General features: G+C 46.8%; 6 protein-coding genes and 3 non-coding genes across 15 annotated transcripts in view; 6 read left to right on the top strand and 3 right to left on the bottom strand.

Annotated features, from left to right (window-relative positions):
* SENP3 (SUMO specific peptidase 3) overlaps window positions 1-6450 on the top strand; it is a 35363-nt gene extending 28913 nt beyond the window's left edge. The window contains exons 4-11 of the mRNA XM_056553653.1: window positions 1031-1142; window positions 1310-1457; window positions 1529-1576; window positions 2739-2816; window positions 2928-3065; window positions 5104-5187; window positions 5729-5779; window positions 5871-6450. Of these exons, the coding sequence (XP_056409628.1) occupies window positions 1031-1142; window positions 1310-1457; window positions 1529-1576; window positions 2739-2816; window positions 2928-3065; window positions 5104-5187; window positions 5729-5779; window positions 5871-5981 (770 nt within the window). The 3' untranslated portion in view covers window positions 5982-6450. The remainder of the gene's footprint in view (window positions 1-1030; window positions 1143-1309; window positions 1458-1528; window positions 1577-2738; window positions 2817-2927; window positions 3066-5103; window positions 5188-5728; window positions 5780-5870) is intronic.
* Window positions 6451-19490: 13040 nt separating this feature from the next.
* Window positions 19491-39726, top strand: EIF4A1 (eukaryotic translation initiation factor 4A1). The gene is made up of 11 exons (XM_056553652.1): window positions 19491-19598; window positions 29310-29358; window positions 31257-31389; window positions 36112-36251; window positions 36329-36497; window positions 36734-36843; window positions 37251-37394; window positions 37627-37764; window positions 37987-38076; window positions 38302-38381; window positions 39362-39726. Exons 1-11 carry the CDS (start codon window positions 19576-19578, stop codon window positions 39504-39506), a joined length of 1221 nt encoding a protein of 406 aa, XP_056409627.1. The 5' UTR covers window positions 19491-19575; the 3' UTR covers window positions 39507-39726.
* On the top strand, window positions 35706-35843 carry LOC130330980 (small nucleolar RNA SNORD10). The gene has a single exon (XR_008873974.1). It is a non-coding gene; the product is annotated as a small nucleolar RNA SNORD10 (small nucleolar RNA).
* LOC130330978 (small nucleolar RNA SNORD10) lies at window positions 37047-37184 on the top strand. The gene has a single exon (XR_008873973.1). It is a non-coding gene; the product is annotated as a small nucleolar RNA SNORD10 (small nucleolar RNA).
* A 25309-nt stretch (window positions 39727-65035) lies between the features above and the next one.
* On the bottom strand, window positions 65036-65222 carry LOC130330977 (U2 spliceosomal RNA). Its single transcript, XR_008873972.1, has one exon. It is a non-coding gene; the product is annotated as a U2 spliceosomal RNA (small nuclear RNA).
* Window positions 65223-71810: 6588 nt separating this feature from the next.
* Window positions 71811-133609, top strand: CD68 (CD68 molecule). The gene is made up of 7 exons (XM_056553648.1): window positions 71811-72244; window positions 92427-92598; window positions 127919-128616; window positions 129168-129278; window positions 129444-129501; window positions 132995-133159; window positions 133404-133609. Exons 2-7 carry the CDS (start codon window positions 92553-92555, stop codon window positions 133541-133543), a joined length of 1218 nt encoding a protein of 405 aa, XP_056409623.1. The 5' UTR covers window positions 71811-72244; window positions 92427-92552; the 3' UTR covers window positions 133544-133609.
* A 17688-nt stretch (window positions 133610-151297) lies between these two features.
* Window positions 151298-159361, bottom strand: LOC130330970 (uncharacterized). 5 transcript variants are annotated; one of them, XM_056553641.1, is made up of 2 exons: window positions 159244-159361; window positions 151298-157338 (listed from the first exon to the last, which is right to left on the bottom strand). In XM_056553641.1, the coding sequence occupies exon 2, from the start codon at window positions 157311-157313 to the stop codon at window positions 155955-155957; it is 1359 nt and encodes a 452-aa protein (XP_056409616.1). In that variant the 5' UTR covers window positions 157314-157338; window positions 159244-159361; the 3' UTR covers window positions 151298-155954. The 5 variants fall into 5 exon arrangements, with proteins under 5 accessions (XP_056409616.1, XP_056409617.1, XP_056409619.1 ...); XM_056553642.1 differs by lacking the exon at window positions 159244-159361 and adding an exon at window positions 158942-159213; XM_056553644.1 differs by lacking the exon at window positions 159244-159361 and adding an exon at window positions 158947-159213.
* MPDU1 (mannose-P-dolichol utilization defect 1) lies at window positions 159268-183218 on the top strand. The gene is made up of 7 exons (XM_056553647.1): window positions 159268-159505; window positions 178564-178629; window positions 180147-180279; window positions 180358-180443; window positions 180554-180672; window positions 182690-182800; window positions 182975-183218. Exons 1-7 carry the CDS (start codon window positions 159418-159420, stop codon window positions 183107-183109), a joined length of 738 nt encoding a protein of 245 aa, XP_056409622.1. The 5' UTR covers window positions 159268-159417; the 3' UTR covers window positions 183110-183218.
* An 8934-nt stretch (window positions 183219-192152) lies between these two features.
* Window positions 192153-198221, bottom strand: LOC130330974 (C-type natriuretic peptide-like). Of its 3 annotated transcripts, none has more exons than XM_056553649.1 (4): window positions 198133-198221; window positions 195531-195791; window positions 192955-193248; window positions 192153-192549 (listed from the first exon to the last, which is right to left on the bottom strand). In XM_056553649.1, exons 2-3 carry the CDS (start codon window positions 195615-195617, stop codon window positions 192961-192963), a joined length of 375 nt encoding a protein of 124 aa, XP_056409624.1. In that variant the 5' UTR covers window positions 195618-195791; window positions 198133-198221; the 3' UTR covers window positions 192153-192549; window positions 192955-192960. The 3 variants fall into 3 exon arrangements, with proteins under 3 accessions (XP_056409624.1, XP_056409625.1, XP_056409626.1); XM_056553650.1 differs by lacking the exon at window positions 198133-198221 and adding an exon at window positions 196309-196340; XM_056553651.1 differs by lacking the exon at window positions 198133-198221 and having other exon boundaries at window positions 195531-196057.
* Between the last annotated feature and the right edge of the window lie 44279 nt (window positions 198222-242500).

Raw genomic sequence — 242500 nt, 5'->3', positions numbered from 1 at the left:
CCAGGCCCCTAGATCATTCTTGTCCATCCGTTCAACCAAGTTCACCAAGGCTTCCATTATTTATCCTCTCCTGGATTAACCACCATTCACCAGGAAAGATTGTTTCATGGTTTTTTGCTCCAATCTTTTTGTGGTCCCCAAAGGAGATGTGATTGGCCGGCACATCATGGACCTAAAGTGCCTCAGATCCTTCCTTACGGAGTGTGTCAGAATGTCCAGTCTCTGCAGTCAGAGAGCTCTTTTCCCATCCCCTCTGCATGTTATGGGTTCCATGGTCTCTTCCATTGATTTCTTCCATACCCAGTTATGGTTGTTAACTTGGCCTTCCAATTCTTGGAACGTCCCCTACATCACCTGCTATGGTTAAATCTCTCTGTGTAGAACTTTTTCAAGGATCCTCCTTCTACCAAATCTGACTTTCTTCATAATCTCCAACAATCAGTATTGGTGGTGTCCATGATCCCTAGGTGACCAGTGGAAAGTGAGCGAAGCTTCCTCCTTACTAAGTCAGAACACTTTCGCATCCTCAGCCCTCTGCGATTCTGGCGTTTTCAGGCCACTTTCTTCCACACTTGGCTCCTATTGCTTGTGTAAAGAGGATCTCTTAAGTGTTGCCTTCTAGTGGCAGAAATCTTGCAGTTGTCTTTGTCCCCTATTGAACTCACAAAAAAGTGCTTCCTTTAGGGAAAGTTTCCGCCTTTCCACTGGGAGCCCCCTTCCATCATAGAATAGGGGTCCTTGCTTCCTCCCTGGCGCAGGTATGTGCGTGGGGGAATGGGGCTATCTATGGCAGTCCAATAGTTAATGTCAAGTAGTTGATTTAATTCTGGGGACAGTGTTTGAAGGTCCCAGCTGTCACTCACAACCTCCACCAGTCTTATTCCCTATCCTGTGGTTTAGTTAGGTCGGAGGTGACCCCTCTCATGTGGAATGAATGTTGACAGATTCTGAATTAGTGAATGGCGATATAGCAGTGCCACTCATGTTTAGTGCCGCAGTGAGTGACTCTTCTGTCCCCGGTCTCTCCCAGGTATCCTGGACCAGTTCCTCCAGACATATGGCAGCCTGATTCCTCTGGGGACAGATGAGGTGTTGGACAAACTCGAAGAATTGTTCCAGCAGTCGTTCTCCAGCCCCGCCAGGTACATGTAGTGTAGGTGATCCAGGACATGTGAGGGAGCTTTCCATTATCTCATGTGTGTGGAGGAGATGATGGGAGTTGTCCTGAGCCAGGACATCTTCTTGTTTGGTCTTCTGGCCATTGGGGTTAGTTTGTGCGTTCTGTACTTTACAGTAACTTGTTCTACAGGAGGACGGTCGTGCAACACGTCATCCAGTCATATCAGCGTTTACCTGGAAACAACCTGGTGCGCAGCTTCCGTGTTACATACAAGAGGCACGTGCTGAGCATGGATGATCTGGGCACACTGTATGGCCAGAACTGGCTCAATGACCAGGTAAGTACCGGAATAGTAGAGGGATGCTGGTGTAGTGCGTATGTAGCTGTGGTAACACAATGTCTTTTCAGGTAATGAACATGTATGGAGACTTGGTAATGGATGCGGTGCCTGACAAGGTTAGTTGTCGAACTATTCTACTGACTATAAAGGGGGTGGGGTCTCCTACAATGGTGTCTTCTATCACTTCCCTCTGCTATATTGTGCCTTCATCTCCTGCTGTGTACTTAGACTTGTTACACCTCCCCCCACCACACTTGGTGCAATGCTCTTGTGTTCCCCATTATTCTCATCACCAATAACACGTGGTCAAATTAGAATGTTTTGGCCACTAACAACCATGGCAAGATGGAGGTGCAAATCCAATGTTGTGGTGGACCCAACTAAATGATGTTGGTCTTTATTATTTTCTCCATGGTCAATTTAGAACCGTTTGGTTACTCACCACCTTCTTAGAACCAACACATGGTGGAGGTGAAGATCAAGCACCCATCTAAATGTTCGTTTAAGGAATATCTATTCTTCTCCCTAGGACCAGGCTACCAATACCATGTACTTGGTTCCTTGGGCTGATAAGGTTCTATGACTCCTTCAGTAGGGTTGGTATGAGGGGATTTGAAGATCCTCAAGATCAGTCACCTGGATGGGTCCACCTTAATGTTGGATCTGTACCTTGTGATGGTCCTAAGAAGGAGGTGAGTGACCATAACGTTCCAACTTGACCTTGTATCTTATTGGGCTGTTTTCTCACTTTTTATGATCTTTGAACTAATCATTCATTATAAAAGTTTTAGTGAGGTGGATACTATTCCAGATGTATAGATTGAAATGGTTTCCTTGTATTTTTATTTATCTTGAATGAATGATCATAGATACTACTGTGGACCTTCAAAGGAAAACCATTTGGCCAGTTGTAGCTTGGAGGGTTAATCATTTACCCCCTCCTCCGATTGGGTGTACGTTGGGGTTGATAGTGTCACCCCCACATGTTACAGTAACCCTTTAGTTGTCCCATCACTAGGTCCCCTAACTCTGCTGACCCCACCAAGCTGACTGTGATGTGCCCCCTGGTGGTAGGACAGTAGATTGATGCCCATGGCTTCTTGCTCCGCTTTGGTCTTTGTAAGTGAGATCGATATGGAAGAGAACACATGGCAGCAGCGAACACAGGACTAAGATCAGGTCCTAGGAAATCTTTATGGGTTGTAGTGACAAAGTTGTCCGGACCTGGTGGAGTCCTATGAACATTGTTAGTATGATCCATGTTTTTCATTCTTCCAGGTTCACTTCTTCAACAGTTTTTTTTACGACAAACTAAGGACAAAAGGATATGAAGGAGTTAAGAGGTGGACGAAAAACGTGAGTAGCAGAGCTGTGTGTGTCGCCGGCTCGTCCAGGTTTGATGTTCTGAGGTTTATTCTTTCTCTGTGATCTTCACGGTTATGACTGGCGTGCCGTCTCTGTCTCCAGGTGGATATATTCAGTAAGCAGCTGCTGTTGATTCCCATACACCTGGAGGTCCACTGGTCTCTGGTCTGTGTGGACGTCAGTAAGCGGACCATTACTTATTTTGATTCCCAGCGTACCCTGAACAGGCGCTGCCCCAAGGTGAGTCCCTCGACACAGGACGGGTAAAAACGCTTGGCCGAGCCCTTTAATGTTACATGTTGCCGCTCTGTTCATTGAGGTGTGTGGAGTAACCCCTTAAGGACGCAGGGTTTTTCCGTTTTTGCATTTTCATTATTTCATCATCGCCTTCTAAAAATCATAACGCTTTCAATTTTGCACCTAAAATTCCATATGATGGCTTATTTATTGCGCCACCAATTCTACTTTGCAGTGACATCAGTCCTTTTACCCAAAAATCCACGGCGAAACAGAAAAAAAATTCATTGTGCGACAAAATTGAAGTCATTTTGTAACTTTTGGGGGCTTCCTTTTCTACGCCGTACATTTTTCGGTAAAAATGACACATTATTATTATTCTGTAGGTCCATACGATTAAAATGATCCCCGACTTATATCGGTTTGATCTTGTACTTGGGGGAAAAAAATCATAACTACATGCAGGAAAATTTATACGTTAAAAATTCTCATCTTCTAACCCCTATAACTTTCTTATTTTTCCGCGTAGGGGCCGGTATGAGGGCTCATTTTTTGCGCCGTGTTCTGACGTTTTTATCGGTACCATTTTTGTATTGATCGGACTTTTTGATCTCTTTTTATTCATTTTTTTCATGATATAAAAAGTGACCAACATTTTTATTTTTTATGGGAAAAAGGGGGGGGGGGTTAAATGACCTTTGTTAACTTTTATTTTTTCCACTTTTTTTTTTTTTGCAGTGTTAAAGCTCCCATAGGGACCTATAACACTGCACACACTGATCTCTTATACTGATCATTGTTATCCCATAGGGACCTAGAACACTGCACACACTGATCTCTTATACTGATCATTATTATCCCATAGGGACCTATAACACTGCACACACTGATCTCTTATACTGATCATTATTATCCCATAGGGACCTATAACACTGCACACACTGATCTCTTATACTGATCATTGTTATCCCATAGGGACCTAGAACACTGCACACACTGATCTCTTATACTGATCATTATTATCCCATAGGGACCTATAACACTGCACACACTGATCTCTTATACTGATCATTATTATCCCATAGGAGACTATAACACTGCACACACTGATCTCTTATACTGGTCATTATTATCCCATAGGGACCTATAACACAGCACACACTGATCTCTTATACTGGTCATTATTATCCCATAGGGACCTATAACACTGCACACACTGATCTCTTATACTGATCATTATTATCCCATAGGAGACTATAACACTGCACACACTGATCTCTTATACTGATCATTATTATCCCATAGGGACCTATAACACTTCACACACTGATCTCTTATACTGATCATTATTATCCCATAGAGACCTATAACACTACACACACTGATCTCTTATACTGATCATTATTATCCCATAGGGACCTATAACACTGCACACACTGATCTTTTACACTGATCCCTGCAAAGCCATAGCTTTGCACGGATCAGTGAGAGAGGGGCTCATTGCTCAAGCCTGTAGCTCAGGCTTGGAGCAATCAATCGTCGATCGGACGCCGCGGAGACAGGTAAGGAGACCTCCGCTTGCGTCCTAGCTGATCGGGACATCACGATTGTATCGCAATGTCCCGATCAGCCCGACTGAGCTGCTGGGAAGCGTTTACTTTTGCTTTCAGACGCGGCGGTCAACTTTGATCGCCGTGTCTGAAGGGTTAACAGCGCGTGGCACAACGATCGATGCCGCATGCTGTTAGCCCAGGGTCCCGGCTATGATTAGCAGCCGGGACCGACCCGGTGTGACCCGGTTTTAAACACCGGGACCGGGCGTAGGGCGTACAGGTATGCCCTACGTCCTTAAGAGGTTAACAAGGCATGTTGGGAATTTGACTCCCTGTACACCTTGCCTGCAGATAAAATCAGTGTTTCCCAACCAGGGGGCTCCTAGCTCCTAACATGCTGGGAGTTGTAGTTTTCCAACAGCTGGAGACACCATTTTGCAGCCATTGTTATATCTCCCCTGAGTAACAGGAAGCATCTACTCTTACAGCACATACACAAGTATCTTCAGGCCGAAGCCGTAAAGAAGGAGCGACCAGATTATGTCAGCGACTGGAAGGGCTACTTCAAGATGGTACGAAATTCGGATTTAGTCCTATTTTAGTTATGACTTGCTTAAAGCGGTACTCCACTCCTAGACATCTTTCTCCCTATCCAAATGATAGGGGATAAGATGTCTGATCACGGGGGTCCCACTGTTGGGGACCCCCACGATCTCCTTGCTGCACCCGGCGTTTGTTTAGAGCGTCTGGTGCAGCGCCAGAGGCTCCTGATGTCGGTCACGCCCCACTTGTGATGTCACGGCCATGCCCCTCAATGCAAGTCTATGGGAAGTCTAGACTTGCATTGAGGGGGCATGGCTGTGATGTCACAAGCTCCTGCCCCACATGTCGCACAGAGCGAAGTTGGCTCTGTGCACCGGATGTTTGGGGTGCCGCAGCTGAGATTGCGGGGGTCCCGCCTTTGGATAGGGGATAAGGCGGGGAGTACCCCTAGACTAGTTTTTAAGTTTAAAATTGACAAACTATAAATTAACAAAACAAACTTACAGACTCTCTCATGGCTGATGACGTCATCGCCGGTGTCTCTTCTCATTCACCTTTCTGCCTTTTCAGAATGTTGCGCGTCAGAATAACGACAGTGACTGTGGGGCGTTTGTGCTGCAGGTGAGCTCACACTACACCCCTTCCCCCACTGTTCTGTGTCTCAGATGCTGCAGCGCTTCTTATAACTCATGGCCTGTTCTCTCTCCTACAGTACTGCAAGTTCCTGGCCCTGGAGCTCCCGTTCACCTTTGGGCAGCAGGATATGCCAAAACTGCGGCGCCAGATGTACAAGGAGCTTTGTCACTGCCGGCTGACCATGTGAACAGAGACGTAGGAGCGTCCGGACTGAGCCAGGATCGTACAGAGCGACGACATGTTACTGCCCACTCCATGTCTGTACGGTGGAGAAGCGTCCTCCATCGCACCCTCAATCCCCCAGGCTCCTTTTTGGAGTTTTCACTTGTAAATTGAGTTGTGACATTGAGTTTTTTTTCTTTTTAAACAAAGGTAAAAAACTAAACAAAAAACATTTTTGAGGTTGACCTACCACCCTGAACCCACCCACCGCCCCTCCTCCCTGCAGAGCGTCCAGGTCTGCATACAACCCTTCTAAAGAAAAAAACAGGCCCTTTTTTGTCTTTTTCCTATTTTTATTTTTTTTTTTTATTTAAAAATTTAAACTGTTTCTGGGGAAAAATTTGTAGGTTTTTTCATTTTGTTTTTCTTTTTTTTTTTTGTCAGAAAACAGAAAAATAAAAAACGAATTAAAAAGTTCTATAGAAAAACAAAAACCTGCCTATATTGAGTGAAGGTGCAATCTTCTTAGGGGGAATTTTTTTTCCAGCTTTTTCATGTGCCAGATCGTATGGCCTCGGTCTCAAAAATGTGAGCCTCCCAGCTGTTGCAAAACTACAACTCCCAGCATGCCAAGACAGGCAAATGCTGGTGGATTCTTTTTGGTCACGGTTGGGTGCTCTTTAGGCTCCGTCCATTGATGGCGCCCAGAGAATTGACTGTGAATGTTCGATCTTGGTGATAGAGATTAATTCTGTGATTAGAGCCCCCGTACGCACCTGCCCCAAACACGGACCACTGTACTCATCCGCCCCTCACATAGACCCCCGTACGCACCTGCCCCAAACACGGACCACTGTACTCACCTGCCCCTCACATAGACCCCTGTATGCACCTGCCCCAAACACTGACCACTGTACTCATCCGCCCCTCACATAGACCCCTGTATGCACCTGCCCCAAACACGGACCACTGTACTCACCTGCCCCTCACATTAGACCCCTGTATGCACCTGCCCCAAACACTGACCACTGTACTCATCCGCCCCTCACATAGACCCCTGTATGCACCTGCCCCAAACACGGACCACTGTACTCACCTGCCCCTCACATAGACCCCTGTATGCACCTGCCCCAAACACGGACCACTGTACTCACCTGCCCCAAACACGGACCACTGTACTCACCTGCCCCAAACACGGACCACTGTACTCACCTGCCCCAAACACGGACCACTGTACTCACCTGCCCCAAACACGGACCACTGTACTCACCTGCCCCAAACACGGACCACTGTACTCACCTGCCCCAAACACGGACCACTGTACTCACCTGCCCCAAACACGGACCACTGTACTCACCTGCCCCAAACACGGACCACTGTACTCACCTGCCCCAAACACGGACCACTGTACTCACCTGCCCCAAACACGGACCACTGTACTCACCTGCCCCAAACACGGACCACTGTACTCACCCGCCCCTCACATTAGACCCCTGTATGCACCTGCCCCAAACACGGACCACTGTACTCACCCGCCCCTCACATTAGACCCCTGTATGCACCTGCCCCAAACACGGACCACTGTACTCAACCGCCCCTCACATTAGACCCCTGTATGCACCTGCCCCAAACACGGACCACTGTACTCAACCGCCCCTCACATTAGACCCCTGTACGCACCTGCCCCAAACACGGACCACTGTACTCACCTGCCCCTCACATAGACCCCTGTATGCACCTGCCCCAAACACGGACCACTGTACTCACCTGCCCCTCACATAGACCCCTGTACGCACCTGCCCCAAACACGGACCACTGTACTCACCTGCCCCAAACACGGACCACTGTACTCACCTGCCCCAAACACGGACCACTGTACTCACCTGCCCCAAACACGGACCACTGTACTCACCTGCCCCAAACACGGACCACTGTACTCACCTGCCCCAAACACGGACCACTGTACTCACCTGCCCCAAACACGGACCACTGTACTCACCTGCCCCAAACACGGACCACTGTACTCACCTGCCCCAAACACGGACCACTGTACTCACCTGCCCCAAACACGGACCACTGTACTCACCTGCCCCAAACACGGACCACTGTACTCACCTGCCCCAAACACGGACCACTGTACTCACCTGCCCCAAACACGGACCACTGTACTCACCTGCCCCAAACACGGACCACTGTACTCACCTGCCCCAAACACGGACCACTGTACTCACCTGCCCCAAACACGGACCACTGTACTCACCTGCCCCAAACACGGACCACTGTACTCACCTGCCCCAAACACGGACCACTGTACTCACCTGCCCCAAACACGGACCACTGTACTCACCTGCCCCAAACACGGACCACTGTACTCACCTGCCCCAAACACGGACCACTGTACTCACCCGCCCCTCACATAGACCCCTGTATGCACCTGCCCCAAACACGGACCACTGTACTCACCTGCCCCTCACATAGACCCCTGTATGCACCTGCCCCAAACACGGACCACTGTACTCACCTGCCCCAAACACGGACCACTGTACTCACCTGCCCCAAACACGGACCACTGTACTCACCCGCCCCTAACACGGACCACTGTACTCACCCGCCCCTCACATAGACCCCTGTATGCACCTGCCCCAAACACGGACCACTGTACTCACCCGTCCCTCACATAGACCCCTGTATGCACCTGCCCCAAACACGGACCACTGTACTCACCTGCCCCAAACACGGACCACTGTACTCACCTGCCCCAAACACGGACCACTGTACTCACCCGCCCCTAACACGGACCACTGTACTCACCCGCCCCTCACATAGACCCCTGTATGCACCTGCCCCAAACACGGACCACTGTACTCACCCGTCCCTCACATAGACCCCTGTACTCACCTGCCCCTCACATAGACCCCTGTATGCACCTGCCCCGAACACGGACCACTGTACTCACCTGCCCCAAACATGGACCACTGTACTCACCTGCCCCGAACACGGACCACTGTACTCACCTGCCCCTCACATAGACCCCTGTATGCACCTGCCCCAAACACGGACCACTGTACTCACCTGCCCCAAACACGGACCACTGTACTCACCTGCCCCTCACATAGACCCCTGTATGCACCTGCCCCAAACACGGACCACTGTACTCACCTGCCCCAAACACGGACCACTGTACTCACCTGCCCCAAACACGGACCACTGTACTCACCTGCCCCAAACACGGACCACTGTACTCACCTGCCCCAAACACGGACCACTGTACTCACCTGCCCCAAACACGGACCACTGTACTCACCTGCCCCAAACACGGACCACTGTACTCACCTGCCCCAAACACGGACCACTGTACTCACCTGCCCCAAACACGGACCACTGTACTCACCTGCCCCAAACACGGACCACTGTACTCACCTGCCCCAAACACGGACCACTGTACTCACCTGCCCCAAACACGGACCACTGTACTCACCTGCCCCAAACACGGACCACTGTACTCACCTGCCCCAAACACGGACCACTGTACTCACCCGCCCCAAACACGGACCACTGTACTCACCCGCCCCAAACACGGACCACTGTACTCACCCGCCCCAAACACGGACCACTGTACTCACCCGCCCCAAACACGGACCACTGTACTCACCCGCCCCAAACACGGACCACTGTACTCACCCGCCCCAAACACGGACCACTGTACTCACCCGCCCCAAACACGGACCACTGTACTCACCCGCCCCTCACATTAGACCCCTGTATGCACCTGCCCCAAACACTGACCACTGTACTCATCCGCCCCTCACATAGACCCCTGTATGCACCTGCCCCAAACACGGACCACTGTACTCACCCGCCCCTCACATAGACCCCTGTATGCACCTGCCCCAAACACGGACCACTGTACTCACCCGCCCCTCACATAGACCCCTGTACTCACCTGCCCCAAACACGGACCACTGTACTCACCTGCCCCAAACACGGACCACTGTACTCACCTGCCCCAAACACGGACCACTGTACTCACCCGCCCCAAACACGGACCACTGTACTCACCTGCCCCAAACACGGACCACTGTACTCACCCGCCCCTCACATAGACCCCTGTATGCACCTGCCCCAAACACGGACCACTGTACTCACCCGCCCCTCACATAGACCCCTGTATGCACCTGCCCCAAACACGGACCACTACTCACCCGCCCCTCACATTAGACCCCTGTATGCACCAGCCGTATACACACATCTGCCCCACATGTAGACCATTGTACACATCTGCCCCCGCCTCGCACTAGGATGCCCTGTACATTAGAGGGTTGGCAGGTTCCCTATGGTGCGTGTTTGGGCCGTGTTCACACAATCTATAGTGTTGCAGTTATTATGTATTTATGAAATTTGTCTAGGAACATTAAGTGGCAAAAAAAGTCAAGAAATGTTGGCGGAGTTTAGCGTTCCGGACTACGCAGAACAAGGAAACTTAGATGCATTTTCTATTCATGAAGAATGCGCACAAAGCCCCCCTGTGCTAAATGTGGGGGTACTAAGGGCGAACGGCCAGCAAAAAGGCCCCGATTTACAGGGACAATGAGACGTCCTCCCAGGGAATTTTTTTATAAGTCGTGAAAAAGAAGAAAAAAAAGAAACTTGGCCTTAATGCCCTTAGTTTGGGGAACAAATTGTCCTTTAACTCAATTTTACAAAACTAAAAGTCTTGTATTACAATGTGAAAAAATGTCTGGTTTTACAAAGAAAAGTGGGATTGTATACATATTGTTTTGGTATTGACCTTCAACTATTGCAAAACTACAACTCCCAGCATGCCTGGAGAGCAGAAAACTTCAGGGTTCACCTGTTATCTAGGCAGGTATCAGCCCCTGTATAAAGACCCTCACTGAATCTAGGCAGGTATCAGCCCCTGTATAAAGACCCTCACTGAATCTAGGCAGGTATCAGCCCCTGTATAAAGACCCTCACTGAATCTAGGCAGGTATCAGCCCCTGTATAAAGACCCTCACTGAATCTAGGCAGGTATCAGCCCCTGTATAGAGACCCTCACTGAATCTAGGCAGGTATCAGCCCCTGTATAAAGACCCCCACTGAATCTAGGCAGGTATCAGCCCCTCTATAAAGACCCTCACTGAATCTAGGCAGGTATCAGCCCCTGTATAGAGACCCCCACTAAATCTAGGCAGGTATCAGCCCCTGTATAAAGACCCTCACTGAATCTAGGCAGGTATCAGCCCCTGTATAAAGACCCTCACTGAATCTAGGCAGGTATCAGCCCCTGTATAAAGACCCTCACTGAATCTAGGCAGGTATCAGCCCCTGTATAAAGACCCTCACTGAATCTAGGCAGGTATCAGCCCCTGTATAAAGACCCTCACTGAATCTAGGCAGGTATCAGCCCCTGTATAGAGACCCTCACTGAATCTAGGCAGGTATCAGCCCCTGTATAAAGACCCCCACTGAATCTAGGCAGGTATCAGCCCCTGTATAAAGACCCTCACTGAATCTAGGCAGGTATCAGCCCCTGTATAAAGACCCTCACTGAATCTAGGCAGGTATCAGCCCCTGTATAGAGACCCTCACTGAATCTAGGCAGGTATCAGCCCCTGTATAAAGACCCCCACTGAATCTAGGCAGGTATCAGCCCCTGTATAAAGACCCTCACTGAATCTAGGCAGGTATCAGCCCCTGTATAGAGACCCCCACTGAATCTAGGCAGGTATCAGCCCCTGTATAAAGACCCCCACTGAATCTAGGCAGGTATCAGCCCCTGTATAAAGACCCTCACTGAATCTAGGCAGGTATCAGCCCCTGTATAGAGACCCTCACTGAATCTAGGCAGGTATCAGCCCCTGTATAAAGACCCCCACTGAATCTAGGCAGGTATCAGCCCCTGTATAGAGACCCTCACTGAATCTAGGCAGGTATCAGCCCCTGTATAGAGACCCCCACTGAATCTAGGCAGGTATCAGCCCCTGTATAGAGACCCTCACTGAATCTAGGCAGGTATCAGCCCCTGTATAGAGACCCTCACGGAATCTAGGCAGGTATCAGCCCCTCTATAAAGACCCCCACTGAATCTAGGCAGGTATCAGCCCCTGTATAAAGACCCTCACGGAATCTAGGCAGGTATCAGCCCCTCTATAAAGACCCTCACTGAATCTAGGCAGGTATCAGCCCCTGTATAGAGACCCTCACTGAATCTAGGCAGGTATCAGCCCCTGTATAGAGACCCCCACTGAATCTAGGCAGGTATTAGCCCCTCTATAAAGACCCTCACTGAATCTAGGCAGGTATCAGCCCCTCTATAAAGACCCTCACTGAATCTAGGCAGGTATCAGCCCCTGTATAAAGACCCTCACTGAATCTAGGCAGGTATCAGCCCCTGTATAAAGACCCTCACTGAATCTAGGCAGGTACCAGCCCCTGTATAAAGACCCCCACTGAATCTAGGCAGGTATCAGCCCCTGTATAAAGACCCTCACTGAATCTAGGCAGGTATCAGCCCCTGTATAGAGACCCCCACTGAATCTAGGCAGGTATCAGCCCCTGTATAAAGACCCTCACTGAATCTAGGCAGGTATCAGCCCCTGTATAAAGACCCTCACTGAATCTAGGCAGGTATCAGCCCCTGTCTAAAGACCCTCACTGAATCTAGGCAGGTATCAGCCCCTGTATAAAGACCCTCACTGAATCTAGGCAGGTATCAGCCCCTGTATAAAGACCCTCACTGAATCTAGGCAGGTATCAGCCCCTGTATAAAGACCCTCACTGAATCTAGGCAGGTATCAGCCCCTGTATAGAGACCCTCACTGAATCTAGGCAGGTATCAGCCCCTGTATAAAGACCCTCACTGAATCTAGGCAGGTATTAGCCCCTGTATAGAGACCCCCACTGAATCTAGGCAGGTATCAGCCCCTGTATAGAGACCCCCCACTGAATCTAGGCAGGTATCAGCCCCTGTATAAAGACCCCCACTGAATCTAGGCAGGTATCAGCCCCTGTATAAAGACCCCCACTGAATCTAGGCAGGTATCAGCCCCTGTATAGAGACCCCCACTGAATCTAGGCAGGTATCAGCCCCTCTATAAAGACCCTCACTGAATCTAGGCAGGTATCAGCCCCTGTATAAAGACCCCCACTGAATCTAGGCAGGTATCAGCCCCTGTATAGAGACCCCCACTGAATCTAGGCAGGTATCAGCCCCTGTATAAAGACCCTCACTGAATCTAGGCAGGTATCAGCCCCTGTATAGAGACCCCCACTGAATCTAGGCAGGTATCAGCCCCTCTATAAAGACCCTCACTGAATCTAGGCAGGTATCAGCCCCTGTATAAAGACCCCCACTGAATCTAGGCAGGTATCAGCCCCTGTATAGAGACCCTCACTGAATCTAGGCAGGTATCAGCCCCTCTATAAAGACCCTCACTGAATCTAGGCAGGTATCAGCCCCTGTATAGAGACCCTCACGGAATCTAGGCAGGTATCAGCCCCTGTATAAAGACCCCCACTGAATCTAGGCAGGTATCAGCCCCTGTATAGAGACCCTCACTGAATCTAGGCAGGTATCAGCCCCTGTATAAAGACCCCCACTGAATCTAGGCAGGTATCAGCCCCTGTATAGAGACCCTCACGGAATCTAGGCAGGTATCAGCCCCTCTATAAAGACCCTCACTGAATCTAGGCAGGTATCAGCCCCTGTATAGAGACCCTCACTGAATCTAGGCAGGTATCAGCCCCTGTATAAAGACCCTCACTGAATCTAGGCAGGTATCAGCCCCTGTATAAAGACCCTCACTGAATCTAGGCAGGTATCAGCCCCTGTATAGAGACCCCCACTGAATCTAGGCAGATATCAGCCCCTGTATAGAGACCCCCACTGAATCTAGGCAGGTATCAGCCCCTCTATAAAGACCCTCACTGAATCTAGGCAGGTATCAGCCCCTGTATAAAGACCCTCACTGAATCTAGGCAGGTATCAGCCCCTGTATAGAGACCCCCACTGAATCTAGGCAGGTATCAGCCCCTGTATAAAGACCCCCACTGAATCTAGGCAGGTATCAGCCCCTGTATAGAGACCCCCACTGAATCTAGGCAGGTATCAGCCCCTGTATAAAGACCCCCACTGAATCTAGGCAGATATCAGCCCCTGTATAGAGACCCCCACTGAATCTAGGCAGGTATCAGCCCCTGTATAGAGACCCCCACTGAATCTAGGCAGGTATTAGCCCCTCTATAAAGACCCTCACTGAATCTAGGCAGGTATCAGCCCCTCTATAAAGACCCTCACTGAATCTAGGCAGGTATCAGCCCCTGTATAAAGACCCTCACTGAATCTAGGCAGGTATCAGCCCCTGTATAAAGACCCTCACTGAATCTAGGCAGGTATCAGCCCCTGTATAGAGACCCCCCACTGAATCTAGGCAGGTATCAGCCCCTGTATAAAGACCCTCACTGAATCTAGGCAGGTATCAGCCCCTGTATAAAGACCCTGACTGAATCTAGGCAGGTATCAGCCCCTGTATAAAGACCCCCACTGAATCTAGGCAGGTATCAGCCCCTGTATAAAGACCCTCACTGAATCTAGGCAGGTATCAGCCCCTGTATAAAGACCCTCACTGAATCTAGGCAGGTATCAGCCCCTGTATAAAGACCCTCACTGAATCTAGGCAGGTATCAGCCCCTGTATAGAGACCCCCACTGAATCTAGGCAGGTATCAGCCCCTGTATAGAGACCCCCACTGAATCTAGGCAGGTATCAGCCCCTGTATAGAGACCCCCACTGAATCTAGGCAGGTATCAGCCCCTGTATAAAGACCCCCCACTGAATCTAGGCAGGTAGCAGCCCCTGTATAAAGACCCCCACTGAATCTAGGCAGGTATCAGCCCCTGTATAAAGACCCCCACTGAATCTAGGCAGGTATCAGCCCCTGTATAAAGACCCCCACTGAATCTAGGCAGGTATCAGCCCCTGTATAGAGACCCCCACTGAATCTAGGCAGATATCAGCCCCTGTATAGAGACCCTCACTGAATCTAGGCAGGTATCAGCCCCTGTATAGAGACCCTCACTGAATCTAGGCAGGTATCAGCCCCTGTATAAAGACCCTCACTGAATCTAGGCAGGTATCAGCCCCTGTATAAAGACCCCCACTGAATCTAGGCAGGTATCAGCCCCTGTATAAAGACCCCCACTGAATCTAGGCAGGTATCAGCCCCTGTATAAAGACCCTCACTGAATCTAGGCAGGTATCAGCACCTGTATAAAGACCCTCACTGAATCTAGGCAGGTATCAGCCCCTGTATAAAGACCCTCACTGAATCTAGGCAGGTATCAGCCCCTGTATAAAGACCCCCACTGAATCTAGGCAGGTATCAGCCCCTGTCTAAAGACCCTCACTGAATCTAGGCAGGTATCAGCCCCTGTATAAAGACCCTCACTGAATCTAGGCAGGTATCAGCCCCTGTATAAAGACCCCCACTGAATCTAGGCAGGTATCAGCCCCTGTATAGAGACCCTCACTGAATCTAGGCAGGTATTAGCCCCTGTATAGAGACCCCCACTGAATCTAGGCAGGTATCAGCCCCTGTATAGAGACCCCCACTGAATCTAGGCAGGTATCAGCCCCTGTATAAAGACCCTCACTGAATCTAGGCAGGTATCAGCCCCTGTATAAAGACCCTCACTGAATCTAGGCAGGTATCAGCCCCTGTATAGAGACCCCCACTGAATCTAGGCAGGTATCAGCCCCTCTATAAAGACCCTCACTGAATCTAGGCAGGTATCAGCCCCTGTATAAAGACCCTCACTGAATCTAGGCAGGTATCAGCCCCTGTATAAAGACCCTCACTGAATCTAGGCAGGTATCAGCCCCTGTATAGAGACCCCCACTGAATCTAGGCAGGTATCAGCCCCTGTATAGAGACCCTCACTGAATCTAGGCAGGTATCAGCCCCTGTATAAAGACCCTCACTGAATCTAGGCAGGTATCAGCCCCTGTATAAAGACCCTCACTGAATCTAGGCAGGTATCAGCCCCTGTATAGAGACCCTCACTGAATCTAGGCAGGTATCAGCCCCTGTATAAAGACCCCCATTGAATCTAGGCAGGTATCAGCCCCTGTATAAAGACCCTCACTGAATCTAGGCAGGTATCAGCCCCTGTATAGAGACCCTCACTGAATCTAGGCAGGTATCAGCCCCTGTATAAAGACCCCCACTGAATCTAGGCAGGTATCAGCCCCTGTATAGAGACCCCCACTGAATCTAGGCAGGTATCAGCCCCTGTATAAAGACCCTCACTGAATCTAGGCAGGTATCAGCCCCTGTATAAAGACCCTCACTGAATCTAGGCAGGTATCAGCCCCTGTATAAAGACCCTCACTGAATCTAGGCAGGTATCAGCCCCTGTATAAAGACCCTCACTGAATCTAGGCAGGTATCAGCCCCTGTATAGAGACCCCCACTGAATCTAGGCAGGTATCAGCCCCTCTATAAAGACCCTCACTGAATCTAGGCAGGTATCAGCCCCTGTATAAAGACCCTCACTGAATCTAGGCAGGTATCAGCCCCTGTATAAAGACCCTCACTGAATCTAGGCAGGTATCAGCCCCTGTATAGAGACCCCCACTGAATCTAGGCAGGTATCAGCCCCTGTATAGAGACCCTCACTGAATCTAGGCAGGTATCAGCCCCTGTATAAAGACCCTCACTGAATCTAGGCAGGTATCAGCCCCTGTATAAAGACCCTCACTGAATCTAGGCAGGTATCAGCCCCTGTATAGAGACCCTCACTGAATCTAGGCAGGTATCAGCCCCTGTATAAAGACCCTCACTGAATCTAGGCAGGTATCAGCCCCTGTATAGAGACCCCCACTGAATCTAGGCAGGTATCAGCCCCTGTATAGAGACCCTCACTGAATCTAGGCAGGTATCAGCCCCTCTATAAAGACCCTCACTGAATCTAGGCAGGTATCAGCCCCTGTATAGAGACCCTCACTGAATCTAGGCAGGTATCAGCCCCTGTATAGAGACCCTCACTGAATCTAGGCAGGTATCAGCCCCTGTATAGAGACCCTCACTGAATCTAGGCAGGTATCAGCCCCTGTATAGAGACCTTCACTGAATCTAGGCAGGTATCAGCCCCTGTATAAAGACCCCCACTGAATCTAGGCAGGTATCAGCCCCTCTATAAAGACCCTCACTGAATCTAGGCAGGTATCAGCCCCTGTATAAAGACCCTCACTGAATCTAGGCAGGTATCAGCCCCTGTATAAAGACCCTCACTGAATCTAGGCAGGTATCAGCCCCTGTATAGAGACCCTCACTGAATCTAGGCAGGTATCAGCCCCTGTATAAAGACCCTCACTGAATCTAGGCAGGTATTAGCCCCTGTATAGAGACCCCCACTGAATCTAGGCAGGTATCAGCCCCTGTATAGAGACCCCCACTGAATCTAGGCAGGTATCAGCCCCTGTATAAAGACCCTCACTGAATCTAGGCAGGTATCAGCCCCTGTATAAAGACCCCCACTGAATCTAGGCAGGTATCAGCCCCTGTATAGAGACCCCCACTGAATCTAGGCAGGTATCAGCCCCTGTATAGAGACCCTCACTGAATCTAGGCAGGTATCAGCCCCTGTATAAAGACCCTCACTGAATCTAGGCAGGTATCAGCCCCTGTATAAAGACCCTCACTGAATCTAGGCAGGTATCAGCCCCTGTATAAAGACCCCCACTGAATCTAGGCAGATATCAGCCCCTGTATAGAGACCCTCACTGAATCTAGGCAGGTATCAGCACCTGTATAAAGACCCCCACTGAATCTAGGCAGGTATCAGCCCCTGTATAGAGACCCTCACTGAATCTAGGCAGGTATCAGCCCCTGTATAAAGACCCTCACTGAATCTAGGCAGGTATCAGCCCCTGTATAGAGACCCCCACTGAATCTAGGCAGGTATCAGCCCCTGTATAGAGACCCCCACTGAATCTAGGCAGGTATCAGCCCCTGTATAAAGACCCTCACTGAATCTAGGCAGGTATCAGCCCCTGTATAGAGACCTTCACTGAATCTAGGCAGGTATCAGCCCCTGTATAGAGACCCCCACTGAATCTAGGCAGGTATCAGCCCCTGTATAAAGACCCCCACTGAATCTAGGCAGGTATCAGCCCCTGTATAGAGACCTTCACTGAATCTAGGCAGGTATCAGCCCCTGTATAAAGACCCTCACTGAATCTAGGCAGGTATCAGCCCCTCTATAAAGACCCTCACTGAATCTAGGCAGGTATCAGCCCCTCTATAAAGACCCTCACTGAATCTAGGCAGGTATCAGCCCCTGTATAGAGACCCTCACTGAATCTAGGCAGGTATCAGCCCCTGTATAAAGACCCTCACTGAATCTAGGCAGGTATCAGCCCCTGTATAAAGACCCCCACTGAATCTAGGCAGGTATCAGCCCCTGTATAGAGACCCCCACTGTATTGAGGTGGGTATCTATCCCCTCACCCCCTGTATCTAAGCGGGTATCTATCCCCCTCACCCCCGGTATTTATCCCTCATCCCCTGTATCTAAGCAGGTATTAACCCCCCTCATCCCCTGTATCTAAGCAGGTATTAACCCCCCTCATCCCCTGTATCTAGGCAGGTATTAACCCCCCTCATCCCTGTATCTAAGCGGGTATTAACCCCCCTCATCCCTGTATCTAAGCAGGTATTATCCCCCCTCATCCCTGTATCTAAGCAGGTATTATCCCCCCTCATCCCCTGTATCTAAGCAGGTATTATCCACCCTCATCCCCTGTATCTAAGCAGGTATTTATCCCCCCTCGTCCCCTGTATCTATTAACCCCCCTCATCCCTGTATCTAAGCAGGTCGTTACCCCTCTCACATTCTATATCCATGCAGGTATCTATCTCCTCACCACCGGGAGGTATTTTAGGTGTGTATCACCTATTGTATCTAGCCCTCACCCCCTGTCTCTGATCTGGTTGTGTATCGGCTCCTGTATCTAAGCAGGTATCTATCGCCTGGATACGATGTATGGGGGGGGGTGGTCATCCTAATACACCGACCACCAGGCCCCGGGACGACAAGTTATGAGAAGAACCAGACAATACATCACTTCCGGGAGGGACACGTGGGCGGGAGCGTGCGGCACTGCGGCAGCCAATCAGGCGGCGGCCTCCATGAAGTGAGAGCTGCGTGCGCCAATCAGCAGCCGCGATGCATTGAGCGACATCAGTAGGAGCCATTGGGCGGCCGAGACGTTTGGCGGGTCTGCGGCGAAGGGATTGGGTCACGTGCTGTGTGTAGCCAATGACCGGCGGCTGGAAGGAATGGAGGCGGCGCTATGACGGGAGGAGATGGAGAAAGTATGCGTCGCAGATAGGGGGCGGGGCTTTGCCGCCCAGCGACTAATAGCTCTTCGAGCCGGTTCGCCTTAGGGTGACAGACGTTCTATTCAACCAATCGGCGTCCAGTCGGCGCGTCCCGCCCCTTGGGAGAGACAGCGTCACTCTTCCCGTCAGCCAATGAATGCGCGACAGGGCGGGGCCTTGGGGACACTATATATAAGGCGCTCGCCGGCTTCTCGAAAGCTTCCGCTCTGAAGAATGTCTGCGAGCTACGACAACCGGTGAGTACGTGAGCGGGCTCCGGCCTCTGCTCCTGGGCCAGGCCGCGGTGTGAGGAGGTCTCCCCCGGGGATATAATTGTTCTCCCGGACACATTGTCACCTGTCCCCGGTGTCCTCAGCTCCTCACCCGCCCGCCCGGATATAATCTCCCGGTGTACGGATTATTTCCCGCCCGGCTCCTCTGACACCCCCGGTGTCTGTACTGCGGACCCCGCCCGTCCACACGTGGCCGCCCCGGCAGGAGAGGGGTGGGGGAGGGGAGAAGACAAGATGGCGGCCGCGCCGGAGACCAGCAGCTTCCCTCTAAGATGGCGGCCACTTCCGGTGCTGCACGTGGTCCCCGGGAGGGTGAAGGGGACGGGCGGAGTGACATTATACGTCATATATTATAAATGTAATACAACATGTGATATCATCTCATATACCAGAGCATAATATAATGACCCGTACAATACATCATGTGTAATACGTCATATAATAGTATAAATATTATACATCATGTGATATCATCTCATATACCAGAGTATAATATAATGACCGGTGTAATACGTCATATAATAGTATAAATATTATACATCATGTGATATCATCTCATATACCAGAGCATAATATAATGACCCATACAATACATCATGTGTAATACGTCATATAATAGTATAAATATAATACATCATGTGATATCATCTCATATACCAGAGCATTATATAATCATGTGTAATACGTCATATAATAGTAATATTATACGTCATATATTATAAATGTAATACATCATGTGATATCATCTCATATACCAGAGCATAATATAATGACCCGTACAATACATCATGTGTAATACGTCATATAATAGTATAAATATAATACATCATGTGATATCATCTCATATACCAGAGTATAATATAATGACCCGTACAATACATCATGTGTAATACGTCATATAATAGTATAAATATAATACATCATGTGATATCATCTCATATACCAGAGTATAATATAATGACCGGTGTAATACGTCATATAATAGTATAAATATTATACATCATGTGATATCATCTCATATACCAGAGCATAATATAATGACCGGTACATTACATCATGTGTAATACGTCATATAATAGTATAAATATAATACATCATGTGATATCATCTCATATACCAGAGCATTATATAATCATGTGTAATACGTCATATAATAGTAATATTATACGTCATATATTATAAATGTAATACAACATGTGATATCATCTCATATACCAGAGCATAATATAATGACCCGTACAATACATCATGTGTAATACGTCATATAATAGTATAAATATAATACATCATGTGATATCATCTCATATACCAGAGTATAATATAATGACCGGTGTAATACGTCATATAATAGTATAAATATTATACATCATGTGATATCATCTCATATACCAGAGCATAATATAATGACCCGTACAATACATCATGTGTAATATGTCATATAATAGTATAAATATAATACATCATGTGATATCATCTCATATACCAGAGTATAATATAATGACCTGTACAATACGTCATGTGTAATATGTCATATAATAGTATAAATATAATACATCATGTGTAATACGTCATATAATATAAATTATTACACAACATGTGATCATCTCATATACCAGAGTATAATATAATGACCCGTACAATACATCATGTGTAATATGTCATATAATAGTATAAATATTATACATCATGTGATATCATCTCATATACCAGAGTATAATATAATGACCGGTACAATACATCATGTGTAATACGTCATATAATAGTATAAATATAATACATCATGTGATATCATCTCATATACCAGAGTATAATATAATGACCTGTACAATACATCATGTGTAATATGTCATATAATAGTATAAATATAATACAACATGTGATATCATCTCATATACCAGAGTATAATATAATGACCGGTACAATACATCATGTGTAATATGTCATATAATATAAATTATTACACAACATGTGATCATCTCATATACCAGAGCATAATATAATGACCGGTACAATACATCATGTGTAATATGTCATATAATAGTATAAATATTATACATCATGTGATATCATCTCATATACCAGAGCATAATATAATGACCTGTACAATACATCATGTGTAATATGTCATATAATAGTATAAATATAATACATCATGTGATATCATCTCGTATACCAGAGCATAATATAATTGATAGAGGTGTATAATGACTGGTACAATATGTCATAGTGACTGTATACAGGGGTCACTATATATATATATATACTGGTTTATACCCCCATAGTGCTTGTATACAGGGGTCACTATATATACTGGTTGTTATACCCCCCATAGTGACTGTATACAGGGGTCACTATATATACTGGTTGTTATACCCCCCATAGTGACTGTATACAGGGGTCACTATATACTGTTATTATACCCCCCATAGTGACTGTATACAGGGGTCACTATATATACTGGTTGTTATACCCCGCCCATAGTGACTGTATACCAGGGGTCCCTATATATACTGGATATTATACCCCCCATAGTGACTGTATACAGGGGTCCCTATATATACTGGATATTATACCCCCCATAGTGACTGTATACAGGGGTCACTATATATACTGGATATTATACCCCCCATAGTGACTGTATACAGGGGTCACTATATATACTGGATATTATACCCCCATAGTGACTGTATACAGGGGTCACTATATATACTGGATATTATACCCCCATAGTGACTATACAGGGGTCACTATATATACTGAATATTATACCCCCCATAGTGACTGTATACAGGGGTCACTATATACTGGATATTATACCCCCATAGTGACTGTATACAGGGGTCCCTATATATACTGGATATTATACCCCCCATAGTGACTGTATACAGGGGTCACTATATATACTGGATATTATACCCCCCATAGTGACTGTATACAGGGGTCACTATATATACTGGATATTATACCCCCATAGTGACTGTATACAGGGGTCACTATATATACTGGATATTATACCCCCCATAGTGACTATACAGGGGTCACTATATATACTGAATATTATACCCCCCATAGTGACTGTATACAGGGGTCACTATATACTGGATATTATACCCCCCATAGTGACTGTATACAGGGGGTCACTATATATACTGGATATTATACCCCCCAATAGAGACTGTATACAGGGGTCACTGTATATACTGGATATTATACCCCCCATAGTGTCTGTATACAGGGGTCACTATATATACTAGATATTGCCCCTCAATAGTGACTATACAGGGGTCACTATATATACTGGATATTATACTCCCCATAGTGACTGTATACAGGGGTCACTATATATACTGGATATTATACCCCCCATAGTGACTGTATACAGGGGTCACTATATATACTGGATATTATACGCCCCATAGTGACTGTATACAGGGGTCACTATATATACTGGATATTATACCCCCCATAGTGACTGTATACAGGGGTCACTATATATACTGGATATTATACCCCCCATAGTGTCTGTATACAGGGGTCACTATATATACTAGATATTGCCCCTCAATAGTGACTATACAGGGGTCACTATATATACTGGATATTACCCCCCATAGTGACTGTATACAGGGGTCACTATATATACTGGATATTACCCCCCATAGTGACTGTATACAGGGGCACTGTATACTGGATATTACCCCCCATAGTGACTGTATACAGAGGGCACTGTATACTGGATATTACCCCCCATATTGACTGTATACAGGGGTCACTATATTTACTGGATATTACCCCCCCCCCCCATAGTGACTTTATACAGAGGTAACTATATACTGGATATTACCCCCCCCCCCCATAGTGCTTGTATACAGGGGTCACTATATATACTGGATATTGCCCCCCTAATAGTGACTGTATACAGGGGTCACTATATACAATGGGTTTCCATGTTGGCAGGGCTGGTGTTATACAATGCTCAAAAAACTAAAGTGACCCCTGCGATAACACATCGTGGATCCGAATGAATCGTATGAAATCCTTTCGTCTGCGCTGATGAGGTGGAGGATGGTCTCCTGAGGGATGTCCTCCCAGACCTGGACTAAAGCATCCGCCAACGCCTGGACAGTCTGTGGTGGATAGAGCGAGACGTCCCAGATGGGCTCACTCGAATAGGAACTGCTGACACTCCAGCCACATGAGGTCTAGCATTGTCTTGTATTAGGAGGAACCCAACCGCACCAGCATATGGTCTCACAAGGGGTCTGAGGGTCTCATCTCGGTGCCTAATGGCAGTCAGGATACCTCTGGCAAGCACATGGAGGGCTGTGCGGCCCCCCAAAGAAATGCTACCCCACACCATTACTGACCCACCGCCAAGCCGGTCATGCTGGGGGATGTTGCAGGCAGCAGAACGTTCTCCACGGCGTCTCCAGACTGTCACGTCCGTCACATGTGCTCAGAGTGAACCTTCTTTCATCTGTGAAGAGCACAGGGCGCCAGTGGTGAATTTGCCAATCTTGGTGTTCTCTGGCAAATGCCAAACGTCTTGCACGGTGTTGGGCTGTAAGCACAACCCCCACCTTTGTATGTTGGGCCCTCATACCCCCCTCATGGAGTCTGTTTCTGACCGTTTGAGTGGACACATGCACATTTGTGTCCTGCTGGAGGTCATTTTGCAGGGCTCTGGCAGTGCTCCTCCTGCTCCTCCTTGCACAAAGGCGGAGGTAGCGGTCCTGCTGCTGGGTTGTTGCCCTCCTACGGCCTCCTCCACGTCTCCTGATGTACTGGCCTGTCTCCTGGTAGCGCCTCCATGCTCTGGACACTACGCTGACAGACACAGCAAACCTTCTTGGCACAGCTCGCATTGATGTGCCATCCTGGATGAGCTGCACTACCTGAGCCACTTGTGTGGGTTGTAGACTCCGTCTCATGCTACCACTAGAGTGAAAGCACCGCCAGCATTCAAAAGTGACCAAAACATCAGCCAGGAAGCATAGGAACCGAGAAGTGGTCTGTGATCACCACCTGTAGAGCCACTCCTTTATTGGGGGTGTCTTGCTAATTGCTTTATTTCCACGTGTTGTCTGTTCCATGTTCCATTGATTGTCAGTGTTCTTCCTGAGTGGACAGTGGGATCTCACACAAGTGTCAGTGACTTGTGTTATATTGTGTTGTGTTATTATTTAGTGTATATGGAGACTTGTGTAATCATAGATATCGCAGTATGTGATGACCCCAGTAGACACTATAGGGGGTCAGCTGTAATACACAGGACATGTTGTGGGGATCTCTCTATATACTGAGGGGAAGTGATCAATTGAACTTGGGTTTTCACTTTAGATAAAAAGTTGCGTGGAAATTAATCAAATGGCACACAGCAGATGAGTACGCGCTGAACTGATGGAATGTCGCGGAGCAGTGGGGGCTGGGCGGTGGTTGTATTGGTGCAGAGTTATATAGGGCAGGGGGTTGCGTTGCCTTTGTGGTGGTATAAATCTGGTCTGACTTTTCTGTAGTAAATTAGTGACCAGAGGAGCGAAGTTACAGCGATTGAATATGTCACTCTACTCAGCGCTTGCCGACTTTATCCTGTATAAATTAGTTCAGCTTTCCGGTGGCTGGAGACTTTCCTAGGAATGTATCCACCTTTTCCAGCCACCGGAGCATCGGAAAGCTGAACTAATTTATACAGGATAAAGTCATCAACCGCCGAGCGTTCTGTGAGGAATCCAATCGCTGTAACTTCGCTCCCCTGCAGTGTCCTACAGGAGATTACCTTGTGGTGATAAAATGTAACTTTCTAAATGTCGCGCAGGACCAGCCTGGGACTTCTCCTGCGACAAATCTAGACCAAAAATCCATCTAAACAGCTTGATGCGCCTGTGTATAATCAGGAATACAGGTAGATGTGACCAGATTCTCAAGGGGGTGGAGCCTGCAGTGATGCACGCCTCCTGACCAATGACTGCTGAAAATGTCTATGGGGGTAGTTTAGTCATGTGACCTGTGTAGCTGTGTGGTCCTGTGACCTGTGTATAGACAGTAGCCGCACAGTCATGTGATCTTTGCTGAGGCAGGAGCCTGTGACCTGTGTATAGAAAAGAGACATTTTACTGTCATGTGACCTGGGTATAGGCAGGAGCCGCACAGTATAGTCATGTGACCTGGGTATAGGCAGGAGCCGCACAGTATAGTCATGTGACCTGGGTATAGGCAGGAGCCGCACAGTATAGTCATGTGACCTGGGTATAGGCAGGAGCCGCACAGTACAGTCATGTGACCTGGGTATAGGCAGGAGCCGCACAGTACAGTCATGTGACCTGGGTATAGGCAGGAGCCGCACAGTACAGTCATGTGACCTGGGTATAGGCAGGAGCCGCACAGTACAGTCATGTGACCTGGGTATAGGCAGGAGCCGCACAGTACAGTCATGTGACCTGGGTATAGGCAGGAGCCGCACAGTACAGTCATGTGACCTGGGTATAGGCAGGAGCCGCACAGTACAGTCATGTGACCTGGGTATAGGCAGGAGCCGCACAGTACAGTCATGTGACCTGGGTATAGGCAGGAGCCGCACAGTACAGTCATGTGACCTGGGTATAGGCAGGAGCCGCACAGTACAGTCATGTGACCTGGGTATAGGCAGGAGCCGCACAGTACAGTCATGTGACCTGGGTATAGGCAGGAGCCGCACAGTACAGTCATGTGACCTGGGTATAGGCAGGAGCCGCACAGTACAGTCATGTGACCTGGGTATAGGCAGGAGCCGCACAGTACAGTCATGTGACCTGGGTATAGGCAGGAGCCGCACAGTACAGTCATGTGACCTGGGTATAGGCAGGAGCCGCACAGTACAGTCATGTGACCTGGGTATAGGCAGGAGCCGCACAGTACAGTCATGTGACCTGGGTATAGGCAGGAGCCGCACAGTACAGTCATGTGACCTGGGTATAGGCAGGAGCCGCACAGTACAGTCATGTGACCTGGGTATAGGCAGGAGCCGCACAGTACAGTCATGTGACCTGGGTATAGGCAGGAGCCGCACAGTACAGTCATGTGACCTGGGTATAGGCAGGAGCCGCACAGTACAGTCATGTGACCTGGGTATAGGCAGGAGCCGCACAGTACAGTCATGTGACCTGGGTATAGGCAGGAGCCGCACAGTACAGTCATGTGACCTGGGTATAGGCAGGAGCCGCACAGTACAGTCATGTGACCTGGGTATAGGCAGGAGCCGCACAGTACGGTCATGTGACCTGGGTATAGGCAGGAGCCGCACAGTACGGTCATGTGACCTGGGTATAGGCAGGAGCCGCACAGTACGGTCATGTGACCTGGGGCAGGAGCTGATCTGTAACAAGTCACTATACTTATTACAGCAAAGAATGATCGTCACCCAGTGATAGAATAAAAGTAAACTATATTACTGTACATCACTACTGACAGGAAGCCGATATATATTACTGATCAGAGGCCTTTCTAATCAGACACAATGTGATTGGCTGCTGGAGGTGACGGCTTAGCTGAACTTGTGTTGCTCATACAGGAACCCTTCATCCCACCATACACTGCTCCTCCTCCAACCACTATCACCATCCCACCATACACTGCTCCTCCTCCAACCACTATCACATCCCACCATACACTGCTCCTCCTCCAACCACTATCACCATCCCACCATACACTGCTCCTCCTCCAACCACTATCACCATCCCACCATACACTGCTCCTCCTCCAACCACTATCACCATCCCACCATACACTGCTCCTCCTCCAACCACTATCACCATCCCACCATACACTGCTCCTCCTCCAACCACTATCACCATCCCACCATACACTGCTCCTCCTCCAACCACTATCACATCCCACCATACACTGCTCCTCCTCCAACCACTATCACATCCCACCATACACTGCTCCTCCTCCAACCACTATCACCATCCCACCATACACTGCTCCTCCTCCAACCACTATCACCATCCCACCATACACTGCTCCTCCTCCAACCACTATCACATCCCACCATACACTGCTCCTCCTCCAACCACTATCACATCCCACCATACACTGCTCCTCCTCCAACCACTATCACATCCCACCATACACTGCTCCTCCTCCAACCACTATCACCATCCCACCATACACTGCTCCTCCTCCAACCACTATCACCATCCCACCATACACTGCTCCTCCTCCAACCACTATCACATCCCACCATACACTGCTCCTACTCCAACCACTATCACCGTCCCACCATACACTGCTCCTCCTCCAACCACTATCACCGTCCCACCATACACTGCTCCTCCTCCAACCACTATCACCGTCCCACCATACACTGCTCCTCCTCCAACCACTATCACCGTCCCACCATACACTGCTCCTCCTCCAACCACTATCACCGTCCCACCATACACTGCTCCTCCTCCAACCACTATCACCGTCCCACCATACACTGCTCCTCCTCCAACCACTATCACCGTCCCACCATACACTGCTCCTCCTCCAACCACTATCACCGTCCCACCATACACTGCTCCTCCTCCAACCACTATCACCGTCCCACCATACACTGCTCCTCCTCCAACCACTATCACCGTCCCACCATACACTGCTCCTCCTCCAACCACTATCACGTCCCACCATACACTGCTCCTCCTCCAACCACTATCACATCCCACCATACACTGCTCCTCCTCCAACCACTATCACATCCCACCATACACTGCTCCTCCTCCAACCACTATCACCATCCCACCATACACTGCTCCTCCTCCAACCACTATCACATCCCACCATACACTGCTCCTCCTCCAACCACTATCACCATCCCACCATACACTGCTCCTCCTCCAACCACTATCACATCCCACCATACACTGCTCCTCCTCCAACCACTATCACATCCCACCATACACTGCTCCTCCTCCAACCACTATCACCATCCCACCATACACTGCTCCTCCTCCAACCACTATCACCATCCCACCATACACTGCTCCTCCTCCAACCACTATCACATCCCACCATACACTGCTCCTCCTCCAACCACTATCACATCCCACCATACACTGCTCCTGCACTATAGGGCCTGTATGTGACGGGGGTGGGCACAATACAGTCGCTATGACGTTGCGCACTACAGGGTCGTTATATGACGTTGCGCACTGCAGGGTCGTTATATGACGTTGCGCACTACAGGGTCGCTATATGACGTTGCGCACTGCAGGGTCGCTATATGACGTTGCGCACTGCAGGGTCGTTATATGACGTTGCGCACTACAGGGTCGCTATATGACGTTGCGCACTGCAGGGTCGCTATATGACGTTGCGCACTGCAGGGTCGCTATATGACGTTGCGCACTACAGGGTCGCTATATGACGTTGCGCACTGCAGGGTCGCTATATGACGTTGCGCACTGCAGGGTCGCTATATGACGTTGCGCACTGCAGGGTCGCTATATGACGTTGCGCACTACAGGGTCGCTATATGACGTTGCGCACTACAGGGTCGCTATATGACGTTGCGCACTACAGGGTCGCTATATGACGTTGCGCACTGCAGGGTCGCTATATGACGTTGCGCACTGCAGGGTCGCTATATGACGTTGCGCACTGCTGGGTCGTTATATGACGTTGCGCAGACTACTGACCTTTCTTTCTTATTTACAGATCCAGAGACAATGGGCCCGAAGGCATGGAGCCTGATGGCATCATTGAGGTGAGTGCCCTGGATGTGGAGTAACCCCTGCTGTGCCAGTCCCCAGTATAATTACTACTTCCCTCAGGTGTCATCCCTGCTGTGCTGGCCCCCAGTATAACCCCTTCTTCCCTGGTGATTAGTTGTAGCCCACAGTATGAACGCTTCTCCCCTTGGATTGTGGTATAACCCCTTCTCTTCTCTCCCCCCCCCCCCCCTTCGGGATGTGGTTTAACCCCTTCTCCCTGGGATTGTGGTATAACCCTTCTCCTCCCCCCCCTTTCGGGATGTGGTATAACCCCCTTCTCCCCTTGGATTGTGGTATAGCCCCCTTCTCTTCTCCTCCCCCCCCCCCCCCTTTGGGGATGTGGTATAACCCCCTTCTCCCCCCCCCCCCCCCCTTTCGGGATGTGGTTTAACCCCTTCTCCCTGGGATTGTGGTATAGCCCTTCTCCCCCCCCCCCCTTCGGGATGTGGTTTAACCCCTTCTCCCTGGGATTGTGGTATAGCCCCCTTCTCCCCCCCCCTTCGGGATGTGGTTTAACCCCTTCTCCCTGGGATTGTGGTATAGCCCCCTTCTTCTCCCCCCCCCCCCCCCCTTTTCGGGATGTGGTATAACCCCTTCTCTCCTTGGATTGTGGTATAACCCCCTTCTCCCCCCCCCCCCCCCCCTTTCGGGATGTGGTTTAACCCCTTCTCCCTGGGATTGTGGTATAGCCCCCTTCTTCTCCCCCCCCCCCCCCTTTCGGGATGTGGTATAACCCCTTCTCTCCTTGGATTGTGGTATAGCCCCCTTCTTCTCCTCCCCCCCCCCCCTTTCGGGATGTGGTTTAACCCCTTCTCCCTGGGATTGTGGTATAACCCCCTTCTCCCCCCCCCCCCCTTTCGGGATGTGGTTTAACCCCTTCTCCCTGGGATTGTGGTATAGCCCCCTTCTTCTCCCCCCCCCCCCCTTTTCGGGATGTGGTATAACCCCTTCTCTCCTTGGATTGTGGTATAACCCCCTTCTTCTCCTCCCCCCCCCCCCCCCCTTTCGGGATGTGGTATAACCCCTTCTCCCTGGGATTGTGGTATAGCCCCCTTCTTCTCCCCCCCCCCCTTTCGGGATGTGGTATAACCCATTCTCTCCTTGGATTGTGGTATAGCCCCCTTCTTCTCCCCCCCCCCCCCCTTTCGGGATGTGGTTTAACCCCTTCTCCCTGGGATTGTGGTATAACCCCCTTCTTCCCCCCCCCCCCTTCGCCCTGGGATTGTGGTATAACCCCCTTCTCCCCCCCCCCCCCCTTTCGGGATGTGGTTTAACCCCTTCTCCCTGGGATTGTGGTATAACCCCCTTCTCCCCTTGGATTGTGGTATAGCCCCCTTCTCTTCTCCTCCCCTCCCCCCCTTTGGGGATGTGGTATAACCCCCTTCTCCCCCCCCCCCCCCCCCTTTCGGGATGTGGTATAACCCCCTTCTCCCTGGGATTGTGGTATAACCCCCTTCTCCCCCCCCTTCTCCCTGGGATTGTGGTATAACCCCCTTCTCCCCCCCCCTTCTCCCTGGGATTGTGGTATAACCCCCTTCTCCCTGGGATTGTGGTATAACCCCCTTCTCCCCCCCCTTCTCCCTGGGATTGTGGTATAACCCCCTTCTCCCCCCCCTTCTCCCTGGGATTGTGGTATAACCCCCTTCTCCCCCCCCCCCTTCTCCCTGGGATTGTGGTATAACCCCCTTCTCCCTGGGATTGTGGTATAACCCCCTTCTCCCCCCCCCCCCCCCTTCTCCCTGGGATTGTGGTATAACCCCCTTCTCCCCCCCCTTCTCCCTGGGATTGTGGTATAACCCCCTTCTCCCTGGGATTGTGGTATAACCCCCTTCTCCCCCCCCTTCTCCCTGGGATTGTGGTATAACCCCCAGTATAACCTTCTTCCCCGTAGAGTAACTGGAATGAGGTGGTGGACAGCTTTGACGATATGAATCTCTCTGAATCTCTCCTCCGAGGAATCTACGCCTATGGTTTTGAGAAACCGTCTGCCATTCAGCAGCGCGCTATTCTACCTTGTATCAAGGGTGAGTTATGGGGTCTGTTTTAGCCCGGGTCTATATACACCTGAGGGGGTCCTTAACCCTTAAGGACTGAGCGTTTTTCTGTTTTTTTTTTTCACTTAAATTTTTCCTCCTTTTTAAAAATCACAACCGTTTCAATTTTACACCTAAAAATCCATCTGACTTATTTTTTGCGCCACCAATTCTACTTTGGAATGAAATCAGTCATTTTACCCAAAAATCTACAGCGAGACCAAAAAAAATCGTGCAACAAAATTGGAGAGAACGCCATTTTGTAACTTTAGGGGGCTTCTGTTTCTACACATTACATATTTCGGTAACAATGACCCCTTATCATTATTCTGTAGGTCCATACGGTTATAATGATCCCCTACTTATATAGGTGATTTTGTCGCACTTCTGGAAAAAATCCTAACTACATGCAGGAAAATTTATGTTTAAAATTGTCGTCTTCTGACCCCTATAACTTTTTATTTTTCCGCGCACAGGGCGGTATGAGGGCTCCTTTTTTTGCACGGTGATCTAAAGGTTTTTAGCGGTACCATTTTTGTATTGATCGGATTTTTTTATCACTTTTTTATTATTTTTTCCATGATGTAGAAAGTGACCATAAATACATTACTTAGGAATTTTTTTGCGTGTTCTACATTGACCGAGCAGTTTAATTAGATGTAATGTTAGAGTTCGGACATTTATGTATGCGGCAATAACCACATTTGTTCACTTTTTTTAATGGGAATTTGGGGGTGATTCAAACTGATTAGTGAAGGGGTTAAATGATCTTTAATAAAGATGAGTGAAGTTAGTGATTTCGATTCGTCACGAACTTCTCGGCTCGGCAGTTGATGACTTTATCCTGTATAAATTAATCTTTCTGGTGCTCCGGTGGCTGGAGACTCTCCTAGGACTGTATCCACCTTTTCTGGACACCTGAAAGACGAACTAATTTATACAGGATAAAAGTCAACACTGCCGAGAAGTTTGTGACGAATCGAATCACTAACTTCACTCATCTCTAATCTTTATTCTTGTTCACTTTTTTTTTTTGCAGTGTCTTAGCTCCCATGGGGGACTATAACATGCAGTACATTGATCTCATACTGTTCAATGCGATGTCATAGCGTAGCATTGATCAGTATTTCTGCCGCTTGACTGCTCCTGCCTGGATCTTGGGTACAGGGCAGTCATTCGGTGATCGGACAGCTATATACGCTGGGGGTCCACACTGCATAGATGGGTCTATGTATACACCAGGTGTCCAGTGTATAGATGGGTCTGCATATACACCAGGGGTCCACACTGTATAGGTGGGGTCTGTATATACACCAGGGGTCCACACTGTATAGATGGGTCTGTATATACACCAGGTGTCCAGTGTATAGATGGGTCTGTATATACACCAGGTGTCCAGTGTATAGATGGGTCTGTATATACACCAGGGGTCCACACTGTATAGGTGGGGTCTGTATATATGCCCGGGGGTCCACACTGTATAGGTGGGGTCTGTGTATACACCAGGGGTCCACACTGTATAGGTGGGGTCTGTATATACACAAGGGGTCCACACTGTATAGGTGGGGTCTGTATATACACAAGGGGTCCACACTGTATAGGTGGGGTCTGTATATACACCAGGGGTCCACACTGTATAGGTGGGGGTCTGTATATACACCAGGGGTCCACACTGTATAGGTGGGGGTCTGTATATACACCAGGGGTCCACACTGTATAGGTGGGGTCTGTATATACACCAGGGGTCCACACTGTATAGGTGGGGGTCTGTATATACACCAGGGGTCCACACTGTATAGGTGGGGGTCTGTATACACCAGGGGTCCACACTGTATAGGTGGGGTCTGTATATACACCAGGGGTCCACACTGTATAGGTGGGGTCTGTATATACACCAGGGGTCCACACTGTATAGGTGGGGTCTGTATATACACAAGGGGTCCACACTGTATAGGTGGGGTCTGTGTATACACCAGGTGTCCAGTGTATAGATAGGGTCTGTATATACACCAGGGGTCCACACTGTATAGGTGGGGTCTGTATATATTCCGGCGGTCCACACTGTATAGGTGGGGGTCTGTATAAACGCTGGGGGTCCACACTGTATAGGTGGGGGTCTGTATATATGCCCGGGGGTCCACACTGTATAAGTGGGGTCTGTGTATACACCAGGGGTCCACACTGTATAGGTGGGGTCTGTATATATGCCGGGGGTCCACACTGTATAGGTGGGGGTCTGTATATACACCAGGGGTCCACACTGTATAGGTGGGGGTCTGTATATATGCCGGGGGTCCACACTGTATAGGTGGGGGTCTGTATATATGCCGGGGGTCCACACTGTATAGGTGGGGGTCTGTATATACACCAGGGGTCCACACTGTATAGGTGGGGGTCTGTATATACACCAGGGGTCCACACTGTATAGGTGGGGTCTGTATATATGCCGGGGGTCCACACTGTATAGGTGGGGGTCTGTATATACACCAGGGGTCCACACTGTATAGGTGGGGGTCTGTATATATGCCGGGGGTCCACACTGTATAGGTGGGGGGTCTGTATATATGCCGGGGGTCCACACTGTATAAGTGGGGTCTGTGTATACACCAGGGGTCCACACTGTATAGGTGGGGTCTGTATATATGCCGGGGGTCCACACTGTATAGGTGGGGGTCTGTATATATGCCGGGGGTCTGTATATATGCCGGGGGTCCACACTGTATAGGTGGGGGTCTGTATATATGCCGGGGGTCCACACTGTATAGGTGGGGTCTGTATATATGCCGGGGGTCCACACTGTATAGGTGGGGTCTGTATATATGCCGGGGGTCCACACTGTATAGGTGGGGTCTGTAGACACCAGACATGCTCCCACATATGTATAGGTGGGGTCTGTATATATGCCGGGGTCCACACTGTATAGGTGGGGTCTGTATATATGCCGGGGGTCCACACTGTATAGGTGGGGTCTGTATATAGGCCGGGGGTCCACACTGTATAGGTGGGTCCACACTGTATAGGTGGGTCCACATATGTATAGGTGGGGGTCTGTATAAACGCTGGGGTCCACACTGTATAGGTGGGGTCTGTATATATGCCGGGGGTCCACACTGTATAGGTGGGGTCTGTATATAGGCCGGGGGTCCACACTGTATAGGTGGGGTCTGTATATAGGCCGGGGGTCCACACTGTAAAGGTGGGTCCACATATGTATAGGTGGGGGTCTGTATAAACGCTGGGGTCCACACTGTATAGGTGGGGTCTGTATATATGCCGGGGGTCCACACTGTATAGGTGGGGTCTGTATATAGGCCGGGGGTCCACACTGTATAGGTGGGGTCTGTATATATGCCGGGGGTCCACATATGTATAGGTGGGGGTCTGTATATATGCCGGGGGTCCACATATGTATAGGTGGGGGTCTGTATATATGCCGGGGGTCCACACTGTATAGGTGGGGTCTGTATATAGGCCGGGGGTCCACACTGTATAGGTGGGGTCTGTATATAGGCCGGGGGTCCACATATGTATAGGTGGGGGTCTGTATATATGCCGGGGGTCCACATATGTATAGGTGGGGGTCTGTATATATATGCCGGGGGTCCACACTGTATAGGTGGGGGTCTGTATATAGGCCAGGGGTCCACACTGTATAGGTGGGGTCTGTATATAGGCCGGGGGTCCACATATGTATAGGTGGGGTCTGTATATATGCCGGGGGTCCACACTGTATAGGTGGGTCCACATATGTATAGGTGGGGGTCTGTATAAACGCCGGGGGTCCACACTGTATAGGTGGGGTCTGTATATAGGCCGGGGGTCCACACTGTATAGGTGGGGTCTGTATATAGGCCGGGGGTCCACACTGTATAGGTGGGGTCTGTATATATGCCGGGGGTCCACACTGTATAGGTGGGGGTCTGTATAAACGCCGGGGGTCCACACTGTATAGGTGGGGTCTGTATATAGGCCGGGGGTCCACACTGTATAGGTGGGGTCTGTATATAGGCCGGGGGTCCACACTGTATAGGTGGGGTCTGTATATAAGCCGGGGGTCCACACTGTATAGGTGGGGGTCTGTATAAACGCCGGGGGTCCACACTGTATAGGTGGGGTCTGTATATAGGCCGGGGGTCCACACTGTATAGGTGGGGTCTGTATATAGGCCGGGGGTCCACATATGTATAGGTGGGGGTCTGTATATATGCCGGGGGTCCACACTGTATAGGTGGGGTCTGTATATAGGCCGGGGGTCCACATATGTATAGGTGGGGTCTGTAGACACCAGACATGCTCCCATGTCTTCAGTTTTATGATGATATCCCATGCGTGTCATCTGAGCCCCCGTTCTGTCTGCTGCGACTCTCCGATCTGCGTCTTGCAGGTCAGAACAGTCTGGAGCAGAGGATTCTGGGACATATGATCACACCATCCTATCTGAGAACTGACAGCACTACACGGCCCCGTCTGCCGGGGATCCTTACAAGTGGTGGCACCAGACGTGTGGTCCTGTCTGCCATGATACCACACAGGGCTGTAACCCCCTCCCCCACTGTATATTCCTTGGGTGACCCTTATATGGAGTGGGGAATGTACACTGATTATATACTGAGGACCCTTGTCTATATATATAGTCGGGGTGAATCCATACTATATAGAGGCATTAGTCAGGGGACCTCCACATATGGTGACGTCCATCTTGTCTTTTTGCAGGTTACGATGTGATCGCTCAGGCTCAGTCTGGGACTGGGAAAACAGCCACCTTCGCCATCTCCATCCTCCAGCAGGTCGAGCTGGACATGAAGGCCACACAGGCCCTGGTGCTGGCACCAACCCGAGAGTTGGCTCAGCAGGTAAGTGTCCGTACAGTCGGAGGACCTCTGGGGTGGTCGGCCCTTTGACTGTCATTAACATCTGTCTTTCCCCCCAGATCCAGAAGGTGGTGATGGCTCTGGGAGACTACATGGGCGCCTCCTGCCACGCCTGTATCGGAGGCACCAATGTGCGGGCCGAGGTCCAGAAGCTGCAGTCTGAGGCGCCACACATCATTGTGGGCACGCCTGGCAGGGTCTTTGACATGCTGAACAGGCGATACCTCTGTAAGTATCCGATCCCTCCGCCCCTTCACCACCACCCCACCCCCCCTGTCACTGGGCAAGGACCCGTCACGTGACGTGGCATCTTATATCTGACAGGGGCAGAGTGAACCAACCCCATATTCATCCCAGCGCAGCTGTCATGTGCCTGTCAGCTGGTTCATGCTATGGGGACACCACTGGATTTTCTGAGACTTGTAGTTCCTCAGTGGCCTTATTCTTGGCCTTTATTTTTGCAGCCCCCAAATACATTAAGATGTTCGTGCTGGACGAGGCCGATGAGATGTTGAGCAGAGGATTTAAGGATCAAATCTACGACATCTTCCAGAAGTTGAGCAGCAATGCTCAGGTAGGACAGGGGGCGGTGAAGTGACGACACCTCTGTAGGCCGGGCACGACCTCGTTTTGTGGGCATACATGGACAGCCTGTTTCCCAACCAGGGTGCCTCCAGCTATTGCAAAACTACAACTCCCAGCATGCTTGGAATTGTTTTGCAACAGCAGGGGCACCCTGGTTTGGAAACGGTACCCTGTGCACAGTAGGACGGCCGAGTTTTATGATGATATCCCATGCGTGTCATCTGAGCCCCCGTTCTGTCTGCTGCAGCTCTCTGACATGCGTCCTGCAGGTCAGAACAGTCTGAAGCAGAGGATTCTGGGACATATGATCACACCATCCTATCTGAGAACTGTCGTCCGGGCACTTACTGGCCGTCTGTATTGTCTACCCGGTGTAACCCCTATTCTCTCCTACAGGTGGTGCTGCTCTCGGCCACCATGCCCTCAGATGTGCTGGAAGTGACCAAGAAGTTCATGAGGGACCCCATCCGTATTCTGGTTAAGAAGGAGGAGCTGACCCTTGAGGGTATCCGGCAGTTCTACGTCAACGTAGAGCGAGAGGTGAGCGGTCTGTGGCGCCTCTATATAGTATGTGGTGTATATACCGCCATCCCCGGTCACTGGGCAAAGACCCGTCATGTGACGTGTGATCTTATATCTGACCGGGGAAGAGTGAACAACCCCCATATTCATCCCAGCGCAGCTATCCTGTGCCGTCAGCTGATTCATGCTATGGGGACAAATGCTGGGAGTTGTAGTTCCTGTGACCAATCTGTAATCTCTTCTCTCCCAGGAATGGAAGCTGGACACATTATGTGACTTGTACGAGACTCTGACTATCACACAGGCCGTCATCTTCATAAACACCCGCCGGAAGGTGGACTGGCTGACGGAAAAGATGCACGCCCGTGACTTCACTGTGTCTGCGCTGGTAAGTGCTGCCATGATGTCTCCTACCGCAGCCGCTTCCCCTGTCACTGGGCAAGGGCCCGTCATGTGACGGGTGTTCTTATATCTGTCAGGGGTATAGAAAGGTCACCCCATATTCATCCCAGCGCAGTGATCTAGTGACTGTTGACTGGTTCATGGTATGGGGACACTTGTCAGCGCATACGGCTGCGTCTAAGACTAATCCGCTCTGCCTCCTCCTCAGCACGGTGACATGGACCAAAAAGAGCGCGACGTGATCATGAGAGAGTTCAGGTCTGGCTCCAGTCGCGTCCTCATCACTACCGATCTCCTGGTGAGTGCACGGCCCAATACAACTGCCATATACTGTCATGTTAAATGTCCTACTATAGTGTCTAGTATATATCATAGTGTTTTGTATATAATGTCTGTCATAATGTCCTATTAGTGTCTCGTATATACTATAGTGTATATTGTATATCTGATGTTATATAATGTCGTCACGTACTACGCATTTTGTAGCCGCAGTTCCCTGGTGTAACGTTCTCCTCTCTTACAGGCCCGAGGCATTGACGTGCAGCAGGTTTCCCTGGTCATAAACTATGACTTGCCAACCAACAGAGAGAACTACATCCACAGGTAAGTCCTCTCCCCCCCCCCCCTAAACCGGTCAGTGCCAGGTGTATTCCCTCTCTGCGCAGCCTCCATGCTGAACGCAGAATGTAGACTCCTGGCAGATAAAAACGACCATGCTCCACCGCGATTACTGCTCCTCCCGTAGCTTCTCGCAACTTAAACATGGCCGACACAACACACAGCAGCGGTCTCTGTACTCCTCATGCTTAAATCTTACACTTTTTCTGTACGCTTCTCCCTTTTCTCTCTACCCTTTGTGTGCTCCTCCCTTCCTCTGGCTCTGTGTGCTCCTCCCTTCCTCTGCCGCCTCCCTTCCTCTGCCGCCTCCCTTCCTCTGCCGCCTCCCTTCCTCTGCCGCCTCCCTTCCTCTGCCGCCTCCCTTCCTCTGCCGCCTCCCTTCCTCTGCCGCCTCCCTTCCTCTGCCGCCTCCCTTCCTCTGCCGCCTCCCTTCCTCTGCCGCCTCCCTTCCTCTGCCGCCTCCCTTCCTCTGCCGCCTCCCTTCCTCTGCCGCCTCCCTTCCTCTGCCGCCTCCCTTCCTCTGCCGCCTCCCTTCCTCTGCCGCCTCCCTTCCTCTGCCGCCTCCCTTCCTCTGCCGCCTCCCTTCCTCTGCCGCCTCCCTTCCTCTGCCGCCTCCCTTCCTCTGCCGCCTCCCTTCCTCTGCCGCCTCCCTTCCTCTGCCGCCTCCCTTCCTCTGCCGCCTCCCTTCCTCTGCCGCCTCCCTTCCTCTGCCGCCTCCCTTCCTCTGCCGCCTCCCTTCCTCTGCCGCCTCCCTTCCTCTGCCGCCTCCCTTCCTCTGCCGCCTCCCTTCCTCTGCCGCCTCCCTTCCTCTGCCGCCTCCCTTCCTCTGCCGCCTCCCTTCCTCTGCCGCCTCCCTTCCTCTGCCGCCTCCCTTCCTCTGCCGCCTCCCTTCCTCTGCCGCCTCCCTTCCTCTGCCGCCTCACTCTCGTGATCTCTGTACTCACTGCCCACCTCTCTCCCCGTAGGATTGGGCGCGGTGGCCGTTTCGGTAGGAAAGGAGTCGCGATCAACATGGTGACTGAAGAGGACAAGCGCACATTAAAAGACATTGAGACTTTTTACAACACAACCATTGAGGAGATGCCAATGAATGTGGCAGATCTGATCTAGACCCCCCCCCCCCCCCCCCAATATACGGGGAGAAAAAGGAAAAACCCGAAAAAAAAAGAATAATGGAAAATAAAAAAAATACCCCCTGCGCCATTCGTCAGCCCCAGGCCGGGGGAGCACAACACATAAGCGCCCCCTATCCCCTGTTATGCCATCAAATGATTTATATTCATTTTTTTGTTTTCAATAAATGTTATTTTGAGGTTATTGTGGCCGTAAAGACGACTTGTACTTGTGTTTTCTTCAGAATAAAAGTTGACACTAAATCTACTCCCCCTTAACTTTCCCACCAAATCAGTGGACCAAACAAACCCCCGCTCCCTCTCCCCTATATATAAATAAATTTTGGAGCTCAATTTGGCAATTTCAAAAATTTTATTTTTTACAAAAAAAAAATTTTTCCCCCAAAAACTTAAAAAAAACATTGTTGGAACCTTTTTATTTGCTGTATAGTATTTATTAATAAAGCCTTTTTTTGCAATATATATTTTGTCTCTTGCTTTTACCCCCAATCCTCCCCCTCCCCTCCCCCTACTTACCCTTTTTAGTGCTGTTTTTGGTGGGAAATGGGTGAAGTGATGCAAATACTGGGGGGCGCTGCGGAGCCCTTGTGAGGCTGTCGTTCAACCTAACCTTTTGACTAGACAACCAAGGAAGGACCTGTGTGGGCACTTGGTGGTCTTGTTACTGTGGACCTCCAGCTGCTGCAAAACTACAACTCACAGCATGCCCAGACAGCCGTTGGCTGTCTGGGCATGCTGGGTGTTGTAGTTTTGCGCCCACTGGAGCGCTTGCTAATGCGATCCTTTTTGCGTCCTGCATTAGGGACCATGCCAGCATAGACTCGTGATCTGATGGCTCGGTGCCAGTGGTGGCGGCCATTGTGCAGATGGTGAAGCCTTATGCAGGGGTTTCCTAATCTAAATCTGATGGTAAGAGGCGTAACATGAGGCTCCGGGGGCCCCAGTGCAAACATTGTTTCAGGGGCCTACACCTGCTGTGTGCTTTTAGGTCCTGTTACAACTGCTACCACTGCGACCTGTCACGTTATACCACGGTATCCACATTGCCTCATATGTGGTACAGGTCAGAAGTATTAAGAGTCTGCAAATGAGTTCACTGACAAAATGGCTACTGCGACCTAATATAGAGAGCATGGAGGAAAATGGCCATGCTGGGACCTGTAGTGTTTGCAGCAGCTTGGGAACCAGGTTTACGTTCAGACGACTTCACCCAGTGACTCCAATCATATGATGGATTCCAACCCTAGATGACCTCCATAGTTTCTGGAATGTCATGAGGTGTTGAGGTATTAATGGCCGCCTGGAAACGGAGTCAGGATCTTGGATGTGGTGGCCTGGTTATTGGTGACTACTCCTTCTCTTGTTACTAGATGGAGTGCACCAACCTATTCCTTTCTGGTTGCTACACAACTTCCTGTCAAGGGAGGAGGTGGGGCTGCTGAGACAACATGGATAATGAGAGAGCTACACAACTTCTTGTCAAAGCGATTTCAAATTTTTTTTTAGTTTCCTCCACTTCAGCACCTCTGGAGGTATTGGCTATTGTCCGAACGGGGGCAGAGGCAGAGCACAAAAGGTTAAAAGCTCCAGTGTGTCCTGTCATTGGGGCAATCTGGTATCTAGTTCCATTATTTGTTAGGGGATCTATTGGGGTCTTGGCCTCTTTTACCTGGAAAGCATCGGTTTTGTCCACGTGATCTTGGAGAAGATTACAACAGGGAGTTATTGGCTATGCCTCCTGCAGAATGCGGTCAGGACCGTCGCCTGTGTGCGCGGCCACCATAGTAATGTCACCTGGTTCACCTAACGCCATAAATTCAGATTGCTACTTGCACATATTATACTCGCAGAGCGTCTGTCTATTCTATGGACCCTGGTTACCATAATGTAAAAGAATCCCTTGGCAGCTCCAGATGTACGGAGGCACCTGACCATAATCTGACACGCCCCCTCCCATAGACATGAATGGAGGGGGTGTGGCAGTGCTGTCACAATTGCTACAGGAACCTGGCATCTTAGGTCGCAGGGGCCCTTTAGATAAGGGGGTAAGATGTCTAGCAGCGGAGCACCCCTTTATAGCTCAGACATTTTATGCAAGATATTGGACAAATGATGAGTTGGACCCCCTCTTCCGCCATCTTCTCAGGAGCGGTCTGAGCGTTCACAAATGTTAGCGCCAGTCTCTATCCTCGTCGGACTCCAAGGCCCTAAATACATGGCTGGAGACACGCACAGGATACAGACAATAGCATTAATAGCCTAGATTAGAGAAATGGAGAAGACAGCCCCCTGATGAAGCACAATAGCGAAACGTACGTTGGGGTAAGTGCATGCCGGTATTGATTGCATTGGACTCTCATTCTCTTATTGTGATGTGGTCTACAAAAAGAGGGGTTAATGTTCCTTGTATACATGTTTTTATAATTATAACCTATTGGTGTATGGTACCCTGTAGAGCCTTACATTGGGATCCCATGGGACCCAACCCAAAATGCGTGGGCAGTCAGGCACTATGCCTACAAAAAAGGGAAAGATGCCTGGCATCAACTTTTTATTATTCCCCGGCCTGTATGCCTGTAACTCACGGTGCCGCAGGGGGAAGGGAAGTCTGTGTATGTATTGTGCGCGCGAATACAGCCTCCCCCAGCGGTGCCGTGAGTGAGGTGCATGCTGGGAAAGGGATGCTGCTCCGGAACCACAGCTTCAGGTACCCCAGTCCCCCCCCTGTCACTCTTGTCTTCACCCTGTTCCCCCCCCTAGAGCCGGCCCTTTGAGTAATCTCCTGGCTGAAGATGTGTAGGACGTACCGCCTGGTCTCCATATGGACTGGTGGTTGAGATGCCGAAGGTTTATAATCTCGGTCCAATCTCCAGACGGGAAAACCAGGAAACACAAATACCTTGGGGGTTATTTATCATTGTGTTCTTGTGCTTTTTTTTTTTTTTTTTGTTCTCCATTTTTTGCATTGCAGGTTTGTTTTTGGTTTTTATTTTTTTTGCTTAGTTCTAAAATCTGTCTTTATGAACTTTTGGTATTGCGAGACCATTTTTCGAAGTGACAGATTCAGTGGTTATGAATTTATGAATTGCGTGTTTTTAATTTTTACGCAAAATTTTGCTGCAACGGTAGCAAAAAATCATCTAGACCAGGTATAAAAAAAATTACTCCTGTCTGTTTGCCAAAAAAAATCAGGCAGAGCAAAAGAGGAAGGGAGAGAGAATAAGAATTTTAAAGACAAAAATAAAAAATTTTAACTTTTGTCCATATGAAACAATCAGATATATTTTTTTAAGGTACAAAAAAAGGAAATGGTAAAGACGTAAGAAACAATAAAATTGTTAGCAATGGCCGACATCTCACAATGTCATGTGACCAAGTTTACAAAAATATCCGACAAAGTGATGATAAAATAAAAAAAATGATGAAAGGTTAAATAATAAAAAATTACCTGTTGAACTTAAACCTCCGGGTCTTGATCACTAAAGGTTTTCTTTTTCCTGGCCTGCGGCGCGGTAAACCACTACTCATATGTGAGGGAGACTCTGCAGACCTTCTGTTAATTTGTCTTAACCCCTTAAGGACTCAGGACGTTTGAGTACGTCCTGTCAAATCCCGGCCCCCCCGCCGCTAGCCGGAGGGGAGTCGGTGCCCGATGCCTGCTGAAATCGTTCAGCAGGCATCGGGGCATATCGCCCAGGGGGGTCATTATGCCCCCCCCATGTTGGCGATGGCCGCAGATCGCTGGACAATTCAGTCCAGCGATCTGCGGCAGATTCCGGGCAGCCAGAGCCCGACGGCCCCGAACAGCCAGAGCCTGCAGGGATTAGGTGGCACTGGTGCCACCTCACGATCACCCTGATTCGTCGGCCGGATTACCGGCCGACCAACCAGGGCGCCTGCTGCGGGTGTCACTCCCGCAACCCGCTCCGCCCCTCTTCCGGAGGACGTGAGCGGGTGCGGGACGTGCACCCCAGGTGCTGGGGACCCTGATCCCCCGGCGTCAATGTTGGGATCGGGGCCCCAGGAGCGACGGCCGCGGCGGCGACGATGAGGGACTGACCTCATGTGGCTGGATCGTTGGAGGTGAGTGACAGCCTCCTGCTGTTGCTTAGCAACAGCTCCCAGCATGCAAAAAGGGCATGCTGGGAGCTGTAGTTATGCAACAGCAGGAGGCAGACCACCACAACTCCCAGCATGCCCTTATGGGCATGCTGGGGCTTGTAGTTTTGCAACAGCTGGAGGCACATTTTTTCTATGGAAAAGTGTACCTTCAGCTGTTGTGTAACTACAACTCCCAGCTTGCACCAACAGCTAAAGTGCATGCTGGGAGTTGTAGTACATCTGCTGGTTGCATAACTACAACTCCCAGCATGCCCGTTGGCTGTCGGTGACTGCTGGGAGTTGTAGTTTTGCAACAGCTGAAGGCACACTGAGTTATGTAGCAAACCAGTGTGTCTCCAGCTGTTGCATAACTACAGTCCCCAGCATCCCCAGCCAAAGTAGTATGCCTCCAGCTGTTGCATAACTACAAGACCCAGCGTGCCCTTCCGCTGTCCGTACATGCTGGGGGTTGTAGCTTTTGCAACAGCTGAAGGCACACTGGTTGCAAAACACTGAGTTTGTTACCAAACTGTGTTTCACAACCAGCGTGCCTCCAGCTGTTGCAAAACTACAATTCCCAGCATGCACTGATAGACCGTACATGCTGGGAGTTGTAGTTTTGCAACAGCTGGATGTTCCCCCCCAATGTGAACGTACAGGGTACACTCACATGGGCGGAGGATTACAGTAAGTATCCGGCTGCAAGTTTGAGCTGCGGCAAATTTTCTGCCGCAGCTCAAACTGCCAGCGAGAAACTACTGTGAACCCCCCGCCCATGCGACTGTACCATAAAAACACTACATTAACACACAATAAAAAGTAAAAAACACTACGTATACACATACCCCTACACAGCCCCCCTCCCCAATAAAAATGAAAAACGTCTGGTACGCCACTGTTTCCAAAACGGAGCCTCCAGCTGTTGCAAAACAACTACTCCCAGTATTGCCAGATAGCCACTGACTGTCCAGGCATGCTGGGACTTTTACAACAGCTGGAGGCCCCCTGTTTGGGAATCACTGGCGTAGAATACCCCTATATCCACCCCTATGCAAGTCCCTAATTTAGGCCTCAAATGCGCATGGCGCTCTCACTTTGGAGCCCTGTCGTATTTCAAGGCAACAGTTTAGGGCCACATATGGGGTATCGCCGTACTCGGGAGAAATTGTGTTACAAATTTTGGGGGGTATTTTCTGCTTTTACCCTTTTTAAAAATGTAACATTTTTGGGAAAAGAGGCATTTTAGGTTAAAAAAAAATATTTTTTTTACATATGTAAAAGTCGTGAAACACCTGTGGGGTATTAAGGTTCACTTAACCCCTTGTTACATTCCCCGAGGGCTCTAGTTTCCAAAATGGTATGCCATGTGGGTTTTTTTTGCTGTCCTGGCACCATAGGGGCTTCCTAAATGCGACATGCCCCCAGAGCAAAATTTGCTTTCAAAAAGCCTAATGTGACTCCTTCTCTTCTGAGACCTGTAGTGCGCCAGCAGAGCGCTTTTCACCCCCATATGGGGTGTTTTCTGAATCGGGAGAAATTGGGCTTCAAATTTTGGGGGGTATTTTCTGCTTTAACCCTTTGTAAAAATGTAAATTTTTTGTGAAACCAAGCATTTTAAGTAAATGTTTTTTTTTTTTTTACATATGCAAAAGTTGTGAAAACCCTTTGGGGTATTAAGGTTCACTTTACCCCTTTTTACGTTCCCCAAGGGGTCTAGTTTCCAAAATGGTATGCCATGTGGGGTTTTTTCTGAATTGGGAGAAATTGGGCTTCAAATTTTGGGGGGTATTTTCTGCTATTACCCTTTTTAAAAATGTAAAACTTTTGGGAAACCAAGCATTTTAGGGAATTTTTTTTTTTTTTTTTTTTACGTATGCAAAAGTCGTGAATCACCTGTGGGGTATTAAGGTTTACTTTACCCCTTGTTATGTTCCCCGAGGGGTCTAGTTTCCAAAATGGTATGCCATGTGTTTTTTTTTTTTTGCTGTTCTGGCACCATAGGGGCTTCCTAAAGGTGACATGCCCCCCAAAAACCATTTGTCGCTCCTTCCCTTCTGAGCCCTCTACTGCGCCCGCCGAACACTTTACATAGACATATGAGGTATGTGCTTACTCGAGAGAAATTGGGTTTCAAATACAAGTAAAAATTTTCTCCTTTTTACCCCTTGCAAAAATTCAAAAATTGGGTCTACAAGAACATGTGAGTGTAAAAAATGAAGATTGTGAATTTTCTCCTTCACTTTGCTGCTATTCCTGTGAAACACCTAAAGGGTTAATACACTTACTGAATGTCATTTTGAATACTTTGGGGGTGCAGTTTTTATAATGGGGTCTTTTATGGGGTATTTCTAATATGAAGACCCTTCAAATCCACTTCAAACCTGAACTGGTCCCTGAAAAAAAGAGAGTTTCAAAATTTTGTGAAAAATTGGAAAATTGCTACTGAACTTTGAAGCCCTATGGTGTCTCCAAAAGTAAAAACTCATAAATTTTATGATGCAACCATAAAGTAGACATATTGTATATGTGAATAAAAAAACATTATTTGGAATATCCATTTTCCTTACAAGCAGAGAGCTTCAAAGTTAGAAAAATGCAAAATTTTCAAATTTTTCATCAAATTTTGGGATTTTTCACCAAGAAAGGATGCAAGTTACCACAAAAATTTACCACTATGTTAAAGTAGAATATGTCACAAAAAAACAATCTCGGAATCAGAATGATAACTAAAATCATCAGAGTTATTAATGTTTAAAGTGACAGTGGTCAGATGGGCAAAAAATGGCTGAGTCCTTAAGGTGAAAAAGGGCTCAGTCCTAAAGGGGTACTACCGTGCTGACAACTTATCCCCTATCTAAAGGATAGGGGATAAGTTGCCTGATCGCGCGGGGTCCCGCCGCTGGGGACCCCCGCAACCTCGCACGCAGCACCCCACTCTCATCAGGCCCCAGAGCGAACATCCACTCCGGGTCTGATGAAGGGGCCGGTGATTGTGATGTCATAGCTCCGCCCCCTGTGTGATGTCACGCTCCGGCCCCTCAATGTAAGTCTATGGCAGGGGGCGAGACAGCTGTCTCGCCCCCTGCCATAGACTTACATTGAGGGGGCAGAGCCGTGACATCACGATACTCCGGTTCCATGATCGGCAGTCATCAGACCGCCCAAAACAAAAATGATCTCCCCAAGACCATTATTGATAAATAAAAAAAAACCTTTATTCTTGTTCTATCCTTGCCGAGCTCCTTTTTTTTTATTTTATTTTTTTTTTATTTTTTTTTTGAGCAACTGAGCCCCTGTAGGGTTTGAACTGGGTTGATCTTCCTCTCCTGCACCCCCCACTTCTGCTATGAAATGGGGGGGACTTACAATACTTGTCCTCCAGATCCTCTATGATCTTATCTAATAGACCCAAAGTCCCTTCACCGCTCATACAGGAGCCCACGGTAATTGTACTTAGAGGCGTTGTCAGCCGCCCAAGGCTTCAACAATACAAGACGCCTGTCGGCAGAAGATAAGACCGAAGCCTTTTCTGATAATTTCAACTGTAACGGAGCTGTATCGCAACGGAACTCATCAGTGAGATTAAGGAGGACAAGATGTCATCGCAAGTGACAGTAAAAGTTACTGCATCGGTTGAAGTCGTCTTCATTGGAACCTTGGATAAAGTAATAACCACGGCAGTGGAGGCAAAAGAAATGGTAGAACTTTGGGTGCACCCGTCCGTAGGGTCTTCTAGATTTTACCTGACCGGTATTAATGTGGTATTTGGATAACTTGGTTATCACCACAGTGACATTAGGAGGGGGACCTCACTCCATTCCTCAGCAATAGGTAACAAGTTCTTTTCAAGTTTTTTGTCCACATTGAAAGTCCTGGGGCCTCCTAGTGGTGGATTTTTAAGCTTCCCCTTGATCAAAGGTCCTCTTGACAGGTTGGATTTAAAGATTGCAAGGGTGACCGCCTTAAAGGGGTACTCCGCTGCCCCAGCGTTCTGAACTTTTTGTTCCAAACGTTAGGTGCTGGCAGCGGGGGTCTTGACGTCATGCAACGCCCCCTCAATGCAAGTCCATGGGAGGAGGTGTGGCGGATGCCACCCCCCCTCCCATAGACTTGCATTGAGAGGCGTGGCCATGAAGTCACAACCCCCCACCGCCAGCATTCTAAATGAACACCGGGCCCTGCTGTGGCCCCTTGTAATCTCTGTGAAGCACTCATCAAGAACCTCGTTTGCCCATCGAGAACCTCCTGTACCCATCGAGAACCTCCTGTACCCATCAAAAACCTCCTGTACCCATCAAGAACCTCCTGCACCCACTAGGACGCTGGGTGTGGGGGTCGTGACATCACGACACGCCACCTCAATGCAAGTCTATGGGAGGGAGCGTGGCACCCTTGCCCCCTCCCACAGACGCCACTATGGCCGACCTTGGGCCTACCATTCTCAGACCCATGTTTGAATGTCAGTTAGCTGGAAGCTGAGCCCTATTTCCAAATTTAGTACCTACGCACTGTATGAACAGAACAGGAAAGAGGTTTGGAAACAAGGCTTGGCTTCCAGCTGACTGTCAATCAATCGAGGGGGAAGCGTGGAGACATTCCAACTAGGGATGTAAGAAAAAATCGATTCCCGCGATTATCGCGATTTTTCATTTGCCGATACTGAATCGATTAAAAATATTTTTGAATCGATTCTTTTAGTGATGTGGAATTTGTATCTCCTGATCCCCGGAACAGCATGTCTCAGGCATCAGGAGATACAAGTTCCACATTTTGTCAGCCGGATCTGACGCGGCGTCGCTCTGGGTGTACGGAGTGGGCTCCGACTCGTGCCCGCTCCATACTCTGCGGCCCCCGGCTGATTTCAGTAGCCGGGGGCCGCTGATGCATCACCGCCGCTAATATCCAGCATGTGGTGCTCTGCAGTCTGTATGGAGCGGGCTCCCGACTCGTGCCCGCTCCATACTCTGCAGCCCCCGGCTGTTCTCAGTAGCCGGGGGCCGCCGCTAATAGCCAGCATGCGGCGATCGCCGCGGCTGGCTATTAACCCTTTAGATCGCCGCTGTCAAAGCTGACAGCAGCGTCTAAAGGGACATGTGAATGCTCCCTGGTGGGCTAGATCGTCCCCCCGCAGCGCAATTGCGGGCGGGCGATCCACTGTGGAGGTAGCCGGAGGACTTACCTCTGCTTCCCTGCTCTCCGTGGCTCTGTCATTGATAGATCCTGGCTGGACCAGGCTCTATCAATGGATCGCAGATAAATGGAGTTCAATAGAATCTATTCATCTGTCTGAGGAATCTAATGATTCCTAAATGACTAATAAAGTGTATAAAAAAAATAAAATTAAAATAAAGTTTTAATAAAAGTGTAAAAGACATAGTTTTTTAGACAGAATCGGGATATATCGCGATGTATCGTCACCTAGACGGTATCGCGATATATCGGGATATATCGAATCGCCACACTGGTATCGCAATTCGAATCGAATCGCCAAATTCTTGGCGATTCACAACCCTAATTCCAACCCTCAGCACTTCAGGGTCTTGGGAACGCCTCTTTGACACTTGGCACCAGAGAATAAAAGAATATTAAACATTGTAGAAAGTCTAAGAATCTAAGTAATCTAAGTATAGGCAGATGATTCCCAGAGGGGCCATTACTGATAGAGGTGCCCATACACCTTCCATAGCTTCCTCTCCCCATACACATCACCAGACCAAGTGAATGGGATGTAAGCCGCTGCCAGACAGCTCTGATGGAAATCAATGAAAAAATGAATGGTTGGCAGGTTAAAATCCCATGATATCTTCTGTCGGGGAGTCGGGAGACCTCCATACACATTAGACATTGGCCAGTGACACCAAAAACTGTGGGATCAACTAACTGTTCACAAATACTTATGGGGCTTCTGTTCCCCACAATATCTCAGTGATGTCACAGTTAGTCTGAGTCTCTTCACATCAAAACTTTTCTCTCTCACTTCTTAAATATCTGGCCCAACTTTGTGTCCTTCTGGCAGATCTGCACCAACTCCAGTCTTACCTGTCACCCCAGAGCACCTCCAGCCTCCTCTCTACCACCTCCAGCCTCCTCTCTACCACCTCCAGCCTCCTCTCTGCCACCTCCAGCCTCCTCTCTGCCACCTCCAGCCTCCTCTCTGCCACCTCCAGCCTCCTCTCTACCACCTCCAGCCTCCTCTCTACCACCTTCAGCCTCCTCTCTACCACCTTCAGCCTAATCTCTACCACCTCCAGCCTAATCTCTACCACCTCCAGCTTCATCTCTACCACCTCCAGCCTCATCTCTACCACCTCCAGCCTCATCTCTACCACCTCCATCCTCTCTACCACCTCCAGCCTCATCTCTACCACCTCCAGCCTCATCTCTACCACCTCCAGCCTCATCACTACCACCGCCAGCCTCCTCTCTACCACCTCCAGCCTCCTCTCTACCACCTTCAGCCTAATCTCTACCACCTTCAGCCTAATCTCTACCACCTCCAGCCTCATCACTACCACCACCAGCCTCCTCTCTACCACCTCCAGTCTAATCTCTACCACCTCCAGCCTCATCTCTACCACCTCCAGCCTCATCTCTACCACCTCCAGCCTCATCTCTACCACCTCCAGCCTCCTCTCTACCACCTCCAGCCTCATCTCTTCCACCTCCAGCCTAATCTCTTCCACCTCCAGCCTCCTCTCTTCCACCTCCAGCCTCCTCTCTACCACCTCCAGCCTAATCTCTACCACCTCCAGCCTCCTCTCTACCACCTCCAGCCTCCTCTCTACCACCTCCAGCCTAATCTCTACCACCTCCAGCCTAATCTCTACCACCTCCAGCCTAATCTCTACCACCTCCAGCCTCATCTCTACCACCTCCAGCCTCATCTCTACCACCTCCAGCCTCCTCTCTACCACCTCCATCCTCCTCTCTACCACTTCCTGCCTCCTCTCTACCACCTCCAGCCTCCTCTCTACCACCTCCAGCCTCATCTCTACCACCTCCATCCTCCTCTCTACCACCTCCATCCTCCTCTCTACCACCTCCAGCCTCATCTCTACCACCTCCAGCCTCATCTCTACCACCTCCAGCCTCATTTCTACCAACTCCAGCCTCCTCTCTTCCACCTCCAGCATAATCTCTACCACCTCCAGCCTCATCTCTACCCCCTTCAGCCTCATCTCTACCCCCTTCAGCCTCATCTCTACCACCTACAGCCTCATATCTACCACCTCCAGCCTCCTCTCTACCATCTACAGCTTCCTTTTTTCCACCTCCAGCCTCATCTCTACCACCTCCAGCATCCTCTGCACCACCTACAGCCTTATTTTTCCCACCTCCAGCCTCATCTCTAACATCTCCTGTCTGATCTCTACCACCTCCAGCCTCATCTCTACCACCTCCAGCCTGATCTCTACCACCTTCTTCCTCATCTCTACCACCTCCAGCCTCCTCTTTACCACCCACCTCCGGCCTCATCTCTACCACCCACCTCCGGCCTCATCTCTACCACCTCCGGCCTCATCTCTACCACCTCCTGCCTCATCTCTACCAACACTAACCTCATCTCTACCACCTTCCACCATATCTCCTTAACTCTACTGCCTCCATTATCATCTATAGCCTTGTTTTCGCTACCTTCAGCCTCATCCATACTACGTTTAGCCTTAAATCTACTTCCTTCAGAGTTACCTCTATCACCTCCGGCCTTCTCCCAGCACAGAGACAGAATAATCTGGCATGTAAGCCACCCAACAAGAACTTCCTGTACCCATTGAGAACCTCCTGTACCCATTGAGAACCTCCTGTACCCATTGAGAACCTCCTATACCCATCGAAAACCTCCTGCACTCATCCAGAACCTCCTGTACCCATTGAGAACCTCCTGTACCAATCGAGAACCTCCTGTCCCCATCGAGAACCTCCTGTCCCCATCACGAACCTCTTACATTCATTGAGAACCTCCTGTACCTATCATGAACCTTCTGTCTCTTTCATGAACCTCCCGTACCCATCTAGAACCTCCCGTACCCATCTAGAACCTCCCGTACCCATCTAGAACCTCCTGCACCCATCGAGAACCTCCTACTCCCATCGAGCACCTCCTGTACCCATCATGAACCTTCTGTACCCATCATGAACCTCCTACACCCATTGAGAACCTCCTGTACCCATCGAGCACCTCCTGTACCCATCATGAACCTCCTTTACTCATCAAGAACCTCCTGTACCCATTGAGCACCTCCTGTACCCATCGAGAACCTCCTGTACCCATCATGAACCTCCTTTACTCATCAAGAACCTCCTGTACCCATCGAGCACCTCCTGTACCCATCGAGAACCTCCTGTACCCATCGAGAACCTCCTGTACCCATCAAGAACCTTCTACACTCATCGAGCACCTCCTGTACCCATCGAGAACCTCCTGTACCCAAAGAGAACCTCCTGCCTCACCTTTACCCTCTCTCTCATTGGTTCCCAGTTGCTTCGACCTCATCTTTGTCACCATCCTGTCTATGCTCTGAAGATCTGGGTACATGACACCTGTCAGCTGGTGCCCGGCCAACACAGAATAGAGAGCTGGGATGTCATCCGAGTCACATGACTCATCCTGAAATCATAGCTCAGACACACCCAGAATCCAGGGAACATCAGGTAGAAGGTTTATATTAGACCTCGGCTTTATTTAGTGCGTAGTCACTGACCTGACTCAGCGTCTCTCACAGTGCCAATGTTCATTAACCCAGAAAGAAAAGGAGGTGGAATTGTGGGTAATGGAATTGGGTCTGCACCATTGTTTTACATATAATGTTTGCTGTATTGCAGCCATTTTCAGGTCTCTCCAGAGATGTCCCATTGGGTTCGGGCTCGGGCTGGGCCCCACAAAGGCATTCACAGAGTCGTCCCTGTGTTGTCTCGGCCGTGTGCTGAGGGTCATTATCTTGTTAGAAGGTGTTAAAGGGGTACTAAGCCCCTAGACATCTTATCCCCTATCCAAAGGATAGGGGATAAGATGTCTGATTGCGGGATATCACCGCTGGAGACCCCTGCGACCTCCCTGCTGCACCCGGCGTTTGCAATGTCGGGTGCAGCGCCGGAGGCTTGTGACATCACGGCCATGCCCCTCTTGTGACGTCATGGTCACGCCCCCTCAATGCAAGTCTATGGGAGGGGGTATGATGGCCATCATGCCCCCACCCATAGACTTGCATTGAGGGGGCGTGGCCGTGGCATCACGAGCAGGGTGCGGCTTTGATGTCACGTGCCTCCTCCCCGCATTGCCAGTCATCTGGCACGGAGTGAAGTTCGCTCCCTGCAGCAGCCGAGATCGCGGGGGTCCCCAGCGGCGGGACCCCCACGATCAGACATCATATCCCCTATCCTTTGGATAGGGAATAAGATGTCTGGGGGCAGAGTACCCCTTTAAGGAAATATTGTTAGAAATCGACGCTTTTCATTGCTTTTCGTTGATTTCTTTTATTTTTTTCGTTTTTTGCAAACGCTTCAGAACAATAAAAAAATCTGAAGCAAATACCTGATTTGCCTGAAAAGATAAAATAAACTTACTCTAAGACAAAGAGATGCATAAAAAAATCTTATTTTGCTTGTAAACATCATGTGATCCGTCCCTGAGTCCTCGGTGTAAGAACCGCAGCTCCGCGTCATCCGCACGTCCTTCTCTATCCCTGTAACGTATAATGAAGCCCGGCATGGGACGTGTCACCACCTAGAGGCCCTAAGAGGTAATGCAGGGACAACAGCTCATCGCACATTGTGTAACCTGCATGAGGAATTTCAGAGCGAGGAGGGGGGAGCAGGAATATACAGTCATGGCCTTAAATGTTGGCACCCCTGACAAAGTATTTCTCACAGGAAAGGATTGCAGTAACCCAGGTTTTGCTATACACGTTTATTCCCTTTGTGTGTATTGGAACTAAACCAAAAAAGGAGAAAAAAAAGCAAATTGGACATAATGTCACCAAACTCCAAAAATGGGCTGGACACAATTATTGGCCCCTTAACTTAATATTTGGTTGCTCACCCTTTGGAAATAATAAGTGAAATCAGTGTCTTCCTATAAGTATCAATAAGCTTCTTACACCTCTCAGCCGGAATGTTGGACCACTCTTCCTATAAGCATCAATAAGCTTCTTACACCTCTCAGCCGGAATGTTGGACCACTCTTCCTATAAGCATCAATAAGCTTCTTACACCTCTCAGCCGGAATGTTGGACCACTCTTCCTATAACCATCAATAAGCTTCTTACACCTCTCAGCCGGAATGTTGGACCACTCTTCCTATAACTATCAATAAGCTTCTTACACCTCTCAGCCTGAATGTTGGACCACTCTTCCTATAACCATCAATAAGCTTCTTACACCTCTCAGCCGGAATGTTGGACCACTTTTCCTATAACCATCAATAAGCTTCTTACACCTCTCAGCCTGAATGTTGGACCACTCTTCCTATAACCATCAATAAGCTTCTTACACCTCTCAGCCGGGATGTTGGACCACTCTTTCTTTACAATCTGCTCCAGGTCTCTTATTGGACGGCGCCTTTTCCCAACAGTAATTATAAGATCCCTCCACAGGTGATCAATGGGATTTAGATCTGGACTCATTGCTGACACTTCAGAACTCTCCAGCGCTTTGTTGTCATCCATTTCTGGGTCTTTTTGACGTATGTTTGGGGTCATTGTCCTGCTGGAAGACCCAAGATCTCGGACACAAACCCAGCTTTCTGACACTGGGCTGTACAGTGCGACCCAAAATCCATTGGTAATCCTCAGATTTCATGATGTCTTGTACACATTCAAGGCCCCCAGTGCCAGAGGCAGCAAAACAACCCAAAACATCACTGACCTCCCCCATATCTCACTGTAGGTACTGTGTTCTTTTCTTTGTAGGCCTCATTCTGTTTTCGGTAAACAGTAGAATGATTTGCTTTACCAAAAAGCTCTATCTTGGTCTCATCTGTCCACAAGACGTTTTCCCAGAAGGATTTTGGTTACTCAAGTTCATTTTGGCAAAATGTAGTCTTGCTTTTTTGTGTCTCTCTGTCAGCAGTGGGGTCCTCCTGGGTCTCCTCCATAGTGGGGTCCTCCTGGGTTTCCTCCATAGCGTTTCATTTCATTTAAATGTCGACAGATAGTTCGCGCTGACACTGATGTTCCCGGAGCCTGCAGGACAGCTTGAATATCTTTGGAACTTGTTTGGGGCTGATTATCCACCATCCGGACTATCCTGCGGTGACACCTTTCATCTGTTTTTCTCTTCCGTCCACGCCCAGGGAGATTATCTACAGGGCCATGGGGTGTAAACTTCTTGATAATGTTGTGCACTGCGGACAAAGACAAATCTAGATCTCTGGAGATGGACGTGTAACCTGGAGATTGTTGATATTTTTCCACAATTTTGGTTCCCAAGTCCTCAGACAGTTCTCTTCTCCTCTTTCTGTTCTCTCTCCTCCTCTTTCTGTTCTCTTCTCCTCTTTCTGTTCTCTCTCCTCCTCTTTCTGTTCTCTTCTCCTCTTTCTGTTCTCTTCTCCTCTTTCTGTTCTCTTCTCCTCTTTCTGTTCTCTTCTCCTCTTTCTGTTCTCTCTCCTCCTCTTTCTGTTCTCTCCTCCTCTTTCTGTTCTCTTCTCCTCTTTCTGTTCTCTTCTCCTCTTTCTGTTCTCTTCTCCTCTTTCTGTTCTCTTCTCCTCTTTCTGTTCTCTCTTCTCCTCTTTCTGTTCTCTCTTCTCCTCTTTCTGTTCTCTCCTCCTCTTTCTGTTCTCTTCTCCTCTTTCTGTTCTCTCTCCTCCTCTTTCTGTTCTCTTCTCCTCTTTCTGTTCTCTTCTCCTCTTTCTGTTCTCTCTTCTCCTCTTTCTGTTCTCTCTTCTCCTCTTTCTGTTCTCTCCTCCTCTTTCTGTTCTCTTCTCCTCTTTCTGTTCTCTCCTCCTCTTTCTGTTCTCTCCTCCTCTTTCTGTTCTCTCTTCTCCTCTTTCTGTTCTCTTCTCCTCTTTCTGTTCTCTCCTCCTCTTTCTGTTCTCTCCTCCTCTTTCTGTTCTCTCTTCTCCTCTTTCTGTTCTCTCCTCCTCTTTCTGTTCTCTTCTCCTCTTTCTGTTCTCTTCTCCTCTTTCTGTTCTCTTCTCCTCTTTCTGTTCTCTTCTCCTCTTTCTGTTCTCTCTCCTCCTCTTTCTGTTCTCTTCTCCTCTTTCTGTTCTCTTCTCCTCAGACAGTTCTCTTCTCCTCTTTCTGTTCTCTTCTTCTCCTCTTTCTGTTCTCTCTCCTCCTCTTTCTGTTCTCTCTCCTCCTCTTTCTGTTCTCTTCTCCTCTTTCTGTTCTCTCTTCTCCTCTTTCTGTTCTCTTCTCCTCTTTCTGTTCTCTCCTCCTCTTTCTGTTCTCTCTCCTCCTCTTTCTGTTCTCTCTTCTCCTCTTTCTGTTCTCTTCTCCTCTTTCTGTTCTCTTCTCCTCTTTCTGTTCTCTTCTCCTCTTTCTGTTCTCTGCTCCTCTTTCTGTTCTCTTCTCCTCTTTCTGTTCTCTTCTCCTCTTTCTGTTCTCTCTCCTCCTCTTTCTGTTCTCTTCTCCTCTTTCTGTTCTCTTCTCCTCTTTCTGTTCTCTCCTCCTCTTTCTGTTCTCTTCTCCTCTTTCTGTTCTCTTCTCCTCTTTCTGTTCTCTTCTCCTCTTTCTGTTCTCTTCTCCTCTTTCTGTTGTCCATGCTTAGTGTGACACACACAGACACACTGTTACGCCGAGCGCTCCGGGTCCCCGCTCCTCCCCGGAGCGCTCGCTTCACTCCCTCCGCTGCAGCGCTCCGGTCACGTCCTCTGACCCGGGGCGCTGCGATCCTGCTGCCAGCCGGGATGCGATTCGCGATGCGGGTAGCGCCCGCTCGCGATGCGCACCCCGGCTCCCCTACCTGACTCGCTCCCCGTCTGTTCTGTCCCGGCGCGCGCGGCCCCGCTCCCTAGGGCGCGCGCGCGCCGGGTCTCTGCGATTTAAAGGGCCACTGCGCCGCTGATTGGCGCAGTGGTTCCAATTAGGGTTTTCACCTGTGCACTTCCCTATATTACCTCACTTCCCTTGCACTCCCTTGCCGGATCTTGTTGCCTTAGTGCCAGTGAAAGCGTTCCTTGTGTGTTCCTTGCCTGTGTTTCCAGACCTTCTGCCGTTGCCCCTGACTACGATCCTTGCTGCCTGCCCCGACCTTCTGCTACGTCCGACCTTGCTTCTGCCTACTCCCTTGTACCGCGCCTATCTTCAGCAGCCAGAGAGGTGAGCCGTTGCTAGTGGATACGACCTGGTCACTACCGCCGCAGCAAGACCATCCCGCTTTGCGGCGGGCTCTGGTGAAAACCAGTAGTGGCTTAGAACCGGTCCACTAGCACGGTCCACGCCAATCCCTCTCTGGCACAGAGGGTCCACTACCTGCCAGCCGGCATCGTGACAGTAGATCCGGCCATGGATCCCGCTGAAGTTCCTCTGCCAGTTGTCGCTGACCTCACCACGGTGGTCGCCCAGCAGTCACAACAGATAGCGCAACAAGGCCAACAGCTGTCTCAACTGACCGTTATGCTACAGCAGCTACTACCACAGCTTCAGCAATCATCTCCTCCGCCAGCTCCTGCACCTCCTCCGCAGCGAGTGGCCGCTCCTGGGATACGCTTATCCTTGCCGGATAAATTTGATGGGGACTCTAAGTTTTGCCGTGGCTTTCTTTCCCAATGTTCCCTGCATCTGGAGATGATGTCGGACCTGTTTCCCACTGAAAGGTCTAAGGTGGCTTTCGTAGTCAGTCTTCTGTCCGGAAAAGCCCTGTCATGGGCCACACCGCTCTGGGACCGCAATGACCGCGTCACTGCCTCTGTACACTCCTTCTTCTCGGAAATCCGAAGTGTCTTTGAGGAACCTGCCCGAGCCTCTTCTGCTGAGACTGCCCTGTTGAACCTGGTCCAGGGTAATTCTTCCGTTGGCGAGTATGCCGTACAATTCCGTACACTTGCTTCAGAATTGTCCTGGAATAATGAGGCCCTCTGCGCGACCTTCAAAAAAGGCCTATCCAGCAACATTAAAGATGTTCTGGCCGCACGAGAAATTCCTGCTAATCTACATGAACTTATTCACCTAGCCACTCGCATTGACATGCGTTTTTCTGAAAGGCGTCAGGAACTCCGCCAAGATATGGACTCTGTTCGCACGAGGCGTTTCGTCTCCTCGGCTCCTCTCTCCTCTGGTCCCCTGCAATCTGTTCCTGTGCCTCCCGCCGTGGAGGCTATGCAGGTCGACCGGTCTCGCCTGACACCTCAAGAGAGGACACGACGCCGTATGGAGAACCTCTGCCTGTACTGTGCTAGTACCGAACACTTCCTGAGGGATTGTCCTATCCGTCCTCCCCGCCTGGAAAGACGTACGCTGACTCCGCACAAAGGTGAGACAGTCCTTGATGTCTACTCTGCTTCTCCACGTCTTACTGTGCCTGTGCGGATGTCTGCCTCTGCCTTCTCCTTCTCTACAGTGGCCTTCTTGGACTCTGGATCTGCAGGAAATTTTATTTTGGCCTCTCTCGTCAACAGGTTCAACATCCCAGTGACCAGTCTCGCCAGACCCCTCTACATCAATTGTGTAAATAATGAAAGATTGGACTGTACCATACGTTTCCGCACGGAGCCCCTTCTTATGAGCATCGGATCTCATCATGAGAGGATTGAACTTTTGGTCCTCCCCAATTGCACCTCGGAGATTCTCCTTGGACTTCCCTGGCTTCAACTTCATTCCCCAACCCTGGATTGGTCCACTGGGGAGATCAAGAGTTGGGGGTCCTCTTGTTCCAAGAACTGTCTAAAACCGGTTCCCAGTAACCCTTGCCGTAACTCTGTGGTTCCTCCAGTAACCGGTCTCCCTAAGGCCTATATGGACTTCGCGGATGTTTTCTGCAAAAAACAAGCTGAGACTCTACCCCCTCACAGGCCTTATGATTGCCCTATCGACCTCCTCCCGGGTACCACTCCACCCCGGGGCAGAATTTATCCTCTCTCTGCCCCAGAGACTCTTGCCATGTCCGAATACGTCCAGGAGAATCTAAAAAAGGGCTTTATCCGTAAATCCTCCTCTCCTGCCGGAGCCGGATTTTTCTTTGTGTCCAAAAAAGATGGCTCCCTACGTCCTTGCATTGACTACCGCGGTCTTAATAAAATCACGGTTAAGAACCGCTACCCCCTACCTCTCATCTCTGAACTCTTTGATCGCCTCCAAGGTGCCCACATCTTCACTAAATTGGACTTAAGAGGCGCCTATAACCTCATCCGCATCAGAGAGGGGGACGAGTGGAAAACGGCATTTAACACCAGAGATGGACACTTTGAGTATCTGGTCATGCCCTTTGGACTGTGCAATGCCCCTGCCGTCTTCCAAGACTTTGTCAATGAAATTTTTCGTGATCTGTTATACTCCTGTGTTGTGGTATATCTGGACGATATCCTAATTTTTTCTGCCAATCTAGAAGAACACCGCCAGCATGTCCGTATGGTTCTTCAGAGACTTCGTGACAACCAACTCTATGCCAAAATTGAGAAATGTCTGTTTGAATGCCAATCTCTTCCTTTTCTAGGATATTTGGTCTCTGGCCAGGGACTACAGATGGATCCAGACAAACTCTCTGCCGTCTTAAATTGGCCACGCCCCTCCGGACTCCGTGCTATCCAACGCTTTTTGGGGTTCGCCAATTATTACAGGCAATTTATTCCACATTTTTCTACCATTGTGGCTCCTATCGTGGCTTTAACCAAGAAAAATGCTGATCCCAAGTCCTGGCCTCCTCAAGCAGAAGACTCCTTTAAACGACTCAAGTCTGCCTTTTCTTCGGCTCCCGTGCTCTCCAGGCCTGACCCTTCCAAACCCTTCCTATTGGAGGTTGATGCCTCCTCAGTAGGAGCTGGAGCTGTTCTTCTACAAAAAAATCCTTCCGGGCATGCTGTCACTTGTGGTTTTTTCTCTAGGACCTTCTCTCCAGCGGAGAGGAACTACTCCATCGGGGATCGAGAGCTTCTAGCCATTAAATTAGCACTTGAGGAATGGAGGCATCTGCTGGAGGGATCAAGATTTCCTGTTATTATCTACACCGACCACAAGAACCTCTCCTACCTCCAGTCGGCCCAACGGCTGAATCCTCGCCAGGCCCGGTGGTCTCTGTTCTTTGCCCGATTTAATTTTGAGATTCACTTTCGTCCTGCCGATAAGAACATTAGGGCCGATGCTCTCTCTCGTTCCTCGGATGCCTCAGAAGTTGATCTCCCTCCGCAACACATCATTCCACCTGACTGCCTGATCTCCACTTCTCCTGCCTCCATCAGGCAGACTCCTCCAGGAAAGACCTTTGTTTCTCCACGCCAACGCCTCGGAATCCTCAAATGGGGTCACTCCTCCCATCTCGCAGGTCATGCGGGCATCAAGAAATCTGTGCAACTCATCTCCCGCTTCTATTGGTGGCCGACTCTGGAGACGGATGTTGGGGACTTTGTGCGAGCCTGCACTATCTGTGCCCGGGATAAGACTCCTCGCCAGAAGCCCGCTGGTTTTCTTCATCCTCTGCCTGTCCCCGAACAGCCTTGGTCTCTGATTGGTATGGATTTTATTTCTGATTTACCCCCTTCCCGTGGCAACACCGTTATTTGGGTGGTCGTTGATCGATTCTCCAAAATGGCACATTTCATCCCTCTTCCTGGTCTTCCTTCTGCGCCTCAGTTGGCTAAACAATTTTTTGTACACATTTTTCGTCTTCACGGGTTGCCTACGCAGATTGTCTCGGATAGAGGGGTCCAATTCGTGTCTAAATTCTGGAGGGCTCTCTGTAAACAACTCAAGATTAAATTAAATTTTTCCTCTGCATATCATCCCCAATCCAATGGACAAGTAGAAAGAATTAACCAGATCCTGGGTGATTATTTGCGACATTTTGTTTCCTCCCGCCAGGATGACTGGGCAGATCTCCTTCCATGGGCCGAATTTTCGTATAACTTCAGGGTCTCTGAATCTTCCTCCAAATCCCCATTTTTCGTGGTGTACGGCCGTCACCCTCTTCCCCCCCTCCCTACCCCCTTGCCCTCTGGTCTGCCCGCTGTGGATGAAATTTCTCGTGACCTTTCCATTATATGGAGAGAGACCCAAAATTCTCTCTTACAGGCTTCTTCACGCATGAAGAGGTTCGCGGATAAGAAAAGAAGAGCTCCCCCCGTTTTTTCCCCTGGAGACAAGGTATGGCTCTCCGCTAAATATGTCCGCTTCCGTGTCCCTAGCTACAAGTTGGGACCACGCTATCTTGGTCCTTTCAAAATTTTGTGTCAAATTAATCCTGTCTCTTATAAACTTCTTCTTCCTCCTTCTCTTCGTATCCCTAATGCCTTTCACGTCTCTCTTCTCAAACCACTCATCCTCAACCGTTTTTCTCCCAAATCTGTTCCTCCCACTCCTGTTTCCGGCTCCTCGGACGTCTTCTCGGTCAAGGAAATTTTGGCTGCCAAAAAGGTCAGAGGGAAAAATTTTTTTTTAGTAGACTGGGAGGGTTGTGGTCCTGAAGAGAGATCCTGGGAACCTGAGGACAACATCCTTGACAAAAGTCTGCTCCTCAGGTTCTCAGGCTCCAAGAAGAGGGGGAGACCCAAGGGGGGGGGTACTGTTACGCCGAGCGCTCCGGGTCCCCGCTCCTCCCCGGAGCGCTCGCTTCACTCCCTCCGCTGCAGCGCTCCGGTCACGTCCTCTGACCCGGGGCGCTGCGATCCTGCTGCCAGCCGGGATGCGATTCGCGATGCGGGTAGCGCCCGCTCGCGATGCGCACCCCGGCTCCCCTACCTGACTCGCTCCCCGTCTGTTCTGTCCCGGCGCGCGCGGCCCCGCTCCCTAGGGCGCGCGCGCGCCGGGTCTCTGCGATTTAAAGGGCCACTGCGCCGCTGATTGGCGCAGTGGTTCCAATTAGGGTTTTCACCTGTGCACTTCCCTATATTACCTCACTTCCCTTGCACTCCCTTGCCGGATCTTGTTGCCTTAGTGCCAGTGAAAGCGTTCCTTGTGTGTTCCTTGCCTGTGTTTCCAGACCTTCTGCCGTTGCCCCTGACTACGATCCTTGCTGCCTGCCCCGACCTTCTGCTACGTCCGACCTTGCTTCTGCCTACTCCCTTGTACCGCGCCTATCTTCAGCAGCCAGAGAGGTGAGCCGTTGCTAGTGGATACGACCTGGTCACTACCGCCGCAGCAAGACCATCCCGCTTTGCGGCGGGCTCTGGTGAAAACCAGTAGTGGCTTAGAACCGGTCCACTAGCACGGTCCACGCCAATCCCTCTCTGGCACAGAGGGTCCACTACCTGCCAGCCGGCATCGTGACACACACAATGCAAAGACTAAGTGAACTTCTCTCCTTTTTATCTGCTGTCAGGTGTGATGTTTATATTGCCCACACCTGTTACTTGCCCCAGGTGAGTATAAAGGAACATCACAGGCTGGAAACAATCTTATTTATCCACAATTATGAAAGGGGCCAATAATTGTGTCCGGACCATTTCTTTTACATTATGTTCAATTTGCTTTTTTCCCTCCCGTTTTTGGTTTAGTTCCAATACACACAAAGGGAATAAACATGTGTTACTGCAATATATATATATACAGAGGAGAGGAGATCTATATATATATATATATATATATATATATATATATATATACAGAGGAGAGGAGATCTATATATATATACAGAGGAGAGGAGATCTATATATATATATATACAGAGGAGAGGAGAGGAGATCTATATATATACACAGAGGAGAGGAGATCTATATATATATATATACACAAAGGGAATAAACCTGTGTTACTGCAATCCTTTCCTGTGAGGAATACTTCATTTTCTAGAAAAATTTCAGGGGTGACAACATTTACGGCCGTGACTATACACGATCCACCATTTTTTTACCTTCATGGAACGTTTCTTATTCTAACTCAGTTTTCAATATAATTCTTATCGGGGGAACAAAAACGTAATCCTTCCAGTACTTATTAGCTGCTGAATACTACAGAGGAAATTCTTTTCTTTTTGGAACACAGAGCTCTCTGCTGACATCACGAGCACAGTGCTCTCTGCTGACATCTCTGTCCATTTTAGGAACTGTCCAGAGCAGCATATGTTATCTATGGGGCATTTCTTCAACTCTGGACAGTTCTTAAAATGGACAGAGATGTCAGCAGAGAGCACTGTGCTCTTGATGTCAGAAGAGAGCTCTGTGTTCCAAAAAGAAAAGAATTTCCTCTGTAGTATTCAGCAGCTAATAAGCACTGGAAGGATTAAGATTTTTTAATAGAAGTCATTTACAAATCTGCAAGCAAAGGAGAAGGTGGAGCCAGCACTAAGTAAAGCCATTCCTTTATTGAAATCCAGGTTAAAAGTCCATAGACAAGCAGAGGAAAAAATGAGCACTAGGACAAAAGTGCATATGTGTAAGGTCGGAGCACCTCTGGACGCCAACGCGTTTCATTTAAAAAAAAATTTTTATTTAAGAGCCGAGGAACGTGCTCTCGAATCACCCAAAGTGCAAGAAAAAGTGCAAATGTGTTACACTAAAAAAAAACGTGCACATACCGTATATACTCAAGTATAAGCCGAGTTTTTCAGCACGATTTTTCGTGCTGAAAACACCCCCCTCGGCTTATACTTGAGTGAACTCTCCACCCGCAGTGGTCTTCAACCTGCGGACCTCCAGAGGTTTCAAAACTACAACTCCCAGCAAGCCCGGGCAGCCATCGGCTGTCCGGGCTTGCTGGGAGTTGTAGTTTTGAAACCTCTGGAGGTCCGCAGGTTGAAGACCACTGCGGCCTTCGACATCATCCAGCCCCCTCTCACCCCCTTTAGTTCTGTACAGCACTCACCTCCGCTCGGCGCTGGTCCGGTGCTGCAGGACTGTCCGGTGGGATAGTGGTTCCGGGCTGCTATCTTCACCGGGGAGGCCTCTTCTAAGCGCTTCGGGCCCGGCCCCAGAATAGTCACGTTGCCTTGACGACGACGCAGAGGTACGTTCATTGCCAACGTACTTCTGCGTCATCGTCAAGGCAACGCCTCTATTCTGGGCCCGAAGCGCGGAGAAGAGGCGCCCCCAGTGAAGATGGCAGCCCGGAACCACTATCTCACCGGACCACCTCCTCTCCGTACAGCCCTGCAGGACCAGCGCCGAGCGGAGGTGAGTACTGTACAGAACTAAAGGGGGTGAGAGGGGGCTGGATGATGTCGAAGGCCGCAGTGGTCTTCAACCTGCGGACCTCCAGAGGTTTCAAAACTACAACTTCCAGCAAGCCCGGACAGCCGATGGCTGCCCGGGCTTGCTGGGAGTTGTAGTTTTGAAACCTCTGGAGGTCCGCAGGTTGAAGACCACTAAGGGCGGATGATGACAAGAGGTGATGAAGGGGGGGTGTGGGATGATGACAAGAGGATGATGAAGGGGGGGTGTGGGATGATGAAGGGGGGTGGGGATGATGACAAGGGGATGATGAAGGGGGGGTGTGGGATGATTACAAGGGGATGATGAAGGGGGTGGGGATGATGAAGGGGGGGGGGTGGGATGATGACAAGGGGATGATGACAGGTGATGATGATGAGGGTCTGGATGATGACAGGCGATGATGATGATGATGAGGATGTTAATGACGGGTCTGGATGATGACAGGGGGGGATGATGTATTTCCCACCCTAGGCTTATACTCGAGTCAATAACTTTTCCTGGGATTTTGGGTTGAAATTAGGAGTCTCGGCTGATACTCGGGTCGGCTTATACTCGAGTATATACGGTAGGATGCTGTCATTCGCAAGCCCTTCTCCGATAGGAGAGAGGCCCCCCCAACAAACCTTACCCTTCGCCTCCGGACCAAAAGGTACTCGCGAGGTTCCAGGTTCGATGTCCATTTTCGCCAAGGCTACTAAGGGACCACAAATGCTCCCGGCATCCCCCTTGGCGTTAGCCAAGGTATCTGCCCGCAGAGCCGATAATGGTAGGTACCCTGCCAAAGCAGGAGGACCCGGGGTGTTTGCAGGGAGGTGCGGAACCTAATGGCCACACACACCTCCCCTAGACCGCCAGGAGGGACACCCAGAAGGGCACCGCATCCTGACAAATCTGCAGAAATTGACACAGTGAGACAAAAAATAAATAATAAGTGAATGTGCAGATATACTGCCCGGACATCCGTCCGGATCTATAAAAAACTTCTCTGATCCTAACCAGAAGGCCGGGAATCAAGAGGTGAGTGCCACAAGGTGAAGAGATTATGGTGCCCGTGCTTCCACTCAGTGAGCCAGTACACCCAGTGAGTTTCGGCACCTCGGGGTCACCACTCCCCGAGGCACTAAAGTACCTCGGTTCTGGACTCTCTCAGCCTCATGGCGAGACCCGGAGGGAGCAGGTCACATCGGGGCAGCCGTCGAGCTGATTCCTCAGAACCAGCCCCGGAAAGCCCTGGTACACCTTTCCCCTCCATGCAGCACCCATCCCCACCAGCCCCATACCGGATTACTGCCCACCGGCATGAACAACTGATAAGAACAGATACTACACTTGATCTTAGCCAAAAGGCCGAGAAGCGGCTATAGTTACAGCAGCATCCCTATTATCTTTCCCTATAGTTACAGCAGCATCCCTATGATCTTTCCCTATAGTTACAGCAGCATCCCTATTATCTTTCCCTATAGTTACAGCAGCATCCCTATGATCTTTCCCTATAGTTACAGCAGCATCCCTATTATCTTTCCCTATAGTTACAGCAGCATCCCTATGATCTTTCCCTATAGTTACAGCAGCATCCCTATTATCTTTCCCTATAGTTACAGCAGCATCCCTATTATCTTTCCCTATAGTTACAGCAGCATCCCTATTATCTTTCCCTATAGTTACATCAGCATCCCTATGATCTTTCCCTATAGTTACAGCAGCATCCCTATTATCTTTCCTTATAGTTACAGCAGCATCCCTATTATCTTTCCCTATAGTTACAGCAGCATCCCTATTATCTTTCCCTATAGTTACATCAGCATCCCTATGATCTTTCCCTATAGTTACAGCAGCATCCCTATGATCTTTCCCTATAGTTACAGCAGCATCCCTATTATCTTTCCCTATAGTTACAGAAGCATCCCTATTATCTTTCCCTATAGTTACAGCAGCATCCCTATTATCTTTCCCTATAGTTACAGCAGCATCCCTATTATCTTTCCCTGTAGTTACAGCAGCATCCCTATTATCTTTCCTTATAGTTACAGCAACATCCCTATTATCTTTCCTTATAGTTACAGCAGCATCCCTATTATCTTTCCTTATAGTTACAGCAGCATCCCTATTATCTTTCCTTATAGTTACAGCAGCATCCCTATTATCTTTCCTTATAGTTACAGCAGCATCCCTATTATCTTTCCCTGTAGTTACAGCAGCATCCCTATTATCTTTCCTTATAGTTACAGCAGCATCCCTATTATCTTTCCGTATAGTTACAGCAGCATCCCTATTATCTTTCCTTATAGTTACAGAAGCATCCCTATGATCTTTCCCTATAGTTACAGCAGCATCCCTATTATCTTTCCTTATAGTTACAGCAGCATCCCTATTATCTTTCCCTATAGTTACAGCAGCATCCCTATGATCTTTCCCTATAGTTACAGCAGCATCCCTATTATCTTTCCCTATAGTTACAGCAGCATCCCTATTATCTTTCCTTATAGTTACAGCAGCATCCCTATTATCTTTCCCTATAGTTACAGCAGCATCCCTATTATCTTTCCCTATAGTTACAGCAGCATCCCTATTATCTTTCCCTATAGTTACAGCAGCATCCCTATTATCTTTCCCTATAGTTACAGCAGCATCCCTATGATCTTTCCCTATAGTTACAGCAGCATCCCTATTATCTTTCCCTATAGTTACAGCAGCATCCCTATTATCTTTCCTTATAGTTACAGCAGCATCCCTATTATCTTTCCCTATAGTTACAGCAGCATCCCTATTATCTTTCCCTATAGTTACAGCAGCATCCCTATTATCTTTCCTTATAGTTACATCAGCATCCCTATTATCTTTCCCTATAGTTACAGCAGCATTCCTTATTATCTTTCCTTATAGTTACAGCAGCATCCCTATGATCTTTCCTTATAGTTACAGCAGCATCCCTATTATCTTTCCCTATAGTTACAGCAGCATCCCTGTTATCTTTCCTTATAGTTACAGCAGCATCCCTATTATCTTTCCCTATAGTTACAGCAGCATCCCTATGATCTTTCCTTATAGTTACAGCAGCATCCCTATTATCTTTCCTTATAGTTACAGCAGCATCCCTGTTATCTTTCCTTATAGTTACAGCAGCATCCCTGTTATCTTTCCTTATAGTTACAGCAGCATCCCTATTATCTTTCCCTATAGTTACAGCAGCATCCCTATGATCTTTCCTTATAGTTACAGCAGCATCCCTATTATCTTTCCTTATAGTTACAGCAGCATCCCTGTTATCTTTCCTTATAGTTACAGCAGCATCCCTATTATCTTTCCCTATAGTTACAGCAGCATTCCTTATTATCTTTCCTTATAGTTACAGCAGCATCCCTATTATATTTCCTTATAGTTACAGCAGCATCCCTATTATCTTTCCCTATAGTTACAGCAGCATCCCTATTATCTTTCCTTATACAGTAACCCCCCGACCTACGATGGCCCCGACATATGATAAAATCGACATACGATGCTTTTATATGTCGGGGCCATCGCATTAACTGCTATCCGACAGCGCAAAATGCTTAAGCTGCTGTCGGATAGCAGTGTAATGTGCCCCAGCAGGTTCACTTACCTATTCCCGCTGCTCCGGGTCCACTTCGCGATCCTCTGGCGTCTTGCGCATCTTCTCCAGGGTCCGGGCCTTGCTTTCCGGCGTCGTTCTTACGTCACTACGCACCCCGCGCCGGCGCAGCAGCGTAATAACGTCACCAGAAAGCGAGGCCCGGACCCTGCAGAAGATGCGCAAGACGCCGGAGGATCGCGAAGAAGACACCGGAGCCCCTGGAACAGCAGCGGGAGCGGTGAGGACCTGGTCCGGAGCGGCGGGGACAGGTGAGTACAGTTTCCTATACTTTACATTGCACGGATCCCTCAACATACGATGGATTCGACAAACGATGGGTCGTTTGGAACTAATTACCATCGTATGTTGAGGGACCACTGTAGTTACAGCAGCATCCCTAGCAGCATCCCTATTATCCCTATCCCTATTAACAGCGGAGCTGTTCCGTTTTACACGGATCATTTCGCCCTCCGGAACGCCTTCTATGGTATGACCGGAACGGCAAGAATCAGCCCTGAGAATGGTGTTACCTGCTATGGATTTGCGGAATGGACGCACCTGAATGTTCTTGGCCTCAGCAACTAGTAATACATCTAAAAATGCAGTACATGTTTCACACCAACTAATGCGTGAAACGCAAATTACAAGGATTATTGTTAAGATATCGTATGAATGTGTTAACCAAAGATTCCCCTCTCTTCCACATAATTACAATATCATCCACGAATCTGCCAAACCCTGCGACATTGTCTCTGTACGGATTAAACATTCTCCCACCAAAAAACGTATAAATCAGCGAATGCAGGTGAAGATTTAGCACCCATTGATGCTTCGGTTTTCTGTAAATAAAAAACCCCATTGAAAAAATAATAATAATTGTGTTATAAGATATAAGCAATTACATCCAAAATAAATAAATCATAATTAGAGAATGTGTCCAATATACAGTGGTCCCTCAACATACGATGGGAATCCGCTCCAAATGGACCATCGTTTCTTGAAACCATCGTATGTTGAGGGATCCGTGCAATGTAAAGTATAGGACAGTGGTCTACAACCTGCCGACCTCCAGATGTTGCAAAACTACAACACCCAGCATGCCCGGACAGCCAGCGGCTGTCCGGGCATGCTGGGTGTTGTAGTTTTGCAACATCTGGAGGTCTGCAGGTTGAAGACCACTGGTAATTGGAGGTTATACTCACGTGTCCCCGTCGCTCCGGACCGTCACCGCTGCCCTGGATGTCGCCGCCCATCGCTGTCGCCGCGTCCCCGGGGTGTCCCCCCGACGCTCCGGCAAGGCCTCTGCTTCCCCGGCATCCTAGCTCTCCGTCACCGCCATCACGTCGTTGCGCACGCCGCTCCTATTGGATGACGGGACGGCGTGTGCAGCGACGTGATGACGACGATGGAGAGCGCCGGCGATGCAGAGGATCCCGAAGAGGACGCTCCGGAGCCCCAAGGACAGGTAAGTGATCGTCAGCGGACCACACGGGGCTCCGTAAACGGCTATCTGGGGGCAGCTGAAGCAGTCTGTGCTGGAGGATAGAGGTTTATGCGATGACCCCGACATACAAAAGCATCGGATGTTGATGCTGCCTCTGAGAGTGATCGTATGTCGGGGCCATCGTAGGTCGGGGGGTCACTGTATATATATGGTATGTCGGGGCCATCGTAGGTCAGGGGGGTCAATGTATATATATGGTATGTCGGGGCCATCGTAGGTCGGGGGGTCACTGTATATATATATGATATGTCGGGGCCATCGTAGGTCGGGGGTCACTGTATATATATGGTATGTCGGGGCCATCGTAGGTCGGGGGGTCACTGTATATATATGGTATGTCGGGCCATCGTAGGTCGAGGGGTCACTGTATATATATCGTATGTCAGGGCCATCGTAGGTCGGGGGGTCACTGTATATATATGGTATGTCGGGGCCATCGTAGGTCGGGGGGTCACTGTATATATATCGTATGTCAGGGCCATCGTAGGTCGGGGGGTCACTGTATATATATGGTATGTCGGGGCCATCGTAGGTCGGGGGGTCACTGTATATATATGGTATGTCGGGGCCATCGTAGGTCGGGGGGGTCACTGTATATATATGGTATGTCGGGGCCATCGTAGGTCGGGGGGGTCACTGTATATATATATGGTATGTCGGGACCATCGTAGGTCGGGGGGTCACTGTATATATATGGTATGTCGGGGCCATCGTAGGTCGGGGGGTCACTGTATATATATGGTATGTCGGGGCCATCGTAGGTCGGGGGGTCACTGTATATATATGGTATGTCGGGGCCATCGTAGGTGGGGGGGTCACTGTATATATATGGTATGTCGGGGCCATCGTAGGTCTGGGGGTCACTGTATATATATGGTATGTCGGGGCCATCGTAGGTTGGGGGGGTCACTGTATATATATGGTATGTCGGGGCCATCGTAGGTGGGGGGGTCACTGTATATATATGGTATGTCGGGGCCATCGTAGGTGGGGGGGTCACTGTATATATATGGTATGTCGGGGCCATCGTAGGTCGGGGGGTCACTGTATATATATGGTATGTCGGGGCCATCGTAGGTGGGGGGGTCACTGTATATATATGGTATGTCGGGGCCATCGTAGGTCTGGGGGTCACTGTATATATATGGTATGTCGGGGCCATCGTAGGTTGGGGGGGTCACTGTATATATATGGTATGTCGGGGCCATCGTAGGTCGGGAGGTCACTGTATATATATGGTATGTCGGGGCCATCGTAGGTTGGGGGGGTCACTGTATATATATGGTATGTCGGGGCCATCGTAGGTGGGGGGGTCACTGTATATATATGGTATGTGGGGGCCATCGTACGTCGGGGGTCACTGTATATATATGGTATGTCGGGGCCATCGTAGGTCAGGGGGTCACTGTATATATATGGTATGTCGGGGCCATCGTAGGTCGGGGGGTCACTGTATATATATATATGGTATGTCGGGGCCATCGTAGGTCGGGGGGGGTCACTGTATATATATAAGGTATGTCGGGGCCATCGTAGGTCGGGGGTCACTGTATATATATATGGTATGTCGGGGCCATCGTAGGTCGGGGGGTCACTGTATATATATGGTATGTCGGGGCCATCGTAGGTTGGGGGGGGTCACTGTATATATATGGTATGTCGGGGCCATCGTAGGTGGGGGGGTCACTGTATATATATGGTATGTGGGGGCCATCGTACGTCGGGGGTCACTGTATATATATGGTATGTCGGGGCCATCGTAGGTCAGGGGGTCACTGTATATATATATGGTATGTCGGGGCCATCGTAGGTCGGGGGGGGGTCACTGTATATATATAAGGTATGTCGGGGCCATCGTAGGTCAGGGGGTCACTGTATATATATATGGTATGTCGGGGCCATCGTAGGTCGGGGGTCACTGTATATATATGGTATGTGGGGGCCATCGTACGTCGGGGGTCACTGTATATATATGGTATGTCGGGGCCATCGTAGGTCAGGGGGTCACTGTATATATATGGTATGTCGGGGCCATCGTAGGTCGGGGGGTCACTGTATATATATATGGTATGTCGGGGCCATCGTAGGTCGGGGGGGGTCACTGTATATATATAAGGTATGTCGGGGCCATCGTAGGTCAGGGGGTCACTGTATATATATATGGTATGTCGGGGCCATCGTAGGTCGGGGGTCACTGTATATATATATGGTATGTCGGGGCCATCGTAGGTCAGGGGGTCACTGTATATATATATGGTATGTTGGGGCCATCGTAGGTCGGGGGTCACTGTATAGAGGACAAAGGCCTGGACCCCCAAAAAACACGGAGGAGCCCCAATAATACCAAGGACCCCCAATATTACACAGAACACCCCCAAAATAACTCCAGAATAATCATGTGAGAGTATAGAGGACAAAAGGCCTGCACCCCAAAAAACATGGAGGAGCCCCAATAATACAGAGAACACCCCAAAAATAAGAACTCATGAATAATCATGTGAGAGAATAGAGGACAAAGGCCTGGACCCCCAAAAACAGGAGAGGCCCCAATAATACTGGTGACCCCCAATATTACAGAGAACACCCCAAAAATAACTCCGGAATAATCATGTGAGTGTATAGAGGACAAAGGCCTGGACCCCAAAAACAGGAGTGGCCCCAATAATACCGGGAACCCCCCAATATTATACAGAACACCCCAAAAATAACTCTGGAATAATCATGTGAGAGTATAGAGGACAAAGTATCCGTGAGCGCTGTTAATGCTAAATGGTGAGGAATACAAGAATAGAGAGATTCGATGTCGCATGTTAGCCATGAGGACTGTTCACACCACTGAAAAGAATCAAGGATTTTTAAAAGGTTTTTAGTGTCCTTTATATAACTTGCGCATTTGTTCACCAGTCGCCACTTTGTTTTTGTTGCAAGCACCTCTTTATCATGCTTGTTTTTATTGCACTCAGGACAATAAAGTTGGTTGTTTAGATTAGTTGGTCCTTGTTTCCCCTCCCCTTGTGGGAGGGGAACATTAGGCCTCCTCAGTATAAAAGAGTGTGTTGGAGAGAGACAAAATGTATGCCATGACTAAGGGCCAAATGGCCTGAAACGCGTCGGCGTCCAGAGGTGCTCCAAGCTTGCACATATGCACTTTTGTCCTAGTGCTAATTTTTTCCTCTGCTTGTCTATGGACTTTTAACATGGATTTCAATAAAGGAATGGCTTTACATAGTGCTGGCTCCACCTTCTCCTCTGAACTGTGAGGCTGGCCGCGCAAGTGTGGAACAGGTGAGCTGAATCCCCCTTTATCTTCCCTTTAACATTGATGATTATATACTAAAAATGTTATTTGACACCAACTATGGGGAAAGATAATAGGGATGCTGCTGTAACTAGAGGGAAAGATAACAGGGATGCTGCTGTAACTATAGGGAAAGATCATAGGGATGCTGCTGTAACTATAAGGAAAGATAACAGGGATGCTGCTGTAACTATAGGGAAAGATAATAGGGATGCTGCTGTAACTATAGGGAAAGATAACAGGGATGCTGCTGTAACTATAGGGAAAGATAACAGGGATGCTGCTGTAACTATAAGGAAAGATAACAGGGATGCTGCTGTAACTATAAGGAAAGATAATAGGGATGCTGCTGTAACTATAAGGAAAGATAATAGGGATGCTGCTGTAACTACAGGGAAAGATAATAGGGATGCTGCTGTAACTATAGGGAAAGATAATAGGGATGCTGCTGTAACTACAGGGAAAGATAATAGGGATGCTGCTGTAACTATAGGGAAAGATAATAGGGATGCTGCTGTAACTATAAGGAAAGATCATAGGGATGCTGCTGTAACTATAGGGAAAGATAATAGGGATGCTGCTGTAACTATAAGGAAAGATAATAGGGATGCTGCTGTAACTATAGGGAAAGATAATAGGGATGCTGCTGTAACTATAGGGAAAGATCATAGGGATGCTGCTGTAACTATAAGGAAAGATAATAGGGATGCTGCTGTAACTATAGGGAAAGATCATAGGGATGCTGCTGTAACTATAGGGAAAGATAACAGGGATGCTGCTGTAACTATAAGGAAAGATAACAGGGATGCTGCTGTAACTATAAGGAAAGATCATAGGGATGCTGCTGTAACTATAGGGAAAGATCATAGGGATGCTGCTGTAACTATAGGGAAAGATAATAGGGATGCTGCTGTAACTATAAGGAAAGATAATAGGGATGCTGCTGTAACTATAGGGAAAGATCATAGGGATGCTGTAACTATAAGGAAAGATAATAGGGATGCTGCTGTAACTATAAGGAAAGATAATAGGGATGCTGCTGTAACTATAAGGAAAGATAATAGGGATGCTGCTGTAACTATAGGGAAAGATCATAGGGATGCTGCTGTAACTATAGGGAAAGATAATAGGGATGCTGCTGTAACTATAAGGAAAGATCATAGGGATGCTGCTGTAACTATAGGGAAAGATAATAGGGATGCTGCTGTAACTATAAGGAAAGATAATAGGGATGCTGCTGTAACTATAAGGAAAGATAATAGGGATGCTGCTGTAACTATAGGGAAAGATCATAGGGATGCTGCTGTAACTATAGGGAAAGATAATAGGGATGCTGCTGTAACTATAAGGAAAGATAATAGGGATGCTGCTGTAACTATAGGGAAAGATCATAGGGATGCTGCTGTAACTATAAGGAAAGATAATAGGGATGCTGCTGTAACTATAAGGAAAGATAATAGGGATGCTGCTGTAACTATAAGGAAAGATAATAGGGATGCTGCTGTAACTATAGGGAAAGATAACAGGGATGCTGCTGTAACTATAAGGAAAGATAATAGGGATGCTGCTGTAACTATAGGGAAAGATCATAGGGATGCTGCTGTAACTATAGGGAAAGAAAATAGGGATGCTGCTGTAACTATAGGGAAAGATAATAGGGATGCTGCTGTAACTATAGGGGAAGATAATAGGGATGCTGCTGTAACTATAAGGAAAGATAATAGGGATGCTGCTGTAACTATAGGGAAAGATAATAGGGATGCTGCTGTAACTATAAGGAAAGATAACAGGGATGCTGCTGTAACTATAAGGAAAGATAATAGAGATGCTGCTGTAACTATAGGGAAAGATAACAGGGATGCTGCTGTAACTATAAGGAAAGATAACAGGGATGCTGCTGTAACTATAAGGAAAGATAATAGGGATGCTGCTGTAACTATAAGGAAAGATAATAGGGATGCTGCTGTAACTATAAGGAAAGATAATAGGGATGCTGCTGTAACTATAGGAAAAGATAATAGGGATGCTGCTGTAACTATAGGGAAAGATAATAGGGATGCTGCTGTAACTATAAGGAAAGATAATAGAGATGCTGCTGTAACTATAGGGAAATATAACAGGGATGCTGCTGTAACTATAAGGAAAGATAACAGGGATGCTGCTGTAACTATAAGGAAAGATAATAGGGATGCTGCTGTAACTATAAGGAAAGATAATAGGGATGCTGCTGTAACTATAAGGAAAGATAATAGGGATGCTGCTGTAACTATAGGAAAAGATAATAGGGATGCTGCTGTAACTATAGGGAAAGATAATAGGGATGCTGCTGTAACTATAGGGAAAGATAATAGGGATGCTGCTGTAACTATAAGGAAAGATAATAGGGATGCTGCTGTAGCTATAAGGAAAGATAATAGGGATGCTGCTGTAACTATAAGGAAAGATAATAGGGATGCTGCTGTAACTATAGGGAAAGATAATAGGGATGCTGCTGTAATTATAAGGAAAGATAATAGGGATGCTGCTGTAACTATAGGGAAAGATAATAGGGATGCTGCTGTAACTATAAGGAAAGATAATAGGGATGCTGCTGTAACTATAGGGAAAGATCATAGGGATGCTGCTGTAACTATAGGGAAAGAAAATAGGGATGCTGCTGTAACTATAGGGAAAGATAATAGGGATGCTGCTGTAACTATAGGGGAAGATAATAGGGATGCTGCTGTAACTATAAGGAAAGATAATAGGGATGCTGCTGTAACTATAGGGAAAGATAATAGGGATGCTGCTGTAACTATAAGGAAAGATAACAGGGATGCTGCTGTAACTATAAGGAAAGATAATAGAGATGCTGCTGTAACTATAGGAAAGATAACAGGGATGCTGCTGTAACTATAAGGAAAGATAACAGGGATGCTGCTGTAACTATAAGGAAAGATAATAGGGATGCTGCTGTAACTATAAGGAAAGATAATAGGGATGCTGCTGTAACTATAAGGAAAGATAATAGGGATGCTGCTGTAACTATAGGGAAAGATAATAGGGATGCTGCTGTAACTATAGGAAAAGATAATAGGGATGCTGCTGTAACTATAGGGAAAGATAATAGGGATGCTGCTGTAACTATAAGGAAAGATAACAGGGATGCTGCTGTAACTATAGGGAAAGATAATAGGGATGCTGCTGTAACTATAGGGAAAGATAATAGGGATGCTGCTGTAACTATAGGGAAAGATAATAGGGATGCTGCTGTAACTATAAGGAAAGATAATAGAGATGCTGCTGTAACTATAGGGAAATATAACAGGGATGCTGCTGTAACTATAAGGAAAGATAACAGGGATGCTGCTGTAACTATAAGGAAAGATAATAGGGATGCTGCTGTAACTATAAGGAAAGATAATAGGGATGCTGCTGTAACTATAAGGAAAGATAATAGGGATGCTGCTGTAACTATAGGAAAAGATAATAGGGATGCTGCTGTAACTATAGGGAAAGATAATAGGGATGCTGCTGTAACTATAGGGAAAGATAATAGGGATGCTGCTGTAACTATAAGGAAAGATAATAGGGATGCTGCTGTAGCTATAAGGAAAGATAATAGGGATGCTGCTGTAACTATAAGGAAAGATAATAGGGATGCTGCTGTAACTATAGGGAAAGATAATAGGGATGCTGCTGTAATTATAAGGAAAGATAATAGGGATGCTGCTGTAACTATAGGGAAAGATAATAGGGATGCTGCTGTAACTATAAGGAAAGATAATAGGGATGCTGCTGTAATTATAAGGAAAGAAAATAGGGATGCTGCTGCAACTATAGGGAAAGATAATAGGGATGCTGCTGTAACTATAGGGAAAGATAATAGGGATGCTGCTGTAACTATAGGGAAAGATCATAGGGATGCTGCTGTAACTATAAGGAAAGATAATAGGGATGCTGCTGTAACTATAGGGGAAGATAATAGGGATGCTGCTGTAACTATAAGGAAAGATAATAGGGATGCTGCTGTAACTATAGGGAAAGATAATAGGGATGCTGCTGTAACTATAGGGAGAGATAATAGGGATGCTGCTGTAACTATAGGGAAAGATCATAGGGATGCTGCTGTAACTATAAGGAAAGATAATAGGGATGCTGCTGTAACTATAGGGAAAGATAATAGGGATGCTGCTGTAACTATAGGGGAAGATAATAGGGATGCTGCTGTAACTATAGGGAAAGATAATAGGGATGCTGCTGTAACTATAAGGAAAGATAATAGGGATGCTGCTGTAACTACAGGGAAAGATAATAGGGATGCTGCTGTAACTATAGGGAAAGATAATAGGGATGCTGCTGTAACTATAGGGAAAGATAATAGGGATGCTGCTGTAACTATAAGGAAAGATAATAGGGATGCTGCTGTAACTATAGGGAAAGATAATAGGGATGCTGCTGTAACTATAAGGAAAGATAATAGGGATGCTGCTGTAACTATAAGGAAAGATAATATGGATGCTGCTGTAACTATAAGGAAAGATAATAGGGATGCTGCTGTAACTATAAGGAAAGATAATAGGGATGCTGCTGTAACTATAGGGAAAGATAATAGGGATGCTGCTGTAACTACAGGGAAAGATAATAGGGATGCTGCTGTAACTATAGGGAAAGATAATAGGGATGCTGCTGTAACTATAAGGAAAGATAATAGGGATGCTGCTGTAACTATAGGGAAAGATAATAGGGATGCTGCTGTAACTATAGGGAGAGATAATAGGGATGCTGCTGTAACTATAGGGAAAGATCATAGGGATGCTGCTGTAACTATAAGGAAAGATAATAGGGATGCTGCTGTAACTATAGGGAAAGATAATAGGGATGCTGCTGTAACTATAGGGGAAGATAATAGGGATGCTGCTGTAACTATAGGGAAAGATAATAGGGATGCTGCTGTAACTATAAGGAAAGATAATAGGGATGCTGCTGTAACTACAGGGAAAGATAATAGGGATGCTGCTGTAACTATAGGGAAAGATAATAGGGATGCTGCTGCAACTATAGGGAAAGATAATAGGGATGCTGCTGTAACTATAAGGAAAGATAATAGGGATGCTGCTGTAACTATAGGGAAAGATAATAGGGATGCTGCTGTAACTATAAGGAAAGATAATAGGGATGCTGCTGTAACTATAAGGAAAGATAATAGGGATGCTGCTGTAACTATAGGGAAAGATAATAGGGATGCTGCTGTAACTACAGGGAAAGATAATAGGGATGCTGCTGTAACTATAGGGAAAGATAATAGGGATGCTGCTGTAACTATAAGGAAAGATAATAGGGATGCTGCTGTAACTATAGGGAAAGATAATAGGGATGCTGCTGTAACTATAAGGAAAGATAATAGGGATGCTGCTGTAACTATAAGGAAAGATAATAGGGATGCTGCTGTAACTATAAGGAAAGATAATATGGATGCTGCTGTAACTATAAGGAAAGATAATAGGGATGCTGCTGTAACTATAAGGAAAGATAATAGGGATGCTGCTGTAACTATAGGGAAAGATAATAGGGATGCTGCTGTAACTACAGGGAAAGATAATAGGGATGCTGCTGTAACTATAAGGAAAGATAATAGGGATGCTGCTGTAACTATAGGGAAAGATAATAGGGATGCTGCTGTAACTATAAGGAAAGATAATAGGGATGCTGCTATAACTATAGGGAAAGATAATAGGGATGCTGCTGTAACTATAAGGAAAGATAATAGGGATGCTGCTGTAACTATAGGGAAAGATAATAGGGATGCTGCTGTAACTATAAGGAAAGATAATAGGGATGCTGCTGTAACTATAGGGAAAGATAATAGGGATGCTGCTGTAACTATAGGGAAAGATAATAGGGATGCTGCTGTAACTATAAGGAAAGATAATAGGGGTGCTGCTGTAACTATAGGGAAAGATAATAGGGATGCTGCTGTAACTATAAGGAAAGATAATAGGGATGCTGCTGTAACTATAAGGAAAGATAATATGGATGCTGCTGTAACTATAAGGAAAGATAATAGGGATGCTGCTGTAACTATAGGGAAAGATAATAGGGATGCTGCTGTAACTATAAGGAAAGATAATAGGGATGCTGCTGTAACTATAGGGAAAGATAATAGGGATGCTGCTGTAACTATAGGGAAAGATAATAGGGATGCTGCTGTAACTATAGGGAAAGATAATAGGGATGCTGCTGTAACTATAGGGAAAGATAATAGGGATGCTGCTGTAACTATAAGGAAAGATAATAGGGATGCTGCTATAACTATAGGGAAAGATAATAGGGATGCTGCTGTAACTATAAGGAAAGATAATAGGGATGCTGCTGTAACTATAGGGAAAGATAATAGGGATGCTGCTGTAACTATAAGGAAAGATAATAGGGATGCTGCTGTAACTATAGGGAAAAATAATAGGGATGCTGCTGTAACTATAAGGAAAGATAATAGGGATGCTGCTATAACTATAGGGAAAGATAATAGGGATGCTGCTGTAACTATAAGGAAAGATAATAGGGATGCTGCTGTAACTATAAGGAAAGATAATATGGATGCTGCTGTAACTATAAGGAAAGATAATAGGGATGCTGCTGTAACTATAAGGAAAGATAATAGGGATGCTGCTGTAACTATAGGGAAAGATAATAGGGATGCTGCTGTAACTACAGGGAAAGATAATAGGGATGCTGCTGTAACTATAGGGAAAGATAATAGGGATGCTGCTGTAACTATAGGGAAAGATAATAGGGATGCTGCTGTAACTATAAGGAAAGATAATAGGGATGCTGCTATAACTATAGGGAAAGATAATAGGGATGCTGCTGTAACTATAAGGAAAGATAATAGGGATGCTGCTGTAACTATAGGGAAAGATAATAGGGATGCTGCTGTAACTATAAGGAAAGATAATAGGGATGCTGCTGTAACTATAAGGAAAGATAATAGGGATGCTGCTGTAACTATAGGGAGAGATAATAGGGATGCTGCTGTAACTATAGGGAAAGATAATAGGGATGCTGCTGTAACTATAAGGAAAAATAATAGGGATGCTGCTGTAACTATAGGGAAAGATAATAGGGATGCTGCTGTAACTATAGGGAAAGATAATAGGGATGCTGCTGTAACTATAGGGGAAGATAATAGGGATGCTGCTGTAACTATAGGGGAAGATAATAGGGATGCTGCTGTAACTATAGGGAAAGATAATAGGGATGCTGCTGTAACTATAAGGAAAGATAATAGGGATGCTGCTGTAACTACAGGGAAAGTCTTGAATCTGCCCGTGTGTTGCTGACCTGGACTGTCTGACATTTCTTTATCAAGTGTAGGGACCATCACCTTGTTAGGGGCTGCCTTTTAGGGCAGGTCATCCATGTAGGCAGGGACAATGCTCCCTATCCCTGACATGACACGATCACAGGCCAATGCATATTTTTTTCTGGTGCTGCTAGTGCTGTAATGGTCGCCATGTCTGCATTCGTAGACCAGATGCCTGGGATTACACAACTGGTCCAAGGTTTGGTTGAATAAGTCGGTCACGAGGCGGCACAAAGGCCTTTGTTACGTTCAGAGAAGGTTGAACTTTTATACTTTCATTTCAGACCCCACTAATGTCCAGAGGGTTAGATTTCTTATGCTTCATAATTAGAGGATCCTAAATTTAGAGTGTTTTCTCTTCCTACTCATTTGACCTTTACTCAGTGGACGGTCTTTTTGACGCTCTTGGTCTTCTTCATGATGAACCTGATAGGGCCATGTATTCAGAGCTAGTTTAATAATGGAGGAACACTGTGCTGTCTTTAGGAAGTGGTCTGTGGCTCCAAGGTGGAACGTTCCGGCATTGAGGTGTCAGGTCTGACTAGGCCCGTCCGATACCCATACAGGCTTACTGTAAGTTATTCTTCCCCTGACTGAATTGTCCACCAGCTATTGGTGTATAGAAGCCTCCACACCCAGACTATGATTGAGCAGTTGACCTGGTAATTGTTGTTAAGTGTCCTAGGGGTGGGATCTCCAATTATCATGGACCCGAGACACAGGAGAAGGATGAAGGAGAACATTTAGGTGAGTATATCCAGAAGGGGCATATTCGGTCTTCTGCATCCACAATGGGGTCTGGATGTTTTGGGAGGGACTCCGACACTGTTGATTTAAAAAAAAAAAAATATATATTTATTTATAAAATTTTTAAATCAACTGAACAACATACAAATAAACAGGCCCCCCGAACTGGGGGATCAGTAGAAACATCCAGCAACAACCATGGCACCCAAACCTTATCAAACTTTTTTGGGCATTTCTGACTGACATATAGAGGGGCATTTACTAATCTTTTACTATGTAGTCTGGTTTTTACCCAGTTTTTTTCTACTTCATTTTTGACTATGTGCGACAAATTTACTAAATTGTTGCCCGGCATTAATAAATTTGGCGCACATAGGCAAAAGTGGGAAATTTACTTCATGTAGTAGAAAAAATAGTCTGTTCCTTTTTCCTGCTGTCTGAATAGGTTTGGCTGCTGGTTTCCTTCTGGATCTTTTGTTTTTGAGTTTTTTTTTAGCTTTTTCACCACATCTAAATAATTCAATAACTACAGTGGTCCCTCAAGTTACAATATTAATTGGTTCCAGGAAAACCATTGTAAGTTGAAACCATTGTATGTTGAGACCATAACTCTATGGAAACGTGGTAATTGGTTCTAAAGGCACCAAAATGTCATCCAAAATAGGAAAAAGTGACAAAGAAAAATAAGTAGATAACTGATATAGATAAAGCAAATCCCTACATATAAAAGTAATAAAGATCTGCTGGGAGCTGTAAATTACTGTCTATGTCAGTGTTTCCCAAGCAGGGAGCCTCCAGCTGTTGCAAAACTATAACTCCCAGCATGCCTGGACAGCCAAAGGCTGTCCGGGCATGCTGGGAGTTGTAGTTTTGCAAAAGATGGGGCCACCCTGCTTGGGAAACACTGGTCTATGTAGAGGACAGGAGCTTCTTCAGGGGTCCTGTACAGTACAGGCAATGTCCCAAAAAAGTAATGGAGTCGCCCTCACCTGGTGTCCAAAAGAGCAGCTAACCCTGATACAGGTAAAGTGTACAGAACATGTAATACCAGACACCAGTCAGTGCATACACTTCAGTAATACAGGGGTTTTACCAGTGAATGCCCATTTTGATTGGTTGGTTCTTCCAGCCATTGACACGTTTTACAGATCTGGACTGTCTGTAGCATTGTATGTTGAGTCTGGTTTCAACTTACGATGGTCCAGAAAAGACCATTGTATGTTGAAACTATTGTATGTTGAGGCCATTGTAAGTTGAGGGATCACTGTAAATTGTAGTCATGGCTCAGAAGTGGTAAACGGCGTTTAGTGTGTGTGTGTGTGTTTATTACATTTTTTTAACACAGTTTTTTTCTCCCTAAATGTACTTACACTTTTTTTTTTTTGGTTACTTCTTCTACAGATCTGTGTATCCTGTGGACTCCTTCGGATTCGGTGGACTACTTCGATGACCAGCGTTTTTCTTTGCTTGATGTTAATAAAATGGTTAACGAGGGCTTGTGTGGGAGTGTTTTTTGTAATACATTTTTTTTTAAACCTGTTGTGTTTTATTTTTATTTTACTTTACTAGACAGGCTTAGTAGTGGAAGCTGTCTTATAGACTGAGTCCATTACTAAGCCGGGCTTAGCGTTAGCCACAAAAACAGCTAGCGCTAACCCCCAATTATTACCCCGGTACCCAACACCACAGGGGTGCCGGGAAGAGCCGGTACCGACAGGCCCGGAGCGTCAAAAATGGCGCTCCTGGGCCTAGGCGGTAACAGGCTGGCGTTATTTAGGTTGGGGAGGGCCAGTAATAATGGTCCTCACCCACCCTGGTAACGTCAGGCTGTTACTGTTTGGTTGGTATTTGGTTGAGAATAAAAATAGGGGGACCCTATGCGTTTTTTAAATATATTTAATTATTTATTTTAAAAAAAAAAACGCATAGGGTCCCCCCTATTTTCATTCTCAGCCAAATACCAACCAAACAGTAACAGCCTGACGTTCCCAGGGTGGGCGAGGACCATTGTTACTGGCCCTCCCCAGCCTAAATAACGCCAGCCTGTTACCGCTTAGGCCCAGGAGCGCCATTTTTGACGCTCCAGGCCTGTTGGTACCGGCTCTTCCCGGCACCCCTGTGGCGTTGGGTACCGGGGTAATAATAGGGGGTTAGCGCTAGCTGTTTTTGTGGCTAGCGCTAAGCCCAGGTTAGTAATGGACTCTGTCTATAAGACAGCTTCCACTACTAAGCCTGTCTAGTAAAGTAAGAAAAAAACACAACAGGTTTTAAAAAATTTTTATTACAAAAAACACTCCCCCACAAGCCCTCGTTAACCATTTTATTAAAATCAAACAAAGAAAAACGCTGGTCATCGAAGTAGTCCACCGAATCCGAAGGAGTCCACAGGATACACGGATCTGAAATGAGAAGAAAACAAAAAGAATGGGTTAGTACATTTATTATCACCTGCTCACACATCTCCCGCCCCGCACGACTACAACTGCCAGCATGCCCTTACAGTAAGGACATGCTGGGAGTTGTAGTTGTGTGGTGCAGGAGATGTGTGGGCAAGTGACAAGCTTGTCCCCTGCCCCCAGCTGCAGGACTACAACTCCCAGAATGCCCTTACAGTAAGGTGGGGCGGAGGCCGGGCACAGTGTTTCCCAACCTGGGACTTGTAGTTTTGCAACATCTGGAGGCACCCTGGTTGGGAAACACTGTTTTAGGCCAGTGTTTCCCAACCAGGGTGCCTCCAGATGTTGCAAAACTACAAGCCCCAGCATGCCTGGACAGTCAAAGGCTGTCTAGGCATGCTGGGAGTTGTAGTTTTGCAACAACTGGAGGCACCCTGGTTGGGAAGCTTGCGCAACTTACCGGCTTCCGTAGGATCCAGCGCTGCACGACACTGCCGTGCGACAGTGCCGCGCGACGATCTCCGACAGCGATCGTCGCTGGAGCCTCGGAACGGTAAGTGAACTTCTTCGCCGGTCCCCTTCAGCTGTTTAGTTTTGCAACAGCTGGAGGACTACAGTTTACAGACCACACACCAGTGGTCTGCAAACTGTGGCCCTCCAGCTGTTGCAAAACTACAACACCCAGCATGCCCTGACAGCCAAAGCCTATGGCTCTCAGGGCAGGAGCCCGGGCTGACATTACAGTGCAGCCGCCCGGGCTCCTCATACGGCCTCCCCGCTGCCCCCCCCTTGTCTCCCGCCCGGGCTCCTCATACGGCCTCCCCGCTACCCCCCCCCCCCTTGTCTCCCGCCCGCGCCGCTCAGCTCCCGCTGCTACAAGACTACAACTCCCAGCGTGTCCTCACTGTAAGGCCATGCTGGGACTTGTAGTCTTGCAACATCAGACAGATGGGAGTTGTGTGGCGCTGGCAGGTGAGGGGGGGGGATGTAAATCACTGTAGTGTCCCGGTAGCGCAGTGAGGGTAGCGGGGAGAAAGTATGTCGGAGCCCGGGCGGCAGTAGCTTTTCCTGCTCCATGTTGGAGCTGGAGTAAATTTAGTCAATTTTTATGGCCGTTGCGACTGTTTATTGCGCAACTGCGACTGTCTCAGTTAATAAATTCCTGACCACTGCAAGTCAAAACTGAAAACTTGCGTAAATTAAGCGGGAACATTTTTTTTGACTTTCTAGCTCTTGCTAGGGAAAGTCGCACAATTTATAGGGTAGGCGCAATTGCGACAATTTTGCGCCAAAAATAGTCAGAAAAAAATGACTAAACCCCTTAGTAAATGCCCCTCATAAAGCGTGCTACAAAGGAACGTATTTATTAACTAAAGCTATCCACCCGGACAGCGGGGGAGAGGACACGTCCTTCCAAGCCATCACAAGAACAAGCGAATCAATGTGCGTCTATAAGGGACTGTCTCCAATCCATGAATTACTCCCAGCAAACACTTCAGGCGTCAAAACAAAAGGGAATTCCAAGTGATCCGACAAAAATGTCATCACCTCTCTCCAGAAGGGCACCACACAAGAGCAAGTCCATACCGCGTGTAGAAAAGAGCCCCTCTCCCTCCCACATCTAAGGCAGACCTCCGACTCCGAGAACCCCATCCGATGTAGTCTAACAGGAGTATACAGTATATACTCGAATATAAGCCCAAAAAAACAGGAAAAGTTATTGACTCGACTATAAGCCTAGGGTGGGAAATACATCCTCACCCCATGTCATCATCCAGACCCCGTCATCATCCAGACCCCCGTCATCATCACCCCCCCTTCATCATCACCCCTGTCATCATCACCCGTCATCATCACCCCTGTCATCATCACCCCTGTCATCATCACCATGTCATCATCCAGAATCCCGTCATCATCACCCCCACTTCATCAACCCCCCCCTTCATCATCACCATGTCATCATCCAGAACCCCGTCATCATCACCCCCACTTCATCAACCCCCCCTTCATCATCACCATGTCATCATCACCCGTCATCATCACCCCTGTCATCATCACCCCTGTCATCATCACCCGTCATCATCACCCCTGTCATCATCACCATGTCATCATCCAGAACCCCGTCATCATCACCCCCACTTCATCAACCCCCCCCTTCATCATCACCATGTCATCATCACCCCCCCTTCATCATCACCCCCACTTCATCAACCCCCCCCTTCATCATCACCATGTCATCATCACCCCCACTTCATCAACCCCCCCCTTCATCATCACCATGTCATCATCACCCCCCCTTCATCATCACCATGTCATCATCACCCCCCCTTCATCATCACCACCTGTCATCATCACCCCCCCTTCATCATCACCACCTGTCATCATCACCCCCCCTTCATCATCACCACCTGTCATCATCACCCCCCCTTCATCATCACCCCCCCTTCATCATCACCACCTGTCATCATCACCCCCCCTTCATCATCACCCCCCCTTCATCATCACCACCTGTCATCATCACCCCCCCTTCATCATCACCACCTGTCATCATCCCACCCCCCCCTTCATCATCACTGCCTGTCAATCCAATGGTCTTCAACCTGCGGACCGTCCTCCAGATGTTGCAAAACTACAACTCCCAGCATGCCCGGACAGCCATCGGCTGTCCGGGCATGCTGGGAGTTGTAGTTTTGAAACATCTGGAGGTCCGCAGGTTGAAGACCACTGCGGCCTTCGTCATCATCCAGACCCCCCCTTTAGTTTTCTACTCACCTCCCCTCGGTGGGAAGGAAGGGTGAGCTGGTCCGAGCCATCTATGCTGCAGGGACCGTCCGGTGGGGAGGGTTAGTCGTTCCGGGCCGTCCATCTTCACCGGGGGGGGGGGCCTCTTCTCCGCTCCGGGCCTGTCCCCGGACTAGTGACGTTGCCTTGACGACGACGCACAGGGACGTTCATGCGCGGGGAACGTTGTCGTCGTCAAGGCAACATCACTAGTCCGGGGCCGGCCCCGGAGCGGAGAAGAGGCCCCCCCCCCCCCCCGGTAAAAAAGGACAGCCCGGAACGACTATCAACTTTGGATGGTCCCTGCATAGATGGCCACCGAGAGGAGGTGAGTAGAAAACTAAAGGGGGGTCTGGATGATGATGAAGGCCCGGGCAGTGGTCTTCAACTTGCAGACCTCAGGCTGTCCGGGCATGCTGGGTGTTGTAGTTTTGCCACATCTGGAGGTCCGCAGGTTGTAGACCACTGTCCTATACTTTACATTGCACGGATCCCTCAACATACGATGGTTCCAACAAACGATGGTCCATTTGGAGCGGATTCCCATCGTATGTTGAGTCAGTGTCTCGTAGGGTCCCAGGAGCCCCTGACAAGGCCGTAAAGTCAGACACCGATATTTGGTATTGAGGACAGAAGTGAAAAGGTCTGAATACTTTCCGAATACATTGCACATGGGTCCAGGCCCTCGTGCTCTTCTATCATTGAGCTGTTACAGCCATAATATTGCCAGGTACACAAAGGGGAACTCCGACACCAGCTAAAAGATGCTGCAGAAACCAAAAGCATTGCGGACCTGATGTGTTTTGTGGGTCTTAGTCCTGCACTTCCTGTTTGAGCAGTTGCTCAGAACTACAATTCCCAGAATGCATTGTAGACAGAGAATCCCTCCCACAGAACTCCTACAAGTTCCCTGTTGCAGAACATCTCATCTCAAAACAGACATTTCACACAGTAAGCACCTTGTTACGCCGAGCGCTCCGGGTCCCTGCTCCTCCCCGGAGCGATCGCAGCGTTCATCTCCGTGCAGCGCCCCGGTCAGACCCGCTGACCGGGAGCGCTGCACTAGTGTCACCGGCGGGGATGCGATCCGCGTAGCGAGGTGCACCCGCCCGCGGCTTGCATCCCAATCTCCTCACCTGCCCCGTCCTCCGTCTGCTCAGTCCCGGCGCACGCGGCCCCGCTCCTTAGGGCGCGCGCGCCGGCTCTCTGAGATTTAAAGAGCCAGTGTGCAATTGATTGGCACCTGGCCCAATCAGTACCTGCACCTGTGTCCTCCTTATATAAACCCACTTCCCCTTCCTGTCCTTGCCGGATCTTGTTGCCTAGTGCCAGTGAAAGCGTTTTGTGTGTTCCCAAGCCTGTGTCTCCAGACCCTCTGCTGTTGCCCCTGACTACGATCCTTGCTGCCTGCCCTGACCTTCTGCTACGTCTGACCTTGCTCTTGCCTTGTCCCTTGTACCGCGCCTGTCTCAGCTGTCAGTCGGGGTTGAGTCGCTATCGGGTGGAACGACCTGGGGGTTACCTGCCGCTGCAAGTCCATCCCGCTTTGCGGCGGGTTCTGGTGAAAACCAGTAACCCCTTAGACTCCGTTCCCCTGGTACGGCCCACGTCATCACCCCACTGGCACAGAGGATCCACTACCAGTATCCTCACTGCATACCTATCCGGATCCTGACACACCTGCTATTCATTCCCTGTCTGCTCCTCTGCCTATGGCATTGTTTAGCACAACGCAGATGCTGTAACCAATAATAAATAATAATGTATACGAAATATAGATGGTGATGTAGGTGAAGGGTCTGGTTAGAAGTGATGCCATTATTCAGGGGGCTCCAGCTCAGAGACAAGATCAGCCAAGCCCCCTAAGACAGCAGAGGATGATGGGTCATCTCAGGAGAGAGGGAGGAACCAGGCAGCAGCTGGGACAACACCACACGGACAATAAGAGAACTATACAACTTCTTGTCAGAAGAAAGGGAGGAGCCGGGGAGCTGCTGAGACAACACCACACGGACAATGAGAGGTCTACACAACTTTCTGTCAGGAGAGAGGGAGGAGACAGGGAGCTGCTGAGACAACACCACACTGACATTTCTAGGACTACACAACTTCTGGTCAGGAGAGAAGGCGGAGACAGGGAGCTGCTGAGACAACACCACACTGACATTTCTAGGACTACACAACTTTCTGTCAGGAGAGAGGGAGGAGACAGGGAGCTGCTAAGACAACACCACACTGACATTTCTAGGACTACACAACTTTCTGTCAGGAGAGAGGGAGGAGACAGGGAGCTGCTGAGACAACAACACACTGACAATGAGAGGTCTACACAACTTCTGGTCATGAGAGAGGGAGGAGACAGGGAGCTGCTGAGACAACACCACACTGACAATGAGAGGTCTACACAACTTCTGGTCAGGAGAGAGGGAGGAGACAGGGAGCTGCTGAGACAACACCACACTGACATTTCTAGGACTACACAACTTTCTGTCAGGAGAGAGGGCGGAGACAGGGGGCTGCTGAGACAACACCACACTGACATTTCTAGGACTACACAACTTTCTGTCAGGAGAGAGGGAGGGGACAGGGAGCTGCTGACATTTTCCACACTGTTCTCTGTCCAGGATCTGGGGGCTATGTTTCCAGAAGATATTTCTCTGGACAGTATTTTAGCTCCAGTTGTTCTGGGGGTCCTGACATCCTCTGGTTCCAGGGTCTTCTCTGTATCCTCCCCCTGGATGAGTCCTTTGTGGGGTCTGGGGTCTCAGCAGCTGATGTGACACAAAATAGTGTAATACTGAGAACTGTACTTCCCTATAGCGGGGGAGACAGAGGTCACATGATGGGGTGATTCAGGCCTCTACATCATGAGGTCACATGACATCCATCTCATTATCATATGACAATACTTGGCAGACGGTTGGGGGTTCCCCCTGTTATAGAGTCAAGTTGTCTGCAATAAACTGATGTCATATGCCAATTGGTGTTATAGGGAACTATGGTGGGCACCATCATGGGGGAGATGTATATATTATGGGGGAGATGTATATATCATGGGGGAGATGTATATATCATGGGGGAGATGTATATATTATGGAGGAGATGTATATATTATGGAGGAGATGTATATATTATGGGGGAGATGTATATTTTATGGAGGAGATATATATATTATGGAGGAGATGTATATATTATGGGGGAGATGTATATATTATAGAGGAGATGTATATATTATGGGGGAGATGTATATATTATGGGGGAGATGTATATATTATAGGGGAGATGTATATATTATGGGGGAGATGTATATATTATGGGGGAGATGTATATATTATGGGGGAGATGTATATATTATGGAGGAGATGTATATATTATGGAGGAGATGTATATATTATGGGGGAGATGTATATATTATGGGGGAGATGTATATATTATGGGGGAGATGTATATATTATGGGGGAGATGTATATATTATGGGGGATCTGTATATATTATGGAGGATCTGTATATATTATGGAGGAGCTGTATATATTATGGAGGAGATGTATATATTATGGGGGAGATGTATATATTATGTGGGAGATGTATATATTATGGGGGAGATGTATATATTATGGGGGAGATGTATATATTATGGGGGATCTGTATATATTATGGGGGAGATGTATATATTATGGAGGAGATGTATATATTATGGGGGAGATGTATATATTATGGAGGAGATGTATATATTATGGGGGAGATGTATATATTATGGAGGAGATGTATATATTATAGAGGAGATGTATATATTATGGGGGAGATGTATATATTATGGAGGAGATGTATATATTATGGGGGAGATGTATATATTATGGAGGAGATGTATATATTATGGGGGAGATGTATATATTATGGGGGAGATGTATATATTATGGAGGAGATGTATATATTATGGAGGAGATGTATATATTATGGAGGAGATGTATATATTATGGGGGAGATGTATATATTATGGAGGAGATGTATATATTATGGGGGAGATGTATATATTATGGAGGAGATGTATATATTATGGAGGAGATGTATATATTATGGAGGAGATGTATATATTATGGGGGAGATGTATATATTATGGGGGAGATGTATATATTATGGAGGAGATGTATATATTATGGAGATGTATATATTATGGGGGAGATGTATATATTATGGGGGACATGTATATATTATGGAGGAGATGTATATATTATGGAGGAGATGTATATATTATGGGGGAGATGTATATATTATGTAGGAGATGTATATATTATGGGGGATCTGTATATATTATGGGGGAGATGTATATATTATGGGGTATCTGTATATATTATGGAGGAGATGTATATATTATGGGGGAGATGTATATATTATGTAGGAGATGTATATATTATGGGGTATCTGTATATATTATGGAGGAGATGTATATATTATGGAGGAGATGTATATATCATGGAGGAGATGTATATATTATGGAGGAGATGTATATATTATGGGGGAGATGTATATATTATGGGGGATCTGTATATATTATGGAGGATCTGTATATATTATAGAGGAGATGTATATATTATGGGGGATCTGTATATATTATGGGGGATCTGTATATATTATGGGGGATCTGTATATATTATGGAGGATTTGTATATATTATGGGGGAGATGTATATTTTATGGGGGAGATGTATATATTATGGGGGAGATGTATATATTATGGGGGATCTGTAGATGTTATGGAGGATCTGTATATATTATGGAGGAGATGTATATATTATGGAGGATCTGTATATATTATGGAGGAGATGTATATATTATGGGGGATCTGTATATATTATGGAGGATCTGTATATATTATGGGGGATCGGTATATATTATGGGGGATCTGTATATATTATGGAGGATCTGTATATATTATGGGGGAGATGTATATATTATGGGGAGATGTGTATATTATGGAGGAGATGTATATATTATAGGGGAGATGTATATATCATGGAGGAGATGTATATATTATGGAGGAGATGTATATATTATGGAGGAGATGTATATATTATGGGGGAGATGTATATATTATGGAGGATCTGTATATATTATGGGGGATCTGTATATATTATGGGGGATCGGTATATATTATGGGAGATCTGTATATATTATGGAGGAGATGTATATATTATGGAGGAGATGTATATATTATGGAGGAGATGTATATATTATGGGGGAGATGTATATATTATGGAGGAGATGTATATATTATGGGGGAGATGTATATATTATGGAGGAGATGTATATATTATGGAGGAGATGTATATATTATGGAGGAGATGTATATATTATGGAGGAGATGTATATATTATGGGGGAGATGTATATATTATGGAGGAGATGTATATATTATGGAGGAGATGTATATATTATGGAGGAGATGTATATATTTTGGGGGAGATGTATATATTATGTAGGAGATGTATATATTATGGAGGAGATGTATATATTATGGGGGAGATGTATATATTATGGAGGAGATGTATATATTATGGATGATCTGTATATATTATGGAGGATCTGTATATATTATGGGGGATCTGTATATATTATGGGAGATCTGTATATATTATGGAGGATCTGTATATATTATGGGGGATCTGTATATATTATGGGGGAGATGTATATATTATGGAGGAGATGTATATATTATGGAGGAGATGTATATATTATAGAGGAGATGTATATATTATGGGGGAGATGTATATATTATGGAGGAGATGTATATATTATGGGGGAGATGTATATATTATGGAGGAGATGTATATATTATGGGGGATCTGTATATATTATGGAGGATCTGTATATATTATGGGGATCTGTATATATTATGGGGGATCTGTATATATTATGGGGGATCGGTATATATTATGGGGGATCGGTATATATTATGGGGGATCTGTATATATTATGGGGGATCTGTATATATTATGGGGGATCTGTATATATTATGGGGGATCGGTATATATTATGGGGGATCTGTATATATTATGGGGGATCGGTATATATTATGGAGGATCTGTATATATTATGAGGATCTGTATATAATATGGAGGATCTGTATATATTATGGAGGAGCTGTATATAATATGGGGGATCTGTATATATTATGGGGGATCGGTATATATTATGGGGGATCGGTATATATTATGGGGGATCTGTATATATTATGGGGGATCTGTATATATTATGGAGGATCTGTATATATTATGAGGATCTGTATATAATATGGAGGATCTGTATATATTATGAGGATCTGTATATAATATGGGGGATCTGTATATATTATGGGGGATCGGTATATATTATGGGGGATCGGTATATATTATGGGGGATCTGTATATATTATGGGGGATCTGTATATATTATGGGGGATCTGTATATATTATGGGGGATCTGTATATATTATGGGGGATCGGTATATATTATGGGGGATCTGTATATATTATGGGGGATCGGTATATATTATGGAGGATCTGTATATATTATGAGGATCTGTATATAATATGGAGGATCTGTATATATTATGGAGGATCTGTATATATTATGAGGATCTGTATATAATATGGAGGATCTGTATATAATATGGAGGATCTGTATATATTATGGGGGATCTGTATATATTATGAGGGAGATCTAGTAGGACTCCAGTCCTTTATTGTTATTGGGTGTGATGGACTCTCTCAGTATTATACACAGTTCTCACCTCTGTCTATACTTTTTGGGTCCCTCAGTATTGAGTGATCGGTGGGTGATGGTATATTCCGTATACTACGATGGTTACAGTAACTGCAGGTCCATCAATCACAGGCTCTTCCTCCTCTCGTTTCCTTTTTTACACACAGTAAAAAGGGAAGTAATATTGGTGAGATCACATGTAAGAGACTGCAGACGAGAGACCTGGACAGAGAGCGCACAGAAGGTGCAGGGGCGAGAGACTGTCACAGTAAAGAAGACCAAGAGCTTCAGAGATGGGAAATCTGTGGAAAATCATCATCGTCTGCGTCTACATACAAGGTACCTACCTCACACAGGGGCACCTGATATACAGGGGGCTCCTCGTATACAACTATTTACAGGGTTCAATTACTTATTCAAGGCAAGTCTTCTCCAACAGAGTGAATCTATGGGAAACTAGGTAGATTCAAATACTTATACAGAGTGCATGTTACTGTAGAGAGTCCATATACTTATACAGAGTGCATGTTACTGTAGAGAGTCCATATACCTATACAGAGTACATGTTACTGTAGAGAGTCCATATACCTATACAGAGTACATGTTACTGTAGAGAGTCCATATACTTATACAGAGTACATGTTACTGTAGAGAGTCCATATACCTATACAGAGTACATGTTACTGTAGAGAGTCTATATACCTATACAGAGTACATGTTACTGTAGAGAGTCTATATACCTATACAGAGTACATGTTACTGTAGAGAGTCTATATACCTATACAGAGTACATGTTACTGTAGAGAGTCCATATACTTATACAGAGTACATGTTACTGTAGAGAGTCCATATACCTATACAGAGTACATGTTACTGTAGAGAGTCCATATACTTATACAGAGTACATGTTACTGTAGAGAGTCCATCTTATTATACACAGTGCATGTTACTGTAGAGAGTCCATCTTATTATACACAGTGCATGTTACTGTAGAGAGTCCATCTTATTATACAGAGTGCATGTTACTGTAGAGAGTCCATATACTTATACAGAGTACATGTTACTGTAGAGAGTCCATATACTTATACAGAGTACATGTTACTGTAGAGAGTCCATATACTTATACAGAGTACATGTTACTGTAGAGAGTCCATATACCTATACAGAGTACATGTTACTGTAGAGAGTCCATATACTTATACAGAGTACATGTTACTGTAGAGAGTCCATATACTTATACAGAGTACATGTTACTGTAGAGAGTCCATATACCTATACAGAGTACATGTTACTGTAGAGAGTCCATATACTTATACAGAGTACATGTTACTGTAGAGAGTCCATATACTTATACAGAGTACATGTTACTGTAGAGAGTCCATATACCTATACAGAGTACATGTTACTGTAGAGAGTCCATATACTTATACAGAGTACATGTTACTGTAGAGAGTCCATATACTTATACAGAGTACATGTTACTGTAGAGAGTCCATATACTTATACAGAGTACATGTTACTGTAGAGAGTCCATATACCTATACAGAGTACATGTTACTGTAGAGAGTCCATATACCTATACAGAGTACATGTTACTGTAGAGAGTCCATATACTTATACAGAGTGCATGTTACTGTAGAGAGTCCATATACTTATACAGAGTACATGTTACTGTAGAGAGTCCATATACCTATACAGAGTACATGTTACTGTAGAGAGTCCATATACTTATACAGAGTACATGTTACTGTAGAGAGTCTATATACCTATACAGAGTACATGTTACTGTAGAGAGTCTATATACCTATACAGAGTACATGTTACTGTAGAGAGTCCATATACTTATACAGAGTACATGTTACTGTAGAGAGTCCATATACTTATACAGAGTACATGTTACTGTAGAGAGTCCATATACTTATACAGGATATATCTTATTATACAGAGTACATGTTACTGTAGAGAGTCCATATACCTATACAGAGTACATGTTACTGTAGAGAGTCCATATACTTATACAGAGTACATGTTACTGTAGAGAGTCCATATACTTATACAGAGTACATGTTACTGTAGAGAGTCCATATACCTATACAGAGTACATGTTACTGTAGAGTCCATATACTTATACAGAGTACATGTTACTGTAGAGAGTCCATATACCTATACAGAGTACATGTTACTGTAGAGAGTCCATATACCTATACAGAGTACATGTTACTGTAGAGAGTCCATATACTTATACAGAGTACATGTTACTGTAGAGAGTCCATATACCTATACAGAGTACATGTTACTGTAGAGAGTCCATATACCTATACAGAGTACATGTTACTGTAGAGAGTCCATATACTTATACAGAGTACATGTTACTGTAGAGAGTCCATATACCTATACAGAGTACATGTTACTGTAGAGAGTCCATATACTTATACAGAGTACATGTTACTGTAGAGAGTCCATATACCTATACAGAGTACATGTTACTGTAGAGAGTCCATCTTATTATACACAGTGCATGTTACTGTAGAGAGTCCATCTTATTATACAGAGTGCATGTTACTGTAGAGAGTCCATATACTTATACAGAGTACACGTTACTGTAGAGAGTCCATATACTTATACAGAGTACATGTTACTGTAGAGAGTCCATATACTTATACAGAGTACACGTTACTGTAGAGAGTCCATATACTTATACAGAGTGCATGTTACTGTAGAGAGTCCATATACTTATACAGAGTACACGTTACTGTAGAGAGTCCATATACTTATACAGAGTACATGTTACTGTAGAGAGTCCATATACTTATACAGAGTACATGATACTGTAGAGAGTCCATATACTTATACAGAGTACATGTTACTGTAGAGAGTCCATATACTTATACAGAGTACACGTTACTGTAGAGAGTCCATATACTTATACAGAGTACACGTTACTGTAGAGAGTCCATATACTTATACAGAGTACATGTTACTGTAGAGAGTCCATATACTTATACAGAGTACACGTTACTGTAGAGAGTCCATATACTTATACAGAGTAAATGTTACTGTAGAGAGTCCATCTTATTATACAGAGTACACGTTACTGTAGAGAGTCCATATACTTATACAGAGTACATGTTACTGTAGAGAGTCCATCTTATTATACAGAGTACATGTTACTGTAGAGAGTCCATATACTTATACAGAGTACATGTTACTGTAGAGAGTCCATCTTATTATACAGAGTACATGTTACTGTAGAGAGTCCATATACTTATACAGAGTACATGTTACTGTAGAGAGTCCATCTTATTATACAGAGTACATGTTACTGTAGAGAGTCCATCTTATTATACAGAGTACACGTTACTGTAGAGAGTCCATCTTATTATACACAGTGCATGTTACTGTAGAGAGTCCATATACTTATACCGGATATATCTTATTATACAGAGTACATGTTACTGTAGAGAGTCCATCTTATTATACAGAGTACATGTTACTGTAGAGAGTCCATCTTATTATACACAGTGCATGTTACTGTAGAGAGTCCATATACTTATACCGGATATATCTTATTATACAGAGTACATGTTACTGTAGACAGTCCATCTTATTATACAGAGTACATGTTACTGTAGAGAGTCCATATACTTATACAGAGTACATGTTACTGTAGAGTCCATCTTATTATACAGAGTACACGTTACTGTAGAGTCCATATACTTATACAGAGTACATGTTACTGTAGAGAGTCCATCTTATTATACAGAGTACATGTTACTGTAGAGAGTCCATCTTATTATACAGAGTACATGTTACTGTAGAGAGTCCATCTTATTATACAGAGTACACGTTACTGTAGAGAGTCCATATACTTATACAGAGTACATGTTACTGTAGAGAGTCCATATACTTATACAGAGTACATGTTACTGTAGAGAGTCCATCTTATTATACAGAGTACATGTTACTGTAGAGAGTCCATCTTATTATACAGAGTACATGTTACTGTAGAGAGTCCATCTACTTATACCGGATATATCTTATTATACAGAGTACATGTTACTGTAGAGAGTCCATATACTTATACCGGATATATCTTATTATACAGAGTACACGTTACTGTAGAGAGTCCATATACTTATACCGGATATATCTTATTATACAGAGTACACGTTACTGTAGAGAGTACATATACTTATACAGAGTACATGTTACTGTAGAGAGTCCATCTTATTATACAGAGTACACGTTACTGTAGAGAGTCCATATACTTATACAGAGTACACGTTACTGTAGAGAGTCCATCTTATTATACAGAGTACATGATACTGTAGAGAGTCCATCTTATTATACAGAGTACACGTTACTGTAGAGAGTCCATATACTTATACAGAGTACATGTTACTGTAGAGAGTCCATATACCTATACAGAGTACATGTTACTGTAGAGAGTCCATATACTTATACCGGATATATCTTATTATACAGAGTACATGTTACTGTAGAGAGTCCATATACCTATACAGAGTACATGTTACTGTAGAGAGTCCATATACTTATACAGAGTACATGTTACTGTAGAGAGTCCATATACTTATACCGGATATATCTTATTATACAGAGTACATGTTACTGTAGATAGTCCATATACTTATACAGGATATATCTTATTATACAGAGTACATGATACTGTAGAGAGTCCATATACCTATACAGAGTACATGTTACTGTAGAGAGTCCATATACTTATACAGGATATATCTTATTATACAGAGTACATGATACTGTAGAGAGTCCATTTACTTATACCGGATACATCTTATTATACAGAGTACATGTTACTGTAGAGAGTCCATATACTTATACCGGATATATCTTATTATACAGAGTACATGTTACTGTAGAGGGTCCATCTACTTATACAGGATATATCTTATTATACAGAGTACATGTTACTGTAGAGAGTCCATATACCTATACAGAGTACATGTTACTGTAGAGAGTCCATATACTTATACAGAGTACATGTTACTGTAGAGAGTCCATATACTTATACAGAGTACATGTTACTGTAGAGAGTCCATCTTATTATACAGAGTATATGTTACTGTAGAGAGTCCATATACTTATACAGAGTAAATGTTACTGTAGAGAGTCCATCTTATTATACAGAGTACATGTTACTGTAGAGAGTCCATATACTTATACCGGATATATCTTATTATACAGAGTACATGTTACTGTAGAGGGTCCATCTACTTATACAGGATATATCTTATTATACACAGTGCATGTTACTGTAGAGAGTCCATATACTTATACCGGATATATCTTATTATAAGAGTACATGTTACTGTAGAGAGTCCATATACTTATACCGGATATATCTTATTATACAGAGTACATGTTACTGTAGAGAGTCCATCTTATTATACAGAGTACATGTTGCTGTAGAGTCCATATACTTATACAGGATATATGTTATTATACAGAGTACATGTTACTGTAGAGAGTCCATATACTTATACCGGATATATCTTATTATAAGAGTACATGTTACTGTAGAGAGTCCATCTTATTATACAGGATATATCTTATTATACAGAGTACATGTTACTGTAGAGGGTCCATCTACTTATACAGGATATATCTTATTATACAGAGTACATGTTACTGTAGAGAGTCCATCTACTTATACCGGATATATCTTATTATAAGAGTACATGTTACTGTAGAGAGTCCATATACTTATACTGGATATATTATACAGAGTACATGTTACTGTAGAGAGTCCATCTTATTATACAGAGTACATGTTACTGTAGAGAGTCCATCTTATTATACAGAGTACATGTTGCTGTAGTGAGTCCATCTTATTATACAAAGAAAATGTTACTGTAGAGTCCATATACTTATACAGGATATATCTTATTATACAGAGTACATGTTACTGTAGAGAGTCCATCTTATTATACAGGATACATCTTATTATACAGAGTACATGTTACTGTAGAGAGTCCATCTACTTATACAGGATATATCTTATTATACAGAGTACATGTTACTGTAGAGAGTCCATATACCTATACAGAGTACATGTTACTGTAGAGAGTCCATATACCTATACAGAGTACATGTTACTGTAGAGAGTCCATATACTTATACAGGATATATCTTATTATACAGAGTACATGATACTGTAGAGAGTCCATTTACTTATACCGGATACATCTTATTATACAGAGTACATGTTACTGTAGAGAGTCCATATACTTATACCGGATATATCTTATTATACAGAGTACATGTTACTGTAGAGGGTCCATCTACTTATACAGGATATATCTTATTATACAGAGTACATGTTACTGTAGAGAGTCCATATACCTATACAGAGTACATGTTACTGTAGAGAGTCCATATACCTATACAGAGTACATGTTACTGTAGAGAGTCCATATACTTATACAGAGTACATGTTACTGTAGAGAGTCCATATACTTATACAGAGTACATGTTACTGTAGAGAGTCCATCTTATTATACAGAGTACATGTTACTGTAGAGAGTCCATATACTTATACCGGATATATCTTATTATACAGAGTACATGTTACTGTAGAGGGTCCATCTACTTATACCGGATATATCTTATTATAAGAGCACATGTTACTGTAGAGAGTCCATATACTTATACCGGATATATCTTATTATAAGAGTACATGTTACTGTAGAGAGTCCATATACTTATACCGGATATATCTTATTATACAGAGTACATGTTACTGTAGAGAGTCCATCTTATTATACAGAGTACATGTTGCTGTAGAGTCCATATACTTATACAGGATATATGTTATTATACAGAGTACATGTTACTGTAGAGAGTCCATATACTTATACCGGATATATCTTATTATAAGAGTACATGTTACTGTAGAGAGTCCATCTTATTATACAGGATATATCTTATTATACAGAGTACATGTTACTGTAGAGGGTCCATCTACTTATACAGGATATATCTTATTATACAGAGTACATGTTACTGTAGAGAGTCCATCTACTTATACCGGATATATCTTATTATAAGAGTACATGTTACTGTAGAGAGTCCATATACTTATACTGGATATATTATACAGAGTACATGTTACTGTAGAGAGTCCATCTTATTATACAGAGTACATGTTGCTGTAGTGAGTCCATCTTATTATACAAAGAAAATGTTACTGTAGAGTCCATATACTTATACAGGATATATCTTATTATACAGAGTACATGTTACTGTAGAGGGTCCATCTACTTATACCGGATATATCTTATTATACAGAGTACATGCTACTGTAGAGGGTCCATCTACTTATACAGGATATATCTTATTATACAGAGTACATGCTACTGTAGAGAGTCCATCTTATTATACAGAGTACATGTTACTGTAGAGGGTCCATCTACTTATACCGGATATATCTTATTATACAGAGTACATACTACTGTAGAGGGTCCATCTACTTATACCGGATATATCTTATTATACAGAGTACATGCTACTGTAGAGGGTCCATCTACTTATACAGGATATATCTTATTATAAGAGTACATGTTACTGTAGAGAGTCCATCTTATTATACAGAGTACATGTTGCTGTAGTGAGTCCATCTTATTATACAAAGAAAATGTTACTGTAGAGTCCATATACTTATACAGGATATATCTTATTATACAGAGTACATGCTACTGTAGAGAGTCCATCTTATTATACAGAGTACATGTTACTGTAGAGGGTCCATCTACTTATACCGGATATATCTTATTATACAGAGTACATACTACTGTAGAGGGTCCATCTACTTATACAGGATATATCTTATTATACAGAGTACATGTTACTGTAGAGGGTCCATCTACTTATACCGGATATATCTTATTATACAGAGTACATACTACTGTAGAGGGTCCATCTACTTATACAGGATATATCTTATTATACAGAGTACATGTTACTGTAGAGGGTCCATCTACTTATACAGGATATATCTTATTATACAGAGTACATACTACTGTAGAGGGTCCATCTTATTATACAGAGTACATGTTACTGTAGAGAGTCCATCTTATTATACAGAGTACATGTTACTGTAGAGAGTCCATCTACTTATACAGGATATATCTTATTATACAGAGTACATGTTACTGTAGAGGGTTCATCTACTTATACAGGATATATCTTATTATAAGAGTACATGTTACTGTAGTGAGTCCATATACTTATACCGGATATATCTTATTATAAGAGTACATGTTACTGTAGAGGGTCGATATACTTATACTGGATATATCTTATTATACAGAGTACATGTTACTGTAGAGAGTCCATCTTATTATACAGAGTACATGTTACTGCAGAGACTCCATCTTATTATACAGAGTAAATGTCACTGGAGAGAGTCCATCTACTTATACCGGATATATCTTATTATAAGAGTACATGTTACTGTAGAGAGTCCATCTTATTATACAGAGCAGGGATCGACCGATTATCGGTTTGGCCGATATTATCGCCCGATATTCACGATTCTGGATGTTATTGATATCGGCAATTACCTTGAGGGTCCTGATCACAAGAGATTACAGTCTATGGGGAGTGAGGACCCTGATCACAAGAGATTACAGTCTATGAGGAGAGAGGATCCTGATCACAAGAGATTACAGTCTATGAGGAGAGAGGATCCTGATCACAAGAGATTACAGTCTATGAGTAGTGAGGATCCTGATCACAAGAGATTACAGTCTATGAGGAGTGAGGGTCCTGATCACAAGAGATTACAGTCTATGAGGAGTGAGGATCCTGATCACAAGAGATTACAGTCTATGAGGAGAGAGGATCCTGATCACAAGAGATTACAGTCTATGAGGAGTGAGGGTCCTGATCACAAGAGATTACAGTCTATGAGGAGTGAGGATCCTGATCACAAGAGATTACAGTCTATGAGGAGTGAGGATCCTGATCACAAGAGATTACAGTCTATGAGGAGTGAGGACCCTGATCACAAGAGATTACAGTCTATGAGGAGAGAGGATCCTGATCACAAGAGATTACAGTCTATGAGGAGAGAGGATCCTGATCACAAGAGATTACAGTCTATGAGGAGTGAGGACCCTGATCACAAGAGATTACAGTCTATGAGGAGTGAGGGTCCTGATCACAAGAGATTACAGTCTATGAGGAGTGAGGATCCTGATCACAAGAGATTACAGTCTATGAGGAGTGAGGATCCTGATCACAAGAGATTACAATCTATGAGGAGTGAGGATCCTGATCACAAGAGATTACAGTCTATGAGGAGTGAGGACCCTGATCACAAGAGATTACAGTCTATGAGGAGTGAGGGTCCTGATCACAAGAGATTACAGTCTATGAGGAGTGAGGGTCCTGATCACAAGAGATTACAGTCTATGAGGAGTGAGTATCCTGATCACAAGAGATTACAGTCTATGAGTAGTGAGGATCCTGATCACAAGAGATTACAGTCTATGAGGAGTGAGGACCCTGATCACAAGAGATTACAGTCTATGAGGAGTGAGGATCCTGATCACAAGAGATTACAGTCTATGAGGAGTGAGGATCCTGATCACAAGAGATTACAGTCTATGAGGAGTGAGGACCCTGATCACAAGAGATTACAGTCTATGGGGAGTGAGGATCCTGATCACAAGAGATTAGTCTATGAGGAGTGAGGACCTGATCACAAGAGATTACAGTCTATGAGGAGTGAGGACCCTGATCACAAGAGATTACAGTCTATGAGGAGTGAGGGTCCTGATCACAAGAGATTACAGTCTATGAGGAGTGAGGACCCTGATCACAAGAGATTACAGTCTATGAGGAGTGAGGGTCCTGATCACAAGAGATTACAGTCTATGAGGAGTGAGGATCCTGATCACAAGAGATTACAGTCTATGAGGAGTGAGGATCCTGATCACAAGAGATTACAGTCTATGAGGAGTGAGGATCCTGATCACAAGAGATTACAGTCTATGAGGAGTGAGGATCCTGATCACAAGAGATTACAATCTATGAGGAGTGAGGATCCTGATCACAAGAGATTACAGTCTATGAGGAGTGAGGACCCTGATCACAAGAGATTACAGTCTATGAGGAGTGAGGATCCTGATCACAATAGATTACAGTCTATGAGGAGTGAGGACCCTGATCACAAGAGATTACAGTCTATGAGGAGTGAGGATCCTGATCACAAGAGATTACAGTCTATGAGGAGTGAGGATCCTGATCACAAGAGATTACAGTCTATGAGGAGTGAGGATCCTGATCACAAGAGATTACAGTCTATGAGGAGTGAGGATCCTGATCACAAGAGATTACAGTCTATGAGGAGTGAGGATCCTGATCACAAGAGATTGCAGTCTATGAGGAGTGAGGATCCTGATCACAAGAGATTACAGTCTATGAGGAGTGAGGACCCTGATCACAAGAGATTACAGTCTATGAGGAGTGAGGATCCTGATCACAAGAGATTACAGTCTATGAGGAGTGAGGGTCCTGATCACAAGAGATTACAGTCTATGGGGAGTGAGGACCCTGATCACAAGAGATTACAGTCTATGAGGAGTGAGGATCCTGATCACAAGAGATTACAGTCTATGAGGAGTGAGGATCCTGATCACAAGAGATTACAGTCTATGAGGAGTGAGGGTCCTGATCACAAGAGATTACAGTCTATGGGGAGTGAGGACCCTGATCACAAGAGATTACAGTCTATGAGGAGTGAGGATCCTGATCACAAGAGATTACAGTCTATGAGGAGTGAGGATCCTGATCACAAGAGATTACAGTCTATGAGGAGTGAGGACCCTGATCACAAGAGATTACAGTCTATGAGGAGAGAGGATCCTGATCACAAGAGATTACAGTCTATGAGGAGAGAGGATCCTGATCACAAGAGATTACAGTCTATGAGGAGTGAGGACCCTGATCACAAGAGATTACAGTCTATGAGGAGTGAGGGTCCTGATCACAAGAGATTACAGTCTATAAGGAGTGAGGACCCTGATCACAAGAGATTACAGTCTATGAGGAGTGAGGATCCTGATCACAAGAGATTACAGTCTATGAGGAGTGAGGATCCTGATCACAAGAGATTACAATCTATGAGGAGTGAGGATCCTGATCACAAGAGATTACAGTCTATGAGGAGTGAGGACCCTGATCACAAGAGATTACAGTCTATGAGGAGTGAGGGTCCTGATCACAAGAGATTACAGTCTATGAGGAGTGAGGGTCCTGATCACAAGAGATTACAGTCTATGAGGAGTGAGTATCCTGATCACAAGAGATTACAGTCTATGAGTAGTGAGGATCCTGATCACAAGAGATTACAGTCTATGAGGAGTGAGGACCCTGATCACAAGAGATTACAGTCTATGAGGAGTGAGGATCCTGATCACAAGAGATTACAGTCTATGAGGAGTGAGGATCCTGATCACAAGAGATTACAGTCTATGAGGAGTGAGGACCCTGATCACAAGAGATTACAGTCTATGGGGAGTGAGGATCCTGATCACAAGAGATTAGTCTATGAGGAGTGAGGACCTGATCACAAGAGATTACAGTCTATGAGGAGTGAGGATCCTGATCACAAGAGATTACAGTCTATGAGGAGTGAGGATCCTGATCACAAGAGATTACAGTCTATGAGGAGTGAGGATCCTGATCACAAGAGATTACAATCTATGAGGAGTGAGGATCCTGATCACAAGAGATTACAGTCTATGAGGAGTGAGGACCCTGATCACAAGAGATTACAGTCTATGAGGAGTGAGGATCCTGATCACAATAGATTACAGTCTATGAGGAGTGAGGACCCTGATCACAAGAGATTACAGTCTATGAGGAGTGAGGATCCTGATCACAAGAGATTACAGTCTATGAGGAGTGAGGATCCTGATCACAAGAGATTACAGTCTATGAGGAGTGAGGATCCTGATCACAAGAGATTACAGTCTATGAGGAGTGAGGATCCTGATCACAAGAGATTACAGTCTATGAGGAGTGAGGATCCTGATCACAAGAGATTGCAGTCTATGAGGAGTGAGGATCCTGATCACAAGAGATTACAGTCTATGAGGAGTGAGGACCCTGATCACAAGAGATTACAGTCTATGAGGAGTGAGGATCCTGATCACAAGAGATTACAGTCTATGAGGAGTGAGGGTCCTGATCACAAGAGATTACAGTCTATGGGGAGTGAGGACCCTGATCACAAGAGATTACAGTCTATGAGGAGTGAGGATCCTGATCACAAGAGATTACAGTCTATGAGGAGTGAGGATCCTGATCACAAGAGATTACAGTCTATGAGGAGTGAGGGTCCTGATCACAAGAGATTACAGTCTATGGGGAGTGAGGACCCTGATCACAAGAGATTACAGTCTATGAGGAGTGAGGATCCTGATCACAAGAGATTACAGTCTATGAGGAGTGAGGATCCTGATCACAAGAGATTACAGTCTATGAGGAGTGAGGACCCTGATCACAAGAGATTACAGTCTATGAGGAGTGAGGATCCTGATCACAAGAGATTACAGTCTATGAGGAGTGAGGATCCTGATCACAAGAGATTACAGTCTATGAGGAGTGAGGATCCTGATCACAAGAGATTGCAGTCTATGAGGAGTGAGGATCCTGATCACAAGAGATTACAATCTATGAGGAGTGAGGATCCTGATCACAAGAGATTACAGTCTATGAGGAGTGAGGATCCTGATCACAAGAGATTACAGTCTATGAGGAGTGAGGATCCTGATCACAAGAGATTGCAGTCTATGAGGAGTGAGGGTCCTGATCACAAGAGATTACAGTCTATGAGGAGAGAGGATCCTGATCACAAGAGATTACAGTCTATGAGGAGTGAGGATCCTGATCACAAGAGATTACAGTCTATGAGGAGTGAGGGTCCTGATCACAAGAGATTACAGTCTATGAGGAGAGAGGATCCTGATCACAAGAGATTACAGTCTATGAGGAGTGAGGATCCTGATCACAAGAGATTACACCGCACCGCGTCGCACCCCCCCACCGCCCCGGCCCCATTGCCTCCCCCATCCCCGGTTTTATAATTATCTGTTCCCGGAGCCCGCGCTACTTCTTGCTCCTGCTGTGTCCTGCGTTACGCTGTGCGCAATGACGAGTGACGTGACGTGCGCGACGTGACCTCACCGTCAGTGTGCACAGTGACAGTTCAGGAGGACGCCACTGGAGCCAGATGTGGAGTGGACCCCGGGAACAGGTAATTATAAAACCAGGGATGGGGGAGGCAATGGGGTCAGTCGCAGTGTGGTGGGTCGGGGGGGCGGTTGCGGTGCGGCGGGGGGAGCGGTGGCGGTGATAGGTCTCAGGACCCCCGGACAGGCAGGGGGAGAGAAGCGGGTGGCGGCGGCGGCCTATGGCACCGCAAAAGCCACTGCAGTGCATTGATTTAAAGCGCCCGCTTTAAATCAATGATCTGCAGCGGTGTCGCGGGGGGATAAATAGCCGATAACTTATACCGGAATATCGGTATAAGTTATCGGCTATTGGCCCTAACCTCCACCGATTATCGGTATCGGCCCTAAAAAAACGATATCGGTCGATCCCTAATCGTGGCTAGGCGCAGAGGGCAGGAGAGCAGCAGGACTGACAGGCGCCAGGAGCATCATGTCACTTCCCAGAAGCCAACACTGTCTTAAAGCAACAGTGACAATAAAAAAAAAAGAACAGCAGTAGCCAGAAACCCCGGGCTATGGGCCTGAGACGCGGTGCTGCAGCCCCGTTACACTCCCCCCCCCAAGTATGCCCCTGGGTACCGCCCATGTTTTATAAATAGAGAGGGTTACATAAAGGAGACTGCTGAATTGTGCACTTTTTATGTCTCCAGGACCTAGAGGTCTCAGAATAGGCAAAGTAGGGGAGACCATTAGGGAATTCTATAGGCTGCATGAAGAGATGTGTCTTTAGGGAAAGTTTACAGCTGTGGATGTTGTATATACGTCTTATAGACTGGAATGAGCGGTTCAGATTATGTCAGATGGTATTTTGTAGGAATTCATGGGTGATGTCTATGAAAGAGGTATATAACAAGGGTGATATCAACGGAAGAGGTATATAACAAGGGTGATATCAACGGAAGAGGTATATAACAAGGGTGATATCAACAGAAGAGGTATATAACAAGGGTGATATCAACGGAAGAGGTATATAACAAGGGTGATATCAACAGAAGAGGTATATAACAAGGGAGATATCAACAGAAGAGGTATATAACAAGGGAGATATCAACAGAAGAGGTATATAACAAGGGTGATATCAACAGAAGAGGTATATAACAAGGGTGATATCAACGGAAGAGGTATATAACAAGGGTGATATCAACGGAAGAGGTATATAACAAGGGAGATATCAACGGAAGAGGTATATAACAAGGGTGATATCAACGGAAGAGGTATATAACAAGGGTGATATCAACGGAAGAGGTATATAACAAGGGTGATATCAACAGAAGAGGTATATAACAAGGGTGATATCAACAGAAGAGGTATATAACAGGGGTGATATCAACAGAAGAGGTATATAACAAGGGTGATATCAACAGAAGAGGTATATAACAAGGGTGATATCAACGGAAGAGGTATATAACAAGGGTGATATCACAGGTAAAGGTATATAGCAGGGGTGATGTCATGGGAAGAGGTATATAGCAGGGGTGATATCAACAGAAGAGGTATATAACAAGGGTGATGTCTATGAAAGAGGTATATAACAAGGGTGATATCAACGGAAGAGGTATATAACAAGGGAGATATCAACAGAAGAGGTATATAACAAGGGTGATATCAACGGAAGAGGTATATAACAAGGGTGATATCAACAGAAGAGGTATATAACAAGGGTGATATCAACAGAAGAGGTATATAACAGGGGTGATATCAACAGAAGAGGTATATAACAAGGGTGATATCAACAGAAGAGGTATATAACAAGGGAGATATCAACAGAAGAGGTATATAACAAGGGAGATATCACAGGTAAAGGTATATAGCAGGGGTGATGTCATGGGAAGAGGTATATAACAAGGGTGATATCACGGGAAGAGGTATATAGCAGGGGTGATGTCATGGGAAGAGGTATATAACAAGGGTGATATCACGGGAAGAGGTATATAGCAGGGGTGATATCACAGGAAGAGGTATATGGCAGGGGTGATATCAACAGAAGAGGTATATAACAAGGGTGATATCACAGGAAGAGGTATATAGCAGGGGTGATATCACGGGAAGAGGTATATAGCAGGGGTGATATCAACAGAAGAGGTATATAACAAGGGAGATATCACAGGTAAAGGTATATAGCAGGGGTGATATCACGGGAAGAGGTATATAACAAGGGTGATATCACAGGAAGAGGTATATAGCAAGGGTGATATCACGGGAAGAGGTATATAACAAGGGGTGATATCACGGGAAGAGGTATATAGCAGGGGTGATATCACGGGAAGAGGTATATAGCAGGGGTGATATCACGGGAAGAGGTATATAACAAGGGAGATATCACAGGTAAAGGTATATAGCAGGGGTGATATCACGGGAAGAGGTATATAACAAGGGTGATATCACGGGAAGAGGTATATAACAAGGGAGATATCACGGGAAGAGGTATATAGCAAGGGTGATATCACAGGAAGAGGTATATAGCAGGGGTGATGTCATGGGAAGAGGTATATAGCAGGGGTGATGTCATGGGAAGAGGTATATAGCAGGGGTGATGTCATGGGAAGAGGTATATAGCAGGGGTGATATCACAAGAAGAGGTATATGGCAGGGGTAATATCACGGGAAGAGGTATATGGCAGGGGTGATATCACGGGAAGAGGTATATGGCAGGGGTGATATCACAGGAAGAGGTATATGGCAGGGGTGATATCATGGGAAGAGGTATATGGCAGGGGTAATATCATGGGAAGAGGTATATGGCAGGGGTGATATCACAGGAAGAGGTATATGGCAGGGGTGATATCATGGGAAGAGGTATATGGCAGGGGTAATATCACAGGAAGAGGTATATGGCAGGGGTGATATCACGGGAAGAGGTATATGGCAGGGGTAATATCACGGGAAGAGGTATATGGCAGGGGTAATATCACAGGAAGAGGTATATGGCAGGGGTGATATCACAGGAAGAGGTATATGGCAGGGGTGATATCACAGGAAGAGGTATATGGCAGGGGTGATATCACAGGAAGAGGTATATGGCAGGGGTGATATCACAGGAAGAGGTATATGGCAGGGGTGATATAACAGGAAGAGGTATATGGCAGGGGTGATATCACAGGAAGAGGTATATGGCAGGGGTGATATCACAGGAAGAGGTATATGGCAGGGGTAATATCACAGGAAGAGGTATATGGCAGGGGTGATATCACAGGAAGAGGTATTTGGCAGGGGTGATATCACAGGAAGAGGTATATGGCAGGGGTGATATCACAGGAAGAGGTATATGGCAGGGGTGATATCACAGGAAGAGGTATATGGCAGGGGTGATATCACAGGAAGAGGTATATGGCAGGGGTGATATCACAGGAAGAGGTATATGGCAGGGGTGATATCACAGGAAGAGGTATATGGCAGGGGTGATATCACGGGAAGAGGTATATGGCAGGGGTGATATCACGGGAAGAGGTTTATGGCAGGGGTAATATCACGGGAAGAGGTATATGGCAGGGGTAATATAACGGGAAGAGGTATATGGCAGGGGTGATATCACGGGAAGAGGTATATGGCAGGGGTAATATCACAGGAAGAGGTATATGGCAGGGGTAATATCACGGGAAGAGGTATATGGCAGGGGTGATATCACAGGAAGAGGTATATGGCAGGGGTGATATCACAGGAAGAGGTATATGGCAGGGGTGATATCACGGGAAGAGGTATATGGCAGGGGTGATATCACAGGAAGAGGTATATGGCAGGGGTGATATCACAGGAAGAGGTATATGGCAGGGGTAATATCACGGGAAGAGGTATATGGCAGGGGTAATATCACAGGAAGAGGTATATGGCAGGGGTGATATCACAGGAAGAGGTATATGGCAGGGGTGATATCACAGGAAGAGGTATATGGCAGGGGTGATATCACAGGAAGAGGTATATGGCAGGGGTGATATCATGGGAAGAGGTATATGGCAGGGGTGATATCACAGGAAGAGGTATATGGCAGGGGTAATATAACAGGAAGAGGTATATGGCAGGGGTGATATCACAGGAAGAGGTATATGGCAGGGGTAATATCACAGGAAGAGGTATATGGCAGGGGTGATATCACGGGAAGAGGTATATGGCATGGGTGATATCACGGGAAGAGGTTTATGGCAGGGGTAATATCACGGGAAGAGGTATATGGCAGGGGTGATATCACGGGAAGAGGTATATAGCAGGGGTAATATCACGGGAAGAGGTATATGGCAGGGGTAATATCACGGGAAGAGGTTTATGGCAGGGGTGATATCACAGGAAGAGGTATATGGCAGGGGTGATATCATGGGAAGAGGTATATGGCAGGGGTGATATCACAGGAAGAGGTATATGGCAGGGGTAATATAACAGGAAGAGGTATATGGCAGGGGTGATATCACAGGAAGAGGTATATGGCAGGGGTGATATCACGGGAAGAGGTATATGGCATGGGTGATATCACGGGAAGAGGTTTATGGCAGGGGTAATATCACGGGAAGAGGTATATGGCAGGGGTGATATCACGGGAAGAGGTATATAGCAGGGGTAATATCACGGGAAGAGGTATATGGCAGGGGTAATATCACGGGAAGAGGTTTATGGCAGGGGTAATATCACAGGAAGAGGTATATGGCAGGGGTAATATCACGGGAAGAGGTATATGGCAGGGGTGATATCACAGGAAGAGGTATATGGCAGGGGTGATATCACAGGAAGAGGTATATGGCAGGGGTAATATCACGGGAAGAGGTATATGGCAGGGGTAATATCACGGGAAGAGGTATATGGCAGGGGTGATATCACGGGAAGAGGTATATGGCAGGGGTGATATCACGGGAAGAGGTTTATGGCAGGGGTAATATCACGGGAAGAGGTATATGGCAGGGGTGATATCACGGGAAGAGGTATATGGCAGGGGTAATATCACGGGAAGAGGTATATGGCAGGGGTAATATCACGGGAGGAGGTATATGGCATGGGTGATATCACGGGAAGAGGTTTATGGCAGGGGTAATATCACGGGAAGAGGTATATGGCAGGGGTGATATCACAGGAAGAGGTATATGGCAGGGGTGATATCACAGGAAGAGGTATATGGCAGGGGTGATATCACAGGAAGAGGTATATGGCAGGGGTGATATCATGGGAAGAGGTATATGGCAGGGGTGATATCACAGGAAGAGGTATATGGCAGGGGTAATATAACAGGAAGAGGTATATGGCAGGGGTGATATCACAGGAAGAGGTATATGGCAGGGGTGATATCACGGGAAGAGGTATATGGCATGGGTGATATCACGGGAAGAGGTTTATGGCAGGGGTAATATCACGGGAAGAGGTATATGGCAGGGGTGATATCACGGGAAGAGGTATATAGCAGGGGTAATATCACGGGAAGAGGTATATGGCAGGGGTAATATCACGGGAAGAGGTTTATGGCAGGGGTAATATCACAGGAAGAGGTATATGGCAGGGGTAATATCACGGGAAGAGGTATATGGCAGGGGTGATATCACAGGAAGAGGTATATGGCAGGGGTGATATCACAGGAAGAGGTATATGGCAGGGGTAATATCACGGGAAGAGGTATATGGCAGGGGTAATATCACGGGAAGAGGTATATGGCAGGGGTGATATCACGGGAAGAGGTATATGGCAGGGGTGATATCACGGGAAGAGGTTTATGGCAGGGGTAATATCACGGGAAGAGGTATATGGCAGGGGTGATATCACGGGAAGAGGTATATGGCAGGGGTAATATCACGGGAAGAGGTATATGGCAGGGGTAATATCACGGGAGGAGGTATATGGCAGGGGTAATATCACAGGAAGAGGTATATGGCAGGGGTGATATCACGGGAAGAGGTATATGGCAGGGGTAATATCACGGGAAGAGGTATATGGCAGGGGTGATATCACAGGAAGAGGTATATGGCAGGGGTGATATCACAGGAAGAGGTATATGGCAGGGGTGATATCACAGGAAGAGGTATATGGCAGGGGTGATATCACAGGAAGAGGTATATGGCATGGGTAATATCACAGGAAGAGGTATATGGCAGGGGTGATATCACAGGAAGAGGTATATGGCAGGGGTGATATCACAGGAAGAGGTATATGGCAGGGGTGATATCACGGGAAGAGGTATATGGCAGGGGTGATATCACGGGAAGAGGTATATGGCAGGGGTGATATCACAGGAAGAGGTATATGGCAGGGGTGATATCACGGGAAGAGGTATATGGCAGGGGTGATATCACAGGAAGAGGTATATGGCAGGGGTAATATCACGGGAAGAGGTATATGGCAGGGGTAATATCACGGGAAGAGGTATATGGCAGGGGTAATATCACGGGAAGAGGTATATGGCAGGGGTGATATCACAGGAAGAGGTATATGGCAGGGGTGATATCACGGGAAGAGGTATATGGCAGGGGTAATATCACGGGAAGAGGTATATGGCAGGGGTGATATCACGGGAAGAGGTATATGGCAGGGGTGATATCACGGGAAGAGGTATATGGCAGGGGTAATATCACAGGAAGAGGTATATGGCAGGGGTGATATCACGGGAAGAGGTATATGGCAGGGGTGATATCACGGGAAGAGGTATATGGCAGGGGTGATATCACGGGAAGAGGTTTATGGCAGGGGTAATATCACGGGAAGAGGTATATGGCAGGGGTGATATCACGGGAAGAGGTATATGGCAGGGGTAATATCACGGGAAGAGGTATATGGCAGGGGTAATATCACGGGAAGAGGTATATGGCAGGGGTAATATCACAGGAAGAGGTATATGGCAGGGGTGATATCACGGGAAGAGGTATATGGCAGGGGTAATATCACAGGAAGAGGTATATGGCAGGGGTGATATCACAGGAAGAGGTATATGGCAGGGGTGATATCACAGGAAGAGGTATATGGCAGGGGTGATATCACAGGAAGAGGTATATGGCAGGGGTGATATCACAGGAAGAGGTATATGGCAGCGGTGATATCACAGGAAGAGGTATATGGCAGGGGTGATATCACGGGAAGAGGTATATGGCAGGGGTGATATCACAGGAAGAGGTATATGGCAGGGGTGATATCACAGGAAGAGGTATATGGCAGGGGTGATATCACAGGAAGAGGTATATGGCAGGGGTAATATCACGGGAAGAGGTATATGGCAGGGGTGATATCACAGGAAGAGGTATATGGCAGGGGTGATATCACAGGAAGAGGTATATGGCAGGGGTGATATAACAGGAAGAGGTTTATGGCAGGGGTAATATCACGGGAAGAGGTATATGGCAGGGGTGATATCACAGGAAGAGGTATATGGCAGGGGTGATATCACGGGAAGAGGTATATGGCAGGGGTGATATCACAGGAAGAGGTATATGGCAGGGGTGATATCACAGGAAGAGGTATATGGCAGGGGTGATATCACAGGAAGAGGTATATGGCAGGGGTGATATCACGGGAAGATGTAAAAGGCAGGGCTAATATAACAGGAAGAGGTATAGAGATGAGTGTCATCAACGTAGAGATAGACTTTAAAGGGGTACTCCTTAAACATCTTATCCCCATCTAAACTATAGGGCATATGATGTCGGATCACAGGGGTACGGCCCATGGGACCCTCCGCAATCTCCGGCGTGGCACGCCAGTCATCCAGTGCATGGAGTGAACTCCGCTCCATGCTGGAACTCCGCTTCATGCTGGATGACAGGCGACGACACAGCCGTCACGACCTCTCCATTCATGTCTTTGGAAGGAGGCGTGATGGATATGCACTAGTCGTCATGCCCCCTCCCACATACATTAATGGAGGGGGCGTGGCGTGATGTCACAAACATGGAAGCTCCAAGCTTCCATGTTCAAAATGCCGTGGTGCCAACTCAGAGATTGTGGGGGCTCCCAGAAGCCAGACCCCCGCGATCAGACATCTTATCCTCTATCCTGTGGACTGGATGCTTTATCAGAGTAATAGGATTTCAGCATGAGTTTATAGTGTAGATCGTCTGATGATGTCTTCCTTTTCCTTCACAGATGTTCAGCTCATTAGGAGAGGTAGTGAAGTTAGAGATAGAGTAACGTCTAGAGAAGACCAAGTCCAATGTATTTCAATCCTTGTGTGTGGGAGAGTCAGTAAGATGTGACAGGCCAAAGGAGGAGGTTAGAGATAGAGTAACGTCTAGAGAAGACCAAGTCCAATGTATTTCAATCCTTGTGTGTGGGAGAGTCAGTAAGATGTGACAGGCCAAAGGAGGAGGTTAGAGATAGAGTAACGTCTAGAGAAGACCAAGTCCAATGTATTCCAATCCTTGTGTGTGAGAGAGTCAGTAAGATGTGACAGGCCAAAGGAGGAGGTTAGAGATAGAGTAACGTCTAGAGAAGACCAAGTCCAATGTATTCCAATCCTTGTGTGTGGGAGAGTCAGTAAGATGTGACAGGCCAAAGGAGGTTAGAGATAGAGTAACGTCTAGAGAAGACCAAGTCCAATGTACTCCAATCCTTGTGTGTGAGAGAGTCAGTAAGATGTGACAGGCCAAAGGAGGTTAGAGATAGAGTAACGTCTAGAGAAGACCGAGTCCAATGTATTCCAATCCTTGTGTGTGGGAGAGTCAGTAAGATGTGACAGGCCAAAGGAGGTTAGAGATAGAGTAACGTCTAGAGAAGACCAAGTCCAATGTATTCCAATCCTTGTGTGTGAGAGAGTCAGTAAGATGTGACAGGCCAAAGGAGGTTAGAGATAGAGTAACGTCTAGAGAAGACCATGTCCAATGTATTCCAATCCTTGTGTGTGAGAGAGTCAGTAAGATGTGACAGGCCAAAGGAGGAGGTTAGAGATAGAGTAACGTCTAGAGAAGACCAAGTCCAATGTATTCCAATCCTTGTGTGTGGGAGAGTCAGTAAGATGTGACAGGCCAAAGGAGGTTAGAGATAGAGTAACGTCTAGAGAAGACCAAGTCCAATGTATTCCAATCCTTGTGTGTGGGAGAGTCAGTAAGATGTGACAGGCCAAAGGAGGTTAGAGATAGAGTAACGTCTAGAGAAGACCAAGTCCAATGTATTCCAATCCTTGTGTGTGAGAGAGTCAGTAAGATGTGACAGGCCAAAGGAGGAGGTTAGAGATAGAGTAACGTCTAGAGAAGACCAAGTCCAATGTATTCCAATCCTTGTGTGTGGGAGAGTCAGTAAGATGTGACAGGCCAAAGGAGGTTAGAGATAGAGTAACGTCTAGAGAAGACCAAGTCCAATGTATTCCAATCCTTGTGTGTGAGAGAGTCAGTAAGATGTGACAGGCCAAAGGAGGTTAGAGATAGAGTAACGTCTAGAGAAGACCATGTCCAATGTATTCCAATCCTTGTGTGTCAGTAAGATGTGACAGGCCAAAGGAGGAGGTTAGAGATGGAAGCCAAGAGGCAGATGAGGAGATTGGGGTCAATGAGGAGGTTGGAGTCACCCATGATGAGTGTGGATGGAGGAAAGGAATAAGGAAGCCATGTAAAAAAATGTTCAAGAAATGTTTAAAGGGCAACTCTCATCAAATAAACTTTTGATATATTTTAGATTAATGAATGTTGAATAACTTTCCAATAGCATGTTAATGAAAAATATGCTTCTTTCTATTGTATTTTTCCCGATCAGTCCTGTCAGCAAGCATTTCTGACTCATGCTGGAGTCCTAAACACTCAGAGCTGCCAGCCTGCTTTGTTCACAGCCAAACAGGCTGTGAACAAAGCAGACTGGCAGCTCTGAGTGTTCTCCTTTGTGAACAAAGCAGACTGGCAGCTCGTAGTGTTTAGGACTCCAGCATGAGTCTGAAATGCTTGCTGACAGGACTGGTAGGGAGACCCCTAGTGGTCATTTTTTCAAAGGGGAAAATTAAATAGAAAGAAGCATATTTTTTAATAACATGCAATTGTAAAGTTATTCTGCATACATTAATCTATAATATATCAAAAGTTTTTTTGATGAGAGGTACCCTTTAAAGGTAAACCAGGAGGTCGATAGATGACTAACACCTAGAGAGAAAATGGGCAGAAGAGTCTGAGGCTGTGGACCTCAAAAGAGGGAAATATGAGTGAGGGTAATGGAGGAATGTCAAATAAATATATATATAAAGGGGTGTTGTTAAAATATATCATTTATTCAAGCGTATTTAAAAGCCACCAGTTAGAAAAGGTGCAAATACCCAAAAGTTTGTGGAGACAAAAGAAAAACCACTCAAAACTCCAATCTCCAGGAGTATATATATAGAGGAGGAGTATATATAGAGGATAGAGAAAATATTATTAAAAAAAGGAATATTGTCACTGTAATGATAATGTACACTCCTTATGGATATGCAGTGTGCATATAATCTGGAAAGCGATATACACAAAATGCACGCGTTCCCAACACGTTTCTGCCGCATGCATAAATATTGCTAGCATGGGGACGTCCTCGGGGGAACCACTGTGTCACCAGATCAACAAGTATTGTAGTAATTATTATTACAAGGTAAAATGCAAAAATGTATCTGCGAGATCAGATGCACATTCCTGTACAGATATACTCAGGCGCATTTGTGTCACATAGCCACAGGATCATCCAATCAGGATCCGGTAGGGGCATCCAGGTATACAAGTTACGTAGTAAATCCAACTTATGGCGCTGAGCGATGTGACCAACAGATTCTTACGTTTCTGTGCGACTCGTGGTGAAGCCGGCGCCCAATGGAGGAATGACCTTGGAAGTGCATTGTGGGGAGAGAAGCACCCCAACTCCTCACCATGCCTGGTGTCAGATCTGGGGGTATGGGAGTTTGTTACCCTGAACCTTAAAGGGGTTATCCAGGAATAGAAAAACACTGCTAATTTCTTTCAAAAACAGCTCCACGTCTGTCCCCAGGTAGGGAGAAGAATGACAACTTGGCTCCATTCACTTCATTGGAACTGAGCTCCAGAACCACACCCAACCTGAGGACAGACGAGGAGCAGTTTTTGATAGAAATTAGCTCTGTCTTTCTATTCCTGGATAGGTAAATATTAGTGAAAGGTGGGCGAGGGTTAGGAAAGATGTCCCCAGCAGCTAAAAGTAGGAGGATGAAGCGGGAGAGCAGATGGTCAAGTGAATTAAAGCAGCGACTTCTGAGCTGAACCATGGAATGTGGAGGGTTGGGGTCAATCATGATGGTGACCAACACATGGGTGAGGGAAGCAGAAAGAGGCTGATGTGGATGAAGTCCACTGGGGGATGGGGCAGGGGGGGGGGGTGTAGGAATGAAGACAAAGAGCCAGGATGTAGACTGTGAGCATGGTGTTCAAGTTCTACTTATTTGGGTGAATTGGAAGTTGTTCCCTTTTGTTCACTTCTGAGTCAATTCTGGTCTAATTCTGGATCTCACTCACTATAAGGCAGCTTGAAAAGTCTCCAGACCCAAAGGTCTCAAAGACCTTATTATACAGAGTACATGCTACTGTAGAGGGTCCATCTTATTATACAGAGTACATGCTACTGTAGAGGGTCCATCTTATTATACAGAGTACATGCTACTGTAGAGGGTCCATCTTATTATACAGAGTACATGCTACTGTAGAGGGTCCATCTACTTATACAGAGTACATGTTACTGTAGAGGGTCCATCTACTTATACAGGATATATCTTATTATACAGAGTACATGTTACTGTAGAGAGTCCATCTACTTATACAGGATATATCTTATTATACAGAGTACATGTTACTGTAGAGGGTCCGTCTACTTATACAGGATATATCTTATTATACAGAGTACATGTTACTGTAGAGAGTCCATCTACTTATACAGGATATATCTTATTATACAGAGTACATGCAACTGTAGAGGGTCCATCTTATTATACAGAGTACATGCTACTGTAGAGTCCATCTACTTATACAGGATATATCTTATTATACAGAGTACATGCTACTGTAGAGGGTCCATATACTTATACAGGATATATCTTATTATACACAGTGCATGTTACTGTAGAGAGTCCATCTACTTATACAGGATATATCTTATTATACAGAGTACATGTTACTGTAGAGGGTCCATCTACTTATACAGGATATATCTTATTATACACAGTGCATGTTACTGTAGAGAGTCCATCTACTTATACAGGATATATCTTATTATACAGAGTACATGTTACTGTAGAGGGTCCATCTACTTATACAGGATATATCTTATTATACAGAGTACATGTTACTGTAGAGGGTCCATCTACTTATACAGGATATATCTTATTATACAGAGTACATGTTACTGTAGAGGGTCCATCTACTTATACAGGATATATCTTATTATACAGAGTACATGTTACTGTAGAGGGTCCATCTACTTATACAGGATATATCTTATTATACAGAGTACATGTTACTGTAGAGGGTCCATCTACTTATACAGGATATATCTTATTATACAGAGTACATGTTACTGTAGAGGGTCCATCTACTTATACAGGATATATCTTATTATACAGAGTACATGTTACTGTAGAGGGTCCATCTACTTATACAGGATACATCTTATTATACAGAGTACATGTTAATGTAGAGGGTCCATCTACTTATACAGGATATATCTTATTATACACAGTGCATGTTACTGTAGAGAGTCCATCTACTTATACAGGATACATCTTATTATACAGAGTACATGCTACTGTAGAGGGTCCATATACTTATACCGGATATATCTTATTATACACAGTGCATGTTACTGTAGAGGGTCCATCTACTTATACCGGATATATCTTATTATACAGAGTACATGCTACTGTAGAGGGTCCATCTACTTATACAGGATATATCTTATTATACAGAGTACATACTACTGTAGAGGGTCCATCTACTTATACCGGATATATCTTATTATACACAGTGCATGTTACTGTAGAGAGTCCATCTACTTATACTGGATATATCTTATTATACAGAGTACATGTTACTGTAGAGGGTCCATCTACTTATACAGGATATATCTTATTATACAGAGTACTTGTTACTGTAGAGAGTCCATCTACTTATACAGGATATATCTTATTATACAGAGTACATGCTACTGTAGAGGGTCCATCTACTAATACAGGATATATCTTATTATACAGAGTACATGTTACTGTAGAGAGTCCATCTACTTATACCGGATATATCTTATTATACAGAGTACATACTACTGTAGAGGGTCCATCTACTTATACCGGATATATCTTATTATACAGAGTACATGCTACTGTAGAGGGTCCATCTACTTATACAGGATATATCTTATTATACAGAGTACATACTACTGTAGAGGGTCCATCTACTTATACCGGATATATCTTATTATACACAGTGCATGTTACTGTAGAGAGTCCATCTACTTATACAGGATATATCTTATTATACAGAGTACATGCTACTGTAGAGGGTCCATCTACTTATACCGGATATATCTTATTATACAGAGTACATACTACTGTAGAGGGTCCATCTACTTATACCGGATATATCTTATTATACAGAGTACATGCTACTGTAGAGGGTCCATCTACTTATACCGCATATATCTTATTATACACAGTGCATGTTACTGTAGAGAGTCCATCTACTAATACAGGATATATCTTATTATACAGAGTACATGTTACTGTAGAGAGTCCATCTACTTATACCGGATATATCTTATTATACAGAGTACATACTACTGTAGAGGGTCCATCTACTTATACCGGATATATCTTATTATACAGAGTACATGCTACTGTAGAGGGTCCATCTACTTATACCGCATATATCTTATTATACACAGTGCATGTTACTGTAGAGAGTCCATCTTATTATACACAGTGCATGTTACTGTAGAGGGTCCATCTACTTATACCGGATATATCTTATTATACAGAGTACATGTTACTGTAGAGTCCATATACTTATACAGGATACATCTTATTATACAGAGTACATGCTACTGTAGAGAGTCCATCTTATTATACAGAGTACATGTTACTGTAGAGAGTCCATATACCTATACAGAGTACATGTTACTGTAGAGAGTCCATATACCTATACAGAGTACATGTTACTGTAGAGGGTCCATCTACTTATACAGGATATATCTTATTATACAGAGTACATGTTACTGTAGAGGGTCCATCTACTTATACAGGATATATCTTATTATACAGAGTACATGTTACTGTAGAGGGTCCATCTACTTATACAGGATACATCTTATTATACAGAGTACATGTTAATGTAGAGGGTCCATCTACTTATACAGGATATATCTTATTATACACAGTGCATGTTACTGTAGAGAGTCCATCTACTTATACAGGATACATCTTATTATACAGAGTACATGCTACTGTAGAGGGTCCATATACTTATACCGGATATATCTTATTATACACAGTGCATGTTACTGTAGAGGGTCCATCTACTTATACCGGATATATCTTATTATACAGAGTACATGCTACTGTAGAGGGTCCATCTACTTATACAGGATATATCTTATTATACAGAGTACATACTACTGTAGAGGGTCCATCTACTTATACCGGATATATCTTATTATACACAGTGCATGTTACTGTAGAGAGTCCATCTACTTATACTGGATATATCTTATTATACAGAGTACATGTTACTGTAGAGGGTCCATCTACTAATACAGGATATATCTTATTATACAGAGTACTTGTTACTGTAGAGAGTCCATCTACTTATACAGGATATATCTTATTATACAGAGTACATGCTACTGTAGAGGGTCCATCTACTAATACAGGATATATCTTATTATACAGAGTACATGTTACTGTAGAGAGTCCATCTACTTATACCGGATATATCTTATTATACAGAGTACATACTACTGTAGAGGGTCCATCTACTTATACCGGATATATCTTATTATACAGAGTACATGCTACTGTAGAGGGTCCATCTACTTATACAGGATATATCTTATTATACAGAGTACATACTACTGTAGAGGGTCCATCTACTTATACCGGATATATCTTATTATACACAGTGCATGTTACTGTAGAGAGTCCATCTACTTATACAGGATATATCTTATTATACAGAGTACATGCTACTGTAGAGGGTCCATCTACTTATACCGGATATATCTTATTATACAGAGTACATACTACTGTAGAGGGTCCATCTACTTATACCGGATATATCTTATTATACAGAGTACATGCTACTGTAGAGGGTCCATCTACTTATACCGCATATATCTTATTATACACAGTGCATGTTACTGTAGAGAGTCCATCTACTAATACAGGATATATCTTATTATACAGAGTACATGTTACTGTAGAGAGTCCATCTACTTATACCGGATATATCTTATTATACAGAGTACATACTACTGTAGAGGGTCCATCTACTTATACCGGATATATCTTATTATACAGAGTACATGCTACTGTAGAGGGTCCATCTACTTATACCGCATATATCTTATTATACACAGTGCATGTTACTGTAGAGAGTCCATCTTATTATACACAGTGCATGTTACTGTAGAGGGTCCATCTACTTATACCGGATATATCTTATTATACAGAGTACATGTTACTGTAGAGTCCATATACTTATACAGGATACATCTTATTATACAGAGTACATGCTACTGTAGAGAGTCCATCTTATTATACAGAGTACATGTTACTGTAGAGTCCATCTACTTATACAGGATATATCTTATTATACAGAGTACATGTTACTGTAGAGGGTCCATCTACTTATACAGGATATATCTTATTATACAGAGTACATGCTACTGTAGAGGGTCCATCTTATTATACAGAGTACATGTTACTGTAGAGGGTCCATATACTTATACCGGATATATCTTATTATACAGAGAACATGCTACTGTAGAGGGTCCATCTTATTATACAGAGTACATGTTACTGTAGAGAGTCCATATACTTATACCGGATATATCTTATTATACAGAGTACATGCTACTGTAGAGGGTCCATCTACTAATACAGGATATATCTTATTATACACAGTGCATGTTACTGTAGAGGGTACATTTACTTATACAGGATATTTCTTATTATACAGAGTACATACTACTGTAGAGGGTCCATCTACTTATACCGGATATATCTTATTATACAGAGTACATGCTACTGTAGAGTCCATATACTTATACCGGATATATCTTATTATACAGAGTACATGTTACTGTAGAGAGTCCATCTTATTATACAGAGTACATGCTACTGTAGAGGGTCCATCTACTTATACAGGATATATCTTATTATACAGAGTACATGTTACTGTAGAGGGTCCGTCTACTTATACAGGATATATCTTATTATAAGAGTACATGTTACTGTAGAGGGTCCATCTACTTAAACTGGATAAATCTTATTATACACAGTATATGCTACCATAGAGGTTCCATTTACTTACCAAGGATACATCTCATGCAGAGTACATGTTACTGTAGAGGGTCCATCTACTTATACAGGATACATCACATTATACACAGTACATGTTACTGTAGAGAGTCCATCTTATTATACAGAGTACATGTTACTGTAGAGAGTCCATATACTTATACAGGATTTATCTCACTATACACAGTATATGCTACCATAGAGGTTCCATTTACTTACATAGGATACATCTCATGCAGAGTACATGTTACTGTAGAGAGTCCATCTTATTATACAGAGTACATGTTACTGTAGAGAGTCCATATACTTATACCGGATATATCTTATTATACAGAGTACATGTTACTGTAGAGTGACCATTTATTTATACAGGACTAGCTGAGTACTCGGCGTTGTCCGGTTTTTCCTTCCTAATCCTTGTTGGGGAGGATAATAAACAAAGGAGGAAGCTTTTGACTTCATATCCAGTCCTCATATATTGTTGTCATATTCCAACCACATATTCCGTCCTCATATCTCGACCTCCTATCCCAAACTCATATCCCATTCTCATATGCTATCCTCATATCCCGTCCTTATGTCCTATCCTCATATCCAGACCTCATATCCTGTCCTCATATCCCGACCTCATATCCTGTCCTCATATCCCGACCTCATATCCCATCCTCATATCCCGACCTCATATCCTGTCCTCATATCCCGACCTCATATCCCATCCTCATAGCCCGTCCTTTTGTCCAATCCTCATATGTCGTCCTTATGTCCCACCCTCATATCCCGACCTCATATCCTGTCCTCATATCCCGACCTCCTATCCCAAACTCATATCCCATCCTCATATGCTATCCTCATATCCCGTCCTTATGTCCTATCCTCATATCCCGACCTCATATCCTGTCCTCATATCCCGACCTCATATCCCAACCTCATATCCCGACCTCATATCCCGTCCTCATATTCTGACCTCATATCCCATCCTCATAGCCCGTCCTTTTGTCCAATCCTCATATGTCGTCCTTATGTCCCACCCTCATATCCCGACCTCATATCCCCACCTCATATCCATCCCGTCCTCATATCCCTTCCTCAGGTGTAGCTGATTTGTAATGAAGATATTGTAAGCTGAAAATAGAAGGGGACGTGGCTTTGTGGGACTGGGCGTGATTTGCAAGCCAGACTGATGCACAAAAAGGGTAGAGAATAAAATGGGTGGGGCTTAAACAGTGGGTGTGTCTTTGTGAGATGTGGTCTGGCTTGCAAGCCAGACTGACACATTCACCAGGAGATGCAGAGTGGAGCTTGAGGAGTAAGGTACTGGAAGTCCTATATACTCTCGTGGGACTTGAAACAAAAACCCATCTTTTATATAAGGGTATAGGTAAGGGTTAATTTAACTATCATATATTTTTATTTGACATATAAGTAATAAGTGACCAAGTATTATTGAAATATCTCCAGCTGTTTGGAAGTTACAGACTTGTATGGGACTTTAAACAAAAACCCCGCCCCTGGCAAATGGGGGTGAGTAAGGGTTAAATTACCTATCCGCTGTTTGTTGTTGACATATTAGTAACATGTGACCAAGTGTAATGGTGATATCTTTAGCCGTTTGGATGTGATGCTGGAACATACACACATATATACACACACATATATACACACACATATATACACACACATATATACACACACATATATACACACATACATATATACACACACATATATACACACACATATATACACACACATATATACACACATACATATATACACACACATATATACACACATACATATATACACATACATACACACATATATACACACATACATATATACACACACATATATACACTCATACATACACACACATATACACACATACATATATACAACATACATATATACACACATACATATATACACACACATATATACACACATACATATATACACACACATACATATATACACACACATATATACACACATACATACATACATATATACACACATACATATATACACACATACATATATACACACATACATATATACACACACATATATACACACATACATATATACACACACATATATACACACATACATATATACACACACATACATATATACACACACATATATACACACATACATACATACATATATACACACATACATATATACACACATACATATATACACACACATATATACACACACACATATATACACACACATACATATATACACATACATATATACACACATACATATATACACACACATACATATATACACACACACATATACACACATACATACACACATATATACACACATACATACACACATATATATACACACATACATATATACACACACATATATACACACATACATATATACACACACACATATACACACATACATACACACATATATACACACATACATATATACACACATACATATATACACATACATACACACATATATATACACACATACATATATACACACACATATATACACACATACATACACACATATATACACACACAATTGAGTTATACAGGGTGGGCCATTTAAATGGATACACCTTAATAAAATGGGAATGGTTGGTGATAACTTCCTGTTTGTGGCACATTAGTATATGTGAGGTGGGGGGGACTTTTCAAGATGGGTGGTGACCATGGCGGCCATTTTGAATCCAACTTTTGTTTTTTTCAATAGGAAGAGGGTCATGTGACACATCAAACTTATTGGTTTTAACGTAACTTTATTCTTTCATGAGTTATTTACAAGTTTCTGACCACTTATAAAATGTGTTCAATGTGCTGGATTGTCAATGCAACCCTCTTCTCTATATACTGCTATATACTACTATATACACCGCAGGAGAAATGCCAGAACAGGCTTCCAGTATCCATATACACTGCTATATACTACTATATACACCGCAGGAGAAATGCCAGCACAGGCTTCCAGTATCCGTATACACTGCTATATACACCGCAGGAGAAATGCTAGCACAGGCTTCCAGTATCCGTATACACTGCTATATACTACTATATACACCGCAGGAGAAATGCTAGCACAGGCTTCCAGTATCTGTATACACTGCTATATACTACTATATACACCGCAGGAGAAATGCCAGCACAGGCTTCCAGTATCCGTATATACACTGCTATATACTACTATATACACCGCAGGAGAAATGCTAGCACAAGCTTCCAGTATCTGTATACACTGCTATATACTACTATATACACCGCAGGAGAAATTCTAGCACAGGCTTCCAGTATACACTGCTATATACTACTATATACACCGCAGGAGAAATGCTAGCACAGGCTTCCAGTATCCGTATACACTGCTATATACTACTATATACACCGCAGGAGAAATGCTAGCACAGGCTTCCAGTATCCGTATACACTGCTATATACTACTATATACACCGCAGGAGAAATGATAGCACAGGCTTCCAGTATCTGTATACACTGCTATATACTACTATATACACCGCAGGAGAAATGCTAGCACAGGCTTCCAGTATCCGTATACACTGCTATATACTACTATATACACCGCAGGAGAAATGCTAGCACAGGCCTCCAGTATCCGTATACACTGCTATATACTACTATATACACCACAGGAGAAATGCTAGCACAGGCTTCCAGTATCCGTATACACTGCTATATACTACTATATACACCGCAGGAGAAATGATAGCACAGGCTTCCAGTATCTGTATACACTGCTATATACTACTATATACACCGCAGGAGAAATGCTAGCACAGGCTTCCAGTATCCGTATACACTGCTATATACTACTATATACACCGCAGGAGAAATGCTAGCACAGGCCTCCAGTATCCGTATACACTGCTATATACTACTATATACACCACAGGAGAAATGCTAGCACAGGCCTCCAGTATCCGTATACACTGCTATATACTACTATATACACCGCAGGAGAAATTCCAGAACAGGCTTCCAGTATCCGTATACACTGCTATATACTACTATATACACTGCAGGAGAAATGCTAGCACAGGCTTCCTGTATCTGTATACACTGCTATATACTACTATATACACCGCAGGAGAAATGCTAGCACAGGCTTCCAGTATTCGTATACACTGCTATATACTACTATATACACCGCAGGAGAAATGCTAGCACAGGCTTCCAGTATCCGTATACACTGCTATATACTACTATATACACCGCAGGAGAAATGCTAGCACAGGCTTCCAGTGTCCGTATACACTGCTATATACTACTATATACACCGCAGGAGAAATGCTAGCACAGGCTTCCAGTATCCGTATACACTGCTATATACTACTATATACACCGCAGGAGAAATGCTAGCACAGGCTTCCAGTATCTGTATACACTGCTATATACTACTATATACACTGCAGGAGAAATGCTAGCACAGGCCTCCAGTATCCGTATACAAAGCCTGTGCTAGCATTTCTCCTGCGGTGTATATAGTAGTATATAGCAGTGTATACGGATACTGGAAGCCTGTGCTAGCATTTCACCTGCAGTGTACATAGTAGTATATAGCAGTGTATACGGATACCGGAAGCCTGTGATAGCATTTCTCCTGCGGTGTATATAGTAGTATATAGCAGTGTATACTGGAAGCCTGTGCTAGCATTTCTCCTGTGGTGTTTATAGTAGTATATAGCAGTGTATACAGATACTGGAAGCCTGTGCTAGCATTTCTCCTGCAGTGTATATAGTAGTATATAGCAGTGTATACGGATACTGGAAGCCTGTGCTAGCATTTCTCCTGCGGTGTATATAGTAGTATATAGCAGTGTATACGGATACTGGAAGCCTGTTCTGGCATTTCTCCTGCGGTGTATATAGTAGTATATAGCAGTGTATACGGATACTGGAAGCCTGTGCTAGCATTTCTCCTGCGGTGTATATAGCAGTATATAGAGAAGAGGGTTGCATTGACAATCCAACACAATGGGCAGTACATTGAACACATTTTATAAGAAAATCCCAATAAGTTTGATATGTCACATGACCCTCTTCCTATTGAAAAAACTAAAGTTGGATTCAAAATGGCTGACTTCAAAATGGCCGCCATGGTCACCACCCATCTTGAAAAGTCCCCCCCCCCCCCCCTCACATATACTAATGTGCCACAAACAGGAAGTTATCACCAACCACTCCCATTTTATTAAGGTGTATCCATAGAAATGGCCCACCCTGTATATATATATATATATATATATATATATAGATAGATAGATGGATACATCTCATTATACAGAGTGCCTATTATACACATTACTTTTCGCTGTAGACAGTTCGTATGTGTTTTTTTTCATGCTCTGGACTAACCGCTGTTAGTAAAAATACAAGAGGTTCAAGGGCATTTTACATGGGGTGATTGCTGGGTAAACGCTGTGGTTATTGCCCTAGGTAAATGATCCAGTGATCAGCTGATTAGTAGAATGTTGTTCCCGTTGGTTCTCCTCTTGGCTTTTCTTTGAACTTGCAACCATTCATGTGTTTTGCCAAAAAGGAAATCAGAGACTCCAGAGTAGTAATACTACCATCTAATGGTCGTCCCATTGAGTCCACAAAACGTATCTCAATGTTCTTTTCCTTCAGAGAATAATTTTAGTTTTGACCATCACAGTAACAGTAAATTCCACCTCGTTCATTCTATTATACTTCAGTGTTAGTCCAAAGAAAGGAAAAATAACCCCCAACAGGCCGATACAAAAGTCCTGATCTATGGGGTATTAAATCTGTCCTGACACAAATCTGGCAATGAGAAAGTTTCTCGTGGTGCCTTCACGGTAGAAACAAGCAGTCTACACTTTGCTCTTCACACAACCCACTGTCATTAACTTACCACAACTCCCTCTGTGTTTGTGTTACAGCTTGTTTTGGTGAGCGAGACCCTGCACCTGCCCAAATAAGCGAAACTCTTCAATGTGCAAGGTGCCCAAAGAAGACTACAACAACAACCCACCGCACAACAACCCACTCCACAACACATACAACGCACATTACTACTTTAAACACAACTACGCCTCACCCTACTACACACACAAACCACACATCTACACCCCATCCCACTACACACACAAACCACACATCTACACCCCATCCCACTACACACACAAACCACACATCTACACCCCATCCCACTACACACACAAACCACACATCTACACCCCATCCCACTACACACACAAACCACACATCTACACCCCATCCCACTACACACACAAACCACACATCTACACCCCATCCCACTACACACACAAACCACACATCTACACCCCATCCCACTACACACACAAACCACACATCTACACCCCATCCCACTACACACACAAACCACACATCTACACCCCATCCCACTACACACACAAACCACACATCTACACCCCATCCCACTACACACACAAACCACACATCTACACCCCATCCCACTACACACACAAACCACACAACCTACCCCCCTACCACGGTTCCTCCTTCTACAGAATACATAGTCAATGGCACAACAGGCATATGCTTGAGGATAACCGCATCCTTCAATATATCAATCAATGATACAACAAGGCGAGAGGTAAGTTACCCTACACCACTAACCATGTAGATAAACCATTTTATCAATATTTATCGTTTCACTATGGTTTGAATCTACAGGTAATGTTGTGCAGTGCATTTTGAAAGCTCGGGGAGGAGCATAACTTGAGGGGCTGCAGAGGTAGCAATTGCACCTAGACCTGGATGCCAAATAAGAAAACTCTTGGCTTGTAGTAATTGCCACACGGCAGCTGGGGGCCCTGGAACAAAATTTGTACCTGGGCCTTAAGTTACCCCTTAAGCTTAGTTGACTACACAGGAAATACCATATCAGATCATTGGCACATCCAACACATCCGAATATTAATGGTCTCGCTCATCCACCTTACGTGGGGAAAAAAAGGCTCAACTATAGCAGCAAGAATGGTAAACTATCCAGTTGGCTGGATGTACAGTATGAACCTGTAAACAGAAATAGATGATATTCACAGCTGTGAATGCAGCTCTGAAGGTCACGGGAATATGGGATCCAAAGTAATCCAACTATGTAATTGCTGCCCACCTAATAATTGTGCAATTCTCCCTGTTCAGATTGTGATCCCACCAGCCCCGAAAACAAAGGCGTCTGGAAACTGCTTTGCCGAAAAAGCCTGGCTGACCCTGACTTTTCCACATGGACAACTTACGGTCACATTCATACAGGTATAGAAGATATACAGGCCATCAGCAGGTTATAGGGTGGGTGCCGAAAATAGGATGCGTATCTCACGTGATCACTGCCTGGGGGATAGCGATTATTCAACAAAGAAAGGTGAACCTGGTGCAGATATTTTGCTCATAAGGATGTTTTGTTCTTTATTTCCAAAGGATACAAAAAACAACGAATTCTTCCTGGGAGAAGTTAATATAACTCTGATGAACACAGGTAACACATATATCCATGAGGCACCAAAATGGCATGTACTTATCCTGCCCATGTTCTGGCCTGTATGATCATGTAATAATAATCCTGCCCATGTTCTTGTGTGTATAGTCATGTAATAATAATCCTGCCCATGTTCTGGTGTGTATAGTCATGTAATAATCCTGCCCATGTTGTGGTGTGTATAGTCATGTAATAATAATCCTGCCCATGTTCTGGTGTGTATAGTCATGTAATAATCCTGCCCATGTTCTGGTGTGTATAGTCATGTAATAATAATCCTGCCCATGTTCTGGTGTGTATAGTCATGTAATAATCCTGCCCATGTTCTGGTGTGTATCGTCATGTAATAATCCTGCCCATGTTCTGGTGTGTATAGTCATGTAATAATCCTGCCCATGTTCTGGTGTGTATAGTCATGTAATAATAATCCTGCCCATGTTCTGGTGTGTATAGTCATGTAATAATCCTGCCCATGTTCTGGTGTGTATAGTCATGTAATAATCCTGCCCATGTTCTGGTGTGTATAGTCATGTAATAATAATCCTGCCCATGTTCTGGTGTGTATAGTCATGTAATAATAATCCTGCCCATGTTCTGGTGTGTATAGTCATGTAATAATCCTGCCCATGTTCTGGTGTGTATAGTCATGTAATAATCCTGCCCATGTTCTGGTGTATATCGTCATGTAATAATCCTGCCCATGTTCTGGTGTGTATAGTCATGTAATAATCCTGCCCATGTTCTGGTGTATATCGTCATGTAATAATCCTGCCCATGTTCTTGTGTGTATTGTCATGTAATAATCCTGCCCATGTTCTGGCCTGTATGATCATGTAATAATAATCCTGCCCATGTTCTTGTGTGTATAGTCATGTAATAATAATCCTGCCCATGTTCTGGTGTGTATAGTCATGTAATAATAATCCTGCCCATGTTCTGGTGTGTATAGTCATGTAATAATCCTGCCCATGTTCTGGTGTGTATCGTCATGTAATAATCCTGCCCATGTTCTGGTGTGTATCGTCATGTAATAATCCTGCCCATGTTCTGGTGTGTATCGTCATGTAATAATCCTGCCCATGTTCTGGTGTGTATAGTCATGTAATAATAATCCTGCCCATGTTCTGGTGTGTATAGTCATGTAATAATAATCCTGCCCATGTTCTGGTGTGTATAGTCATGTAATAATCCTGCCCATGTTCTGGTGTGTATCGTCATGTAATAATCCTGCCCATGTTCTGGTGTGTATAGTCATGTAATAATAATCCTGCCCATGTTCTGGTGTGTATAGTCATGTAATAATCCTGCCCATGTTGTGGTGTGTATAGTCATGTAATAATAATCCTGCCCATGTTCTGGTGTGTATAGTCATGTAATAATCCTGCCCATGTTCTGGTGTGTATCGTCATGTAATAATCCTGCCCATGTTCTGGTGTGTATAGTCATGTAATAATCCTGCCCATGTTCTGGTGTGTATAGTCATGTAATAATAATCCTGCCCATGTTCTGGTGTGTATCGTCATGTAATAATCCTGCCCATGTTCTGGTGTGTATAGTCATGTAATAATCCTGCCCATGTTCTGGTGTGTATAGTCATGTAATAATCCTGCCCATGTTCTGGTGTGTATCGTCATGTAATAATCCTGCCCATGTTCTGGTGTGTATAGTCATGTAATAATCCTGCCCATGTTCTGGTGTGTATAGTCATGTAATAATAATCCTGCCCATGTTCTGGTGTGTATAGTCATGTAATAATCCTGCCCATGTTCTGGTGTGTATAGTCATGTAATAATCCTGCCCATGTTCTGGTGTGTATCGTCATGTAATAATCCTGCCCATGTTCTTGTGTGTATAGTCATGTAATAATAATCCTGCCCATGTTCTGGTGTGTATAGTCATGTAATAATCCTGCCCATGTTCTGGTGTATATCGTCATGTAATAATCCTGCCCATGTTCTGGTGTGTATTGTCATGTAATAATCCTGCCCATGTTCTGGTGTGTATAGTCATGTAATAATCCTGCCCATGTTCTGGTGTGTATAGTCATGTAATAATCCTGCCCATGTTCTGGTGTGTATAGTCATGTAATAATCCTGCCCATGTTCTGGTGTGTATAGTCATGTAATAATAATCCTGCCCATGTTCTGGTGTGTATCGTCATGTAATAATCCTGCCCATGTTCTGGTGTGTATCGTCATGTAATAATCCTGCCCATGTTCTGGTGTGTATTGTCATGTAATAATCCTGCCCATGTTCTGGTGTGTATAGTCATGTAATAATCCTGCCCATGTTCTGGTGTATATCGTCATGTAATAATCCTGCCCATGTTCTGGTGTGTATTGTCATGTAATAATCCTGCCCATGTTCTGGTGTGTATTGTCATGTAATAATCCTGCCCATGTTCTGGCCTGTATGATCATGTAATAATAATCCTGCCCATGTTCTTGTGTGTATAGTCATGTAATAATCCTGCCCATGTTCTTGTGTGTATAGTCATGTAATAATAATCCTGCCCATGTTCTGGTGTGTATCGTCATGTAATAATCCTGCCCATGTTCTGGTGTGTATCGTCATGTAATAATCCTGCCCATGTTCTGGTGTGTATAGTCATGTAATAATAATCCTGCCCATGTTCTGGTGTGTATAGTCATGTAATAATAATCCTGCCCATGTTCTGGTGTGTATAGTCATGTAATAATAATCCTGCCCATGTTCTGGTGTGTATAGTCATGTAATAATCCTGCCCATGTTCTGGTGTGTATCGTCATGTAATAATCCTGCCCATGTTCTGGTGTGTATCGTCATGTAATAATCCTGCCCATGTTCTGGTGTGTATCGTCATGTAATAATCCTGCCCATGTTCTGGTGTGTATAGTCATGTAATAATAATCCTGCCCATGTTCTGGTGTGTATAGTCATGTAATAATCCTGCCCATGTTCTGGTGTGTATCGTCATGTAATAATCCTGCCCATGTTCTGGTGTGTATAGTCATGTAATAATCCTGCCCATGTTCTGGTGTGTATAGTCATGTAATAATAATCCTGCCCATGTTCTGGTGTGTATAGTCATGTAATAATCCTGCCCATGTTCTGGTGTGTATAGTCATGTAATAATCCTGCCCATGTTCTGGTGTGTATCGTCATGTAATAATCCTGCCCATGTTCTGGTGTGTATAGTCATGTAATAATCCTGCCCATGTTCTGGTGTGTATCGTCATGTAATAATCCTGCCCATGTTCTGGTGTGTATCGTCATGTAATAATCCTGCCCATGTTCTGGTGTGTATCGTCATGTAATAATCCTGCCCATGTTCTGGTGTGTATAGTCATGTAATAATCCTGCCCATGTTCTGGTGTGTATCGTCATGTAATAACCTTACCCATGTTGTGGGTTGTATTGTCATGTGATAAGCTAACCCATGTTCTGACCTGTACCGCCATGTAATATTCTTGTCATGTTTTGGGACATTTTGACACTGGGTTGGATTTTACAGGATCGGAGAAGTTTGATAACGCCAGCCTAAAGGACATGGTCACTCCTCTTAAACATTCCTTCTCTTGTGACAAAGTAGACATTCAAGTGACCTCAAAAGTGAGCTTTTCAGTCATGAACGTCAAGGCTCAAGCCTTTCAACTAGATAACGGAAACTACGGACCAGGTGAGCTTTGGTAAAAATATACAAAGTATTCCCAACAAGGACAGATGCATGATGGAGAATCTTTGACATCCCTTGTGGAGTCTCCAGATTGGTTTTATTCCCACTCCATTTCAACTCGCTCCCACACTCTCTATAATGGGGAAACCTCATTCCAATGTTGACTTCGGTATCCATAGTTCTTGTAGAGAAATCTTTACCAGCTTGGAACACTATAAAATGTTTTGTTGTGTTTGTATCTCTGCAGAGATTAAATGTTCCAAAGGATCGCCCAACATGACGGTCGCGATTGTGGTCGGAGTCATCCTGGTGGTGTTGATTTTGATTGTCGTCATTGCTTACTTTGTTGCCCGCCGGCGGAGTCAAAGTGGTTACCAACCACTTTGAGATGTACCGGGAAACAAGACGAAATGTCCCAGTTCCGATAGTTATTAAACACATCTCTTCTGTTCTAAGACCAGGCGTCAGTGTATGTACAATATGGTGAATAATAAGTAAGTGATATACGGTATGTCCCATCTACCAACACGATGAACGAATGATCAAGTCTTTCTGGGTGGAATAGTGATAACTCCCCCCACCCCTCCTCCCGCAATGCAGGCTGATAACAAAACAATTCAAGAATCAGAATGGGGGGGGGGGGGGGGACTATATTCCTGGGGGTCACTAAGGCAGGGAACAATCTGTCACCATTTCCTGTAAATACGACACCTTATCTTTATCGGCATGTGAATCGTGTGCCCTCTTTCCTCTTTAGTGTGACTGAAATTCTGTAAATGCCTCGCTCAGCAGTTAGGTATAAAGCCGACCCTTGCACTTCCTCAATGGAATCACATGTGGCGGATTTCACAAGAGGGATTACACAACAAAGTTGAGGGATTGTGTAGACGGGGAAAAGAATGGTGCCAAATACACACAATGAACGCTGAGGTATACAAGTTGTTTCAATGCTCTGTGTGCTGTTGGTAAATGAAAACTTGTGACTTAACCCCAAGAGCAATGTTTTTTCCAAACTGTGTGTCTTCAGCTGTTACAAAATTACAACTTGAAGCATGCTGGAAGTAGTAGTTTTGCAATGGATGGAGACACACTATTACGAAAACACTGCCCTAGAGGACATTTTTCGACCACAGTATTCACAGGCGAAAAATCCCATTTATGTTGCCAAAAATCGCAATGTAACAGATCGTGAATTTCCACATACAACAGTGGATACACAGCAAAACTAAGAATCTACTGGTAACCACTATACAGCAGTGTTTCCCAAACAGGATGCCTCCAGCTGTTGCAAAACTACAACTCCCAGCATGGCTGACTGGGCATGCTCGAAGTTGTAGTTCTGAAAGAGCTGGAGGCATCCAGGTTGGTAAACACCGATCGATGTGTACGATGACCTCTCAACTTTCTGTTTACTCTGGATGTCGGAGGAGAGTACAATCGGGCAAGTGTCCACATGCAGAATACATGTTGGCATACTGGGAGTTGTAGTTTTGCAAATGTAAGGAGCACCCTGTTTGGGTTTGGGTCAGTCTCCACAAGAAGAAACACTGACTCTCTCAGAGCTACATCAAAGGGCTTTCATGCATGCTAACCAACACCCTGCTCTGTACGGAACAGCTGACTACTCCATTTAGAGGAAATGCATGTCTCAAGGAACTTTTAGACATCATTATTGACTTCTAGAGTAAACAGAAGAATGCAGCAGCACACTGCCAGCACAAGGATATAGGTAAAACACGAACATGCAGATAAAACATGGAGAGCTATACAGCTATGGTGTAATAGATGCAAATGTGAAACTATGAGATAGTGAGGCACTTAGCTCGCAAATTTGTCTCCGCCGGCGGTCAAATAGCTTGGACCGTCCCACCGCGATAAGGTGGCTGTCAGGATCCGGACTGGTATGCAGCAAGGACACTGGTGGTGGATCCTCTGTGTCAGTGGGGTGATGGTGTGGGCCGTACCAGGGGAACGGAGTCTAAGGGGTTACTGGTTTTCACCAGAACCCGCCGCAACGCGGGATGGACTTGCAGCGGCAGGTAACCCCAAGGTCGTTCCACCCGATAGCGACTCAACCCCAGCTGACAGCTGAGACAGGCGCGGTACACAGGGACAAGGCAAGAGCAAGGTCGGACGTAGCAGAAGGTCAGGGCAGGCAGCAAGAGTCGTAGTCAGGGGCAACAGCAGGAGGTCTGGGTACACAGGCTTGGGAACACACTAAACGCTTTCACAGGGCACATGGCAACAAGATCCGGCAAGGACAGGAAGGGGAAGTGGGTTTATATACACATAGCGCAGGTGTAGGTACTGATTAGGCCAGGCACCAATTAATGGTGCACTGGCCCTTTAAATTTCAGAGAGCCGGCGCGCGCGCCCTAGAGAGCGGGGCCGCGCGCGACGGGACAGAACAGCAAGAGGACGGGGCAGGTGAGGAGATTGGGATGCGACCCCGCCGTTGACACCAGTGCAGCGCTCCCGGTCAGCGGGTCTGACCGGGGCGCTGCACAGAGAAGAACGCCGCGAGCGCTCCGGGGAGGAGCAGGGACCCGGAGCGCTCGGCGTAACAGTGGCCTCATTGGGACGGACCCTACACTGTAAATATGCCTCTGTGTGAACAGTTCAGTAAGCATGGCAGGATCTGGAACATCCAAGACACCTTATATATACACCTGATAGAGGTGGGTGGGGTGCAAGGCCAACATGGAGGTAGCCACTCCCCCATATGTGTAATACAGACAAAGAATAAGTCAGCCAGCACTTTAGTTGATACCAAACTATTATATGGACCTGGCCTGCAGGTGCACGCTACTAGGCTAAATATACAGCAACAGAAGAATACAGCAGCACACTGCCAGCACAAGGATATAGGTGAAACATGAACATGCAGATAAAACATGGAGAGCTATACAGCTATGGTGTAATAGATGCAAAACGGTCGGACGGTCCAAGCTATTTGACCGCCGGCGGAGACAAATTTGCGAGCTAAGTGCCTCACTATCTCATAGTTTCACCATCTGTTGTCACAGACAGATTGGTAAATCAGGAGCATTGTTCTACCACCTGGAGTGCAACTAATTCACGTAAAGTAAGCCCCCAACAGGCGCCATACATATAGAGACATCCTACCGTGCAGCTAGGGGAGGATACATCTGAACATTTAGAACGGAATGGGGGAACGCTACGCTTTATATTCTGTATGGACTCTTGGCCAAAAAGTTATATGTGAAATCAGAGGCAAAGAGAGTCGATATCCATTCACTTACACATACAGGTGCATGTGACCTAATGATATTCAGCTTTGTATAATGGGAACTCAAATTCTTAGAGAGGTAATCCAGTGCCAGGCAGCTATTTACCCTCCTCTCTACATTGAGAACTATTTATGTATATGTTACTGGGGCTGGAGTGACACAATCTGCAGCAGCAGGCCCCTTTTCTATGTGTCACTTGGCCTGGGGCCCTTTCTGACAGCTGTTTTGCCAGTACTGCCCATACTGGAACCAAAGCTTCCAACACTTCTGATGACTGTTCCAATGTCACACCCACATTCTTTTGTGTCAGGAAAAACTTCCAATAGTTTGTAGAAAATAGTCTAAAAGGCAGAGTAAACTGAATCTGTAGATGAAAAGGTACGTGGAGACCACATGATTTCAGAAGGACAGGACTTGCCTCTGGACTATTTCACTGTATGCACAAAAACACAGGAGAGTGCTAAAAAGTATGCTGCTCCGGTGCGCACAATTTGTGGTGAAATTGGTTTATTACCATGACTGTGCTGTCTATACTGTTTCATTATGAGACACCAATTGCAAATTACTGTAGGCTTCATAAAAACCCTGACAAAATTGTATTTTTTTTAATGTTCAAGAGGATGTTTGCAAGTGTTGCAAGCTGATGATAACTACAATAGTGGCCAGTGAAACAGGAACAAGATTTTTTGACGCTGCTATTTTTATGCTGTTGACTAATTTTAAGTAAATGAGCCTCTACATCTGAAAGGTTACATAGACATTAAAGGGGTACTCCACCCCCAGACTTCATATCCAAAGAATAGGGGATAAAAGGTCTGATCGTGGGGGGTCCCACAGCTGGGACCCCAGCGATCTCCCTGCAGCACTCGCCATTCGTTTAGAACATTGGCTGTGGCCTCAGAGGCCCCTCCCATAGACTTGCATTGAGAGGGAGGGCGTGACGTCACAAGGGGGTGGGGGGGCGTGTCCTTGACCTCATGAGCCTCCCCTGCTGCAACGTTAGTCAAAGTTAGCTATGTGCACCAGATGACTCGGGTGCCACAGCAGAGATGCGATAAGACATCTTATCCCCTATCCTTTGGATAGAGGATAAGATGTCTAGGGGCGGAGTACCCCTTTAAGGATACTCCCTCATTACACTACACCCAAATAACAGTACACATAAGCAACATCACAATGCAGAGGAGACGCGTACATACAAGGGCCTGTGGATCATACAGTCAGCCACAGGATGGGTCCCAGTACCAGGCAGTTTACAACCACACAGGGTCCTAACTTTCTAAAACCAGCACATAAGAGGAGTTCACCTGAGCCACATTGTACTTTTCTTCTCGACTGTGTACATATATGTGTTGTGCATTCCTATAACATAAGGGGAAAAACAAACAATCTACATCTAATCTTCATGATTGGTAAAAGGCCTATTTCTCCTTTGTCCTCAAGCAACACAGATGGAATATGCTGACCCCAGACTCAACCCTAGGACTGTCCACCTAGCATTATAAATTAAGAAATTAACATAAATGTAAAGCTGGCAGTTGGCAGTCGCAAGCGTGCAGCGCATCCTGCTGCTTACCTCAGCAGAGCCGTACGCCCTTGGCTCCTCCTCCCCGATTTAGACTCCTGACATCTTCCTCTGTACGGTCACAGGTGGGGACAGTTTCTCGTGCATACCATAGGGGCTGTACACGTGCTGTTTCTAAACGGGTCCGTGTGCATTCCTGATTCCTGTCCTCCTCCAATCCCTGCCAGGCACCACCTATACAAGAGCTCTGCTCCCTTCCTGTGGTGCCAGAGCAATAGTTTGTCTACAGCCAAGGTGCCTGATCTGTTCCTGTCCTGAGTAACTGTGTTTGACCTAGGATTGTTACCCGAATCTGCCTCAGTCTGATCCTGCTTGTACCTTCCCGATTCTTCAGTGCATGACTTGGACTGTCGACCACAAGTCTGTATACTAAGCTAGCTAAACACCACCTGGCTGCTTCTGAGCTTCTTGAGCTCTGCTACTAACAAAAAATCACCTCTGCTACATTGGACTCTTTTCTGCACTATACCATCCACAGCATCAGCTCCTCCTTCCTGGCTGTATCCCTGGTGCTTGACCCTGAGGCGTTCTGGCCTGCCAGGCCAGCTGCAACTCAACCAGGACCACTCTTGTGTTAGCGACATGGTATCTCCCCTGCAGCTGAAGTCCAGCTTCTGCTTCTAAGAGCGGGATAAAGGGTGAAAAACAGGGAAATACTTAAGACTTTGCTCCTCAGTTTGGCCCAAAGCAAAATCGGTAAGTGGCACAGTGAGTCCATGTCCATTGGGGCATTACAATAATTAATTGGTGGCCTTGTTAGATTCCTCTTCCACAGCTCACATTTTAGTTGGTCCTTATTCCACCAAAAGGAGTGTTGCTGACTTGTTAACTTTTGCTTTTTCTTTATTTTGGATTTTCTTGACTTCCATCTTTTCCTGATTAGCCTTGTGAAGTCCTGACTGCACCATTATTTCTGGGCTTCCCTGGCCAGACTACTGACCAACCAGATCTATGCCATATAGTATGAGTAGGTGAGTCTCTGGTCATTGGTATCCAGTTCTTATGGAGCTTGGTTTTTTAAGCTTACAAATCTCCAAATCGTTCATGATGTGAGGTACTTAAAGGGTTATTCCAGGATTGTTTTTTTTTGGGCGGTGCTACAGGGGCTGTAAAGTTAGTGTAGTTCATAATATAGTGTCTGTACCTGTGTGTGACGGTTGTCTCACATTTCTTCTGTGATTATTGCCCCAATATTTATTTTTAACAGAATACAAAATTACTCATGTCTGGGGATTTCCCAGGTTGCAGTGTGTCGAGACCTGAGATCACTAGTCAGGTGATCAGAGGGAGCCTGTGCTGCTTTAATTTTGCAACAGCTGTAGGCCCCCTGAGTAGAAAACAGTTTTTTGCTGATGTGGGGGAAGAAGGATACTGATCTCAAACTTTCAAGCATGGAACTGTGGGATGTGTAGTTTAGAGAACAAAATCAAACAGGAAATACTCAGTTCTGTAAAGTCACCTTATGGTGGATAACCCCTTTAATGATGTCCTGCTTACAAGCATTCTCCAAGAAAGTTTTATGGGTTTATCCTCAGACACTTACATTTTACCACCAGAAAGATCATGTCCATGGGCTGACTGGTCACTCATTAAGAACTGCAGATTGTGAAGATCTTCACACTCAATCTCACTTCAGCCACAGATATTGGGGAAGATTTATCAAAACCTGTCCATAAAAAAAGTTGCCCATAGCAACCAATCAGCTCACTTTCATTTTTACCTAATTTAAAATGAAAGAAGCAATTTGATTGGTTGCAATGGGCAATTTTTCCTCTGGACAGGTTTTGATAAATCTCCCCCATTGTGTCTTGGGCAAATAGCTACTTTAGAGATACCCATCAGGAAATACTCAGATCCTGGTCAGAATCTCTTCTAGCTTCTGGTTTGTATAAAGGCTGAGCTACCATACTTGAGCAGGCCTTCTTGATGGCTGAATTAGAAGAGCTCCACAAAGAGAAGACATTCATCGAAAGAACCAAGTAGTAATTTCTACTTACAGTGGGGCAAAAAAGTATTTAGTCAGCCACCAATTGTGCAAGTTCTCCCCACTTCAAAAGATGAGAGAGAACTGTAATTTTCATCATAGGTTATAACCTCAACTATGAGAGACAGAATGAGAAAAAAAAGAAATTGCCTAACAATTTTTGGTGGTCTACTCCAGCATGTTATTGTAAAAAATTAAACATTTTTCCACTAACATGCTGGTGTTGCCCCATACTTTTCATTTTTCAGTACGGAAATACTCCATATGTGGACGTAAGGTGCTCTGTGGGCGCACAACAAGGCTCAGGAGTGAGCACCACGTACGTTTGAGGTGATTTGCACAGGGGTGGCTGATCGTTACAGCGGTTCCGACATAAATGCAAAAACAAAAAAAACAAACACCCACATGTGACCCCAGTTTGGAAACTACACCGCTCATGGAACGTAACAAGGGGTATAGTGAGCCTTAACACCCTACAGGTGTTTGAAGAATTTTCGGTAAAGTTGGATGTGAAAAAAAAAAAATGAAAAATTTTAATTTTAATGACATTTTTATTTATTTTTTATGAAAATTTTTAATTTTTTTCACTAAAATGCTGGTATTACCCAAATTTTTCATTTTCACAAGGGGTAAAAGCTGTCACGCCCCCTCCCAAAGACTTGCACTGAGGGGCGGGTTTGACGTCACACGGGGGCGGAGTCGTGATGTCACGATCTTCCGTCCCGGTGGTCGAGATGGACTCAGCCTGAGGACCTCCAGCGGTTCCGGAAGCCGCTACAGGTGGGTGCTGCATGGTAGATGCAGGGGGTCCCCAGCAGCGGGACCCCGGCGATCTGACATCTTATTCCCTATCCTTTGGATAAGGGATAAGATGTCTAGGGGCGGAGCACCCCTTTAAGGGGTTAAAGAAGAAGTTACAGGTCTGTGAGAGCCAGAAATCTTGCTTGTTTGTAGGTGACCAAATACTTATTTTCCACCATAATTTGCAAATAAATTCTTTAACAATCAGACAATGTGATTTTATGGATTTTTTCTCATTCTGTCTCTCATAGTTGAGGTTATAACCCAGTGTTTCCCAACCTTTTTCGGGTCGGGGCACACCTCGGAAAAAATTTTTTCCTCGGGGCACCGCTACCGAGGTTGACAAGCAAGAAAAAAAAAAAAGGAAAAACCAATAAAAAATGCAATGCACTATATCTATTTATGTAGTTTAAAGTGCTGCTTTATACAGCAACTCACCAATGACGTCTTCTCTAATTTGCATTGTTGCCTTCTCTTCTCCATCTGGTCTGGGCCATCATCACGATTTCTTCCACACACAATTCTTCACCTTTAAACCTGCAAAACAAATCTATTAGGCGCCAAACTTTTTTTTCTTTTTTTTTTTACATGGGTGACAGAGGGGTGTAGAAGAGTGGATATGGGTGACAGAGGGGTGGACATGGGTGACAGAAGGGTTTAGAGGAGTGTACATGGGTGACAGAGGGGTGGACATGGGTGACAGAGGGGTTTAGAGGGGTGTAGAGGAGCGTACATGGGTGACGGAGGGGTGTAGAGGAGCGTTCAGAGAGGTGTAGAGGAGCGTATATGGGTGACAGGGGTATAGAGGAGCATACATGGGTGACAGGGGTGTAGAGGAGTGTCCATGGGTGACAGATGGATGTACATGGGTGACAGAGGGGTGTAGAGGAGTGTACATGGGTGACAGAGGGATGTACATGGGTGACAGAGGGGTGTAGAGGAGTGTACATGGGTGACAGATGAGTGTGCATGGGTGACAGAGGGGTGTAGAGGAGTGTACATGGGTGACAGAGGGGTATAGAGGACTGTACATGAGTGACAGAGGGGTATAGAGGAGTGTACATGGGTGACAGGGGTGTAGAGGAGCATACATGGGTGAAAGGGGTGTAGAGGAATGTACAAAGGGGTGTATAGGAGCGTACATGGGTGACAGGGGTGTAGAGGAGTGTACATGGGTGACAGAGGGGTGTACATGGGTGACAGAGGGGTATAGAGGAGTGTACATGGGTGACAGAGGGGTGTAGAGGAGCATACATGGGTGAAAGGGGTGTAGAGGAGCGTACATGGGTGAAAGGGGTGTAGAGGAGCGTACATGGGTGACAGGGGTGTAGAGGAGTGGACAGATGGGTGTAGAGGAGTGTACATGGGTGACAGATGGGTGTACATGGGTGACAGAGGGGTGTAGAGGAGTGTACATGGGTGACAGATGGGTGTACATGGGTGACAGAGGGGGTGTACATGGGTGACAGGGGTGTTGAGGAGTGTACAGAGTGGTGTTGAGGAGTGTACAAAGGGGTGTAGAGTAGTGTACATGTGTGACAAATGGGTGTAGAGGAGTGTACATGGGTGACAGAGGGGTATAGAGGAGTGTACATGGGTGACAGAGGGTGTAGAGGAGCATACATGGGTGAAAGGGGTGTAGAGGAATGTACAAAGGGGTGTATAGGAGCGTAGATGGGTGACAGGGGTGTAGAGGAGTGGACAGATGGGTGTAGAGGAGTGTACATGAGTGACAGAGGGGTGTAGAGGAGTGTACATGAGTGACAGAGGGGTGTAGAGGAGTGTACATGGGTGACAGGGGTGTAGAGGAGCATACATGGGTGAAAGGGGTGTAGAGGAGCATACATGGGTGACAGGGCTGTAGAGGAGTGTACAGAGTGGTGTTGAGGAGTGTACAAAGGGGTGTAGAGTAGTGTACATGTGTGACAAATGGGTGTAGAGGAGTGTACATGGGTGACAGGGGTATAGAGGAGTGTACATGGGTGACAGAGGGTGTAGAGGAGCATACATGGGTGAAAGGGGTGTAGAGGAATGTACAAAGGGGTGTATAGGATCGTAGATGGGTTACAGGGGTGTAGAGGAGTGGACAGATGGGTGTAAAGGAGTGTACATGAGTGACAGAGGGGTGTAGAGGAGTGTACATGAGTGACAGAGGGGTGTACATGGGTGACAGAGGGGTGTAGAGGAGTGTACATGGGTGACAGAGGGGTATAGAGGAGTGTACATGGGTGACAGAGGGGTGTAGAGGAGTGTACATGGGTGACAGAGGGGTGTAGAGGAGTGTACATGTGTGACAGATGGGTGTAGAGGAGTGTACATGGGTGACAGGGGTATAGAGGAGTGTACATGGGTGACAGGGGTATAGAGGAGTGTACATGGGTGACGGGTATAGAGGAGTGTACATGAGTGACAGAGGGGTATAGAGGAGTGTATATGGGTGACAGGGGTGTAGAGGAGTGTACATGGGTGAAAAAGGGGTATAGAGGAGTGTACATGGGTGACAGAGGGGAATAGAGGAGTGTACATGGGTGACAGAGGGGTGCAGAAGAGTGTACATGGGTGACAGGGATGTAGAGGAGCATACATGGGTGAAAGGGGTGTAGAGGAGCGTACATGGGTGACAGGGGTGTAGAGGAGTGGACAGAGTGGTGTTGAGGAGTGTACAAAGGGTGACAGGGGTGTAGAGGTGTGGACAGATGGGTGTAGAGGAGTGTACATGGGTGACAGATGGGTGTACATGGGTGACAGAGGGGTGTAGAGGAGTGTACATGGGTGACAAAGGGGTGTAGTTGAGTGTACATGGGTGACAAAGGGGTGTTGAGAAGTGTACATGGGTGACAGATGGGTGTACATGGGTGACAGAGGGGTGTAGAGGAGTGTACATGGGTGACAGAGGGGTGTAGAGAAGTGTACATGGGTGACAGAGGGGTGTAGAGAAGTGTACATGGATGACAGAGGGCTGTAGAGAAGTGTACATGGGTGAGAGAGGGGTGTAGAGGAGTGTACAGAGGGGTGTAGGGAGGTGTACAAGGGTGATAGATGGGTGTAGAAGAGTGAACATGGGTGACGGGGGCATAGGGGTGACAGAGGGGTGGACAGGGGGTGGACATGGGTGACAGGAGGGTGGACAGGGGGTCAGAGGGGTGGACAAGGGGGTAAAAGAGGGACAGGAGTGACAGAGGGGTGGACTGGGGTAACAAAGGGACAGATGGGTGAACAGGAGGGTGGACATGGGTGACAGAGTAGACAACGGGGGTAGACAGGGGGGTAAACATGAGTGACAGGGGAGTGGACAAGGCAGACGTGGATGACAGGAGGGTGGACATGGGTGAGGGGGGGGGTGGACATGGGTGACGGGGATGATAGGTGGGGGGACATGTGTTAGTGCGGGTGGACATGAGTGATGGGGGGTGGACATGGGTGACAGGAAGGTGAACATGGGTGACAGGGAAGGGTGGACATGGGTGACAGGGAAGGGTGGACATGGGTGACAGGGAAGGGTGGACATGGGTGACAAGGATGTGGTCAGAGGGGTGGACAATGGAGGGTGAACATGGGTGACAGGGATGGGCAGGGGTGACAGAGGGTTGGATGGGGGTGGACATGGATGACAGGAGAGTGGACATGGGAGACAGGGGGTCAGAGGGATGAACAAGGGTGACAAAGGGACAGATGGGTGAACAGGAGGGTGGACATGAGTGACAGGGTGGACTACGGGGGTAGACGGGGGGGGGTAAACATGAGTGACAGGGTTGGACAGGGGAGTGGACAAGGCAGACATGGATGACAGGAGGGTGGACATGGGTGAGAGGGGAGGTGGACATGGGTGACGGGGATGACAGGTGGGGGTGGACATGGGTGACGGGGATGACAGGTGGGGGGACATGTGTGAGAGGGGGTGGACATGAGTGACGGGGAGGGTGGACATGAGTGACAGGGAGGGTGGACATGGGTGACAGGGAGGGTGGACATGAGTGAGAGGGGGTGGACATGAGTGACGGGGAGGGTGGACATGAGTGACAGGGAGGGTGGACATGGGTGACAGGGGGGGTGGACATGGGTGACAGGGGGGTGGACATGGGTGACAGGGGGGGTGGACATGGGTGACAGGGGGGGTGGACATGGGTGACAGGGGGTCAGAGGGGTGGACATGGGGGTAAAAGAGGGACAGGAGTGACAGAGAGGGGTGGACTGGGGTGACAAAGGGACAGATGGGTGAACAGGAGGGTGGACATGGGTGACAGGGTAGACTACGGGGGTAGACGGGGTAAACATGAGTGACAGAGATGGACAGGGGGGTGGACAAGGCAGACATGGATGACGGGGGGGGGGGTGACAGGGGTAGGCAGACATGGCTGACAGGGGGGGGGGGGGACAGAGGGTGGACCTGGGTGACGGGGGGGGGGGTTTAGACAGGGTTGAGAAGGTGAACAGTGGGGTGGAAAGGGTACGGTACCTTAAGCAAGCCGGCCCGCGCAGCTTGCAGTTCCACAGCAGGCACGGGAGTCCGGCGCAGGTGCAGCTCGTTCATCTACATGGGTGACGGGGGGTGTGGACATGAGTGACGGGGAGGGTGGACATGGGTGACAGGGGGAGGGTGGACATGGGTGACAGGGGGAGGGTGGACATGGGTGACAGGGGGAGGGTGGACATGGGTGACGGGGAGGGTGGACATGGGATACAGGGGGAGGGTGGACATGGGTGACAGGGGGAGGGTGGACATGGGTGACAGGGGGAGGGTGGACATGGGTGACAGGGGGAGGGTGGACATGGGTGACAGGGGGAGGGTGGACATGGGTGACTGGGTGGCATTACATGGGTGACTGGGTGGCATTACATGGGTGACTGGGTGGCATTACATGGGTGACTGGGTGGCATTACATGGGTGACTGGGTGGGATTACATGGGTGACTGGGTGGGATTACATGGGTGACTGGGTGGGATTACATGGGTGACAGGGGGGGGGGGGAAGGGTGATAGAGATGGACAGGGAGGTGGACAAGGCGGACATGGCTGACGGGGGGGGGGTGACAGGGGTAGGCAGACATGGCTGACAGGGGGGGGGGGGGACAGAGGGTGGACCTGGGTGACGGGGGGGGGGGTTTAGACAGGGTTGAGAAGGTGAACAGTGGGGTGGAAAGGGTACGGTACCTTAAGCAAGCCGGCCCGCGCAGCTTGCAGTTCCACAGCAGGCACGGGAGTCCGGCGCAGGTGCAGCTCGTTCATCTAACTTTTGGAAGCTGTCAGACATCAGGCTGTTTTCTAACAGTTTGGACATTAACCCCTTAAGGACGAGCGTCGTAAATGTACAGCGCTGCTAAGAAGTACTTAGCGCACAGCGCCGTACATTTACGGCGCAGCTTTCCTGGATCACCGTGTCTCCACACCGTGTCTCCAGCATATCGCCCAGGGGGGGTCCCGAGACCCCCACATGCCGGCGATCTGCGCAAATCGTCAGTCAATTCAGACCGGCGATCTGCGCTATTCCGGGCCAAATCGGGTCTCTGGTGACCCGGAAAAAAAGGGTGAATGGGGCTGTCCGAGACAGCCCCATTCACCGATACCCAGCAGGAGTGAGGTGGCACGGGTGCCGCCTCACCATCACATGATTGATCAGTCGGAACGACCGATCAATCACGGACCTGCTGGGCGGTGATCGGGATGGCGATCGGAGCGGAGATCAGCGCCGGCGGGGGTCTCCTACCTTGGCCTGGTCCGGCAGGGGTCCCCTCAGGATTGGTGGCGGCAACAGGAGCAGCAGGATCGGTCCCTCGGCAGGATACAGCACGGCGGTCCCGGTCGGCAGGATACAGTAGGAGGTGAGTCCTGTTCACTTCCTGCTGTTGCTTAGCAACAACTCGCAGCATGCACAGCCAAAGGGCATGCTGGGAGTTGTAGTTTTGCAACAGCTGGAGTTCCAACTACAACTCCCAGCATGCCCTTTGGTAGTCTGTGCATGCTGGGGGTTGTAGTTTTGCAACAGCTGGAGGCACATTTTTTTCTATGAAAAAGTATGCATTCAGCTGTTGCATAACTACAACTCCCAGCATGCACAGACTACCAAAGGGCATGCTGGGAGTTTTAGAAGTGTGCCTCCAGCTGTTGCAAAAATACAACTCCCAGCATGCAGTACAGAGAGAGACTGTACATGCTGGGAGTTGTAGTTTTGCAACAGCTGGAGGCACACTGGTTGTAAAACACTGAGTTAAGTAACAAACGCTCAGTGTTTCGCAACCAATGTGTCTCCAGCTGTTGCATAACTACAACTCCCAGCATGTATGGTCTGTCAGTTTATGCTGGGAGTTGTAACTTTGCAACAGCTGTAGGTTCCCCCCCCCCCCCCCATGTGAATGTACAGGGTACATTCACACGGGCGGATTTACAGCAAGTTTTCTGCTGCAAGTTTGAGATGCGGCAAATTTTCCACCGCGGCTCAAACTCCCAGCTCAAACTCACTGTAAATCCAACCGTGTGAATGTATCCTAAAAATACTACACTACACTTACACAAAATAAAAAGTAAAACAATACATATACACATACCCCTACACAGTCCCCCCCTCCCCCCCCAAAAAAACGTCTTGGGCGGCACTGTTTTCAAAACAGAGCCTCCAGCTGTTGAAAAACAACAACTCCCAGTATTGCCGGACAGCCACTGACTTTCTATGCATGCTGGGTGTTTTGCAACAGCTGGAGACACCCTGTTTGGGAAACACTGCCGTGGGGTATTTTTGTGGCGGATTCAAATCCCTAATTTTGGCCTCAAATGCACATGGCGCTCTCTCACTTCAGAGCCCTGTCGTATTTCAAGGAAACAGTTTAGGGCCACATATGTATCTCCATACTCGGGAGAAATTGCATTACAAATTTTGGGGGGCTTTTTCTCCTTTTACCCCTTATGAAAAGGTAAAGTTGGGGTGTACACCAGCATGTTAGTGTAAAAAAAATTAATTTTTACACTAACATGCTGGTGTTGCCCCATACTTTTAATTTTCACAAGCGGTAAAAGGAAAAAAAAAAAGACCCCCAAAATTGGTAACGCAATTTCTCCTGAATACGGAAATACCCCATATGTGGACGTAAAGTGCTCTGCGGATGCACAACAAGGCTCAGGAGTGAGTGCGCACTATGTACATTTGAGGTCTAAATTGGTGATTTTACAGCGGTTCTGACATAAATGCAAAACAATAAATACCCACATGTGACCCCATTTAGGAAACTACACCCCTCAGGGCATGTAACAAGGGGTATAGTGAGCCTTAACACCCCACAGGTGTTTGACACATTTTCGTTAAAGTTGGATGTGAAAATGGAAAAAAAAAAAAATTTCACTAAAATGCTGGTGTTACCCCACATTTTTCATTTTCACAAGGGGTAATAGGAAAAAAGCCCCCCAAAATTTTTAAGAACATACCCCATATGTGGATGTAAAGTGCTCTGCGGGCGAACTACAATGCTCAGAGGAGAATGAGCGCCATTGGGATTTTGGAGAGAGAATGTGTCCGAAATTGAAGGCCATGTGTGTTTACAAAGCCCCCATAGTGCCAGAACAGTGGACCCCCCCTCCTCATGTGACCCTATTTTGGAAACTACACCCCTCACAAAATGTAATTAGGGGTAAAGTGAGCATTCACGCCCCACAGGCGTCTGACAGATTTTTGGAACAGTGGTCCGTGAAAATGAAAAAGTTAATTTTTCATTTGCACAGCCCACTGTTCCAAAGATCTGTCAAACGCCAGTGGGGTGTAAATACTCACTGCACCCCTTATTAAATTCTGTGAGAGGTGTAGTTTCCAAAATTGGATCACATGTGGGGGGTCCACTGTTCTGGCACCACGGGGGGCTTTGTAAATGCACATGGCCTCCGACTTCTATTCCAACCAAATTCTCTCACCAAACGCTCAATGGTGCTCCTTCTCTTCTGAGCATTGTAGTTTGCCCGCAGAGCACTTTACATCCACATATGGGGTATTGTACCCCTTGTTACGTTCCTTGAGGGGTGTAGTTTCCAAAATAGTATGCGTTTTTTTTTTTTTTTTTGCTGTTCTGGAACCATATGGGCTTCCTAAATGTGACATGCCCCCCCAAAAACCATTTCAGCAAAATTTGCTTTCCAAAAGCCAAATGTGACTTCTTCTCTTCTGAGCATTGTAGTGCGCCCGCGGTGCACTTGACGTCCACACATGGGGTATTTCCATACCCAGAAGAGATGGGGTTACAAATTTTGGGTGGCATTTCTCCTATAACCCCTTGCAAAAATGTAAAATTTTGGGGAAAACCAGCATTTTAGTGAAAAAAAAATGTCATTTACACATCCGACTTTAACAAAAAGTCGTCAAACACCTGTGGGGGGTTAAGGCTCACTGGAACCCTTGTTACGTTCCTTGAGGGGTGTAGTTTCCAAAATAGTATGCCATGTTGGAGTTTTTTTGCTGTTCTGGCACCATATGGGCTTCCTAAATGTGACATGCCACCCAAAAACCATTTCAGAAAAATTTACTCTCCAAAATCCAATTGTCGCTCCTTCCCTTCTGAGCCCTCTACTGCGCCCGCCGAACACTTGACATGCACTGTTGAGGTATTTAACTCGAGAGAAATTGGGTTACAAATTTTGCAGGGCTTTTTCTCCTTTTACCCCTTGTAGAATTTCAAAAACTAGGTCTACAAGAACATGCGAGTGTAAAAAATTAAGATTTTGAATTTTCTCCTTCACTTTGCTGCTATTCCTATGAAACACCTAAAGGGTTAACACACTTACTGAATGTCATTTTGGATACTTTGGAGGGTGCAGTTTTTATAATGGGGTAATTTATGGGGTATTTCTAATATGAAGACCCCTCAAATCCACTTCAAATCTGAACTGGTCCCTGAATAATTCCGATTTTGAAAATGTTGTGAAAAATTGGCAAATTGCTGCTGAACTTTGAAGCCCTCTGGTGTCTTCCAAAAGTAAAAACATGTCAAATTTATGATGCAAACATAAAAGTAGAGATATTGTATTTGTGAATCAATATACAATTTATTTGGAATATCCATTTTCCTTACAAGCAGAGAGTTTCAAAGTTAGAAAAATGCAACATTTTCTAAATTTTCATGAAATTTTGGGATTTTTCACCAAGAAAGGATGCAAGTAACGACGGAAATTTACCACTGTGTTAAAGTAGAATATGTCACGAAAAAACAATCTCGGAATCAGAATAATCGGTAAAAGCATCCCAGAGTTATTAATGCATAAAGTGATAGTGGTCAGAATTGCAAAAAAGGGCTGTATCCTTAAAGGGGTACTCCGCCTCTAGACATCTTATCCCCTATCCAAAGGATAGGGAATAAGATGTCGGATCGCCGGGGTCCCGCTGCTGGGGACCCCGGGGATCGCTGCTGCAGCACCCTGCTATCATTACTGCGCAGAGCGAGATCGCTCTGCACGTAATGACGGGCAATACAGGGGCCGGAGCATCGTTACGTCACGGCTCCGCCCCTTGAGACGTCACGGCCCGCCCCCGTCAATACAAGTCTATGGGAGGGGGCGTGGAGGTCGTCACGCACCCTGCCATAGACTTGCATTAAGGGGACGGGCCATGATGTCATGAGGGGCGGAGCCATGATGTCACGCTGCTCCGGCCCCTGTATCGCCCGCCATTACGCACAGAGCAAACTTGCTCTGCGCAGTAATGATAGCGGGGTGCTGCAGCAGCAGTCCCCGGGGGCCCCAGCAGCGGGACACCGGCGATCTGACATCTTATCCCCTATCCTTTGGATAGGGGATAAGATGCCAGGGGCGGAGTACCCCTTTAAGGTGAAAAAGGGCTCAGTCCTTAAGGGGTTAATGAAAGAAAATACAGTCCTGATTTATATGGAAAATCTTAAGGGGTTATCCAACAAAAAATTACTTTAGTAATTAAAGAGTACCTGTCATCAACAAAAACTTTTAATATGTTGTTCATAATCATTAATGAAGAGATATTGTAATATATCTTCATTAAAAAATATTAATATTAATACCAGTTTTTTCATTTTATACTTTTGGCCACTAGGGGTCTCTCTTCTATGCCTGGTCTGCAGGCAGCTTCCTATGCTTTTCATAGTAAGTGTACAGCTTTTAGGACTAATGCTGAAAGGGTTCTGGTCCTTCCACCGGAAGTTCAGTGCTCTCAGCTCAGGACTCGCTCCCAGCCTGTGAGCTACAAGCCTGCACATGCCTCTCATATAACAGCCAGTCACCTCCCCCTCCCCCCTGCCCCTCACCACACGTTATCTTATACATTGTATTATCTCACTGCACTCCCTGCTCTGTGTAATTGCCCCCACCGCCCCTGGTTCTCAGCATTGACTTTTTAGTGCAGAGAGACACAGGAGATAGAGAGACAGGCTGCCGTCCCTCCCTTGTACTTAGTCTGTATGCACACTGCAGAGCAGTGTTTCCCAACCAGGGTGCCTCCAGCTGTTGCAAAACTACAACTTCCAGCATGCCCGGACAGCTGTTGGCTTTCTGGGCATGCTGGGAGTTTTAGTTTTGCAACAGCTGGAGGTACCCTGGTTGGGAAACACTGCTGCAGAGGGAGAGCAGCATACAGGAAGACTGGCAGAAGCAGAGCCCCAGCCAAGCTTCATGTGACATCATGCCTGCTGGGACCCGCCTCCTTCCACCCCTCAGAAAGACAGTGCTCCTGAGCTAATGAAGAGGGATGAAAAAAGGTATTTTCACAGCGTTTTAAACCTCAATAAACACAGGGATAGGCATAGTTAGAGAAAGGGGCAGATGGGAAGGGGGATCAGGGAAAGTTTAGATGATGACAGGTACTCTTTAAGTGTCATACAGTAATGGACATGCTTACAAAGGATCTGGGCTTGTGTTGGTGGTTAATGGCCGTGTCCTGTGTCCCCCATCATGCTGCTGGCTTCTTTTTGGGAGCTAGCTAATTCCTGTTTCTTTGACCTCCCTTAGACTACAATCCCCAGGGTGCTTTGTTTCAAGGTAAGAGATTAGTTATTTCCCTTCCCATGTTTCCCACCCCACCAATTGCAGCACAGCCTCACCTACTTTAATCACATCACTTGTCCGACATCACCTGACACACAAGCTGTGCATCTGTGTAATGATGAATGCATGCACATGTGCGCCCATAACGTCATCGTTGGGCTGGCTTTAAACACAACAGACAAAGCAGCCAGTACCTGCCTTGTGATGTATTGTCTTGGGCAGCAGAGCAAGCTGGGAAAGATTCGAGAAAACTCTTTTTGTAAGCTGCAAAAAATGAACTTCTGGGTAAAAGAGAAAAAATGTGATACCAGGCACCAAACCCAGGTAAGTGAAGTATATTAGTAACTAGACTAACTTAGCTGCCCCCATCTTACATTCAAAGAAACAAAAATCCTGGAATACCCCTTTAACATCAGTCCTTACCCCAAGTTTATTATGGTATAGCAAAGTGTATTCTACAATCTCAAAGCAATATATTCTTAGATAAATCAATCCTGAAGCACATCAGTCTCCCTTGAAGGGGTACTCCACTGGCCAGTGTTTGGAACTAAATGTTCCAAAAGCTGTTTTCGTGCTGCGGAGGTGGGCCACGCCCCTCGTAACCTCACGGCCACCATCACGAATTGACTTACATTGAGGGGGCGTGACCATGACATCCCAAGTGGTGGGGCCGGCCCCCGCAGTGCGAAAACAGTGTTCAGAACATTTAGTTCCGAACGCTGGCCAGTGGAGTACCCCTTTAAATTCAGAAATCTTACATCCCTGGTTGTCATCCTGGTTTGCCTTTCAGAGCCTAGTGTCAGCTAATGCTTTTGGGAGATTTCTGGAGACCTTCTTCATACTAAGACCTGCTATAAGAGTTTTATCATTTCAGTAGGCTTCAATTCATAGCTTGGAAGTTAATAGAGAAAATACTCAAATGAATACAGGTCTTTTGAAGCTCATGGCTGACTTATTGCTTCAGAAAATCAGATACAAATAGGGACTATAGAAATCTCTGACAAGTCTATGGTGTCCCTCCTATTTTTGGCAAATACTCATTTTCTGTCTTTAAAGGTGTTATCCAGGAAAAAACTTTTATATATCAACTGGCTCCAGAAAGTTAAACAGATTTGTAAATTACTTCTATTAAAAAATCTTAATCCTTTTAGTACTTATGAGCTTCTGAAGTTAAGGTTGTTCTTTTCTGTCTAAGTGCTCTCTGATGACAGGTGTCTCGGGAACCGCCCAGTTTAGAAGCAAATCCCCATAGCAAAACCTCTTCTAAACTGGGCGGTTCCCGAGACATCTTTATAGAAGTAATTTACAAATCTGTTTAACTTTCTGGAGCCAGTTGATATATAAAAAAAGTTTTTTCCTGGATAAACCCTTTAAAGGAGTAAATTGTCCACAATATATGACTTAAATATAATTTCGTAAAGTCCAAGGCTCATTATTCAAATCTAACCTGCCTTACTTTATGTAATATTAACTTTGTGAAGCTTTAACTTATACAAGTGATTCTAAGTATTTTTGTGACCCATTGGAGTAAATTTATCAAACCTTTCCAGACGAAAAGTTGCTGAGTTGCCCATAGCAACCAATCAGATTACTTCTTTCATTTTTGTCAACTCTGCAACTTTTCCTCTGGACAAGTTTTGATAAATCTCCCCAATTGTACTTTAGGTTAGTGGTAAATTTTGTGAAAAACTGAAAAATCTGGAATTTGGAAATTTGCATTTTAAAATATTTGCCATTCTCCGCATTAAGGAGATATAGTCATGCCACATAAATGAGTACATAATTCGCATTCATAATATGTGTACTTTGTTTTGGCATAACTTTATAAATGTCATTTTACTTTTATAGGACTTTACAGGGCTTATATTATATTCTCATGAAAATCTTCAAAATCGATTTTATTATAAGATCAATAGATTTCTCTAGTTGATTTGAATTATGAATTTATGGAGCTTTATAGCAATGATTACCTTGGAGGGGTCCATCAAAAAATGTAAGAAATTTTAGAAAAGTAAAAAGACAAAATCTACATGAAAATGTATTGTGCCTCATTATCTGAACTACTATGATCAAAAAAGGATATTGGAGAAGTTGCACGGATTCTCAGGTGTTTTTTTTTTTTTTTTTTTAGGAAGGTCTAAAATTTTATATATTTTTAATGCCACATTATAAAAATATATATCACTAGAAAAGAGCATCCATACGACACTTATTTTTTTTTTTTAGGGGGGGGGGGGGTAAAAGGAATTTTGCACTGAAAATTTGGTACAGCAGCCTCCCACTGAGACGGTACACATCAGAGCAGTCCTAGTGCTGCTTGTTTTGCCCACCCCAGAAGAAGTCTGGTGACGAAACGTCGGGTGCAGGAGGTCCAACTACTGTCTCCACTAGGCATGTTATATTATATACTCTTATTGTTAGTGTTAGGCAGCGGCCTTTGCCCCTATTGGCATTTTTTCATAATAGAGGGCAATCCATCAAAGGTGCTGACTGTTTATCGCACCTTAGTGTCTAATGTTTACAATACATTGGCTTAATTTATGCCCAGAACTTGCTGCTGCACACTATCTTGACCTCCTTTTCTCTTTCCCCCTGGTTGTCCCTGGTTGGGTAGGCCCATTACAAGGGCTATATATATTATGTTTGTAATTTTATGCGATTTTAAATGTCTGTTTTATTCATGTTTAATAAAGGTTTTGATACATTGATCTATATACGCTGTTTCGCTGTGTATTTAACTTAGTTAGCGTATGATCGTTTGCCATTGGCGATTGCTGTTTTGTTTCAAGTGCACGCATACGAATGGAATCTCTGCCTGAAATCTCTCCATGCAAACATTCCTTAGTGTGAATGAGCCCTAAGAATCATGGACCATATGTTCCCTTCAGCACTCAGCTCATTAAGAGGATGTGGAGAGCATGTATGTCCTCCAGTGCTCAGATCAGGTGGACATTTATATTGCTATACAATGTAAATATCAAACACCAAATACCATGGAAGAGAATGTCAATCTTTTTTAACAGCACATACATGCCAAACATTATTTAGATTTTATAGAAGTTTATGTTCTGTCCAAGGAAGTTACAAAGAATCAGAGACCATTAAGTACACATGAAAAAGAGGATTTAGACATCAGTTTAGGAAGGATTTTCTACATTTAGAGCAAATATATTATTTATAGAGGGGGGCACAGTCTAATACAGATATTGGAGGGCGGCAGTTTTATTGCTGTAACATTCAGTAGGGAAACCGTGTCTAGAGAGGTTTTAATGGTGCCCTATGTGTGGTGGTATTATATTTGGGGGCACTATGTATGGCAGTATTATATTCATGGGGGTGTGGCAATAATATATTCAGGGAGCACCATACATGGCAATAATATACTGAGGGGAAACCGTGTGTGGCAGTATTATATTAAGGGGTGCTATATTTGGCAGTATTACATTCAAGGGATACAGTGTGTGTGGCAATATTATATTCAGGGCGCACCATGCATGGCAAATATATATTCAGGGGGTACAATGTGTGGCAGTATTATATTTGGAGAGTACAGTGTGTGGGTTATATTTAGAGGGTATAGCGTATGGTAGTATTATATTTTGAGGGTAAAGTGTGTGGAGCTGTGGTTTTCAGGGGGCATCATGTATGACGGTATTACATTCAGGGGCATCATGCGTGGAAGAATAATTTTTGGGGGGCACTGCATCTGGCACCATCATATTATTATACATAGGGGACACAGTGTGTGGCAGTGTATGAGGGTATAGTGTGTAACATTAATAGTAAGTAACCCCAAGTCCCTTCTTTCAATCTCATTTGCCTTCTTTTAACCCTGTGGCTGGGCTGGGTTCACACGTAGCAGTCGCATTGTGGTTGAGGCTGCAGCCACAATGCCGCTTTTCATACTCCCTTAAACTGCTAGCGCTTTGCTTGTTAATAGGTGTATATAAGAGCAGTCTTGACCTATTCCGTGTTGCGAGCACTACATGGGAACCTGAAATTAGTGTACACCTCGGACCTCCACCTGACTGCAGACCAGAATAAGTAGACCTTATCTAAAAGTGGTTGAATACCCCTGATCTAAGGCATTAAGGAAGTAGTAAAGGCAAAATAATAATGGAAGTCTTATGAACCCATTATAGTACACTAAGGGGTAAAATAAAATATCAAGGATCCAGAAAGCTGACTGACCCTCCTTTACAGCCCACCATTGTGCGCACATACATTATTGGCAAGAGCATCTCGAATCTCCTCGGACCTTCGTTCCGGCACCAACTCATCCTCCTCGCCCTCACTGGGCTGTTCTAACTCTTCCTCAGCGGCTTCTTCTAGCCAATGTTCTTGGAATGGATCTCCACGAGACTCACAAACATTATGAAGTGTGCAGCAAGCAGCAATCAAAGTAGGTATGAATGAGAGATCAGAGTTATTGTGTTTTAACAGACAACACCAGCGTCCCCTGAGGCGTCCAAACGCTACTTCTGCCACACGCAGGGCGGACGAAAACTGTTTATTCAGCTTTGTACTCTCTGGGCCCAACTGTTTGGAAAAAGGAGTCATCAGCCAGGGCAGTAAGGGATAGGAACGGGATCCTAGTAAGTGAATGGGTATTTGTGCTCCACCAACATACTTCGCTACATTAGGAAAAAGAGTTCCTTCCGTCCCCCATTCATACAGCTCTGAAGTCAATAAAACTTGGGAGTCGGAGGAGTTTCCAGGACTGCCGATATTTATGTCCCAGAAGCAATGGTCAGAGTCCACCACAGCCTGAAGAACCACAGAGTGCCAACCTTTGGTATTAAAATACTGACCAGTCAGTTCACTGGGGGGTCGTATAGCAACATGGAAAGTGCCAATAATTCCGGCTAATTGTGGTATACCAAAAAGTCGCTCAAAACTCTTCATGGTGTTCTGAAGAATGTCTCCTCGAGGAATGGTAATGAACTTGGGGGTAAGAATGGAGACCACAGCCTCAGAAACCTCCTTAACAACCTTAGATATAGTGGAACGTGAGACTCCAAAGATTTTCTCAATAGTTCGATATTCACACGAGGAGCCAAGACGCCATAATGTCATGGCCAACCGCACCTCTACCGGGATGGCCTGAAGTGTTTCGCTATCTATGTTCTCCATGACTGGCCGTAACTGGTCACACAAGTAACAAAAACTTGACTTTGTCATACGGAAGCTCTCAATCCAGTCGAAGTTGGTAAAAGCTTTTTCTATAACAGAGTTCCAAAGCAGCGAGGAGCGGGCATTGCCATAGATTCCCTGCCTCTCTTCAATATTCACAGATGACGAAACCTCCCAGCTGCTTAACAGCTGCGAAGTCCACAGAACAGCGAAGTGCATGCGCTCCCTCGCTTTGGTGCGCCGGAAACGTAAAATTCTTCCTCGCCGTTCCAATTCCCGTCTCCTTCTTTCCTTCATCAGGCGGATGTAATACAGAGAGCAGAGGGCCACCGTTCCAGCACACAGCTCTGCGAGACCTTGCTGTCCAGGCGTTGCCTCATCATTCTGCCAGTGGTTTTCTTCACCATTCTGTAGAGCGTCCATGTTAATCTATATGTCATCCGATACCCTGAAACCAAAAGGACACAGCACATGACCCTGAACGCTGGCGAAATCTGTGGCGTTCCTGATCACATGATCTACATTCCCACCCCCACAAAAGAACCTCCTAAAAAGTTAACTCAACGTCCTCACAATGTCACCTCCACACTTCCTGTCACAGGGGGCTTATAGCTCTAGGCCAGGGTAATGGCGCCCCCCTCAGGTCCTCACACCTTCCTGTCACAGGCGGATCCTATAGCTCTGGGTCAGGGTAATAGCATCCCCCTCAGGCCCTCACACCTTCCTGTCACAGTGGGCTCCTATAGCTCTAGGCCAGGGTCATGGCCCAACCTAAGGTCCTCACACCTTTCTGTCTCAGGGGATCCTATAGCTCTAGGCCTCACACCTTTCTGTCACATGGAGATCCTATAGCTGTGGGCCAAGGTAATAGTGCCCCCCTCATACTTTCCTGTCACAGGGCTCCTATAGCTCTAGGCCTGGGTAATGGCGTCCCCCTCAGGTTCTCACCCCTCCTTGTCACAGTGGGCTCCTATAGTTTTATTTTAGGACAATGGTGCCCCCTCAAGCTCTCACACCTTACTGTCACAGGAGGATCCTATAGCTCTAGGCCAGGGTAATGGTGCCCCCCCCCCTCAGGCTCTCACACCTTCCTGTCACAGGGCTCCTATAGCTCTAGGCCTGGGTAATGGTGCCCCCCCCCCCCTTAGGTTCTCACCCCTCCTTGTCACAGTGGGATCCTATAGTTTTATTTTAGGACAATGGTGCCCCCTCAAGCCCTCACACCTTACTGTCACAGGAGTATCCTATAGCTCTAGGCCAGGGTAATGGTGCCCTTTCAAGCCCTCAAACCTTACTGTCCCATGGGGGGGGGGGGGTCCTATAGCTCTAGGCCAGGGTAATGGTGCCCCCCTCAGGCCCTCACACCTTCCTGTCACATGGGGGTCCTATAGCTCTATGCCAGGGTAATGGTGCCCCCTCAAGCCCTCACACCTTCCTGTCACATGGGGGGTGGGTCCTATAGCTCTAGGCCAGGGTAATGGTGCCCCCCTCAGGCCCTCACACCTTCCTGTCACATGGGGGGTCCTATAGCTCTAGGCCAAGGTAATGGTGCCCCCCTCAGGCCCTCACACCTTCCTGTCACATGGGGGTCCTATAGCTCTAGGCCAGGGTAATGGTGCCCCCCTCAGGCCCTCACACCTTCCTGTCACATGGGGGTCCTATAGCTCTAGGCCAGGGTAATGGTGCCCCCCTCAGGCCCTCACACCTTCCTATCACATGGGGGGGGGGGGGTCCTATAGCTCTAGGCCAGGGTAATGGTGCCCCCCTCAGGCCCTCACACCTTCCTGTCACATGGGGGGGACCTATAGCTCTAGGCCAGGGTAATGGTGCCCCCCTCAGGCCCTCACACCTTCCTGTCACATGGGGGGGTCCTATAGCTCTAGGACTGGGTAATGGCGCCCCCCCTCAGGTTCTCACACCTCCTTGTCACAGTGGGCTCATAGTTTTATTTTAGGACAATGGTGTCCCCCTCAGGCCCTCACACCTTCCTGTCACATGGGGGTCCTATACCTCTAGGCAAGGGTAATGGCGCCCCACACAGGCTCTCACACCTTACTGTCACAGAAGGATCCTATAGCTCTAGGCCAGAGTAATGGTTCCTCCTTAGGCCCTCACACCTTACTGTAACAGGAGGACCCTGTAGCTCCTTAGGCAAGAATAATGGCGCCCTCCTTTGGCCCTCACACCTTCCTGTCACACTTTTCCCGCCCAAACTTGAGGACTCTGCTTTCAGAGGGCGTGGCCTACGAGCTGTAATGTTTTCCCGCCTTTTCTCCACAGGAGCCCTATATGTATGAGGGAGCCCACCCTATCCCGGCCCCTTCGAACAGCCCTGTACTCCCTCTTTACTCACTTTACGGCATCCGCCCACACAGGACAGTATGAGAGTCTGGTGTAACAAACCGGGGCTGGCGGAACTTCCGCTGCCTCACCCAATATGGCGGCCACGAGTGACGGACGTGACGTCATCCGTGTGGACAGATAGAGGTAGTAAGGAAGTAATAGGAACACCGGCTGAGGTGACAGGATGGAGGCGATACGTACGGTGCTGGTCCCGGGGATTCTACCGGAGCGCTGCTACGATGAGTTCTTCCTCAACTACAACCTGCTGCACGGTATGGACGCCCCCAGACAGTGGTACAGTCCGCCCTCCCCCCACTGTGGACTGTACCACGTGACTGAGGGGCACCTACCTCTACTATATGATATATACCTGACACCTCCACTGTGGACTGTACCACGTGACTGAGGGGCACCTACCCCTACTATATGATATATACCTGACACCTCCACTATGGACTGTACCACCTGACTGAGGGGCACCTACCCCTACTATATGATTTATACCTGACACCTCCACTGTGGACTGTACCACCTGACTGAGGGGCACCTACCCCTACTATATGATATATACCTGACACCTCCACTATGGACTTTACCACCTGACTGAGGGGCACCTACCCCTACTATATGATATATACCTGACACCTCCACTATGGACTGTACCACCTGACTGAGGGGCACCTACCCCTACTATGATATATACCTGACACCTCCACTGTGGACTTTACCACCTGACTGAGGGGCACCTACCTCTACTATATGATTTATACCTGACACCTCCACTGTGGACTGTACCACCTGACTGAGGGGCACCTACCCCTACTATATGATATATACCTGACACCTCCACTATGGACTGTACCACCTGACTGAGGGGCACCTACCCCTACTATATGATATATACCTGACACCTCCACTATGGACTGTACCACCTGACTGAGGGGAACCTACCTCTACTATATGATATATACCTGACACCTCCACTATGGACTGTACCACCTGACTGAGGGGCACCTACCCCTACTATATGATATATACCTGACACCTCCACTGTGGACTGTACCACGTGACTGAGGGGCACCTACCTCTACTATATGATATATACCTGACACCTCCACTATGGACTGTACCACCTGACTGAGGGGCATCTACCTCTACTATATATGTACCTGACACCACGTCTATGGACTGTACCACCTGACTGAGGGGCACCTACCCCTACTGTATGATTTATACCTGACACCTCCACTGTGGACTGTACCACCTGACTGAGGGGCACCTACCCTACTATATGATATATACCTGACACCTCCACTATGGACTGTACCACCTGACTGAGGGGCACCTACCTCTACTATATGATATATACCTGACACCTCCACTATGGACTGTACCACCTGACTGAGGGGCACCTACCCCTACTATATGATATATACCTGACACCTCCACTATGGACTGTACCACCTGACTGAGGGGCACCTACCCCTACTATATGATATATACCTGACACCTCCACTATGGACTGTACCACCTGACTGAGGGGCACCTACCCCTACTATATGATATATACCTGACACCTCCACTATGGACTGTACCTCCTGACTGAGGGGAACCTACCTCTACTATATGCTATATACCTGACACCTCCACTATGGACTTTACCACCTGACTGAGGGGCACCTACCTCTACTATATGATATATACCTGACACCTCCACTATGGACTGTACCACCTGACTGAGGGGAACCTACCCCTACTATATGATATATACCTGACACCTCCACTATGGACTGTACCACCTGACTGAGGGGCACCTACCCCTACTATATGATATATACCTGACACCTCCACTATGGACTGTACCACCTGACTGAGGGGCATCTACCTTACTATATGCTATATATCTGACACCTCCACTATGGACTGTACCACCTGACTGAGGGGGCACCTACCCCTACTATATGATATATACCTGACACCTCCACTATGGACTGTACCACCTGACTGAGGGGCACCTACCTCTACTATATGCTATATATCTGACACCTCCACTATGGACTGTACCACCTGACTGAGGGGCACCTACCCCTACTATATGATATATACCTGACACCTCCACTATGGACTGTACCACCTGACTGAGGGGCACCTACCCCTACTATATGATATATACCTGACACCTCCACTATGGACTGTACCACCTGACTGAGGGGCACCTACCTCTACTATATGCTATATATCTGACACCTCCACTATGGACTGTACCACCTGACTGAGGGGGCACCTACCCCTACTATATGATATATACCTGACACCTCCACTGTGGACTGTACCACCTGACTGAGGGGCACCTACCTCTACTATATGCTATATATCTGACACCTCCACTATGGACTGTACCTCCTGACTGAGGGGCACCTACCCCTACTATATGATATATACCTGACACCTCCACTGTGGACTGTACCACGTGACTGAGGGGCACCTACCTCTACTATATGATATATACCTGACACCACGTCTATGGACTGTACCACCTGACTGAGGGGCACCTACCCCTACTGTATGATATATACCTGACACCTCCACTATGGACTGTACCACCTGACTGAGGGGCACCTACCCTACTATATGATATATACCTGACACCTCCACTATGGACTGTACCACCTGACTGAGGGGCACCTACCTCTACTATATGATATATACCTGACACCTCCACTATGGACTGTACCACCTGACTGAGGGGCACCTACCCCTACTATATGATATATACCTGACACCTCCACTATGGACTGTACCACCTGACTGAGGGGCACCTACCCCTACTATATGATATATACCTGACACCTCCACTATGGACTGTACCACCTGACTGAGGGGCACCTACCCCTACTATATGATATATACCTGACACCTCCACTATGGACTGTACCTCCTGACTGAGGGGAACCTACCTCTACTATATGCTATATACCTGACACCTCCACTATGGACTTTACCACCTGACTGAGGGGCACCTACCTCTACTATATGATATATACCTGACACCTCCACTATGGACTGTACCACCTGACTGAGGGGAACCTACCCCTACTATATGATATATACCTGACACCTCCACTATGGACTGTACCACCTGACTGAGGGGCACCTACCCCTACTATATGATATATACCTGACACCTCCACTATGGACTGTACCACCTGACTGAGGGGCATCTACCTTACTATATGCTATATATCTGACACCTCCACTATGGACTGTACCACCTGACTGAGGGGCACCTACCCCTACTATATGATATATACCTGACACCTCCACTATGGACTGTACCACCTGACTGAGGGGCACCTACCCCTACTATATGATATATACCTGACACCTCCACTATGGACTGTACCACCTGACTGAGGGGCACCTACCCCTACTATATGATATATACCTGACACCTCCACTATGGACTGTACCACCTGACTGAGGGGCACCTACCTCTACTATATGCTATATATCTGACACCTCCACTATGGACTGTACCACCTGACTGAGGGGGCACCTACCCCTACTATATGATATATACCTGACACCTCCACTGTGGACTGTACCACCTGACTGAGGGGCACCTACCTCTACTATATGCTATATATCTGACACCTCCACTATGGACTGTACCTCCTGACTGAGGGGCACCTACCCCTACTATATGATATATACCTGACACCTCCACTGTGGACTGTACCACCTGACTGAGGGGCACCTACCCTACTATATGATTTATACCTGACACCTCCACTGTGGACTGTACCACCTGACTGAGGGGCACCTACCCTACTATATGATATATACCTGACACCTCCACTGTGGACTGTACCACCTGACTGAGGGGCACCTACCCCTACTATATGATATATACCTGACACCTCCACTGTGGACTGTACCACCTGACTGAGGGGCACCTACCTCTACTATATGCTATATATCTGACACCTCCACTATGGACTGTACCACCTGACTGAGGGGCACCTACCTCTACTATATGATATATACCTGACACCTCCACTATGGACTGTACCACCTGACTGAGGGGCACCTACCCCTACTATATGATATATACCTGACACCTCCACTGTGGACTGTACCACCTGACTGAGGGGCACCTACCTCTACTATATGCTATATATCTGACACCTCCACTATGGACTGTACCACCTGACTGAGGGGCACCTACCCCTATTATATGATATATATCTGACACCTCCACTGTGGACTGTACCACCTGACTGAGGGGGCACCTACCCCTACTATATGATATATACCTGACACCTCCACTATGGACTGTACCACCTGACTGAGGGGCACCTACCCCTACTATATGATATATACCTGACACCTCCACTATGGACTGTACCACCTGACTGAGGGGCATCTACCTTACTATATGATATATACCTGACACCTCCACTATGGACTGTACCACCTGACTGAGGGGCACCTACCTCTACTATATATGTACCTGACACCACCTCTATGGACTGTACCACCTGACTGAGGGGAACCTACCCCTACTATATGATATATACCTGACACCTCCACTATGGACTGTACCACCTGACTGAGGGGCACCTACCCCTACTATATGATATATACCTGACACCTCCACTGTGGACTTTACCACCTGACTGAGGGGCACCTACCTCTACTATATGATATATACCTGACACCTCCACTATGGACTGTACCACCTGACTGAGGGGCACCTACCCCTACTATATGATATATACCTGACACCTCCACTGTGGACTGTACCACCTGACTGAGGGGCACCTACCCCTACTATATGATATATACCTGACACCTCCACTATGGACTGTACCACCTGACTGAGGGGCACCTACCTCTACTATATGATATATACCTGACACCTCCACTATGGACTGTACCACCTGACTGAGGGGAACCTACCCCTACTATATGATATATACCTGACACCTCCACTATGGACTGTACCACCTGACTGAGGGGCACCTACCCTACTATATGATATATACCTGACACCTCCACTGTGGACTGTACCTCCTGACTGAGGGGCACCTACCTCTACTATATGATATATACCTGACACCTCCACTATGGACTGTACCACCTGACTGAGGGGCACCTACCCCTATTATATGATATATACCTGACACCTCCACTGTGGACTGTACAACCTGACTGAGGGGCACCTACCCCTACTATATGATATATACCTGACACCTCCACTATGGACTGTACCACCTGACTGAGGGGCACCTACCCCTACTATATGATATATACCTGACACCTCCACTATGGACTGTACCACCTGACTGAGGGGCACCTACCCCTACTATATGATATATACCTGACACCTCCACTGTGGACTGTACCACCTGACTGAGGGGCACCTACCTCTACTATATGATATATACCTGACACCTCCACTATGGACTGTACCACCTGACTGAGAGGTACCTACCCCTACTACATGATATATACCTGACACCTCCACTATGGACTGTACCACCTGACTGAGGGGCACCTACCCCTACTATATGATATATACCTGACACCTCCACTATGGACTGTACCTCCTGACTGAGGGGAACCTACCTCTACTATATGCTATATACCTGACACCTCCACTATGGACTGTACCACCTGACTGAGGGGCACCTACCCCTACTATGTGATATATACCTGACACCTCCACTATGGACTGTACCAACTGACTGAGGGGCACCTACCCCTACTATATGATATATACCTGACACCTCCACTATGGACTGTACCACCTGACTGAGGGGCACCTACCTCTACTATATGCTATATACCTGACACCTCCACTATGGACTGTACCTCCTGACTGAGGGGAACCTACCCCTACTATATGATATATACCTGACACCTCCACTATGGACTGTACCACCTGACTGAGGGGCACCTACCTCTACTATATGCTATATATCTGACACCTCCACTATGGACTGTACCACCTGACTGAGGGGCACCTACCTCTACTATATGCTATATATCTGACACCTCCACTATGGACTGTACCACCTGACTGAGGGGCACCTACCTCTACTATATGATATATACCTGACACCTCCACTATGGACTGTACCTCCTGACTGAGGGGAACCTACCTCTACTATATGCTATATACCTGACACCTCCACTATGGACTGTACCTCCTGACTGAGGGGAACCTACCCCTACTATATGATATATACCTGACACCTCCACTATGGACTGTACCACCTGACTGAGGGGTACCTACCCCTACTATATGATATATACCTGACACCTCCACTTTGGACTTTACCACCTGACTGAGGGGAACCTACCCCTACTATATGATCTATACCTGACACCTCCACTATGGACTGTACCACCTGACTGAGGGGAACCTACCTCTACTATATGATATATACCTGACACCTCCACTATGGACTGTACCACCTGACTGAGGGGGCACCTACCCCTACTATATGATATATACCTGACACCTCCACTATGGACTGTACCACCTGACTGAGGGGCATCTACCCCTTCTGTCAGTCGCCCTAATAATGTCACCGTACACGTCGGTCGCCCTAATAATTTCACCGTACACGTCGGTCGCCCTAATAATGTCACCGTACACGTCGGTCGCCCTAATAATGTCACCGTACACGTCGGTCGCCCTGATAATGTCACCGTACACGTCGGTCGCCCTGATAATGTCACCGTACACGTCGGTCGCCCTAATAATGTCTCCGTACACGTCGGTCGCCCTAATAATGTCACCGTACACGTCGGTCGCCCTGATAATGTCACCGTACACGTCGGTCGCCCTGATAATGTCACCGTACACGTCGGTCGCCCTAATAATGTCTCCGTACACGTCGGTCGCCCTAATAATGTCTCCGTACACGTCGGTCGCCCTAATAATGTCTCCGTACACGTCGGTCGCCCTGATAATGTCACCGTACACGTCGGTCGCCCTGATAATGTCTCCGTACACGTCGGTCGCCCTGATAATGTCTCCGTACACGTCGGTCGCCCTGATAATGTCTCCGTACACGTCGGTCGCCCTGATAATGTCTCCGTACACGTCGGTCGCCCTGATAATGTCTCCGTACACGTCGGTCGCCCTGATAATGTCTCCGTACACGTCGGTCGCCCTAATAATGTCTCCGTACACGTCGGTCGCCCTAATAATGTCTCCGTACACGTCGGTCGCCCTAATAATGTCTCCGTACATGTCGGTCGCCCTAATAATGTCTCCGTACACGTCGGTCGCCCTAATAATGTCTCCGTACACGTCGGTCGCCCTAATAATGTCTCCGTACACGTCGGTCGCCCTAATAATGTCTCCGTACACGTCGGTCGCCCTAATAATGTCTCCGTACACGTCGGTCGCCCTAATAATGTCACCGTACACGTCGGTCGCCCTGATAATGTCACCGTACACGTCGGTCGCCCTGATAATGTCACCGTACACGTCGGTCGCCCTGATAATGTCACCGTACACGTCGGTCGCCCTAATAATGTCTCCGTACACGTCGGTCGCCCTAATAATGTCACCGTACACGTCGGTCGCCCTAATAATGTCTCCGTACACGTCGGTCGCCCTAATAATGTCTCCGTACACGTCGGTCGCCCTAATAATGTCTCCGTACACGTCGGTCGCCCTAATAATGTCACCGTACACGTCGGTCGCCCTAATAATGTCTCCGTACACGTCGGTCGCCCTAATAATGTCACCGTACACGTCGGTCGCCCTAATAATGTCACCGTACACGTCGGTCGCCCTAATAATGTCACCGTACACGTCGGTCGCCCTAATAATGTCACCGTACACGTCGGTCGCCCTAATAATGTCTCCGTACACGTCGGTCGCCCTAATAATGTCACCGTACACGTCGGTCGCCCTAATAATGTCACCGTACACGTCGGTCGCCCTAATAATGTCTCCGTACACGTCGGTCGCCCTAATAATGTCACCGTACACGTCGGTCGCCCTAATAATGTCTCCGTACACGTCGGTCGCCCTAATACCTGTGCCCATCTCTGGCTGGAAGGTTACGCAGGTTTAATTTGTGTTCACCTCAGGACAATTAAATTCAATAATATATTAATAAACCAGAAAAAATAATTACCAAAAAACTAAACCACACATCCACTTAGGACTGTACCACTTACCCCTGCAGATAGATAGATGTACCATACATCCACTTAGGACTGTACCACTTACCCCTGCAGATAGGTAGATGTACCCTAAACACTATGGACTGTACCACATACCCCTGCAGATAGGTAGATGTACCCCCCACACTATGGACTGTACCACTTACCCCTGCAGATAGATAGATGTACCCCACACACTATGGACTGTACCACATACCCCTGCAGATAGGTAGATGTACCCCCCACACACTATGGACTGTACCACTTACCCCTGCAGATAGATAGATGTACCCCCCACACACTATGGACTGTACCACTTACCCCTGCAGATAGGTAGATGTACCCCCCACACACTATGGACTGTACCACATACCCCTGCAGATAGGTAGATGTACCCCCCACACACTATGGACTGTACCACTTACCCCTGCAGATAGATAGATGTACCCCCCACACACTATGGACTGTACCACATACCCCTGCAGATAGATAGATGTACCCCCCACACACTATGGACTGTACCACTTACCCCTGCAGATAGGTAGATGTACCCCCCACACACTATGGACTGTACCACATACCCCTGCAGATAGATAGATGTACCCCACACACTATGGACTGTACCACATACCCCTGCAGATAGGTAGATGTACCCAACACACTATGGACTGTACCACATACCCCTGCAGATAGGTAGATGTACCCCACACACTATGGACTGTACCACTTACCCCTGCAGATAGATAGATGTACCCCACACACTATGGACTGTACCACTTACCCCTGCAGATAGATAGATGTACCCCACACACTATGGACTGTACCACATACCCCTGCAGATAGGTAGATGTACCCCCCACACACTATGGACTGTACCACATACCCCTGCAGATAGGTAGATGTACCCCCCACACACTATGGACTGTACCACATACCCCTGCAGATAGGTAGATGTACCCCCCACACACTATGGACTGTACCACTTACCCCTGCAGATAGATAGATGTACCCCCCACACACTATGGACTGTACCACTTACCCCTGCAGATAGGTAGATGTACCCCACACACTATGGACTGTACCACTTACCCCTGCAGATAGATAGATGTACCCCCCACACACTATGGACTGTACCACTTACCCCTGCAGATAGGTAGATGTACCCCACACACTATGGACTGTACCACTTACCCCTGCAGATAGGTAGATGTACCCCACACACTATGGACTGTACCACTTACCCCTGCAGATAGGTAGATGTACCCCACACACTATGGACTGTACCACTTACCCCTGCAGATAGGTAGATGTACCCCACACACTATGGACTGTACCACATACCCCTGCAGATAGGTAGATGTACCCCCCACACTATGGACTGTACCACTTACCCCTGCAGATAGGTAGATGTACCCCACACACTATGGACTGTACCACATACCCCTGCAGATAGGTAGATGTACCCCACACACTATGGACTGTACCACTTACCCCTGCAGATAGGTAGATGTACCCCACACACTATGGACTGTACCACTTACCCCTGCAGATAGGTAGATGTACCCCCCACACTATGGACTGTACCACTTACCCCTGCAGATAGGTAGATGTACCCCACACACTATGGACTGTACCACATACCCCTGCAGATAGGTAGATGTACCCCACACACTATGGACTGTACCACTTACCCCTGCAGATAGATAGATGTACCCCACACACTATGGACTGTACCACATACCCCTGCAGATAGATAGATGTACCCCACACACTATGGACTGTACCACTTACCCCTGCAGATAGGTAGATGTACCCCACACACACACTATGGACTGTACCACTTACTCCTGCAGATAGGTAGATGTACCCCACACACTATGGACTGTACCACATACCCCTGCAGATAGGTAGATGTACCCCCCACACACTATGGACTGTACCACTTACCCCTGCAGATAGATAGATGTACCCCACACACTATGGACTGTACCACATACCCCTGCAGATAGGTAGATGTACCCCACACACACTATGGACTGTACCACTTACCCCTGCAGATAGGTAGATGTACCCCACACACACTATGGACTGTACCACTTACTCCTGCAGATAGGTAGATGTACCCCACACACACTATGGACTGTACCACTTACTCCTGCAGATAGGTAGATGTACCCCACACACACTATGGACTGTACCACTTACTCCTGCAGATAGGTAGATGTACCCCACACACTATGGACTGTACCACTTACCCCTGCAGATAGATAGATGTACCCCACACACACTATGGACTGTACCACTTACCCCTGCAGATAGGTAGATGTACCCCACACACTATGGACTGTACCACTTACCCCTGCAGATAGATAGATGTACCCCACACACACTATGGACTGTACCACTTACTCCTGCAGATAGGTAGATGTACCCCACACACTATGGACTGTACCACATACCCGTGCAGATAGGTAGATGTACCCCCCACACTATGGACTGTACCACTTACCCCTGCAGATAGGTAGATGTACCCCACACACTATGGACTGTACCACTTACCCCTGCAGATAGGTAGATGTACCCCACACACTATGGACTGTACCACATACCCCTGCCGATAGGTAGATGTACCCCACACACTATGGACTGTACCACATACCCCTGCAGATAGGTAGATGTACCCCACACACTATGGACTGTACCACTTACCCCTGCAGATAGGTAGATGTACCCCCCACACTATGGACTGTACCACTTACCCCTGCAGATAGGTAGATGTACCCCACACACTATGGACTGTACCACATACCCCAGCAGATAGGTAGATGTACCCCACACACTATGGACTGTACCACATACCCCTGCAGATAGATAGATGTACCCCCCACACACTATGGACTGTACCACTTACCCCTGCAGATAGATAGATGTACCCCACACACTATGGACTGTACCACTTACCCCTGCAGATAGATAGATGTACCCCCACACACTATGGACTGTACCACTTACCCCTGCAGATAGGTAGATGTACCCCCCACACACTATGGACTGTACCACTTACCCCTGCAGATAGGTAGATGTACCCCACACACTATGGACTGTACCACATACCCTGCAGATAGGTAGATGTACCCCCCACACTATGGACTGTACCACATACCCCTGCAGATAGGTAGATGTACCCCACACACTATCGACTGTACCACTTACCCCTGCAGATAGGTAGATGTACCCCCACACACTATGGACTGTACCACATACCCCTGCAGATAGGTAGATGTACCCCCCCACACACTATGGACTGTACCACTTACCCCCTGCAGATAGGTAGATGTACCCCACACACTATGGACTGTACCACATACCCCTGCAGATAGGTAGATGTACCCAACACACTATGGACTGTACCACATACCCCTGCAGATAGGTAGATGTACCCCACACACTATGGACTGTACCACTTACCCCTGCAGATAGATAGATGTACCCCCCACACACTATGGACTGTACCACTTACCCCTGCAGATAGGTAGATGTACCCCCACACACTATGGACTGTACCACATACCCCTGCAGATAGGTAGATGTACCCCCACACACTATGGACTGTACCACTTACCCCTGCAGATAGGTAGATGTACCCCACACACTATGGACTGTACCACATACCCCTGCCGATAGGTAGATGTACCCCACACACTATGGACTGTACCACTTACCCTGCAGATAGGTAGATGTACCCCACACACACTATGGACTGTACCACATACCCCTGCAGATAGGTAGATGTACCCCACACACACTATGGACCTGTACCACTTACCCCTGCAGATAGATAGATGTACCCCACACACACTATGGACTGTACCACTTACCCCTGCAGATAGATAGATGTACCCCACACACTATGGACTGTACCACTTACCCCTGCAGATAGGTAGATGTACCCCACACACACTATGGACTGTACCACTTACCCCTGCAGATAGATAGATGTACCCCACACACACTATGGACTGTACCACATTACCCCTGCAGATAGGTAGATGTACCCCCCACACACTATGGACTGTACCACTTACCCCTGCAGATAGGTAGATGTACCCCACACACTATGGACTGTACCACATACCCCTGCAGATAGGTGGATGTACCCCACACACACTATGGACTGTACCACTTACTCCTGCAGATAGGTAGATGTACCCCACACACTATGGACTGTACCACATACCCCGTGCAGATAGGTAGATGTACCCCCACACACTATGGACTGTACCACTTACCCCTGCAGATAGATAGATGTACCCCACACACACTATGGACTGTACCACTTACCCCTGCAGATAGGTAGATGTACCCCACACACTATGGACTGTACCACTTACCCCTGCAGATAGGTAGATGTACCCCACACACTATGGACTGTACCACTTACCCCTGCAGATAGGTAGATGTACCCCACACACTATGGACTGTACCACATACCCCTGCAGATAGGTAGATGTACCCCACACACTATGGACTGTACCACTTACCCCTGCAGATAGGTAGATGTACCCCACACACACTATGGACTGTACCACTTACCCCTGCAGATAGGTAGATGTACCCCACACACTATGGACTGTACCACTTACCCCTGCAGATAGATAGATGTACCCACACACACTATGGACTGTACCACTTACTCCTGCAGATAGGTAGATGTACCCCACACACTATGGACTGTACCACATACCCGTGCAGATAGGTAGATGTACCCCCACACACTATGGACTGTACCACTTACCCCTGCAGATAGGTAGATGTACCCCACACACTATGGACTGTACCACTTACCCCTGCAGATAGATAGATAGATAGATGTACCCCCCACACACTATGGACTGTACCACTTACCCCTGCAGATAGGTAGATGTACCCCCCCACACACTATGGACTGTACCACTTACCCCTGCAGATAGGTAGATGTACCCCCCACACACTATGGACTGTACCACTTACCCCTGCAGATAGATAGATGTACCCCACACACTATGGACTGTACCACATACCCCAGCAGATAGGTAGATGTACCCCACACACACTATGGACTGTACCACATACCCCTGCAGATAGGTAGATGTACCCCCCACACACTATGGACTGTACCACTTACCCCTGCAGATAGGTAGATGTACCCCACACACTATGGACTGTACCACATACCCCAGCAGATAGGTAGATGTACCCCCCACACACTATGGACTGTACCACTTACCCCTGCAGATAGGTAGATGTACCCCCCACACACTATGGACTGTACCACTTACCCCTGCAGATAGGTAGATGTACCCCACACACACTATGGACTGTACCACATACCCCTGCAGATAGGTAGATGTACCCCACACACTATGGACTGTACCACGTACCCCACACACTATGGACTGTACCACTTACCCCTGCAGATAGGTAGATGTACCCCACACACTATGGACTGTACCACTTACCCCTGCAGATAGGTAGATGTACCCCACACACTATGGACTGTACCACTTACCCCTGCAGATAGGTAGATGTACCCCACACACTATGGACTGTACCACTTACCCCTGCCGATAGGTAGAGGTGCCCCACACACTATGGACTGTACCACATACCCCTGCAGATAGATAAATGTACCCCACACACTATGGACTGTACCACATACCCCTGCCTATAGATAGATGTACCCCACACACTATGGACTGTACCACATACCCCTGCAGATAGATAGATGTACCCCACACACTATGGACTGTACCACATACCCCTGCAGATAGATAGATGTACCCCACACACTATGGACTGTACCACATACCCCTGCAGATAGATAGATGTACCCCACACACTATGGACTGTACCACATACCCCTGCAGATAGATAGATGTACCCCACACACACTATGGACTGTACCACTTACCCCTGCAGATAGGTAGATGTACCCCACACACTATGGACTGTACCACATACCCCTGCAGATAGGTAGATGTACCCCACACACTATGGACTGTACCACATACCCCTGCCGATAGGTAGATGTGCCCCACACACTATGGACTGTACCACTTACCCCTGCAGATAGGTAGATGTACCCCACACACACTATGGACTGTACCACATACCCCTGCAGATAGATAGATGTACCCCACACACTATGGACTGTACCACTTACCCCTGCAGATAGGTAGATGTACCCCACACACTATGGACTGTACCACATACCCCTGCAGATAGATAGATGTACCCCACACACTATGGACTGTACCACTTACCCCTGCAGATAGGTAGATGTACCCCACACACTATGGACTGTACCACATACCCCTGCAGATAGGTAGATGTACCCCCCACACACTATGGACTGTACCACTTACCCCTGCAGATAGGTAGATGTACCCCCCACACACTATGGACTGTACCACATACCCCTGCAGATAGATGGATGTACCCCACACACTATGGACTGTACCACATACCCCTGCAGATAGGTGGATGTACCCCACACACACTATGGACTGTACCACTTACCCCTGCAGATAGGTAGATGTACCCCACACACTATGGACTGTACCACATACCCCTGCAGATAGGTAGATGTACCCCCCACACACTATGGATTGTACCACATACCCCTGCAGATAGGTAGATGTACCACACACACACTATGGACTGTACCACTTACCCCTGCAGATAGGTAAATGTACCCCACACACTATTGACTGTACCACTTACCCCTGCAGATAGGTAGATGTACCCCACACACACTATGGACTGTACCACTTACCCCTGCAGATAGGTAGATGTACCCCACACACTATGGACTGTACCACTTACCCCTGCAGATAGGTAGATGTACCCCACACACACTATGGACTGTACCACTTACTCCTGCAGATAGGTAGATGTACCCCACACACTATGGACTGTACCACTTACCCCTGCAGATAGATAGATGTACCCCACACACACTATGGACTGTACCACTTACCCCTGCAGATAGATAGATGTACCCCACACACACTATGGACTGTACCACTTACCCCTGCAGATAGGTAGATGTACCCCACACACTATGGACTGTACCACTTACCCCTGCAGATAGATAGATGTACCCCACACACACTATGGACTGTACCACTTACTCCTGCAGATAGGTAGATGTACCCCACACACTATGGACTGTACCACATACCCGTGCAGATAGGTAGATGTACCCCACACACTATGGACTGTACCACTTACCCCTGCAGATAGGTAGATGTACCCCACACACTATGGACTGTACCACTTACCCCTGCAGATAGGTAGATGTACCCCACACACTATGGACTGTACCACATACCCCTGCCGATAGGTAGATGTACCCCACACACTATGGACTGTACCACATACCCCTGCAGATAGGTAGATGTACCCCACACACTATGGACTGTACCACTTACCCCTGCAGATAGGTAGATGTACCCCCCACACTATCGACTGTACCACTTACCCCTGCAGATAGGTAGATGTACCCCCCACACACTATGGACTGTACCACATACCCCTGCAGATAGATAGATGTACCCCACACACTATGGACTGTACCACATACCCCTGCAGATAGGTAGATGTACCCAACACACTATGGACTGTACCACATACCCCTGCAGATAGGTAGATGTACCCCACACACTATGGACTGTACCACTTACCCCTGCAGATAGATAGATGTACCCCCCACACACTATGGACTGTACCACATACCCCTGCAGATAGGTAGATGTACCCCACACACTATGGACTGTACCACTTACCCCTGCAGATAGGTAGATGTACCCCACACACTATGGACTGTACCACATACCCCTGCCGATAGGTAGATGTACCCCACACACTATGGACTGTACCACTTACCCCTGCAGATAGGTAGATGTACCCCACACACACTATGGACTGTACCACATACCCCTGCAGATAGATAGATGTACCCCACACACTATGGACTGTACCACTTACCCCTGCAGATAGATAGATGTACCCCACACACACTATGGACTGTACCACTTACCCCTGCAGATAGGTAGATGTACCCCACACACTATGGACTGTACCACTTACCCCTGCAGATAGGTAGATGTACCCCACACACTATGGACTGTACCACTTACCCCTGCAGATAGGTAGATGTACCCCACACACACTATGGACTGTACCACTTACCCCTGCAGATAGGTAGATGTACCCCACACACACTATGGACTGTACCACTTACCCCTGCAGATAGATAGATGTACCCCACACACTATGGACTGTACCACATACCCCTGCAGATAGGTGGATGTACCCCACACACACTATGGACTGTACCACTTACTCCTGCAGATAGGTAGATGTACCCCACACACTATGGACTGTACCACATACCCGTGCAGATAGGTAGATGTACCCCACACACTATGGACTGTACCACTTACCCCTGCAGATAGATAGATGTACCCCACACACACTATGGACTGTACCACTTACCCCTGCAGATAGGTAGATGTACCCCACACACTATGGACTGTACCACTTACCCCTGCAGATAGATAGATGTACCCCACACACACTATGGACTGTACCACTTACTCCTGCAGATAGGTAGATGTACCCCACACACTATGGACTGTACCACATACCCCTGCAGATAGATAGATGTACCCCACACACACTATGGACTGTACCACTTACTCCTGCAGATAGGTAGATGTACCCCACACACTATGGACTGTACCACATACCCGTGCAGATAGGTAGATGTACCCCACACACTATGGACTGTACCACTTACCCCTGCAGATAGGTAGATGTACCCCACACACTATGGACTGTACCACTTACCCCTGCAGATAGATAGATGTACCCCCCACACACTATGGACTGTACCACTTACCCCTGCAGATAGGTAGATGTACCCCCCCCACACACTATGGACTGTACCACTTACCCCTGCAGATAGGTAGATGTACCCCCCACACACTATGGACTGTACCACATACCCCTGCAGATAGATAGATGTACCCCACACACTATGGACTGTACCACATACCCCTGCAGATAGGTAGATGTACCCCCCACACACTATGGACTGTACCACATACCCCTGCAGATAGATAGATGTACCCCACACATTATGGACTGTACCACTTACCCCTGCAGATAGGTAGATGTACCCCACACACTATGGACTGTACCACATACCCCAGCAGATAGGTAGATGTACCCCACACACACTATGGACTGTACCACTTACCCCTGCAGATAGGTAGATGTACCCCACACACTATGGACTGTACCACTTACCCCTGCAGATAGGTAGATGTACCCCCCACACACTATGGACTGTACCACTTACCCCTGCAGATAGGTAGATGTACCCCACACACTATGGACTGTACCACATACCCCAGCAGATAGGTAGATGTACCCCCCACACACTATGGACTGTACCACTTACCCCTGCAGATAGGTAGATGTACCCCCCACACACTATGGACTGTACCACTTACCCCTGCAGATAGGTAGATGTACCCCACACACTATGGACTGTACCACTTACCCCTGCAGATAGGTAGATGTACCCCACACACACTATGGACTGTACCACATACCCCTGCAGATAGGTAGATGTACCCCACACACTATGGACTGTACCACTTACCCCTGCAGATAGATAGATGTACCCCACACACTATGGACTGTACCACGTACCCCACACACTATGGACTGTACCACTTACCCCTGCAGATAGATAGATGTACCCCACACACTATGGACTGTACCACTTACCCCTGCAGATAGGTAGATGTACCCCACACACTATGGACTGTACCACTTACCCCTGCAGATAGGTAGATGTACCCCACACACTATGGACTGTACCACTTACCCCTGCAGATAGGTAGATGTACCCCACACACTATGGACTGTACCACTTACCCCTGCAGATAGGTAGATGTACCCCACACACTATGGACTGTACCACTTACCCCTGCAGATAGGTAGATGTACCCCACACACTATGGACTGTACCACTTACCCCTGCAGATAGGTAGATGTACCCCACACACTATGGACTGTACCACTTACCCCTGCAGATAGGTAGATGTACCCCACACACTATGGACTGTACCACTTACCCCTGCAGATAGGTAGATGTACCCCACACACTATGGACTGTACCACTTACCCCTGCAGATAGGTAGATGTACCCCACACACTATGGACTGTACCACTTACCCCTGCAGATAGGTAGATGTACCCCCCACACACTATGGACTGTACCACTTACCCCTGCAGATAGGTAGATGTACCCCCCACACACTATGGACTGTACCACTTACCCCTGCAGATAGGTAGATGTACCCCACACACTATGGACTGTACCACTTACCCCTGCAGATAGGTAGATGTACCCCACACACTATGGACTGTACCACTTACCCCTGCAGATAGGTAGATGTACCCCACACACTATGGACTGTACCACATACCCCTGCAGATAGGTAGATGTACCCCACACACTATGGACTGTACCACTTACCCCTGCAGATAGGTAGATGTACCCCACACACTATGGACTGTACCACTTACCCCTGCAGATAGGTAGATGTACCCCACACATTATGGACTGTACCACTTACCCCTGCAGATAGGTAGATGTACCCCACACACTATGGACTGTACCACTTACCCCTGCAGATAGGTAGATGTACCCCACACACTATGGACTGTACCACTTACCCCTGCAGATAGGTAGATGTACCCCACACACTATGGACTGTACCACTTACCCCTGCAGATAGGTAGATGTACCCCACACACACTATGGACTGTACCATATCCCCTGCAGATAGGTAGATGTACCCCACACACTATGGACTGTACCATATCCCCTGCAGATAGGTAGATGTACCCCACACACTATGGACTGTACCACTTACCCCTGCAGATAGGTAGATGTACCCCACACACTATGGACTGTACCATATCCCCTGCAGATAGGTAGATGTACCCCTTTCCTCCAGTGTATAGGGGGCTGATAATAGACTTTTTCCTGACACATCTCCTCCTTTTTGTCTTGCAGTTGAATGTCTGAAACTCCTGATCAGTAAGATCCTCGGCATCGGGATCATCGTCGGCTCTGTAATGGGTAAGTGATGCCCCCAGAGGGTCTTAGGGGTGCCCCAGAAGGTCCTGCTATTAGGGGTGCCCTAGAGGATTCTGCTATTTTACCAGACATAAAAAGTATTATTTAAAAAAAGTGAAAAAGCCAAGAAAAATTTAAATTGCCCTTTTTCCCATTTTATCTCTCCCCCCCCCCCCCCCAAAAAATACATATTTGGTATCGCCGTGTGCGTAAATTTTCGAACTATCAAAATATGTTGATGATCCCGTACGGTGAAAGGCGTAAATGTAAAAAAGGGCAAAATTGCTGCATTTTTGTGTCGCATTCCAAAAAGAATTTATAAAAAGCTATGAAATAGTTACATATATATATATATATATATATATATATATATATATATATATATATATATACGCAAAAGTGGACCTGTGGACCTCCAGATGTTGCAAGACTACAACTCCCAGCATGCCCGGACAGCCATCGGCTGTCCAGGCATGCTGGGAGTTGTAGTTTTGAAACCTCTGGAGGTCCGCAGGTTGAAGACCACTGCGGCCTTCGTCATCAGCCACCACCCTTTTGTTTTGTACTCACCTCCCCTCGGCGGGAAGTTAGAGTGAGCAGTTCCAGTCCATCTATGCTGCAGGGACCGTCCGGTGGGGAGGGATAGTCGTTGGGGGCTTTCCATTTTCACCGGGGGTGGGGGGGCCTCTTCTCCGAGCTTCGGGCCCGACCCAGGACGAGTGACGTTGCCTTGACGACGACACACAGGGACGTTGCGCATGAACGGACGGTCCCTGCAGCATAGGTGGCCCGGACCAGCTCACCCTAACTTCCCGCCGAGGGGAGGTGAGTACAAAACTAAAGGGGGGGGGGGGGGGGGGTCTGGATGATGACGAGGGCCGCAGTGGTCTTCAACCTGCGGACCTCCAGAGGTTTCAAAACTACAACACCCAGCAAGCCCGGACAGCCGATGGCTGTCCGGGCATGCTGGGAGTTGTAGTTTTGCAACCTCTGGAGGTCCGCAGGTTGAAGACCATTGATGAAGGGATTAACAGGCGGAGAGTTCACTCGAGTATAAGCCGAGGGGGGGGGGGGGGCGTTTTCACCATGAAAAATTGTGCTGAAAAACTCGGCTTATACTCGAGTATATACGGTAATTGTGTTTTAAAAAGCTTGAGATTTTTTTTAAGGCCACACAATAATAGAAAATCATGTAACCATGGTGATCTTTATCATTGTACTGACCCACAGAATAAAGAAAACATGTCATTTTCTTACCGTAAAGTGTACAGCGTGAAAATAAAACCTTCCAAAATGGCGGTGTTGGTTTAAGCTCTCATATGGGTCTGTGGAGGAAAATGTAAGAGTTAGGATTTTTAGAATGTGAGGAGGAAAAAATGAAAATGCAAAAATAAAATTGGGGGGTGTCCTTAAGGGGTTACAAGTGGGTGCTGTAGAGCGTCCTGCTAATAATAAAGTATGGGGGTGCCCCCCCTCTGTGACATGACCCCCCTCCCTCTTTCCTTTTCTCCATTGCTCAGTGAAGGTGCCGCAGATCATGAAGATTGTGCGCTCGGGCACGGCAGAGGGGCTCAGCTTCCAGTCCGTTCTCCTGGAGTTATTGGCACTGTCAGGCACCATGGTGTACAGCATTACCCATGGCTTCCCCTTCAGGTGAGGCGCCCCCCTCAGGGCTCAGGTGGTATGTAACATGTGACTTGTATGGATTTACTGATCTCTGTGTCTCCGCAGCTCTTGGGGTGAGGTCCTCTTCCTCATGATACAGACGCTGATCATCGGGTTCCTGATCCAGCATCTGGGAGGACGCACCACGCTGGGTATAAGAATCATAATGGGGGTCTCCTCCTCTATGACCCTGGCGCTGCCCTCTCCTGCCACCTGAACTGGTATCTGCCGCCCCTCACTTACGCCTCTTGTATATCTCTAGGTGTCCTGTTCCTGGGTGTGTACTTCGCTATAGTCGGTGTCCTTCTGTCTCCTGTCATACCCATGGTTGCCGTCACTGTCCTACAGGCCACCAACATGCCCGCCGTCATCATTAGCCGAGTGAGTATGCACTCCTTACTGTAATCTGTACCACCCTGCAGGAGGAGGGGCAGGGTCATAGCTCCTCCTATCTGTATCACCCTGCAGGAGGAGGGGCAGGGTCATAGCTCCTCCTATCTGTACCACCCTGCAGGAGGAGGGGCAGGGTCATAGCTCCTCCTATCTGTATCACCCTGCAGGAGGAGGGGCAGGGTCATAGCTCCTCCTATCTGTATCACCCTGCAGGAGGAGGGGCAGGGTCATAGCTCCTCCCATCTGTATCACCCTGCAGGAGAAGGGGCAGGGTCATAGCTCCTCCTATCTGTATCACCCTGCAGGAGGAGGGGCAGGGTCATAGCTCCTCCTATCTGTACCACCCTGCAGGAGAAGGGGCAGGGTCATAGCTCCTATCTGTATCACCCTGCAGGAGGAGGGGCAGGGTCATAGCTCCTCCCATCTGTATCACCCTGCAGGAGAAGGGGCAGGGTCATAGCTCCTCCTATCTGTATCACCCTGCAGGAGGAGGGGCTGGGTCATAGCTCCTCCTATCTGTATCACCCTGCAGGAGGAGGGGCAGGGTCATAGCTCCTCCTATCTGTATCACCCTGCAGGAGGAGGGGCAGGGTCATAGCTCCTCCTATCTGTACCACCCTGCAGGAGGAGGGGCAGGGTCATAGCTCCTCCTATCTGTATCACCCTGCAGGAGGAGGGGCAGGGTCATAGCTCCTCCTATCTGTATCACCCTGCAGGAGGAGGGGCAGGGTCATAACCAGGGATCGACCGATTATCAGTTTGGCCGATATTCACGATTTTGGACATTATCGGTATCAGCAATTACCTTGCCAATATGCCGATAATTGATCTGCAGCGGCTTCTGCGGGGCCGGGTGGGTTGGTGGGTGGGGGGCTGAAATAGCCGATAACTTATACCGATATGCCAGTATAAGTTATCGGCTATCTGCCTGAAAGGTAACAGATTATAGGTATCGGCCCTAAAAAATCGATATCGGTCGATCCCTACTCATAACTCCTCCTCCTTGTATCACCCTGCAGGGGGAGGGGCAGAGTCATAGCTCCTCCCATCTGTATCACCCTGCAGGAGGAGGGGCAGGGTCATAGCTCCTCCCATCTGTATCACCCTGCAGGAGGAGGGGCAGGGTCATAGCTCCTCCTATCTGTATCACCCTGCAGGAGGAGGGGCAGGCACATAGCTCCTCCTATCTCTATCACCCTGCAGGAGGAGGGGCAGGCACATAGCTCCTCCTATCTCTATCACCCTGCAGGTGGAGGGGCAAACTCATGGCTCCTCCTATCTCTATCACCCTGCAGGTGGAGGGGCAGGGTCATAGCTCCTCCTATCTATATCACCCTGCAGGTGGAGGGGCAGGCACATGGCTCCTCCCATCTGTATCACCCTGCAGGAGAAGGGGCAGGGTCATAGCTCCTATCTGTATCACCCTGCAGGAGGAGGGGCAGGCACATAGCTCCTCCTATCCTATCACCCTGCAGGGGGAGGGGCAGAGTCATAGCTCCTCCTATCTCTATCACCCTGCAGGTGGAGGGGCAGGCTCATGGCTCCTCCTATCTCTATCACCCTGCAGGAGGAGGGGCAGGGTCATAGCTCCTCCTATCTCTATCACCCTGCAGGGGGAGGGGCAGAGTCATAGCTCCTCCTATCTCTATCACCCTGCAGGGGGAGGGGCAGAGTCATAGCTCCTCCTATCTCTATCACCCTGCAGGGGGAGGGGCAGAGTCATAGCTCCTCCTATCTCTATCACCCTGCAGGTGGAGGGGCAGAGTCATAGCTCCTCCTATCTCTATCACCCTGCAGGTGGAGGGGCAGGCTCATGGCTCCTCCTATCTCTATCACCCTGCAGGGGGAGGGGCAGGGTCATAGCTCCTCCTATCTCTATCACCCTGCAGGTGGAGGGGCAGGCTCATGGCTCCTCCTATCTCTATCACCCTGCAGGGGGCAGGCTTTTGAGCTGATCTGTGAATGTTGCTTAGACCTTTTATATAGTGATGACTTCTTTCTGCAGCTTATACAAGCAGTGACTAACTATAGGAATGGTCACACGGGTCAGCTATCGGCAGTGACGGTCTCGCTATTATTCCTGGGCTCCCTGGCTCGGATCTTCACTTCGGTTCAGGTAAAAGACCTCAGTTTGTGCGTGTCCTGTGTTCTCTTCCCATCACTATTGGGATATAGGTTATTAGTTTTGATACGGGGAATCCATCGTATACCTTATTATGTATATTCTATATCTGAGGACATTGTATGTTCCCCTTCTGTCACTGACTCCAGGCCTTTATTCCCCCATCAGGAGACCGGAGACCCCCTCATGGCTCTCACCTTCATAGTGTCCTCCTCATGTAATGGACTGATTTTTGCTCAGTTGCTTTACTACTGGAATGTCAGCTCTGCGGGCGACAAGAAGAAAAAGAAGAAGCGAAACTAAAGATTAGATTTTTATGTGAACATTTCCCAATCTTAGTGTGTCCATCCATGTCCTCCCCTCTGGACCCGCCGGGTTGTCCACGACTTCTGAAATTCCAATAAATTCTTATTTTTACATTTGGTTGTAATTGGTGTCTATTTATCATCATCCTGGGCAAGACAAATGGTGCCCCTCGCACTACAGTCATGGCCATAAATGTTGTCCCCCCTGAAATGTGTCTATATAATGAAGTATTTCTCACAGGAAAGGATTGCAGGAACACAGGTTTATTCCCTTTGTGTATATATATATATATAGATCTCCTCTCCTCTGTATATATATATATATATATATATATAGATCTCCTCTCCTCTGTATATATATATATATATATATATATAGATCTCCTCTCCTCTGTATATATATATATTGCAGTAACACAGGTTTTGCTATACACATGTTTATTCCCTTTGTGTGTGTGTGTGTGTGTGTGTGTGTGTGTGTGTGTGTGTATGTATGTATGTGTGTGTGTGTGTGTGTATATATATATATATATATATATATATATATATATATATATATATATATATATATAGATAGATCTCCTCTGTGTGTGTGTATATATATATATATATATATATATATATATATATATATATATATAGATCTCCTGTGTGTGTGTGTATATATATATATATATATATATATATATATAATAATATATTGCAGTAACACAGGTTTTGCTATACACACGTTTATTCCCTTTGTGTGTATTGGAACTAAACCAAAAAAGGGAGGAAAAAAGCAAATTGGACATAATGTCACCAAACTCCAAAAATGGGAGACAAGTTCACTTAGTCTTTGCATTGTGTGTCTGTGTGTGTCACACTAAGCATGGACAACAGAAAGAGGAGAAGAGAACTGTCTGAGGACTCGAGAACCAAAATTGTGGAAAAATATCAACAATCTCCAGGTTACACGTCCATCTCCAGAGATCTAGATTTGTCTTTGTCCACAGTGCGCAACATTATCAAGAAGTTTACAACCCATGGCCCTGTAGATAATCTCCTTGGGTGTGGATAGACAGGATAGTCTGGATGGTGGATAAGCAGCCCCAAACAAGTTCCAAAGATATTCAAGCTGTCCTGCAGGCTCAGGAAGCATCAGTGTCAGCGTGAACTATCCGTCCACATTTAAATTAAATGAAACGCTATGACAGGAGACCCAGGAGGACCCCGCTATGGAGGAGACCCAGGAGGACCCCGCTATGGAGGAGACCCAGGAGGACCCCGCTATGGAGGAGACCCAGGAGGACCCCGCTATGGAGAAGACCCAGGAGGACCCCACTATGGAGGAGACCCAGGAGGACCCCACTGCTGACACAGACAGAAAAAAGAGAGACTACATTTTACCAAAATGATCTTGAGTAACCAAAATCCTTCTGGGAAAACGTCTTGTGGACAGATGAGACAAGATAGAGCTTTTTGGTAAAGCCCATCATTCTACTGTTTACCGAAAACGGAATGAGGCCTACAAAGAAAAGAACACAGTACCTACAGTGACATATGGTGGAGGTCAGTGATGTTTTGGGTTGTTTTGCTGCCTCTGGCACTGGGGGCCTTGAATGTGTACAAGACATCATGAAATCTGAGGATTACCAATGGATTTTGGGTCGCACTGTACAGCCCAGTGTCAGAAAGCTGGGTTTGTGTCTGAGATCTTGGGTCTTCCAGCAGGACAATGACCCCAAACATACGTCAAAAAGACCCCAGAAATGGATGACAACAAAGCGCTGGAGAGTTCTGAAGTGTCAGCAATGAGTCCAGATCTAATTCCCATTGATCACCTGTGGAGAGATCTTATAATTACTGTTGGGAAAAGGCGCCTTCCAATAAGAGACCGGGAGCAGTTTGTAAAGGAAGAGTGGTCCAACATTCCGGCTGAGAGGTGTAAGAAGCTTATTGATGGTTATAGGAAGAGTGGTCCAACATTCCGGCTGAGAGGTGTTTGAAGCTTATTGATGGTTATAGGAAGAATGGTGCCTCTCGCACTATGTACTGGATATGAGGTATATGGGACTGGAGGGAGGTGAGACTGGTGCCTCTCACACTATGTACTGGATATCAGGTATATGGGACTGGAGGGAGGTGAGACTGGTGCCTCACACTATGTACTGGGTATCGGGTATATGGGACTGGAGGGAGGTGAGACTGGTGCCTCTCACACTATGTACTGGATATCAGGTACAGTACATGATACTGGAGGGGAGGAAGACTGATGCCCCCCCCACACACACACTTTTCAGGGTTCACACCCTTCCTCCGCTTTTGCTACTCTTCAGCATGACGGCTCTGCTGATATTAACCCCTTGGGGACGGAGGGTTTTTCCGTCTTTGCGCTTTTGTTTTTTCCTCCTTACCTTTAAAAAATCATAACCCTTTTCAATGTTTTCACCTAAAAGTCCATATTATGGCTTATTTTTTGCGCCACCAATTCTACTTTGTAATGACATTAGTCATTTTACCCAAAAATCTAGAGTGAAACAAAAAAAAAAAAAATTCATTGTGTGACAAGATGGAAGAAAAAACGCCATTTTGTAACTTTTGGGGGCTTCTATGCAGTACATTTTCCGATAACGGTGACACCTTCTCATTATTCTGTAGGTCCATACGGTTATAATGACCCCCTACTTATATAGGTGATTTTGTCGCACTTCTGGAAAAAATCCTAACTACATGCAGGAAAATGTATACGTTTTAAAAGTCCTCTTCTGACCCCTATTACTTTTTTTTTTTTTTCGCTTACGGGGCCGGTTTGAGGGCTAATTTTTTTGCGCCGTGATCTGAAGTTTTAGCGGTACCATTTTTGTATCGATCAGACTTTTTGATCGCTTTTTATCAATTTTTTTCATGATATAAAAAGTTACCAAAAATACACTATTTTGGACTTTGAAATATTTTTGCACATACGCCATTAACTGTGCGGTTTAGTTAACAATATATTTTTATAATTTGGACATTTCCGCATGCTGCGATACCACATGTTTATTTTTATTTACATTTTTTTTTTTTATGGGGAAAGGGGGTGATCCAAACTTTTATTATTGAAGGGGTTAAATGATCCTCACTCCTTTTTTTTTTACATTTTATTTATTTTGCAGTGTTATAGCTCCCATAGGGGGCTAGAACACTGTACACACTGATCTTTTACATTGATCATTGTTATCCCATAGGGAACCATTGTTCAATGATTCTGCCGCTTGACTGCTCATGTCTGGATCTCAGGCACTGAGCAGTCGTTCGGCGATCGGACAGCGAGGAGGAAGGTAGGGGACCCTCCTGCTGTCCTACAGCTGTTTGGGATGCTGCGGCAATCCTGAACATCCCACTGAGCTAGCCAGGAGCAGTTTACTTTCATTTTAGACGAGTCGTTCAACTTTGAATGCCGCCTTTATAGGGTTAATAGCGCGGGACACAGCGATCAGTGCCGCGCGCTATTAGCCACTGGTTCCGGCCGTTGTTAGAGGCCGGGCCCGACCTGCTATTATGGCCCCGCGATATAGAAAGGGAGAGGGTGGAGGGCATACAAGGTACCCCCTTCAACCCCAACAGGTTAAAGGAGTACGCCACTGGAAAACTTTATTTATTTTTTCTCAAAATTAACTGGTGCCAGAAAAGTAAACAAATCTGTAAGTTATTTCTATTTAAAAAAAAATCTTAATCCTTCCAGTACTTATCAGCTGCTGTATGTTCCAGAGGAAGTTCTTCTTTTGGAATTTCCTTTCTGTCTGACCACAGTGCTCTCTGCTGACACCTGTGTCCTTTTTAGGAACTGTCCAGAGTAGAGAGCAGGAGCAAATCTATCCAGCTCTGGACAGTTTCTAAAATGGACAGAGGTGCCAGCAGAGAGCACTGTGGTCAGACAGAAAGGAAATTCAAAAAGAAAGCTTCCTCTGGAACATACAGAAGCTAAGTACTGGAAGAATTAAGATTTTTTAAATAGAAATAACTTACAGATTTGTTTAACATTCTGGCACCAGTTGATTTGAAGAAACATTTTTTTTTTTCCAAGGGAGTACCCCTTTAGGAAGCAGTTCCTTGTTTTCTTGTAACTAATCATCCAGTCCCTTCCCTGCTGGGACCTAGCTGTTTAAGCTGCAGCAGTTCAGTCTGCCTCTGTAATTGTGGGGTCTCTGATCTTCAAGTCAGACATCCACTCTGGTTTCTTATTCCGACTTCACTGCTTTAGGGTATTCTGACTTTGACTAATCCAGAGAACCTGTTTTAGCTCCTGACCCGTAACCTATATGACCTGCAAAGATGGCAATCTTAATGTGTGGTCCCTGATTGTGATACAAGTGTTTAAACCCTTAAAACTGATTCACAGCCCATATCCTGGTTTATCTAAACCCAGCTCTCCCATTCATACTTGGATGTGTCTGAGACAGGAGTAGGCGCTCAACATCCTACCCATGTAAACCTGTTACATCCTTGTGGATTTCTATCTTTACAGAAAAAAACTTGAATGTAACTTTGAAATCGAGGAGTGTTGGCCAAACTTTTGTCCCTCAAGCAGTGGCGGCACTTGCTTGAGGATACACTCCTACCTATTTTAATACTTATGGACCAGAAAAACTTTTCCTACCTCTCCAAGCCTGTATGTTTATCTCCACGACATGCTAGACGGGCTCTTTCTTTCCCGATTAAATACGCCATGCCCTTCCTTTCTGGAACTAAGAACAATAAAGCTGATGTCCTGTCTTGCCATTACTTCTCTCAGCTTAAAGGGGTACTCCAGCCCTAGACATCTTATTCCCGATCCAAAGGTGCAATCTTCCTTCTGCACCTGGCGTTCGTTTAGAGCGTCGGGTGCAGCGCCGGAGGCTCGTGACATCACGGCTGTACCCCACTCGAGACATCACGGTCATGCCCCCTCAATGCAAGTCTATGGGAGGGGGCGTGATGTCACTAGCCTCTGCTCCACATCGCCAATCAAGAGCGAAGTTTGCTCTGTGCACTGGATGTATGGGGACCCCCGCGATCAGACACCTTATACCCTATCCTTTTGGATAGGGGATAAGATGTCTAGGGGCAGAGTACCCCTTTAAGAGAGTAACCCAGTCTTACCTGCTGATGGTTGTAAAGCCACTTTGTTCTGTTCTTTCCTCTCCATTCCATGCCCATGTTCTAGCCACTCAAAACTCTTCTCCTCCCGAAAAGCCTAGTGAGAGGTGCTTTGTGCCCGAGAAATTTAGACTACTTATGCAAAGTTTGTACCATGATACCAGAGCAACCGAGCACCCGGCAGAAATGTGTTATTGTGGGCCCGGTGTAAGAAAGCATGCTTTCATACACCTTACAGCGGGTCCCCTGTAGCCTATACCCAATGGGGAGCTCCCCTAGACTTATTTATCAATTGATTTTATGGTCGACCTGCCTTCTTCTAAAGGTTTTCCGGAAATCCTCATGATTCTCGTGTTAATTATCTTGAAAATGTCATTCGCTACGCAAAAAGCTGCCTTTGACTCGAGCTAGCCATCATATTTGCTCAGAACCTCTTTCTACTTCATGGGTTACCTAAGGTAATAGTCTCTGACAGTGGAGGTCTGTTTATGTCCCGATTCTGGCTAAAGGTTTGCGACCAAATGGGTATGAAGTGGTCCTTTTCTGTGGCCTATTGGATCAATGTTCAGAGGTGATAGGACGACTGGTCGGGCCTGTTAGGATGCATAGTTTTCTGTGAATTCATCCTCCAGCACGTCTCCATTTTTGGCTACAGTTTTGAACCTTTTCATCGTTGTTACCTAAATTCTTTGCACCACTTAGAATTCTGGAATTGGAAAACCATCTCCAGGACCTTGAGGCGCATGGGAAGAGCAGCAGAAGCTCCAGACCGACCAGAGGTGATTAGCGGCAGAGGGTATGGATGTGTACCTGAAACTTGGACCTCCATATTCACACCCAAAATCTGCCAAGTAAATTTGGCTCTACCACACTCGAGTTGACCTGGTTCTATAAACTCCCTACAAATTTCTATGGTCCCAATGTTTTGTTTTAAAAGCCCTTGGTATGCAATTTCTACGCCTTGTTACCGTTTTCTGCCAGTATGGATTGGCAATCGTAAAGAATATGAGGTCCACACTATCCTCGACTTCCGTATGTCCAGGGGATGTCTTCATTATGTACCGTAATCCGCTAGAAAGGCTATGGTCCCAAAACGGTCCTGGGTCTGAGGAAAGGATGTACAAGCTCATGCCCTTCTCTGAGCCTTTCATGCTCAGTTTCCCCATAAACCTGTTGGACCTTCTTCCCTTCCCTACTTTCATCTCCGCAAGACAGCTCAGATATCTGGTTTTGTGGTTCGTCTCCATCTTGTTTTGTGGTTTCTAAACACTGGATCTGGACCTTGGGTATAAGGGTCTGGAGGGATGTGAGCCTGACACACACACACACACACACGTATGTATTTAACACACACACACGTATGTATTTAACACACACGTATAGATTTTACCCATATGCATTTACACTTTTTTTTTTAAATTACCAAAATGGTGCACAGACTTAATAAATTCTGCACAATTATAGAAACCAGTGAGCTGCAGAGATTGGGTTAAAGGGGTACTCCGGAAAACATCACCCATCTCAAGGATAGTGGATAAGATCAACCTCTAGCTTGAGACCCCCGCAATCTCTTGGCCCGGCAGCGGTGGCATCCAGAACACGGAAGTTTGTGATGTCATGCCACGCCCCCTCCATTTCTATCAGAGGGGGCGTGATGGCTAGTATGTAGTAGTCACGCCTCCCCCCATAGACATGAATGGAGGGGGCGTGGCGGCTGTAGTCGCCAGTCATCCGGCATGGAGCAGAGTTTGCTCTGTGCGCGCATGACTAGGATGCCATAGCGGTGATCACGTGGGGCCCCCAGCAGCAGGACCCCAGCGATTAGACATCTTATCCTCCTATCCTTTGGACAGGGGATAAGATGTTTTCAGGCGGAGTACCCCTTTAAGCTTTGTGCTCTGGCATTTGTATGTGTCCTATTAGGTGGTGTAGGCTTTGCGCAAAAAAAAAAAAAAAAAAATCTTAGGCTGCATTCACGTCTCGTTTTTGCAATACGGTTCCGGTGACACTGGAAAAAAAAGGGTGACTGGTGTAGCCTGAGTCTGCACCAATGATCCTTGCCTAGCAGGTGTGAGGTGGCATCGGTGCCACCTCATGATCGGCGGGATTAGTTGGCTGGACTGGCCAACCAATCACCTGTCCTGCTGGGCAGCAAGCATCGGCTGTGGTGTGGGGTGTGGGAGGCTTACCTGGGGTCCGGTGTGGCGGCGTCTGGCGGTCTTTGGCGGAGGGATCTAACAGCAGGAGGTAAGCGCTGTTTGCCTCCTGCTGTTGCCTAGCAACAACCACAGCATGCACAGCTAAAGGGCATGCTATGAGTTGTAGTTATGCAACAGCTGGAGGCACAACTGCAACGCCCAGCATGCCCTTTTGCTGGGAGTTGTAGTTATGAAAATTTTTTGCCTCCAGCTGTTGCATAACTACAACTCCCACCATGCATGGACAGCCAAAGGCATGCTCTGAACTGTAGTAGTGTGCCTCCAGCTGTTGCAGAACTACAACGCTCAGCATGCCCTTTGGCTGTCCGTGCATGCTGAGAGTTGTAGTTTTGCAACAGCTGATGGAATCGGAATGAAAAGTAAAAGCATCTCAGAGTTATTAATGCTTAAAGTGACAGTGGTCAGATGTGCAAAAAATGCTCCCGTCCTTAAGGTGAAAATGGGCTGGGTCCTTAAGGGGTTAAAGTGTTAAAGCCAATGATACATGTCCCACACTATGCCTATTAATACTTAAACTTTTTATATATTAAAGAATGATCCCTAATGAATAACTTTCTAATTGCTTTTAATTAAGAATTTTGCATCCTTTCATGTGTATTTTAAGTGAAAAAAATTCACCACTGGGGATCTTCCTACAAGTCCTGTCCGCAAACATTTCTATTGATTTCGGACTCATGGCATGAGTCCGAAATCACTCTGCAGCCAGGACACGTATGAGCTCAGCACAGCTCCCCCCTGTCATTCAGACAGAGAGAGCGCTGTGCTCGTACTTCAGCTCCTACTACTGCCATCTGACTCGGCCGGCCACACACCTTCATTTTACTGCTGCAGCCACTGCAACTCGGTCCTCTGATCTTCAGAGCTGCCATACCTGCCCTCTGCTGAGACTCTGTGCGCGCTCCCGAGAGGGATCGCAGCATACAGGAGGAAGGGGGAAATGAGCCCGGCATCAGCTGACGTCACGCCTCCCGGGCCACTCCCCCTCCTTCTGTCTCAGACGGCCGGCAGCTTAGCTCATAGTAAAAAAGGTATTTTGGGTGGTTTAAAAAAAAAAGCAGGGATAGTGTCAGATACAGTCAGGGACAGTTGGGGGGGGGGGAGGGATAAGGTAAAGTTTAGTTGTTGATAGGTGCTCTTTAAAGGGGTTTTCCAGGAATCATAAAACAGGCCTAATTTCCTTCAAAGACTGCTCCTTGTCTGTCTCCAGGTTGGGTGTGGTTCTGCAGCTCTGTTCCATTGAAGTGAATGGAGCCAGGTTGTAATGCCACACCCAACCTGCAGACAGACAGGGAGCGGTCCTTGAAGAAATGCTTTATTTCCTGGATAACCCCTTTAATATCCTGGTCCCAGATAGAGCTGGAGGGGAGAGCGTTACTACCATATATCCTGATCCCATAGAGATAGCAGCAGTATACAGATAACTTTTATATATGCTGTTCCTATAGAGAGAGCGGGAGGGGAGGGGTATGGGAGGTGCCAATAGTGGTGATATTATTGTGCAATTAACAGAAAGTCAGGTGGCGCACCTTTTTTAACACATTAAACACTGGTTCTCTGTAGGTCATGCTAGTGATCACATGACCCAGTTACAGTAATGCAATGTATGAATGCAGCTGTGCTGGAATAAAATAGATGATGCTGTAGGACTAGTGCTGTAAGAGTACTAGAGGTGAATATTACTGTACAAACAACCCACACAAATGAGGAAAGCGGAGCTGAGGTTTACAAGTGACTGTTTTATTAGTATTTCTGAGTGCGGGCCCCGGGGCCCACCATAGCGTCATGTACAGTGTTAGCTGGTGGTGCAGTTTTACTACTGGATCTACATGGCTCAGAGGAATCCTTCCTCTGTCGTCCTGAGTATCATCCTAAAGGCTAAATATCAGTTCATCGTCCGCTACAATTAAAGCGATGGCGTCTTCTAGGAAACGGCGCAGGGCGGACTAAACGTCTGTGACACAGAATACAGAGACAGCTTCTCCGCGGCCGGGCGGAGGTCGTCATGATGGGTGGGGTCGTTCCGTTGCAGTTACATTCTTTAGTAGCAGTGGTAGAGACTGCGGTCAGGGAAGGGGGAGGGGATCATCGTCCCTTAGAGGGGCTCGTCAATGGTCGACACCTAGAAATAACCAGAAAATATAGACATGAGTGAGAGTCCTGTATACAGGGAAGCAGACTGGGCCAATATGGAGGTTTGGGGATGAGTTAGAGACCACCAGGGATGGTATTGATCCACCTAGACACAAGGGATGTTAGTCGTTAATACTATGGACTCCCTCTAGACATCCGGGCTCTTGGTGCTTGACCCTTTCCTAGACACCTTGGCTCTTGGTGATTGAACCCCTAGACAACAGGGCTGTTAGTGATTGACCCTTTCCTAGACACTAGGCCCCTCCTCTCAGACTCCCATTGCATTCTACTACACCAGGGCTCTTGGTGATTCGGCTCACCCCATGGGGACATTAGGCAGCAGGTCATAATAAAGGTATCACACTGTTATAAAACCAATCACATGGGTGCTCACCTGGTGTCAGCATCCTAAACCGCTCATGGTTCCAATTCGCTCCAATTTCATCCCAAAACATCCACGGCTCGTCCCAGATTTCCTTGTACGTCCTCGAAATTTTTTCTGGTTGTTCATGAAGTCACTGAAGACACGGAGCCATGCACGATTGGGGGGCATCTGGGCTGAATCAGGGGCAAGCAGAGTGTCCCTAGGGCGAGGGCCGGAGGGTGGCATCCCCAACTCATCCATACTATCCAGGAGCATCAGTTCCTCTGAAGAGGAGAGGTCCTGGGATAGAATGTCCACCAGAGACTGTGGAAAATGGGAGAGAGGAAGAAGGGTAAATCATAGACATGGTACAGAGAAAAAGTAGATCAACCAGAGACTGTACAGGAAACGGGAGAGAGGAAGAAGGGTAAATCATAGACACCGTCCAGAGAACAAGATCTACTAGAGACTGGGCAGGAAACTGGGACAGAGGAAGAAGGGTAAATAATAAACATTGTACAGAGAGCAAGAAGATCAACCAGAGACTATATGGGAAACAGGAGAGAGGAAGAAGGGAAATTATATACATGGTACAGAGAACAAGATGATCTACCAGAGACTGTACGAGAAAGAGGAGGGAGAAGGGTAAATCATAGACGCTGTCCAAAGAACAAGAAAATCTACTAGAGACTGTGCAGGAAACTGGGACAGAGGAAGAAGGGTAAATCATAAACATGGTACAGAGAGCAAGAAGATCAACCAGAGACTGTGTGGGAAACAGGAGAGAGGAGGAGAAGAGTAAATTCTATCTATCTCTCTCATATCTATCTATATATGCTATCTATCTCTCTCTCATATCTATCCATCTATCTCTCATTTATCTATCTATCTATCTCATATCTAGCTATCTCATATTCATAAGGGTAAATCATAGACCTGGTACAGAGAACAAGATCTACCAGAGACTGTGTGGGAAATGGGAGAGAGGAAGAGAAGAGTAAATTCTATCTATCTAGCTATCTCATATCTATCTATCTAGTAAAACAAGAAGGTAGCAGCGCACCGTCAGAGTAATTAGAGATGGATGCAATTAAGTGGGAGTCCCAGGTCACGAGGCTCCAAGTAACAAGTAGATGCAAAAACACTGCAGCACTCCAAAACTTGTGATAAAAAAACTAGTAAAAAGTATTTATTCCGTCAAAAATGCAGAAGGAAACGTTTCCGCAAGGCTTGAGAAAGGCTGCATGTTAGCAGCTGAAACGTTGCCTTCTGCATTTTTAATGGAATAAATACTTTTTACAAGTTTTTTTATCACAAGTTTTGGAGTGCTGCAGTGTTTTTACATCTATCCATCTCAAATCTATCTATCTCATATCTATCTATCTCATAGCTATCTCGTATCTATCTCATATCTATCTATCTCATAGCTATCTCGTATCTATCTCATATCTATCTATCTCATAGCTATCTCGTATCTATCAGGCTATCTCGTATCTTATCTATCTCATATCTATCTATCTGGTATCTATCTATCTCGTATTTATCCATCTAGCTCTTATCTATCTATCAATCTCGTATCTATCTAGCTATCTCGTATCTTATCTATCTCGTATCTTATCTATCTATCTATCTATCTCGTATCTTATCTATCTATCTATCTCGTATCTTATCTATCGATCTATCTCGTATCTTATCTATCGATCTATCTCGTACCTTATCTATCGATCTATCTCGTACCTTATCTATCGATCTATCTCGTACCTTATCTATCGATCTATCTCGTACCTTATCTATCGATCTATCTCGTACCTTATCTATCGATCTATCTCGTATCTTATCTATCGATCTATCTCGTATCTTATCTATCGATCTCGTATCTTATCTATCGATCTCGTATCTTATCTATCGATCTCGTATCTTATCTATCGATCTCGTATCTTATCTATCGATCTCGTATCTTATCTATCTCGTATCTTATCTATATCTATCTTATCTATCTATCTCGTATCTTATCTATCTATCTCGTATCTTATCTATCTATCTATCTCGTATCTTATCTATCTATCTATCTCGTATCTTATCTATCTATCTATCTCGTATCTTATCTATCTAGCTATCTCGTATCTTATCTATCTAGCTATCTCGTATCTTATCTAGCTATCTCGTATCTTATCTAGCTATCTCGTATCTTATCTATCGCTCTCGTATCTTATCTATTGCTCTCGTATCTTATCTATCGATCTTGTATCTTATCTATCTCTATCTATCTTATCTATCTATCTTGTATCTTATCTATCTCTATCTATCTTATCTATCTATCTATCTATCTATCTCGTATCTTATCTAGCTATCTTGTATCTTATCTATCTCGTATCTTATCTAGCTATCTTGTATCTTATCTATCTCGTATCTTAACTATCTCGTATCTTATCTAGCTAGCGCTTATCTATCTATCTCGTATCTTATCTATCTATCTATCTCGTATCTATATCTATCTATCTAGCTCTTATCTATAGCTATCTCGTATCTTATCTATCTCATATCTTATCTATCTCGTATCTTATCTATCTCGTATCTTATCTATCTATCTCTTATCCATCCCTTACCTTGAGTTGCTTGAGCTGTGGGGAGGGTCGTCCATAGACACCCACAATCAGTAGGGTCACCACGGTGAGGGCTGAGGTTCCTTTCATTCTGGGGTATTACTGGAGGGATCTGTAGCCCTATGGGGTTTCCGCAGGGTCAGTCGGGTTGTAGTTGGGGGTCTCCGTAGAGTCAGTAGGAGCTGTAATCGGGGGTCACTTACACGTTTGCAGGTTTCTTGGAGTCCTGATATTTCAGGACCGGTCAGTTCTGAGGCTCGGGGTCTGGGCGGACATATATATAGAGGGGAATGGGTAGGGGGGGCTGTTTTATTGTGGAGGGAGGGGGAGTGTTGCCCTGGGATACCCTCTCGCCCCATTAGAGGAGGCTTAGGAATGTCGCCCCCTCCCTACAACACCCCATTGAATCACACATAGCGACTACAGAGGTGTTAATGACCTTAATACTGCAGGAGGACAAATTATACAGATCACTGATTAATGTATTTATAGCAATTCAGTATATGTGCTTCTCAGCATGTCAGTAAGATCACCTGTGCTCCTCAACATGTCAGTAAGATCACCTGTGCTTCTCAGCATGTCAGTAAGATCACCTGTGCTCCTCAACATGTCAGTAAGAGATCACCTGTGCTCCTCAGCATGTCAGTAAGATCACCTGTGCTCCTCAGCGTGTCAGTAAGAGATCACCTGTACTCCTCAACATGTCAGTAAGATCACCTGTGCTCCTCAGCATGTCAGTAAGAGATCACCTGTACTCCTCAACATGTCAGTAAGAGATCACCTGTGCTCCTCAACGTGTCAGTAAGAGATCACCTGTACTCAATGTGTCAGTAAGAGATCACCTGTGCTCCTCAGCGTCAGTAAGATCACCTGTGCTCCTCAGCGTGTCAGTAAGAGATCACCTGTACTCCTCAGCATGTCAGTAAGAGATCACCTGTGCTCCTCAACATGTCAGTAAGAGATCACCTGTACTCCTCAGCATGTCAGTAAGATCACCTGTGCTCCTCAACATGTCAGTAAGAGATCACCTGTGCTCCTCAACATGTCAGTAAGAGATCACCTGTACTCCTCAGCATGTCAGTAAGATCACCTGTACTCCTCAACATGTCAGTAATCACCTGTGCTCCTCAACATGTCAGTAAGAGATCACCTGTACTCCTCAACATGTCAGTAATCACCTGTGCTCCTCAACATGTCAGTAAGAGATCACCTGTACTCCTCAACGTGTCAGTAAGAGATCACCTGTACTCCTCAACATGTCAGTAATCACCTGTGCTCCTCAACATGTCAGTAAGAGATCACCTGTGCTCTTCAGCGTGTCAGTAAGAGATCTCCTGTGCTCCTCAACATGTCAGTAAGAGATCACCTGTACTCCTCAATGTGTCAGTAATCACCTGTGCTCCTCAACATGTCAGTAAGAAATCACCAGGGCTCCTCAACATGTCAGTAAGAGATCACCTGTGCTCCTCAACATGTCCGTAAGAAATCACCTGTGCTCCTCAACATGTCAATAAGAAATCATCTGTGCTCCTCAACGTGTCAGTAAGAGCTCACCTGTACTCCTCAACGTGTCAGTAATCACCTGTGCTCCTCAACGTGTCAGTAAGAGATCACCTGTGGTCCTCAACGTGTCAGTAAGAGCTCACCTGTGCTCCTCAATGTAAGTAAGAGCTCACCTGTATGCCTCAACATGTCAGTAATCACCTGTGCTCCTCAACGTGTCAGTAAGAGATCACCTGTGCTCCTCAACATGTCAGTAAGAGCTCACCTGTGCTCCTCAACATGTCAATAAGAGCTTACCTGTGCTCCTCTACGTGTCTGTAAGAGATCACCTGTGCTCCTCAACGTGTCAGTAATCACCTGTGCTCCTCAACGTGTCGGTAAGAGATCACCTGGGCTCCTCAATGTGTCCGTAATAGAGATCACCTGTGCTTCTCAATGTGTCAGTAAGTGATCACCTGCGCTCCTCAATGTATCAGTAAAAGATCACCTGTGCTCCTCAACGTGTCTGTAAGAGATCACCTGTGCTGCTCAACATGTCAGTAAGAGATCGCGTGTATTCAACTCGTCTGTAAGAGATCACCTGTACTCAGCATGTCAGTAAGAGATCACCTGTAATCAGCATGTCAGTAAGAGATCACCGGGGCTCCTCAACGTGTCAGTAAGAGATCACCTGTACTCAGCGTGTCAGTAAGAGATCACCTGGGCTCCTCAACATGTCAGTAAGAGATCACCTGTGCTCCTCAACGTGTCAGTAATCACCTGTGCTCCTCAACGTGTCTGTAAGAGATTACCTGGGCTCCTCAATGTGTCAGTAAGAGATCACCTGTACTCAACGTGTCAGTAAGAGATCACCTGTGCTGCTCAACATGTCAGTAAGAGATCATCTGTATTCAACTCGTCTGTAAGAGATCTCCTGTGCTCCTCAACGTGTCGGTAAGAGATCACCTGTGCTCCTCAATGTGTCAGTAAGAGATCACTTGTACTCAGCGTGTCAGTAAGAGATCACCTGTGCTCCTCAACATGTCAGTAAGAGTTCACCTGTGCTCCTCAACGTGTCAGTAAGAAATCACCTGTGCTCCTCAACGTGTCAGTTAGAAATCACCTGTGCTCCTCAACATGTCAGAGATCACCTGGACTTCTCAATGTGTCAGTTAGAGATCACCTGGGCTCCTCAACATGTTGGTAAGAGATCACCTGTGCTCCTCAACGTGTCAGTAAGAGATCACCTGTGCTCCTCAACGTGTCAGTAAGAGATCACCTGTGCTCCTCAACATGTCAGAGATCACCTGGACTTCTCAATGTGTCAGTTAGAGATCACCTGTGCTCCTCAACGTGTCGGTAAGAGATCACCTGTAGTCATGGATGCTCAGTATTATGTGACAGTAAGAGATCACCTGTGCTCCTCAACGTGTCAGAGATCACCTGGACTTCTCAATGTGTCAGTAAAAGATCACTTTGGCTCCACTACGTGTCAGTTGAGATCCCCTGTGGTCATGGATGCTCAGTATTATGTGTCAGTAAGTTGTTGCTCTCTGTTATCTGCCAGGCTGTGCTGATATATCAGGGTATTTATAGCCCCTCAGGCGGTGGATTAGGATTCCTCCCACCTTCTCATTATTTCTTACTAATTAAGAAGATCAGAGTAATCTAATGTAATCCCTCTATACATCACCCCGGAGATGGCGGCCAGAGGGGGGGCCGAGCTGACATGGGGGATGGTGGGTGTTATGGGGCATCGGAGGATAGACATGTACTACTGATAGGGCTGCACAAGATATGTAAGTGGGTGAGATGGGGCAGTAGATGGGACGAGGGGATGGTTGGGGCAGTAGATGGGACACAGTGATGGTTGGGGCAGTAGATGGGACACAGTGATGGTTGGGGCAGTAGATGGGACACTGTGATGGTTGGGGCAGTAGATGGGACGAGGGGATGGTTGGGGCAGTAGATGGGACGAGGGGATGGTTGGGGCAGTAGATGGGACGAGGGGATGGTTGGGGCAGTAGATGGGACACGGGGATGGTTGGGGCAGTAGATGGGACACGGTGATGGATGGGGCAGTAGATGGGACGAGGTGATGGATGGGGCAGTAGATGGGACGAGGGGATGGTTGGGGCAGTAGATGGGACGAGGGGATGGTTGGGGCAGTAGATGGGACACGGGGATGGTTGGGGCAGTAGATGGGACACGGTGATGGATGGGGCAGTAGATGGGACGAGGTGATGGATGGGGCAGTAGATGGGACGAGGGGATAGTTGGGGCAGTAGATGGGACGAGGGGATGGTTGGGGCAGTAGATGGGACACGGTGATGGTTGGGGCAGTAGATGGGACACGGTGATGGATGGGGCAGTAGATGGGACAAGGGGATGGATGGGGCAGTAGATGGGGCGAGGGGATGGTTGGGGCAGTAGATGGGACGAGGGGATGGTTGGGGCAGTAGATGGGACACGGTGATGGTTGGGGCAGTAGATGGGACACGGTGATGGATGGGGCAGTAGATGGGACGAGGGGATGGTTGGGGCAGTAGATGGGACGAGGGGATGGTTGGGGCAGTAGATGGGACGAGGAGATGGTTGGGGCAGTTAACGGGACGAGGGGATGGTTGGGGCAGTAGATGGGACGAGGGGATGGATGGGGCAGTAGATGGGACGAGGGGATGGATGGGGCAGTAGATAGGACAGGGTGTAGATGTGGCGGTGGTATATACAGGGTGGTGGGAGGTTACAGATGGGGGTGATGAGTTGGGGCAGTAGACAGGACAGGGTGTAGATGTGGCGGTGGTATATACAGGGTGGTGGGAGGTTACAGATGGGGTGATGAGTCGGGGCAGTAGATAGGACAGGTTGTAGATGTGGCGGTGGTATATACAGGGTGGTGGGAGGTTACAGATGGGGGTGATGAGTTGGGGCAGTAGACAGGACAGGGTGTAGATGTGGCGGTGGTATATACAGGGTAGTGGGTGGTTACAGATGGGGTGATGAGTCGGGGCAGTAGATAGGACAGGGTGTAGATGTGGCGGTGGTATATACAGGGTGGTGGGAGGTTACAGATGGGGGTGATGAGTCGGGGCAGTAGATAGGACAGGGTGTAGATGTGGCGGTGGTATATACAGGGTGGTGGGAGGTTACAGATGGGGGTGATGAGTCGGGGCAGTAGATAGGACAGGGTGTAGATGTGGCGGTGGTATATACAGGGTGGTGGGAGGTTACAGATGGGGGTGATGAGTCGGGGCAGTAGATAGGACAGGGTGTAGATGTGGCGGTGGTATATACAGGGTGGTGGGAGGTTACAGATGGGGGTGATGAGTCGGGGCAGTAGATAGGACAGGGTGTAGATGTGGCGGTGGTATATACAGGGTGGTGGGAGGTTACAGATGGGGGTGATGAGTCGGGGCAGTAGATAGGACAGGGTGTAGATGTGGCGGTGGTATATACAGGGCGGTGGGAGGTTACAGATGGGGGTGATGAGTCGGGGCAGTAGATAGGACAGGGTGTAGATGTGGCGGTGGTATATACAGGGTGGTGGGAGGTTACAGATGGGGGTGAACATGTTGGGGGGGGGGGGGTGATTCCTTTCACAGCCAAATTACTGTAAAGCCTCTTAAAGGTGCAGTGAATAGGCGGCCTCCATTATGTGGGCCCCACGTCAACTGTGACGTCCGCTCAGGAATGTGCTGGGAATAAAACGCAGCCGGACAAAGAGCCCCCCATAAATCTCTGCCCTCCCAGCAATGGGCGCCGGACAATGGGCCAGTCTGGCCTGGTAACCACCATTGTCTGGGGGGCTAAATATAATCGGATCAGGAGATGGATGACAGGCCGTAATGTGGAGACCCCCGACCCTGACGTCACAGACCAGGGGGAGAACAAGAGGCACGGGCATGGGATGGCTAACATATCCTGTTCAGCTGTCATGTCAGATCCTGAGAAAGCTGGGTGACCGTCAGTGTAGTCACCATTACTGCTCCAACAGGGAACATCACTCACTCAAGATGCATCCTGGTACATGTTCAGGAACAGAAAAGCTGGGTCACTATAGGGATATGTCCACTGCTCCTCTATAACCAGGCACATCTGATAGTGTGAACCCTGGGAAAGCTGGGTGACTACAGGGATATGTCCACTGCTCCTCTATAACCAGGCACATGTGATATTATGAACCCTGGGAAAGCTGGGTGACTACAGGGATATATCCACTGCTACTCTATAACCAGGCACGTCTGCTACTGTGAATCCTGGGAAAGCTGAGTGACTACAGGGACATGTCCACTGCTCCTCTTCAACCAGGCATATCTGCCTTTGTGGGCCCTGAAAAAGCTGGGAGACTACAGGGATAAGCGTGCTGCTTATCTGCAATTGTGGATTATAGAAAAGCTAGGTGACTACAGGGAAATGTTCGCTGGTTCTCTATAACCAGGCAGGTCTGCCATTGAGGAGCCTTGGAAAGCTGGGTTACTACAGGGGAATGTGCACTGTTCCTCTAAAACGAGGAGCTTCTGCCATTGGGGACCCAGAAAAGCTAGGTGTCTAAATAGATATGTCATCACCTTCTTTATAACCAGGCACATCTGCCATTGCGGATCCTGGGAAAGCTGGGTGACTACAGGCATTTGTTCACTCCTCCTCTATTACAAGACAGATCTTTTTTTTTTGTGGATCCTGGGGACGGTGGGTGGCTACTGGGATATGTACGCTGCTTCTCTATAACCAGATAAGCCTGCCCTCTATAACCAGATGGATCTGCCATTGTAGATTCTGGAAAAGCTGGGTGACTACAGGGCTATGTCCACTGCTCCTCTATAACCAGATAAGCCTGCCATAGTGAACCCTGGGAAAGCTGGGTGCATACAGATATGTCAGCTGCTCTCCATAACCAGGCACATCTGCCATTGCGGATCCTTGAAAAGCTGGGTGACTACAGGGCTATGTCTAATGCTCCTCTATAACCAGATGGATCTGCCATAGAGAACCCTGAGAAAGCTGAATGACTACAGGGCTATGTCTAATGCTCCTCTATAACCAGATAGATTTGCCATAGAGAACCCTGGGAAAGCTGGGTGACTACAGGGCTATGTCTGCTGCTCCTCTATACCCAAGCAAACCTGCCATTGTGGAACATGGGAAAGCTGGGTGTCTACAAGGGTATGTTCTTTGCTCCTCTATAACCGGGCACATGTCCCATTGTGGACCCAGGGGGATCGGTAATGGTGGTCATCATATCTGCAGTCACATCTTCTTGCAGTGTGGACAGGACGGGGTTAACCCTCCGCAGGACGTCGCTTCCATTAATCCTCCTTCCAGGGAATTTGTTGTATTTTCCCAGCAAGTGAAACATTAACAAGTGGTAAGTGACATGAGGGGTCAGTAATGAAGAGCGATGGTCTGCAGGGGGGGGGCGCAGGGGGGACATCTCTCATATTACACCCTCCTGTAAGTGAGTGTATACTGAGCCCTGTCACCTCCTGTATGTGAGTGTATACTGAGCCCTGTCACCACCTGTATGTGAGTGTATACTGAGCCCTGTCACCACCTGTATGTGAGTGTATACTGAGCCCTGTCACCTCCTGTATGTGAGTGTATACTGAGCCCTGTCACCACCTGTATGTGAGTGTATACTGAGCCCTGTCACCACCTGTATGTGAGTGTATACAGAGCCCTGTCACCACCTGTATGTGAGTGTATACTGAGCCCTGTCACCACCTGTAAGTGAGTGTATACTGAGCCCTGTCACCACCTGTATGTGAGTCTAAACTGAGCCCTGTCACCACCTGTATGTGAGTGTATACTGAGCCCTGTCACCTCCTGTATGTGAGTGTATACTGAGCCATGTCACCACCTGTATGTGAGTGTATACTGAGCCATGTCACCACCTGTATGTGAGTGTATACTGAGCCCTGTCACCTCCTGTATGTGAGTGTATACTGAGCCCTGTCACCTCCTGTATGTGAGTGTATACTGAGCCCTGTCACTTCCTGTATGTGAGTCTATACTGAGCCCTGTCACCTCCTGTATGTGTGTATACTGAGCCCTGTCACCTCCTGTATGTGTGTATACTGAGCCCTGTCACCACCTGTATGTGAGTGTATACTGAGCCCTGTCACCACCTGTATGTGAGTGTATACAGAGCCATGTCACCACCTGTATATGAGTGTACACTGAGCCCTGTCACCTCCTGTATATGAGTGTATACTGAGCCATGTCACCTCCTGTATGTGAGTGTATACAGAGCCATGTCACCACCTGTATATGAGTGTATACTGAGCCATGTCACCTCCTGTATGTGAGTGTATACAGAGCCATGTCACCTCCTGTATGTGAGTGTATACTGAGCCCTGTCACCACCTGTATGTGAGTGTATACAGAGCCCTGTCACCTCCTGTATGTGAGTGTATACTGAGCCCTGTCACCACCTGTATGGGAGTGTATACTGAGCCATGTCACCACCTGTATGTGAGTGTATACAGAGCCATTTCACCTCCTGTATGTGAGTGTATACTGAGCCCTGTCACCTCCTGTATGTGAGTGTATACTGAGCCCTGTCACCACCTGTAGGTGAGTGTATACTGAGCCCTGTCACCTCCTGTATGTGTGTATACTGAGCCATGTCACCTCCTGTAAGTGAGTGTATACTGAGCCCTGTCACCACCTGTATGTGAGTGTATACAGAGCCATGTCACCACCTGTATGTGAGTGTATACAGAGCCATGTCACCTCCTGTATGTGAGTGTATACTGAGCCCTGTCATCACCTGTATGTGAGTGTATACTGAGCCCTGTCATCACCTGTATGTGAGTGTATACAGAGCCATGTCACCACCTGTATATGAGTGTATACTGAGCCATGTCACCTCCTGTATGTGAGTGTATACAGAGCCATGTCACCTCCTGTATGTGAGTGTATACTGAGCCCTGTCACCACCTGTATGTGAGTGTATACAGAGCCCTGTCACCTCCTGTATGTGAGTGTATACTGAGCCCTGTCACCACCTGTATGGGAGTGTATACTGAGCCCTGTCACCTCCTGTATGTGAGTGTATACTGAGCCCTGTCACCTCCTGTATGTGAGTGTATACTGAGCCCTGTCATCACCTGTATGTGAGTGTATACTGAGCCCTGTCACCTCCTCTATGTGAGTGTATACTGAGCCCTGTCACCTCCTGTATGTGAGTGTATACTGAGCCCTGTCACCACCTGTATGTGAGTGTATACTGAGCCCTGTCACCTCCTGTATGTGAGTGTATACTGAGCCCTGTCACCTCCTGTATGTGAGTGTATACTGAGCCCTGTTACCACCTGTATGTGAGTGTATACTGAGCCCTGTCATCACCTGTATGTGAGTGTATACTGAGCCCTGTCATCACCTGTATGTGAGTGTATACTGAGCCATGTCACCACCTGTATATGAGTGTATACTGAGCCATGTCACCTCCTGTATGTGAGTGTATACAGAGCCATGTCACCTCCTGTAAGTGAGTGTATACTGAGCCCTGTCACCACCTGTACGTGAGTGTATACAGAGCCATGTCACCACCTGTATGTGAGTGTATACAGAGCCATGTCACCTCCTGTATGTGAGTGTATACTGAGCCCTGTCACCTCCTGTATGTGAGTGTATACTGAGCCCTGTCATCACCTGTATGTGAGTGTATACTGAGCCCTGTCATCACCTGTATGTGAGTGTATACTGAGCCCTGTCACCACCTGTATGTGAGTGTATACTGAGCCCTGTCACCTCCTGTATGGGAGTGTATACTGAGCCCTGTCACCTCCTGTATGTGAGTGTATACTGAGCCCTGTCATCACCTGTATGTGAGTGTATACTGAGCCCTGTCACCTCCTGTATGTGAGTGTATACTGAGCCCTGTCACCTCCTGTATGTGAGTGTATACTGAGCCCTGTCACCACCTGTATGTGAGTCTATACTGAGCCCTGTCATCTCCTGTATGTGAGTGTATACTGAGCCCTGTCACCTCCTGTATGTGAGTGTATACTGAGCCCTGTCACCTCCTGTATGTGAGTGTATACTGAGCCCTGTTACCACTTGTATGTGAGTGTATACTGAGCCCTGTCACCACCTGTATGTGAGTGTATACTGAGCCCTGTCACCACCTGTATGTGAGTGTATACTGAGCCCTGTCATCACCTGTATGTGAGTGTATACTGAGCCCTGTAATCACCTGTATGTGAGTGTATACTGAGCCCTGTCACCTCCTGTATGTGAGTCTGTACTGAGCCCTGTCATCTCCTGTAAGTGAGTGTATACTGAGCCCTGTCACCTAATGTATGTGATTGTATACTGAGCCCTGTCACCTCCTGTATGTGTGTATACTGAGTCCTGTCACCACCTGTATGTGAGTGTATACTGAGCCCTGTCACCACCTGTATGTGAGTGTATACTGAGCCCTGTTACAACCTGTATGTGAGTCTATACTGAGCCCTGTCACCTCCTGTATGTGAGTCTATACTGAGCCCTGTCACCACCTGTATGTGAGTATACACTGAGCCATGTCACCACCTGTATGTGAGTGTATACTGAGCCCTGTCACCACCTGTATGTGAGTGTATACTGAGCCCTGTCACCACCTGTATGTGAGTGTATACTGAGCCCTGTCACCACCTGTATGTGAGTGTATACTGACCCCTGACAACACCTGTATGTGAGTGTATACTGAGCCCTGTCACCTCCTGTATGTGAGTGTATACTGACCCCTGTCACCACCTGTATGTGAGTGTATACTGAGCCCTTTCACCTCCTGTATGTGAGTCTGTACTGAGCCCTGTCACCACCTGTATGTGAGTCTATACTGAGCCCTGTCACCACCTGTATGTGAGTGTATATTGAGCCCTGTCACCACCTGTATGGGAGTGTATACTGAGCCCTGTCACCACCTGTATGTGAGTGTATACTGAGCCCTGTCACCACCTGTATGTGAGTGTATACTGACCCCTGTCACCACCTGTATGTGAGTGTATACTGACCCCTGTCACCACCTGTATGTGAGTGTATACTGAGCCCTGTCACCACCTGTATGTGAGTGTATACTGAGCCCTGTCACCACCTGTATGTGAGTGTATACTGAGCCCTGTCACCACCTGTATGTGAGTGTATACTGAGCCCTGTCACTACCTGTATGTGAGTGTATACTGAGCCCTGTCACCACCTGTATGTGAGTGTATACTGAGCCCTGTCACCACCTGTATGGGAGTGTATACTGAGCCCTGTCACCACCTGTATGTGAGTGTATACTGAGCCCTGTCACCACCTGTATGTGAGTGTATACTGAGCCCTGTCACTACCTGTATGTGAGTGTATACTGAGCCCTGTCACCACCTGTATGTGAGTGTATACTGAGCCCTGTCACCACCTGTATGTGAGTCTATACTGATCCCTGTCACCTCCTGTATGTGAGTGTATACTGAGCCCTACCACTACCTGTATGTGAGTGTATACTGAGCCCTGTCACCACCTGTATGTGAGTGTATACTGAGCCCTGTCACCACCTGTATGTGAGTGTATACTGATCCCTGTCACCTCCTGTATGTGAGTGTATACTGAGCCCTACCACCACCTGTATGTGAGTGTATACTGAGCCCTACCACCACCTGTATGTGAGTGTATACTGAGCCCTGTCACCACCTGTATGTGAGTGTATACTGAGCCCTGTCACCTCCTGTATGTGAGTGTATACTGAGCCCTGTCACCTCCTGTATGTGAGTGTATACTGAGCCCTGTCATCACCTGTATGTGAGTGTATACTGAGCCCTGTCACCTCCTCTATGTGAGTGTATACTGAGCCCTGTCACCTCCTGTATGTGAGTGTATACTGAGCCCTGTCACCACCTGTATGTGAGTCTATACTGAGCCCTGTCACCTCCTGTATGTGAGTGTATACTGAGCCATGTCACCTCCTGTATGTGAGTGTATACTGAGCCCTGTCACCACCTGTATGTGAGTGTATACAGAGCCATGTCACCACCTGTATGTGAGTGTATACAGAGCCATGTCACCTCCTGTAAGTGAGTGTATACTGAGCCCTGTCACCTCCTGTATGTGAGTGTATACTGAGCCCTGTCATCACCTGTATGTGAGTGTATACTGAGCCCTGTCATCACCTGTATGTGAGTGTATACTGAGCCCTGTCACCACCTGTATGTGAGTGTATACTGAGCCCTGTCACCTCCTGTATGTGAGTGTATACTGAGCCCTGTCACCTCCTGTATGTGAGTGTATACTGAGCCCTGTCATCACCTGTATGTGAGTGTATACTGAGCCCTGTCACCTCCTGTATGTGAGTGTATACTGAGCCCTGTCACCTCCTGTATGTGAGTGTATACTGAGCCCTGTCACCACCTGTATGTGAGTCTATACTGAGCCCTTTCACCTCCTGTATGTGAGTCTGTACTGAGCCCTGTCACCACCTGTATGTGAGTCTATACTGAGCCCTGTCACCACCTGTATGTGAGTGTATATTGAGCCCTGTCACCACCTGTATGTGAGTGTACACTGAGCCCTGTCACCTCCTGTATGGGAGTGTATACTGAGCCATGTCACCACCTGTAAGTGAGTGTATACTGAGCCCTGTCATCACCTGTATGTGAGTGTATACTGAGCCCTGTCACCACCTGTATGTGAGTGTATACTGAGCCCTGTCACCTCCTGTATGTGAGTGTATACTGAGCCCTGTCACCTCCTGTATGTGAGTGTATACTGAGCCCTGTCATCACCTGTATGTGAGTGTATACTGAGCCCTGTCACCTCCTGTATGTGAGTGTATACTGAGCCCTGTCATCACCTGTATGTGAGTGTATACTGAGCCCTGTCACCTCCTGTATGTGAGTGTATACTGAGCCCTGTCACCTCCTGTATGTGAGTGTATACTGAGCCCTGTCACCACCTGTATGTGAGTCTATACTGAGCCCTTTCACCTCCTGTATGTGAGTCTGTACTGAGCCCTGTCACCACCTGTATGTGAGTCTATATTGAGCCCTGTCACCACCTGTATGTGAGTGTATATTGAGCCCTGTCACCACCTGTATGTGAGTGTATACTGAGCCCTGTCACCTCCTGTATGTGAGTGTATACTGAGCCCTGTTACCACCTGTATGTGAGTGTACACTGAGCCCTGTCACCTCCTGTATGTGAGTCTATACTGAGCCATGTCACCACCTGTAAGTGAGTGTATACTGAGCCCTGTCACCACCTGTATGTGAGTCTATACTGAGCCATGTCACCACCTGTATGTGAGTGTATACTGATCCCTGTCACCTCCTGTATGTGAGTGTATACTGAGCCCTGTCACCTCCTGTATGTGAGTGTATACTGAGCCCTGTCACCTCCTGTATGTGAGTCTATACTGAGCCCTTTCACCTCCTGTATGTGTGTATACTGAGCCCTGTCACCTCCTGTATGTGTGTATACTGAGCCCTGTCACCTCCTGTATGTGAGTGTATACAGAGCCATGTCACCACCTGTATATGAGTGTATACTGAGCCATGTCACCTCCTGTATGTGAGTGTATACAGAGCCATGTCACCTCCTGTATGTGAGTGTATACTGAGCCCTGTCACCACCTGTATGTGAGTGTATACAGAGCCCTGTCACCTCCTGTGAGTGTATACTGAGCCCTGTCACCACCTGTATGTGAGTCTATACTGAGCCATGTCACCACCTGTATGTGAGTGTATACAGAGCCATGTCCCCTCCTGTATGTGAGTGTATACTGAGCCCTGTCACCTCCTGTATGTGAGTGTATACTGAGCCCTGTCACCTCCTGTATGTGTGTATACTGAGCCATGTCACCTCCTGTAAGTGAGTGTATACTGAGCCCTGTCACCACCTGTATGTGAGTGTATACAGAGCCATGTCACCACCTGTATGTGAGTGTATACAGAGCCATGTCACCTCCTGTATGTGAGTGTATACTGAGCCCTGTCACCTCCTGTATGTGAGTGTATACTGAGCCCTGTCATCACCTGTATGTGAGTGTATACTGAGCCCTGTCATCACCTGTATGTGAGTGTATACTGAGCCCTGTCACCACCTGTATGTGAGTGTATACTGAGCCCTGTCACCTCCTGTATGTGAGTGTATACTGAGCCCTGTCACCTCCTGTATGTGAGTGTATACTGAGCCCTGTCATCACCTGTATGTGAGTGTATACTGAGCCCTGTCACCTCCTCTATGTGAGTGTATACTGAGCCCTGTCACCTCCTGTATGTGAGTGTATACTGAGCCCTGTCACCACCTGTATGTGAGTGTATACTGAGCCCTGTCACCTCCTGTATGTGAGTGTATACTGAGCCCTGTCACCTCCTGTATGTGAGTGTATACTGAGCCCTGTTACCACCTGTATGTGAGTGTATACTGAGCCATGTCACCTCCTGTATGTGAGTGTATACAGAGCCATGTCACCTCCTGTAAGTGAGTGTATACTGAGCCCTGTCACCACCTGTACGTGAGTGTATACAGAGCCATGTCACCACCTGTATGTGAGTGTATACAGAGCCATGTCACCTCCTGTATGTGAGTGTATACTGAGCCCTGTCACCTCCTGTATGTGAGTGTATACTGAGCCCTGTCATCACCTGTATGTGAGTGTATACTGAGCCCTGTCATCACCTGTATGTGAGTGTATAATGAGCCCTGTCACCACCTGTATGTGAGTGTATACTGAGCCCTGTCACCTCCTGTATGTGAGTGTATACTGAGCCCTGTCACCTCCTGTATGTGAGTGTATACTGAGCCCTGTCATCACCTGTATGTGAGTGTATACTGAGCCCTGTCACCTCCTGTATGTGAGTGTATACTGAGCCCTGTCACCTCCTGTATGTGAGTGTATACTGAGCCCTGTCACCACCTGTATGTGAGTCTATACTGAGCCCTGTCACCTCCTGTATGTGAGTGTATACTGAGCCCTGTCACCTCCTGTATGTGAGTTTATACTGAGCCCTGTCACCTCCTGTATGTGAGTGTATACTGAGCCCTGTTACCACCTGTATGTGAGTGTATACTGAGCCCTGTCACCACCTGTATGTGAGTGTATACTGAGCCCTGTCACCACCTGTATGTGAGTGTATACTGAGCCCTGTCATCACCTGTATGTGAGTGTATACTGAGCCCTGTAATCACCTGTATGTGAGTGTATACTGAGCCCTGTCACCTCCTGTATGTGAGTCTGTACTGAGCCCTGTCACCTCCTGTAAGTGAGTGTATACTGAGCCCTTTCACCTAATGTATGTGATTGTATACTGAGCCCTGTCACCTCCTGTATGTGTGTATACTGAGTCCTGTCACCACCTGTATGTGAGTGTATACTGAGCCCTGTCACCACCTGTATGTGAGTGTATACTGAGCCCTGATACAACCTGTATGTGAGTCTATACTGAGCCCTGTCACCTCCTGTATGTGAGTCTATACTGAGCCCTGTCACCACCTGTATGTGAGTATATACTGAGCCATGTCACCACCTGTATGTGAGTGTATTCTGAGCCCTGTCACCACCTGTATGTGAGTGTATACTGAGCCCTGTCACCACCTGTATGTGAGTGTATACTGAGCCCTGTCACCACCTGTATGTGAGTGTATACTGACCCCTGACAACACCTGTATGTGAGTGTATACTGAGCCCTGTCACCTCCTGTATGTGAGTGTATACTGACCCCTGTCACCACTTGTATGTGAGTGTATACTGAGCCCTTTCACCTCCTGTATGTGAGTCTGTACTGAGCCCTGTCACCACCTGTATGTGAGTCTATACTGAGCCCTGTCACCACCTGTATGTGAGTGTATATTGAGCCCTGTCACCACCTGTATGGGAGTGTATACTGAGCCCTGTCACCACCTGTATGTGAGTGTATACTGAGCCCTGTCACCACCTGTATGTGAGTGTATACTGACCCCTGTCACCACCTGTATGTGAGTGTATACTGACCCCTGTCACCACCTGTATGTGAGTGTATACAGAGCCCTGTCACCACCTGTATGTGAGTGTATACTGAGCCCTGTCACCACCTGTATGTGAGTGTATACTGAGCCCTGTCACCACCTGTATGTGAGTGTATACTGAGCCCTGTCACTACCTGTATGTGAGTGTATACTGAGCCCTGTCACTACCTGTATGTGAGTGTATACTGAGACCTGTCACCACCTGTATGTGAGTGTATACTGAGCCCTGTCACCACCTGTATGGGAGTGTATACTGAGCCCTGTCACCTCCTGTATGTGAGTCTGTACTGAGCCCTGTCACCTCCTGTAAGTGAGTGTATACTGAGCCCTTTCACCTAATGTATGTGATTGTATACTGAGCCCTGTCACCTCCTGTATGTGTGTATACTGAGCCCTGTCACCACCTGTATGTGAGTGTATACTGAGCCCTGTCACCACCTGTATGTGAGTGTATACTGAGCCCTGTCACCTCCTGTATGTGAGTGTATACTGAGCCCTTTCACCTCCTGTATGTGAGTCTGTACTGAGCCCTGTCACCACCTGTATGTGAGTCTATACTGAGCCCTGTCACCACCTGTATGTGAGTGTATATTGAGCCCTGTCACCACCTGTATGGGAGTGTATACTGAGCCCTGTCACCACCTGTATGTGAGTGTATACTGAGCCCTGTCACCACCTGTATGTGAGTGTATACTGAGCCCTGTCACCACCTGTATGTGAGTGTATACTGACCCCTGTCACCACCTGTATGTGAGTGTATACTGAGCCCTGTCACCACCTGTATGTGAGTGTATACTGAGCCCTGTCACCACCTGTATGTGAGTGTATACTGAGCCCTGTCACCACCTGTATGTGAGTGTATACTGAGCCCTGTCACTACCTGTATGTGAGTGTATACTGAGACCTGTCACCACCTGTATGTGAGTGTATACTGAGCCCTGTCACCACCTGTATGGGAGTGTATACTGAGCCCTGTCACCACCTGTATGTGAGTGTATACTGAGCCCTGTCACCACCTGTATGTGAGTGTATACTGAGCCCTGTCACTACCTGTATGTGAGTGTATACTGAGCCCTGTCACCACCTGTATGTGAGTGTATACTGACCCCTGTCACCACCTGTATGTGAGTCTATACTGATCCCTGTCACCTCCTGTATGTGAGTGTATACTGAGCCCTACCACCACCTGTATGTGAGTGTATACTGAGCCCTGTCACCACCTGTATGTGAGTGTATACTGAGCCCTGTCACCACCTGTATGTGAGTCTATACTGATCCCTGTCACCTCCTGTATGTGAGTGTATACTGAGCCCTACCACCACCTGTATGTGAGTGTATACTGAGCCCTACCACCACCTGTATGTGAGTGTACACTGAGCCCTGTCACCACCTGTATGTGAGTGTATACTGAGCCCTGTCACCTCCTGTATGTGAGTGTATACTGAGCCCTGTCACCTCCTGTATGTGAGTGTATACTGAGCCCTGTCACCACCTGTATGTGAGTGTATACTGAGCCCTGTCACCTCCTGTATGTGAGTGTATACTGAGCCCTGTCACCTTCTCTATGTGAGTGTATACTGAGCCCTGTCACCTCCTGTATGTGAGTGTATACTGAGCCCTGTCACCACCTGTATGTGAGTCTATACTGAGCCCTGTCACCTCCTGTATGTGAGTGTATACTGAGCCATGTCACCTCCTGTATGTGAGTGTATACTGAGCCCTGTCACCACCTGTATGTGAGTGTATACAGAGCCATGCCACCACCTGTATGTGAGTGTATACAGAGCCATGTCACCTCCTGTATGTGAGTGTATACTGAGCCCTGTCACCTCCTGTATGTGAGTGTATACTGAGCCCTGTCATCACCTGTATGTGAGTGTATACTGAGCCCTGTCATCACCTGTATGTGAGTGTATACTGAGCCCTGTCACCACCTGTATGTGAGTGTATACTGGGCCCTGTCACCTCCTGTATGTGAGTGTATACTGAGCCCTGTCACCTCCTGTATGTGAGTGTATACTGAGCCCTGTCATCACCTGTATGTGAGTGTATACTGAGCCCTGTCACCTCCTGTATGTGAGTGTATACTGAGCCCTGTCACCTCCTGTATGTGAGTGTATACTGAGCCCTGTCACCACCTGTATGTGAGTCTATACTGAGCCCTTTCACCTCCTGTATGTGAGTCTGTACTGAGCCCTGTCACCACTTGTATGTGAGTCTATACTGAGCCCTGTCACCACCTGTATGTGAGTGTATATTGAGCCCTGTCACCACCTGTATGTGAGTGTACACTGAGCCCTGTCACCTCCTGTATGGGAGTGTATACTGAGCCCTGTCACCACCTGTATGTGAGTGTATACTGAGCCCCGTCACCACCTGTATGTGAGTGTATACTGACCCCTGTCGCCACCTGTATGTGAGTGTATACTGACCCCTGTCACCACCTGTATGTGAGTGTATACTGAGCCCTGTCACCACCTGTATGTGAGTGTATACTGAGCCCTGTCACCACCTGTATGTGAGTGTATACTGTGCCCTGTCACCACCTGTATGTGAGTGTATACTGAGCCCTGTCACTACCTGTATGTGAGTGTATACTGAGCCCTGTCACCTCCTGTATGTGAGTGTATACTGAGCCCTGTCACCACCTGTATGGGAGTGTATACTGAGCCCTGTCACCACCTGTATGGGAGTGTATACTGAGCCCTGTCACCACCTGTATGTGAGTGTATACTGAGCCCTGTCACTACCTGTATGTGAGTGTATACTGAGCCCTGTCACCACCTGTATGTGAGTGTATACTGAGCCCTGTCACCACCTGTATGTGAGTGTATACTGAGCCCTATCACCACCTGTATGTGAGTGTATACTGAGCCCTGTCACCACCTGTATGTGAGTGTATACTGAGCCCTGTCACCTCCTGTATGTGAGTGTTTACTGAGGCCTGTCACCACCTGTATGTGAGTGTATACTGAGCCCTGTCACCACCTGTATGTGAGTCTAAACTGAGCCCTGTCACCACCTGTATGTGAGTGTATACTGAGCCCTGTAACCTAATGTACGTGAGTGTATACTGAGCCCTGTCACCACCTGTATGTGAGTCTATACTGAGCCCTATCACCACCTGTATGTGAGTGTATACTGAGCCCTGTCACCACCTGTATGTGAGTGTATACTGAGCCCTGTCACCACCTGTATGTGAGGCTATACTGAGCCCTATCACCACCTGTATGTGAGTGTATACTGAGCCCTGTCACCTCCTGTATGTCAGTGTATACTGAGCCCTACCACCACCTGTATGTGAGTGTATACTGAGCCCTACAACCACCTGTATGTGAGTGTATACTGAGCCCTGTCACCACCTGTATGTGAGTGTATACTGATCCCTGTCACCTCCTGTATGTGAGTGTATACTGAGCCCTGTCACCTCCTGTATGTGAGTGTATACTGAGCCCTGTCACCTCCTGTATGTGAGTGTATACTGAGCCCTGTCACCTCCTGTATGTGAGTGTATACTGAGCCCTGTCACCTCCTGTATGTGAGTGTATACTGAGCTCTGTCACCACCTGTATGTGAGTGTATACTGAGCCCTGTCACCACCTGTATGTGAGTGTATACTGAGCCCTTTCACCTCCTGTATGTGAGTCTGTACTGAGCCCTGTCACCACCTGTATGTGAGTCTATACTGAGCCCTGTCACCACCTGTATGTGAGTGTATACTGAGCCCTGACACCACCTGTATGTGAGTGTACACTGAGCCCTGTCACCTCCTGTATGGGAGTGTATACTGAGCCCTGTCACCACCTGTATGTGAGTGTATACTGAGCCCTGTCACCACCTGTATGTGAGTCTATACTGAGCCCTATCACCACCTGTATGTGAGTGTATACTGAGCCCTGTCACCACCTGTATGTGAGTGTATACTGAGCCCTGTCACCTCCTGTATGTGAGTGTTTACTGAGGCCTGTCACCACCTGTATGTGAGTGTATACTGAGCCCTATCACCACCTGTATGTGAGTCTAAACTGAGCCCTTTCACCACCTGTATGTGATTGTATACTGAGCCCTGTAACCTCCTGTATGTGAGTGTATACTGAGCCCTGTCACCACCTGTATGTGAGTCTATACTGAGCCCTATCACCACCTGTATGTGAGTGTATACTGAGCCCTGTCACCACCTGTATGTGAGTGTATACTGAGCCCTGTCACCACCTGTATGTGAGTCTATACTGAGCCCTATCACCACCTGTATGTGAGTGTATACTGAGCCCTGTCACCACCTGTATGTGAGTGTATACTGAGCCCTGTCACCACCTGTATGTGAGTCTATACTGAGCCCTGTCACCTCCTGTATGTGAGTGTATACTGAGCCCTACCACCACCTGTATGTGAGTGTATACTGAGCCATACCACCACCTGTATGTGAGTGTATACTGAGCCCTGTCACCACCTGTATGTGAGTGTATACTGAGCCCTGTCACCACCTGTATGTGAGTGTATACTGAGCCCTGTCACCTCCTGTATGTGAGTGTATACTGAGCCCTGTCACCTCCTGTATGTGAGTGTATACTGAGCCCTGTCACCTCCTGTATGTGAGTGTATACTGAGCCCTGTCACCTCCTGTATGTGAGTGTATACTGAGCCCTGTCACCTCCTGTATGTGAGTGTATACTGAGCCCTGTCACCACCTGTATGTGAGTGTATACTGAGCCCTTTCACCTCCTGTATGGGAGTCTGTACTGAGCCCTGTCACCACCTGTATGTGAGTCTATACTGAGCCCTGTCACCACCTGTATGTGAGTGTATACTGAGCCCTGTCACCACCTGTATGTGAGTGTACACTGAGCCCTGTCACCACCTGTATGGGAGTATACACTGAGCCCTGTCACCACCTGTATGTGAGTGTATACTGATCCCTGTCACCACCTGTATGTGAGTGTATACTGACCCCTGTCACAACCTGTATGTGAGTGTATACTGACCCCTGTCACCACCTGTATGTGAGTGTATACTGAGCCCTGTCACCACCTGTATGTGAGTGTATACTGAGCCCTGTCACCACCTGTATGTGAGTGTATACTGAGCCCTGTCACCACCTGTATGTGAGTGTATACTGAGCCCTGTCACTACCTGTATGTGAGTGTATACTGAGCCCTGTCACCACCTGTATGTGAGTGTATACTGAGCCCTGTCACCACCTGTATGTGAGTGTATACTGAGCCCTGTCACCACCTGTATGTGAGTGTATACTGAGCCCTGTCACCACCTGTATGTGAGTGTATACTGAGCCCTGTCACCACCTGTATGTGAGTGTATACTGAGCCCTGTCACCACCTGTATGTGAGTGTATACTGAGCCCTGTCACCACCCGTATGTGAGTCTATACTGAGCCCTGTCACCACCTGTATGTGAGTGTATACTGAGCCCTGTTTTCACCTGTATGTGAGTGTATACTGAGCCCTGTCACCACCTGTATGTGAGTGTATACTGAGCCCTGTCACCACCTGTATGTGGGTCTATACTTAGCCCTGTCACCACCTGTATGTGAGTGTATACTGAGCCCTGTTACCACCTGTATGTGAGTGTATACTGAGCCCTGTAACCACCTGAATGTGAGTGTATACTGAGCCCTGTCATCACCTGTATGTGAGTCTATACTGAGCCCTGTCACCACCTGTATGTGAGTGTATACTGAGTCCTGTCACCACCTGTATGTGAGTCTATACTGAGCCCTGTCACCACCTGTATGTGAGTGTATACTGAGTCCTGTCACCTCCTGTATGTGAGTATATACTGACCCCTGACACCACCTGTATGTGAGTGTATACTGAGCCCTGTCACCTCCTGTATGTGAGTGTATACTGAGCCCTGTCACCACCTGTATGTGAGTTTATACTGAGCCCTGTCACCACCTGTATGTGAGTGTATACTGACCCCTGTCACCACCTGTATGTGAGTGTATACTGAGCCCTGTCACCTCCTGTATGTGAGTGTATACTGAGCTCTGTCACCACCTGTATGTGAGTGTATACTAAGCCCTGTCACCACCTGTATGTGAGTGTATACTGAGCCCTTTCACCTCCTGTATGGGAGTCTGTACTGAGCCCTGTCACCACCTGTATGTGAGTCTATACTGAGCCCTGTCACCACCTGTATGTGAGTGTATACTGAGCCCTGTAACCACCTGTATGTGAGTGTACACTGAGCCCTGTCACCACCTGTATGGGAGTATATACTGAGCCCTGTCACCACCTGTATGTGAGTGTATACTGAGCCCTGTCACCACCTGTATGTGAGTGTATACTGAACCCTGTCACCACCTGTATGTGAGTGTATACTGAGCCCTGTCACCACCTGTATGTGAGTGTATACTGAGCCCTGTCACCACCTGTATGTGAATGTATACTGAGTCCTGTCACCACCTGTATGTGAGTGTATACTGAGCCCTGTCACTACCTGTATGTGAGTGTATACTGAGCCCTGTCACCACCTGTATGTGAGTGTATACTGAGCCCTGTCACCACCTGTATGTGAGTGTATACTGAGCCCTGTCACCACCTGTATGTGAGTGTATACTGAGCCCTGTCACCACCTGTATGTGAGTGTATACTGAGCCCTGTCACCACCTGTATGTGAGTGTATACTGAGCCCTGTCACCACCTGTATGTGAGTGTATACTGAGCCCTGTCACCACCCGTATGTGAGTCTATACTGAGCCCTGTCACCACCTGTATGTGAGTGTATACTGAGCCCTGTTTTCACCTGTATGTGAGTGTATACTGAGCCCTGTCACCACCTGTATGTGAGTGTATACTGAGCCCTGTCACCACCTGTATGTGGGTCTATACTTAGCCCTGTCACCACCTGTATGTGAGTGTATACTGAGCCCTGTTACCACCTGTATGTGAGTGTATACTGAGCCCTGTCACCACCTGAATGTGAGTGTATACTGAGCCCTGTCATCACCTGTATTTGAGTCTATACTGAGCCCTGTCACCACCTGTATGTGAGTGTATACTGAGTCCTGTCACCACCTGTATGTGAGTCTATACTGAGCCCTGTCACCACCTGTATGTGAGTGTATACTGAGTCCTGTCACCTCCTGTATGTGAGTGTATACTGACCCCTGACACCACCTGTATGTGAGTGTATACTGAGCCCTGTCACCTCCTGTATGTGAGTGTATACTGAGCCCTGTCACCACCTGTATGTGAGTTTATACTGAGCCCTGTCACCACCTGTATGTGAGTGTATACTGACCCCTGTCACCACCTGTATGTGAGTGTATACTGAGTCCTGTCACCTCCTCTATGTAAGTGTATACTGACCCCTGACACCACCTGTATGTGAGTGTATACTGAGCCCTGTCACCTCTTGTATGTGAGTGTATACTGACCCCTGTCACCACCTGTATGTGAGTGTATACTGAGCCCTGTCACCTCCTGTATGTGAGTGTATACTGAGCCCTGTCACCACCTGTATGTTAGTGTATACTGAGCCCTGTCACCACCTGTATGTGAGTGTATACAGATCCATGTCACCTCCTGTATGTGAGTGTATACTGAGCCCTGTCACCTCTTGTATGTGAGTCTATACTGAGCCCTGTCACCACCTGTATGTGAGTGTATACTGAGCCCTGTCACCTCCTGTATGTGAGTGTATACTGAGCCCTGTCACCTCTTGTATGTGAGTCTATACTGAGCCCTGTCACCACCTGTATGTGAGTGTATACTGAGCCCTGTCATCACCTGTATGTGAGTCTATACTGAGCCCTGTCACCACCTGTATGTGAGTGTATACTGAGCCCTGTCACCTCTTGTATGTGAGTCTATACTGAGCCCTGTCACCACCTGTATGTGAGTGTATACTGAGCCCTGTCACCTCTTGTATGTGAGTCTATACTGAGCCCTGTCACCTCCTGTATGTGAGTCTATACTGAGCCCTGTCACCACCTGTATGTGAGTGTATACTGAGCCCTGTCACCACCTGTATGTGAGTGTATACTGAGCCCTGTCACCTCCTGTATGTGAGTGTATACTGAGCCCTGTCACCTCTTGTATGTTAGTGTATACTGAGCCCTGTCACCTCCTCTATGTGAGTGTATACTGACCCCTGTCACCACCTGTATGTGAGTGTATACTGAGTCCTGTCACCTCCTCTATGTGAGTGTATACTGACCCCTGTCACCACCTGTATGTGAGTGTATACTGAGCCCTGTCACCTCTTGTATGTGAGTCTATACTGAGCTTATAGAATTCTATTCATGAAACAGAGAGCACTGGATGAGCACAGACTATAAATAATGGTTTCCTGTTATCTCCGTCTCATCCATCTCAGGGGCCCCGATACTTCCCTTTAGTCTTCTTTATGAGGTGAATAGTAAAGAGGAGGTTATGGTCAGTGTCATGGGGAGGGAGCGAGAGATGTGCCCCAGAGCTGCGCTCCTCATCACTGGATCTCTATATCAGTGTTTTCCTACCAGGGTGCCTCCAGCTTTTGCAAAACTACAATTCCCAGCATGCCCAGAAAACCATTTGTTTTGCAAATGGAAATGCGCAATTTTGTGGGGAAAGAATTCTTTTCACCATTCACAATACGCTAAAACTGACTTTTTTTCCGCCACGAGCTGTAGTTTTATCGGTGCCACTTTTGGGTAGTTCTGGCTTTTTAATCACTTTTTATTCCATTTTTTTTCTGTGAGTTGATCTAACCAAAAATCAGCAACTTTAGCGTTTGGATGGTTTTTTTTTGTTTTGTTTACGGGATAAGGAATGTAAAAATTTTATAGTTCCGACAATTACGCACGCGGCGATACCAAATATGTTTCCTATTTATTTTTATTTTTTTGTTTTTTTACAATGTTTTTTATTTGATGAATGGAAAAAGGAAAGTAGGTTAAATTTTTATTAGGGGGGGGGGGGGGGTGGTTCTATGACGCTTGCTCGAGCTGAACGTGTGTCATAGCGGGGTGGTCCCAGCGGCTATCTACATTAACTCCTTTGATTGTGGCATCCAAAATGTAAAAAAAAAACACTTCCCAGCTGCTCAGCAGTGCTGATAGGGACCCCTACAGTGGCCCTTACCTGCCTCCTCGCCGATTGGTGCACTGATGTCCCTAGCCAGCCACGGGGCATTGGTGCACCGATAACACTGATCAATGCTGTGGTATGGCAGGCAGTAATGGAGTGCCGATAACACTGATCAATGCTGTGGTATGGCAGGCTGTAGTAATTGAACACTGATCAATGCTGTGCTATGACAGGCTGTAGTAATAGAGCACCGAAAACACTGATCAATGCGGTTCTATGGCAGCCTGTAGTAAGGGAGCACCCATAACACTGATCAATGCTCTGCAATGGCAGGCTGTAGTAATTGAGTGCTGATAACACTGATCAATGATGTGCTACGGCGGGCTGTAGTAATAGAGTCCCAATAACACTGATCAATCCTGTGCTATGGTAGGCTGCAGTAATTGAGCTGTATGGCAGGCTGTAGTAATTGAACACTGATCAATGCTGTGCTATGACAGGCTGTAGTAATAGAGCACCGAAAACACTGATCAATGCGGTTCTATGGCAGCCTGTAGTAATGGAGCACCAATAACATTGATCAATACTGTGCTATGGAAGGCTGTAGTAATGGAGCGCTGATAACACTGATCAATGCTGTTCTATGGAAGGCTGTAGTAATGGAGCACTGATAACATTGATCAATGCTGTGCTATGGCAGGCTGTAGTAATGAAGCACCGATAACACTGATCAGTGCTGTACAATGGCAGGCTGTAGTAATGGAGCACCGATAACACTGATCAATGCTGTGCTATGGCAGGCTGTAGTAATGGAGTGCCGATAACACTGATCAATACTGTGATATGGCAGGCTGTAGTAATGGAGCGCTGATAACACTGATCAATGCTGTGCTATAGCAGGCTGTAGTAATGGAGCGCCGATAACACTGATCAATACTGTGATATCTGCGCCTCATCTATCTGCGCTGGACATTCTCTTCATTCACATTACTGTATGGCAGGCTGTAGTAATGGAGTGCCAATAACACTGATCAATGCTGTGCTATGGCAGTCTGTAGTAATGGATCGCAGATAACGCTGATGAATACTGTGGTATGGCAGGTTGTAGTAATGGAGCACCGATAACACTGTTCAATGCTGTGATATGGCAGGCTGTAGTAATGGAGCACAGATAACAATGATCAATGCTGTGCTATGGCAGCCTGAAGTAATGGAGTGCCGATAACATGGATCAATGCTGTGCTATGGCAGGCTGTTGTAATGGAGCACCAATAACATTGATCAATGCTTTGCTATGGCAGGCTGTAGTAATGGAGCACTGATAACACAAATCAATGCTGTGCTATGGCAGGCTGTAGTAATGGAGCGCCGATAACACTGATCAATACTTTGCTATGGCAGGCTGTAGTAATGGAGTGCCAATAACACTACTGATCAATGCTGTGCTATGGCAGGCTGTAGTAATGGAGTGCCAATAACACTACTGACCAATGCTGTTCTATGGCAGGCTGTAGTAATGGAGCGCCGATAACACTGATCAATGCTGTGCTATGGCAGGCTGTAGTAATGGAGCACCGATAACACTGATCAGTGCTGTTCTATGGCAGGCTGTAGTAATGGAGCGCTGATAACACTGATCAATGCTGTGCTATGGCAGGCTGTAGTAATGGAGCGCCGATAACAATGATCAATACTGTGATATGGCAGGCTGTATCAGCAAACAAGTGAAAGTCCAGCTCTCTCCCAAGCCCGTAGCACCTGGACTGGCGTGGGCAACGCCTGCAACACAGTAATGTGAATGAAGAGAATGTCCAGCGCAGATAGATCAGACTAATTCTTTATTATCTAGCTTCAGCACATGGAGAACATACAGAGTGACGCGTTTCGGCCCGAACGTTGAGCCTTAGTCATCACTAAGGCTCAATGTTCAGGCCGAAACGTGTCACTCTGTTTGTTCTCCATGTGCTGAAGCTAGATAATAAAGAATTTGTCTGATCTATCTGCGCTGGACATTCTCTTCATTCACATTACTGTATGGCAATGGCAGGCTGTAGTAATGGAGCACCGATAACACTGTTCAATGCTGTGATATGGCAGGCTGTAGTAATGGAGCACAGATAACAATGATCAATGCTGTGCTATGGCAGCCTGAAGTAATGGAGTGCCGATAACACGGATCAATGCTGTGCTATGGCAGGCTGTTTTAATGGAGCACCAATAACATTGATCAATGCTTTGCTATGGCAGGCTGTAGTAATGGAGCACTGATAACACAAATCAATGCTGTGCTATGGCAGGCTGTAGTAATGGAGCACCGATAACACTGATCAATACTTTGCTATGGCAGGCTGTAGTAATGGAGTGCCAATAACACTACTGATCAATGCTGTGCTATGGCAGGCTGTAGTAATGGAGTGCCAATAACACTACTGATCAGTGCTGTTCTATGGCAGGCTGTAGTAATGGAGCGCCGATAACACTGATCAATACTTTGCTATGGCAGGCTGTAGTAATGGAGTGCCAATAACACTACTGACCAATGCTGTTCTATGGCAGGCTGTAGTAATGCATCGCAGATAACACTGATCAATGCTCTGTTATGGTAGGTTGTAGTTATGGAGTGCCGATAACATTGTTCAATGCTGTACTATGGAAAGCTGTAGTAATGGATCGCCGATAACACTGATCAATGCTGTGCTATGGCAGGCTGTAGTAATGGAGCGCAGATAACAATGATTAATGCTGTGCTATAGCAGGCTATAGTAATGGAGAACCAATAACATTGTTCAATGCTGTACTATGGCAGGCTGTAGTAATGGAGCGCCAATAACACTGATCAATGTTGTGCTATGGCATAGCATTGAACAGTGTATGCAGTCTGAAAATTCCATGTAATAGTCTCCTTTAGGGACTAAAAAATAGTTTTCCCATAAAAAAAAATTAAACAAAAATAAACATATGTGGTATCGCCGCATACGTAAATGTCCCAACTATAAAAATGAAATGTTACTTTAACCGCACGGTCAATAGTGTACATTGATTAAAAAAAAAATTTTGATTAAAAGTGATCAAAAAGTTCCATCAAAACAAAAATGGTACCGATAAAAATTACAGATCATGGCACAAAAAATGACCCTCACACATTCCTGTATATGGAAAAATTAAAAAGTTACAGGGATCAGAAGATTACAGTTTTAAACATGCTAATTTTGGTACAAAAAGTTAAACATTTTTAACCCCTTAGGGACGGAGCCCATTTTGACCCTAAGGACGGGAGCTTTTTTGCAAATCTGACCCCTGTCACTTTAAAGGGGTACTCCGGCGCTAAGACATCTTATCCCCTATCCAAAGGATAGGGGATAAGATGCCTGATCGCGGGGGTCCCACCGATGGGGACCCCTGTGATCTTCCACGTCGCACCCCGTTAGAATCAGCCCCCGGAGTGTGCTTGCTCCAGGTCTTATTACTGGCGATTACGGGGACAGAGCATAGGGACGTCACAGCTCCGCCCCCCCCCCCCCCGTGTGATGTCAGGCTCCGCCCCCTCAATGCAAGCCTATGGGAGGGGGTGTGACAGCTGTCATGCCCCTCCATAGGCTTTCATTGAGGGGGCGGAGCGTGAAATCACAGTGGGGCGGAGCCGTGACGTCCCTATGCTCCGTCCCCGTGATCGCCAGTAATAAGACCCGGAGCAAGCACACTCCGGGGGCTGATTCTAACGGGGTGCGACGTGGAATATCACAGGGGTCCCCAGCGGTGGGACCCACGCGATGAGGGATCTTATCCCCTATCCTTTGGATAGGGGATAAGATGTCTTAGCGCCAGAGTACCCCTTTAAGCATTACTTTTACTTATGAATTTGATTCCAAGATTTGGTTTTTCGTGACATATTCTACTTTAAGATAGTTGTAAATTTTTCTTGATACTTGCATCATTTCTTGGTGAAAAAATTTCATGAAAATTTAGAAAATTTAGCATTTTTCTAACTTTGAAACTCTCTGTTTGTAAGGGAAATGGACATCCCAAATAAATTATATATTAATCCACATGTACAATATGTTATGTTTCCATCATAAAGTTGATGCTTTTACTTTTTGGAGACATCAGAGGCTTCAAAGTTCAGCAGCAATTTTCCAATTTTTCAGGAAAATTTCAAAATAGGAATTTTTCAGGGACCAGTTCAGTTTTGAAGTGAATTTTAGGGTCTTTATGTTATAATTGCCCCATAATGGACCCAATTATGAAAACTTCACCCCCTTTAGTATTCAAAATGACATTCAGAAAGTTTGTTAACCCTTTTAGGTGTTTCAAAGGAATAGCAGCAAAGTGGAGGAGAAAATTCAAAATCTAACATGTTCTTGTAGACCAAGTTTTTTCACTTTTACAAGGGATAAAAGGTGAAAAAGACCCCGAAAATGTGTAAACCAATTTCTCTCGAGTGAGGAAATACCTCATATGTGGATGTAAAGTGATCTGCGAGCGCACTACAGGGCTCAGAAGGGAAGGAGCGACAATGGGATTTTGGAGAGCGAATTTAGCTGAAATTGTGTTTGGGGGGCATGTTTCATTTAGCAAGCCCCCATGGTGCCAGTACAGCAAACCCCCCCCCCCCCCACACACACACACAACACACTATTTGGGAAACTACACCCCTGAAGGAACGTAACAAGGGGTACAGTGAGCCTTAACACCTCACAGGTGGTTGAAGAACTTTCATTATATTGGGACGTGAAAATGAAAAATTAGATTTTTCTTTCACTAAAATGCTGGTGTTACCCCAAATTTTTCATTTTCACAAGGTGTAATAGGAGAAAATGTCCCCCAAAATGTGTAACCCCATTTCTCTTGAGTAAGGAAATACGTCATATGTGGTTGTAAAGTGCTCTGCGGGCGCACTACAGGGCTCAGAAGGGAAGGAGCCACATTGGACGTTTGGAGAGCAAATTTTGCTGAAATTATTTTTGGGGGGCATGTCGCATTTATGAAGCTCCTATGGTGCCAGAACAGCAAAACCCAACACATGGCATACTATTTGGGAAACTACACCCTCAAGGAACCTTAATATCCCAGAGGTGATTAATGAGTTGCCGTTTAAGTGGGCCGTGAAAAAAAAAAAATTCACTGAAATGCTGTTGTTACCCCACATTTTTCATTTTCACAAGGGGTAAGAGAAGGGAAAAAAAAACAAAATTTGTAACCCCATTTCTTCTGAGTATGGAAATACCCCATATGTTAATGTAAAGTGCTCTGCGGGTGAACTACAATGCTCAGAAGAGAAGGAGCGCCATTGAGCTTTTGGAGAGAGAATTTGTTTGGAATGGAAGTCAGAGGCCATGTGCATTTACAAAGCCCCCATGGTGCCAGAAGAGTGGACCCCCCCCCCACATGTGACCCCATTTTGGAAACTACACCCCTCACAGAATTTAATATGGGGTGCAGTGAGTATTTACACCCCACTGGCGTTTGAAAGATCTTTGGAACAGTGGGCTGTGCAAATGGAAAATTAAATTTTTCATTTTTACGGACCACTGTTCAAAAAAATCTGTCAGACACCTGTGGGGCGTAAATGCTCGCTGTACCCCTTATTACATTACATGAGGGGTGTAGTTTCCAAAATGGGTCACATGTGGGTGGGTCCACTGTTCTGGCACCACGGGGGCTTTGTAAACGCACATGGCCTTCAATTCCAGACAAATTCTCTCTAAAAAAAAAACAACACAATTGTGCTCCTTCTCTTCTGAGCATTGTAGTTCGCCCGCAGAGCACTTTACATCCATATATGTGGTATTTCCATACTTAGAAGAAATGGAGTTTTCCTAGCATGCACTGACTATGCATGCTGGGAGTTGTAGTTTTGCAACAGCTGAAGGCACACAGGTTCTCAGTGTTTTCTCACTAGTGTGCCTCCATCTGTTGCAAAACTACAACTCCCAGCATGCACTGACAGCCGAAGGGCATGCTGGGAGTTGTAGGTATGCAACAGCTGGAGGGGTACAGTTTGGAGACCACTACACAGTGATCTCCAAACTGTGTACTTCCAGATGCTGCAAAACTACAACTCCCAGCATGCCCAGACAGCCAACAGCTGCCTGGGCATGCTGGGAGTTATAGTTTTGCAACATCTGGAAGGCCACAGTGTGCGCCCGCATCACTGACAGACCTGATCGCCGCATACCTCCTGCCGCCGCCCGCAGCTCCTTTACCTATAGAATAAATATAAGGTGTCATTTTTACCAAAAAGTGCACTACGTAGAATGTGAAGCCGACAAAAATTACAAAATGACGGGGTTTAACCCCTTAAGGACACATGACGTTCTCATACGTCTCCATTTCCGAGTCCTTAAGGACACATGACGTATGAGAACGTCATGTGTTTTACCGGCCCCCCGCAACCATCTGGAGCGGAGCCGGTCCCCGATGCCTGCTGAAATCGTTCAGCAGGCATCGGGGCATATCGCCCAGGGGGGTCATTATGACCCCCCATGTCGGCGATGGCCGCAGATCGCTGGACAATTCAGTCCAGCGATCTGCGGCGGATTCCGGGTCAATCGGGTCTCCAGTGACCCGGTGACCCGGAATTATTGGCTGATCGGGGCCGTCAGAGACGGCCCCGAACAGCCAGAGCCAGCAGGGGTGAGGTGGCACTGGTGCCACCTCACGATCGCCCTGATTCGTCGGCCGGATTACCGGCCGACCAATCAGGGCGCCTGCTGCGGGTGTCACTCCCGCAACCCCGCTCCGCCCCTCTTCCGGAGGACGTGAGCGGGTGCAGGAAGACGACCCCCCGGTGCTGGGGACCCCGATCCCCGGCGTCCCTGTTGGGATCGGGGCCCCAGGAGCAGCGGCGGCGGCGGAGACGACGAGAGACTGACCTGGTGCGGCGAGGATCGTTGGAGGTGAGTGACAGCCTCCTGCTGTTACTTAGCAACAGCTCCCAGCATGCAACAAGGGCATGCTGGGAGCTGTAGTTATGCAACAGCAGGAGGCAGACCACCACAACTCCCAGCATGCCCTTATGGGCATGCTGGGACTTGTAGTTTTGCAACAGCTGGAGGCACATTCTTTCTATGGAAAAGTGTACCTTCAGCTGTTGTGTAACTACAACTCCCAGCTTGCACAATCAGCTAAAGTGCATGCTGGGAGTTGTAGTGGTGCATCTGGTGGTTGCATAACTACAACTCCCAGCATGCCCGTTGGCTGTCGGTGACTGCTGAGAGTTGTAGTTTTGCAACAGCTGAAGGCACACTGAGTTAAGTAGTAAACCAGTGTGTCTCCAGCTGTTGCATAACTACAATCCCCAGCATCCCCAGCCAAAGTAGTATGCCTCCAGCTGTTGCATAACTACAACACCCAGCATGCCCTTCCGCTTGTCCGTACATGCTGGGGGTTGTAGCTTTTGCAACAGCTGAAGGCACACTGGTTGCAAAACACTGAGTTTGTTACCAAACTCGGTGTTTCACAACCAGTGTGCCTCCAGCTGTTGCAAAACTACAACTCCCAGCATGCACTGATAGACCGTACATGCTGGGAGTTGTAGTTTTGCAACAGCTGGATGTTCCCCCCCCAATGTGAACGTACAGGGTACACTCACATGGGCGGAGGATTACAGTTAGTATCCGGCTGCAAGTTTGAGGTACGGCAAAATTTCTGCCGCAGCTCAAACTGCCAGCGAGAAACTACTGTGAACCCCCCGCCCGTGTGACTGTACCCTAAAAACACTACACTACACTAACACAAAATTAAATAAAAAGTAAAAAAACGCTACATATACACATACCCCTACACAGCCCCCCTCCCCTCCCCAATAAAAATGAAAAACGTCTGGTACGCCACTGTTTCCAGAACGGAGCCTCCAGCGGTTGCAAAACTACAACTCCCAGCGTGCACTGATAGACCGTACATGCTGGGAGTTGTAGTTTTGCAACAGCTGGATGTTCCCCCCCCCCCCCAATGTGAACGTACAGGGTACACTCACATGGGCGGAGGATTACAGTAAGTATCCGGCTGCAAGTTTGAGCTGCGTCAAATTTTCTGCCGTAGCTCAAACTGCCAGCGAGAAACTACTGTGAACCCCCCGCCCGTGCGACTGTACCATAAAAAACACTACACTAACACAAAATAAAATAAAAAGTAAAAAACACTACATATACACATACCCCTACACAGCCCCCCTCCCCAATAAAAATGAAAAAACGTCTGGTACGCCACTGTTTCCAAAACGGAGCCTCCAGCTGTTGCAAAACAACTACTCCAGTATTGCCAGATAGCCGTTGACTGTCCAGGCATGCTGGGAGTTTTACAACAGCTGGAGGCACCCTGTTTGGGAATCACTGGCGTAGAATACCCCTATGTCCACCCCTATGCAAGTCCCTAATTTAGGCCTCAAATGCGCATGGCGCTCTCACTTTGGAGCCCTGTCGTATTTCAAGGCAACAGTTTAGGGCCACATATGGGGTATCGCCGTACTCGGGAGAAATTGAGCTTCAAATTTTGGGGGGTATTTTCTGCTATTACCCTTTTAAAAAATTTAAAATTTTTGGGAAAACAAGCATTTTAGGTAAAAAAAATATATATTTTTTTACATATGCAAAAGTCGTGAAACACCTGTAGGGTATTAAGGTTCACATTACCCCTTGTTACGTTCCCCGAGGGGTCTAGTTTCCAAAATGGTATGCCATGTGTTTTTTTTTTGCTGTCCTGGCACCATAGGGGTTTCCTAAATGCGGCATGCCCCCAGAGCAAAATTCACTTTCAAAAAGCCAAATGTGACTCCTTCTCTTCTGAGACCTGTAGTGCGCCAGCAGAGCACTTTTCACACCCATATGGGGTGTTTTCTGAATCGGGAGAAATTGGGCTTCAAATTTTGGGGGGTATTTTCTGCTATTACCCTTTTTAAAATTGTAAAAATTTTGGGAAACCAAGCATTTTAGGTAAAAAAAATATATATTTTTTTACATATGCAAAAGTCGTGAAACACCTGTAGGGTATTAAGGTTCACATTACCCCTTGTTACGTTCCCCGAGGGGTCTAGTTTCCAAAATGGTATGCCATGTGTTTTTTTTTTTGCTGTTCTGGCACCATAGGGGCTTCCTAAATGCGGCATGCCCCCAGAGCAAAATTTGCTTTCAAAAAGCCAAATGTGACTCCTTCTCTTCTGAGACCTGTAGTGCACCAGCAGAGCACTTTTCACCCCCATGCGAGGTGTTTTCTGTATCGGGAGAAATTGGGCTTCAAATTTTGGGGGGTATTTTCTGCTATTACCCTTTTTAAAAATGTAAAATTTTTGGGAAACCAAGCATTTTAGGTAAAAAAAATATATATTTTTTTTACATATGCAAAAGTCGTGAATCACCTGTAGGGTATTAAGGTTCACATTACCCCTTGTTACGTTCCCTGAGGGGTCTAGTTTCCAAAATGGTATGCCATGTGGTTTTTTTTGCTGTCCTGGCACCAAAGGGGCTTCCTAAATGCGGCATGCCCCCAAAAACCATTTGTCGCTCCTTCCCTTCTGAGCCCTCTACTGCGCCCGCCGAACAATTAACATAGACATATGAGGTATGTGCTTACTCGAGAGAAATTGGGTTTCAAATACAAGTAAAAAATTTTTTCCTTTTTATCCCTTGCAAAAATTCAAAAATTGGGTCTACAAGAACATGCGAGTGTAAAAAATGAAGATTTTGAATTTTCTCCTTCACTTTGCTGCTATTCCTGTGAAACACCTAAAGGGTTAATACACTTACTGAATGTTTTTTTGAATACTTTAGGGGGTGTAGTTTTTATAATGGGGTCTTTTATGGGGTATTTCTAATATGAAGACCCTTCAAATCCACTTCAAAACTGAACTGGTCCCTGAAAAATAGTGAGTTTGAAAATTTTGTGAAAAATTTCAAAATTGCTACTGAACTTTGAAGCCCTCTGGTGTCTCCCAAAAGTAAAAACTCATAAATTTTATGATGCAAACATAAAGTAGACATATTGTATATGTGAACCCCAAAAAAATATATTTTGAATATCCATTTTCCTTACAAGCAGAGAGCTTCAAAGTTAGAAAAATGCAAAATTTTCATTTTTTTCATCAAATTTTGGGATTTTTCACCAAGAAAGGATGCAAGTTACCATAAAATTTTACCACTAAGTTAAAGTAGAATATGTCACGAAAAAACAATCTCGGAATCAGAATGATAACTAAAAGCATTCCAGAGTTATTAATGTTTAAAGTGACAGTGGTCAGAATTGCAAAAAACGCTCCGGTCCTTAAGGTATAAAATGGCCTGGTCCTTAAGGGGTTAATAAACCCCGCCATTGTTTCACGGTACATTTTGTGGTGAAATTATTGATGTTGTTACAAAGTACAATTGTTGGCGCAAAAAACAAGCCCTCATATGGGTCTGTAGGGGGGAAAATGAAAGCTTTATGATTTTTAAAAGGGGAGGAGGGAAAAACAAAAGTGCAAACATGAAAAATGGCCTGGTCCTCAAGGGGTTAAAAAATAAAAATAAATAAACACTGGGGCCTGTCATAGACCAACAGTAGACGCTATAGAATGACCTTGATCCATGTGATCGGTGCTCGATCGCTAAGGGCTGCATGAGGAAGCTTAGGGGTACGCTGCCGATGTCTGACCACGAAGGTCACGCTGCTGGGATCCCCCACATTCTGAACCAACGCTGGATTCTGTCCGCAGTGATTGGGAACACATGCCACGCCCCCTTGTGACGTCACACCACGCCCCCTTCACAGGGGCGGACACAGACAGCAGAGGCCCCTGTGCAAACAATGTGTCTGCCCCCCCACCATATGCCACAGCCCATTCAGGCCCCCACATTAGGTAGTATAGCCCCCCAACACAAACTCACACACACACACACACACACAGAAATACAGACACACAGAGACATGGAGACACATGCATACATACCACAGACACACACACAGACAGACAGACACACACACAGAGACACACGCGCACAAACACACAGACACACTGACACACATACACACACTGACACATGGAGACACACATGCACACACAGACACACTGAGGCACACACACACTGACACACATACACACACAGAAATACAGACACACTGACACATGGAGACACGCATACATACCACAGACACACACACAGACTCACACACACACACAGACAGACACACACACACACAAAGCCACACAAACACACAGACAAGCACACGCGCACACAAACACACAGACACATACGCACACAGACACACATGCACACACAGACAGACAGACACACTGACACACAAACACACACTGACACACAAACACACACTGACACACATACACACTGACACACAAACACACACTGACACACAAACACACACTGACACACATACACACTGACACACATACACACTGACACACAAACACACAAACACACACTGACACACAAACACACACTGACACACAAACACACACTGACACACTGACACACAAACACACACTGACACACAAACACACACTGACACACAAACACACACTGACACACAAACACACACTGACACACTGACACACACTGACACACTGACACACAAACACACACTGACACACATACACACTGACACACATACACACTGACACACAAACACACACTGACACACATATACACAGACAGACAGACACACACACGGAGACACACCACACACAGACACACACAGATACACAGACACACACAGACACGCGCACACACACACAGACACACACAGATACACAGACACACACAGACACACACAGACACACTACACACAAACACACCACACACACACAGATACACACACAGATACACAGACACACACGCACGCACACACACGCAAACAGACACTCACAGACAAGCACGGACACACACGCACACAAACACACAGACACACACAGCGCTTCTCCTCTCTGGCGGTGGCCTGACGAGTGGCGTCACTAACGTCCTCCTGCGGAGGTACGTCACTTGCGCGACGTCCCTCATCAGACCCGGGTCGGCCGGCAGGGCCACCGTCTAAAGTGCCCGCTGTGCTATTATGCGCCGAGGCCGCTGTAGAACAGTGAGCAGCGGCGGCGCTGCTCCCGTGTGTGTCGTGTGAGGGGGCCCGCCGCCCTCACACACTGGGCCCCTGTGCAGCTGAATCGGCTGCACAGGCGATAGGTCCGCCCCTGCCCCTTCATGCATGTCTATGGGAGGGGCGTGACATGATGTCACAACCACTGTCATCGGAACCCAGCATTCGTTCAGAACACCGGGTGCTGCGTGGTGATCATAGGGATCCCCACGATCAGACATCTTCTCCCCTATAGTTATGTTAGGGCAGTGATGAGGAACCTTTGTGAGCCCAAGTGCCCAAACCATAATGCAGCCAACTTTTATTTCCCTCAAACTGCCAGCAATTAAATCAGAATACTGAGGTTTAAGTTTAGAAAAAACAACTTGGGTTGGCAGTATAGTTCCCCCACATTAGGTTGTAGTTCCCCCACATTAGGTTGTAGTTCCCCCACATTAGGTTGTAGTTCCCCCACATTAGGTTGTAGTTCCCCACATTAGGTTGGCAGTATAGTTCCCCCCACATTAGGTTGGCAGTATAGTTCCCCCACATTAGGTTGTAGTTCCCCCACATTAGGTTGTAGTTCCCCCACATTAGGTTGTAGTTCCCCCACATTAGGTTGGCAGTATAGTTCCCCCACATTAGGTTGTAGTTCCCCCCACATTAGGTTGTAGTTCCCCCACATTAGGTTGTAGTTCCCCCACATTAGGTTGGCAGTATAGTTCCACCCCCCCCCCCCACATTAGGTTGGCAGTATAGTTCCACCCCCCCCCCCACATTAGGTTGGCAGTATAGTTCCACCACCCCCCCCCCACATTAGGTTGGCAGTATGTTCCCCCACATTAGGTTGCAGTTCCCCCACATTAGGTTGGCAGTATAGTTCCCCCACATTAGGTGCAGTATAGTTCCCCCACATTAGGTGTGCAGTATAGTTGCCCCACATTAGGTTGGCAGTATAGTTCCACCCCCCCCCCCCCACATTAGGTTGGCAGTATAGTTCCACCCCCCCCCCACATTAGGTTGGCAGTATGTTCCCCCACATTAGGTTGCAGTTCCCCCACATTAGGTTGGCAGTATAGTTCCCCCACATTAGGTTGGCAGTATAGTTCCCCCACATTAGGTTGTAGTTCCCCCACATTAGGTTGTAGTTCCCCCTGTCACGATGCCGGCTGGCAGGAGGTGGATCCTCTGTGCCAGAGAGGGATTGGCGTGGACCGTGCTAGTGGACCGGTTCTAAGTCACTACTGGTTTTCACCAGAGCCCGCCGCAAAGCGGGATGGTCTTGCTGCGGCGGTAGTGACCAGGTCGTATCCACTAGCAACGGCTCAACCTCTCTGACTGCTGAAGATAAGCGCGGTACAAGGGAGTAGACAGAAGCAAGGTCGGACGTAGCAGAAGGTCGGGGGCAGGCGGCAAGGATCGTAGTCGGGGGCAACGGCAGGAGGTCTGGAACACAGGCTAGGAACACACAAGGAAACGCTTTCACTGGCACAATGGCAACAAGATCCGGCAAGGGAGTGCAGGGGAAGTGAGGTATAAGTAGGGAGTGCACAGGTGAACACACTGATTAGAACCACTGCGCCAATCAGCGGCGCAGTGGCCCTTTAAATCGCAGAGACCCGGCGCGCGCGCGCTCTAGGGAGCGGGGCCGCGCGCGCCGGGACAGGACCGACGGAGAGCGAGTCAGGTACGGGAGCCGGGGTGCGCATCGCGAGCGGGCGCCACCCGCATCGCGAATCGCATCCCGGCTGGAGGCGGTATCGCAGCGCACCGGGTCAGTGGATCTGACCGGAGCGCTGCAGTAGCGAGAGTGTAGCGAGCGCTCCGGGGAGGAGCGGGGACCCGGAGCGCTCGGCGTAACAGTACCCCCCCCCTTGGGTCTCCCCCTCTTCTTAGAGCCTGAGAACCTGAGGAGCAGACTTTTGTCTAGGATATTGTTCTCAGGTTCCCAGGATCTCTCTTCAGGACCACAACCCTCCCAATCGACCAGGAAAAAAGTTTTCCCTCTGACCTTCTTGGAGGCCAGTATCTCCTTTACGGAGAAGATGTCCGAGGAGCCGGAAACAGGAGTGGGAGAAACAAGTTTGGGAGAGAAACGGTTGATGATGAGTGGTTTAAGAAGAGAAACGTGAAAGGCATTAGGAATACGAAGAGAAGGAGGAAGAAGAAGTTTGTAAGAGACAGGATTAATCTGGCACAAAATTTTGAAAGGACCAAGATAGCGTGGTCCCAATTTGTAGCTAGGGACACGGAAGCGGACATATTTAGCGGAGAGCCATACCTTGTCTCCAGGAGAAAAAATGGGGGGAGCTCTTCTTTTCTTATCAACAAACTTCTTCATGCGTGATGAAGCCTGTAAGAGAGAATTTTGGGTCTCTTTCCATATGGTGGAAAGATCACAAGATATTTCATCCACAGCGGGCAAACCAGAGGGCAAGGGAGTAGGGAGGGGGGGAAGAGGGTGACGGCCGTACACCACGAAAAATGGGGATTTGGAGGAAGATTCAGAGACTCTGAAGTTATACGAGAATTCGGCCCATGGTAGAAGATCTGCCCAGTCATCCTGGCGGGAGGAAACAAAATGCCGTAAATAATCACCCAGGACCTGGTTAATTCTTTCTACTTGCCCATTGGATTGAGGATGATAGGCAGAAGAAAAGTTTAATTTAATCTTGAGTTGTTTACAGAGAGCCCTCCAGAATTTTGACACGAATTGGACACCTCTGTCTGAGACGATCTGCGTGGGCAACCCGTGAAGACGAAAAATGTGTACAAAAAATTGTTTTGCCAACTGAGGCGCAGAAGGAAGACCAGGAAGAGGGATAAAATGTGCCATCTTGGAAAATCGATCAACGACCACCCAAACAACAGTGTTGCCACGGGATGGGGGTAAGTCTGTAATAAAGTCCATACCAATCAGAGACCAAGGCTGTTCGGGGACAGGCAGAGGATGAAGAAGACCAGCGGGCTTCTGGCGAGGAGTCTTATCCCGGGCACAGACAGTGCAGGCTCGCACAAAATCCACAACATCCGTCTCCAGAGTCGGCCACCAATAGAAACGAGAGATGAGTTGCACGGATTTCTTGATGCCCGCATGACCTGCGAGATGGGAGGAGTGACCCCATTTGAGGATTCCGAGGCGTTGGCGTGGAGAGACGAAGGTCTTCCCTGGAGGAGTTTGCCTGATGGAGGCTGGAGAAGTGGAGATCAGACAGTCAGGAGGAATGATGTGTTGCGGAGAGAGCTCTACTTCCGAGGCATCCGAGGAACGAGAGAGAGCATCGGCCCTAATGTTCTTATCGGCAGGGCGAAAGTGAATTTCAAAATTAAATCGGGCAAAGAACAGAGACCACCTGGCCTGGCGAGGATTCAGCCGTTGGGCAGACTGGAGATAGGAGAGATTCTTGTGATCGGTGTAAATAATAACTGGAAATCTTGATCCCTCCAGCAGATGCCTCCATTCCTCAAGTGCTAATTTAATGGCTAGTAGTTCTCGATCCCCGATGGAGTAGTTCCTCTCCGCCGGAGAGAAGGTCCTAGAAAAAAACCCACAAGTAACAGCATGCCCGGAAGAATTTTTTTGTAGAAGGACAGCTCCAGCTCCTACTGAGGAGGCATCAACCTCCAATAGTAAGGGTTTGGAAGGGTCAGGTCTGGAGAGCACGGGAGCCGAAGAAAAGGCAGACTTGAGCTGTTTAAAGGCGTCTTCCGCTTGAGGAGGCCAGGACTTAGGATTGGCATTCTTTTTGGTTAAAGCCACGATAGGAGCCACAATGGTAGAAAAATGTGGAATAAATTGTCTGTAATAATTGGCGAACCCCAAAAAACGTTGGATAGCACGGAGTCCGGAGGGGCGTGGCCAATCTAAGACGGCAGAGAGTTTGTCTGGATCCATTTGTAGTCCCTGGCCAGAGACCAAGTATCCTAGGAAAGGAAGAGATTGACATTCAAACAGACATTTCTCCATTTTGGCATAAAGTTGATTGTCACGAAGTCTCTGAAGAACCATGCGGACATGCTGGCGGTGTTCTTCTAGGTTGGCAGAAAAAATCAGGATATCGTCCAGATACACAACAACACAGGAGTATAAGAGATCACGAAAAATTTCATTAACAAAGTCTTGGAAGACGGCAGGGGCGTTGCACAGGCCAAAGGGCATGACCAGATACTCAAAGTGTCCATCTCTGGTGTTAAATGCCGTTATCCATTCATCCCCCTCTCTGATGCGGATGAGATTATAAGCACCTCTTAAGTCCAGTTTGGTAAAGATGTGGGCACCTTGGAGGCGATCAAAGAGTTCAGAGATGAGAGGTAGGGGGTAGCGGTTCTTTACCGTGATTTTATTAAGACCGCGGTAGTCAATGCAAGGACGTAGGGAGCCATCTTTTTTGGACACAAAAAAAAATCCAGCTCCGGCAGGAGAGGAGGATTTGCGGATAAACCCCTTTTTTAAATTTTCCTGGATGTACTCAGACATAGCAAGAGTCTCTGGGGCAGAGAGAGGATAAATTCTGCCCCGGGGTGGAGTAGTGCCCGGGAGGAGGTCAATAGGACAGTCATAAGGCCTGTGAGGAGGTAGAGTCTCAGCTTGTTTTTTGCAAAAAACATCCGCAAAGTCCATATAGGCCTTAGGGAGACCGGTTACAGGGGGAACCACAGGGTCACGGCAAGGAGAACTGGGAACCGGTTTAAGGCAGTCCTTGAAACAAGAGGAACCCCAACTCTTGATCTCCCCAGTGGACCAATCCAGGGTTGGGGAATGGTGTTGAAGCCAGGGTAGTCCGAGGAGAATTTCGGAAGTGCAATTGGGGAGGACCAAAAACTCAATTTTCTCGTGATGAGGTCCGATGCACATTAGGAGGGGCTCCGTGCGGAAACGTATGGTACAGTCCAATCTTTCATTGTTAACACAATTGATGTAGAGGGGTCTGGCGAGACTGGTCACCGGGATGTTGAACCTGTTGATGAGAGAGGCCAAAATAAAATTTCCTGCAGATCCGGAATCCAAGAAGGCCTTAGTAGAGAAGGAGAAGGCAGAGGCAGATATCCGCACAGGCACAGTAAGACGTGGAGAAGCAGAGTTGACATCAAGGACTGTCTCACCTTTGTGCGGAGTCAGCGTACGTCTTTCCAGGCGGGGAGGACGGATAGGACAATCCTTCAGGAAGTGTTCGGTACCGGCACAGTACAGGCAGAGATTCTCCATGCGGCGTCGTCCTCTCTTGAGGTGTCAGGCGAGACCGGTCGACCTGCATAGCCTCCACGGCGGGAGGCACAGGAACGGATTGCAGGGGACCAGAGGAGAGAGGAGCCGGGGAGAAAAAACGCCTCGTGCGAACAAAGTCCATATCCTGGCGGAGCTCCTGACGCCTTTCGGAAAAACGCATGTCAATGCGAGTGGCAAGATGAATGAGTTCATGCAGGTTAGCAGGGATTTCTCGTGCGGCCAGAACATCTTTAATGTTGCTGGATAGGCCTTTTTTAAAGGTCGCGCAGAGGGCCTCATTATTCCAGGATAGTTCAGAAGCAAGAGTACGGAATTGGATGGCGTACTCGCCAACGGAAGAATTACCCTGGACCAGGTTCAGCAGGGCAGTCTCGGCAGAAGAGGCTCGGGCAGGTTCCTCAAAGACACTTCGAATTTCCGAGAAGAAGGAGTGTACAGAGGCAGTGACGGGGTCATTGCGGTCCCAGAGCGGTGTAGCCCACGACAGAGCTTTCCCAGACAGAAGGCTGACTACGAAAGCCACCTTAGACCTTTCAGTAGGAAACTGGTCCGACATCATCTCCAAGTGCAGGGAACATTGAGAAAGAAAGCCACGGCAAAACTTAGAGTCCCCATCAAATTTATCCGGCAAGGATAATCGTAGGCCGGAAGCGGCCACTCGCTGCGGAGGAGGTGCAGGAGCTGGCGGAGGAGATGATTGCTGAAGCTGTGGTAGTAGCTGCTGTAGCATCACGGTCAGTTGAGACAGCTGGTGGCCTTGTTGCACTATCTGTTGTGACTGCTGGGCGACCACCGTGGTGAGGTCGGCGACAACTGGCAGAGGGACTTCAGCGGGATCCATGGCCGGATCTACTGTCACGATGCCGGCTGGCAGGAGGTGGATCCTCTGTGCCAGAGAGGGATTGGCGTGGACCGTGCTAGTGGACCGGTTCTAAGTCACTACTGGTTTTCACCAGAGCCCGCCGCAAAGCGGGATGGTCTTGCTGCGGCGGTAGTGACCAGGTCGTATCCACTAGCAACGGCTCAACCTCTCTGACTGCTGAAGATAGGCGCGGTACAAGGGAGTAGACAGAAGCAAGGTCGGACGTAGCAGAAGGTCAGGGCAGGCAGCAAGGATCGTAGTCAGGGGCAACGGCAGGAGGTCTGGAACACAGGCTAGGAACACACAAGGAAACGCTTTCACTGGCACGATGGCAACAAGATCCGGCAAGGAGTGCAGGGGAAGTGAGGTATACATAGGGAGTGCACAGGTGAACACACTAATTAGAAGCACTTGCGCCAATCAGCGGCGCAGTGGCCCTTTAAATCGCAGAGACCCGGCGCGCGCGCGCCCTAGGGAGCGGGGCCGCGCGCGCCGGGACAGGACCGACGGAGAGCGAGTCAGGTACGGGAGCCGGGGTGCGCATCGCGAGCGGGCGCCACCCGCATCGCAAATCGCATCCCGGCTGGAGGCGGTATCGCAGCGCACCGGGTCAGTGGATCTGACCGGAGCGCTGCAGTAGCGAGAGTGTAGCGAGCGCTCCGGGGAGGAGCGGGGACCCGGAGCGCTCGGCGTAACACCCCCACATTAGGTTGTAGTTCCCCCACATTAGGTTGGCAGTATAGTTCCACCCCCCCCCCCCCCACATTAGGTTGGCAGTATAGTTCCACCCCCCCCCCACATTAGGTTGGCAATATAGTTCCACCACCCCCCCCCCCACATTAGGTTGGCAGTATGTTCCCCCACATTAGGTTGCAGTTCCCCCACATTAGGTTGGCAGTATAGTTCCCCCACATTAGGTGCAGTATAGTTCCCCCACATTAGGTGTGCAGTATAGTTCCCCCACATTAGGTTGGCAGTATAGTTCCACCCCCCCCCCCCCACATTAGGTTGGCAGTATAGTTCCACCCCCCCCCCCCACATTAGGTTGGCAGTATGTTCCCCCACATTAGGTTGCAGTTCCCCCACATTAGGTTGGCAGTATAGTTCCCCCACATTAGGTGCAGTATAGTTCCCCCACATTAGGTGTGCAGTATAGTTCCCCCACATTAGGTTGGCAGTATAGTTCCCCCACATTAGGTGCAGTATAGTTCCCCCACATTAGGTTGGCAGTATAGTTCCCCCACATTAGGTTGGCAGTATAGTTCCCCCACATTAGGTGCAGTATAGTTCCCCCACATTAGGTTGGCAGTATAGTTCCCCCACATTAGGTTGGCAGTATAGTTCCCCCCACATTAGGTGCAGTATAGTTCCCCCACATTAGGTGCAGTATAGTTCCCCCACATTAGGTGTGCAGTATAGTTCCCCCACATTAGGTGTGCAGTATAGTTCCCCCACATTAGGTTGGCAGTATAGTTCCCCCACATTAGGTGCAGTATAGTTCCCCCACATTAGGTGTGCAGTATAGTTCCCCCACATTAGGTTGGCAGTATAGTTCCCCCACATTAGGTTGCAGTTCCCCCACATTAGGTTGGCAGCATAGTTCCTCCACATTAGGTTAAAATCAAAACCGAATGACCAGGGAGTCAGGAGTTTGTCTGGAGCAGAGATGAACCATCAGGCAGCCAAGTAAAATCAATGGATTTATTAGATGCAACGCGTTTCGCTGCGCATGCGCAGCTTCATCAGGCATGATGAAGCTGCGCATGTGCAGCGAAACGCGTTGCATCTAATAAATCCATTGATTTTACTTGGCTGCCTGATGGTTCCTCTCTGCTCCAGACAAACTCCTGACTCCCTGGTCATTCGGTTTTGATTTTACTCTTACCCAGGAGGGCTGCAGTGGACCTTCTTCCATATCTCTTCTGCTCCTAACCTTGTTGTGTGTGGGCGCACAACCAACTTTGGTAAGCGGCTTGGGAATTACCATCCCCTACCCCCACCTGCAAGATCTACTGATCCCGCACATGAGGCGCCTTCCTCCCTCTCTCTAGATTCCACATTAGGTTGGCAGTGTAGTTCCCCCACATTAGGTTGGCAGTGTAGTTCCCCCACATTAGCTTGCAGTTCCCCCACATTAGGTTGGCAGTATAGTTCCCCCACATTAGGTTGGCAGTATAGTTCCCCCCACATTAGGTTGGCAGTATGTTCCCCCACATTAGGTTGGCAGTATGTTCCCCCACATTAGGTTGCAGTTCCCCCACATTAGGTTGGCAGTATAGTTCCCCCACATTAGGTTGGCAGTATAATTCCTCCACATTAGGTTGGCAGTATAGTTCCCCCACATTAGGTTGCAGTTCCCCCACATTAGGTTGGCAGTATAGTTCCTCCACATTAGGTTGGCAGTATAGTTCCCCCACATTAGGTTGCAGTTCCCCCACATTAGGTTGTAGTTCCCCCACATTAGGTTGGCAGTATAGTTCCCCACATTAGGTTGGCAGTATAGTTCCCCCACATTAGGTTGGCAGTATAGTTCCCCCACATTAGGTTGGTAGTATAGTTCCCCCACATTAGGTTGGCAGAATAGTTTCACCCCACATTAGGTTGTAGTTCCCCCACATTAGGTTGGAAGTATAGTTCCCCCACATTAGGCTGGAAGTATAGTTCCCCCACATTAGGTTGTAGTTCCCCCACCTTAGGTTGGCAGTATAGTTCCCCCCACATTAAGCTGGCAGTATAGTTCACCCACATTAGGTTGCAGTTCCCCCACATTAGGTTGGCAGCATAGTTCCCCCACATTAGGTTGGCAGCATAGTTCCCCACACATTAGGTTGGCAGTATAGGTCCCCCACATTAGGTTGGCAGTATAGTTCCCCCACATTAGGTTGGCAGTATAGTTCCCCCACATTAGGTTGGCAGTATAGGTCCCCCACATTAGGTGAAGTATAGTTCAGCCACATTAGGTACAGTATAGTTCCCCCACATTAGGTTGGCAGTATAGTTCCTCCACATTAGGTTGGCAGTATAGTTCCCCCACATTAGGTTGTAGTTCCCCCACATTAGGTTGGCAGTATAGTTCCCCCACATTAGGTTGGCAGTATAGTTCCCCCACATTAGGTTGGCAGTATAGTTCCCCCACATTAGGTTGGTAGTATAGTTCCCCCACATTAGGTTGGCAGTATAGTTTCACCCCACATTAGGTTGGCAGTATAGTTCCCCCACATTAAGCTGGCAGTATAGTTCCCCCACATTAGGTTGCAGTTCCCCCACATTAGGTTGGCAGCATAGTTCCCCCACATTAGGTTGGCAGCATAGTTCCCCACACATTAGGTTGGCAGTATAGGTCCCCCACATTAGGTTGGCAGTATAGTTCCCCCCACATTAGGTTGGCAGTATAGTTCCCCCACATTAGGTTGGCAGTATAGGTCCCCCACATTAGGTGAAGTATAGTTCAGCCACATTAGGTACAGTATAGTTCCCCCACATTAGGTTGGCAGTATAGGTCCCCCACATTAGGTGAAGTATAGTTCAGCCACATTAGGTACAGTATAGTTCCCCCACATTAGGTTGCAGTTCCCCCTCATTAGGTGAAGTATAGTTCCCCCCACATTAGGTGCAGTATAGTTCCCCCACATTAGGTGCAGTATAGTTCCCCCCCCCCACATTAGATGCAGTATAGTTCCCCCACATTAGGTGCAGTATAGTTCCCCCACATTAGATGCAGTATAGTTCCCCCACATTAGGTTTGCAGTATAGTTCCCCCACATTAGGTTGGTAGTACAGTTCCCCCACATTAGGTTGCAGTTCCCCCTCATTAGGTGCAGTACAGTTCCCCCACATTAGGGGCAGTATAGTTCCCCCTCATTAGGTGAAGTATATGCCTGTGTACTGCCTCACAGTGCTCCGTCCACCGCCCCTCCGGTCAGGGGTCACGGCCTATAGGCCATAGCAGTTAGTCCCGGGACCGGAGGAGCGGTGGTCAAAGCACCGAAGCTGAAGTGTGGCTGGTAACTTACCATGCCGGCCAGTGCGCGCCCTCCTCCCCGATGTGCCGATGCTCCACTCCTCTGTTCCTATGGGCGCACACACGGGACGTTTTAAAGTTAATGTGGGGCTGAAGAAAGGTAACGGGGACATCTTGTGTACTGAAAAGATCTTTCGGGACACGGATGTCCTGGTTTGCCCCGCCTGGTGAACTATGGCTGTGTGCCCGCAGAGGGGGCTCGGTGTGCCATAGGTTCATCATCACTGGTTTAGGAGATAAGATCCCTAGTGACGGAGCCCCGAGCTCCCTCACCAACCCATCAGCACCCTAGGATTACATGGTGTGGTGCTGATGGGTCCACTTCACAACCAG

This window comes from Hyla sarda, unplaced genomic scaffold, assembly GCF_029499605.1.
Source record: "Hyla sarda isolate aHylSar1 unplaced genomic scaffold, aHylSar1.hap1 scaffold_344, whole genome shotgun sequence".
NCBI classification, from domain to species: Eukaryota; Metazoa; Chordata; class Amphibia; order Anura; family Hylidae; genus Hyla; species Hyla sarda.
The sequence above is the reverse complement of the archived record's forward strand: the minus strand, read 5'-3'. Positions and strand labels throughout refer to the sequence as shown.

What these genes read in the sequence shown, in the direction of transcription:
- LOC130330974 (XM_056553649.1), bottom strand. Translation starts at nt 195,617, where the DNA reads ATGAAAGGAACCTCAGCCCTCACCGTGGTGACCCTACTGATTGTGGGT. An exon ending in CACAGCTCAAGCAACTCAAG is followed by an intron (nt 193,249 to 195,530) that starts GTAAGGGATGGA and finishes CATTTTCCACAG; the next exon opens with TCTCTGGTGGACATTCTATC.
- MPDU1 (XM_056553647.1), top strand. Translation starts at nt 159,418, where the DNA reads ATGGAGGCGATACGTACGGTGCTGGTCCCGGGGATTCTACCGGAGCGC. An exon ending in ACCCATGGCTTCCCCTTCAG is followed by an intron (nt 180,280 to 180,357) that starts GTGAGGCGCCCC and finishes GTGTCTCCGCAG; the next exon opens with CTCTTGGGGTGAGGTCCTCT. An exon ending in GGGAGGACGCACCACGCTGG is followed by an intron (nt 180,444 to 180,553) that starts GTATAAGAATCA and finishes GTATATCTCTAG; the next exon opens with GTGTCCTGTTCCTGGGTGTG.
- EIF4A1 (XM_056553652.1), top strand. Translation starts at nt 19,576, where the DNA reads ATGTCTGCGAGCTACGACAACCG. An exon ending in CCCGAGAGTTGGCTCAGCAG is followed by an intron (nt 36,252 to 36,328) that starts GTAAGTGTCCGT and finishes CTTTCCCCCCAG; the next exon opens with ATCCAGAAGGTGGTGATGGC. An exon ending in AGTTGAGCAGCAATGCTCAG is followed by an intron (nt 36,844 to 37,250) that starts GTAGGACAGGGG and finishes TCTCTCCTACAG; the next exon opens with GTGGTGCTGCTCTCGGCCAC.
- LOC130330970 (XM_056553641.1), bottom strand. Translation starts at nt 157,313, where the DNA reads ATGGACGCTCTACAGAATGGTGAAGAAAACCACTGGCAGAATGATGAG.
- CD68 (XM_056553648.1), top strand. Translation starts at nt 92,553, where the DNA reads ATGGGAAATCTGTGGAAAATCATCATCGTCTGCGTCTACATACAAG. An exon ending in TATAACTCTGATGAACACAG is followed by an intron (nt 129,502 to 132,994) that starts GTAACACATATA and finishes TGGATTTTACAG; the next exon opens with GATCGGAGAAGTTTGATAAC. An exon ending in TAACGGAAACTACGGACCAG is followed by an intron (nt 133,160 to 133,403) that starts GTGAGCTTTGGT and finishes GTATCTCTGCAG; the next exon opens with AGATTAAATGTTCCAAAGGA.